This window comes from Psittacula echo (assembly GCF_963264785.1).
Source record: "Psittacula echo genome assembly, chromosome: 4".
Classification (NCBI taxonomy): domain Eukaryota; kingdom Metazoa; phylum Chordata; class Aves; order Psittaciformes; family Psittacidae; genus Psittacula; species Psittacula echo.
In genome coordinates this window covers 13,629,734-13,918,091 of record NC_137738.1, presented here as the reverse complement: position 1 = coordinate 13,918,091, position 288,358 = coordinate 13,629,734, and the positions used below count along the sequence as shown (strand labels likewise).

The 288,358-nt window shown below is 40.9% G+C and overlaps 2 protein-coding genes across 4 annotated transcripts; one reads left to right on the top strand and one right to left on the bottom strand.

Moving 5' to 3' along the window:
- Window positions 1-61,623: 61,623 nt before the first annotated feature.
- On the top strand, window positions 61,624-259,876 carry LOC308219708 (uncharacterized protein; the record flags this gene model as incomplete). The annotated part of the gene is made up of 2 exons (XM_080615013.1): window positions 61,624-62,092; window positions 259,845-259,876. The coding sequence occupies 2 exons, from the start codon at window positions 61,624-61,626 to the stop codon at window positions 259,874-259,876; spliced, it is 501 nt and encodes a 166-aa protein (XP_080471139.1).
- A 3,699-nt stretch (window positions 259,877-263,575) lies between these two features.
- SLC30A10 (solute carrier family 30 member 10) lies at window positions 263,576-280,940 on the bottom strand. Of its 3 annotated transcripts, none has more exons than XM_080616704.1 (6): window positions 280,887-280,940; window positions 280,694-280,742; window positions 273,088-279,502; window positions 272,585-272,668; window positions 268,919-269,155; window positions 263,576-268,187 (listed from the first exon to the last, which is right to left on the bottom strand). In XM_080616704.1, exons 3-6 carry the CDS (start codon window positions 273,770-273,772, stop codon window positions 267,721-267,723), a joined length of 1,473 nt encoding a protein of 490 aa, XP_080472830.1. In that variant the 5' UTR covers window positions 273,773-279,502; window positions 280,694-280,742; window positions 280,887-280,940; the 3' UTR covers window positions 263,576-267,720. The 3 variants fall into 3 exon arrangements, with proteins under 3 accessions (XP_080472830.1, XP_080472831.1, XP_080472829.1); XM_080616705.1 differs by having other exon boundaries at window positions 280,841-280,918; XM_080616703.1 differs by having other exon boundaries at window positions 280,694-280,901.
- Window positions 280,941-288,358: the final 7,418 nt, after the last annotated feature.

The following is a 288,358-nucleotide window of genomic DNA, read 5'->3' as shown; positions in this document are numbered from 1 at the left end:
ATCATCAATAGGGCTTTTTGAAATATGCAGCAATTTAAATCAGGTTTATCAGCAGGTCCCTTTTGATTTAAGCTTTGACTCTGCGCTTTTCAGAGAAATGAATGGGTTTTACAGTGTTTTCACTGAATAGCTCTGGACACCTGCAGCATGTACTAAGGTGATGTGGAGTGCTGTGTGCTAATCTAAAACAATTCCCTCAGTAATGAACTTGATAAAAAATGAAGGAGGGTGCTGCCAGTATTTTCAATAATATGTTGACATAGTTTTTGGAAGCAACGTGGCCCATGCTTCTGTTTGTATTTATAATTTAGCATGACTCATAACCAGAAGTCAGAACTGTCCTGGTGAAAAGAAAAGGATGGATATTAAGATTACAAGTGCCAAGGCAGATTTTGTATATCGAAAGTTGACAAAAAAGACAATTTGCAGAGGTTTCGGTAAGTGCATCATTAAATCATCCTTGGCTCCTGCTCAGTTGTTTTTCTAAAATGATGCTTCTCTAAGCAGAAATATAAACATGTGGACCGCTGAAGGTGACTTTCTTGGAAGAACTGGTTTTTTCCCCACCAAGGAAACATATTTTTTCTGAGATGTCCAATTGATTAGTGCCAGACCAATGGAATTAGTAAGTGAAATCCTCAAGATGTTCTGTTGTTTTTATAGCACAACTCAGTTGCCAGTGTTTTTCTATATGTGAAAATATTTGGCAGCTTTGTTGACCAAATAGGCAATGGTATGTGAATTTCACTTTTTATCTAAAGGCCCTTTGGTTTCATGTCTCAAATGTAGGAGTTTGACGTTCGGCTAAACCAGGGTAACTGATTGCCTTCATAATTTCTGTAGAGTGTCATGAGAAAGGAGAGCCTCGTGTCATGCTCAACTGCAGCAGAACTAGACATACATGTTTGGCTTTCCTGAAGGCATTTTCACACACAGCAGGCTGTCAAGCCTGGAATTACCTGTGTAGTCCTGCTGGCCTCAGCAGCTCTCCGCATGGCCCACATGGAGACTTAGATGTGCTGTACCAGTGTTATAAGCAAGTTCCATCTTCATAGAGGAGCCCCCCTTTCTATGTTTGGCGTGAGCAGCACCAAGAAACATACATATTGCATAAATTCACTTCTTGAAGCAATACCAGTACTTTGGTTAAGCCACTGTAAAACTACTGGTATGCATTTGTTCATAGTTTGGAAAATACTGTTTTCATTACAGTAAACCAATATAAACATCAGCAATATTGCTATCAAACAAATTAGTCCTCATGTGAAATGTATGGTGAGTAAATTTGTTGTGTAGCTGAATACAGTGTTATTTAATGGAACTTGGTTTGGTGCCAACCAAACATACGGACCTTTAAATGCGTTCCCCTTGTGGCTATGTTGAAATCATCCACCAGTAACATGTGCTGAATTCCCTTCCAGACTTGCAGGCTGGCTGCCCTTATTGTATGGGGTTTTGAAATGCAACAAATAGCATTGGTGTGGGGGGAGGAAAACTGCAACAATTTCTGTTTTGTTAGTTAAGTTTTCAAAAAAATTGGCATGACTAAAACTTTTCTTCTCTCTCCCCCTTCTTTCAGCCTGGAAAAGAGTTATGTTTTATCTTCAGAAGCCATAAAGGTTCTTCGTTCTTTTGAGGATCCATTTCTCTTCTTTCCTTTTTTACCAGGGGAAATTGATAGAAGGGCAAAAGAGGAGATAAATGAGAGACAGGGAAATGCAGGTAAATCTTTTTGTGCTTGACTTTTTGCAATATTAAAATCATTACTAAAGGAATATATATTTCTGAATAAATATGTTTTTCAGAAAACACTGCCTTACTTTTTTTTTTCCCCTTAGTTGTGACTGCTCTGACAGGAAGCAATATTGAGAAAGCTACATCAGCAATCACATTTTTAACCACAGAACGTTAATGGGCTAACACAATAGCTGACATTACATTTGCAGCAGAAGTAATAGCATAAATCCTTATGTAACTAACGCTTCTGTGCATACTTACATTGATTGCTGTGTATAGTAGTAATTCAAATCAGTGTCATTCCCTTTTTGTAGTAAAGCATACACAAGTATCAGTAAGTTTAATAGTGTTCTTACATAGCAGTTAGTGTGTTAAGGTGGGCTTTAAAAATTACTGCACTGTAATTACCTCAAGTCATTTAAATGTAACTCACTGCAATTTCTTTAAAACTTTCCCTTTGTAATTAATCAAATGCTGAAGTGGTGCTAAGCAGGATGGGCCTCATTTTACTTTGTCAAATTCCCTTCACTGCTATAACCACAAGAGAGTGTGCTGTAATAATTTACATGTATAACATCTGCATGCACTAATGTCTCTTGTAGTCAAAATTGTGTTTTGGCTGAGACAATCAAATGGTGAAAATTACGTTCCCAGATTTGTGCTCGGCGTTGTATTCAGGGCTTTGAACATGTTCTGGCTGGTTGGCCAGACCTGGTAAAAGTTACCTGATGGTGGCATGCAAAACTTAAAGGCACTCAAAAAATAGATTAACATCCAGCTCCAGGCACTGGATTGAGACCACCTTAGAGAAATTTGGCTTTAGAGAGCAGCAGGAAAATAAAATGTACTTTCAATAAATAATTAGGATGACCTGTTAATGCTACTGGGACTAGAGTGGAGTTGTCTGTGCCAATTCCTTCTGTAAGCTGGTGTAGCTCCTTTGGGACCAGTTGAACCTTGCCAGTATACATCAGCCAAGGACCTGATACGAGTGGAGTTCGGGTTTGACCCTGTGCCAGCTGAAGAGCTGCTTCTCCTGGATAGTACATCAAGTAGAGGAGAATGTTGAAGGGGCAGTTCAGCAGATGTTGAGGTTTTTTAAGCCTCAGGAAAATGTCAGTGAAATGGTGGCATAATGTTGACAGATGGAGAGGGAGCATTTGTGTTGCAATTAATACAGCAACCAGGGGCAAGCTGAAAGATGTTCTTACTCCCTCAAAAACATTTGGGGGCCAATTATAGATCCACTGATGTAATGGGAACATTCTGACCCACCATTATTGTCATAATCATAGTTGTAAGCCTGGTAAATTAAAAGGTCTGTTTTCCTTGCTTTCTGCGTACAAATTCCATTTCATAATGTTTTGGTCTATTTTGGGGAGGTTTCAGGGCTCTGAAGGTAATTAAACTTACTCAGTCATCAGCAGCTTGGCTTGTAACCCACCCAAGGAGTGCTTATAATAGTATTGCTTCGTTTTGTTATTTGTCTTGAAAGTTGCTTAGCTGAAGGTGAGATGCAGTCCAGGGAACCTCACTAAAAAATTACGAGTTCTGAGCAGCTAATACTGTCTATTTTGTTTAAATCTTGGTAGAAAGGGGGTAATGAAGAGGGGAAGCAGTTTGGAGGACTTGAGTCTTGTGTGTTGTCCTCTTTGAGTATGGAGCAGTGTGTGTATGGTAGTGGTGTGCGTTGTGAGGCACCATCCGGAGCAGGACCAAGAACAGGGGCATCTGTAGTTCTGTGTAAATCCAACTCAGTCATCACATGTTTGCTGACACACAGACTTTGGGTACTTTTTGTTTTTTACCAGGTGAGTCGACCAAGTCTGTCTGCAGTCTTAGGCTTGTGTTTCTGCAAGAAGAATGTGGCTCATGTCTCAGGCTGTCTCTAGTGGCAATTGATTCCTGAACTGTTTCAAGGCAAAATCAAACTTTCAATATAGTCTGTACTGTCACAGATGACTTAAGCTGATTTGGTCAACTTTGCTGTGAAACAGTTTTGAGGTGCTCAGCCTTTGTTCTGTTTGAACTTATCTGGGAAGAGAAAACTAGCCTCTTGCATAGGTGTTTCCAGATTGGAGCACATGTCCACTTTGTGTGGGTGATGGTTTGGACTCCAGAGTAGAACTGTAGAAGAAGGGGGAACAAAATGCTCAAGAAGTTTCTTCTGCCTGCGGGGTCATGTTTGGCATACAGAAGACAAGGTCCAGTCAGCATCACAGTAATGAAGGCCTGGGAATGAGCTATTAGGTTGTTTAGCTGTGAGTAGGTTATGTCTTGCCCGTTCATTCAGCAGTAAGCTTGGTTTTACTTGCACAAGCCAGATTCAGAGACAAAACACGTAGGTCTTGAGTTTGTTTGGATCTGGTGTTGCAACCTGCTTTACACTGAGTGAGGTGGTATGATAGCAGTATGCATGGGTGAGAAACACAGTCTGGGAGGATCTGATGAGGAAGAAAAATTATGTGCATCACTCTTTTCTTGTGGGGTCTGGGATGGGGTTGTTGTGGGGTTCCTTTAAAGGATCGAAAGTGATGTGTAATATGTTGAGCCAAGATAGAGTTTGAAGCTGACAGTACTTAGAAAGCAGATATCTGAGGTACAAGCGTGATGCAATCCAATGAGACATGGTTGGAGAGGGTGAGGAAGGACAGCAGAGATGGTGAATAACCTTCAGAGGAGAGACCCTGGGGGCCATAACCTCAGTTCAGAGAAGAGGTAATACTTAACAGGGGCCAAAGGGGGAGTAGAAAATATCAGAAGCTTTTGAGAGGGGCAGAAGGTTATGATCTGTTCCCCAGCCACCACTTGGAGATAAGCTTCTCTTTAGGAAAGAATCAGCAATCTTTAAAATTTATGTGATGTGCATAAAATGAAATGCTTTCTCAGCTGATCCCTTAGCCAAATGTAAAACAGTCTGAAGCTTTTCAAAGCTTCATAATCTTTAAAATTATAAATCAGTATTTTTATACTGTATTGCAATTGCCACGAACTCCCAACCTTTGTGATAAGCTACCACAAAAAGGACTAGAATCCAGCAAATATTTCTTGTTAATAATCTCAGAAGAAACTCCTTTTTTTTTTTTTTTTTTTTCCCCCCAAAGACTGAAAAAATTGATTCCCAAATTCTGCTCAAACTGTTGATAACTCTTGTGCTTTGATTAAATAGGGAATAACTCTTTAGGTTAAGGTTAGAAGAGTGCTGGTTAAAGACACTTGAAATTATGTTAGTTGAGAAAAGTGAAACAAAACTTACACTGTAAAAAAGAAAAACTGCTCACTGTAGTTTCTTGGTCACAAGTAAAATGTGGAAAGTAAACTGGGTAATGGAATAAATGCAGAGCTAAAAACTCTTGTCATTTTGTGATATATTTCATAAAGCTGTAGCTCATATAGAGTCATAGTTATGTGAAAATTTTTGCTTATGAGTGTATCAGCTTTCTAGTCTGAATTGCAGGGAAACTAAAAATATGCTCTAAGAACTCTAGAAATATAAAGCAAAGGGAAAAAACCCTTCCAAGTGATACTTAGTAAAAAAGATAATGTGGGGGTATTTTAAGCTTATCATACAACTTCAGAGTGCTGTGTTCGAGTAAACTGTATTTGAGTGCTGTGTTTCACCGCCAACTTCAAAATGATGGTCCAGCCTCAAGAGAAATATTTGCTAAGTAATATGACCAGGTCAAAATGAGGGTGATTCCACTGCATGATTTCACTGCCATGTGAATTTACAGGCATGTAACTTAAAACCCCATTCTTGCAGATAAACTCAATTTTTTCTTGCTCTTTGTGAAGTGAACCTGGAAAGCATCTGATCACCATCCTCATTGCGTTTTTGTTTCTTCATATTGGGAAACTCTTGCCACTTATTGCTTGATATTCTCTTCCGAGATGAAATCTAAGTTCTTCAGTCTTTATGTCATGTTTTGTAGGTCTGTATAATTTTTATTGTTCTTCTGGGGTTTATTCCTTTTTAACACATGAGGCTCAAATTGGGTAGAGTATTCTGGGTGAGACCTTGCCATTGCAAAGCTGCACAGAATAGCTACTGCCTGTCTCTTAGGAATGGTGGTGACATTTCTAATACCAAAAAGACCTTTGCCTTCTTTCATGGTATTAACATATATTTGGTTTGTCATCTGCTATAACCCCAGATCCTTCGAAGTTAATCTGTATTTTGTAATAGTACGAAAAGTGACAAAAAATACCTTTCTGGAGCTGAGCTGGCTTAAAAATAAGCAAGTTCAATTTAACTCTGTCCTTCAAAAATAAAGTGGGGGTGGGTTAGAATTAGGTTTTGGGTGGAGAGCTTTTATTTCTAGTTTCATCCCAAAGCAAATTTCTATGGCTGAGTTATAAACCCCTGAAAATTGCAGTTCATAATGGAAACATTGGCAGACCTTGAACGACGCTGCTGTAAAGTAGTATGAAGCTTTAAGTTTTTCCACTTTTAGACCTGGAATATAACTAAATTACAACACTTTCCATACAGACATCTGATTTCGCCCCCAGTAATTTCTGCTTGATCTCTCCAGTGATTCCTGACTTCCTGTGTTGCCATTGGACTTTTTCCTATTGACTCGGCAGTTTGTTTCATTCAGTTGGTAGATTTACCAATGGAGATACTCAAAGTGTTGTTTACTGGGGCAGAGGGTGCTAGGAAATCCAGTGCTGGCTTGAGGAAAGTTACAGTGCGGATTTATGGAAGAAATTTACGGCAAATGGGGCTGGAATGAGTATTATGGGATTCACAAAATACGTGAAAAGATAAGGGTCCCTGCAGAATAGAAATGTTCTTCCAGACTCCATCCAAGCCCACTGACAGAGTGGATGCAAAAGCACTCTTAAGAAGGGAATATCAAGATTGTTTTCCTTTCCCAAAGCAGCAGAAATAGAGCAGCAATGTGATTTCTCATAGCATTGCAGTACACTAGGGTATTCCAACAGGAGCAATTTTATCTGAAAGTGGATGTGAGAGCAACAGGCAGAATGGAAGTCAGCAAGTGGACAGGGCTTTTTTCTGGAATTATTCCTGGACTCATTTCTCATACTGGTGCAGGCTGCAGGAAGTCAGACATCAACGTGTGGGTTATTTATAGCCATTTTCTAACTGACTTCAGTGCAAATGATCTGTTTAGCTACTTCAGTTCTTAGGGCAGGAGTTACAATGCCACTCATTTGGCCCTCATGGCATTCCTCTTACAAATTATGGAATCAGGGCATAAATAAGTAACATACCCTCACTTTTCTGGTTAGTCCCTCCATGAAGATGAATTTTTTTTGTTTATTATTGTTGCTGTTACTGCATCCTGATGGGTCTGTGATGATTTCTGACACATCCCCTGGGTGACTGAGAATCATTTCTAAATAGTGAATTACCTTGGGTTGGATTAGTATTCCCACTGAGAGCTTTATCTGTGTCCATGCTGTTTCTGCATTTGCCTTTTCCTGACTGTAGGAGTAAAACCTGCAGTCCATTTTAGTGGAAAAAACACAATTGCTCTTTCCCAGTCAATTGGAAAACTTTGTGCCTTTGTGGGAGGATTATAGTAATGACATTGAGCAACTAAGAAACTGAGCAACTCTGCTTTTCCTTATTTTTCCTCTTTTCTCTACTGCAAAGTAAGTTGATTTCAGCACAAAGCATCTCCAAAACACAGACCCTTCTGAAAGGATTTTAGATCCAGACAGGAGATAATCACTGCCATTCAGATGTGGCTGTGTTTTCTAGATGGAAGCATATGTAAGCCTCAATCTGCTGAAGGAAAAGTTAGTTCTTTGCTTTCACTGGGGAACTGAGCTATTCCAATTGACTTTGAAGATGAATTCCAATGTCTGTATCTGAAAAATCTCTGTGTAGTGTTAAGTCCCCAGTGAAGATAGTGACAAACTGGTGCAAATCCAGAGGAGAAAATGGTTAGGAAGCCAGAACATGAGAGATGCTAGAAGTTGCTGAGGGAATGGGGTTTGCTTAGTCTGTAGGAGGTGATGAGGGGATCCAGTTCCTGTCTTGTACTATCCAAAGGGAGTTTTTGGAGGAGGTGGGATCAGGTTCTCTGAAGGACAACACGACAAAGGTGTAAGAGATGATGATCACAATTTGCCATGAGGGAAATTGTGTTTGGATGTGAGGATTGTATTTCTTCATCAGGAGGCAAGGAAAGTCCCCCCTTGGAGGTTTTCAAACTGCAGCTGGACCTGATCTCACTTTGAACAGCTTGAAGCTGGCACTGCTCTAAGGAGCTTGAAGCAAGTGACCTCCTGAAGTCTCTTCCAACTTTATTTTTTACTTTGTAAATCTGAATTCCTTTTTACCAGAAGTAGCATCAGCATGAGAGGGGGAAAAAAAAAAAGTACCAAAATTGAGGATTTGAGAAACAGGTATATATCCACATGACCAACTGAGAGAAATAGATTTCCAGCTATTTACTTTTGGTGGTTTAATTTTCCTTTGGAAAATAAAATCAGGAAGAGCATAGGGTCTGGAAGTGAGAAGTCTGGTTACAATCAGAAGAGCTTAATATTTTTAGCTCCTGTTTTTCAAAGTAAAACATCATTAAAAAATAGTATATTTCCATTGCAAAGAAGAGAATGACTGTCATGTTTCTTAATATGCACTAGAAAGAATGAAAGTCACATGCTTCAAGGATGTTTATGTGTGTATGTATATTAAATATGCCTAAACTTTGTTTTATACATTTTCAGTCACTTAAAGTACATAATTTTACATTTTAAAGATCATGAGCATGCAGTTGTCATATGGGATGTTTTGGAAAATAGCACGCTCAAGAAAATATCTAGTGTTATGAAAAACTAAGGTTGTTTATACTTATTATTGACTTACATTTTTTTCCCTTCAGCTGAAGCACAGTTGTGGAAGGTAAGAAAGGTAAAGAACTGGCCTTTTGCTAATATGTCACCTGTATAGTAATCAAAGTCTTGTCACTTTGCATCAACTTTACTTATAGCTTACCATAAAGATCTCCTGCTCTGTGAAACAGTCTGTTCACTATTTATTCACCAGATGAATTAACAAACAAAGACACAGTAACTGGTGCTTCACAGAGCTGGTTGTGGGGCCTCTTTTGTGAAGGAAGCAAGGAGGCAAATTTGGGATTAGAAAACAGGTCTTCAGTACTTGAGGGCTCACTTTTCTCTGTCCTGCACAGTGCATTTGTTGTTCATGCAAGAACCAAAATCAACCAAAAAGCAGATAACCTTTTGTTATAGAATCCTGATTGGTTTTAAACACTGATAAGGGCACTTTGTAAGATCATCTTTTGATTTGTAGCTGTTTACATTTTGAAGAGACTGAGAGATGCTAATGTCCCTTCTGGCATTTGTAGCTATTTTGCTTTCTGAAGATTTGTGGGTTTTACATGGCATAAGATCAAGCAATAACAAAGCTATGACAGATAGAATTGAGGTACAGAATTACTCTTTTGGCTCCAGACACATTGCTTACTTTGCAAGTCAGTGTCTGCTCACTCCAGTGACTCCTTTTGCATAAGGGTCATCACTTCAGATGTATGTAAGATTCTGAAAAACACACACAGTTGGGTTACATCTGCAAGTGGATGAAAGAAGGCTCTGAGCTGGGATTTCTTTTCGGCTCAGGTAGGCTTTTTCCTGCTCCATAGATGTCCTCACAAGACAAGCAAACATAGTCTCTGTTATTAAGCCAAAAGGAGCAGATAAATCTGACAAATTTTGCTTTTCTGCTGTTTTTCTCTTCTTGGTTTATAAAAAGTCACAGTGTGAACCACTTCAATGCCTTCCACTGTTTTCTTTTACATTTTATAGTGCTTGCATGATCTCAGTGAGGGAGCGTATTTATTGTGCATGCCATTCAGTTTAGATTCAACTGCAGCACATGATTACAGCAACTTAGAGGGGAAAAAACTGGAAAATAAGTCCCTGATGTAAAACGGGTAACTGAGCCAAAACAGTAGTGCCAGTTATTTCAGTGCCTCACATAGTGATTTACGAATTCACTGCAAACACATTTAGCAATTTATTGGGACAACTGTGCATAATAACCAGCTCTCTTGAAACCTTGGATGCAAACTGCTTTTGATGGTAATTTTTCCTTTTAATATTTTACAGGGAGGCATTAGAAGGTGACAGTAGGGAAAGCTTGTGTTTGCGTCATACTTCTCAGTGCCACCCGTAAGTTTATCCTTTCAGTATCCACTGTATTATTTAGTTTGGGAAAATACACGCAGTGTCTCATGGAAGAATGAATACCTACAGGACTGATCTGAATCCTATAGACATTTGGTAAGATGACACATTTTCCACATGTGTATGGCACGTGCATGTGCCATTTAGGGCTCTTTTAGGCTCATGAAGAGCAAGAGAAGCAACTTCTAGGTGGTATCAAGATTGTCTTCCAGCATCTGCCTGCTCTTTCCTAATTTGCACAGATTAAACCTGCAGGATTTACAAGGAAGGACACAGCTGGATGGAGGATGGCAAGTAAGGACAAAATAATCTTTAGGAAATGTCTGCCAACTTCCTGATCTTATACCAGCTCGCACACAGATAAGTTCGTTTTATTTTAGGCAGGCATTTATTTAGCTTTATGATAGTTTCTATCACACACCTCTTGTCCAAGAAAAATATTTCCAAATTGTTTGTGTTGATGGTAAATGCAGAAGCTCTGTCAAACCTTTCAAACTATATATGAGACACCAGAATGCCTTTTTAAGCACCAGGTTATTTCTTTTAGGTTCTCAGAGGCTGAGAGATGCAGTAGCTCAGATTTTTTTGACCCAGTAAGATCCTATCTCATGACCTTATCTATATGATAAGGTAGCACAGAATGAAGTGCCAGCACAAAGTAGATGGTAAGAGCTAAGGATCATAGGAGGAGGTTGGAAGTGAAGACTTGTTTCTCATGCTGTGTGAGAACTTGTTACTTGTCATCCCATCTGGCTGGTTACCTGCAAATAAGGTAGATACCATTATAAACACTTCAGAAGATAAGTTTGTAAATGTTCAGTGAGCTTGGGTGGTAACAACAGTAGAAAAGATTCCTTTGCTCTCACTGCATATATACCACATATGTCGAGGGCTCAAGTATCTCAATCCTGTCACATATCTATTTTTAAAAGCTGTATTTTTTTTTTATAGCTTACATACAGAGTCTCCAGTGCACATTTACATGCTACAATGAGGTCATTTTTCTGGATAATTGGGAAAGTTAAGTAATTGCTTGAAAAAGTAAACATTTCTTTTAACATGCATGAAGCAAGTCTTAGAGCTGTTTGATACCTATACTTCTAAAATTAAACAGTGATTTACATCAACATGAAATCCATCTTGAGCTATCCTATGATGTCATGTGGCATTGCCAGGGCACGTGCAGGCTCTTTCAATACCCTTCATTCATGATGGGGAGCCTCATTGTGATTTCACTTTTCCCTTAGACAGCAAAAGGCAATATGTAAAATGTGGAATCAATATGATTTCTGTGTATTTGTAGAGTACATGTTGACAGCTTAAGAGACAAGTGGGACTGACTGGCAGAGGTTTTCTCTATCATTTATTGCTTTTATGCTTTCTAAAGCATGACCTTGTGCCTTTGAAGTAATTTACCTGTTGGCATACTCATGTGGCAGCAAGACACTTTGAAACAACCCCCTTTTTTTGTGATTGTTGTATTTATCCAGGACCAAACAGAACAATCTTGGTCTGTGTCCAGGCTTCCTTATTTTGTGTGGTTTAGTCATAATGCCCCATTTCAGCCCTGGTGGTGACTGCAGCTTCTCTGCTGATAGGCCCAGCTTTTCTGAGCCACTTCTATAGCTTCTTCAGCAGAATTTCCCATAAAGGTTTCCTAATTCATCAGTCTCTGGATAAGATTTAACTATAAGATCAAGATTTGTCTTTGCATGTCAGAAATGTTGTTTCTGGAATTACTGCTTCTAATGTAGGATCACAATCTAATAATTTCTAGGCTTCCACCTACTCTGTAATTTTTAACTACCTTATGTCATTTGCCAAACTCTTAGACTTAAGCTCCATCAGACAAGATGCATCTTTTTCTCATCTCACTTTGATGACCCAGGCTTTGACAGGATGTCAGTTAACTGTGGTTATTTGCAGTAAACAGTAGTATTCAACTGACTGAGACAGGAATGATTTTGGGTAGCAAAAAGCCAAATGCGAATTTAATAAGGAAACAGCAAAGTTTATGATCTAAAGATGAAAAGAACTTATTGTAAATTCTGTTGCAATAACAATGGGTGCACTGCATAGGAAAAAGGAAAATAATCTGGTTTCAGAGGCTGTTTCTGCGTAATAGAGTAGACATTGGAGCCCTCAGTTACAGTATGGAAAAAGAAGAAATCCAGGGTGACAAAGGCTAGTGAAGTGGAACCATGGCAGCTGAGCCCGAGTAGTCATTCTTGACAATAGGGAACAAAAAGTAAGAGAAGAAACAGAAAAGAAATGTCAGAAATGATCCTCAGCAGAAGTCACTGATAAACTCAGGCTTCTAATGGGTAGTTGGATATCCTGTAATACTTCAGAGGATGCTGGCATGTTCATCAGCTCCTTAGTTTTTGATTAATTCTGAATATTTATTAGATTAATATTTGGAAAGCTTTTACTTAATTGGAATTCTTCTTGATATGCCTGGGTGTAATAAACAGTTGATTTGTGTGCTTGATGCAGCTTTAATTACATTCTGCAAGGGAATCAAAATCTCTCAATTTCGACAGGTCTGGGTGGATCTCTGCTGGTAATAGATATTGGTCACCTTCATTCAGAAATATCTGCTATAGACTAAATATGCTTGTGTTGCCCTTTGAACTAGCTGATTGCATGCATCACTTTCTAACCCCTGCACAGGTTTCTCTTTCAAACCTATACATTCCCTTAAAAGCATTAGTTAGATTTGCCATGGTACCTTACCATACTTCTGTGACTATTTGGTATGATAGAGGGGAAAAAAAAGGAGTTTCTAGTTCATTGTTTCAGGAAGTGAGTACGTAATGAGCTATTAAACTATGGCTGGCTTCTTCTGACACTTAGTGGCATTGTCAGCATTATTGTGAATTGAAATGGGGCAGTACAGGAAATAAATGTAATTGCAACAGATTTATACATAAAGAATGCACATTACCAACTAGTGTCTTAAGGATAAGTTAACCAAAAAATATTTTTAATAAGAAAAGTAGAAAACCACCATAGACACATTACAAATTTTTGGATAGCACAGATAAGCAGAAAGTATAAATGCCTCAATCTGAGTCTTTGAGAACTCTGGTGTGAGTCAGCAAATAACAATTAAGATTGGTTCTGTCTTCAGTTAGAGGTTGAGCTGTGCAACATCTATGAATACTGCACCCTTCCACTTCACTGCTAGATTTTGCAGGAGTGAATCAAAAAACAACTATCATATATTTAGCGACCTATTGTCAGATAAAGATTGAAGCTTCCAAAGTGCTGCCAGCCTCTGAATGCTAGCTATTTAGCCCAGTTGTGTTAAAGTGCTGTCTTTGGTGCATATCAGTAAATGTGGCAATAAGGTAGTACATAGTAATGGACTTATTAGCTTGTCAATGTGTTTATTCAGCCACCAGTCAAACCTTACTTATATATAGCTGAGCAGTTTTCATAAAATATGTGATCATGAGCACCCAAGAACCAATTAGAAAACTTGTGTGTTTTTAATGGGTTAGGTTTTATTATCCTACAGCTATTATAAGCGTATGAACAAAGCAGTTACTACAGCACTTGAGGGTATATATTTAACTTAGAGATATGGGTTTTTTAAGATATGACAGAATAAATCATCTTCCAGATGGTGTTCTAGATAATGTCTGAATCAGAGCCCTTCAAATATTTTTATAATTAATTTAAAGACCCAGAATTAACCAAATCTTAAGAGAAACAATGCTAGCTCTCAGCACAGAATAGAGTTAGCTTATTAACAATTAGTATTCGAAGAACAGCCATGTCCTGACTCATATCAGCCAGTTCACTGATCAAAATAGGCATGTTTCTCTCATGTTCTGTGGTAACCCCCCAGGCAGTACAGGCTGCCTGCAGAAGAAGATGCCCCAGGCGGTTTGTAACCACATTTGCAAGCATCTCCAACTGCAGAGATCTTGGTACAGGAGGGAAGAAAGAGCCTAAAGTGAAGTGCAGACTCCCATTACCTTGAAATTTGGTTGCTTTGCCCTCCTCTCATTACAGGTGAGCAAGTGGATTTAATTATTTGTTTTTCACACATGTTTTTCATCCCAAAGAGGGCAGGAATGATTTAGAAAACATCCAAGTAGTTCACTATGAAAAGTTTTAAATGCAGGATTTCCTTTCAAAAATGCCTTTGGTTTTTTGTCACTTTTGGAAGTGCAGATGATTTTTATAGTCCATTCTAAGTCGTTAGCCACTTTTCATGACTAACCCATAATCAAGATTCAGTTAAGAATTTACATCAGCTCTTAGAAGAAATTAATGTCATAAAAACTTAGCCAAAGAATGAAGCAACACACTTTGCTTTTTGTGTGAACAAAGTGTTCTTGGTTAAACTTGAATTATTTTTATGAATCTGAAATAAATGAAACTGAAAATAAGTATTAAATTGTTTAGGATGGAAGTAGGTAATCAGTTAAATACAGGTCTGATTAGGACCATGCCTGTGTCATCCTATGCCATGATAAGTATACAGTTACATATATTTCTCAGTAAAGTAGGTATTCACATTTCTAAGATTCCCTAGAATGTAAGGAACTGGTCGATATCCTTGTTGATAAACTTTTTTGGTAAGCCTTCAACCTTCCTTGCTTCACTAGATTTCAGTAAGAGAAGGACCACCACCAATGTAAAAGGTGCTAGTGAGATAGCATCAGAACTGCAGTACACAGCTCTGGTCATCTGTGCTCTGGAAAGATTAACTAAATTAAAGCATGTGAAGGGAGGAGAAACCTTTGCTTGTCCAGCACAGGAAAATGAAACAGATGACTGATCTGTGTGGGCCAGTCATGGGGATTAAGGAGAAAGGAAAGAATTACTTAAAGGATACTCTTGGCCCATGAACAAATAAGCTTGAACAATTATGACTAAATGAAGCTTTCAGAACAAGCTTAAGTACAGGGTTTGGAACAGTCTTGTAGTCAGAAGTGGGTGAAACACTGACCCACTTTAAGTTGGAACATAGTTAGCTATGAAAGGAGCTTGTATAATGCAGCTATTGAGTGGCCCAATGAGCCCATGAGGTTCCTGTATTGCAGGGAGCACAGGAACAATAGCAGCATCCTAACAGGGCTATCAACAACTATAGTTTTTCTTTATGTTCTCCTTGCTTTTCATGTGTATCTTTGTTGTTGTTTGATTAAGCAAAGGTTAACAAAATCCCTGCACTTCAAGACTGTAAAATATTTGAATAAGGGAGCAAGAAACAGAACTGTTTGTTGAAAGAAAAAACCCGAAGTAGAGCTGTCTCTTCACCTCTTGAGATTTTTGTTCCTTGTGCATATTTGTTATCTTGCCAAGAGCATGTGTTGTTGGGCAAGTGTCCTTAGCTTTTAGTACAGTGAAATAAAGAATAAGGAGTTAAAGATATTTGCTTGATCTTTCTTAGAGATTCTAATTTTTTGAGAATATGAAATTAAAACTTTCTACTCTGATTAAGTTTGCAATGTGGGTGACAGTCACTTCCATCTAGTATTGCAGGTGCATTTTGTCTAATGAACCCAATCCACTTTCTCATTAGGATCACAAATTCAGCTACTGCAACATGCTAATTAAACACCCATCAAAGCAATTTTAGCTGAAGCCAAGTGTTATTTGGGCACAGGCAAGGATTAATAGGCAGAACTTTTTGTCTATAGCAATTAGATCATTCAGGGGAGATCAGAAATACAGTAGATTAGCGTCTCCATTATATGCCTGCCTCCTTTCTGAAGCAACTCTTCAGTCAAGGCAATAAATCAGGCTTCAGTCCCCATTGCTGTTCAGCTGAAGGCCATGTCAGGGCACATATATCAGCTTTCCAAAGCAGTAACCACACATTAGCTTGTTAGTAGCTTCATATAAAACAGATCTGGAGTCTCTCAGTGAATAGTATAGAGCTGCCTTTGTGTAGCGGGGATTTTGACAAAGCACTACAAAGAGTTTCTTAAGCTGGAAGGAGGAATGAGACAATGACAAGAGACAATAAAATGTGATATATCCAGTTAGGTTATTGCCATAAACCTTCTTCCCTGACTGAATCTCTAAAAATGCCATAATGTCTTAAGACAGGCACTTTTATGTTTAATTCAATGATTTGAAGTAAAAAGAAAGTAAAAGCACCACACCTCACTTTCCTAATTTTTGTAGGCTCTGGGGGATGAAATCACATTAGATTTCTGTGAGACTGATGTTTCTAAGTGTTACTGTCTTTTTTAATGGCATTTTAACATAGTCTATTTAAAATAAATTAAGGTGAAAATAGTTTTCAGTTCTGAATTTCTCCCTGCTGTCCATAGAAGGTAGGAAATTTTGGTTGAAGCAGAGACAGAGGGAATTTTGCTTATTACACAGTGTTTTGTGATTTGGAAAAGCCAGTTGATCCAGATTTCATGGATTAAATTTTATGTTTAATCATCAACAGAGACAAAAGTCATCCGATCCTACTGAAGCTTTCTTTCAGATATAGTTCATCTATGGCTAGGCACTTTTGAAAAAACAACTCAGACTTGCCTGCATCTTTAGAAAAACATCTAACCCCCTTTGAAAATTAACTATAACAGATGCAAACTCTGGTTCCCATCAGGCACTATATATTTCCATGAAAATTCGGCATTAATTTTCTGTATGACTAGGCAGACTTGCCACCTTCCTCAGAACAATTACCTCCCTTTGGCACAAAACATATTTGCTACAAGCATGTATTTAATGTTGTAAACAAATGTTGTAGCTGTTGCAAAATCTGATTAAAAAAAAAAAAAAAGCAACCCACTTTCATGCAAATCTGACAGCCTTGGCAGAGCAGTCATTCCAAAATGCTGCTGGTAAAGAGAAAGCCATTTAAGTGATACATGCTGTCAAACATCCACTTCTGAGTACTCTCAAAACATGACGGCTAAAACTGAGCAGGGTAATATAACATTATAAATTCTCTTATATGAAGAAACAGTTTAAAATGTAGTGTTCATTTGCTTTGATTTGCCCTGTCTTCTTCAGCTCAGAATAGTGACTAAAAGGAATTGGTTTATTATGGACAGGTACAATGTTGACAAAGGATGGATTAATGAAAAACAACAAAAAAATGCCTTCTTTCTACAGAAACTGGAATGTCATGTTCTTTCTGAAGACGTTAACAGAAACACAGGGTGACATTTGAAGATACTCAGCCCCCCAACTATGTGAATGAATTCCCACCATCTTGGGGCTGGATTAAGGGTTGGAATTTATTCTAAAGGCTCTGAATCTAGATTTTTGTCTCTGTTGTACTCCTAAATTTTGTATCCCTGCCCATGCCGGGGGTTGGAACTGGATGATCATAAGGTCCTTTCCAACCCAAACCATTCTGTGACTCTGTGATTTTTATTTAGTTATTGTTTGCCATAGGGCAGTGTGAAAGCAAGCGGTGAGTGCAATGGGAAACAACTTGAAGCAACCACATCCAGTCATCCAAAACCCAGCAGGTTTGCCCACTTAGTTCTCTCCCTGTTGCCAGTTTCTGTGAGCATGAACATCAGCCTTTAGTAATTTCCTGAGCATTTGGCTAGTCTGCAAGGCAAGCTGTGTGTCTCAGTTTAGTTATTCATTGTGAACTTTCCCATTTGGTCAAAGAGGATACCTAATACGTATTGAATAAGACACTACCAGTTTGAATTCTTCACAGAGTCCTCAGTTTTGAGAGGGGACTATACATATAGCTAATACTGATCATAAAGTAGTAATGACAAAAAATTACTAACACCTTTCACCTCATAGGTGCTAGCTTTTATCTGACCTTTGCTCAAAATTGTTTTGCTCATTTTTAATGTCATCATTAATCTGCTGAGTTTCACAAGATTTGCTGGAAGTAGATGGCATTATCAATAATTTGCAGGCAAGGAAAATAAGATAGAGATGCTGCATCCCCTCTTGGGAAATACCAGTAACTTAGCTAGAGTGCTGGGAATCATCAAGGGAATTCTTACAACATTTCCCCAGAGAATAAAAACACTAAGCAACTTGTCCATGAGTCACTGGAAGCTCCATGTAGTAACCTTAGGCAGTGTGTATCACCATACTTATTTGATAAATTGCTCAAATCAAATTATTCTTCTCCAAAATAAGTATCATATGGCTTAAGTGCTGTAGCAATCTTTTTACTTCTTCCTACATAGAAATTTTAAAAAAGGATGCTATTCGATCTTATCTGAAACTAAATTTCATTCAAGAACTCATGTTTATTATCCATTTTATTACTTTTTTTTTTTAAAGGAACTCCAGATTGACCCCCCTGTGGCACAATAGTGAAGCTGAAGCTATGAAATACAGATTGTTATAGTAAATTGGGAAATAGCAAGCTCTTGGGTTCTGCTGTTTCGTTTGTGGGGTTTTTGTCTGGTTTTAATACAACATTACTAATAGTGTTTTGGAATAAAATGAATTTTAAATATATTTTCACATTTATATAGAAAATATTAATCCATAAAGATGTTTTAGATCTCAGTGATGAGTAACGCTCAGGATTTTTTTTTCTAGGTAAATATGCAAGATTTTTAATTTAGTTTAATTTTTTAAATGTTCTCAGTTTTAATCTCTGACCTTAATGTGAAGTGTCCATCGCATAAGCCATCCAGTCATTATTTCTGTCATCCTTTTAAAACTCATTTTATGTCAGGTCTTCCAGAAATGCCTTTACTGGAAAGAGTCTCTGAGAACTGAATAACATGTATAATCCGCTGAACCTATATGTATAATTGAACTAGAAAGAGTATACCAAAGTTTTGTTAGCTTTATTTGCCTAAAATACCTTGAAATTAATTTTTAAATGCTGTGATTGAATTTTTGGTCCTGAGCCATCCTTTGCAGGAAGAGAGGATGGTCTCAGCACATCCCCTGTAATACCGTCTGAGGTTATGACTGTATCCGAGCTCTAAAATGAGTTGGAAAGGTGGGTACCTTCTGCTCAAACAAGTTTTGTTCCCAGCAGCTTTAACTTACCTATGAAGTATAATGGCTGTGGATCATTAGGGTTTACTTCTTCCCCATAGCTGTATTATTTTGTTAAGTCTTCATCATTACGATTATTCTTATCAAGAGAATAAGAGAGGATTGTTGCAAAGGTCTAGGTACTAATCGTAGATATAGTTAGAGAGCTGGGAATGAAGAAATTGCTGTGTGAGGAAGTAGTCTTTTTTAAGATAGTTATGGGTTATTTGATTTGATTAGTAGGAGTTAAATAATCTGTTTATTTGACAGTGTATTTTAAAAGACCTTTGAGAGCAAATCACTGAAGGAGTTGGATGGAGGCCACCACTTGTCTCTAAGACAAGTTTCCTGTGCCTTCATTTGGGAGAGAGGAAGGAGGCCCCCAGTGGATGCAGCTTTCAACCCCATAAGCGTACTTCTGCCAAAGCAGGACAAATCTCAGTGTGAGTCAGAGGGGTAACATGAGATTAAGGTCTCTGAAACAAATGTATGAATAACTTGGCTTATTCATTGGTCTTTTCTTTTTCCATTGTTTCAAATTCACTTTTTTTCTTTCATTTTTTAAGAAAGTAGGTGATATTTTAAATGAAAATGAACTTTGCTTATCAAATACATTTTCATTCAAAAAAAAAAAAAGGCAGAAAAAAATATATCTATTTGAAGGGGAAAAAAATCAGGAAGACCAATTTCATAAAGCCATGACAAATTAGTGGAACACTGTCATATTGCACCTCTGCTTTTTCCTGAATATAGCTCTCCCAAAACTTGGCATCCAACTCTAAAGAAAAATTGAAGACTGCCTATTTCCCAGAGCTCCCATTATCAAGAATATGTTTGGCTGGTCATTGCAGATAAGTCCATCTATTTTCTGCATTGGAGTTCTCCACTGGGAATATCTGACCTCATCCAACCATTTTTTTCTGCTTCTCCATAAACCAAGTATCTCACAGTGTGACAAAGGAGTTTCTCCTGTGATTTCCAGTCATCAGTATCTGCCATCAGAGACAATCCACATCTTACCAGTCACTGACCTGGATTTTCAGAAGGCAGATATCCCTTCAAATGAAAGTCAGGTCACTGACAGGCTGGGTTTTTATGTCTGGGATTTCCTCTGCTGTAGAAATCCCTCAATCTGATAAGGAGTCCTACTGGGAAGTCCTCACCTGGTACTACACAACATGGTACTCCTCACATGTGTGACCCTCACAAGGAAGTACCTTCTTTTGTTCTTTAAGAGTGACCAGTTTGGAGTTTCAATTAGTCACTTCTATGCAGCTTACCTGAAGCTGCATTTTATTTGCTGAATTGGAGAGGATTCCGGGAGTCTACAGATGCAAATCTGCAGTTATCTGCTAGCCAAGAGTTGCTGCAAAACTGTAGGTTAGGAAGTGTTAAACTGCCTGGCATTTACTCAAGCTTGTGCTCACGAAGTGAAGGACTTTATTTGCATTGTTTATAACTGGTTTTGTGTCCACCCTCTGCAACTTCAGCTGAGAGCCTGGTTACGTATTGCTTTTAAATCTTCCTCTTTGGAATGTATCACAGTCAGTACATTGTCACAGTGTGCTTTGGAAGCGCACACTAATGACCTGGGAAACTGAAATAACCCTCAGAACAGTTAAGGGGAATTTGCAGGAATTCCTTCATGCAAAGCTGGGCACCCTAAAAGAAAAGTGCTTTCGAGTTCAAACTGTTGTTTATTTTGGAGTGTGTTTCTCTTTCTGCTTTCAGTGGTGACCTAGGAATGAGCTCACCATTGGAAGCAAATCTGTCTTCTGTTACCACTCCTAAAGGATTACCTACTCTCTGAAGCACATGGGGTTATTGATGGCCTTACACCAAAATTATTATTTGGAATTCTGTGAAAAAAATACACACATATATGTATGTGTGACACTGACAGATTTAAGTTAAAAATCTTGTTGAAACATTACAATAAGAGATTGAATTTGTAATAAATAGAAGGCTTCCTATATTTGCAAATGTTCTGCTTTGTGCTTAAACAAGAAAATACCTCATCTAGCATGACTATGCAGGAGAACAGCAAAAACATATTGTTTTGTGATGTGCTTATAGGCTGTGTAGCATTTGGCAGCATCTCAGACTGAGATCCAGCTAACAAATAGCCTCTCTCTGCCTTTGTGTGGGGTTGTTTTACATGGCTTCCTACAAGCAGATCATGCGAACCAGTGCTGCTGGCAGTGACATGCTTCAGTGACAAGACTGATGACAACGCCAGTGTCGGCTGCTCTGACCATCGATCTGTGCTGCCCTGCAGAAGACAATTGACATCAAATACCAGATCTCACTAATACCACTTCTGACAGACTTTAATCCATGAGATTTAAGGCAAGCAGTGTCTGCCAGCAGGACCAGCACATGAAAAGGCACATTGAAGGTACCTGACATCCACCTAAGGTGTTGTTGCCAAAGATGCCCTCATCTTGATCTCATACCACCTCCTGCTCTCCTGACCTTGCATGTACACACTCCTTTGAATCCCTTGCTCATATGGGGACAGATGGGTCCAGGATCCACTCTGTAAATGCATTAGGAGTTTTGCTATTTCAGCCTCTGCACGGTGATGCGGGAGGAATTTGGGAACCAGTGAGGGACAACTGGCCCACCAGCATGCAGAGATGGAAACTTTTTGAGTTAGATAGATGGCTTTATTTTTCCTCTTGCAGCAGTTAAACTGACTATTGACAGAAAGCCAGATACAGTAGTGACTGACAAGGTATAACACCATGAGCAGAACAAAAAGAACAGTCTTTAGCATCTCTATTTGGTGAGATCCTGCTTTGAAGTTACTTATTCTGAAATTCCTGAGACATTACCTGGCAGCTGATTTCTGAAGTTTGCTTTGGTGTCTCCTCATGCATACCTCTCCTTCTCCCTTTGCTGCCCTTTTGCCTCTGTCCTTCACGCATTTCAGAAGGAAGGATTATAAAAAAACCCACCATGGAACCCAAATCTACAGATGTAGGAGAGACATCTCTTAAGTCATTCCTTTTCTTTTTTCACTGATGTATTCTCTCAAGAGTGATAATCATCTTTTTTGAAATGCAGGTCTAAGATGGAAGGAATTTTTATCTGGAAGAGTAATATAAATTAGCTTTGACTGCCAGTTTCCACTGATTATTACTTTCCAGGCGGAATTCCTACAAATTCTTGAGGCATGACCTCTGATGAAAAAATAAACCCCTTTAAAACTTGTTTGAGAAATTCCAGATAACTTTCACAAGAGATTTAATTTTAGAGCATTAACACAATCTTGGTTGGAAAGATAAAACTACAATGCAGCTATTTGGTAGGAGTCATTACTGAACAGTGAAGTCATTTGAGCTTATTTTACTGTGCTTATCTCTTCACTCTCTCCCCCCCCCCCCCCAACTAATTTTATTATGCATTAGTCAGTGCACTCTGGATTCACCCTCATAAAAGGATAAAGTATCTCAGCAGATATCCAGGCTTAAGCAGTTACTTTGAGAGTATACTCAAAAGCCTTAGCTATCTGCACTGAACAGCCGGTGCACAGGGTATCACCTACATATTGTCAGTTAGAGTTCATTAGCTTGTAAATCTTGGGTTTGTGAGGCTTAAGCAAAGGTAAAAGCTGCCACAGATAGAAGCATTTTAAATACCGGTGCCAAGCACTTACTAATGGCAGATGCATTTTTGAATCAGATTTCACCTCTCCTAAGCAAATAAATTAAAGATTGCACCAGCAAATCAAGAAAGCCACTCTCCCACGCCTCTGTTTGATCTGCAGATGCATGAAAAAGTGAAAAGCACATGTGGGAAGATATTAGCTTACATTGCAATCATTTTCGTACTACTTTTTAAGTATTTAGGGGCAGAGCCCTTGGTTCTTTACTTGCAAAGCATTCACACACTGTGCTGAGGTGCCCTGGCTCTGAAGACGCACAAGCTGAAGGATCTGTGCCAGCATGAGTGCTGTCCACTGACACCCAGGTGTTTGAGCAGATCCATATGGAGTAAGTGTCCATCTTTGACTTGAAGTGTACTACAACATTGCCCAACAAAGCATTCACCATTTTAGCTGCTGCCAGGTCAGCACAATTGCCTCAGGGCTAAGGGGCAAGACCTGCAGCACTGCAAAGGCAACAAGATCCAAATATGAGGGGAGCTTTGTGGGAAATTATTTCTGTGTTCTTACATGTGACTTCCACTCTGTCAACTGCATTATATCTGGCGGAGGCTTTCCAAAGCAGAACAGAAGCAGCAGACACTGGTTTCCACTTACTGAGCAGGAATCAGGGTGGCCCTAGCCCTATGGAGAAGTCCAGATGTGCTCTCACCTGTGCCTGAGGCACCTTCTGTCTCCTAAAGTGCTTCTCTTCCCACACAAGCATCACTAGCTAGTACTCCCCAAGGTCTGCTGAGATGCCGCTAGCTGCCTGCACATCTGCATACTGATACTGCCCAGTATCAGTATACTGGTCTGTCTTATGTCTCTGTGGGAGTAGGCACTAGCTGAGGATAGGAAGCCACACAGGTCATTAGGAGTTTCTGTTATGTGTAAGGACCAGCTTAAAATAAAGCCTAGCCTTTCCTTCCCAACAGCTGCTTACAACAGTCTTCTTCAGAAATTCACTGCCCTGCATGGAAGGAGCATGATCACTTTTTGGCTAGAAAAATAACCTTTTGGGGATTGTGTTTATTTGGAAAAAAAATCCCTATTTTCTTGCAGAGCAACAAATGTAGTCCTCCCTCATCCCATTTGTTTTGTTATTTTCTAATATCTTCTTTTCCATTAGCCCACACTGCTCATCTCATTGACAAAATGGAAGAGCAGAACAGGAAAGGAAGGAGGAAGGCAACCCAGAATTTTATAACCCCCAAAGAATCCTCTCTATTCTTCTGTTTATAGTCATCAGTCTTTCAGCTATGCTTCTCTGCTTCTGGCTATGCCAGGTCACAAGCATGTTACACCTTGATTTCTTCCTCATGTCAGTGCTTCCCTGTCAGCAGTCTGGACTATAACCTTCCAAAACACCACCCATACAAAGCTCCTTTCTCATTTTTAGCTCATCCCCAGCAGAAGCATTTCAGCAGGCTGTACTGGTAGCAATGTAATTCTGTCTGAACAAGAAAAGAAAACTAAATTTAAGCTCAGTGGTTACATGGAGCAAGATCTGCATTCAGGAGTATCTTGACATACACATAGATGTGTGCTGAGTGTTGATAATATCCACTTTTTTCCCCTCTTCAAGGATTGCCCCGCCACCTTAGCCAAATTAGGTGGTTTCTCCACTTTGCTTTATGGAACAGCTTATTTACAATATGTGGAGTACAAGTGCATGATTGATAGTTCAACTAAGCAGAGCTCATTCATTTACCTGAAATAAATGCACCTAAAGAGCATAAATGGGAAGAGGTATTTAAAAGCCAAAACTTTCTCAGTTGTTTTATGAGTATCTCTGTATACTACCCACTGGAACAGATCCATTCCTTGCTTGACCAAACTCATTAACCCAAGCTGGAATAGAGCTCAACCCCTCTGAGAAATGCAGGCTTTTGTTTTTAATAAAACATGTGGGCCAAATTAGTATGTAAATAAATGAATGACTTTCAAGAATCCCAGATAACACTTGCTGAGCAATGGGTCAGGCCAGATTTAATCTAAAAATCTTTCTGCTGCGTGTAAATGATTATGTCATAGCATTTGTCTTTAATTACTAAACTGTTTCCAAAGGCTTGACTCATGGCATGTTTCTCAGTTAACCACAAAAACTTGTACTACAAGATCTGCCATATAGATTCTTTTTTTTCCTTACAGTATTGTTAAGCCCTGGCTCCTGAAAAAGGAATGTTAACGATCTCCCAGAGATAGGCACTTGATCTTTACAGTAGTAAGAGGGGGGGGGTTAAATGAAGTTTCCATTTAAAGGAAAAAAGGCACTTTTGACTCATAAATAATACTGCAACATCCTTAATACTGACAACAAACCACAGAAGTTAAAGCTTTTCAAATGCATATATTTAAATATCTCTGTAGAAATCCAAACATGAACACTGCTATAATCTATGTAAGAAAGATCTCTGTAACAAGCCGGACCTTTTTCAGTATGCCATGATGACCAGCCCTTGCCAATGGCAGATATCAAGAATGGCTCATTTTCTCCATGTTCCTAGCTGTACAGTATCTCTTGGTATCCATGAACCCTTTCCTAAGTATGATATGATCATGAAGTGAGGAGAATAAAGTGTTCCAGCTACTCTGTGAATTAGCAGACCAGTCTGGGGACCTAAAAAAAGATTTGGTGAAGAAGGAAAGAAAAAAAAAGCAGGACTTTTCTGTTGTCATAAAGAAAACATTGACCTGAGCATCTAGCTCTAAGAAGAACACCAAGATTGAGCTGGGGGCTTTGTAGATCACAGTGAAAGTTAGATGAGAAAGATGCAGGAAGCAGAACCAGTTTGTGTGGGTAAATTAGAATTTTAAAGTATCTTTTACCTGCATCTTTGTAACTGCACCTTCTCTGCTTGCCTTACCCTCCCCAGGCCCAGGGCAGGAGTGCCCACAGAGCCAGCATAGCCCATCACGACAGGCTGTCTTGCCAGAACACACAAGCAGTGAACGGTCACCAAAACGGGTAATGACTGAGAAGAAGAAGCCACTTACCTATTGATATGCCAATAGCACAGTAAAAGCTGCCTGCACTCTGTGCAACACTCACCACAACTAACATGTTAAGTCAGAGGACTTAGTAAGAAAGGATGGTGTGGGGAGCCATCTGACCTTTGTAGGAAGCAGTGATTGCACTGATAAGGATAACCTTGTTCAGCTGCTGGCAATACAAGGAAGCATGTGCTGGTCTTTTCAGGTTGTACAAGGGTAGACAAGGTTCTGAGAAAGCTCTTTTGTTCTAGGCTTAATATAGCTGGAAGGAGTAGGGTTTTTTAGAAGGTCAAAAGGACCAAAAATTTCTGTCTGTGATAATAAGCTAGTTCTGAAAGCTGACTGGAGCAGCTTGTTTCTAAACCTGTATCTGAGAGAGGGAAAGGCCAGCTTATGCACTCTGGACTAGCATGTGTTGCTGAAGTAAATAAGAATGTTCTCTACAAGAAGCAAACAAAACTTGGATAGAAGCAGAGACATCAAAGTCAGGTTAAGTGACAATACAGATCTAGGTATCTGCTGTCAGAATAGCCCTGAAGGGTCTAGCAGTCATGGTACTTCTGTTCCCTTCTTAATTTTCCTGTTTCCAGGGTAGCTTGGGCTTCTTTTTTTTTTTTTAACCCTCACCTTAGGGAGCAATTTCCTATCTACTAGATCTTTCTCTAAATTGCTTGTCCCACTTTCTTTGCTACCAGTTATCTTTCTCTGTAGCTATCTTCCTCACTGCATCAGGCTTCTGCTTGCAGACTTTTGGTGTTTCCCTAATGTGAGTCTCTATATCTCTTACCAAAGTTCTGTGTTTTGAGATGTTGCTGATTTTCTTTTGTGTCCTTGAGATGAGTGTCGAATGTGGATTGTAAGGTTCTGGGGCCAGACTTTAAATTGTTGTCAATTGTCAGTAAATCATTCTAGGGCTAACAAACAAGGCCTACAACAGTAGAGAACTGACATTAATAATTTCCTGACTCCGCACCTGCCTTCCCACCCTGCACACACTGGCAAGGAAAGTGCTGTCCTGATTTGAAAGTATGTATTTTCAGTTGAATTCTTATAGCTGCAGGAAGCTTACTACTGTGAGCATGTCTTAGACTGTGATATGTTTTTACCTTCCTAGAAGATCAGAAGGGCTGACACTCTCCAGCTAGAAAAAACAGTGAATTCCCTCCTGTAGGTTAAAGTTTTCCCTGAAAGCATTCTCTGACTTCAACTGCAGTATCTGCTTTATGACTGTGTTTTAATCCTCTCTTTAAAATGATCCATGTAACAGAGCAAAGCAGACTAATAGCTTTTATGGGTGGGGAGACTAACAGATTTACTTGTTTAAAGTGTTACAGAGGGTGTATATAATCCTTCCCTATCTTGAACAGACTAAAGGGAAGTCCTGTGAGGAGAGTTTGAAGATTTCACCCTTTTCCATAATCTCTAAACTTTTTCTATTACAACTGTTTTAGTGAAACCATTAAGCACACAGTAAATTTCATGTTTCTATGATGCTTTCTGGAGTCCTCCACCAATGTACTCTACAGACCAAGGATGACACTTCATAAACAAAATGTATTAATTACAGTAAAGAAGTTTCTACCTCTGGGCAGGGATACAACTAAGATAATCATGTAGTATTAGGGAAGAGCCACTCTGAACTGGAGATGTCTCCCTGGGAAAGGAGGGTGCCTTGGGCTGCCCTTCTCTAGCAGCAGAATATTGCTGTAGCTCAGAATTTGAGGAGCTGGTTACGAGAGAGGTTTGGCTGATATCAAATGTTGCCTTAATTGAATGTTTTAACTAAGATGTGCTTAGTTAGCATCCATTCACCATCAGGTGATTGCACTATAGAAGGGAAGTATCCTGGCCTTAATCTGAGTTATAAATTAAATACCTTTAAGTTACTGAGCATCTACTCTAACTTATGGACTGCATTTTCTCATTCATTGTATATTCTAGCTGAACAAACCTGGCTTGGACTCAAGTGAAATTTGGCATGGGGCAGTGGCCTACTGGCCTCTAGGACTTTCACAAGAATTTGATTCCACATTTTATGTGGCTATGTACTGGTGAATGGAATGTTTAAATAAATAGCAAATTGAGTCACTTAGCCCTGAATCAACAAATACAGTGTCCCAAAAGGGATTCCCCACAATTTATAGCCATATCTTGCTGAAGATTCATATTCAACTGATTTTTTAAGAGGCTCACGAGTTGGAAGATGGCAAGCAAACTCCTCTCCTAGCACATTCACAAAGCAGAGCATATTGCTCCTAGCCCTACCTGAACAGAGTATTTTTTATATATATATATATGTGTGTGTGTGTATTCTTGTAACGAGAGCCTCTATTCCCATCTGCAGTGTTCAGAAATTCTCTTGCCCATCTCCCTCTTCTACTTCTCTCCAGCAAGAGAATGCATTTTTAATAAGCAAAAGCAATCTATCCTCTGTGCAGCAGGTTAGTTTGTTCCTAATGGCTTAGTCACAGGTTGAAATAAGGTTGTATTAAAGCATTTGGCTTATTAAAAATAAAAAAGGGAGGGGTGGCAGAAAGCAAGTTTAGGGAAGACCCTGTATCACAATATCACAATAAATTCCTGCTGAAATATAGCAATTTAAGATACTGTTCAGTCTTTTTTCTTCATATCATAGCAGATCAGTCTGTACATGGTGGACAAGGTCTCTTACCAGTGTTTCCAGCTGTCTGCCTGTTTCTGAAACAAAAGGACAAGCTCTTCCTGACTGAGGAATATGAGCTCCATCCCACTGGAATTTTTGCAAAGGTCATCTCATCTGCTTTTCTTCAAGGCTTAAAAAAAAGATGGTTCTAAAAGGTACTTTGCTTTCTGTGACTTAAGTTCATGGCCATTTATCATCATGCCAAGTCAGTTTGTCTTTTAAAAGAAGTTTTCTGGGCAAAAAGAGGATGACTTATGAATTAGGACACGAAGAACTTTTCCTGCTGCCAAATTAGCCACAAGGCAGTTCAAATGCCATCTCCTCCATGGTGTGTGTCTGCCCAGCTGTTGCCTGGTACACAGATATAACCAGAACCCATTAGGAAAATACAGTTTCTTGAAAAATTGCGACTTTTCATGGGAATGAACAAATTCGAATATTTAAATTTGGTGGACAGGAGCTGAAACACTTCATTTTCTATCACTAGCTTGAGCCTCAGCCCTCATGAAATCCTGCTTCTCACTGCTGGTGGGAAAAAAAGATGGGAGCAGGGTGTTGGGTACTGAGCCTTGTAATGAAAATTGAGACTTTATATTGCAGAGTAAGTATTTCTATTGACTTGAAACAAAAGTTGGTTAAATGTTCATTAGGTAGTAACTAGCTGGATCTTGTAAGGTGGTGGTAGCTGCTTCATGGCTGGAAGAGGAATTAAAAGGTTTTGGCCTATAGTGTTGTAACCCAAAGCTGCAATTAGAGGGGAACACCTGATTAAGCATCTAAAGCAAATCTCTTACATTGCAATTCAGGCAGAAAAGAGAATATATACACGAGTACAATCCACATTTTGGTCACTTTTGTGCTCCTGGGTATTTCAAACCTTCCACAGCTTCCCAGGAAAATGCATGTTTATTCTATCTGCACTATTCCATCTGCATGTTTAAGAAACACCTATTGCATGGCTGTTACCTTTTCACAAGGTACCTTACCCTATCACTGTCACTGCTCTTTACCTTTCTCTGTTGAAAACCTCTTATTTTTGTTTGCTGTGCTCTCATATAGCCTTCTCTCTTGCCCTTCAATCTTTCTTAACCTTGTGAAACAATTCCCTACAGTTTAAACTGAACTTGTTGCCTCTTTCTGGTTGAAAGGATTTATTAAGAATTAACCTAGATTATGTCAACCAATTGTAACAAAAATGGCTTTTGATTTCATATCAGTTCAGATGCTGACTGGTGCTTGTGAGATCTTCCCCTTTATTCTATTTGACATAAATATCCATACTGTGTCACTTGCCAGCATTTGTTTTCCCCTTTGCACTAAATGAAGAACACAGTCATTTTGCCAGTGGATTTTGTGATCAGCAAAATATTTGCACAGCCTAGTTTATTTTCCTAAACAAAAGAGGTGGGGCTTGAATGACTCAGGGAACCCAATTAGACTCCCCTAGCTCTCCTGCAGTCTCTAATGCAGTCAGCTAAATGACTTGGTCCTACCTGGAGGGCCCATCACTGAGATAGACATGTTGCTTAGGTATGTAGAGCGTGCTTTTCCTTGAATATTTATTTCATGCAGGACTCAGGGCTCAATAATAAAATCACCAGACCTGAGAGTTCCCTCCTAGTATAGTCATAAAATATGTCCTTTGGCAGAGAAAACACTTTCTTTTCTCACAGAAAAGGGGTTAACCAGCTTTTTATTGCACTGCTGGGGCACACGCCACTCTCTAGGGAAGGGATTTGGAGCAAGGGGGGTGTGACGCAATGTTAATAAATGACCACCAAGTTAATAAATGACAATCAGTGAATGCTGCAATGGGGTGAAATACCGCAATCAGGCCAGAGTGCAAGTGAAGGGTCATGATGTGCCTCCAGGCCCCACTGGGGCTGAGGTAAGCAGTGTGAACTTTGCATCTCTAATGCAAGCCCAAGAGTCAGGAGGCTGTTAGTGACAGCACAATCCCTGGTGCTTGCTATGCCTCCTTTAAAGACCCATCTGGGTCTACATCCATTGGTGGTAGGTGTGAAAAGCCCCTATAGACCACCTTCTCCTCTATGGATGGCGAGAGCTCACCCAGTATTAAATCTCCAGTTAGTGTCCCCAGGACCAAAGGCAGCAGTGGAGGGAAAGGAAACCGAACCTGTATGTCTTTTATCTCTCCAGAAAAATACTAATCCTTACAGGAAAGCCGGATCATCCTCCTTGCTATTTATTTGTGCTGCGTTTAGCTTTAAGGGCATCTGCAGTGTAGCCAAAAGGGGAGAAAGTCCTCCAGTAAGGGAAGGCAAAGGCTTCTGGTTCGCCTCCCAAAACATCATGCCCTTTTTCCAGGACATGTGGCAAAACCACAGTCTTGGCTTTGCAGGTCTTACCTAGAGGTGAGTCCAAAGGCAGCCTTTTATTTTGAGGACACTTGTTCATGCTTTTGCAAGGGAATGTTTTGCAGGCAAGTGCACTGAGAAGGTGGAGATCTGTCTTGCAGAACAGATTCCGTGCAGTTATCACCATCATCATCATCTAATTGATAAATAGCTGCAGCTTCTAAAATAGTGGCATTTTGCAGCTGGAAGAAAATGTGTATTCTTAATAGTTGCAGTAACCTACTACAGTACTTGCCAGACTCCTGGATTTGGCGTTAGAAAGATTTTCTGTCCCAGCCTTTGAACATGAGGTTGTATTACATGGTAACCCAGAAAGAGCTAAAGTGACTCTTCACCAGACTGTTGAACCTGAAAAGGACCCTTTCCTACTCGCCTATAAGAGGTTGAATTTATCTAAACTGAATTGCAAACTTTCTCATTTATAGAAAGCAAAAACCATAAATGAATCTTGGGGTTTGTTGTTGTTTTTTTTTGGGGGGGGGGCAGGAGGATGACTTTTTTTTTTAAGGGATAAACTCTGAAACAAAGATAACCATGTTCCTGTCTTGCTGGTCTCTGTAGTACTTAGCATCATGATTCCCCAACTCTAGCACAATACAGTTAATGATCTGACATGAAGAACTATTTTACTGATATATACTCAACAGAAAATGCAAAGAAAATAAACTCTGACTTTTCTGAACTTTAACCTCTGAAGTCTAGGGGGAAATGCTCTTTACAGATGATCTTAAGGTGCTACTTTTTCAGCCTGTGTAAAAAGTGCAATATAGTCTTAATCGTATTTAAAAGACTTCTGTTATACCATCTCAAGCCTTTTTCTTGGACTGGATTATTCCTGCAGACCAAGTCTCTGGACTCTTTAGCCTGGGTATTGGGAACAATTTCTTCCCCAAGAGGGTGTTCAGGCACTGGAACAGGCTGCCCGGGGCACTGGGGGAATCAGCGTTCCTGGAAGTGTTCACATACCATGTAGGTGAGGCCCTGAGTGACATGGGTTAGTGGTGGCCTTGGCAGTGCTGGGGTAACAGTTGGACCTAATGACTTTAAAGGTCTTTTCCAATTGAGCTGATTCTATGATTCTATCTTCTACATCTTACTTCTTTGGAAAACCAGCCCCTTTTGCAGCTAACACAACTAGCCATCTGCCCTGGTCAACCAGAGTTCTTGCAGGGACCTAGTGCCACTTCCCTGGCTTAAGAAAAGTCACTGCAACCCTTTTTGTGTTTGACAACTTCATCTGTCACCTTGCAAACTGAGGCTGTAGTCGGACATGGGGTGATGTATAAGTTTGGTAGGCCATTGCCAGCTGCTGGGCAGCAGCGCATGGGAAGTAACCAGTTACACGTGTTTCCCTTCTGGCTTTCCCAGCAAATTTCAAACAGAGGCACTTGAAAGTATATGCAGTTGGATGAGCCAACGGATGTCTGTGAGCAGCGCCAGCAGCAGGATGGGACCAGGCGCTGCCTGCGGGCAGGAGTGTGTCAGACAGGGGTTATTCCTGAGCACAACAGTCACAAGCTGAGAATCTTATTTATAAAGTGAATTCCACAGGTACAAGTCATCGGGAGGAGAAAAAAGCCCCATGGACAGTGTTATATAATCCAGATAAATTTACTAATAGGGGATTTTCCAGTGGAAGAAACCTTACATCATGCTTAAGCAAGTAAAAATAAACCTGGCACTTGCATTTTGTTCTAAACACAAGAAGAGCCTTGATGAACTACTAGCTATGTGTTTTTGGCTAATTATTAGTCATGCTGAGCATTGTGATGTTGGTTGCAAATTTATTCCATAACTGCATCCTAACCTCAATATTAAAGTAGCACAGGCTTTAAAAATCAGTTTCTGTGCAAGGCTCACTGTTTCCAGAGAACAATGAGCTTTCCTTTCCTAATTATTGCTGATGTTTTAGCCATTATTGAACCTCATATGACCTTCCAGAGAAGAAAATAGCACTGGGATTTGAAAACAAAAGTGACTTGTCAAGTGAAATGAATCAAAAAGCAAGGTTTGCATAGCAAACCCCATATGCCAGATACATTTAAAAAGCTTTTTTATAGTTGGAGAAACAATTACTCTCACTGTATTTTGCATCTGAAGATCACTAGTGAAAGATGATGTGGTTTGGTCTATTAAAATGGTCTGCTCTATTTTAATAGTGCAGAAAAGTGAAAATCATGCACTGTGTTTGAGAGAGAAAAGAAAAAGATGCAGATGTGGAAAAGGGTCCAAAGTGTGGCTGAAAAGGCATACCACAGCCTTAAGAACAAAGCAAACATAAGATGCAAAAGCAGGTCTGTTGTCTGGAAAAAAAAACAACCTGTATTTTTTGAGAAATAAAAAAGGATCTGTATTGTAAGTTTGTTCCATTTGATAAAAATGGAATATTCAAGCAGACCAGGTGATCCACAGCATGCCACTGTTTATCCATGACATGCATGATGAGGTGTTCATGACTTTCCATTGCTGAACAGTAGGATTATCCAGAGAAGAAAGTGTGTTTGGGTTTGGCAAAGCCTCACTGGCTACTTTTTTACAAAGCCTTATAGTTAGATTCATCTGAGCAAACCCAAGTTAAAGTGGACAGATGTTATTTGGATGAAAATGGAAGTCTTTTGAATGTCTGCTCCACAGAGAGCCAAACCCAAGGTGGGTTCACGTGGGTGCCAGTTACAGCTTGTATGTACTGATCTTACACCCAAGATGAATTACAATAGCTTTAGACCAAGTAGCTATGAGTCCCAAAAGGTGAGATAAGAATGAGGGAAGCACAGATGTTCCTTCTCCTTAGCACATTTGCTGGGGGTGGACAGTGGATTGTATAGGAATTGGCCAGTACCCATTGCAGCTGTCCAAGGTTGGCCATTCCCTTTCCCTCCACTCCCACCTCCTCCTCCTTCCAAGTAGCAAATGGAGCATCTTGGGGAAACAGCTGACCTGCAAAGTCCGTATCAGGTACAGGGGTTTCCGATTGGGGCTGGTCATGCCTTTACCTCCTTCACCTTTGCCAAAGGCATTTGCCAAAGGAAATAATTCCTGTCACATGTGAATTCCTCTTCCTACGCTGAGACTTGGCATCGCTAGACTCTTAACCACTTCTTTCAGCTGTGAGAGAATCAGCCCAGCTTCTGTAATTCTCAGGCTTGCTCCAAGCTTCTTGAAAAAGCAGGCTGCTGTTGGAACTGCTGTTTCCAAGCAAATAGAGGCAGCAAAGCCTATCCTCAGAGTTCACCCTTACTAGACTGGCTTAGAAATGGAAATAGCAAGTTTGGTCACGTCAGGTCCCAGCTGGCAGCAAAAGGTCTGAACTGGGCTGTAGGGCTCTTCACTAACAACCAACACAGCACCCCAAAGCAGAAACCCAGAGAAGCCACATCATCTGGGAGACTTCCTCAGAGGAAGACACCTTCCACACACTGAGAATGAGCCAACTAAACAGCTGTAAGTAAATAAGTCTTCTCTGAAAGGAGCTAAATGTAGATGCAACTGCCAGGGAGTCACCAGTGCCCCTCTGAAGTTTCCTAGGGTGTGTGGATTAGTGTTGATGCTCTTTTCTTAGCTACCCTTTGCTAACAGGCTGTGCTTCCAGGTTAACTAGTCCACTCTAAGTAAAAAAGCTGGAGGTCTCTATGCAATGTACCTAGTTTAGGCTGCTGGTGTGAGAGTCTTCTCAATGTAAATTTTGAGCATGTTTTTTCTCTTCTGTCAGAGGTGGTTACATATATCTCTGTGGGAGGCAGTGTGGGTACAGTGATGTAAGGAGTGAACAGTGTGGTCTGTATCCTCTGCTGGTCAATGTTAGGCATAAGAAGACAAGCTTCCAATTCTTTAAACCTAGCCTGTGTTCATTGAGCTACCCTTTAGAAAAAACACATTAACATGTAAGCTCCTCAAATACCAAATGGAAACACTGACACGATAAACACTGTGACACTCACTGCAGTGTTTTTTCCAGAGCAGAGCTGGCCCTTAATATCACCTTGCTTTGACAGATACTCAAAGCAAGCAGAAGAGAGCACTAAGGGCCTCCACTGAGACTCCTCTGACACTGAGTTGTGGACAGGCCTGTTCCAAGCTGAAGGACATCCCACCATGGGTCACAATGCAAGAGTCAAATTAGAAAAACAGCCACTTTAAAGTAAGTGGCTCAATGGGGACTTGTGGTTTTGGAACCATGAACTGCATGGTTTAAAAAATAACCTCGCACTTATGCAGCCTAGCACTGACAACCCGTGTATAATATCCCACCAGCAGAATATGAAAGGGAAAATTCTGTTTTGGATGGAATGTGTGGGAAGTTTATGCCTCTGAGTTTGCTTCTGAATCTTGAATATTCATTCCCCCTGACCTTTCTACATCGTGCATGTTCCAGAACCTGGAATCTGATTCCACATCAGTCTAACTTTGGATTAAAATAAAAGTTTTGGTAGTTTCGTAAAGTGGGAATATTAACTTGCAGTTTGGATTTTCTTCGTAACAGTATTCACACATTCTTTTTTTCATGCTAACCTTTGGCTCTGGGCAATGATGCCAATAACCTTTCTGCCAACATATTGGTGTGAAAGGGGAAAATGGAGCGGGGTGAAGGAGTGTAATACTACTGTCCTAGCAATTGGATCCAGCTGGCCTCCTCAAATACATTCAGCCACAGAGAAAGGGGATAAAAAAGACAAAAATCAACTTAAGCATAAAAGACATGATTTCCAAAGGTTTTGTGCCCCAACAGCTTTTATGCATTTGAACTAAGGGTTCTGCATGTTTGGAAATCAGTCCCAGGAGTGGAATTATTCTGTGCCAATAATATTACAGGGCAGCTATTCCTGATTCCCTGGTTCATCCCCTACATTTTTCATGTTATGTTAAAGCTCTTTTAGGTTGAAATACAACAGTACCTTTCTTTCGCAAGCCTTGATTCCCCATTAGCCCCCTTCTCTCCTCCCTTCTAGTTCTCCCCTATGTGTGTTTCAGCTATTGCTCTGATACTTGTGGCAATGCTAAAATCCTGAAGTCATTGGATTTCACAATACATAAATGAAATGACTGTATGGCTTTGTCTCATTATGTTTTGATACCCGGTGTTGATGGTTCTTGTGGCATTGTATTACCTTGTATTAGCCAAGTTGAGAGCACCAAGCTCACTTCATATGCCTTACCAGAAATAATTGAGGAGATAATAATGGGAAATAATTAAGAGGCTCTCTTTTGTTGAGCTGGTCATCTCTCTGAAGTGTCCAGCAGCATCATTTCTGTCTTGGCATCAGGTGGCAGGCACTGTCTGAAGAGTTTAATCTGAGCACAGGAAAGATGAAGCATGTTTCTGCTGACTCATAATAGCAGCAGGCAGCCCGGGAGTTTCTAGCGCTGCTGCATGCCCTACAGTTCAGTTAGAGATGGGCTTGCTTGTCAGAAGGAGCTAGGAACATTCCCGAAGTTGGATGCTGTCAGAGGGACTGGGTTTGCAGAGGGGAGAAGCACACTCAAATACGTCTCTCATAGTAGAGCTGCAAGACTGCCACCCCAAGGCCAGAGGGATGCAACAGAGCATCAGTTTCCTTCCTACAGTGATGGGGGTGAAGGTAACAGTGGCTTTCAGAGAAGATCCAAGGGGTGCAGAAGGAGGATGCTCTCCACCTGGGCTCTGAGTCGTAAGACCAAAACTCAGGTTCAGCAATATTGACAACCCCAAGCTTTAAAAAGTAGCTAGGTAAATTGCAAAGGCAATGAGATTGAATTGAAGTCATCAAAGGGAAAGATAGTAAATGTTAGGGTTTGGGAGGTTTTTTCCCCCTGGTTTATTTGCTTTCTGAGTTGTGTCAAACACAGCTCATTTCGCAGGCTTTACCTTTACAGCTGTGTTTTCTCATCAGTTTTTTAGGACCTTTGAGGAAAAGAAAAAGCATAAAAACATTGAGCCATAGAGAAAATCCCAAGTCACAGCCTCAAAGGGCATGAGTCATGTTGACCCTGATGACTAAAAAAGACAAAAGCCAGACCGCTCAGCTCTTCCCTATTCCTCATGCTCAGGTCTTGGCTCAAAACAAAGGATTTGCTATAAGAACTGCCGCGATGCCACTGAGGCATGTGGGTGAGGAGTAACTTCTGAGCCTTGTGCTCAGCTCATCACATCCATTGTTCTTTGCCTCAGTGCAGCTGAGGGATGGATGCAGTGCCTGGTGGGGCATGCAGCTTGGGCAAGGCAGGGACCTACCACTCTGGAAAGAGATGCAACCAAGCCAGCCCTGGTAGATGTCAAGAAGCATGGACATGTCATTTCTTACTTAGAGCTGGCTGAACGTAGAGTGTGTGTGGTTGGATTGCTGGGGATGCTTTTTGTCAGATTCCCGTTGAAGGAGGAAACTGCTTCACAAACTCTGATTTTTAGGTTTCATTTGACAGAACTGAAGACAAAGGATATTCTCCCAGAGGCTTTAACCCTAAGCTTTATTTGCTTCATAGCATGCTATCCACACTTTTACTGGTTTGTTCCAAGTAGACATGAAGGGGCCATGTTTGCCAGCCCCCATCTTGGTCCTTTCTGTACATGCCATTTTGTTCTGCACAGGTTTCACTGATATCTGAATTTAGTATTGCATAAAGCTTTTCTTAACTGAAATTGCTGTTTAGGGCCCTGTTCCTAAAATGGTCCAGAAAGACTGAAGATAAAACTGTTTCAATGAGATGAGAGAAGGAATCTTCTCTTTGAAGTTTGGTTTCCTGGTGCTCTGTACAAGTGTACTCTCACATGTCAAAGTTTTATTTAGCGTACACTATTTTTGCTGTGGGGGTCTCGTCAAACCATTATTTTAGGTGACTGAAATCTTTATTTTACTTCTCACACCAGAAAGATAATTTTCTGTCTCATCTTGCTTTCTCTTATGTCAGTGCTTTAACCAAAATGCTGAGCAGTTGGAATCTAACTACAATTTAACTTAACACTTATCTGTGCTGCTGTTCGCACTGTACGAGGTAATTCTGAAAGGTCAGAGCAGCTGGATTCCATTACAGAAATGCAGGGAACTCAAAATAGACTTTGTGAATATATTTTTTGAGGAATTCAGGCAGCTGCTTTCGACACCCTTGGGCCTTGTTGTTTCAGAGAGCTTTAGTATCAGCTGAGGTCAGAAATCAATAAATTGCTCCCCCTCATCCCCCAGAAAAGAAACTTCCTTTGGATGAACATTAAGAAATAGTCAAAAGCAGATATATTTCTGCCTTTGCATTCTCCATAATAAGTTTTATTGCAATAAGTACTAAATCAAGAAAACTCTCTTCCATATGTGCTCAAGACCTATTTCCGCTCTTCTTTTTCCCTACACATGACATTTGTTTTACAATGCTGCAGTTTACAAATCAAATAGTTTCTCACAGAGATAGTATGTTTTTATTCCATTTGTCCTTTTTCAGATAGTCCAAACATCTGTGGTTTCGTCATTAAAAGTCCAATTGGCAGATATATACGGAAACTTTATGTTTTCCAGCTGGGCAACTACCAGTTGCACATACTCATTATTATTCATATTATCATTATAGTAACTGTGGAGGATAATTTCACGTGGCTTATACAGTCAATATTCAGTGATCTACAGCAGATAGTATCCTGAAATCCTTGGAACTGAACTCTCCATAAGCTCTGAGGACATTTAGATATAGATACGAGCCTTCTGGCTTGACCTTTCCTTTTTGATAAAACTAATGACACCCTGATTTCTGGAAGTTGCTAGTGGGTTTAGACTCTTCCCTCCAGGAGGAATATCCTCAGGTTGGAATATCTTCTTGTTGAGAAGGAATGGCTGGGGTTTGTTCCTCTCATAATAGTTTTACCTACCTGTAATCTCAGTGACTGCATTGAAATTATTCTTGACCTATCCTATTGGCAGAGCAAGGGTAGGATCTCAACCTTAGTGTCTGTTTTAAATCATGGTGTTATGCGAGTGGGGTTTTCAGTTGCTAAATCCCCAAAGCTTTCTTTCCCTCTTACTGGAGTTATAAGTGGCCACACAGAAAGTATTCACTCCTGGATGGAAATTTCGTATGCCATACTATAAATCCCTGAATGTACGAGCATGTCAGAGAAGATGAGCAGACTCTAAACTGTAACCATCCTAGTGGGTGGTACCATTACACTAGGCTAATTTACTGTAATGCTTCCGCTGACATGAGCATATTTCTCTTGTCTGACATAGAGTAGATTATGAAGGATGCCAGCATTCTGCCATTAAGTCACTTCCCGTGGTAGTCATATCATGATGCTATGCTATATGAAAAATATGATTGTGCAATTTGTGAAGCATGAAACACTTAGACTCCTAGGTTTGTAGCTATTTTTTAACCTTTTTTTATTTATTATTGTAGAAAAAAAGGTGGTTGATGAATGGACACTTTTTTTTTATTATTGGGATAGTAAAAGCAACACAAAGTGCCATGAGACAACATGAAGCAAGCTCTTCCCTCTTTTGTGTATACAGGCCCTATTTCCATAGGCTTTTGTGGAGTTAAGTGCTTGGCTGGAATGGGATCCTCTGCAGGAGCAAATTGGGTGGATGCAGATGGATTTTTCCCTTGATTTGCAATCAGGGAGTCAAGCAGATATATCCAGCTGTTCTCATTTCCCCCAGGAAATATGGTCATCCAAGCTGAGAATATTGCCTTTCTAGAGACCTCAGGGCAAAAATAAACCCTGCAGAAACAGTGAGGAGCAGATGGAGCCCATCCTCCGTCAGCTGTCATTGCCAGCAGGAGTGGTTCAAGGACCTGTGGTCACATTTGCATCCTGTCTGCAGCACACCTATGCTTTAAAAGACAACATTTTGAAGAATTCATGGGGTTAACAGTGAGGCTTGCATCACTATAAAGATTCTGCTTCCAGTTCAATGTGTTACCCTCCTTTAGGTCAATCTACTGTGGATGGTGTTCTCAACTACGAAAAATGTAAAAGGCACGTTTTTGATGGAGTTCTTGGCAAATTGTTTGATTACATTCCCTGATGCTCAACAGATGTCTGCAACCCACATAGCAAACATCCACGGGGGCAGTAGCTCACTGCAGCACTTGATATGAAGAATTGATATATAACATTTAATAGAAATAATCTGTTATGTATGCATCACTCCTGCTTTTCCAGGTTAGCCAATGACTGGCCAACTTAATTTACATTTTATTTAAAACCTTATCTAAAAGCTTGAAACTTCAATATAGGGGCCTTTTGGATTTTTTTATTCAAGAAATGAACAAGACATCACTTCTGTTTAAAGACAAACTTGAAAATTAAACCATTGTTCATTGCAGATGTACATTCCAGGCCATGGATGTAACTTGGGAAGTAGAAAGGAAAAATAATCAGAAGCATTTAAGCATTTTATGAAATTTGAAGTTGAAACTGCATTTGCAAGCATTTTTGGTTTTTTAATGAGCATTCCCTTAAGTTAAATTTCTGTATGGTACCCATGAAAAATTGCAGCTGTGAACATGATTATCAAGAGCTCCTCTGGACGTGTGTTCTAGTTGCTGTTGTACCTCACAGAAGATAGCTGGATACTGGCAACTGCTGGTTTTCTTATTGGTGTCACATTAAAGTTCAAACCATAAATCTGTGACGCAGCTGAGTACTAGAATTCTGCTCACTCTCCTGATGGAAAGCAATATATTCAGCTCTTATGCGAGGTGCATTTACTAAGATAGGATTAACAAAAATACCTTTTTAACCTAATTTTTACAGTCTTTATCAACATATATGTACACATAAGTTTCTCTTGTCATCTGATACTGAATGACAGCCTCAGGTATAATGTTTTCAGCATCTGTTATCAAAAATAAACTTTAGTGTTATACATTAAAGGCTCTAATCCTCTACACTAATGATATAGAGGATTAAAGGGTCATTATGCATCATATCTTCTGCAACCAATGAGCAAAGTTGTGGTAAAAGAAACACGGGAATATGTAATCTTGCTGTTTACTCAGTTTTTACTCTGTTCTGTTAAAGAAGATCAAGGATGATAACTGAGCTAGTATTTATGAATGAATATTCGAACATTTTTTTTTGTCTCCTTCTAAGGATGTAAAATACAGTGTGCCTAGGTAGAAAGGCACTCTTAGGACAGAGGCAGAGTCAGCCTGCATGAGTATGAATTAGGATATGAATTATGTGGGATCTTTAAGGGCTCTTGCAACCCAAAACATTCTATGATTCTATGATAATTCTTTCTTCAACATTTTACCTATACAGTATCATGCACTTTATTTCTATTCTCATTACTACTATTATTCAGCAGATATAATAAGATTTTCCTCTCTGTGTTAGAGTGGATACCCTTAGCTTTCCAGTGTCTCTTGAATATTCATTAGTGTTCACAGAAGGACTGCCCAAACATTGTGGAAAGAGTTCAAAAGTATTCTATTGACTTCAGATAATATCCAAACTTGGGGTAAATTTTTCATGTCATAAATATAGAGGCAGAATGTAAACTGTCTGAGCATACCTGTTTGTTTATCCCAGTTGAAATGCATTTATGCAAAAGAACCAGTATATTTACATTCAGAACATCTAGACATTTCATGTCCATATATTATCAGAAGTCCCTGGTAAATTGGTTAATTGCACAAAGTAAAACTTGTAGGTACTGGGCGTATTATTTAGAAGTTTAACTGAGGGGAAGTTAAACTTCTCTAGTCACATTATGGTGATTATAGTTACACATGTAGAACTGAGCATCAGTAATAGAAAAATAACTGTGCCCTCTCAGATCTTAGAATCTTAGAATAGTCTCTGTTGGAAGGGACCCCCAAGGGTCATCTAGCCCCTGCAATGAGCAGGGACATCCTCAACTAGATCAGGATGGTTTTGTTTATTTTTTTACTTCCAGAAAACCAATTGTAGCAAGAATTTTCAGGGAAAAAACATTAGGTCCAGTCCATCATGAATATAAGAAACCTGTTCAACATTGTCCAGATTTTGAAAAGGAAACAAAATGCTTTTAATGTATAATACAAAACCTGAATAAAGTACAAGTAATTAAGAAAAAGGAGTTTGAGTTCATCAAGCAAAGACCTGGAGGAGTTTGAATTTACTTAACGACTGCCTTTAAGATTCTTAATTAATTTTAATTATCAATTTTTCAAATGGAAGCTTTGCATCCAGTATCCAATCACTATTTTCAGATTTGGATCCATGCCAATTTGTTACTCTCAGAGGTGATGTTGAATAATGAAAGGATTTACAAATTCTTCAAATGAAGCATGTTGCAAAGATATTTTTATCTAGGGGTCATCTTTCTATTTTGTGTCATGCTTTCTTTCCTCCATTCTTTCCAGTAATAAGTGAATAGAGGGGGAAAAAGCTCTGTGCGATGGTTGCCAGCCATTAATACATGCTCCCCTAGACTCAAAGTGGTAGACACAATTGGCATTGGAATTATTTTGAATTATCAGGGTCAGCAAAAATAGTTCTAAAAAGGTTTTGTTTGATTATCCCTGAATTTTTGTGAGGCAGTAAGATGGGTATTATCAGCCCTTCAGTAAAGAAGTAGTTATATTGTTTTAGTAAATTAGTGGGGTGGGGTAAGGTTAGGATGGTAGATGAACTGAAATGATACTTTTATCATGAGAGGCAGAATATAGTCAGAGGATGAATAACATCCACTTTATCCCTGGAGGATTAGCCTGAAAACAGTGCTTTATATAATTTTACTTACAAGCTACAACACTAAGAAAAGGATAGTGTTGATAAAACGCATCAGTGGCATTATGCATATGAGATGAACAGATTTTCATAGGAGAAGCAATGGGTAACCTGAAAGTAAAACAGCTGGAGTAGAATTCAGTTATAGAGAAGTAAGGCAGCATACCAGGTAAATAAAATGTCTGATACTACTTAAGGTCTCATCAGGTAGCGGAAAAGCTACATGGTACGTTTCAATGTATAGATAACATTGAGCTGCCAGTATAATGTGGTGAAAAAGATTAAAAGAAATTTGGGGTGTACTGGTGAAAGTATGTGAAACAAGTTTTAATAGTATTGCAAAAATTACTGATAAGACTTTGTCTTAGGCTCTGATCAGTTCTAGTATAGAAAGGTGAATTGAAAATAAAATGGGCATGGGGTGTGAATACCAAAATAATCAAAACAAATTAGAAGGTGCTATGAAAGTGGTAACTGGAAGAATCTTATTTATTTATCCTGGCAAAATAAAGGTTGATGGAACAAGGGGAGAAAGATTATTGTCCATAAAGATGACATAGTAGGTATACACTGTAAAGTTAACTATTTCCGTTTCAGATTAGTGATTGTGATAAAGCAAATGAGTATGCAGTGCCCATGAATAAGTTTAGCAAATGTACAAAGCTCTTAACCCTAAGAACTGTGATTCCTTGGAATCGCTGTCTTTACACATTACTCCAAGAGGAAAATTCTATGATATACTTTCTAAGATGAAATATAATAAATACTAATGTAATTCATATCCTGCAAAATATACAACAGCACGGAAACCGATTAATGAACAGAAAAACCTGTCCTAAGGAATGCAATTAGAAATGATTGCCAGTGAGATTTCCAATCAAGTCCAATTTTTTGTCGTTCATTATACTTGACAATTTCATTTCCAGCTCAGCTTTGAAATTCTAAATGCTGTAATTGTGTATCTGGAGGAGACTTAAAATTTACAGTTCACAGCATATCTCCCTAGTTGCAAGTGAATATACGTATGTGTAGAATCATAAAATGGGCTGGGCTACAAGAGACATCAAAGACTACCTAATTTCAAGCCCATGCCAGGGGCAGGCACTCCTCCCACTAGAGCAGCTTGCTCCAAGCCCCGTCCAACCTGGCCATGAGCACAGGCAGGGATGGGGCAGCCACAACATCTCTGGGCAACCTGTGCCAGCGCCTCGCCACCCTCCCAGGGAAGAACTTCTGCCTAATGTCTAATCTAAATCTCCCCAGAGGCAGGCCCCAGAGGAGAAAAAGAGGTGTGTGGCATCATGGAAGTCTTCCGTGCTCTTCCAGTTGAGCAGGGTTCCCACATCTCTAGCACTAGCCAGGCTGGAAGCCTCAGTCTGAAGCAGGACATGCTCCTCAAGCAAATGGTTACAAATCTTTTGGAGGCGAGCAACAGCTGTTCAGTTCCCCATGGATTTGCTTTTACTGCCTTGTCCTTGTTATAGGAGTGTGGAAATTTCTGAAACCGTTCTATCGGTGATTATATTTGAAAAGTTTGCAGTTTGCAAAGGAAGCCTTTGTACATATGTTAAAATTTTGTAACTTTGCTGTTCTGTATTTTATACGCTATTCCAGTAGGCGATTGTGTTTAGAAATCATAAATCAATAGAGAAGCTTCATACACTGAATACTGCAATTGTGCTGGTTTGTATCCTAGCTACTTTATAACTAAACGCTACAATGGTGACTTTAGGAATAGAAACAAATATAACCTTGTAAAGTAAATGGAATGTAGAAAAGAATATGATGTGAAACTCCAACTTAGCAGAACCAAAGATTAAGTAAGCCTGAACCACATACCAAGGGAAGATAAAAGAATGCTGTATCCACATAATGGTTGGGATTTGTCCAAAGAACAGAAAGGTAAAAAGAGGACAGAGTGAGGAAGACTCCTTACTTCATCAGGACGACCACCAGATGAATACCAGAGGGGGCCGCTCAAGCGCAGGGGAGGCTGATGTCGTAAAGGACTGATGAAGTAATCCCTGATACCTATTGGAAAACTTCTAACGTATAAATTGCGAACGCGATGTGAGGGGGTTAGAACCAGATTTGGGCGCGTACCCCTGGTTCTCGGCGCCTTAATAAAGCACCTCATATAACCATTCCGATGGTTATGTGTTTGTCCTGATGCTAGCATCCTCATTTTGAGAAATGCCGCAGTTGTTTCCCTTGGGCAAACGCACTGAGACACAAGAGCCGAAGAAGAACAGGGGTGCCTCAGGGAGAAAGTCCAGATGCCCAATACTTGGTCTCCAAAGAGGCCAACCATCAACGTCTAAAGGAGAGCCTATGAGCAGAGCAGGGCTACTTCTGCCAAGGTCCTGGGGGTACTCAAAGGCCTCAGGAGCTGGGGCCCATCTCTGCTGGGACCCTCAGGCCACTGCCTCCTGCCAGGGGCCCAGGGGCCGTGTCTCAGCCCAGCCTGGGGCCTTCAGTCCCTGCCTGAGCTGTGTTGTAGCTCAGCCTGTCCCTGGATCCTGGATGGCTCTGGGACCTGCACTGCAGCGGGTGCAGTGCAACTGCTGCTCTCCTGCCTGGGCCCCTTAGACCTAGGGCACCACTTGTCACGCACGCTTGTGGGCATCACACAGCATAACCCATGCCATTCCAAGCCCAGTCTAGCGCAGTGCCTTCCATTCCGTTCCATCCTATGGCAATCCATTCCCTCCCATCCCATTCCATTCCCTACACCCACCCCGAGCTGAATAACGATGGCACTGCTATTCCCCTGCAATGCCAGGGCTTTTCAGCTCCAAAACCACTTTCAAGGACACGCAACACAAAGCTTACAAGTGGGAAAAGGATTTTATTTTAGGATTGCATTTGAGTTTAGTTTGGTTTCTTATCTTTTACTTGCCGTTCTCTTCTTTTGACCGGATTTTCCATGATGTCACGGGGTTTTGTTTTGGGTTGGTTTCAGAGCCGCTGCTCACAAGCATCAAGGCCTTCCAAGCAGAGGCTGCTGTGCACAAGGCAGAAGGCCCGGGTATATCTATGGAGCCAAGGGCAAAGCAGAAGTGGCTCCCTCTGTGAGCTGGCAGTGGAGCCGGAGAGGGCCAGGGCAGGAGTGGTGCCCTGCAGGTGTGAGAGCAGCGGGCAAGAAGCGAGCCCAAAGGGGAGCCCTGCCAAGGGGCCGTGCTCAATGCTACAGAGGACAAGCAGCAAGCTCCAGGGGCTACCCTGGGAGTGGTGAAAGCTTCCTCCCCCCGCACGGGGGCATGAGGGGCCACCTGCGTGGAGCAGGAGCAGCAGCCTTTGGGCCACAAGAGCCCAAAGGAGCCTTGTCAAGGGGCTGGCTCAGCGCTGCAGAGGAAGGCAAAAAACCCATGGGGACACTGGCAGGCCCTCCATGGGGGAAAAAAAGCCTTCCCCCCCCAGCTGCAGGACACGAGGGGCCACCCTCATGGTGCATGAGCAGCAGGCAGTAGCGCAGCCAGAATGGAGCAGAGGAGCCCTGACAAGTGGTCCTGCTGCGTGCCCAGAGGAAGGCAAAAAACCCCCGGGACCAGTGCCAATGCGGCCCGGGGGAAAATTCCTTCCTGACCCCAGCACTGGCGATCGGCTATCCCTGAGCATGGCAGCAGGACCTGCTCCTGCTCCACAGGCTGGTCACGCCTCCCCGCAGATGCCCAAGGCCTATTCTCCCTCAATCTGGAGCCACCTCAGGGGCTGCTGAGAGTGGCCAAAGGCCCCTGGCCTCAGCCAGCCTGGGGGCCAGAATCCTTCCTACACGTGGCAGGGCATCAGTGGCTGCTCCAAAGCGCTGGCATCTCTGGAAGCCTCTCTGCATCCTGTTGCTTATGGCTGCTGCCCCTGGCTCCTTGGGGGGTGAGAATGGGGAGCTCTGCGGTGCTCCTCCAAAAGGCATTCCTAGAATCTAGCCCTGCCTATCCAGCTGGAAAGGATTGCTATCCCTGCCATGAGCTAAGAAGCTGGTCCTGCCAGGACCTGGCCTTGCAGCGGAGAACCCGGAATCTCTCCTCTGCCCGGCCTGTAGCTCTGCCTGCATTTGAGGGCTGTCTGGCTGCGATATCTGGCACCCTGCTGATGGCTGGGGTTGATTCAGCTGATCTGGCGGGCTACGCACGTGTCCCCTTCCTCCCTTGCCGCTCCATGTGCCTCCCTCCCCAGACCGCACGCTCGGCAAGAGGACAACCTTCCCCGACACAGGCGCTCCCCTTCCTCAGTCACGGGTATACAGTAGCTGCGCTGCCCTGCTAGAACCTCCAAAGAAGGAACTGCAGCAGCAGCTCCTCAAGGGCTTCCTCTAGGAAGTCTTGGGCTTCCCTGGCTCAGTAGGGCACAGGAGGCCAGAGGACGCAGGAGACTGCTCCCTTTTATCCTGTCCCGGGCCACTGTGACTGCTGCGGGCCATTGTGACTGCTGCGTTGCCAGGTGATGGCGTGGAATGGAATGGAGTGGAGCGGAATGGAGTGGAGCGAAACATGTCTGAGTATGGGTTAAAAAAGCTGGGGGAGCTCATCACAGGATTCCAGTCCTTAAAGGGGTGCTACAAGAAAGGCAGGCGCTCTCTCTTCAGCTGGTTCCAGTCCCCCTGCCAGGGACAGGCACTCCTCCCACTAGAGCAGCTTGCTCCAAGCCCCGTCCAACCTGGCCATGAGCACAGGCAGGGATGGGGCAGCCACAACATCTCTGGGCAACCTGTGCCAGCGCCTCGCCACCCTCCCAGGGAAGAACTTCTGCCTAATGTCTAATCTAAATCTCCCCAGAGGCAGGCCCCAGAGGAGAAAAAGAGGTGTGTGGCATCATGGAAGTCTTCCGTGCTCATCCAGTTGAGCAGGGTTCCCACATCTCTAGCACTAGCCAGGCTGGAAGCCTCAGTCTCAAGCAGGACATGCTCCTCAAGCAAATGGTTGCCAATCTTTTGGAGGCGAGCAATAGCTGTTCAGTTCCACAGTATCACAGTATCACAGTATGTTAGAGATTGGAAGGGACCTCAAAAGATCATCTAGTCCAATCCCCCTCCCAGAGCAGGAACACCTAGATAAGGTTACATAGGAATGTGTCCAGACGGGTTTTGAATGTCTCCAGAGAAGGAGACTCCACAACCTCCCTGGGCAGCCTGTTCCAGTGTTCTGTCACCCTCACTGAGAAGAAGTTTCTTCTCAAGTTTAAGTGGAACCTCTTGTGTTCCAGTTTGTACCCATTACCCCTTGTCCTATCATTGTTTGCCATTGAGAAGAGCCTGACTCCATCCTCATGACACTCCCCCTTTATATATTTATATACACTAATAAGGTCCCCCCGCAGTCTCCTCTTCTCCAAACTATAGAGACCCAGCTTCCCCATGGATTTGCTTTAATTGCCTTGTCCTCATTCTGAGAAATGCCGCGGTTGTTTCCCTTGGGCAAACGCACTGAGACACAAGAGCCGAAGAAGAACAGGGGTGCCTCAGGGAGAAAGTCCAGATGCCCAGTACTCGGTCTCCAAAGAGGCCAACTGTCAACGTCTAAAGGAGAGCCTATGAGCAGAGCAGGGCTACTTCTGCCAAGGTCCTGGGGGTACTCAAAGGCCTCAGGAGCTGGGGCCCATCTCTGCTGGGACCCTCAGGCCACTGCCTCCTGCCAGGGGCCCAGGGGCCGTGTCTCAGCCCAGCCTGGGGCCTTCAGTCCCTGCCTGAGCTGTGTTGTAGCTCAGCCTGTCCCTGGATCCTGGATGGCTCTGGGACCTGCACTGCAGAGGGTGTGGTGCAACTGCTGCTCTCCTGCCTGGGCCCCTTAGACCTAGGGCACCACTTGTCACGCACGCTTGTAGGCATCACACAGCATAACCCATGCCATTCCAAGCCCAGTCTAGCGCAGTGCCTTCCATTCCATTCCGTTCCGTTCCATTCTATGGCAATCCATTCCCTCCCATCCCATTCCATTCCCTACACCCACCCCGAGCTGAATAACGATGGCCCAGCTATTCCCCTGCAATGCCAGGGCTTTTCAGCCCCAAAACCACTTTCAAGGACACGCAACACAAAGCTTACAAGTGGGAAAAGGATTTTATTTTAGGATTGCATTTGAGTTTAGTTTGGTTTCTTACCTTTTACTTGACGTTCTCTTCTTTTGACCGGATTTTCCATGATGTCATGGGGTTTTGTTTTGGGTTGGTTTCAGAGCCGCTGCTCACAAGCATCAAGGCCTTCCAAGCAGAGGCTGCTGTGCACAAGGCAGAAGGCCCAGGTGTCACGGAATGGACTCAGTCGGAGATCAATGTGATCAGACAAAGCCATTTATTCTAGAAAACTAACTCTTTATATACTATTTCTTAAAGTTGTTTGACTAACTTGGCACATTGTGATTGGATACATATCTGTGAGGCCCTGAACAACTAACATGTAATTGGTTAAGCACAGGTGTGAGAACCTGGCCTTCAAGGTTTTCCAACAGTCCTCAATTTATCAACTCAGTAAATTCCAGCTCCTTCTTATCTTGCTGGGATTCTTACTCCCAGTGCCTCGCTCCCGTCCTCATTCACCTTTAGTTGTCCCTCGGTTCATGTCGGACTCCACGTAGGCACTTGCTGATCTGGGTATGTGGCCATTCTTTGCCAGAAAATCATCCGCATCTCCCCCTTTTCCTTTTATACAAGCCAAACACGCTTTGTAGCACTCATAATCATTCGTTGGATACATGAAAAATACACAGCAACAATATCAAAATCGTTAGAATGACAATAAACACCATTACTCCACCTTTTACTAAAGCAACCAGCCAACCTGTCAGTCCCCATTCACCTAATAAATTGTCCAGCCAAAAGCCTTGCCCATCCTCATACACCATGTGTAAGATCTTAGCATGTTTCCATATTTCTTCAACAGAGGCCAATCCCAGGCTGCTGGGTCTGCCCTTTTTCTCCTGGATGTCTCTCTGATAACAGGGGAGGCCATCCCCTCACATCAAGGTCTGGCATGGCATGTGTCCCCACCGCTCCACGCCTGCTGGGTTGCAGCCAACAGCGGAGCTAAAGGTTCTTCTTGGTGGCAAACACAGAGGCCAACCCAGTCTTGCCCTTGACTGTGGCAGCAGGCATTGGGTCAACCTCAGGTCTTGTACCTCGTTGTCAGTGCAGAGTTTCACCTGCTTCATCCAGTAACAAGTTGCTACTGTGGCAAAGCACACACAGGTTTACATTACCAGAGTAACTATTACAGGTTACAGCAGCACGTTGAAGATGCTGATGGCAGCGAGAAACCAGCCAAAGAATTTTCTTACCAGTGGAGTTCTCCCACCCTCTTAATTTGTTCCATTACCTGCTTTATAACACTACCATCGTATTAGAATCTTTCTAGCTTTTGCCTTAGCTTTTTCTAGCAGCTGCTGCAAATTTGCATGCTCTAACATCTCTTTTACAAGTAACAAATCCACACAATACAAGGTATAGTTTCTCATTAGCAACTGGCTAGTAGATACAGGTGGTTTTATACACAAAATCACAGCCTCTAATAATAGCTACGTTACAAGCACACATATTCAAGTTGTTACTTTTCAGTTGCCCCCAAGTGATGTCCTGCAATCATTCATTTTTCTCTTCCTCTATCTCATTCTGCTCGGGGTATTCACTGTCAGCTCCTGTAGCTGAGGCATCGGGTTCCTCCGCTGGTCTGTCCAGCTCATGGCAAGGCTTTGCAAACTTTGCGGGCAGCTGCCATGGACCTGTAGGTAGGAGGACACAAACATACCCCCTCTCCCAGGCTATCAGCTCTTGAGAAGGAGTTGGGTTAAAGTGATTCAAAGGCATTCTGATGGAAAAGGAATGTGAAGCTACAGCTGCTGCCTGCTTAGCAGCAGTCATAAATACCTGCCGGCAACAGCACTTTTGCATTAATCCTTTCTTGCCCAAAATGTTAACCTGCTACCCATTAAAACTTTTACACGAACCCAACAAGAAGAAATACACAGAACACTGTCTGCCCTCAACACACACACACACACACGCATGGGATCCCACAAGCAAACTCCATACAATTACAATAGTTGAAACACAAAACCCAGACAATCATGACTCCCACTATACGGCCCCTCATACGGAGCGTGGCGTAAGGACCCCGTGAAGACAATCAAGAAACCAGCTCCAAGCAGCATCATCGCAGTGCCAGGTGGCAGGCTCAACTTCAGCGGGCGTCCCCACAGAGGCTCTGCCTCCCCCACATCGCATGAGCCTTGGGCTTTTACACTGACCGAAATGCACACTCGTTCTGATGCAGGTGGCCAGCATACATGGGAAGAAGTGGTCAGCAATATCCATAAAAAGCCTCCAAGGGTTGACAGAAACAGGGATATACTGATATTTGCTATCTTCTAGTACATGTGGATCACAGAGAGACTATCACATGAGTTGTATATGGGGTCCCAAGTCCACAGTCCGCCACGGTACTCATATAACGTCTTCAAAAGGCTATAAGGGTTAAGACTTGTCCAATTACTTAAAGGGATTCCTAATAATGGTACATTAAATTGCTCTACATTTTCACACACCCAACAGTTTTTCACTTGCGTATAATTAACTACCTTTTCTAACAGATCTACATAAGCAGTAGCCTTAAAAGCAGTATTAGCTATCTGAAACATAAGCATGAATACTGAAAGAAAGAATAGTCTTTTTACACTCATGACTATGTCTATCTTCATGCTTCTAAGCAGATCGCTTAGCACACCTTCGCTTAGTGCCCTCCCAATGCTCAGGAGGAATCTGCCATTTGTATGGCACCAGTAAGGGCCTTGAACATTCAAATTGAATAACGCGTATCTGCTTCTTCTGCTTCAATACCCGTCTCTGCAGCTCCAACTGTCCTTCAAAAATTCTAGGCGTGAAACCTGGCTCGTGCCTCGTCATCCAGGCGATTCATTCGCCGGCAATGAGGGTGTTCCGGTTTCTTTTGGCAACGCTGGCTCCTGCCAAGGTTTCACCCATCGAGCCGGTACCCAACGCGGACCAGAGTCTGTGATTACACACATATATCCTCTACCAGTTAGTTTTACTTCCACAGGACCCTTCCAGGTACCAGTTTCCAGATCCTTATACTGGACCAGTACACCCTGAGTCTTATTCACATAACCTGACTCTAACGCTTGACCATCTATTACAGCAGGAGGGTCACTAGAGTCTCCTACCAATCGCAAAAAGTTCATCACATACACAGCTGTCTGTATTCTTGCTGCCGGGGTAAGCCCTTCTTCCCCCGTTTTTTGTTTTTCTAACAATTGTTTCAAGGTCTGGTGCGTACGGTCAATAATAGCCTGACCTGTAGGAGAATGAGGAATGCTAGTGATATGAGCAATGCCCCAGTTATTTAGACACCATTGAAGAAGTGTAGCTAGGTGCATTATCCGGTTTAGAGCTGTAAAGGTACTCCCGTAACTGCGAAACAGCCACGCAAATGCGTGATTACGTGGCGAGCGGTTTCGCCAGCCAGAGGGGTAGCCCAAACAAAGTGAGAAAAAATGTCGATAGTAACATGGACATACTTCAGTTTTCCAAAAGATGATACATGGGTTACATCCATCTGCCAAAGTTGGAGAGGCTGGAGACCTCGAGGATTGACTCCAAGGCCTATGCCTATTGTCTGGCCCTGACAATCAGGACAAGGCTGTACAACGCCTGTCAGGGACAAGCCAGACTGGCGAACTAACATTTTTGCTGATTGGTGAAAGAAGGCATGAAATGGTTGGGCTTGTTGAAAAATATCTACCGGTGGTCCTGCCCAAGCTGGAGCAACTAATTTATCTGCTTTGTCATTACCATCACTAAGGCTCCCGGGGAGGCCCGAATGACTGCGAATATGCATCATGAAATATTTACAGTTATGATTATTTACAAGATGTAACAGAGTTGTCAACAAAGTCCATAACCTGCAATTAATAACCTCCTGTAAAATTGCCCTCTCTAGACATTGAACAATTCCTATGACATACAAAGAATCACAATGTTAAGCGGAGTACCAGGCCATCGCTGAAAAACTGCAACAACAGCACTTAGTTCTAACGTTTGTAAGGAATCTGTAGAGGGACCAGGCATTTTCTGTTTCTTCCAATCATCTTCTGTTTCCCAAACGCATCCGGCTATGTGATTATTTCTGCTAGCATCTGTAAAAACAGTTGTACCTGAAACAGGTCTGTCGGAGTAAAAGGTAACATCTTCATATTGATTGTTTTTTAGCACAGTAAACAAGTTACGTGGCGGGAAATGTATGCTAACTTGGCCAACAAAATCTACTGAGGCAGTTTGAAAAACAGTGCTAGACTGCTGCACACACTCCAACCATATTTTGGTGAGGGGTAAACAAACTTGTGATGGATCATTACCTCGAATTTCTTGACAACGTTCACGACCTCGCTTAATTAAAAGGGCAAAGACTTCCAGTCGTGTAGTAACGGTTTTGCGCAACCGATAAGGTAAGAAGATCCATTCCAATATACACAAGGGATCCTTTTTCTGCGGATTCCATTGTGCCAGCAGACTAAATGGATGATACTCGTCGTTTACAACAAGCAAAGTTAGAGATAAATCTGGGTTCCATTGGGAAGCATAAGAAATAGATATTTTAGCCATAATAGGGGCTAGGGCCTCATGCTGGTTTTTTGACAGAGTTCTCAGTCTTTTCCTCTGCCTGCAGTTTGCTCTTCAAAAGAGGCATTACTTCTGCCAAATCGTCATTAGCAATTCCACATAAGGAACAGATCCACTGAATGTCACCTACCAATTTCTGCATGTCTGACAAGGTTCTTATCTCCGTAGTAATCTTCATCTTCTGGGGCCTAACTTCGGTTCTGGAAATAATCCACCCCAGGTATCTCCGTGGGCCATTACGCTGTACCTTCTCAGGTGCAATTACTAAACCTACTTTTGCCAGTTAGGAGAGGTATCAGTTATGGTAAAATCCGTTGCTGTTGCCACGTCCACTCCGGCACTCCCTGCTGTAGCAGAGGGGACGCAGTCCAAACACCCTGATTTTGTGTCATCGTGCGGGGCGGCATCGCACTCACATTCAAGTTTCCCAATGGAGTTCCATCTTTCTTATACTTCGAGTGACATTCAGTTGCCCTATGGCCATGTTTGTCGCATCTAGTACAATCACCTGTAAAACCTGAAGCGCTACCTGCTGAGTTAGTTTTCTTTACTCTACATTGTTTTCTATGATTTCCCATTCGCCCACAATTAAAACATCTCACACCCTTCATACCCCCTCGATCACCTCGACCTTGCTGTAACAGAGGCTTGACAGCCGCGGCAAAGGCAGTGGCCGTGTCTTCTGCCTTTTCCTCGGCCGTGCCCACCTTAGAACAAGCGTCCATCATTTCCTGCAAGCCAGCAGATTTCGGTGAAACCTGTAAAATACGCTTACAAGCTGGGTTAGCATTTCCCATGGCCAAGGACATAAGCACAGATTCTTTAGCATTAGGTGCCAAATCAATATTCTTTTCAATAGCTGCTGTCAATCTATCAATAAATTGCATATATGGCTCAGTAATTCCCTGGTTTATCGACGTATAGGAGGGATTAGGTTTTCCTGCTTCTGGCACAGCTTTTAAAGCAGCTAAGGCCAATTGCTGCGCTTGCTCTAACACCTCGGTTCTCATACGAGCCTGCACTGCATCAGGGTGAAACTGTCCCTTCCCTATTAACATTTCATATGTAACGCCATGTAAGGGATCATTAGGGTTGCGACCCAAATTATCATCAGCCGCTCTTTCAGCAAGCTCCTCAAACCCACTTTTAAAATGTAATAGCTGCGAAGGAGTTAACAGGACTGAAGCTACCTGAAGACAATCATTGGGAGTTAAGACCATACTAGAAAACAAGGCAGTTAACATTTGTTGTGTATACGGAGAAGACAACCCATCTTGAGAAATTGCTCCCTTGAGTTCCTTTATGATTTTCCACTCCATAGGAGTCCATTGGGTTTGTCCCTGATCATTCGTAATGACGGGAAATGCAGCAGGAATGTCAATTGGTACAACAGTGCCGTCTATGATTGCGTCTTGAATAAGACCTCGCCATCTCAAGGCACGAGGGCTAGCTTGCAGAGGGGGCTTCGAGGGTGGTGGCAAGGGCGTAGCAAAAGGATTAACCTTGTTTAACTTTTCTGATTCGTGCCCCTCTCTCTTTGCTTCAATTCGCTCCAATCGTTCTCGTAGCTCCTGTAATTTTTTATCTAAAAGCTTAGTCCACTGCCCCCAATCCTGGTCAGGTTTTGGCCCCGGTTGGGCAGCGCTAACGATGGTGTACATGGCACGGGTGGGCATAAATTCGGAGTCTCAGTGTCCTCCTCTGGAGGTTCCCATTCTTCTGCATCAGGCGGTGGGGGGGTGGCGCCATCGTAAAAGCGGCCGTAAGGCGCGGGGGGGAACGTGATGGCGACGTGAGGGGCGGGCAGGGGAATTTGGGGGCTGGGCTCAGGGGCGGTAGCGGCACAAAAAGGATTCGAGTTAAGGCGTTCTGGCGGTACATCATCCCTTTCAAAATCCCAATCACTAGTTACTGCTGCCGCCGGTGAAGGCGTTGTCGGCACAGGATAGGGAGGATGCGCTGGCTCCCCAAACATTCGCACTCTCGGGCGCACAAGCTTTCAAACCAGATGTTTTGCGCTGGAAGCGGCAGGCAGTTCCCCCTTAACTACGGTGTCAGGTGTCGGACTCACAGCAGCCGGTCCCCCATGGTTTTGTGGCGGCGAGTCAGAAAAAGCCGCAAAAGCTGACTTTACTACTTGTTGCTCAACCTTCGTCGTGGATATAGTTTCTTTTAGTAAGCGCCACAGGGTAGCTAGAGATTTTGCTTCATTAGGCCCAAGGGTAATTTCGTCCCACAAGTGTGCCCCGATCCATTCCGTTCCGTTCCATCCTATGGCAATCCATTCCCTCCCATCCCATTCCATTCCCTACACCTACCCCAAGCTGAATAACGATGGCCCGGATATTCCCCTGCAATGCCAGGGCTTTTCAGCTCCAAAACCACTTTCAAGGACACGCAACACAAAGCTTACAAGTGGGAAAAGGATTTTATTTTAGGATTGCATTTGAGTTTAGTTTGGTTTCTTATCTTTTACTTGCCGTTCTCTTCTTTTGACCGGATTTTCCATGATGTCACGGGGTTTTGTTTTGGGTTGGTTTCAGAGCCGCTGCTCACAAGCATCAAGGCCTTCCAAGCAGAGGCTGCTGTGCACAAGGCAGAAGGCCCGGGTATATCTATGGAGCCAAGGGCAAAGCAGAAGTGGCTCCCTCTGTGAGCTGGCAGTGGAGCCGGAGAGGGCCAGGGCAGGAGTGGTGCCCTGCAGGTGTGAGAGCAGCGGGCAAGAAGCGAGCCCAAAGGGGAGCCCTGCCAAGGGGCCGTGCTCAATGCTACAGAGGACAAGCAGCAAGCTCCAGGGGCTACCCTGGGAGTGGTGAAAGCTTCCTCCCCCCGCACGGGGGCATGAGGGGCCACCTGCGTGGAGCAGGAGCAGCAGCCTTTGGGCCACAAGAGCCCAAAGGAGCCCTGTCAAGGGGCTGGCTCAGCGCTGCAGAGGAAGGCAAAAAACCCATGGGGACACTGGCAGGCCCTCCATGGGGGAAAAAAAGCCTTCCCCCCCCAGCTGCAGGACACGAGGGGCCACCCTCATGGTGCATGAGCAGCAGGCAGTAGCGCAGCCAGAATGGAGCAGAGGAGCCCTGACAAGTGGTCCTGCTGCGTGCCCAGAGGAAGGCAAAAAACCCCCGGGACCAGTGCCAATGCGGCCCGGGGGAAAATTCCTTCCTGACCCCAGCACTGGCGATCGGCTATCCCTGAGCATGGCAGCAGGACCTGCTCCTGCTCCACAGGCTGGTCACGCCTCCCCGCAGATGCCCAAGGCCTATTCTCCCTCAATCTGGAGCCACCTCAGGGGCTGCTGAGAGTGGCCAAAGGCCCCTGGCCTCAGCCAGCCTGGGGGCCAGAATCCTTCCTACACGTGGCAGGGCATCAGTGGCTGCTCCAAAGCGCTGGCATCTCTGGAAGCCTCTCTGCATCCTGTTGCTTATGGCTGCTGCCCCTGGCTCCTTGGGGGGTGAGAATGGGGAGCTCTGCGGTGCTCCTCCAAAAGGCATTCCTAGAATCTAGCCCTGCCTATCCAGCTGGAAAGGATTGCTATCCCTGCCATGAGCTAAGAAGCTGGTCCTGCCAGGACCTGGCCTTGCAGCGGAGAACCCGGAATCTCTCCTCTGCCCGGCCTGTAGCTCTGCCTGCATTTGAGGGCTGTCTGGCTGCGATATCTGGCACCCTGCTGATGGCTGGGGTTGATTCAGCTGATCTGGCGGGCTACGCACATGTCCCCTTCCTCCCTTGCCGCTCCATGTGCCTCCCTCCCCAGACCGCACGCTCGGCAAGAGGACAACCTTCCCCGACACAGGCGCTCCCCTTCCTCAGTCACGGGTATACAGTAGCTGCGCTGCCCTGCTAGAACCTCCAAAGAAGGAACTGCAGCAGCAGCTCCTCAAGGGCTTCCTCTAGGAAGTCTTGGGCTTCCCTGGCTCAGTAGGGCACAGGAGGCCAGAGGACGCAGGAGACTGCTCCCTTTTATCCCGTCCCGGGCCACTGTGACTGCTGCGGGCCATTGTGACTGCTGCGTTGCCAGGTGATGGCGTGGAATGGAATGGAGTGGAGCGAAACATGTCTGAGTATGGGTTAAAAAAGCTGGGGGAGCTCATCACAGGATTCCAGTCCTTAAAGGGGAGCTACAAGAAAGGCAGGCGCTCTCTCTTCAGCTGGTTCCAGTCCCCCTGCTAGGGACAGGCACTCCTCCCACTAGAGCAGCTTGCTCCAAGCCCCGTCCAACCTGGCCATGAGCACAGGCAGGGATGGGGCAGCCACAACATCTCTGGGCAACCTGTGCCAGCGCCTCGCCACCCTGACAGGGCAGAATTTTTCCCATGTTTCCATCTTACTCTCCTGTCTTTGAATTTAAAATCATTCTCCTTTTTCCTGTTATGTGCCCTTTTCCAAATCACTTCTCCTGATTTCTTGGAGGCTCCCTTAAGATATTATTTTTCATGTGTTTATATCATGTGTTCATATATTTATCTAGACCTATCTCATTGAAATAAGGATTTGTGTGTTGGAAGTGTTGAAAATACTAAGTCCTCAAAGTTTTTAAGAGAATAATTTTATTTTTAGCAAATTCAAGGCAATCTGACAATGAGTATTTTCTTATTTGTGTAGTTGCAGTTTCTGTTTTTCTCAGTCTTCTACTTTGTCTTCATCACTGCCATAACAGTTTCCTTTTGCGCTGGAGCTCAGTGATGTCTTCAGAAATCATCCAGACTGCCTCTTATTGCACTTGCACATTTTCTTGTACAGACTTCCTCTGTATTATACAAGTTTGATTTTGAAAATCATTCTATCTTTTGCTCTTCGAAGTAGCCTCCCACAGATCCTTACCACTGCTTTCCTGAAGTCTCTTACTCTGTTAATCTCTTTCCTCACTTTCCTTAGCTTCACCTGGAAAGAGAAGCTGCATGGCGATCTCAGAGCAGCTTCCAGTATCTGAAGGGGTACAATCATGCTAGAGAGGGACTCTTCATCAGGGACTGAAGCGATAGGACAAGGGGTGATGGGTTCAAACTGAAACAGGGGAAGTTCAGGTTGGATATAAGGAAGAAGTTCTTCCCTGTGAGAGTGATGGAGCACTGACACAGACTGCTCAAAGTAGTGATTGCTTCATCCCTGGCAGTGTTTAAAGCCAGGTTGGACAGAGCTTTGGGGGACATGGTTTAGTGTGAGACGTCCCTGCCCATGGCAGGGGGTTGGAATTGGATGATCTTAAGGTCCTTTCCAACCTAAAGTATTCTGTAATTCTATGATTCTATAAATTCTGCCACCTCACTGTCTCTATGGCCATTGTGCCAACTGACTATAACAAACCCTTAGCAGTCTTTTCCTAATTTATGAGACCTGGCCAGAGATCTCGTAGATATTATTACTAGTGCATTTGTATGCACTACATGCAGTAACATCCCTTCTTGATGTGCTGAGGACAGTCAACTTCTCACAAGTTGCTTTTTTTATGAGTAACACGTTGCTGCTGCTGAAATTATTAAAAACAAGTACTTTGTGAAATAAATTCATCACTCTGTCACAGCCTCAAAAATCTCTGCTTCACACACATCTTGCTTTTTTTCTTTCTTGGGTCTTCGGAATATTGTGAAAGGACAAGACCAGATGTTTGAGGAGTTCGGTCACTACTAGCTGTTGTTCTTGAAGGGAATTTGAAAAGCACATAGGCATCCTAATCAAATGTCTTCACTAGAAGTCCACAAGGAATTCTTTGTTAGTAACACTGTTTTCCTCAAAATATAACAGTCCCTCATGGAGTAATATTTAGGCTTTTTGTTGTGTAATGTTGTAGTGTTTGTTTTCATTCCCAGTCTTAGAAAAACTCCAGCTTGACCTTGTATTGTACACTTACCCATTATACAGTATGCTGCATCAGTTCAAAACACAGTGGTATAAATTAGGTTCAAGAGGGCAAATAGTTTGTATGTGTTATTTGGATATGTAGCATGTGTTTACACCCTACTCATTATTAACAGAGGACTGTAATTAGGTGCTTGACAGCACTGGCAAAGCTTCATGTAAACATGTAAGTTGTATGTGAGAGACCACCACGTTCTTTCCATGTTCTGCTTTAAACAGTGATAATGAAAACTTTCCTGAAGGTATTGCTCCTTATCCTCTCAGCAGAGCCCAGTGCTGGTCGTATGGGAGTAGATACCTGTCCTGATCCCGCAATGCTGAAGTCAATAGCCAGGTTGATTACAGAGGAGGCAGCAATAGATCCCATGGTTTCCTATGTTACTTTGTTTTTTATTTGGACCAGATGAGATGAAGCCCTAGGAACAAATCCACAAATCCTTGTAAAGGATTCATCCCTGGCTGAATTTTCAAAGACAAGCCTGCTCCAGGGCTAGAGCACAAGTCTGAGGTGGTTGCTGTTACTCTACATAACAAAATGCAGCGGAAACGGCAAATAGGGAAGCAGTCAGGCTCGCTGAGCTCTTTTGCAGGTGAATACCTTTAAGTGTAGAACATACAACAAGCCAGTCAGCTTGCTGTACACAAGCAAATGCTTCCTTTTCTAACTGCACTGTACTTTTTGCACCAAATGCTGTGTTTCTGGTTGTACTAATTGTTTTAATGGCTGCCACTTTTTGTGGGCTGTAGGTGATAAGAATCCTGGTGCAGCTGATTGACAAAGCTGATAAAGAGCATTGGGACTGCACAAGACAGACCTGTTAGATCTGTGATGCTGCTAACACCATTTTGGTTTTACTTTTTACTGACCCCTCTTTGTATCTTCCTTTACCTTTTCGTCTGGAACAAACAAGTAGATTCATGCTTTCTGAATGTGAAAAGCTCCAGCTTTTTTCCTGGAATCTGCTAGCACCTAATACTGTATTTAGTACATGCCTCAGACTTCTCACTCTCTTCTATCATCTGTAAGTTTTTCTAAGGCTTTCTGGAAGCATATGACACTGTGAGAGTTTACAGTCAAGTCATTTCCATATTTTGGACAGCTATTCAATTACTCCATCTTCTTTCAGAGCAATGGAAGTTTATCATTCTGATAGAGAGAAACGAGGCAGATTCAAGCCTGTGTGACATTGCTGTCCTTCCACACTATCCCTGCTGGTTATATTGCATTTTCCAGTGGGATCAGAATAGGTGTGAAAACACCTGCAGGTGTCTTTCTGGCCAATTAAATTCAGAATCCAATTCAAAGGTCCTGGCAATGACCCAACACCCTCAGCAACTGCCTCTTTGCTCAGGTCCTGTGTAACAGCTGTGGTCTCCAGGGCTGTACTAAGAAGGGATCCTGGGGATCTCTGACAATGGAATTTATATGTGCTGGGAGTGGAGCTAACATTTCCCTAGGTTCCAGTATAAGAAACAGTGCTGTGGGACTTCCTTCTGGAGATGAGCCCTCCAGGCAATTTTCTCCCTGAGGCAGCCCAGATGGGTCACTATCTGTTACCCCTCTCCTTGCTATGATCCTCTCTTGGGGGAGAAAGGTGAAGCCTGGTGATGAATGAGATGGATTGGGGATCGGGTCTCCTGAGGACTCTTCCGACAGCAGGATGCACATGGTGCGTAAGCTGTTAACAGGTGTTCTCTGAACTGGAGATGCAGATGGCTCCATCTGCGTTTAAGAGATCTCTCAGCCCTGCTTGTCCCTGTCACATGTATTTAATTTCCTGTACAGCACTCACTTTAAGCCATAAAGGTTGTATCTGCATTGTTTGTGAAGAACATGCTTGACAGCAGCTGGCAGATCACATTCCCTTGCTTTTGTCATGGGAGCTCCCCACTCAGATTTGCTGTTTCAAAATGCTAGGGAGAAACCCCTTCTTTAGCCTCCCCGTGTGCTAGGCTGTCTCTCTGGCATGAGAATGTCAAGGAAAAAGGCTCCCATGCACTTCTAAGCACACAAGCTTGTTCCCATGAGCCGTTGCTTCTCCAAAAGAGCAGCTTAGTTATAGAAGTTAAGGCAGACCAAGAGCAGAAATTTGTCTAATCAGTTATGTGTGAATCTGTCCTGGTTTAGCAGTAGCAGTCATTTTTTCTACTGGTGCAGTGCTGTGTTTTGACTTTCGGCCTGGGAATAATACTGATAAAGCTGATGTTTTCAGTTGTGGGTCAGAATGTTTACCCTGACCAAGGACTTTGTGAGTCTCATGCTCTGCCAGGGAGGAGGAGAAGCTGGGAGGAAGCAGGGACAGGACACCTGACCCAAACTAGCCAAAGAGGTATTCCATACCATAGCACGTCATGCCCAGGAGGTAGAATGGAGAGTTCCCGGAAGGGCTGGATCAAGGCAGGGTGGGGGTGAGGTACCGGTTGGTGAGCGGTTGTATTCTCTTCCTTGTTATTTCCTTTATCATTATTACTATTAGTGGCAGCAGTAGTGATTTGTGTTATACCTTAGTTATTAAACTGTTCTTATCTCAACCCATGGGAGTTGCATTCTTTTGATTCTCCTCCCCGTCCCTCCAGGAGCGGAGGGAAGAAAGGTGGGGGGGGAAGTGGACTTCGTGGTTCTGATTTACGGCCTGGGCTTAAACCACGACAGTTCTTTTTGGCGCCCAACGTGGGGCAGGAAGGGTTGAGATAACAACAGGTCTGACTGAGGCACAATGCTGATTTATGGGCTCTCAAAGTTGTTCTTTTTGATACCACAGTTTCTGTATGTCGTAGCTTGCTTGGAGCCGGTATTTGCTGTGTTAGTGTTTATCAAGTGTGGGCCTTGGGCTAAGGTTCTTGTTTCATTGTACTTTATGGTAATGGCTTGCAATACGGGGGGCTCCGGCAGCAGGGCGGGATGGACGTGGCCGTGGACTTGTACCTGGCCGTCCCGCTGCTCTTCACCGTCCTGGCCCTCGTCCTCGCGTCCGTCTTTGTGAGGCTGCGGGGAGCTGAGGGGGAGCGGCCCCGGGAGCCGGCGGCGGCCGAAGCGGCCCGGGAGAGGGGCCCCGGGGACCAAGCGGCGGCGGGAGCGGGGCCGGAGGCTGGGAAGGAGGCGGCTGCCGAGGAAGGGAAGGAGGCAGCTGCCGAGCAGCGGGAGGAGGCGGCGGAGGAGCCGAGCCCCACAGCCGAGCCCAGCCCCGCAGCGGCCGAGAGCATCCCCCAGCAGCCGTCTGCCGAGCCCCGTGAGCCTGAGCCGCAGGAGGATGCAGGAGACCCCGCAGCACTTTCCAGCAAGGCAGAGGAGGAAGATCTGGACTCAGAAAAAGAGAAGCTGGTGGTGAGAGAGCCTTCAAGCACAACAGCTACACCAGCCCCAGTGACAAGTACAGCAGCATCATTTGAGAGTTCTGAAGGTTTTGAATGGCCTTTGGGTACCCTTGGAACCTGCCTGCTGATTGTGATGGGGATCACCATGTTGGCACACACACAAAGTGTGTTCTACCCACGACCATTTTGTCTGATCCCGAGAGTTAAGCAGAGTCAGGTTTGGGTCTTGTCTGGGTTTAGACAATACAGGGGGACCGAGAGGTTTTCCCCAAGGCTGGACAGCCATGAGTGTCATGGTGTGTGGGACAGTATGGGCGAGTATCTAATCCACTGGGCCCCTCCAGTGCTTTGGAAGCGTCGGAGATGGAAGGCAGCTGTATGGAGTCCCCGACGACAAGTTGCAGAGACTGCTGCAGGGGAGGGTGAATTATTTTGAGCCTGATGGGCCCATGACACTTCAGGCCATCAGGGCAGAGAAGCAACATAGAGATGGACTCATGATCGAGGGGTGGACTTTGCAATGGGCCTCTCCTGCTCTGAAAGACTGTTACAAGTGATGGTATATTGAAAATGTGGGATCTGAGCATGACGTGAATGGTATGGAATAAGGGGTGGATACTGTCCTGGTTTAGCAGTAGCAGTCATTTTTTCTACTGGTGCAGTGCTGTGTTTTGACTTTCGGCCTGGGAATAATACTGATAAAGCTGATGTTTTCAGTTGTGGGTCAGAATGTTTACCCTGACCAAGGACTTTGTGAGTCTCATGCTCTGCCAGGGAGGAGGAGAAGCTGGGAGGAAGCAGGGACAGGACACCTGACCCAAACTAGCCAAAGAGGTATTCCATACCATAGCACGTCATGCCCAGGAGGTAGAATGGAGAGTTCCCGGAAGGGCTGGATCAAGGCAGGGTGGGAGTGAGGTACCGGTTGGTGAGCGGTTGTATTCTCTTCCTTGTTATTTCCTTTATCATTATTACTATTAGTGGTAGCAGTAGTGATTTGTGTTATACCTTAGTTATTAAACTGTTCTTATCTCAACCCATGGGAGTTGCATTCTTTTGATTCTCCTCCCCGTCCCTCCAGGAGCGGAGGGAAGAAAGGTGGGGGGGGAAGTGGACTGCGTGGTTCTGATTTACGGCCTGGGCTTAAACCACGACAGAATCTTGGATCATGCTGGCCAATCTCAGTGTATTTTCCCACACTGAGTTCTTGACTGTCACTGTTTATTTGGATATGACACACACACTTTCAGCTCTGGCTCAAGAAGATGAGCGAGGATAGGGATACTATACAAGAGCTGTCCCTTTTGAATATGTCTTCCTGTTCCCACTCTGCTTTCCTGTGTCTTTCTGTTTCTCACCCAAAACAAAGTGAGATGAAGGCAACTCCACAGGAGAAAAACTCTGTTCTGGACCACTCAAGGGCTACCATGTTTCAGAAACACATTTTAAAACCAGCTTTATGGGTTAACGTGGCTGCTCTTCAGACCTGAATTCATGCTGGCCACTCTGCTACAGTGACTGCTATCAGCACACAGAGACAAATGTGCAGACACTGCCATTCCCATCACTGCTCAGTCTCTGGACGCCACTTCTGACTGACCCTGAATCTCAATCTAACACCAGCTTTTCCCAGGACAGGACATGTTCACCTTTGCCCTGCACAGTTCAACCCGGCAGAGGCTTTGCCCCGTAGTTTCTTTCACAGCTATAAGCCAAATAGAGGCTATACCTTTGTTCTCCAGGGGCTAAAAGGGACACTGTGGTTTCTAGCCTGAGTAATGGGCCACCAACATGATCTGAAGAGTTTAGGTAACTTCAGCAGCCAACAGACATCCTGCTCCTCAGTATCTATGATTTTATCAAGCACTTTTCCAGTCTCCCTTACATCAGCCTTGTGGGCACTGGAACTAGAAATGGTAATGAAGAGGTTTCTATAACTCAGTGATAGACTAAAATAGCCTTGTGAAATAAGTGGGAACCAAGATTGTTCCCTCCAGCAACGAATGAAAGCTCCACTCAGAAACCAAGCTGTCTACTGGCCTTGCAGCTGTTATTGCAGGGTTATTCCAGAGGCAGAGTGACTACATCCCTAAATGAAGGAAGTATGCCTCTACCAGTGCCTGGGTAACTCTGATAGATACAACGGTTAAGACTTGGTAGTTTCCCACTCTAAAAAAAAGGCACATTTTTACTCTGAGCACAGTGAAGATATGAAAAAGTACTTATCTATTATTCTCAGCTTCATCATTCAGAATAGGCAAGTTGATCAAATAAACTGAGTTCAGGGATGGAAAAGGAAACCATAGCTTTGCACATTGTTCAACATTTCACTGGGAGCTCCTTTTTTTTGCCTCTAACTAGTATGTTTGGTGACCCCAGAGGTGGTAATGTGGCAAAAAGGAGAACTCTTACAAAAAATACCTGGTCTATGCCAGTTAGGAAGCTAGCCCCTCTTTAGCTGAATGAATGCTACTACAACAACAAACCAACTCATAAAAATACATTTTTCATTGTAGAATTTCAAAGAAACAAGTATACAGTGTCAGATGTATTCATAGATGTTAAGAGCAGATGTAGAGATTAGGCCATCCAGTCTGGGTTGTATATCAGACATCGTGTAATTGTACTGAGATTTGTCTTTCACTGAGCCTAGGAGTTTGCATCCATCTGCAGCATACCTTTCAGAGAGCATTCAGTGTTAGTATGGAGACATCAAAAGAGGTAGAAAGCAGCCTGCTCCTTCTGTTTTTTTCTATTGCTTAATCAGCTTTGCTATTAAAAAAGTGTATATCTAATTTCTGATTTGAGTTTATCTAGCTTTAAGCAAAGGTTCTTCTTAAACCTTCCTCTACTAGAATAACTGCTCTTTTAATGCTTTCTTCCCCCTCTCCTCTCCTCTCTGAGAGTACTTACATGCTGTAATCAAATAATTTCTCACCAGTAGGCAAAAAGCATATTTATTTTTTAAGCAAAAGCATATTTCTGGAGCTTTTTTTGCCACCAAATTTGATCCTGTTGCATGTAAAAGGATTTTAATATTCTTTCCACTGAAACATCCAGTTGCTAAAATATGCTCAGCTACAGGCCATCTAAGAACTGTCTAATTAAAGAATATGAATTACATACCAGTTACTATATGCTCAGAATAAATCTTCAGGGGGATCTAAAACTCCATCTTTGGGTTTTTGAAGGCAATTGCTCTGCTATTTGAGCTAATGGAATATTTTGCTGGGTCAGCCCAGAAAAGGGGCTTTATATCTTTACTTCCATCTCCTTAAACAGTGTTGACTTTCACTCCAGTAAAAAAGGAATTCTCAGTGGGACCTTCCTGAAACACTAACGTTCTCAAAGACCTTCTTGGCAACATGATATGACCATAACTTGACACCAAGCTAGAAGTGGCCAATAAATGCTTGCAAGTCTGCAATTAACTCTGTTTCTAATAGTGTGCTTCACGCTGTGCTAGCAGAGTGCAGAGGAAATGGCGTAGGAGAAAGGTGTATGAAGGACCCTAGCTGCACCTCATGTATCTGCAGCACCTTTGCCCAGATGCAGGAAGCCCTCATCTGGCTTTGCTCTGCTTGCCCAGCATTGAAGTCCTTGCAGAGTTGAAAGGAATGCCAAAACATTCTTCACGTGAACTGGGGAGGTGCTGTGGTTTTTTATCTCCTTATCCATGATGAACTTTAAGAGAATAGAACTTGTTTCAAAGGTAAGAGTAAGTGTTAAGGATCCTAAGAGCTATGGGAATAGCCTATGGGAATAACCTATGGGAATCCTTCCAGGTTGCTTCCAGGGGCTCTTTGGGGAATACAGTATGCCTGTAATGAAATCACCCTAAACACTACTGGGCTGTGTAGTTTCCCCTTCTACCTGTGTGCTGCTGCTGTCCAAACTCAGCTGATGTCAGCAGCTCAGTATAGGGGGCTGTTCTCCGAACAAGACTCTTTGACCCTGTTAGGTTTCTTCATGGGCTTTAGGATTTAGCTACATATTTGTCTATGCAGAATCAGCCTTTCTGTGATAACTAAGGCTCTTGTAACCATGAGTCAAGATTTATTATTTACCTATTGGTGATATACTGGTTCCAGGGAAAAAGAAAAATGAAACCACAAAAAAACCCCGAACCTAAAACCGGTATTAAAGTTGAAGCCCAGATTCCTCTCATCCCTTGCTTTCTTACTAGACCTTTGTGGCCACCACAGCTTAAATTTCTTTCCATACAAAAATCCCATCCTCAGCTGACTTGGCTGAACTCTGGCTTCTTCTCATACAGTGATATATAAAGTAGCTTTATGGCACAGCTATAAATAAGGCTGATTCATTTACAGTACTTAAAATTTGAGCATTTCAAAGAAGAAGCCATTAGAGAACCCTCTTGGGGTCCATTAAAGTATGGAAATATTATGTCTATTTGGTAAGTGGGGAACTGAAGAACTATGAGGTTAAATGATGACACGAGATGTTCATAGAGAAGTGAATAATTTAGTGTAGATTTCTTTAATCATAGTCTAGCACCTTAAGCAAGAGAGCATCATTCTTGCCTTGCTGCCTGGTGCTGGAGTCCAAGTTATTCTATTTCATAAACATGTCTACATCCTTAAAAAGAGGTAGCAATGAAAAGTAGTTGCACAATATGTGTTCCTTATGGTGAGACCAGTACATTTCAACTGACTTTAATTTGTAAAAAAAAAATAAAACTACAGTCTACCTCCTATTCAGTAAAATGAAGCTTTGAAACTGAGACAGAAATTTGATCTTTTGAGCAAGGCTATGATGCTTAGAAAAACATACCATACATGACTCAGTACAGTTTATCTCTGTATTCAAAGGTATGCACCAGTCAAAGTCAAATTATTCTGCTTCACATTCATACCTGATAAGTTTCTGCTTCAGTAACTATGTTAAATAAATTTAAGAAATAAGACTGCTGAGCCTATTTTCTAGTTTGCAAAAATACCTCAGAAGTCACTGAGTGTGCTTTTAAAAGAATTCTGAACTGCTTCACCCAGAAATGCCAGTAACATTGGTCACATAGACTTGCTAGAAAAGAGTTTCTGTTAAAATCTTGTTATCTTACTTTAGACAGTTAAGTTCAATCATTATTAAAATGATTGCAACTGTTCATCTAAGTAGAATTATGTCTATTCTTAACTGTAATTAAAAGGAACAAAAAACAACGACTGTTATTTATAAAAGTTCCCCTAGGCACCTAGTGAGACCTTTAGGTACCTGCACCTCACTATTTATAAGTGGAAAGATTTCCAGAATTCTGAAGGCCAAAGATCAATATGTATTCTCCTTAGAACTCCTAAAATTCATGGAAAAGTGTTTTCCAAGCACATGTATTTTCTTCTGAGTCTTTGGCAAATTCCCCTTTCCAACCATGATCATGCATACTAATGGCTGTAATCCATGGCTTTTACATGTATCCTGAGAAGTAAACTCACAAAGTGGATTTAGGCATTTAAAGTTCTGGCACATCATCCAAAACTTAGACTGCCAATTTCAGTGGAGGTATTTTTCTCAGTAAATCTCCCAAATGTCTCATATGCTCCAAGTACATGTAGTTTCATGTAAACCACCAACAGAAGGAGAAGGAAGCAGCCACACTGGTTTTCTGCCTTTTTCTAGTGGCTTGCTCCTTTTGTCTAGTCTCATCTCTGGATTAGGCAAAGGATGAATCTGATCACCAATCCCAGATAGGAACATAGTACATTGGGCCATTTGGGAAGCTGAAGACAATCACAACCAGTCACCTTCCCTTGTCAAGTAGCCATGTACAGTGATAGTCTGATACACCCAGCCCTCGAGCTTTAGCCTTACTGGTTTTAAATCCTAAGGGAAGAGAGACAGCAAAATACCCTTGAGAAACAGAGTTTCCTGCTATAATCTTGTGAATATTTATACACTGCTAAAAAGCAAGATTGTCTATTCCACCCTCCTTGTTGACTTTCAGATGCTCTTTCTACCATGCAACTTTTTCCATCATGCCAGTGCAAGAACTGGCATTACTGCACTAGCTAACCAAGCTGCCTTCTTGGGAAAATGATCTGTATTAATATTAACCCAGCAAGAACAGGTAAATTTTCAGCTGGAAAAAGTCTTTAAAGCTGTTCATTAAGGAGTATCTCAATTGTTTTGTCAAAAAAGGGAAGGTGGTGAGGGAGAGGAGGTAAGTGGTGTATGGGGACTTCAGGGGTCTGACTGTGTAATTAGCAGTAAAATTAACTTCAGGTGCTCTGAGGAAAGGTGGCCTCAGTGACACTTCATAGTATTTGCCATTAGATCATGCAGAGGTTTCCTGGCTTTGTACATTGGCTTTTGCAGGGTTTGCGCTTAGCTATCTTAAGGTATATCTGCATAAGTGATTATAGACCATATGTTCCCCCTGCCTAAACTCCACACAAACTAGTGACTGACTTTGCATCTCAAAAGTCTGGTTTTCATGGGCGACAGCGTCTGTTTTCATTTCACAGTAAGGGATGAGGTGCTGGGAGAATGCAGTAGGTGGTTTAAAATATACTGGTGTCACAAAAACTTTCTTGCACTTAGAGAAAATCTACCTCTCATTTATCATGACTGCATAGCTAACACACAGAGGGCTTGCACTCTCATTTACCTTCTTGTAGGTTTAATGTGCATTCATATCCTGAGCCTTAGGGATGGAAAAGTATCTAGAATGCTTGTAATCCCTTCCCATCTTCCTCGTAATGTCTTTGGTTGAAAGTCTTCTGTGCAGGAAGCCAGCACAGGTCTACACACAACTTAAATCCCACTTAAATTGCTATGGCTCAAAGTCTGACTAAAATAGCTCCTGGGCCTCCCCACTCTATATGGGGATGAATTCCATGCTTATGGAATTCCTCAGCATTTCCTCCTTTTAATACTCTTCTTGTTGGCAGGGTAAATTAGCTTCTTCTGAGCACAGTACAACAATATTTAGCCAATGCTTGTACCCAAGCTTGTTTCATACTTTATCACTAAGCCTAATTGTTATTAAAAATTTATAAGATTAAACGCAAAAAAACCCTGCCATGCTTTAGGGAGGATCGATCCAAATGTCACTATCAGCACTGTGATTTACTTCCCTTACTGTAAGATGAATCACACATGACCATGATTATGGGAGAAGAACTTACTAGAAATTAGAGTACTATCTATCACACTTCAGGAATAATTATTGCCAGAGATGACTTGAGCTTCGCTGGACTCATTGGAGAGGCTAACGCATGTTATTGTCAGAGTTCACAGTCTCAGTCTTGGCCCGTTGCTACCCTTACACTGCATCATGTAACAGGAAAAATGTATAACAAAAGCTTGAACACACATGAATATTAGTGTGAATGAGGCAACTGAATGTCAATCACTTACTCATTATTTCTATGATATCCAGATGGTGAACGGTCATCCTCTGTAGTGCTTTCCTTGTGAGATGATCTCTGCATTCAGTAGGCACATCAAACTAAAAAACAGTGATTCATGTTTTCACGGCTAAACAATCCAGTGCTACATTAGTTTACTTTTAAGATTTTTGATTTCTTTAATATACCTATTTTTTTTCCATTTGAATGGTAATTCATGAAGGTAGTTGGGTTTTCTCGTGCAGAGACACTCTTCTTGGGTGACATGGTCTAGATTGAGGCATCCCTGCCCATGGCAGCTGGGTTGGAACTAGATGATCTTAAGATCCTTTCCAGCCCTAACTATTCTATGATTCTAATGGTATTTTTATATACAATAGAACATTTGCATTAGAACCATCTTTAGAGAATCCTCTTATTTATAAAAGTAGCAGCAGCTCAGTCATATACTGGTGCTATGTGATTCAGCTGCCCAGTCTCAAACTACAGTTAATAAAAGCAAAACTGCTGGACAGAGTCACATAAACAGGCTTGAAAGTGTCAGACAAAACTGTGGAGATGGTGCCTGAGGCTTTACGTGACGCAGGAAACAAGGGAAGGAAAAGAAACTTTGTCATGGAGAAGAATGCATGAAACCCATTCAGCTTTGCTATCTTGCAATGTACTCCATCACAGTTCCACAGAAGCAGCTGCAGTTCCCAAACACTGGTGAGCACAGCACAAATGGGATAAAACAGGAACCCCAGTCCTAACCATGAAGCGATCACAGCACACTAGGCCTTTGACTCATTTGACCTTCCCCCGTGTTATTTTTAAGGTCTTTTTTATATTTTTGGCCATTGAATATGTATTAACTGTTACACAATGCTTACCAAGTTTGTTATGTAAAATTCTAGAGATAAAACCTCAATCCAGGGCCCCCCCCTAAAGATTTTTGAACTTCCTGAGGGCTCTGGGAACACATCCAAAGATTTTTATTGTTCCCAGAAGATGCATGGAGATTATTTGTCATTTGGAGAATGTGTGTGAGTGTACTGGGGGGCTCTGTGAGCACACCATTGTATTACTTTCCTGGGGAGAAGGTAGGATTCAAGGGTGACCTAAAACAGATGTCGAAAAATGAGGCAAAGTATAAAAAAAGAAAGAAAGGGAGAAAACCCCTGAGATCTGCTCAGGTTTACTGACTGCATTATGCATTTTATGATGGTGCCTTCAATATTACTCATCCACAATAACCTCCAATAGACATTATAGGATTTCTTTTATTTTCATGTATTAACAATACAGCAGTGAGGAGCTGACACTTGTTTTCCACATCAAGCAAAGTTGAATAAGTCATTTTTTTCTGGCTATCACCTCAGCTTACATTTTACACTGAACAGTAATTCCATTTTTATGGACACTGTCAGGTACTTTATTTTTATAAAGTTCCTCTTTTTTAAAAGAAAAGAAGAAAAAGTAATTTTTAAGGGTCTCATTTTGGATATTGAACCTATAGAGTCAGAGGTGGAGATAACTGCTGGAGCAATAAATAGCCCTCAAGAGTGAAATCCTGGCCACACTGATATCACTGGAAGCTTTGTTAGTGTGATCAGCATTTCACCCTGTGCATTTAAGATTTACCTAATCCTCAGGTGGACCCACAGGTAGTCTGTGTTGACCCAAAAAAGTCCATTGGCTTTCATAATCCCCACAGTTTGGCATGTCCAAAAGAGCTGGTAACTGAATAATGTTTTCCTTTATGGTGATTCTGCCTTTTTTCACCTGGCAAACACTGATCTTTATCTCATTGGTTGGCCTGGATTATGAGCAACTGATCTGGATTCAAGGGGTATAATTCTGAAATATCAGTATATTATCACAGCATCCCAGAGAAGTCAGGCTTGATAATTACCTCTTAGGGTAACAGAATGACTATTCTGGGGACAGCAGGCTGGAGTCAGGATAATAAAAGATATTCCAAGGCTTTAATAGCCACATTGGTGTCACAGTGGTAATGTGTGCTTGCTGTGTTTAGAATCTATGTTTAGAATCTGGAAAAGTATTACGAAAAATAATCCCATTTCAAGATTTTTGGACAGAGCGGCCTGTTAACATCCCTTTAAATCTTAAGTGTACAGTGCCACTGTTTCTTGAACATACTATAATTTGTTGCTGTATTTTTAAACAAAAGGCATTCATTTGTACTGAAAATGGGATCAGATCCTGGATGCTGGACTGAAATCAGCTGTCCCAGGGTGACTTTTGAGATTTTAGATAAGCAGCTCTTCAGAAGGCAAGAGGAAAAAAAGAGAAAATACCTGTGGTCAGAAAGCTATCAATGCTAATATGAGAATATTTACATTAGCAATGTTCCCTTTGTGTATCTGCAGGAGGGCCACTGTGTCACATCAGGATAAACATGACAAGCTATCTATCATTTTAGGTCATAGCAGCATTTTGGGAGTTTGAAGAGATCTGTTTGAACTGAGAAATTGTCTGAACTCATGACAATGGAGCATGTATGCAGTGATGTGGTGCTCAAGGCTGGATTGGACTGAGTCTTGGGCAACGTGGTTTAGTGTGAGGTGTCCTTGCCCATGGCAGGGGGGTTGGAACTTGATGGTCTTAAGGTCCTTTCCAAACCTAGCTATTCTATAATTCTATGGTTCTATGATACCACTGTGTCCTGGGTTCAGGAGTAGCAATAATTTTTCTCCTTCTTAGTAGCCGGTGCAGTGCTGTGTTTTCAACTTTCAGCCTGGGAACAGCGCTGATAACACCGATGTTTTTAGTTGTTGTTCAGTAATGTTTACTCTGACCAAGGACTTTGTGAGTCTCATGCTCTGCCAGGGAGGAGGGGAAGCTGGGAGGAAGCAGAGACAGGACAGAAGAGAAGGCTGCGTGGAGACCTCATAGCAGTCTTCCAGTATCTGAAGGGGGCCTACAAGGATGCTGGGGATGGGCTCTTCATCAGGGACTGTAGTGACAGGACAAGGGGTAACGGGTTCAAACTTCAACAGGGGAAGTTTAGATTGGATATAAGGAAGAAATTCTTTACTGTTAGGGTGGTGAGGCACTGGAATGGGTTGCCCAGGGAGGCTGTGAATGCTCCATCCTTGGCGGTGCTCAAGGCCAGGTTGGACGAGGCCTTGGGTGTGATGGTTTAGTGTGGGGTGTCCCTGCCCATGGCAGGGGCGTTGGAACTAGATGATCTTAAGGTCCTTTCCAACCCTAACTATTCTATGATTCTATGATTCTATGACACATGACCCAAACTAACCAAAGGGCTATTCCACACCACAGCACGTCATGCCCAGTATATAAACTGGGGGCAGTTACCCGGAAGGGCTAGATCACTGCTCGGGTCGGGTTGGGTATAGGTTGGCGGGTGGCGAGTGGTTGTATTCTCTTCCCTTGTTATTTCCCCTTGTCATTATTATTATTGGTGGTAGCAGCAGTGGTTTGTGTTATACCTTAGTTACTGGACTGTTCTTATCTCAACCCGTGGGAGTTATATTCTTTCGATTCTCCTCCTCAGCCCTTCAGGAGCAGGGGGAGGAAGGGAGGGGAGTGAGCGAGCAGCTGCATGGTTCTGGGTTACCGTTTGGGCTTACACCACAACACACTCTTAGGACATGAACACATCTGCAATTTCTGGTTCAGATTGCCTGTGGCCCTATTATCAAGTGTAATGTAGGAATGCAGTGAGGCTAACTGCAGCAGCTTTCCTTTAAAATGCTAAGTAAAGGAGATGGTCTATATTAAATTTATCAGGGGAAATTCTTGTTCCAGAGACAGCACTTGAAGTTTCACTTTGCATTCTGAAAGGAGTAACACTAACTTCACTTTTAAAACAGCAAAGGCAATCATAGCAATTTTGGAAATCATCTAAAGTTCCATCTCCTACCAATTTCTGATACAGAAAACAACAATTTTTTGCTTTTACCTGAAAGCTTCTGGTTTAGTTTGCTGGCACACAGTAATGTGTCTTGGATGTTGTATTGGAGGAACATTTCTCCAGTAGGAACCAGGAACTCCTGTTGTAGATGCTATCAAATCAAAATGATGTCTCCTGCTATGAAGATCCTACAGTATATATACCAGACAAGACAGTCAATAAGGAGTGAAAGGAAACAAGGCAATAGTAGCTGTTGAAGTATAACATCATTAGAGCAACACAGAGTTTTGAAGGAGGAATATGAAGAGGTTTGGAGAGCTTTCTTTAAAAAATAACTTTCATATTTGGAAAAATTGAGAAAAAGATGAAAATGCTTGTGTTGAATTATCAGCAATTATATAATAGTAGCACAGTGGCATGTCACAAGCAGCATATAATGTCTTTGGGACTATTCTTTCTATAGCTCTCTATAGCTTTTCTATATTTCCAAAGAAAAAACATTGGGAAGAAAATCTGAAATCTGAATTTTATGTCCTGTCCAAGAAATTCAGCAAGACAATCCACAAAAGTCATGAACACAATTTCTAATGATACCTTGAAATAGTCAGAAGTATTATATCTAGTCTGATTTCCTGATATTGCATTGTAGACAAATACCCCTGCACTGGATCCGCTGTCCCTCATAGTAGGTGAGAAATGAAATTAAACCAGAACATGTTAGAGAGAGAGAACAGGAGATATCAGAATTCCACTCATGCCCGGGATTGGTATAGCTGTAGATGATCTGTCAGTGACCACTGCACAAAAAACAATCTGTGATCCATGCAACAGTGGAAGGCAAATACCACCAAAGTCCTAGCTAACCTGAAGAAAAACGTCCAAATCTGGAAGTTAAACCAATTTACCTGTTCCAGCACTAACCCTTCCTTTTGTATTTCAAATATTTCCCATGTGACATTGTACGCAATATTTCAGAGACTCCAACTAGAATATTCACTTTTCCTTTATTTAACAGCACTTTCTCATCAGAGAACTGTATTTTCATTTTTTTCACCTGTTTTTAATCCATTACCCACTCAAGCTTTTTCAGTTGTTTTCCCTCTTCCTCAGCATGATTCTTTTCTATCCACTTGTCTTCGTTAGCCATCTGGCAGTGCTCTGCCCCCACCTCCAAACCTCTTCTCTGCAAGTTTCCATTTCCTGAGGCTTCAAGCTCCAAAAAGTTTTGAGTTCCAGTGTGCTGAGCCTCTGTGCTGATATTTGGGAAATCCGAAGTCCAGTTGACTTTATGCTCTAGGTATATTGCGGCCCTGAAGTTTCTTTCTGAAATAAATATATCTTGGTTATGAGTTGGTATGTTTCACTTTCTGTGTAATTTAAACTGACTCAACTTGTGATCAGTTTGATCCAGGGTTATTTTCTATGACCAGTACTTTCATAATGTCATAACTGCTTACGAAAGAAAAGTGGCTTTTGTGACTCTTATCTTTTGACTTATATTTCCATTAATGCCCTCTGATCAAGCATTAGGGATGAAATCCATGAGTCTATCCTTTGCTGTGGTCCTTTGTAATCTATAGCTCGGTTTCATGCAAGGCATGCTGTCTCTAGAACACAGGAGGCTTAGCTAGCACAGCGGGCATCTGTCTGCTGCTTGGCAGGCACTGCTATAGGAAGAATACTACTTCAGTTCTTTTCTGAAAGAGATAGCTTTTAAGTGGTAGCTAGATGCTTGTCTTGGCTACCTGATATCTAGGCTTTTACCCAACGGCTGACATCAGCTAGAGCATGGAAACTGTAGATTCAAATATCAATGTGTTCTTTCAAAAAGCTTCTTATATCTGTCACTCACTTTTTCTCACTGGCTTGGTACAGCCCTTTGGTTGGCTTTGCAACTTACAAAGAAAGGCCCACTTATTTTCTCAAGCCATTATACACTCAATGTTTAATTCTGTTCAGTCATATTCGTGGAATTACAAAAAAATCACATTGGAGTGATTCATGCCCAGCAGAGCACCTTATCACAGCAGGAGTCACCAACTGGAACATAAAGAACATAAATGTCTTGCAAGATATTTTTTACTAAGCAAGATAGGTTTCCAGTTTTGAAGAAAAACTTCACGTGATCTTGCTGTCCTCTGAACAAATCATCTGATGCAAAATTCATGTTTTGCTATCATTTGGCAAATAATAAGTTCATATCTCTGATTTAACCTTTGTAATTACATTTATTGCTAGCAATTCAAGCAACTTGGGGAAAGGTTTCTGGATGCTCGATTTAGTTAGATGAGTTTACAGTACTGCTGAGTTCTTAGGCTATTCTATAGCACAGTAGAGTCGTCCCTGATATGCTTTTGGCCAAAGTCAATGAGCCGTCTCTCCAACCAAGAATACTAGAGGGAGAATTTCCTCACTTCTATTTGTCCATCTGCACTAAAATATATTTTGGAATTTGGAATACTATGGCTTTGTCCAATTTTAGTGGCCAGTATTTCTTTCAGCAACCAATTGACAAGGATATACAGTTAGGATGCTGGGAGCAGTGCTAATACAGAAGAAGGAGTGTGATCCTAAAGCACAAGACATAGGTGTTCATTAAATCCTGCAAATATTATTGAAAATGTGTAGTTTTTAATAATTAATGTGCTTAATATTATGCAGATGAGTAATTCCAGAATCATTCATATTGTGAATTTAAGGATGGGCATGAAGAAAGGGTTGACTTAGATATGTTTTGTATATAAATATATATGGGAGTTTACTTTGTTTAATGAGTTTTCAATATATAAGTGACGTTTTTGATTTTCAGAGCATCATAAACTGATTTATAATTTTTTGCTCTTATAAAATTATTTGTGACCACTGGGTAACAATGGGGATTTCTGATTGGCTGTCAGTGATGTCATACATGTGTCAATATTTCTCATTAAAAGCCCAGGTATGACCTTTTTACCTTGGAGTTTCCATGCCATAATAGCTCTAAGGCACTCATGGTTAATAGATTTCTGAGGGATTATTCCACTCTTTGAGTAGCTGAAGTCACCTGGCTTTTGGCTGGTGCCTCATACTGCACCTGAGGTGTGTGATAATCCCTCAGAAATGCACTGCTTGTTGAATCTCGTGGCTTAATTATAAACATTAACTGAAGTCAGCTACACATTAACTAGCTTGCCCAGATGTTTCTGTACCTGATGGATGGATGTGATGACTGATGAAAAGAAATCATGCAAGGTCCTCTTCTGGTGAATTCGTTTGCCGTGGAAAAAGAGGAGAGCAAAGCAGTTGCACTGTCCACTAACAAGAGAATGGAGACCTCTTGACTGCATGAGGATGCACAACAAATTGAATTCTAATTGCTCCATCTGGGGGAGGATGCTCAGTTTAAAACCCTGAGGGTCACCACCACTCTCATCTTTAATCAACCATAGCCATGTAGCTCCCTTCTGTGCAGTCTTAGACTTACGATGCTTTGGGGGCAACTCCATTTTCCGTGAATTTCTGTGATCAAGAAGACAGTTTTGCCCCCCATCAAGGAAAACACACCTTTTCTTTACAGAACTTAAAGCTGTCTTTTATGGCTTTTTTCTTCCCTTAATGTTGTCTTTTACTAACACTTGACCGTTTTAAGGTCTGTGATATATTTTTGATATGTTGGCATTTGCTGGCTCACATTTTCTTCATTGGTTTCTTTAATGCACACAGGAATGAGAAACAATCTGAAGAACCCTCCTTTTAGGTGCTTTTACAATATTTTCCTTTACAATATTTACCTAGAATATAACATTCTGGCTAATTTTAATTTCTGTAAAAGACTGAACTCGTAGAAAAGCTACTTACAAGTGGGAATGTCTTGGACAGGAAAAATGTTTATAGCAGCCTTTCAGATCCAGGACAAACACTCAGCTGAAATTGTTTGCAAGCCCACTCTAAACCCCACACAAACTAATTGATAGCTGTCCTAATGTAATTATATCCACAGCAGTGTGATAAGATTCATGCCCACAAAGCACATGCAAGCATTAACCTAACATCTGCGTCTCTCACTAATAACTTGCAGAAATTAGGACTAAATGTTGTGTGGATTGCCAGGGATCCCTTGACATTAAGGAAAGCCTCAATGGCCCTGCTAGGGCAGTTTTCCAGATGTTTTGCCTGGGAAGAACAACATAACTGTAAGAGGAACTGAAGTGTAGTAATTTGGTTTCAATCAGTATTTGTTTTCATGCCTAATTGAACATTGATTAGAAGAGTTGCTATCAGTACTTCCATAATATTAAGAAAGTCATGGTCAAATGGGTTGCATTTAAACATTTGTAAAGAGTAAGTCTTTGTGCTTCCAAGTATGTCAGGGTTTTTTTCTGAAGTTGAAAGCAGATGTTCCCCTGTAAGCATTTCAGTGTATAATTGCCCACAGGAGTTTCACAAGCCTTCATAAAAGTTTTGGAAGAAGATTTTGAATTCAATGACCCATTAGTTCAATTTTCTTAGATTTTATTTCTGTGGGTAAGCCTTAAAGGTGACCGATAAGTGACTGTATCGATGTAACTTGCAGTGTGTTCTGTCATTCCAGCAAAAGCAGCATGCAAGGACAATACAAAGCTGTATGCTTTAGTGGAGGTGTCCTGCTGATACACTATGCTATGTGAAAGAAGTACTGTGGGGTATTAAGAGATACTGTGTGATATTGAGATACCACAGCGTGTATGGAAGAAGCTGCAGAGCTAGTTTCATTTCACACATGGAGAAAGGACTGCATATAAAGATAGCAGTGCTATTTTCCTTCATCTTTGGCATTAGCTGCAGTGGAAGGAATCAATGAACAATAATATTAAGAAACTGAAGAACAGGAATCCTCATGTTTCTAGCTCATTCTGCAAGCAAACATTGGATTTCTAATATCAGCAAACAGAGAGACATTATCTGAACTATGTCATTACCATAACCACAAGACAGCACTCTTTTATTGCACATTCTTAGGTCCTTTTAGACTATATGTGGGTATTGACACCATGCGAATGCAAATGAGTCTACTGTTCTTGGTGTTTGTCTTTGAACTTGAGCAATGACACATGCTTGGAGAAATTGTTGTCAGCAATTTGAGCTCCCTGAGGCTGTTCATCCCCCATCAAAGCGTATTCAGTGGGATGACCACAATTCCTTTTCTTCTAGACTTATAGTTTGGGGTTGTTTTCTGTGGTCTTCCACATTTAATGAAAGATGAACAATTAAAGGAAGAATCAGATCTGTGACTCAGAATGTCATTCTGATTACAACCTGTACAGTTCCCAGGTAGGGGAAGAGATTGGGTTCGTTCCCAAGCATGAGCTGGGTCTCTGCTATTTTACTGATGCCCTGGTTTTCCTTGATTTCAGCAGCACTGCCCAATGTAGATTGCATTAGCAAGCATCCTACAACGTATCCTTTGAGCAGGAAATCCCACAGAACTACTCAAGTCCTTTCTAATTCTCATCGAGCATATTAATTGTAACTCTAAAGCAAAAGTTGCCCCTTGTTTTGTTGTCCACTCTGTCTCCTCTTTCCTCCTGCTCATGGAATACACTGCCAACATTCTGTGCAGTCAGCAGAATAAGAGATGCTTTAGTTATCTCAGGGTCTGGATGAAGAGCACTTAACTGTAGCTGAATCTTCACAGGGCTTAACTGCTGCTGATGACAAAAAAGATTCACTTTAAGATGTTTCCTAAGTACCAGCTTAATCTTCCCTAGGAGCACTCAGCCTTCTCCAGGTTCTTCTAAACCTATTGGTCTTCTGGTAAACCAAGATACCAACAGCAGTGAAAATACCTTCTCTCTTGTATGCAGTAAAACACCACCTCCTTTTTCACTCCTAGACAAGCACACTCTCACTTCGTTTTTGTTTTAAATCTGTCAAGAACATAAGCAGCGATGTGCCAGGCCAGCCCACAGGTCCAGCCAGCTCACTGTGCTGTCTCCAAGACTGATGGATAATGGGATGTATGAGAAAAAGTCAGAGAATGGGCAAGCATACCATCATTCATAGTGCTCAGGATACTCTCTCAGAAATTTGTGGCTCAGGGACTTCCTGAGCCTTTTCCAACTTTACTGCATCTTTTTCATGATGAGGAGACAAGAACCACACATAGTATTTACAAGGCAAATGAAGCACAGATTTATACAGTGGCATAATGGTGACTAATGTTTTCTATTATTTTCTTTTCTTCATTATTTTTGTCCTTCTATTTGATTTTCATTCTGTTCTGTTTTCTTTTTAACAACATATGTTGAGGTGGAGTTTTGTAGAATTGTTTTATGGAATTATTTGTTCCAAGGATTACTTTTTCTATGTGCACTGCTTTATATATCTCCAACCTGAATTTCATCTGACACTTTATCTGCTGGTCCTTTTTAATCAAGCATTTTTGAAAGTGTATCTTCCATGCAATTTATAAACACTATTGACTTCATCCTTGTAATGCTTATGTGAATTGAATATATAACAATAAATATAGAACTAGACTCTGGCTTACCAAAATTCTCCTTAAAGCCATGTTTTACAAGGACAAGATTGCAGAAAGACTTTCTTGCAGACATCTTTTTGAGCAAGCTGGAAGATTTCTAGGATTTGGTTATCTTACATTTATAATTGGGAATCAGAGACAGAGCACTAGGCAGAATTTAGGCAATTGAATATTATCCTGGGAATTCATTCCATTACTTTGATGTTTGGAAAAGCTCTTTTATGAGCCCATTAGCAAAGTGTGATATTCTTACAAGAAAGGTGTAGAAGAAATTACTATAAGGTTTTTCAACATTAGCAAACCCTTCAGCACACAGCCTCTTTATAGTCCTCAGCACCTGCTCATTGTTTTGAAAGAACAAATAAATAAATGAGCAAACAAATAAACTGACCAACACATCCACACAATCCTAGCAATAGGATTTATTTGGATTAAGTCCCCCATTTTATGGCTCAGGTTTTGGCCTTCATTCATTTCCCAACCAGCTGCAGCATTTCATCTTCTGAAGAGCAGCACTGACATCTGAGAGCTGAGTGCCATTGTGCTAATGACTCCATAAACAACCTCACCAAATCCTGCATGATAAATTTTCTCCTGATTAGTTAAACAGATATTGTATCATGCCAGCGGAAGGAATTTTTGTTGACACAGCATCTCTGGAGACAGTGGTATGTTTTCTTTTAGGATTTGAATGCTCAGCAACTGGAGTAGTGAGAATGACAGAAAATCAGTCAATATTACCCAGTCTTGATGATCTTACTTCATTTTTTAATTTCTCTCTTTCTTCATCATTTTTTATCTTTAAAAAGACCTTTCATCACACTGCCAAATTCTTGCAAAAATGAAATTGAGCCTTTGAAGGGCAGAATGTGAAAATATTGTTAATTTCAACCACAAAATGCTCTTTTTAAGTTAAGATCCACTAAAGCTACTTCTGTGTTTCAAAAAGTAAAGGGGGGAAAAAATGTACTCATTTTATGTTTTGAGGTTATTTTATTTTTAGTCCTTGGGTTTTACAGTAAATGCATCAGTGGGTCACTTTTGTGTATTATTTTTATATCTTTGTAGTACTATTTCCATGAGCATGTTGGTTTTATAGTGGAGTTTCCACTTAAGGCTGTTAGTAAATCTTTCCACAGAAGCCAGGCCTTCATAAATGACTATTGTTAAAGAAATGTTACTGGCTACGATGGGTGTGACAATAAATGTAGGAAAGACCTGGCTTTTGGTTATTACTCTTATATCAGCTTTCCCGGCCTGACTGTAAGGAAGGAGTAATTGCGTCCTCTACGCTTTCATTTGAGCAGTGGTTACACGCACAGTTTTCAGAGGAGAAACAAATGACACACGGAGGAGTGTAATCACCATGGCCTGCTCAGACATAAAATATGGACCCTGGGATAGGCTTCCAAAATAATATGGTGTGTTCCACATAAACAGCAATTTACTGTAGAGGGAATGCGAATTCAGTATGCGACGTATTGGGTTCCTAAATAGTAATGCTTTTTCCATGACATGTAAGGAACATTTCTGGTATTAGCTAACCGCTGTAAGGAAAGCCCATGTACGTGAGCATTTGATTGACTGGATTTTACAGTTCTGTGTCATATACAGCTCTAATTGCCGTGCTTTGAATATTAGAGAACTCAACACGCTTTTAATCAATCCCAGGGGCTCTGCTATTTCCATTACTTAGTCTCAATTCCTCTTTAAAAAGTGGTACTGAGAATTTGTTTCACATACTTAGTGAATCCCTAAGTGCACTGCTCCTGAAAGCAGACACTCACACTAAATCTGGATAGTTTATATTCATTCTAAATGAAAACAGCAGAACAGTGGGATGACTGAGAAATTATGACATAAAGCTGATTCAAGGCCTACTCAGACTCTTTGACTTCAACTGGGTGCTTTTATCTATGTGCGTTATTTATGAAAGAGTAGACAGAGCCCATACATAACCCTCAACACAGGGGAGTCAAGGCTTTTTGAACACCTTCCAGTCCAGCTCCCTTTCTGATCAATGACCCTCTATTATCATATTGAGCTATTCTGTTCAAAACCATGTGTGCAGATCCTAAATAATAGTAAGCATTGTACACTATGGAAAGAAAAGCTTTGATAACTGACACTTAATGAAGTCATTAGAGATTAAAACCTAGGTAGAAGCAGAACTGGCAGCACAGTGGCCATGACTTGAGAGGGGGAAAGGGATGGATTCAAGTAGATGTAGTATCAGTGTGAAAATCCTGGCTTTTTCTGAGCTGTATGCAGTGAAATATGGTGATTTTTCTGTTCCCCTGGATGATGATCCCCAGTTGTACCCAGGGATTTAGCCCCTCTGCAAAACTGCAATATGATGACAACAAGGGTTAGTAGGTTAGGGGTGGATCCAGCAAGGGTCAGCTGAAACAACTAACTTTGTGAAATGGTATTCCTTAATATGAAACATGATTGGAATCTTAGAATAATCAACTTTTGTGGGTGTTCTGGTTATGCAACATTTTGATGTGGCTTTTTCCTTACTCCTGCAGAAACAGGAAAATTTGATTTAATATTTTCATTTTGCGCCAAGTCTTGGAATAGTTATCCCTTAGAAACTGGGAGCAGTTCATTCATTTTTGACTGGGTACTAACACACGTTAAAAGTTCTAAGAACATCAGCTAGTAATCAGAACCACTTCCAAAATTCAAGATATATTAGGAGAAGAAAATGTACAGGCACGTTTACTGCTTACATACATGACAAGAGGTTATAAGGAATCATCACTAAACGAGAAAAGAAAGGGACGTTGCATTCAAGTCCACTGCCTCTCTGGAAAAGACAGCAGTTTTTATTATTAGTTTTATGTACATAGAAACCTATCCATCAGTACCCAGGCAACGGTCACCAAACCTGTTCAAAGTGATCGTTAAAAAGCAATCAGATAACATCAGTTCAATTTTAGATTTGACCCAAGGCAACTGAAAAAGGCACAAAGATGAGTGTATGGGAAGATTTTGGCAGGATACAAGCAGCTGCCTTCCAAGTCCGTGAATTTCAGTGGGAGATGAGTTGATTTCTAGCATGTCAGATTTGGTGTTCTCTGTTTCAGAGGACCAGATTCAAGAAAAGAAGGGCAGAAAGATTGCTTTGAGTGATATTGGTTGGTGTTTGTTTCCCAGAAATGATTTATGCCCATTTGCAGATTGAGGCTGCAGTGAACAAAGGATGAGGCGGCAATGATTTGCAGATTGAGGCTACAGTGAACAATGCATTGATCAGTCCAAAGTAGTGGCTTAAAATTGCTGCACTGAATTTAATGTTAAATCTTCATTTTAATTCTGTGAAGTCTGAAACTCAGAATGAAGTGTGGATGTCTAATCTGGTGAAACCCTTCTCATTAAAACCTTCTTTGTTCATCTCTGTATTAGATTTAAGGCCTAATCCATAGCTTGTTCAAAGCTTCAGAAAGGATTTTACCAAGTTTTGTGCTTGGTATTTATTGACCTTTAAGTGAGAAACAGAGATAATCAGGAAGCAAGCAGTGACTTCAAAGAGAATATCTCTGTTTATTTATATTCATCAGCTTATCATTTCCACTTTTGCATTGCAATGCAGCTGATGTTCTTCCTGCAAGTATCAAAAAGTTTGCTTTTGAAAAAGCAAATGTTGGAATGTATTCTATAAATATTGTGTCAGTTCTCATATAAAGTTACATTTTATGGTAAATTTTACTGCTCATATCCATTAGCGAAAAATTCCAGGTGCTTAAGTGTGTGGAAAACCAAACTACTGTCTGTTGAAGTCTCAATGAAACAGTCAAAAAATTGATGTTAAAGAAAAACTGACATGCAAAAATTATATTGTCTTAAAGACTCAAATTTTTTATATCTATATATATTATATGTATAAGGCACATGAGAATTCTTCAAGAGTTTATTTCAAAGGTCTTAGATATTTTGAATATTAATTCTCACTTTGATGTTGAAATGGAAAAACAACTTGGGTTCAGAAATTTATTCTTTTCATATTTGTTTTCAAAATAGGATTTTTTCTTTTGTTCTTTTTTTTTTCTAATATCTTCTCTGTAAATGTTTTTGATGTAGAGAGTGGCACACACAAAAAATCCTTTGAGATAATAATAGTGGCAAAACAGATTTAAAGATATGACAAGTAACATGAATATAACTCACCCCCTAATATGACATAGATAAGACCAAGATAAAAACGTACTTTCAGGGACTAAGTAGGGAATATAGTGCAAATCACTGCTTTGGTGTTTCTAGAGTAGATAACCGCTGAATGCTGACATCAGATCATGAGAACACCTAAAGCATCTTTCAATCTGATTGGTTATTCCAATTACAGTTCAAATCAGTTAAACCTAGTTTATCTAAGAATAGTTTTCACATAGATCACATAGGCATTTTCACCGTGAACAAACAAATAAGCACTATATTCTCACTCCTTCTTCTCTGTTATATTAATGGAAAGACTGTGGATCACTGTGGTCCAAAGGAACATACTCATTTGGAGAATAAAGGCCAACAATTTTAAATTAATCAGAATTAAAGTTCCCTGTAAATATCGCTTTGCTAATTACAAAGGCTGAATGAAATGATGAATTTAAAACTGTTCCCCAAAGATTCATAGAATCATAGAATCACAGAAACGTTTTGGTTGGAAGGGACCTTAAAGCTTATCCAGTTCCAACCCCCTGCCATGGTCTTGAACACTGCCAGGAAGGGGGCAGCCAGAGCTTCTCTGGGCAACCTGTGCCAGCACCTCAGCACTCTCACAGGGAAGAACTTCTTTCTTATATCTAAGCTAAATCTCTCCTCTGTCAATTCAAAGCCATTCCCCCTTGGCCTATGGCTACTTGTCCTTGTAAAAAGTCCCTCTCCAGATTGGATGTCTGTCCCTACAGGCACCGGAAGCTGCTCTAAGATCTCTCCGGAGCCTTTTCTTTTAAAGGCAGTTGTATTGTGCATCACTGCTGTTTACTGTTTTGGTTTTTTTTTTTTTCCTTTTCCCCTTTGGTTTTATGTTCTCTCTCCTTATTATTCCCATTATTATTATTATTATTATATTATATTGTACTTTAGTTATTAAACTGTTCTGATCTCAGCCCATGGGGGCTGTAGTCTGTCAATTCATATTTCAATTTCTAATGATACCAGCAATTTCAGTATCATTCATGTGCTGTGGAGTAGGGTTTTAGGACATTATAAATAACATTATCTGTAAAAGGCAGTCCATCAAAACAACTGTAAAATGGCAGGCTCTAAGCATTCTGTGCTATCATTCAGCTCTCTTATACTAAAATTAGCAGAAAAAAAAAAAGATGATTGGCAGAATCCTCTCTCCTGTAGCAGGAAAGCCTTGGTTTCTGCCAGTGTTCTTGGCAGTAAACAGAAATCAAATAATAATACAAGGTTCTCCTCCTAAGAAGAACATTCCTGCCATGGAAGTTCTGAGGGAGGGATAAAACACCATAATAATCCATGTTTATACTATTCCCTTTCCATGAGTTCACATCAGGTTTTCGGCTCTCAGAGTGTGATATCCCCTGTTGCCATTTTAAAGTCAAGATCTCCACCCTTGCGATGTATGAAGGCGACATATTGGCCTTTACATATTGTAATACTAATTGTCTTGAGCTGTTAGACTGTGGCAGAAAACCCCTTTTTCTCTGTTCCGCAAAAATATTACTCATGAGGCTGAGCATCTTTCCTGTTACATGATGTCACAGATGTTTTGCACAATGGTTTTGGACATATTTATCGATGCCATGAGCTAAGGGATGTCGGGGTTTTTTGGTTTATTCAGGTGAAAACGTTGCAGATATCTTTAACCTAACTTCCCCTGTAGATCTTGCTGAAATGCTTTTTTGCTAAAGTGTATATATAACATGGACCTAAAAGGTGATGATCACATTTGTGCTGTTGAAAACAGTGTAAGAGCTAACATGCTCTTCTATCTTTTGTTACTGCAAATAATGCAGGTTTTTAAAAAATTAATGGAACAATATTTATTTGTACCAGCAAATGTTTTTCTCCTGGTTCCTGTATCACTAGAACTTCCCTATCTTTACGTAACTTATAATAAAGTACTTTCATAGGGAATTATAAAATATAAAATCATTTAATTTACACATGTAAAATAAAGGAAATGTATTTTAATGGGTTCCATCTCTGGGACTCATAAATGTGTTTCTTCATGTAAGGCCTGATCAAAAGACCATTCAAATTAATAGCAAGGGTCCCAGAGATTCCTGTAGGTTTCAGATTGGTCCCTTGTTAAGACTTAATTCCACACAGTTTAACTCAAATAAGTCACATGTGGAACTGGTTGAGAAAAGATTTGATTTCATGTGAAAGTTTTCAAGGAAAAATAATACATTAAAGAAATATTTTTCCATTTGCAGTGAAAGCACCTACTAACCCCAAACTTAATGTTTTGGCTGTGTCTTTGGCAACAAGATAAATAGTTCCGGCATTTCTGGATATTCTATCTAGCATATAAGGTTAGATAATAAAACCATTTTAGAAATTCTTAAATTGTGCATGATAAACTTGTTAGCACACCTAGATGAAAACAGTCAAATATATCATTTGGTCTTAACATTATGATCTCAATTTGAGTGGTCCTAGATATGTACTTAAATTCTGAATAGGGTTTTTCACACTTTTCCTTCTTGCTTCCATGATTTCCATACTGACTAATTCTGTCTTAATTCCCTCAGCTTTGCAGTTCAGTATGCATGGTCACTTATGCCCTTCATGTTGCCCACAGTGATGAGAATTACTTTAAAATCTCACTTGTGTACCTCATGTTCTGTTACAAAGTCAGAATAAATACTTGAATCGCTACCTTCAGAACTTGTTGACTGTCTTCAGAAGTCAAAGATTTATGACTTTGTTCACAAGTCAAAACACCATGCCTACCTACAACAGTAAATAGTTGTAGGTAGGCAATGTAGACAAGCTAGGAGATTTTAGAACTGAATAGTGAAAAATCCTGTCAGTGATAGGACAGAGTTCAAGATAATTTAACTTTTCTAAATTAAATTTATAAATTAAATTTATAAATTCAATTAAATTTATAAGTTTAAGGCCAGGTTGGACGGGGTTTGGAGCAACCTAGTCTAGTGGAAGGCGTCTCTGCCTATGGCAGGGAATTGGAACTAGATGAGCTTTAAGGTCCTTTCTAAACCAAACCATTCTGTGATTCAATGATAAAGTATTTATGTAAAATGCATTGTTAGGTTACTTCTCTACACAGTATGCCTCATGTACAAACATGTAGGTGTTTCTTGTCATTGCCAATAGTTTCAACTAAGTGGATATTAAGCTGGATTTTTATCTTGTTATCTTTCAAAACATGGAAATCCTGTGGAGAAGAGTTCTTCAGCTATGTCTGCACCTAACTTATCTATGGTTCTATGATTCTATATGGTCAAGTGATGCTATTAGTTACCAGCTGGGTTTAAACCATTTAAACCATGGGAACAATTTTTTGGTAATTAATGGTAAAGTGCTGAGAACCATTAACCAAGGAGAAATATCTGAGGTCCTGGTCATTTATTGGTATAAAAGATATAAAACTAAATCCTGACTTTTAATGTAGTGCTTACTAGTGTTTGCTTAGAGGAAATGCCTGTGAAGTAACAGTGTGATGCTTAGCATTTCGGTACTTTCTAACTTGCTTACATGCCTGCTATTGCACTCAAATAAACAAGGCCTCTGGTGGCTGCAGGAATGGACTCCATAATCATAATGACAACATTTCAAACTCTCAGAGACATTTATGACTAAGTGTATGTCTAGCTGTAGCCACAAAACTGGATGCCCTGAGGTCACTGGGGAGGGAAGTCTCAGAGAGCACACTGCGTGTCTGAGCAGCCTGGAGGGTTGAGTGGTTTGTCCAGTCAGCTGAGCCATTTGAAGACTGACCAATTTGTACCAAAACTAGGCTGTTCAAGTTTTTTGCTTGCATTTGCAAAGGGATGTGTATGTTTCCACTGACTCATGAAGAAGACTGACTTTGGAAAGCTATTTTAAATTAAGACGCACTCTAAACTACCAAGGATATTGAAAATCAGTCTCAACTACCTTCTGCAATAGCCATATTTTCCACCTCTAGAGAAGACTTGCTTTGGCTTCAGAGAAAGAGAAATAATGACGTCCAGTGGCCTCTTGAATCCTTAAATAGTGTCCATATTTGTTGTGTTCTTCAGCTTACCTGCCCAGCCACCGAAGAGAATAGATCACACACCAACACTCAGCGTGGTCCAAACTGCAGATGTGGTCCAATTAGAAATGGTAAAATCTGTATGTAAACTAGCCCACTTGTATACTCTGCTCACTAGACTTGCTAATAGAAGAACAGAGGTTTCAATTTTCTATTGAGAAACTCAGAGTAATTATTTGGGAATTTGGTCAAAATATTAGTTCAAACATGTAGTCAGGTTATCAATAAGAAACTGCCCTTATGCAGCATATTTGTTGTTGGTTTTGGTTTTAAATGGGGTTAGCAATCCTTCAAGTCCTGTACATTTGTCGTAAGTCTATAAATGCACAGCTGTATGGTGTAAATAGATATGTATACCTATATCATGACTTACTAGTCAAATCCTCACATTTGTCTTACTCATCTTATTTAGAAATACTTCTTGTTTTTCACAGAATAGACTTATTCACAAATAGGCTCTGACGCTCATGTTAGTGGGATGTGTCTTTTAGATCAGACCTCAGAATTTACAATGATTCCTTAGCTTGGATTTTGGTTACTTTCTGTAACTCCTTATTTAAAAATGTAAGTTTGTCTCATTCATTCTTTGTCTAATATTTTCTGATCCAGAAATGTCAGTATTTCCATTCTACTGTTCATATTATTAGTGGTTCATATTATTCCTACAATTATTGCTATTACAGGAACATATGGGAACCTGACTCGAACTGACTCCCGTTGTGCCAGGTGCTGTCCACGCACGGAACAAAAGCTAGTTCACACTTCAGGTCTTTAAGCTTGTTAAGTTCTTTGGGCTGAAAAGCTTCAAGTGGATATAAAATATTAAAGCTCGTTTACAGAATCTGTTTAAAAAGATAATCAGGTTCTAAGGGGAACTAATTCAACAAGTGTGTGTAGTAAGATATCAGATTTCGCTGTGGTCCCCTGTGATTTCATAGAGATATGTGCCACACTTAATTCTCACTTATACCAAAACCAGTTTGCATTGCTTTTACAATGAAAAGCTTACAGTAAATGCAAAAATGGGCCTAGGGGATGCATTCTTTTCCTGCTGCTATGGTCAGTGACAGGGTTGAAAAGGGATGAGTACTTGGAGCAATTTATTCTCCTTGGCCATGGGAAAAAACCCAAAGAAACCAAAGAATCCATCTCTGCTGATGATCTATGCAAGTAATTCTACTCTCTCTCCTCTCGTCACAATCTTTTCCTGTCTTCTGTGGTGTGCTCTAGCTGTTCTGCTATGCCTATTTTAGAGCTTGCATGCAGAAATCAGACATATCATCTGTCTGAAGAGAACTACACAGAATTATCCAATTTTAAGAACATCTGGAGACTCCAGAAGATTTTCTGAAATTCTCTAACAGTACTTTAATAGTTCCACATAAAGTCATAGCCATCTGAGAACTTTCAGATTGGGTTGTGCTCAGCTCAGTTGTTAATACCTAGAAGACAGTGACATAATAATGGATCAGCACAGCTGTCCATCTACTCTGCTCTCCTGTTTCCTGTTTCTTTTCTGCATGCAGAAGTTTGTGGTTATATGAGGATACTATGGGGCTTCTGCAGTATATTCTGCTAGCTTCCATCAGCCTGGGGTTTATGAATTTTTAAGCCAGAGGACATATGCTGGTGTTTTTCATTGCCTTCAATGACCTTTTCTCTCAAGAATTTTCTAATGATTTTTGATTTTATGCAAAACTTTAGTAGCTACAGCATTCTATTACAAAGTGTTATGCTCTTTAATAGAACCACATGCAGAATGAAAAAAATAACTGTAGTATGCTGCTTATTTTACAACCTGCCATCTTACAATCTGAGCTTTTTGGGTTCCTTTAGTTCCTATATTAAGAGAGGCTTGCCCTTTCTCACTGTCTCATGACCATGTTTGTGATCTCCCACATTCACTCGTTCCCCTTAAACACCCACTGTTGCAGCTTAGCTCTCTGGTTGACAGTGAAGTCACTCATAGAGACACATCAACTCATGTTAGGGCTGCTTCACTTAGGCAGAAACATGACACATGAATGAAACAACTTTTAATAATGAAGTTATAACTTTTCATGTGTATTAGATTAAAAGAAAACTTTGTGTACCAAAGATGTCAATTACATTAACTTAAATAGGTAAGTGGCATTAAAAAAAATAGCCAAAACCCAATCAAACAATCTAACCATTTCTCCTTAGGTTAAACCTCTGTTGCTGTTCCAAAGCAGTGAAGCAGCCATGGCTCTCAAAAGAAGGATCACAAGGCACAAGAGGAACCTGGCTGCATAACCACCCAAAATACTATCTGTTTGGGACTCCCCACTCCACCCCTAAGTGCAGAATAGCTTGAGCATTAGGTATTTTTAACTCGTTATAACTTGTGAGCAACTGGCTGCACTGGAAAATGCAAAGAGGTTGGGACTGTATCACAGTCTAATAAAAACCCCAATGAAAGTTTTAAGCTAGTTCACACATCTGCGGTCTGATAGGGGGCATTAGCTAATATGTGCCGTTTCTGCCATGTGCCCCACTATTCCCTCAGTTGTCACAGACGCAAAAGTGTTACTATGATGTCCCCCAGGCATCTTTATGGCCTTCTCTGAACTACCACCATCTTCAGACAAACCTCATGAGAATTTATTAGGGGGATATAAGTAATTCTCTGAAGTGCTTATAATTCTCACTTCTGAGGACTCTTTGAAAGGATTGTAACCTACCTCTGGTCCACAGATTCCGTTAAAGGGAGATAAAAATACATGTCTGGTATTTTTATACCTTGGATAAAAATAATCAAGCTGTTCCTTTGGGTCCAACCAGTGTTTTAAAATGTTTTTTCCTCCACTTGCTGTGATTTCAGCACAGAGGCCACAAAAATAAAGTCCATAATTAATTTCCAAGATTTAAAAATGGAGACATTTAAACCTGTTCACATTCAGGAGTGGGGGGAGTTCTTAGTAGCTCTGAATATCATTAGAAGATGAAGTAGATTCAGCTAACAGTGTTGTCTATCCTTGCTTCTTGTACCTATAGGTGTGCTATGTCCAGTGGAATTTACAGCATTTTATTAGGTGATAAGGTGGGTCTTCAGTCTTTGTGCAACTGAGGCAGATTTCCAGCTATCAAAAGCTATAATAGACAATACAGAGGTACACTCATTGCTTTAAACATGGAGTTATAGCTCCTTTATGCAGCCCTCAGGCTCACACCTCACCATGTTGCATGTGCTTCCCAGGCACCCTGCTTCTAGCATGGCAAAAAAGCCTGAAAAGCTGCACTATAAAACCATCCAAATGCCCTTCATTTACAGAGCTTGTCATATTTCAAGACACATTTTAAAGATGTGCAAGGTGCCTTCCTTTCTCTATTCTTTCCACTCAAAGGAAGTCATTACAGTAAAACGTAATGGAAGCAATGTCTGGTAGGGGCTGGTCAAAATTTACTTTGAACTCTTATGAAGAACGTTTCAACTCTGTTTATTACTAAATCCATTGGCCATAGATGATCCAAGGCTCATAACATCAGGTATGATGGAACTCCCTAAGGAACTATCAGAGAGAGAAAGACTCTGCATGTGTGTGCACATGTGAGTGTGTGTATGCGTTATTTCTCTCTCATTCTGGCTGTGAGAAAAGTAGTGATTGAATGACAAAAAATGTTCTGTGCTCTCAGGAAAGTAATGGCACATGGCAGCTATTCTCAGAATGAAGAGAAAATGCTCATTAAAATATCAACGTCACCTTTTCTCCACCCCCAGGTATTCTGGAAGTACCTCCTTTAAACTTTAGAACTGTTTTGCAGATTATGACAGACTTTTCAGCAAATTTATTTCAGAAAGAAAAAAAATCTGTCTTACATCACCAAGTAAGCCCAACCTACCAAAATCAGGATGCAGGAGAAGAATTGATGCTTTCTTTTTTCTTCCCCCCCCCCTTCACTACTTTAATCCACTACCTTACATTACAGTCATTTGCTATCTTCTTGTGACGTACCTGAGCCTTATAAGTTTCAATCCTATATGAGATTGCTTATCTTCAGTTCATCATTACTTTAATGGGAGCTGAAAGATCCAATTGAGCAGGACTGAAAGAGAAGTGGCTAAAGCTGCTTTTAGATGGTAATCCAAAACTCTGATCCTGAAAACCCCTGCTCGGTTGCCACTTCTCTGTAGAGGTACTTAAGCTTCATTAGCACATTATTTTTGTGACATTCTTCAGACATCGGTCTGAAGTTACAGGCATTAAGCTACTAGTAATGCCACTCCCTGGGGTAGGAGAGAAACCACAGCTCCCAAAAGGGTTTTGGGGATGTTTTATCCACTGGCTGCTAGATACAGATCAAGCTATGAGGCAGGAATCTGCACCACTGAGTACCCTATCAAGGTGGCTACAGAAGTGGCTCCTCTCAGCTCTAGCAGGAGGAGAAGCACAGTAGCCCCAAGGCAATGATAGATGCCAACTGCAGCAACTTCAGACAAAACTGGGAACTGAGCCCAGGTCTCCGGCATTCTCCAGAATACTGTAGCCCCTGGCTGCTATTTTAACAGCCAAACATGACAGTGTTTTGGCTTTGAAAGGACAGGCACTGCTCCTTTCAGGCAATGACAAAGTGAAGTCCCATTTGGCACCGAATCTTCAAAGAAAAGCCGACTTAAGACAAAGTTCTGTCCTTAGAGTTTCTTATTCGGACAAACAGGCTAGGAAATCCTCTGGTCAACAAGCAGGTTATTTTGGAGTGCTGCTCCAGAGCACCATGGAACAGTCACTGAAAAGCAAGGCTCAAGCATAGCCTAGAAGCTACTTGCTGATGTGGATTTAGAGCTGATATCTCCAGGAAAGATTAGTTAGATCTGCTTTGTAAATACACTTAAGAAAATATGTTCGTTTTAAAGGGACTTAAATATATGCCTTTGCTTAAAATCCAGCAAAGGACTGCTCAATAAGGCCTAAACTTTCTTGTCATCTGAAGTTCATACCTCATGTGACTGAAAAATAAAAGCATCTGTCAAATTGCTTCCTTTGTAAGTCTCAACCATGGCACAGGGGAAGGAGCAGCAAGCATTAACAAAAGTTTTATAAGCATTTTTGTGAGCTTTGATTTAGTTTTATAAAAGCAGGGCTAAACCCTGGAAAATAAAAGATGAACTTTTATCTTTCCTTGTCAAATTTTTACTACTCCCTGTTTGTGCTTCCATGGTCTCATGAATACAGAAGCAACATTCAGAAAAGTGGTTTACTCAAACAGCTCTTTCCAGCAGTAAAGAAATAATGAATTAACACAAAACAAATAACTTTAGCACTTGCAGTTGCGCTCAAGAGCAAAACAGGTTACAATAAAATAGGCAGAGTATGCTCACAACCAGGACTTGCTTAGATATATGTTTCCCTACCATGAATATGTTAGATCCCTTGTTGATTGTGGAATACAAGAGTGTCTAACATGGCTGAACACAGTATTTTGTTATTACTGTAATTATGTCATCTATTACCATCATCTTAGCATTCAGATAGGATCGGGACGTGCTTGGCATGGTTCAAACACAAACTAATGAACAAGTCTCCCATTTAAACAACATATGCTGTCCACATAGTGGCAAGATACAGGAGACGGGGCTGGAACTCAGCAGAGATGACAGAGAGGGAAAGAGTGACGGCTAAAGGAATAGCCAAATATAATAAATACCTATTAAATCAATAACAGCTTTTCCATCGGCTTAAGTAACTTTTGGATCAAATCCTAAATGTACTATTTGGAGGATTTATAGGTTTCTTTTAATAGACACGAACAAAAGTCTTTTTTATTAAATTATGCATTTGCTGCTGTGGCTTATGGAAACGGCATGCGTATCTACTACTAGTGTGACGGACCTCAGCTCTAACAACACTTGTGCATTTGTTCAGCTTTACACGGTGAATAGGCTTAGTGTATAAAATTAAGCATGTGTACAGGGCTGAGGCTTTTCTTAGTTGTATAATAATTTTATCTGGAGATGTACCAAGTCCAGAACCTACTTTTCTGTGACGTTTTTGTTTGTTTGTTTTTAATCTTGACTCTTTCTGGTTCCTTGAACCAGCATTTCAGTGCAGAGAGCAACACAGGGAGCTGTGCCTGTGCAGAGCAGTCTGATGGACTCATAGAGAGGCAGCACAGAGCGTGCGCCTCTTGCTCCCAGGCAAGATGATGTGGTACCCCCAGGAAAAGAAAGCTGTGCCTGCTGAGGGCTTTGAAAGAATGGCTATACTCAGCCTTGAATCTCAAGTAAACAAAGCAGCATCTCTTGAGAGGCTTAAACTTGAGAGAAAGATCATATTTAAAACCCAATATGCTTAGGTTATCCTCTTGGAAAGGTTTAGGTCAGTGTACACTCCATGAAAGTTTTCTAACTTTCCTTTTTGGGTGTTAAATATATGCAATGGACTGAAGAGACAGACTCTTCATGTGCAGGGTAAAATGTAGGCGCTAAAGCACCTCAAAGTACAGGGTAATGATAGATAGATGAACCTGTAGATAGATGAACCTGAGTTCATCTGTGCCTGCTGCCTCAAAGAGGTGGTAGTTCTGGTAGAGGTGGTGGTGGTCCCCAGCACTATTTCAGCTGCAGACAATAGACTCCTGCTGTCTCTGGGCATCCCAGAGTGTTATCTCAACCTATAGCTGGAGAAATAACAGCATTGAGGGCTCAGGTCCTGGGAAAGAGAAGAAAAACAGTTCCTTCCAAAACAAGCTTCCAGCAATGGTGGTTTCACCCATGAAGATGATTGTGAAATTATGTGGTCATGAGCCCCTATAGCTGTGTGTAAACTCACTGATAGCAATACAATAAAATGTTTTCTAAGGTGAAAAGGAGGTAGAAATCTGACTTAACTATAACAAAATGTATCACAAGGCCTCATTTAGGCAGCTCTGCAAAGAACCTAGGCTCATAATTAATCACATGCTTATACCGTTAGTAATGTTAAGAAGGTGCTTATGCTGCTGGCATTCTTAAGATGAATAGATGTGCACTCAAAAATTAATAGATGCAACTGCTTTTGAATTCTAACCTTATAAAGGTGCTCATGATACTTTGAAAAATATTAGTTGCAGAAAGCTACAATTCTACAGGCAAAAATATTGCTTAGTTTGACTGTTTTGCCTTTCATGTTCCTTTCTTAAAAGAATTTGCTTTAAAAGGAAACCTATTCTATTCTATAGAAATAGTTGTAGAAAAATAGTGCTTTTATATTTTAATGTTTGTTCCTCAAACTCTGAGCACTTTGCTTTTAAGAACTGAAAACAGTGATTGAGCTTAAAAGGTTCCTGAAACTGCTGAAGGAAAGATCCAGTTCTACCTTTGCTACAATATTTAGATCAACAGATCCCGCTGCTGCTTTATTTCAATTTGTTGCTTTAGTGCCAGGAGTATCTGCAAGCTTGATGAAGTAATGGTTCTTCCACATTAAGCTACAGATATACCCAGCAGATATTTCAGACTCACTCAGAATCAGAGTATTCAGAGATTTTAATTCACCTATGATAAGCTGTTCTTTGCTTTCATGTCTTCTTCATTTAAATTATTCACATCTTTAAATGTAAGGGCTGCTTGTGAAAAGAAGAGATTGTTCCAGATGATTTAAAATTATATAAATTTATAGAAGGAAGTAAGAAAACGAAATACAATGTGCTTTTGGGAGAGGGGAAGAAAAAAAAAAAAAACTTAGAAAAAAGAAAAACAAGGGAACCAGCATGGAGTGTCCTTGTTAGCCTCTTCCAGAAAACTGAAGACACTACCATTTAGAAGAAGACTAGAAAAGAAATCACCAGTGAAAAGTCTCTCAAGGGTCAGGAGCATGCGGTTATGTCCTTATTCTTTCGAATTCTGGTATTGCACATTGCTAAATCCCTTCGGGGTAAAAGTAGATGTGCCAAAATATGTGAGAAAGATTCATTTCAAATGTTGCTGGACAGAAGCTGGACATGGAACAAAAATCATAAGAAATCCATATTGCTTGAGATTTATTGACAATTTTGTAGATTACAGATGTTTTAATATAAGCTGAAAACATTTGAGGGTTTGTACAGAATCAGTTCTACGATTTTCAAAAGTTTCAATCACTTGATTTAGTGGCCAGCGGAACCTGAAATGATGAAATCTGTTTTCTCTTAAAATGTAGAACATCTCATGAGGCCAATGGGAGAGCAAGGTGGGGATGCTTGGATCTGCTCTTCAACCAGAGACGCAGGCAAACCATTGCTTGCCTACAGGGACATCCATGCTCAACAGAAATACAAATCTGGCATAAGTGGAATACCTATATCCCCAGCTTTTATTGATTTTGTTCTTAAGATGGGAACCTGCTGTGACTTTTAGATCCGAAGTTGCAGTTGGATCTGTAACCTGAAACTCTTATAAGATTTTCTTATAACTCTTATTCTTCACATATAATCAACAGTCATGGCATTGATTCTGCAAATACAGTAGCTGTTCACTGGTTGATTTTCTCAGAGTGGTAGCACAACAGGGTAAAAAATCAAATATGCTATAAAAGTTATTATCAAAGTTACTTTACCTCTTTAAAATGTGAAAAACCTTATTCTTCTGGCATTATTATGCAACAATTTAAACAACAAAGTGTATTTAATATTTTGCATGGAGTGACTTCTATCAGACTTTGAGGGAAGTTAATAAATCAGCGGAAACTACTTAACTGCAGCATTTTCATGGGTCCACTGGAATTCTAGGCAAATAACAGGTTTGTAAGAATGAAAAGTTGCTTATATTATACACACAATCTAACGTTCAAAAGAGTGTAAAAGATGCTTAAGTGTTAATATTTTATGTAGCCTTTGCTAAGTAGTAGTTGCAAGCCATTAAAAAGAATGTTAAACCATAGCTGTTAGCACTGGCACAGCCCCAAGTAAACACTGAACCCACACGGAAGGGGGTTAATTGATACAAGAAGAGGTAATTTATTAAGGAACACTGAAACCCTCTATACACCCAAAGATCAGACTGAACTGCAAAACTCTTGTGTGAATATTACATCTGATAATCAGATTTTTTTCCTACACTGCACTTTAGAGGTTCAGCCTATTCAGAAAACTGAAAAAACAACAAAGTTTTCCTACATGGCTCCAATAAACCTTTATCTGGTGCCCTTCAGTCTGCAGCTTCCCCCCTCTGCCCTCCCTGGGAAGTCTGTTGCTCACTAAAACACAAGCTTATTGGGAAGAGAAGCCAACACAACGAGACCAAGTGTGTGGGAGCCCCGTTGCTTTCTCTTGCTAAGTTGGGCACACTGTACTAGAGCCTTACTAGTGTTGCATAGGTCCAATTACCTTTTTCTGGATTGATAAACTTCTATTTTGTGTGAATCTTCTTAAAAAGCAATCTTCTACAAAGCTTCTGATCCACTAAGGGGTGGTAAGGCTAATGGAAGTGGGTAGCAGTCAGGTCTTCTCACCCCACTGTCTTGGGAACAATTGGGTTTTTTAATGACTACTCAGAAAAACACAGTTTAGCTGTTTAGGCATCAAGAGTGGAGTTCTGTCGTCAGATCTCTATGCTCCACCTCCTTCTAACAAGCCTTAGAAGCATTATGAATGTTAGCATCACTCTGGTAAGGAAAGCTACCTGGAAAAGCTGCTAACCAAAAAGCCAGCTCCAGTCTCCAAGCTGGAAGAAAGTGTATCAGCTATTTATGCTTCTCTTTCCCTGGCATAGTCTTTCTCTTGGTCTGCCATGCAGATGTATGCTGCATATCTGGTGTTTTATGTGAAAGGTGCACAGAGCACATGGCAGACGTGCGGTTCGGAAAGGCCAAACTTTACGATTTGGTTTTCAGAAATTTTGTACATAGAGTCAAATTCAAAGCCCACTGAGGTCACTGGGAATTCTCCCACTGTGCTCAGCAGGCTTTGGATCAGGACCATGAACCAGAATATCTTTAAATCACTGTTTAAAAGCCTAGACAAACTAAAAACAGACTTGTGAAACCCTCACACCCCCTCTTCTGTTTTGCCTCCCATGGAAAGGTAGCACAAAAGCAGGAAATGAGGAATCTGACAGCTGTAAGGGTTTTCAGCTGTGGCTCCCAAATTTTCTTCTTGATCTCTAGAGGAAACAGAAAGTGTTACATCTGTTTAAATTATTAATCTAAGTGATAAAGGGAAGCCTAATAAAATAAAGTGATTTGTAATTTTATCTGGTTTGACCTAATTCATTTTGCAAGACTAAGTGCCATTATTCTGGGAGGAGAATTCACATACAGAAAATTATTTACCTCTAAAATTAAGTGCACTGATACCCATACTTTGCGCTTTCATAGGCCTGATTTAAAGAAGCCTTTAATTTCTCTCAATGTAGATCCCACTCTTGTAGCTTGTTTTAATCTAATGTACTTTCAATAATAAATGACACTACTATAGGATTAGTGTCAATGAAAGAAAAAAAATATATACTTTAGTCATTATATGGACTTCACATCTCTCGATTTGGGATTCTCATATATAAGCTCAATCCAAGCCTTGATCTTAAGAAAATGGACCAGAAAAAAACTTTGTGGATTTATGCACAGTGCTTTTTTCACTTGTAATTTCACACTCGTAGGACTTCACAAGGATCCTTCAGTTCTTTTTCTATGCTTTTTCATTTACTAATAATTTTTATTGTTCAGCATAGGCCCTTGAGGCTTTCAAAGCAATGTTCCAGTGTTCAAGTGTTGGTGACCCAACTGCATTAAAAATATTATTCTAATTCTTTGTTTTCCATTAAAATGGCATCTGAGAATATATTACATAATTCCAGGCTTTATTTTTGCACAGAAGCACTGTGTTGCGTGACACACACCCCACAAAAAAACCCCAACACCAAAAAGCCCCGTATGAGCAGAGGTGCTTAATTCTCAATGAATAGGAGGTAAAACCAAGCAGTTTACTTTAAACAGCTATCAGCCTGCAGGGCAATATCTGGAGTATCCAGATATTGGCAATATCTATACACACTGACTCAGGAAGTCAGAGAAGTGCTAAGAATAGTTATAATAACATCACATTATATTAAAAATTTAGTTCTTCGAAAGAAAAATGTATTCTACATGAATTCAAGAGCATTAATAGAAATTGTAGAATTTTCAAAGTTTCTAAAAGTCTTGAGTTCAGTGGCTTGTTTTGTTTCTTTGTTTGCTTGTTTGTGATTTTTTGGGGATATGTGGGTTTTCTTGGTGTTTTTTTTTTGACGGGGCAGGGGGGCATGCAACATAGTGCTTCTGTAGTACAAGGCAGCGCTAACAAGGATTACTCTGTCTGGTTATTAGAAGGAGCAGTATATTGTACTTTATTCATTGGACTGTTCTTATCTCAACCCATGTGGTTTACATTCTTTCAGTTCTCCTCTCCATCCCACCCAGAGAGGAGGGGAAAAGAGGGATGAGTGCCTGCATGGTGCTGAGTTACTGGACAGGTTTAAACCACGACACACAGAATGTTTCAGTTCAGCACAACATATCTTAACGTTCCCACTAAGTGTGAGCCAGTCTGAAACGAATCCTTCACTAAATATTATGACATTTCTGCAAAATCATGTGCTTCACCACCTCCATAGTAAATTTCTTCCTTATAGCTAAATCTACCCTTTTTCAGTTTAAAGCCATTCCCCCTTGTCCTATCACTACATGCCCTTTTAAAAAGTCCCTCTCCAGATTTCTTGTAAGGCCCTGTTGGGTATTGGAAGACTGTTATAAGATCTCCTTTGAGCCTTCTCCAGGCTGAACAAGCCTGGAGAACAAACTGAATGCTCAATGTTCTCAGCTTCTCTTCATAGGAGAGGTGCCCCAGCCCTCTGATCATTTTCATGGCCCTCCTCTGGACTTATTGCAGAAGTGTCAGTACCTGAGCTTCCTATGTTGAAGCCCAAGATCTGGATGCAGAAAGCAGAGTAAAGGGGGAGAATCATCTCCCTTGACCTGCTGATCATGCTCCTTTTGAGGCAGCCCAGCACATAGTTTCTGAGCTGCAACCACACACTGCCAGGTCGTGGTGAGCTTCTTGTTAATCAACAGCTCAAGTCCTTCCCCTCAGGGCTCCTCTCAACCCACTTTCCACCCAGCCTGTATTTGTGCTTGGGATTGCTCTGACTCATGTGCAGGACCTTGTACTTAGCTTTGTTGAACTTCATGAGGTTTGCACCTCTCAAGCCTGTCCAGGTGCCACTGGCAAACTTGCTGAGGGCACACTCAATCCCAATGTCCATGTCACTGACAAAGATATTAAACAGCACTCATCCCAATATCAACCCCTGAGGAATGCCACTTTTCACTGGTCTCCACTTGGACATCAAGCCATTGACCACAACTCTTTGATTGTGACCATCCATCAAATCCATGTTTCTCCAGTTAAGAGGTGAGGATGCTGTGTGGGGCAGTGTCAAATGCTTTGCATAGGTCCAGGTAGATGATGTCAGTCACTCTTTCCTTATTCACCAAAGCTGCAAACCCACCAAATTTTTCAGGCACAATTTGTCCTTAGTGAAGCCAGGTTGGCTGTCACCAAGCACCCCCTTACTTTTCATGTGCCCTAGCACAGTTTCCAGGAGGATCTGCTCTCATGGAGCTGGTCATATATGTCTATTAGTGTGATAGTACCATCCTTAGGCTCATGAAACTGAACCTTTCATGAACTATCAGCATACAATAAGATACTTTTTATTAAGACAAATATTTTGAGGATAAAAAGTATTCAGTACTCTACTGCAGAAAAAATCCCACTGATATTTAGAGTTATTGCTTTAACAGCCCACAAAAATGTTTTCATCAGAACTATTCTTCACTACATTCTTTAGTTTTGTTTATATTTCAGTTCTTTTGTAGACTGAAGTGAAGCAATACTTTAGCTAAGAACATTATATCATGGTACACAATGTTATCAAGAGCAGTATATGCTTTTCAATGCAGATATAATGCTCCATTTACATTCACCATATGAGTTCACTTTTGAAAATAAATCTTCAGATAACCCACAAAACAGGGAGGCAAAACCAGGGAGAAACCAGAGGCAGTGGAGTCAGTGGATAAAAAGGGCTCTCTGGGGAAAGTACTTCTAATGTTACTTACACACGCATATATCATGCACTTCTGCTGAAACAGAAGGATTTATCATTTTTATATGCACATATGCCATAAACCATATGAGTGAAAGTATAGTATTATTTTATATAGCAGAAAGAAAGAAAACTCTTAAATTTCAAAATCAGATGTTCAAAAGGTAAGAGATGCCCTTAACAATCCAGCTTTTTCTGCTTCGTCTTTCTTCTCCTCTCGGTCCTGGAACTCCCTATATACATCTGGCTCATTAAATACACAATCATATGATATCCTACACAGGATCTTTGTTTCAGTACACGTACATTCAAGTCAGTAATGATGGCAAAACTCTAGTGAAGAATCCTTTGAGTCATCTATTTTAGATGAATTTGGAATTTTAAAAAAAAATTAATCAAAATCAAATTCTGTTCAAAACTGATCCAAACAAAAGGATCTGCATTAACTTAAAAAATTTACTTCAATATGTTCAGCCAGCTATGTGACATGAATGCATGATGAGAGACAGAGAATCCAGAAGAGATTTATTGGCTCTGATTTGGGATGATGTATGTAATTCTCTCATGTCTTCACCACTTGTAATACAATCATCCCCAAATGATGCCACTGAAACCTGCATTTTAGATTATACTGTCATGTGCTTAGACTGTGTATAATAGTAATTTAAAAAAAATACAACTTCAATACTCCATCATACAAAATTTGGTCGGATTTTACAAATTTCAGACCTTTTTCAAATATATGCTCTATGCTTAAAAGACCAGGTGATTTAGCTTTGGGACTCAACAAAAACCATTAATACTTCAAACGGTGATCTCAAATCACTTTCCTATGCGTAAAAATGCCATGATTTTAAGGCTTTCTCTTCCCTGACTCTTCTGAACTAGGAGAAAGTCTGGTGGGAAACCTGGGAAAGATGGTTTTCCAAAACCTCCATTTTTATTCTGACAAGCAGTAAGATAAGTATCTGAAACACATCATTTATTTAAAATGAAATATTGTCCATTTTGGCTATGATACTGTGATGAGAAATTCCAGATTCAAAAAAGATAGGAAGCAGTGATTTATGGGATGCTTCAGATCCCTTAGTGACTTCTGTTAAATAAAAGGGTAATAGTGCAGGGTATTATTTAGCATTTCAGTAAATAGGAATTACATTTAGTAAGCATCTTTTAATGGAGAAAAGTGAATGTTTATCCCATAACTAATTCTTGTAGGTGAAGTTGGAGACTTTCACCGTTATATTAATTCAAGATCTCAAGTTTTGCCCTCATCACCATTTCAGAATTTTTCTTGTTATCTTCCTGGGGGAAGTGTCTTAGCAGTAAATTTTGTTCCTGTTTGGGACAAGAAGTGAGATCCAAGAGAATTCTTCAGATGGGACAGAATTTCCCCTTTAACTATTTTATGCCATCTCCAAAATGAGCATTTGAGGAAAATACATTCAAGGCACTTGTGATGTCTTTTCTTTAAGTAACAATGGTTCTGCTAGGATCATACTTGCAGGTGTGACTTTTTTAGCCACTAAGAGAATATGGTTGCCCCACTTCCTTATGATCCCACTTGTTTAGCCAGATTGGATGGCCAGAATACCTCGCAATATACCTCTTGCATGACATAATTTTAACGCAGTAAAAAATCTGAATGGCATTTTCAGATTAGAAGAAATGTATTTTGCTTCTATTATTTGTCTGTATCTACTTAAATGTTAGATATACATCTCTACCTCCTGATCTCTATATCCTTTATACTCCTTGATAGTCATAGCAAGAATAGGGACACATACTCTAATAGAAAGACAACACTGCTTTCTAAAGTGCTTTAATATGGCTGATGCTGTAAGGAGTGAAGAGGATTAGAATATAGCTGATGGTCTAAGAAAAAAATAAATGCACCAGGTTTGCATAAAACCACTTTTTCTATAACACGTTAAAATGTAACCTTCTTGTTTGGACAGTCTTTGATACCTATCATAAATTCTGGTAAGAACTCAAGTCTATTTGGTTTTAAATAGCAGTTAAATTACAGAGTCTGCACTAGACAGTAAAACCTATTTGCTTGAGTATCTTTAGGGTGTCTTTCAGCCCAGTGGCAAGACTAGTCTGGAAAGATTTTGCAAGAACAGAGATCTTGAAGGTACAGTATTACCTTTTCAGACCTAATCCAGCCCATTAGCTGAAAATGTATGAATGCTACTGGGTTCATATAAATCTAGTGAGATGACATATGTCTATCCCTCTTCTGTTAGATGGGAAACACACTGCTCATTGTAGAAACATTTTCTTATGGTTATTTTTTCCAGCTTCTATGAGAAATTATTGGACAATCAGGATCAGGATGGGATTGATACCATGGAAAATTTCATGTTTCAAGAACTGAGGTGCTGTGCTCTTTATTTTTGATGACATTTTCTCAACTGAACCGGGAAGAATAAAATATTTGATTCTTCCTTCTTCACCAGATGTGCGAGAAAAGACCCAGAATTTCTGGATATAAAGGTATCATATGAACTCCAGATCAGTGAAGCATGCCTGTGTATGAACTCAAAACTCCCAGCAGGCTTCAGGAAGAGTTATTTTTCTTTCAGAGATACCATTTGTTTTCCATTATAGCCACCTTCTGTTAACATTTTTCTGAGATGAGACCTTGTATCTAATTGTATTCATCCACAGTTCAGCCTGTGACTGACTTTCCTGGCACCACGTCTGTGTTTGCCCTAAATCCAAGATACTCCACAAACTCCATGACTATCTATGATCATTTCTTCCTACCCCATACAGAAATTACCTGTCTGGGAAGACATAATTGAATTCCCTCCTACCTGAAACCAGTATTAATGTTATCATGATGCCACAAAAAGATCATGGGAGACTGTAGAGTGAAACATTTTCAAAATTAAGTGGGACATCTCTCAGTTGACTGTGCAACCCTTCTTCTTAAAATGAATTGTTTCATGTGCCTAAATTTACTCTTTCTGAGGGAAGACTGCAGACAGGAATGGATGGCCTAGCTTAGTCTTGTCAGCTTTATTTATTGCTGGCTCTCTTTCCCCATTTTGTAATGGGACTGCATTTCTGTCTTTTGACTTCTTGCGTATTTTCTGTTGACTTTTCAATTTCTTTCTGAAAACCCTTTTTTCTATCTCACTTTTTGTGTTTCATTTCTAGTAGACAATCCTTTAATCTGGGCATAAATTGCGTACCAGATTTCTGCTTTTGAGACTTTCAGATCATCAAAAAGTTTTCCCTAATAGTTTCTGACTAAACTTCCCTCTTTTCCTTTGCATCAGTATACTCTGAAGTATCTTTTATGAACAACCACTTGAAGTAATGCCATCTCTCCTGCACCTTCTGTATCCTTTTGTTTGTTGTTCTTTTCCTGCTCACCCACCATTCTTAGAATATGAAACTCAAACATTTAATAATCACAATGATTCAAATAAAATTTCTCTTCTAAGCACTCAATTTATTCTTCCCTACAGGTCAGTATTTTACATAAAACAGCTACTGCTATAGTAGCTCCCTTCTGCATTTGAGACAAAATACCTACAGGACATCTATCCAAAAGGTTTCAGCAACCACTTCACCTAGTAGCTTTCAGTAGAGTTATAATATTTCTCTTGTTCTTCTTAAATCTGTTTACACTTACAAGTGTACAGAAAATTAATTTCTTATGTTTTCCAAAAAACACAGCTTGGTTTGTCCAATCCAGTCCTCTCAGTTAAAGGCAAATACACAAAAGATGTCCACAAAACAAACTGCATGAATCACAGTAATGTGTGCATATATATATGCACATTTAAAAAAATACCTCTTATAAAAACCAGAACGGCTCAAATGTGTTTTGTAGAAAGGGAGTGAGAGAGTTAAAAGTTATCATGAGTTACCTCTGCAATAGCAGCTCCTCGATAATCATGGCAAATATACATATGCTTGAACTGAAACACAAAAAACAATCTTTTTCTGATAGCAGTCTTCCAGTATCTGAAGGGGGCCTACAGGGGTGCTGGGGATGGACTATTCATCAGGGACTGTAGTGATAGGACAAGGAGTAACGGGTTCAAACTTAAACAGGGGAAGTTTAGACTGGATATAAGGAAGAAATTCTTTACTGAGAGGGTGGTGAGGCACTGGAATGGATTGCCCAGGGAGGCTGTGAGTGCTCCATCCTAGGCGGTGTTCAAGGCCAGGTTGGATGAGGCCTTGGGTGGCATGGTTTAGTGTGGGGTGTCCCTGCCCATGGCAGGGGGGTTGGAACTGGATGATCTTAAGGTCCTTTCCAACCCTAACTATTCTATGATTCTATGATCATTTCAAAACAAGCTAATCCCTTGTTGTTGTAGATATTGTTTCCTGTGATTTGTCTCTAAGCATTGGTTGTGTGATAAAACTCTTTCTGCTTTTTGTTTCCCTGTGCTTCTAAGCCCAGATATGTTTTTTCCCTTGTAAGATCACACCACAGTTATCTAACCGTTCCAAAATATTAAAAAGGGAATGATTCGACAATAAGTTTTCACTGGGAAGTTACAGAGAGAATTCAAGCAGGAGCAACACTGGTTCCTGACAAGCTCTAGAAATAGGATGAGCACTTAAAATGAATGGGTTTCTTTCCTCTGTATCTTTGCAAGTGGAGGTTGAATTAAGAATTTCATACTTGAAAGCTTGAAAGTTTCCACTCCGAAAGAGATGCTAAAACTTTATCTGATCAAAGCAGTATGTAGGCCATTTTCCTGGGAACACAAATTGGAGGCCCAGCTCCAGATAGCTCCATCTGCAAGACCGGCACATAGTTCTGAAGAGATAAAGCCAAGACTGATACAGGCCATGTTCATTTTGAAAGGGACACGTTTTTCTCCTTGTGGACTTAAAAAATTGCTCCAATTTACCCTGTGATGTATATACCTTTTTTGACACTTGCTAAAAGCTAGAAGATATTATCATCTCTTTTAGATGACTGTATATCTTCAGCCTTCCATAAAGTTCTCCGTTGTATGAGTAAGACAGCAGGGAAATGACTTGCAAGAGAGGCAAATCTGAAGGCTCAGAGACCACCCAGCTGTCTGAAAAAATCATCCCCATTTTCCTTCTCATGGGACAGGGATCTCAAACCCTGCAGTGTTTGGTTTGGGCAGAACCACACCTGAGATACCAACCTTCAATGTCTGTATATGTGTCAGATGACGACTCGATGTGTTTGCACTGAAAAGCACTTCCAGAAGTTTGGAGTTCCCCTCCTATCTAAGACCAAAGGATCCTATCTTCATAAATTGCAAATAGCCTGACATTCATTTTAAATCATCTGTGCACCTTAATAGCTTATAAAAGAAATATTTTTCTTCCCAAAGAGTTTCCAGGTAATTCATCAGAGTTTGCTTGGTGTTCGGATTTTGCAGTAATATGCACTACATAAATATGTAGACAGCTTAGTTTCATTACACAGATATCACTACTCATGTGTTATTTAAAAACAGATTGAAGAAGAGGCTATATTCTTTGAAATGCCCTGCAGTTTCATCTGTCAGTTCCTGAAGAAAGGTAAATTTACCTTCTATTGATCATTTCCTACTGACTCAGCAAAAATACTGAAAAAAGGGTTGAGGCACATTAGAAGCATTTACCAAATTTGACCCTGGTTTGCAAAATCAATGGAAACTTGCCATGCTTTAGAAGGTAAGCAAAAAAAAAAAAAAAAGAAAAAAAAAAGAAAAAAAATAAAGATGCTAAAAATAAATTAGTAAAAGAGAAAAGTTCCTGTAATTTTAGGTTGAAAATATGAGTCTGAGTAATCAAAGAAAGTATTTTTACTGCCCTGTCAATATTTTTCCTGGAAGCTCTGGTAAATAGACTTTCTTTAGATCTGTAGTGTGCGTGCCTAATGGTCTTAGGTGTCTCTTACCGCAGAAAACTTTATCCTTAAGAAATACAGTAAACAGGAACTCTGTGGTTACGTAGTTCCTGAAAGAAGAAAAAAAGAGAAGGAAACATGTTCCCTGCCATGACACATGGACAATTTATATTGATTTAAGAAGAAGCTGTTCCTTTCTATTTTGAATCTTTCATGTCAGCCTTTGCTTCCATTGCATTTAAAAAATCTGTTTTTAAAACCTGTCAGTGAACTGGATCATGTTTTCTCAGCCATTTGAATTAACATCCCCATAACCCCAGGAGCACTGCAGAAGTGCTGGAAAGCAGAAGGGAGCTTTTTTTGTCTTTCTAAACTTTTATTTATTTACTTTGCTGGAGAAAAAGATGAGCCATCTTCTTTTCTGAATCAGCAGCTTGTAGAGGCTGTGATCCATCCAAGACTAAACTACTATAGAAAAATTACCATGAGATCACTTAGACACATAATTCTGCCAGGTTCTGTGTCACCTCAGTTACTTCTTTTTTACCACACTCTTAGCTTCAAGAGCTGCCACTAGCAAATGAAATAACTCAATGTCTTGTTGGCTCTGACCATCTCTCCGTCAGCCGCAGATGGAGAAAGGCACCAGACCCTGGTTCCTTGAGTAACACTGATCTTATACTCACAGTGAAATCCATCTTTCCAATCTCCCATATGGATGCATAGTTCAATTGTCTAACATAGGGGAAGGCTGGCACTGCAAAGAGTATGTTCACAGAGGAATAAACCTCAGTACTCAGTGTCAACTGTGTTGCCATGCAAACAAGGTGCTCTGTCACCACGTTTCATCAATGCAAGCTTGGTTCATTCTTGACCACAGCACTGATCAGAATTAATAGTTAGGAAGCATATCTTCTTCTCTTCACTTCTGTTGAAAGCAGGTAGAACTGTGAAAGGTGTGACATATAACATTGCACAAAGATGCAGATACATTATGGTAATATTATCTGAAAACCAAACAAGACCAAGACAATCATCAAAACAGCAGCATTACGTTTAGATTATAAATAGTTTATTTCCTTTGGTGATAAATTCCTCTCACGTTAAACTCACTAGTTAAAAAAAAAAAAAAAACAAAAAACAACAATTATTTGACTGCAGTCCTGTGCCATCAGTACTACTGGCAACGCAAAGCAAGAAATGGTTGAGAAGACCTAGCTAAATCAAACCAACTCTTCATCATCACAATGAAAGTAGGGATGGAGTTTGCAGGTGTCATGTGTTTTGGTCTGTTCTTTTATTCCAGTGATCTTTGTACTCTTATCTTTCCTGAGATCCCTCCAGTTTTTTAGTTAATTTTCCTCTTTGTCTCAAGTACTCAACTTTTTGTCACTGTAATTTCTCTCTGTACCTCTTGTTCAGGTCCCTTACCTGTTGTGCACAGCAGCAGCTGAAGATATTGAAGGATGTCTGTTGTTCTGTTGCACTGATGTCTAGTGGTCTGTAGCCTCTTCTCAGCTGACTTCATTTTTCCCAAGGAACACAGCTTTATCTATTTCCTTGGGCACAAAACAATTTTTCCAGCCTGTGTTGTCAGCAATACTGTCTCTGAAAGAAAATACTACTTTTATTTAACCAGATATAATGTTAACGGATTTTTCTCACTAAAAATTTTTACGTTACCAAAACTGGGCTCAAAACAAGGAGAAGTTTCAGGTTTGATGAATTTCCTGAATGAAAAAGTCAAGGTGAAAAAACTTCACAAAAACTTTTCAAAAAGTCGTATCACTGTCAAATAAAAATTTTATTGTACTTTGAAACAATCAAACTCAAACACCAAGACCAATCACTGGGAAAATGGGGAGGAAAAATAAAATGGAAAAGGAAAGGTAAGCCACAATAGTTCACAAACATCAGAAGAATTTTCAAAATTTGAAATATTTAGTCCAAGTTTTTAAGTGGCAGATACACAAAAAGTTTTCTGAAACTAAACCAAAAGCTCCTTCTACCACTTCTAATCCAGTGTGATAGTTAGATTACTGAAGTAAACCCTATGATTCCTTTCAGTGACCTAATGTTGTGGTTTAAGCCCAGACGGTAACTCAGAACCATGCAGCTGCTCTCTCAGTCCCCCCTCCCCACTTCCTCCCCCATGCTCCTGGAGGGATGGGGAGGAGAATATAAAGAATGTAACTCCCACAGGTTGAGATAAGAACAGTCCAGTATCTAAGGTATAACACAAATCACTACTGCTACCACAATAATAACAATGATAAGAGGAAATAACAAGGGAAGAGAATACAACTGCTCGCCACCCGCCGACATATACCCATCCTGACCCGAGCAGTGATCTAGCCCTTCCAGGTAACTGCCCCCAGTTTATATACTGGGCATGATGTGCTGTGTTATGGAATACCTCTTTTGTTAGTTTGGGTCAGGTGTTCTGTCTCTGCTTCCTCCCAGCTTCCCCTCCTCCCTGGCAGAGCAGGAGACTCACAAAGTCCTTGGTCAGAGTAAACATTACTGAACAACAACTAAAACCATCGGTGTTATCAGCGCTGTTCCCAGGCTGAAAGTCAAAAACACAGCACTGCACCGGCTACTAAGAAGGAGAAAAATTATTGCTACTGCTGAACCCAGGACACCTAAGATAAATGATACTTTAATAAAGTCTTCTCTAGAAAAATATCTTGACTCATTTGTTAACATGTCCAATGAAACAAAGGCAGAATTTCTGTGGACTTTGTTCCTCAGAGAGTGTCTTACAATGTGCATTGTTTTTTCTGAATTTTCTAGGGTTCCTGTAGACAATGAGTTCAGATCCCTTCAGAGAGAAGAAAAAATGAACCCACAACTCCAGCATCTTCAAGGGATAGTGTACCAGTAATTACTGGGCCTCTTATTTTCAGTTTCATTCTCTCTAAATAATTAAGATGTCTCTTTCAGTTCAAATATAATTTATTCTCATCCTGGACTGACAAGAACCCCCGATCAGTGAATGCAGTCAGTTTTATTATAAACAAATAAGTTTTAGCACAATTAAGTTGATTTCCCATGAAGTATTTCTGGCACAGATAACATTATCTGTTACATCACCATAGTACCCTTGAGGTGAATGATTGATACATGTTGAATTTCACAGAGAACTGAAACACAAGGCTTGAGGTCTAGAATAACACCTTTAAGGTTATTGTTATTTGTTTAGTTGGAGTTAGAATCAATGGCAAGACCAGCATCAGCCCCTAAAGAGCACAGTTCAGGGGACACCTGTTTGGATCTCTCCAGAAACTGCACCTTGTCCTGGAATCCTAAAAACCCCAATTAAGATATCAGGAGCAATATCAAAACAGCTCTTTCCACCTTTCCTTTAAAAGCTTTACAGGTGATGAAGAGAGGAGCCTATGAAAGAGCAGCTGAGAAGAAGGGATAAGCAGATGGAAATATTCCTCTAAAGATCAAAATACAATGTGAATGCCCACATACTGGAGCTGTTTGGGTCTTCATCTTTCCTCATAACAGATAGGAGCCCTCGTTTGTCTGCCTTTCCTAGGGCTTTTGTGTTCAGCAAGGTTCCCCCAGGTACAGTGAATCACACAAAGCAATCACACCAGTGCTGAAGTGCTCACTAATGCAGTGCCTCCACAGATCGTCCTCCTATCTCTTCCTGAAACCAGCCCTGAGAACTGGCAGGACTCCCTGAGAGATAGCCTATTTACACCACATAGCAGCAACACTCTGATCCACCCACCAGCACGAGATCAGTGTGTATGAACAAGGTTGTGCAATAAACAAAACGTTAACTGTATCGAAAAGCTTTTCTCTGCTCAGCTTTCAGCTTTGTACTGTTTATTTTTGTTCAACAACAAAAACAGATGTTTTCTGGTGTTTTCTTTTTTTTCTTCTGCTTCTCCAGATGTACCATTTAAAATGTTGTCAGCTGTTCAAAGGCACTGCTGATTTTTGGAGAGCAGAAAGAGCTGTGGGAAGTTAGCTATCTGGCACTGGGAAACTGGATTTTCTAGGTGCACAGTCCATTTTTTCTTGTTCCAGTGGACACACCATGATTAAGGATTCACTTAGGAGTTCTTAGAAGGGTCCCAATGCGGCTTAGGCCTGCAGTGCAAACTAAACACATCTCAGCAAATTGGACCTTGGCGTGAGCAGAACACATATTAACGTACAAATCACAGCTGCCAAGACACACAAATTCTCTGTGTGATTGCTTGGATTTCTGGCCTCTCTCTTTTTGGGGAGGAAATGTCATGATCACATGGAGACTCTAGCATGAGAGGCCACTGTAAAAAACAAATAAAACAGAACCATATTTTCTGACTGGAAACAGAAACAGGGTTTACCATCAGATTTTTACTACAAAAATGTTACTGCAAAGTATAAGTAATGATACATTTTTTTCATACAAAGAAGTAAATGAAGTTTCTTTTTCTGGTTTGTTTTTGTTCAATAAAAGCAAAGGCCAAAAGGGTCTGACTGAATTCTGCATTTAGATTTGAAGAGTAGTTCCCTCCAGCATGCATATTTGGTTATGATTCCGTATTTAGCTCAAATCCCGCTCATGTGTTTGATTGTATACGTGAAGCAAGGTGAAGGATATTCATCATAATTTGTAGCTGGTGTGAATCATCACGTCTCAAAATTATATATTTAGCTTCTAGACTTGCAACATGGGAGAGAGTTTTATGAGCCAGAAGATGATAATCCCGACAACTTCAAAAAACAAAGACTGAAGTTACTTTTATATTCTTGCCTGGGGAGCTGAAATCAATAGTGTTTTTTTAAAATTCAATTTATTTTTATGTGTATTTAGACTCTTCCTCTGAAAATTACCAGTTTCATATGTCTTGTAAGGCACTGCTCTAGAGTGGAACCTGAGGAAGGTTTAATCCTGAAATTCAGATCAATTATTTAATTCATAGCTACATTAAACTGTAAATTGAAAACTTTTCTAATACTAAAGAAAATAAGATCATGTCTATTTTGCAGAGTGGATTTCTATTACCTTTTCTGTATCATCACGCTCTGTAAACCCCATGTAAATCAATATAACTTCATAGTTTCAGATGAATGTTTTTTGGCTTCTATTTAACTGTATTAATCACATCAGTAATTTTATTACTTAAACTAGTTCATTACTTTTGGCTGTTTGACTTTGAGGGAAGACAGCTACAACTTGCAGACTCAGTCCCCTGATAGACACCCAACCAGGCTTCATAGTTCAGGAATTAGGAATAGACAGCAGCTGTAGCCCAAAAATATTGCAAAATTACCTGACTTCAAAGCAGTTCACTGGGTAGATTGACCTAAACCTGGACCTCCATTCATTTTACAAAAATGTGGAAATGTTTGGGTCTTGTTCTGAACAGGAACTGAATAATCCAGCTGAAATGTCAAAGAAATATGAAGTGGAAAATTCAGAATAATGAATTTAGAGACTGACCTAGGACTAATTTTTAACTCTTTCTCTCCTTACTGTAAAAGGGAGCCATTTATAACTTGATCCATTTATGAACTCAGTTGAAAAGGAGCAAATGTAAAACTAAAGATGGAAATATTTCCTTTATATTGTGTTTCCTCCTAAAAAACTCAACACCACAAATCATCATGGAGGACAGAAGTTCCTAGAATTATGAAATAGTGTTAGTTTGGGTTATACAATCACTCAGAGTTACAAGCAGAGGTTAAGATGGAAGAGAAACTTTCTTCCAGTTTCAGAGTGATGGAAGAGACATTCCTTGTGAGTAGATCAACCTGGATCTGCCTTGCCTGCTGAACTACATACTCTTGTTTATTCTGTAGCATTGGCCACTGTCAAACAGTCTTATCAAACTGTAAACTGATGATTTGTTTCAAGTTTTATAACTGCATTCTGAGAATTGATTGTTTATAAAGAAAAAGTCACACTGTTCTCGATCTATATCTCATTACAGTAAACAAAAAGCATCCCTGTAGAATGGGTGTGCCAACAGAAATTACAGTCAGCTATGCTCATCACTCCTGAGACACCTTTGTCTAGCCTACTTTCAAAACAACTAACACCAGAGGCAAGGTTGGCCCACTGGTGAATGGGATGGGTGCCCTGGTGACAGAAGATACTGAGATGGCAGAGTTATTGAATGCCTTCTTTGTCTCAGTCTACTCTGCCGGAGGCAGTCCTGAAGAGCCCTGTACTCCTGAGACCTCAGATGAAGTCAGGTCACTGGAGCAGTTTGCCTTAGTCCATGAGGAATGGGTTAGGGACCAGTTGAGCAATCTGGACATCCATAAATCCATGGGTCCAGATGGGATGCACCTGCGGGTGCTGAGGGAACTGGCAGAAGTCATTGCTAGACCACTCTCCATCATCTTTACCAAGTCTTGGGAAACGGGAGAGGTGCCTGAGGACTGGAGGAAAGCAAATGTCACTCCAGTCTTCAAAAAGGGCAAGAAGGAGGACCCGGGTAACTATAGACCGGTCAGCCTCACCTCCATCCCTGGGAAAGTGATGGAACACCTTATCCTTGATGCCATCTTAAGGCATGTCAAGGATAAGAGGGTTATGAGGGGCAGTCAACATGGCTTTACCAAGGGGAAGTCATGCTTGACCAACCTCATTGCCTTTTATGAGGAAATAACATTGTGGATGGATGATGGCAGAGTTGTGGACGTGGTCTACCTTGACTTCAGCAAAGCATTTGACACAGTCTCCCACAGCATCCTCATAGCTAAATTGAGGAAGTGTGGCCTGGATGATCAGGTAGTGAGGTGGACTGCAAACTGGCTGAAGGAGAGAAGCCAGAGAGTTGTAGTTTATGGGGCGGAGTCCAGTTGGAGGCCTGTATCTAGTGGAGTGCCTCAAGGGTCAGTACTGGGACCAGTATTATTTAATATATTCATCAATGATTTAGATGAGGGAATTGAGTGTACTGTCAGCAAGTTTGCTGATGACACTAAGCTGGGAGGAGTGGCTGACACGCCAGAAGGCTGTGCTGCCATCCAGCGGGACCTGGACAGGCTGGAGAGTTGGGCAGGGAGAAACTTGATGAAATATAACAAGGGAAAGTGTAGAGTCCTACATCTGGGCAGGAATAACCCCAGGTTCCAGTATAGGTTGGGGAACGACCTGTTAGAGAGTAGTGCAGGGGAGAGGGACCTGGGGGTCCTAGTGGATGGCAGGATGACCATGAGCCAACACTGTGCCCTTGTGGCCAAGAAGGCCAATGGCATCCTGGGGTGTATTAGAAGGGGGGTGGTCAGTAGGTCGAGAGAGGTCCTCCTTCCCCTCTACTCTGCCCTGGTGAGACCGCATCTGGAATATTGTGTCCAGTTCTGGGCCCCTCAGTTCAAGAAGGACAGGGACCTGCTGGAGAGAGTCCAGCGCAGGGCAACTAAGATGATTAAGGGAGTGGAGCATCTCCCTTATGAGGAAAGGCTGAGGGAGCTGGGTCTCTATAGTTTGGAGAAGAGGAGACTGCGGGGGGACCTTATTAGTGTATATAAATATATAAAGGGGGAGTGTCATGAGGATGGAGCCAGGCTGTTCTCAATGGTAAACAATGATAGGACAAGGGGTAATGGGTATAAACTGGAACACAAGAGGTTCCACTTAAACTTGAGAAGAAACTTCTTCTCAGTGAGGGTGACAGAACACTGGAACAGGCTGCCCAGGGAGGCTGTGGAGTCTCCTTCTCTGGAGACATTCAAAACCTGCCTGGACACATTCCTGTGTAACCTTATCTAGGTGTTCCTGCTCTGGCAGGGGGATTGGACTAGATGATCTTTTGAGGTCCCTTCCAATCTCTAACATACTGTGATACTGTGAAAACCCTTCAGTAACCACCAGTGTTGATTAGCAGTCTATTGCATATCTGCTTTGTCCTCACACCAAAAAGCTGTTTTATAACATTTATGCATGCGTCACTTGTGCCACACTTATAGTACATTACTGTATTGTATTAATTATTGTGTATACTTAAAGTACACTCTCAGTATGGAAAAGTTTCAGTTCTCATCCTCTTTATGGAAAGCTGTTCTGTATTTGAATACTGTTATTGTGCTGTTGCTGCTTTCAACCTTCCTTGTTCAATCTCCCAGGCCATGCAAGGCAGACTGCTTCTACTGGTGCTTCTCAGTAGCCAGTTTGTCTGGCTTATTTGTACAGTAGTTGTCCCTTTTTGAAGCTTTTGCAAGGATTAGTTTGATATTTTTCATGTTTGAAACCACAACATGCTCATTTCATCTCATAAATCTTTAGCATGATAACTATCCTGTAAAGAAGGCTACATCCAAACCTGACCAAAATCTAAGCAGTCCTTTACCATCTATGGCTTGTGGACTGGGGACACACCAAAGAAACGCCTTAATTTTCTAGTAGAAAAAACATTAATGTTTTTAGGGAAAACCACTCCACCAGCTGTTTCCTTTGCCTTCTTACCCCCATTTCAGTTCCATATCTGTTCTCAAGTTGATCATGCTGTTACTACAGAGACTGTGACATGTTTATTTTTGTCTTTTAAGTGGTATGTTATCTAAAGATTTTAATTTAGTGGAGAAACTGAGTTCCTTTAAAACCCTTTTTCAGTAAATGGTCATCTTATCAACGTTGGCCCATTATAATGACATTTACTACATTTCATTACAATAAAACTTTCAAAGTGTGGAAAAGAAAGGGTTGATGAATGTTAAGCTAAGTAAAGGTTATAACATTCCTGTATTTTATCAGAATACAGCAAACATGAAGCGGTAGTTTCTGTTGTCCCTTTCCTGGTGAAAGAGCTATTGGAAAAGCAAATTTCAAAATGTGATTCTCTCTGTATGCACTGAAAATGTTTCAATCACCAGCAACTCAGCATAATGAAAACTTAGTTTTGCCAGTGTTATTTCTCCTCTTAAGATACTTAGCAGTAGTAGTGTTTACATCATACCCATTTAATACCTAGGGAGAGGTACCATCTGGATCACAGGAATGGAGCAAGGATTCTCTTTACAAGACAGGTATTGGCAAATATAATAGTAGTAGTAGTAATAATAACAATAAAAAACACCCAAATAGTTAGATATCAAACAGGGATCCAAGCTGTTGATTCTAAACAATACTGCTTTCTGTTCAGGCAGCAAATAAAGAACATTAAGTGAGCATGTGCTGTACCATGCTGACATATCCTCTGGTCAGATATATGGAGGTGACAGAGAGAGCAGAAGGAAGTCCATCAACACTTCGGCCATTCTTGTCTGGTGAACTGATTGTCTTTATCCTCTTGTTGCTTCTGCTTCTTGCTTTAAAGTGAGCTCTAAATTAAGGAAAAACAAAACCCCCAAAATATCTGAACAATGAATGTTCAACAAACTACAATGATAAATGAATTCATTGCTATTTGGACAAATCAGTTTCCCTTTCTTCCCATAAAAAGAAGATAGGGAGCATCTATTTTTAAGCCATTCTTTGATATTTTTGCTGATTTTTTTCCCAATTCAAATTTGCCTTAATATGTGAGAAATGGCCATTTACTCAAAAGACAAGCAAATTGTGAGAGACTCAGACTTTAAGTTTGCTTTGACTAAATACCTAAAGATTTAGATAATTATGCAAAGCTTATCCAAACAATTTTAACCTCTTCAGTCATCACCCCTGGCTGGAGACCTCACAGACTATGGAGGCTGTCTTGTGAGATGTCCAGTACTTCCCATTTTGGTTCATATTTTGGAATTTCTCTGTTCCTGTCTCGGTATTTTGGCTTTTATCTGTTCCTGTCTAGGTATTTTGGCTTCCCTTGGTTTCTGTCCTAGCTGGAAACCAGAAGTGCAGATGCATGTGAAAATGAGGAATAGTGAATAATATTGCTAAACTGAATATTTCATATTCTAAACTTTTGATTCATGTTCAGATTTAAAAATTAGGTATTATTTGGTTACCCCTTGTTTTTTGCAAATCTCAAGTGCTTCTCCATACCATAAAGGCTCCCAGAAGAGTGTTTTCTTGTTAATTTGTGACAGCTATGCTACATGACTTAGCACTGTACTTCTTGTGATGCTTAAACCTCCAAAAAGATGACACTGAAATCGCTAGATTTTTCTAAGAAAGTAATTGATCCATGTATTCAAGGGGGAAAAAATGAACAGGGAGAAGGAATGGGTCAAGAAAGTTCCTACATGAATTTTTTAGGATAATTAGGGGGTTAGAGTTTCCTTGCAACAAGTGGGTATTTTCCAGCTGGCCAAGGGCAGCAGTGATTTCAGATCCAGCATGTCTGATGAGTTTCTAATGAAATCCAAAGAATGTCTGCCCTGGCTCTTTAGAAATAGAGGAGTCTGTGCTTAAACCCTGGAAGGCTGTCAGGCATGAACTGTTCTGTGTCAGCCTGTGGAGATCTGCAAAGATTTGTAAGAAAAGAACTCAATGAGTCCAATGTAATGGCTATCAGAACTGTTTGTCCTTCTCACCACACTAGGACACGCATTCTCCAAAAAAACCCAGTCCAGCTTAAAAAGAAGCTGGGCTCATAGGCTCTGACATCAAGGATCCAAGAGAAGCTGCAGCTGGTGAAGCTCAATGATTCTGGAAGGGTCCTTCAGAGCATCAAAGCATAGGTTATCTCAGATCCTGGGAGCTCCCTTCATGAGGGATGGTCACATAAATAAGCAAGGAGACGGGGAATTTAAAAAGAAATCAGATTACAGTGAAAATGCTGCAAAAGCCTCTGGACTCAGTTATTTCTGATATTTATAATACCATTTCCAAAACTTTAAAGACCAGCTGCAAAGCTTTAGGAATGGACAGGTAAACCAATAAAATGAGCCTAAGTACAAATGTGAGGCCACCCAGGTTCATTCCTTCAGCAGCTACCAAAGAAAATATGGGATGCAGAAGTAGGTGTGTCTCTCAGAATTATATCCCTTCTCAAACAGGGATTTCAGGCACCCTTCAGTGCTACCTGCTGCTGTCCAAGCTGCATAACTTAGAAGCTCTGGGCAGAACATGAAGTGAGAGGGAAGGAGCAGCTGTGCTTCTGAAGTTATCACAGAATCACGGAATCATGAAATGGTTTGTGTTGGAAAGGACCTTAAAGTTCACCCAGTTCCAACCCCCTGCCATGGGCAGGGACACCTTCCATTAGACCAGGTTGTTCAGAGCCCCATCCAGCCTGGTCTTGAACACTGTCAGGGATGGGACATTTACCACTTCTCTGGGCAGCCTATTCCAGTGCCTCACCAACCTCATAGTGAAGAACTTCTTCCTTATTGGCAGAAGTTGCTGCCTTGCAGGAACAGGAGAGCTCCCCCACTGCATCCTGCACACTGTTGTGTGTGAATAAGCTGGGCCTTTGCTCTGAGTCAATCTTCAAGGGCCAATAACTTCAGATCCTCTGGAAACTTGGTGAAGTCTGGAAGTAACAGTGCCTCAGCCCAAAGGATGGTTGTGTTCCTAGAGAAAAATAGCCAGAAATTGAAAAATCTGAGTTTTCCTGATTTTTGATTAATACAATATTTTACATTGTATTTCAGGGTTAAAAGGATGCAAACAGGACTGAAAATCTAAAATATCTCAGCTTTTCATTTTTTCAGATCCATAATGTTCCTAGGTTTTTTAGCAAGGAATAAAAACCAGACAAAATGCAAGAGCTTTGCTCTGGCTATACAGCAAGTAGCTACTTACCTGTGAGTTATTTTAATAATTAAAAAAATAATATTAATATAATACACTGAAAGGTAATAAAACACTACAAAATGAGAATGTGGCCTCCAGTGAGTAGCTCTGTCCTGGCAAGCAGGTCAGGACACCATTGCAGGGCTTAGTGGTGTAAAACAGTGCAGAGGGAATGCACAATGATATTTAGTTATTATGATCCCATTATTGGAAGACCGAGGTGTTGGCGTTGGGGAACAATTTTCTGTGAGGAATGAAATCTGCCTTGGGAATTAGTCTGAACTGTGTAATTGTGTGTTCATTCACACACTACCGGTGTCAGTGAAGAAGAGGAATGAACTGTTCAGTGAGACTCGTCTGGATTCTTTGTTGTTATGCTGCTTCATCTCCTAAGCTGACAGGTATTTGATGCCATTTCCCATCCCTCTCCTTTTAAAGTTTTTATGCATATGGAAAACAAAAGGGGGGGGGGGGGGGGAATTATCATTCAAGTGAAAATCTGAGTAAGCAAATGCATTTGGCTCTAGCATACATGGAAAGTTTATTCTGGAGCCAGAAGTGGTTACTCAGACCATAATTTTACACAGACAGTTACAAGCAGTTATCTTGGTTGGTTCATACCATTTTTATGTGAAGTGCTTTACTGTTTTACTTTTTAGTATTTTTCAATAAATAAACCAGAATGACCTCCAATGGTACACGCTGCCAACTACTTTCCCAACCACTGCTCTTTACAGAGGATAAATTATAATGATCAAAGATAAACTAAAGTATTAGGCTTGAAGAAATATGACTTCAGGTTTAAAAGTTCATTTTATGAGGTAGATAATCTTTAGTATTTTTTCAGGCCTCGTAAATCTGATCGCTTTTTCCTTAGTTCTTTAATTGTTAGAAAGACAGAAAGTTGAGAAATACAGTTTCTTTTGTATTCCCAGAAGTTTCCAATCATTGCAGAGCACAGGCCAACCTCCATAGACGGTGAACATGTATTACTGACCATTGCATTTGTATTGGGAAGAATCTATTTAACACTTCTCTGCCAAGAGATAATCCGAACACAGCATAATGATAAATATTCCTCCCACCCTGTGAAGAGGATCATAGCATCTATGATCTAACAGAGGATCTGCTCTGTTTGAAGCTTGTTGCTAAATACTAGCACAATGAGAATGATAAAATCAATTATTGCTTTTTTCAAAGACAAGACATATATTCAACTTGTGCCAGACACAAAACAGAGAACTCTCAAGTGACAGCAGGCAGGCAAAGGGCAAAAGCCAGCGCTCATGTTCCTACATGCAACTCCCCACAACAGGTATTTTGGGGTGAGGTGTGCCTATGCACACACGCTTGTGTTTGGTCTCAGTTCACTGCTCCAGAGTTATTCTGGCAGTATATGGAAAGGCAAAATATACCTCTCTGCATGTAACTGGTGGAGATTTCACCTGATGCTGTGATGAATCACTTAAACACATTCTTATGTGTGACATAGAATCATAGAATCATAGAATAGTTAGGGTTGGAAAGGACCTTAAGATCATCTAGTTCCAACCCCCCTGCCATGGGCAGGGACACCCCACACTAAACCATGCCACCCAAGGCCTCATCCAACCTGGCCTTGAACACCGCCAAGGATGGAGCATTCACAACCTCCCTGGGCAACGTGTTCCAGTGCCTCACCACCCTCACAGTAAAGAATTTCTTCCTTATATCCAATCTAAACTTCCCCTGTTGAAGTTTGAACCCGTTACCCCTTGTCCTGTCACTATAGTCCCTGATGAATAGTCCCTCCCCAGCATCCCTGTAGGCCCCCTTCAGATATCGAACATCTTTCTTTAAAACATATAGATTCAAAATGCAAAACTTCGAACTGCTCCATCCTTATGTATTTCAATTAATTATTCATAAATTTTACTTGTATTAAAAGACATCTTCCTAACCTCCTCTAGAGCATCCTCATGTGTTTTTAATGTCCTCTTAAATGATGCATTAGTACAAAGAGAGCACGAAGAGTTCAGCATTATTTTTCTGGTTAAGTAAAAGATGCAAAAAAAAATGAAAAGCTCAGATATTTCAGGTTTTCAGCCCTGGTTTTATTATATTAACCCTGAAATGCAAGGTAAAACATTTAAGATTCAGCAGGACAATGGATGCTAAGGAACCTGCATGCCTTCTAGGCACTCCAAAATAAAAACTACAAATATAAAATACGCTTTTTTTCACCAGTAGAACCTAAACCATGCTACACAGGAAAAATACTCCAGCAATTCTGTGCATATCATGATCATTTTGTGATGATATAAGAAGTTACCTCATTGTTAGGAACTGAAAACTGAGACGGAACAAATAAAAATGACAAAAACAAACCACGATTTCACTCTTTGCACATTAGAAATAAAACTGAAATCTTAAAAAAATATCACTGGAAGGTGAATGCAGCCTCACTGCAATCTCTTCCGACTGTGAGTTGAAAGGATGGGCTCACAGGAGATGTATTACCCATCATTTTTAGCAGACCAGATTTGCTGATTTTTGTACAACCATCTGATGCGCATGAGATGACAGAATGAGTCTATCACCCAGATCTGCGTGTCTGCAAGTGCAGGGAGAGGCATGATGGTGGGATTACTTCTGGGGAAGAGCTTGGCTTCTGTACACAGGGCATAAACTTCTGAACGCTCCAGTATGATGCATATTTTCTGCTGCCACTGCAACACAAGACTTCTAATCACTCACTTGTTTTGTGCAGCCAGTGTCTTTGAAATCTGTCAGTCAAGTGGCAGCTCCAGTTTCATTATTATTCAGCTCATTAGTGACCAAGTAGCTGTGAAGCAGTGGCTACACCCTGCAAAGGTAGAAAACATCACAGTGTCCCCTGAGGCTGTCTGCTTTTAATGTTTTTACCTGAAACTGAAGCCAAGACTCACCCCTATGGGACATCAGGTGTCTGTTATTGTACTACAAGATGTGACCCAGCAGATTACTTTCTTTCTCCACACACTGGGAGGGCAATAACTTAAAATTTCTCGTATTTATAACTGGCTACAAAAAGTAAAGAAAAATGGACATTTCTTGATTTCCACAATGTAGTTCTAGAGGAACCCAACATGATGCCATTTAATGTTCACAACTTTATATTCAGGACTGCACTATGTCAGTGGAGCTTCCCACTGTCATTATTCCCACCTTCATTTTAGGCAGCTGTGGGGAATGTTGAGTTGTTCAAATAGCATGCAAAGTAGTATCTTCACTTCCCTGAGGGAGGGATATGCACATGTGTTCCTGTGCACATGAGAGCAAGGGAGGACAGGAGGGTGGAGGTGAAAGAAAGGGAATGAAGTTATGAGGTTAGTTAGATCAACAATTAGTGACAAGCCGTCTTGTGGTACCTGTGACAACCAAGATGGATCAGATATTTCAGAGCTCAGAAATGCAAGGCATTTGGCAACCTCTGATCTCTTAATTCAATTGATTTTTTTCCAAGAGTTTTTCATACTGATGACTTTTTCTGAACCTAATTAGATGGTAGGAATCCGAAAGAGGACACTGGAGAATTTTAATAAAAGGAATTGAATTGTTTCTTCATCTTCACAACCTGCGATTTATGAGGGAATTGCACTGGCTTTGTAGCAATGTAAAATAAATAGACATTAGATGATGACAGGGAAAAGAGAATTGCTGCCAAAGCTAAAAAGAGCTTGGCAAAAGAAGAAAGAACTACTACATAGTCAGTCATTCTTTACTGTACAAACCTTTTCATAAGGCGCAGGAAAGAGATATACAGAAATACTGGACCCTTGCTAAAAGATGAAATGGATTTTCTGTAGCTTTCATTTTTCACCAGCAAGGGCTAAGATGCTTCTCAGTTGCTACAGAATCTTATTGCTCTCTTTTAGCATTCAGAAAACCAATTTCAGTTAGCAAGGAGCATCTGCAGCCTGAACTTCTAACATCAGAAATAAATAACTGCAACAAGAGGTCAGGAAGAGAACAAAGTTGTTACCGGCATAAATGCATATCTGTCAAACTCCATTCTCATGTATTTCCTTTTTAGCTGTGTCTTTATGAACTAGGCAGAGTGATTTTTCATACAGTGAACTTCTAGTAAAATTGTGTTTCCATAGTGCTTGACAACACTAAAATATATTCACATGCACGCAAAGTTTCAATATTTGAACACGCAGAAACTGCAGATGGAAGAAGCTCCCTTCCTCATGAGCTAAGATATTACCAAATATCTTTTTTCTTTTCATCATCCAGATATAATCTAGGAACTACCCTATATACTTATTAGCTAAATCACTGAATCACTAGAAACACCTTCATTCAGCCTTATACTTACTTCTCCTGGCTTAAATCATAAATCCAATGGCACAAAGTGTCACAAGAAAGACAGCTGAAATGTAGCTTGTCCTTCTTGCTTTTACAGGGGCTGAGTCTTATGTTAGAAAGCAGGTGTTGAAATGGATCACAGCAAGCCATCTGGTCATCCGTGCTCCACACTTTCACCATGACTCCTTCAAATGCTGCCCAGTGTGTTGAGTAAGGTGAAAAATTTCTTTGCATTACACCAGAATGACTTTAATTTGGTGGATTTATCACTTTGAATCTGTCCCCCACACCAGTCAATTTCAACCAAAATTTTCAAAGCAATAGAAGACAACTGAATGCCCAGAGTTTCCGTGAAAACTGAGGTTTAGTAGAGAAGGGACCTAGTTTGTATACTCTTGGAGAGATGATCATGCCAAATTCAGGTGTTGGATTTTCTGCCCAGGCAAAGCCAGGCGGGTAGTCACTGCATATATATTTCAGGACTAACTAGAGTGTAGTTGTTTTGTGGTTGCAGAGGTATCAAGGGCATTCAGAACAGGGCTTGGGTTATTGGAAAGGGAGACTAAAGAAAAAATACTGCACAAAGTTTTCCATTCTCTTTGTCTTTTCTCGTTATCACTTGGGGAATTAATTTGAGGAAGTAATATTTCATTCATTGCCAACGCGATTGTTGCATTTTAACATCGTACCTCAGAGACATGAAGGAAGGTTTAAAACAGAGAAAAGTTGCCTTTTATGAGGAGGCAAATTGCAAGTACGACAAAAGAATGTGGCACTACAGAGTGTGGGAACACAAATCATTATATAAACTATGTTGCTAAAATCTAGGTCTACTGAAGTCAAATAGATTTTGCCATGAACTACAGTGGATTCAGGATTTTGTCTGATGTAAAGCTGGCAAAGCTGAAAAAAAATCTCGGTGAATGAAAAGTGCATATTTTTGTATATTAACCAAATTCTTTTAAATTCTTGGAAACAACCCATGTAACCATTTTAGGATTCCTACTGATTGTCTTTTCTTAAGAGCTATCTGCTTCACTGCATTGTTCATGTTTAAAAAGGAAAAAAATCCTCCTGAAAATAATAAAAGCTTTTCTCACATAAAAGCAGGGTATTATATATGGCATGGGTTTGGAAACAAGGACAAATGCCTGGAGTAGAGTCCAACAGCTATTAATGCAGAGGGGCTATTAAAGAGTTTCTCCTGGTATTACATTGCAAGCTGTCATTTTCAGTAGTACTGAAGGTATCTATTGATGTAATGGTCTCAGGAGACAGGAGGACTTACAGAGTTTTTTGAGACATGAGAGTATTGCCCTGACCTAGTCACAGCAGTTGAATTGTTGGGAATGTTGATTCATGATTTTACAAAGACCTTACTATTCTTATTCTCCAGAGTGATTATACACCTGACAAATGGTAAAAGCAACATTACTGGACCTCAGAGGGTTATTTTACTTTTAATGCATGCCATTATTAAGCCTGATAGCCTCTCTTATTGCTGTTTTGATAGCTGCCTGCTGTTTAAATGAAAGCACCATGTTTCCTGACAGCTCATGCACAGGTGGCCCCAGTCTCATTCTAAACAAGTTGAGGAGAAATCAATCTTGGTGAGGAGGAGGTAGGAGAGAGGTGTCAGTGCATGTCATCCCAACTTTGAACAGAGAATTTCACCTTGTCACAGAGAGAATGAGGAAAAGGGGCCCAGGGAGAGGATGTTAACAGGCACCCCCCACCTCCACCACACTGGCTTATTTGGTCTGGGACCATCTCTTTTGAGCCTTATAGTGGCAAGACAATGTCTTGTAGCCCTTCTGTGTAAAGGCTGTGGTATCTTTTAACTGCAGGGATTTCAGGTGAAAAGCACTGACATCATTATTCATGCTGTTCTTATGCAGCCACAGCCATAAAAAATGGATACAACTATTGTCACAGCTGAGTTATTCTTCCCAGCTGTCAGGAAAGCCCATTTTATGTGTCTATGTCAGTGTAAAAATAATATTAATGCTGACCAGAAGTGACCAATACTAGAGGACAGGCTCTGTTCACATGTTTGTTTCATTACAATCTTAATGAAGGTTTGACAATGAAACAGAAGAATTGTCCCTTGATTTGTAAATATGTACATACAGGGGTTTAAATATTTGGTTTGAATTTCCAAGTCTCTTTGGGTTCCACTAAAGAACCACAAAGCAAACTTTGACCTCCCAAGGACTCCTGTGGGTTGGGTAGTCTTTTCTATGAGAGTTATGAGACTTTGGCTGGGAGACTTAACAGGAACCACTTCCTGCTAAAGATGCTCTGCCACTCAGAAGTGCCATCACCACCACTGTGCCCTTCAGCAGCTGTGCTTCTGAAGTATGAGCTCTCTACTGACAGGTATTTAGCCCCAGCCAAATACTCAACAGTTGGAGAAGAGGAGCCCACAGACTGCAATCTGAGCTCCAGAGAGGAAAGACACCATTCTGTTGCAGTCTTCTCTTCTGGGAAACATTTACCATTTCTAGTTTTAGAAATTGTCCTTTCCATATGCAGAGTATCTGAATCACACTTCAGTGGTACCAAGGACTCTCTACTGACTCTTCAGGAAGCTTGGACACCCATCTCTTTGAAATGCTATGCTGCTGCGCTGATTGTTTTTAGTGTTCTGGCATTTAAACTAAGAGCATCCCAGCGGGCAGATTGATTCAGATGACCCTAAGCCAAATATTGTGTATGGATTAGTGAGCACCGAAGTCCTCTCTTGACACTTGTGGACTTATAGCCCCGCAAACTTGACTCTAAGCTATTGGTCCCATGAGGAGAGCTGTGGTGTCATCCCCCATAAATGCAGCTACTCTCTAGTGTTTCTTGCCTCGTTAATCCCTGTTTCCTCAAAACTGTGGGAAGCAACTGAGCAGTACAGATCCACTGGGAACAAAGTAAATTTCTTCTCCAGGCATTTATTCAGCATCTCCTTAGCACTGTCCCACAACAAACACAGCTCTGACCTTTCCTTACCAATATTGCTTTTGCAAAACAGAATCTTACCAAGCCTCTTACAGCAGCCTCTACACACCAGTGAAGTTCAACTCTAATTATGGCTGGGGATTATATTCGTTAATTAGCTGCTGCAGCTTTCTGCATTTCTGGCTTCACTGAGAGCAAAAGTTGCAAAAGCCACAGGAAAGACAGTTGGTCCTCAGAGAGTTTTTAGCCCAGGGAGAAAGAGTATGTACTAGAAAGCTTGTGAGTAAACCTGGAATGAAGTTTGCTATTGACCTTTTGTAACAAGTCTGTCTATGAATTTTAACCTTATTTACAATGGTTACAAATCTTGAGAGACTTCCTTGAATTCACACACTGGAATTCAATTAAAAGTTTTGTAAAAAGGAGAAATGTTTTGCCTGCAGTATTTGGTAGGTGTCAGGACTATGATGCTATGTAACCTCCTTGGCCATTCCAGACTCCACGCATAAGAAGGTGGCAATATACTGACGGGTTACCTAAAACCTTGTTAGCAAAAAGTGTGAGTTCACTCTTAAAAAGGAGAAGTATCATTTATAAAAAGCATTTTTGCAATGCTGTAATTCTGCTCCCAGTGAAGCTGGAGATAAAATTGTCAGTGATTTCAAAGTGTGCGAAATGGGAGTGTCACTTAACACCTTTGACACTCCTACCCCAAGCATACTCCTCCTGGGTAACAGTCTTACTGTCATGAGCTTCCCTTTAAAAACATCAGCAGAAATAGAGATGAAACAGGCTTTTTACTGTTTCCTTTCCAAGAAGTCATATGTTCTCCTCACTGTGGTAGCTCAGTTCTCTCTTTTAGAGACGAAGATCAGAGACAAAAGGAGGTTAAGGATCTGATTTTTCAGAAGTGTTGTACACATGAAAGCACCTCTGATTTCAGAAGAATGTCTTTCAGTGTATTTTTCAGGCTTTAAATTATTACAGAAGGTCATGCAGAGCAAAAAGAACTCAGGCAGTGTCTCCTCAGCCTCAGCCCTAAGCTCATGGTCCCAGTGGATCTTGCCTGATGTACTGGAGAAGGTTTGGGATTGCTGACAAGGCTTCAATGACTCCCAGTGCAGTGGTCTGCATTACCTTAACACTTGCACCCCTCTGCTGAAGTCAGGACCCACCACAACAGACATAAGGAAAAATGACAGTTCCTGCTCCAAGAGCTTGCATTTTTACCAGCCAAGACCAACAAGTAGAAAGAAGGTACCTTGTTCTCTTGTAAGACACACAAGCACTTCAACGACTCCCTGTAACTCTTCTCCAAAGTGCTTATGTTTCCTCCACAGAGATGAGAGGGCTTTCAGGCTGCAGGAGGATCTCTTCTTGTAAGTTTCCCTTTCAGTATTTGGCCTTCTGCAGGAGCCTTACTGTCTTTTGTTGTTTTTGAAATCAGGCTAGGGACTAATTCTGATCTATTTGACAGTGAAGTAAATCAGGAGAGCCACAAGGAAGAGAGGAAGTGCTTTAATGAAGAAGCAAAAGAAATGTGCTCAGAATTTGATTCACACTAGCCATGGAGAAGTCATGGATCTTTCTGTGAGGTCCAAAGAAAATTCTGAGTGGAAATGGGTTTTTTCAATGCCTTCATCCTTCCAGAGGAAGTTTAATGAAGGATATACAGAACCAGCTACCTGAGAGCGTATGTTGCGATAGGCTAGCCTGGAACAACAACTTTGCCGGACACAAAGGGACTCCTATGCTGGTGTTGTCTGGTTAGTGGGTAGGGAATTATATCTCATGTATTGCCTCTTTAGCTACGCTCATTCTAGAAAGCAAACAGGGCCGATACATAAACATGAGTACTGTTGCACAGTCATTCCTGCAGATTCATTGCTAGCATGCTGCACCACACAGGAAACCATATAGTAAACACACTTCCTTCTATATCTGTATTGTTAGGCTGTCATGTAACAGCTAGCATTCCTGGGCACTGTTCAAGGGAGAGCACAAGGCAGGGACTGTTCCCAAAAGTCAGGATAGATGAGCCCATTATGCTGAGGAGAGGTAAAGAGAGTTTAGCCATATGGATGCAAGCCAGCCCCTTTGCTCTTATTCACCCTGCATTGCGCTATGTGGTAGGTGTTTCTAACACCCATAAGAAAATTTCACAGGTGTAACAGCCTGGATGGTGTGAGGTAGTGATCCATACCAACTTTGTCATTAGGTCATTACATTTATGCTTAATAAACACTGCCTTTTTATATTTTAAATAGGGTCACTTTTGTTTTACAGAAAATACTCTCCTTGGCTGCATGTAAACCTCATTTGTAAGAGCTAAGTTTCCTTTTGTTTTCAAGTATGCAGCTGTTTTGATTGTTGTTAGGCCTGCATTTGGGGATTATCACTTTTATTTCTGATTAAAATATCTACATGATAATGTAATTGAAACAATTGTTCCAAAGTAAATGCATTGGTTGTGGTTTTCATTATCAGGATAATCTTCCTCTCTCCCTCACACCCAAAGCAGTGAAATCCTTCCCTCTCCAGCAATATAAAACCGCATCAATGTGCGCAGCAGATTTTAAACAGTTTACTGCTCACTACCCATTAAACTATTTTACAAACAACAATGAAACAGGAAATAACAAAACATGCTCTTTGAATTAATACTTGGGCTAAAATACTCCCCGTTTCTCTGCAGTTCATAAACCGCTCCAGCTGTGTGTTCACAGTTTATGACATTTCAAGAACCATGCTCCTCAGCAAAATTAAAACCTTCGCCACAGTTGGGGACTTGCTGCAACCCCACGGGTTCCACTGTGCAGTGGAGGAGGCAGAGGTGCACCGCGTTGCTGAAGGATGCTATAAATTTCTATATTGTTATATATAGGTAGCTCCCAGGCTGCTGAAGTGAAGTCCTCCCAGCACAGGAGACATTTGGAACATGCATTTTCTCTCTGCTGTAAGTATAAATAAAGGAGGAGCTGATGATAGTGATGCTATGAAGATGAACCTCGCGGTGTCCTGAGGCACCTCTTAGTCCCGGAACAGTGGAGGAGTACTGCCACCTCTTGGCTAGATGCTAAAGTGATGGTGTCAATGTCATCCAGGGCACAAACGTCTCCGACTGTTGTCTCCCGACGGCTGTCAGTAGACTAGTGGGGTGAAAAAATGTCTGGTTTGTTCCATATTTACACTGGTAAATACTACTTGCACATGTGAGCATTTATTAGCGCTTACCGGTTTGGTTTCCCATCTACTATGTCTGAGGCACTATCCTAACAAGGGTGCCAGAAAAATGCTTTAAGAGTCATTATCTCACATCAAGACCAAGCAGCAGAGTTGATGTAAAGCAATCCCTCCAGCCTTTCAGTGCTGGGCTTCTCCCAAGGCAATGACATTTGTGTGAAGATTTATGTTATGTTGTTATATGGTGATGGAGTCCTTCCAAAGGAATAAATTACGTATCAGTGCTGCACTGACGCTAGGCAGGTAATGATAGTCTCAGAAGGGACTCAACAACATCTTGCAAACATCTGTAGTCATTTGTCTGAGTGCCAATTAATCTGTGGTGGTCTGGTAGATGAGGAGGACTGTATCTTAGGTTCTGGAATTTAAGAAACTTTTAAGAAAAGAAGGGATGGTTACAGACACTGGCTGAAGAGCTCTTCAGGTTCTTCATGGAAAACAAAAAACTGTTTCATGCTTCATGTGCTTCATGCTGCTCTGCAAGCCAGCAGCTATCCAGCTGTGGATATCCAGCTATCAGCTTCCAGTGAGTACATAGAAGATGGTAGGGCAAGAGATTAGTGATACAGGCTCATTCTTTTCTGCCATGGATGCAGAGGACATCTTCGAGTCTTGTTTTGTCTATGTGCTTCATCTACCCTTGGTAACCAAAATCTGATTACCTCCTTGAGAATTCTGGAGAAGAACAGCCAAAAGAGTTGTAGCTACTGCCAAGTTACAATCAGCCTCCAAGCCCAGACAGATCCATACCTGGAGTCCCTAACATACACAGGTCCTGCTTAAAATCTGGTTGGTTTGCACCCAGAAGGAGAACGCCATCATTGCTTACTTAATCTGGAGGGCAAGAATGGACTGAATGTGGTCTAAACTACATACCCAGAGCCACTTAGGGCTATACACAGCAGGGAATGTATATGTGAATTTGCAGTGTGTGTAAGCATGCACCTGCACAGATAAACATGCTGAAGAACACGCTTTGCACTGACACCTGGAGTGGTTCAGCAGATCTCATAGCCATGCCATGGGATCCTTAAACCATGCTTTACAATACAAATTGTTGTTTATTATCTGTACTCTTCAACAACTACTTTAGAATTATTTCTAGAGTTATTGAGAGATTCCAGTTGAATTCAGGATCTAGGGCAATCACTGTGATCTTTCTCTCATATTTCTACATAAAACCTGCTCAACTTACGAGTCTACCACAAGGAGACAAAAGCTTTTAGTCTGTGTGTTGGCCTATGTTTATCAACAACTCAAAACACCTTCCTGAAGTAAGCTGGCGAATGGAATTAGAGTTGTTTGGGCTTTTTTTTAAATCAGAGAACTAATATTGCTGTTTAGATACAAGCTATAGAGCAAAGGTTTAAGCAATTCCTTACTATCATTTTGGTTTTAGTTTTCCTGAAAATTGGCAAAACCTTCATGATTTTAGTTTTGCAGGAGGACTCCACGAGTTGCTTGGCTCTTTCCCTTCTTATGAGTTACAGTCTTATAAAAAGCTGATCCCTGTGACTGTAAACAGGGAAAAGAAAAAAGAGTATGTTGGGAAATGCAATAATAGTTTGTCAGAAAAAGCAAGCAAACTGTATCTGGAAAGCCCACATGTATCCGCCTTACGAAACTGCCTTGGAAATTTAACTTTTCAAGATGAGAAGTACCTACCAGAGTGGAAATTAAAATTAAAGTGCTGAATGTCCACAGCTTTACACTCCACAATGAAGTAGGAAAGTCTTTGCAATACCTTGTTTCTCAGAAATCATCCTCTTTATTTCAGTAAATGGTTTATGGTAGCAAAACTTAACAGTAGATTTCCCGTTTTGTTTTATATGTTTGTATAAATAAAATTCGACTTTATAAAACATTTCTATATTCCAGGCCAACTTACAGAATAATTATAGCATTAAAACCTAAACTTTTTTGCAAGAACAACTCTGGTACATTGTAGAATTGCTTGGCTTTGTGTGTGTTGCTGTGTAACATCCTCAGCCTGCATAGATGCAGAACATGTTTAACCAATTTCTACAATATAAATACTTTGCAATAAAGAACAAGGCTGTGCTTTCATGTTTATGTGTCAGACATAGACCCACGCTGTATCCTGCCAAGCTTTTGTAACATTTAAATATATGTACATCTATATGTTTCAATAGTACTAATTGCCTGATGAAACATTCTTCCACTTCCTTATTCTCTCCCCTCAGGAGGCAGCTGTTTATAGCATGTACCACGGTGAGGGAAAGCACATGGTTCAGACTTAGGAACGGGGTGTAATCAAGGCAGCTATAAAGATAACTTCACTTTGTAAAGGCTTCTCAGATTTAATTGAGCTCTTAATAGGCACAGTAAAGTGCAATGCTGATGAGATTGACAAAATTTGACTGCATCTTTCTATATGAAATCCTGAACAAAGGTGTATTTTTTGTTCCAGGGCAGATTAATTTTGACTCCTGTTTCACTCCATCTTTGAAATTATCAAGAGAACTGGAAAAAGAGTTCTTAAAAACTGCAATGCTCAGACTTTATCTTCCAGTTCTCCAAACAAAGGTTTGATCTTCTTGTCTGCTCAAATATGTGCTTTCTCTTCCTGTTTTAATAATAGAGGCTTCATCAGTACTCTGGGTGATGAAAGTAACAGAAGTGATGGCCTCACTAAGAAACATCAGAAGGATTCTGTCATAATTTCATTTCTATGGCATACTGCCTTAGTTTAAACAAAACTTGATTATCTTACATGTAACATTCTGAAAGCTTTTAACTGCCTGATCAAGCGATCACACCTCTAAAGCAGATACTCTCTCACAGCTACCAGTATATATTGTCACTCCTGTAGCTGAACCACCTGGGTAACTACTGCTTCTTCCACTATGCAAAGGGAGTTCCTCTGTACAAGTACACATACACACACACCCCCCTATCTGTCTGACTCTGGTTAAAAAAAGCAGATTAATTTTAATTTATAGACCTGATTTTCTACCATCTGGGGCTTTTGCATCCTACTGAGGCTGAGCAGGAAACCCACAGGCAAGAGGCTCTATCGCCAGTGGCTCCTCCTGGCCCTGGTGCACTGCCGGGGGGGAAACCTGGGTGCAGCAGGGCATGCAGCAGCATTTTCCCCACTCAGTGAACCCCACCCCTCCACCCCCCTTCCCCAGTCACATCCCCCCTCCCCCAGTCAAATATCTGCAGCCTGTGCATGAAGGAGGAGAAAAATACACTGAAAAGATAATTGCATTATTCTTTGCAGAGTTACAGGCTGCGCTGTTAATGTTCAGACATCACTTGCTGTGGGCCTCCTTAAGCTTTTTTTCATATTAGTAGCACCGTAGAAGGCAGTGGTGTAGAAAAACATTTGCAGGAATTGGTAAAAGCCCTGTGAGATCAGTATTCTTATTGTTGCATCTGAGTTAGAGGTGAGGGAATTAGCACAGCAGGGCTAAGAGGGGAAGACTTGCCATTCAGAGCCAAGTCATCTGTTGTTTTAATCCACTTCTAACTCTCCATTGTCTAGTAACATTAGGTAATCGCCTTTCTAGACTCCCTGGTGAAATAACATTAATTGTCCGACCCGCCATCAGTATGTGCTGGTCCTTCCCTGGCAGAGCAGGTTGGCCACTTTCTGCTTCCTCCACAAACAGAAGAAAATCTGATTGTCCCCTCCCTCTGTGCTGATTTAGTCTCTTCCTCTGCCTTCATCCCTGAAATACCTGAGGTAGAAGGCTTGTTCTACAGAGTGCTAAAAATGTATGTCATGTCCTAAGTTATTCTGGACAAGCTTAGATCAACATCCAAGCTAGAAATTATAAAAGCAAAAGAAATGTTACAGGAAATATTGTTTTGCAAAAAATATTGGGGGGGGGGGGAGGAGGGGTGGTGTTTGCATAGAGAAGCACCGCTGTTTTGGCTGTAACTAGTAATCTAACTATGGGGAGAAGAATGTTCCTGCTGGTTTTGATACTACCATTTCCTTAATTCTTGCCAGGATACCTGAAACTGCGATAAGTACCACTTCTTGGTGCTGTAAATCTGTGAAACACAAGACACAGTACTGGACCTCCTGAATTGTCAACTCCAGCATCTTGCTGACACAGACAACTGCACCGTACATTAATCTATACATAAATATACTGGAAGGATGTTGTTCAGCAAAACTCCTTTAAAAAGCATACATACAGCAAAAGAGAAATAAGGCAGCTGGTGAAAACAGCTCCCAGAAGGAGCTCCTGGTTCTTCTCAGGCATTCTGTGGGCTGTAGGCATCAAAATAAGACTATTTCATTTCGATTAATAAGTATAAAAGGTGGACTATTTTCACCATTGCTGGTTCTTTGATATCTTTCTATTTCAGTAAGAAAGTTTTTAGTCTTCTGAAATTCTGGGGGAAAGAAATAATAACCAAGAGGATGAAGTTATGCATAATGGAAGAATGAAAAAATTCCCTTAACATCTCACAAAATTTCTTCACTGATAAAATCCTACTTATTCTCCTTTTAAAATAATCATATAAGAGGAAAAACTCATTACAAAAAGCTGTCCCACAGCTGTAAGTATCAGACTGGCACAGCTTTACAGGACAGTGTAGCATTTTTATTGTGTTTATTTATTTTACTGATAATAAAGACAGAGTTTTATATGACACATTTTGGATCATTGTAATATACAGTAGTAAACAGTTGATGCTGTTAAAAACAGCGTTTCCATCACCTGCAAAAGTCAATTACATTTCTGAAACTATAAGTTGAGTCCATCAGTGACATATTTTCTGCAGTCTTTGTGTTATTTATGCCTCATCTTCTGTCTTCAGCTTCTAAATTAAAGTGGAATTGAATGCACTTGTTTTAAAAGGCAACATAGTGGACATGATTGATGAAGAGTAGCTGCAAGAATCGGCACTCTCTGAAACCACTTGATTTGGCTGTCAAAGAGGACTTTCCAAAGGCTAAATTAGAAGGGCAAAACAAAGAAGCATTTTATGTTGAGACTGCAGATGGTAGTCTGAACCCTGGGGTCTAGGCAGATTAATTTCGGTATGAATTTATAATGTTTTAAGGATATACTGTTGCTGCATTGATAACAGTGTAATTAAAGAATCACTGTAGATTGATTTAAAGATGTAGTAATAATGAAACCTTGTAGGAGAAGCTGAAACTTCCAAGAAAAAGTCTTTCTTTCAAGGGACAGTTCCTGGGCCCTTTTCCCTTTCTTGAATATCCCAGTTGTCTTGCTGCTTTCAGGACCTTTGATACTTGGCCAATACTTGAGCAGAGAGTAATGAAAACAAGAACTCTAAAATCCTGAGTCGCATTTTTTCAACAATGCCTTTGAAATGTCTGAGGGCAGAATTTCTTCTTTGAGGTTCATCTATTTGAAATGTTTGTGTTTAGCTGAGTATAATTTGACTGAGTAATATTATCTGATGCACTCTAAGGTTTAAAGTTAGGGTGATATATCAGTGTGCATTGCATAACGTTCCTCTCACTGTATCCCATCTAAGTGTTAGTGAAGCATAGATGGAGTGATCAGAAAATACCATGCTAGATGTTATCTTTCTCTGTTAAGACTGATGCAGCAGAGGGCAAATGGGGTTTTGTGCTTATATATATTTACATACTTCTAAACAACTGGAAGCTGACAAGTATACCTAAGGTACTAATGTTTTGAGATGAAAGAGCAATCAATATTTAGTCTGTCTCAACAACAGATTTAAAGAGAGATAAGATTCAGGAGAACTAGATATATGTAAGGTCCTTTCCAATTCTATTTTATGATTCTTTGTTGGACTATTATTATCTTTTTATATAGTATTAGAACTGGAGCCTGGGCCCATGATGCTGCGCCCTGAACACAAGGACCATCTTTGCTCTTAGTCAGCCTCATGTCTCATTAGAGTGAGAGTAGTATGAGATATAGGTGCATATTGTAGTAAAAGTAATCTTATCTAGTAGGAAGAATGTACAAAGACGACTCGAACTCTCCCTGTTTCCCCAGGGTGCAATGGCAGGAAATTTGCAGGAGGCTGCTATGGTTTAGATTTGACCGTAAAGGACACAGGAAATATTTATTTAGAATTAGAATTGGCACCTGCTCCTTCGGTGGTGTGGTAAGAACTACTGAAAGGTGCCATTAAGGAAATGAGTAGGTGGAGGCCTGGGAGGTGACTGGAAGGTCTGACAGCCGGTAAGAAGGTTTTTTGCTAAGGGCCTGCTTGTATCTGTGGGGGCACAAACAAGGAAAAGTGACCATGCATATTGTGCTTATGTAGGCCTTCAATGGATTCCAGCAAAATATTAACCTGAAGGGCAAGTTTACAGCCCTCATGGAGATGTCCTAGCACAACCATATTCAGTTCCTCTGCTTTCTCACTCAGAGAAGTGGCTGTGAAGGTAATTTATGACTCCCCTAGATCTAGGACTTATGATGCAATGATTCTGTCCTGGTGATGAAGGCATGATAGACTGTTCCATCAGCTTATACCTGTCAGCTATTACAGTAGTGTCTCTGCCTCTCCAGCAGGAGCTTTTGTTACACTGACAAGGGAGCTGCTGCTGAGAAGTCCTACACCAGAGAAATCCTTATTTAGGGTAAGGTTCCTTTGCAATAGTCCACTAAAGAGAGGGAAAATTTAGACATCTGGTGCTCAGTATCTGATGGCACAAGTGCTGTCTTTCAAGATCTGCTCATACTCTATTCCTTCAGTAGGATTCATCTTTTCTAATTTTAGTAGGCTACAGAGTAGGTGTCTACACCTGGGCTGGGCAGGTAATCCCTTTTAGAGTCATTTGAGACCCAGTTAGTTTATCAGTGGCAGTCTGGGGCATGTTTCGTCTGATTTCAGACTCTACTGACTGCTGAAGAGATCTCTATCGACTGTGACAGGACTTTCAGTGACAAGCTGTGATACAAACACTTACTTTGTAGATCCCTAAAATTAGAGCAGATGAATCCAAATCTCTGATCACACATTCAAATTTTGAAAATGGATAGTCCCAGAGGACATACCAGACCATTATAAGACAATAGCAAGGAATCAGGACCTGCATTCAGGGATGGATTTACAAATGTTAGCTTCTCCAGCTTACTTAGCTGTTTTACTAGCATGTTTGGCTTAGATTTGTAGATGTAACTTCCTTGGACCCATATTTCCTTTCTATACTGACAACTGTGCATGGACAAGGCATGGTCAGTACTTTGGGCTTTGCAGGATTACATTTTTTCATTAATCTCTTCAAAGCATCTGAAAGGGAGTGATCCAGTCTAGGAAAAAGGGTCATACAATTTATTATTTCCATAATCAAGTGAGAGACTAAATTACATCTCTTAAAAGCAGCGTTCAGCCTGTGCCCCAAGGTAGAACATCTAAGTACTGGCCCTCCTTTCAAGAAGGACATGAGGTACTCACTTTAACCATTATGGGTTTGTTTTAAGGGAGCTTGGGTTCTATAAACAAGACACAGCAATGTTTTCTTCTGGCAATCCACACATTTCGCAATAGCTTTTAGAGGCTGTAATAGGAGACAAACAAGTAGCCAAGTAGCCAGGAGAGAAAGCAAGCCCTCTCTCCAAATGGAGGGAGCTCTTTCCTAACCACAAGCAGTGGTGTGTACTGCTTTCCCCCACGTGGCAGTGACATGCTGGAGGGTGAGATAGGCTCACTGAGGGAGAAATTCAAGTGGAACTTGTTACAAAGCAGCTCTGCTGGACAGCTCTACAACAAAGCATTTGTTCTGAGGCTATTCACTATCTCACTGTTCTTGTGAGCTGTTATTCCAAGAGCATAACCACAAACCATGCTTTATGGAATTAGTCCTGATATGGCCTAGTAAGCTGCACTTGTAATGCCTCTTCATAAGGCATGTCTTATCCCATGTATTGCTTCCACTGCCTTTGCCTCAACTCTGTGTCCATCTGGAAATGCTGAGACCGGAACTGTGCCCTCCACTGTAGATGCCAGTGGACAAAGCTGCCAGAATATGCTAGAAAGTACTGCTGAAAGAATGACCAGAGAAGAGAGATGTGTTGCAAGCAGCCAGGGGTGACAACTCTAATTCGAACATTTTTGTGTGGTTTTGTTGCAGACTTCTCTTTAAGCAGCAAGTGAGCTACTTGTGCAACCAGAACCTTGTGGTTAAGGCTATGGACTTCTAGCTCTGGCCATACCAGTGGAAGAGGTTATTGCTTCTGCCTGCTGGAGTGTTCCCTCAGCTCACAGCTGAATTGCTCATGTGAGTACACCCTACCCTGGTAAATTCACAATGTGCTGGATGGGCAAAGTCTGATTATTTAAATATGGTTTTGAGCTCCTGTCCTGTCACAACAGTACCCAAGCTAAAGGTTGTTGCACCTTCAGTTGTGCTGTCACAGTATGACCACATTTGCACTATAGGATTAGCTTAAAAATGGCTTGCTGGATGGCAGGAAAACAACAGTATAGGCAAAGAGCAAGAGATATGGAATTTATCTGTTACAGTAGTTAACTTTTGCCAACAGAAATAAGACCGAGACTACGAAATCTAATTCTGTTGTATAGAATTAGCTGCCATGAAGAAGACAAGAAAAGCCTATGCATCCACTGAGTCCTAAAACATGCGACTCAACTTAGACCTGAGATCTGCAAATTCAGGACTTAAGAGTTGGATGTATGCTTCTTACAATGAAAGAAATTAATGGCGTAGGGGGCACTTTTTCTTAGCACTGATTTTCTGTTGTTATACCGCACAGAACCTGGCTCTAAACACGGACACCAGTTAGGTCTTGGTGGATGATATTCTCTCTGCTACTTGCAACAGGTTCCCACAAACAGTAGTGCACCTCAGCTTTGACAGAGCGTTTCATCAGACAGTGATCAGTGTTCTCAGTCAAAAAAGCATTTCCTTATACAACTATGTATATCAGGACCATCTGGAGACCCCCACCATAACAGTGCAATAAAATATACTTTATATTGTGACATTGTGCTTATTATAAGTTCAGTTCTTTCAACAGATGTATAAACCAATAACTTTCCTTGTGTTAAATATTCCTCAAAGAAAAGTAAATTGACCTCTTCAGGGATTTTCTGAGGATCAGAAAAATGTCCTTTCAGTATCTGTTTTCCATTATTGTCATTACAGAGGGTGATGATAATCCTTTCAGCATTATTGTTTCGACATGTGCATGATTTATAGTCGGACATCTAAGTTCATTTGATGCCGCTGTTGAGAGCAGCGCATTGTATCAGAGATAAAAGGAATGAAACAGACATGTAATCTGATAACTAACTTGTGAGTGCAATAGAAATGTGGTCTTATTTAACATAATTATAAATGACTGCTTGAATTTCAAATCATCAGCGGAGTGTAAATGCTCCGAGATGAATATTATAAATAAACAATTTCACAAGAAGGTATTCAGATCAGCTGATAATATCCCAGTGAAAGGACAAAGAATTTCTGCTGTCCACCCTGGCATTGGGTCCTCCTGGAACTCCTTAGACAGACAAAATCCTCAAAGAGGTCAACAGGAAGCTCACATAAACAACAGCAGTAAAGAGTCTATTAAAAGCATCTCTACTGAATTAGAAGCCCATTTGTTGTTTGCGGGTTTTAATAAAAGTAGCTCTAATAAATTGTGCCTACACAGGTGCTTGTACATGGCAGCAGAATAAGTGAGGGAACAGCTTGTGCACAGCAGATATTTGCTGTTCCCAGACAAGGGAAGGGTTACGCACAGCAAACTCTCCTCAAAAATGTTTCAAGCTAGCACATAGGGGGATTTTCTTGATAAGATGGCAATGAATTCCTAACAACAGCTTGCCTGAAGCACCCTGGAAAAGCAGAAAAACAGCAGTCCATTTTCATATCAAGCATTTTGTCTTCAGAAAGAAGCATAGGCAAGTTTGTGGGCAGGATGTTAGGGTATTCCTATGAAGAAGCAGATTAAAATGTTCATGTCTCAGCTACTGAGCACCAGCTCTCACCACACTGGGTAACACCTCAAACTGTAAGCGCAGTCAGTGGAACAAAAGCACATTTTTACTCCTGCTGCTCCTTCTCAGTGTAACAAACCTCAGCTATGGGCTGGGTCAGTCTCAGGACTCTCAAGTCAGATATCCCAGTTCTTTAGGGAGATGTAACTCTGTGCAGGAGGCTTGTGTGGCCACATGCGCATGTCTACAACTAATCTGGTGACCCTCAGCTCCTCTTGTTGACTGTGGTGAGACGTAGGCACTTTCAGGGTCTCATACTTCTGGATGAGATTAACTGTGTCCTAGAAGACACTACTTATCTCCAGTGACTATGACAGTTGTATAAAGCAACTGTATGTGGGTGTCTGTGCTGGAGATGTCAAATGGTAACTGAGATCAGACCCAGTGCTTGGCAAAAATCGGCCTTTATTTTATAATGTTGGAGATGCTGTTTGTTTTCTACTTGTGTGTTGTATTAAGTAATGGAGTCAGTGGCATGGAGATCTTTTTCTGTCTTTTAAGTGAAATACTGGGACACAAAAACAACCAAGAACATCAGTCTATTTATAAATGTTTCATTAATATGTGCTAAATTCTGGTACAGATACCCTTGCTTAGTAAAAGTACCTTTTCTTAGTTAAGAAATCCAGTTTCATTCAATAGAAATTAAATTTTTAAATTGAAAGCTGCGCAGATTCTACCCAATAGTAAAAATATGTGGCCTGAATATAGCTTACTAGAATGACAAAGTTGATGATAGAAACCCAAAGACCTGCATCTCAGTGTTATGCTGTATTAGCTAATTGTTTTCTCTGACATTAAATTTATTTTCATTTCTGGGTGCAACTGGACCATATCCCTCTCAGACAGCCGTCATTATTGCTCCAAGGGCTGATCTGAGCCTTTGTGATAAATCTATTCAAGTCACTCATTGGTGCTAGGCTGGCTTAGCGCAGCTGGAAGGTAAAGGCTATTATCTACTGTTATCCAGGATTTGAGTGAAAAATTACTGATGGAATTATTTCTATTACAAATTCTGATTTATTCAAAACAGAATTTTTAGAGATGGTTTTAACTGGATTATGAATAAAAATGGAAAACTTCTCCCTGGAGGAAAATCATTTAAAAAGAAATCTTATCCAAAACATTTAATTTATGGTAAAACCATAATAACTTACTTCACTTACACAAAAGAGGTATGTGACATGAGATGTCTCCATATTTTCAAACATCTGATTTAAAAATTGTTTCAAAGCAAAAATAAAAATATTTTATTCTGAAAACATTATCATAGAATCATAGAATCATAGAATCATAGAATCACAGAATCATAGAATGGTTTGGGTTGGAAAGGACCTTCAGATCATCCAGCTCCAACCCCCTGCCATGGGCAGGGACACCCCACGCTAAACCATGTCACCCAAGGCCTCATCCAACCTGGCCTTGAACACCGCCAAGGATGGAGCATTCACAACCTCCCTGGGCAACGTGTTCCAGTGTCTCACCACCTTAACAGTAAAGAATTTCTTCCTTATATCCAGTCTAAACTTCCCCTGTTTAAGGTGTAATGAACAGAACCTTTTTTTCTCTTTTCAGTGTTTTGGAATTAAACATATTTCAGCAAAACAAACCCAGTTTGTCGAAGTAGTGCCAATGGACAGTCTCACAGTCTGACAGCAGCTCTTTGTCCAGGTCCCATTACAAACTTCTCTCCCGTATTTCAATTTCCATGGGAAAAACCTTTGAAAATAGGAACGAGGGAGAAATATAGTTGAACCTGTATTATTCCATCCTCTTTACCTCCCTGATGCATCACTGATACATTCTATTAAAAAATGTACTTATCTGTATGTCATGAGATGAAAGGATATTTAAATCATCAGCTGTGATGTTTGTTTAATTTAACTAAGAGAGTGATTTAACCATTATGACTGATCTTTATATACACATCTCTCTTTTTTTAGACTGTTAACTGTGTTTTTGAAATTACCCTGAAAGTAGCTGCATATTTGACCCTCAGCAGCAACAACAAATGGTACACAGCAGCTCTGACTTGCTATCAGAGTAATGGATCATTTTAAAGAGCCTGGAAATGATTAAACACGGGTGCTGCTGCATGCAGTCTTTAATTGATTGATTTGAGTTTGCGGTCAGAAAATTACTGTCAGCTACAGCTTATCTATAATTATCAGTAATCAAAACCAGACTTTTCCCTCTTCCTAATACTGTAATGCTCTTTCAGTGCTCTTGACATATGTGTGACTCAGGCATGCATCTGCAGTTGCCTGATAGTGTTAGCCTGAATAGCATTATGCTCCAGTATACACTCAACAGAATAAAGAAATACCTTTGTACCTCTGAAATAGTCACTGTGAGTAAAGAACAGAGAATTTGGCAGGGAAAGGTCTGAGGTTTAGAATATTCTTTTCATGTTGTGCCAATGACAAGGGAACAGCAGAGAAAAATCACATTCTTTCTTTCTCCCGCCCTTGTTTGTGTACTGGGTGAAGAGCTACCAGAGTGCTCGTGGAGCAGGAGTAAACTTTATTCCATATCAGTTAATGGAAACACAAAAAATCATCCGATTCTCTTGGGCATCCCTCCTGGAGTGATTAGAAAGACATATTCTTTGGAGAGAAGACTACTACCACTTACTAACAAAAAAAAGCAAATTCTATTTGTTAAGGAAGAGCTGAATAGTATTTTATTTTATTGTGCATAAAGACTTCCATCATCAGTCACTTTGGAATCTGCTATCTTTGTCCCTAGGTCTCAATTTCTGCAGTCTTTTGAACAAGCATCCCGTGGACATGTTTTATAAACAGGTAACATCTTCTCCTATTAGCTAATGCTGGCAGAGCAATGTATGCCTGCCTGCTGCTACACTCCAAAACACATAAATTATGGCTGGACTTTCTATCTTTCTATTTATATGTTAAAACTGCAGAGACTTGCACATGGGTCCCTACCCATGGCAGGGGTATTGGAACTAGATGATCTTAAGGTCCTTTCCAACATAAAACAGCCTATGATTCTATGATGCTTGTCTGACAGCAGGCAAGCCGTTTCAGAGAAACCTACCAAAGCATTTGTGGTGAAAGAGAATACGCAGTATGCTGGACAAGGGCCTGAGCAACCAGAGCAGAAACCCTGGGGCCAAACAGCTCTCACCGTACAGAGAGATTCACAACCCAGAGCATTCTGCTGTAGCTCTGGGATTTCTACCAGCTCTCCTGCTCCTACACTAAATCAAAATCCAACAGTGGCAGCTCAGCATGCTTCCTTTCTTCTCAGAGTGGGCAAGATTAATAGATAAAGCTTAAAGCAGTAAATGTGTGGCTGCCTCCTTTTGTCTTCCTGTAAAACGGATTGTTAATATCACTCTGATACCATGGCTTTTGGGGTTTTTTTTCCTTAGAAAATCCTTACAGCAGAAAATACTATGAAAAAAGGAGGAAAAGACGTATTTGTGCTTTGATACCTTGCAAAGGGGAGATCCCTGCTGTTCCATCACTTCCCTCCTTTATCAGGGAGGTGTTGCACTGCGCTGGATAGAAATGCTACCCCAGAAAATGGTAAAATGTTGCAAGGGAAGTTGCCAATGTCAAAAATATTTTGGCCCCCATTGAATTTCTCTCTGACAAGAAGTTAAAGGAACCAGAGTTGACAGGATGATTAATTTCTACTACAGCTTTGAGACTGGAAGCGCAAGTTGGCGCACAGCAATCACACTTCTTAATCAGTTCAAGATGGACTTGGAAGGGGCACCCTGTCTTGGTCTTCCATGTCTTGAGCAGAAAGAATGTTTAACATCAAGTATAAATTTCACCTCTGAATACCCAGTAGCAAAACTGGAAGGAAAGGAAATCCTGGAGTGGCAGAGGAGTAGAATTAGTGGCAACCCTGGTGGAACCGACACAGCTTTTCAGGGCACAGCGCCTTTATGCCATTGGGTGTTAGTGAGCTGAAGTCAGGATAGGTTAGCTTTTGCTACACCAGACCCAACTGGCCCACACATTATGTCCCTAGAAGCAATATTCTATGTGGAAGCTGCATGTGCACACGCTGTTGGATTTTGCTGCTAGCCACCACCTGAACTAATGTGCACCAAAAGCAATAGAACTTCTCCTGTTGACTCCAACACTGTTGGAGCAGCTCTTAGGAGTTTACAGAGGATAAGTGGCTATGCAGCTCCTCTGATTGCTGAAGAGACACCAGCAAAGAAATGAAGGTTAATGGCTTTATAATTCACAACCAAAAAGTGATAACTGTGCTCATTTAATCTGCCACCCTGTACGACATAAACCACGGGATTTCTTTAACATTTTTGGTCTTGGAATCTCACCCCTCAATGAGCTGTTCGTTTTAACTAAGCTTACTGTCTATTTAAAGTCCCATTTCTAGTCTGAGTCTGTCATGCCTCATCCTCAAATTGATTGCTTCTCTGGAGCCTACAATCTCCTCAGAAACACTTTATAGCTTCCTTTTCCATAGTGCTATTGACTAACTTTTGCCCAGAATTCCCAAGACCTCAGAAGACTGTAGTATAGATTACATTTTATTTTTGTGCTTTATTGCAGGCTGTTTTCTTGTACTTCTGTGTATGAAGATGCAAGCTCCCACACAAAGAAACCCACAGACCACAGTAACCTCTTGGATGGGGGAAAAAAGTCTCCTGTTGTTATGTCCATTTTTGGGAAGCGCATATGAATTACTCGTAATCTGAGTTCATCCAGAACTATTTTTGAAGTCTCACTGTCAGCATTTTTGTCTCAGCAATATTTCTGCTCTGCACTGAAAGTCACTAAACTGGAACATTAAGCTTTCAAAAAGAGGAATTAGAAATGTTTGTGTTGAGCTCAATGTACTTTTCAAACAGGAATGAAGCTACTAGAGAGATCTTATCTCCCATCCCAAAAAAAGAAGCCACACATGCGTTATATCCTTAATTTTCTTGTCTGTCATTGTAAAATGTATTAAATGACAGGTTTGGGGTTTAAACTGTCTACATATCAGTCTGCACATTTAATTCTTCTTTTAGTCGTATGTCCATAAAGTGCAGCATGACAGCACGTTAGCTATTGAAGGCTAATAGCTGCTATTTTTACCTCTGAACAGTGTTGAGCCAACTTAGCCAAGACAACCAGAAGACAAAAGCATATGCTTGCCACCAACATTACACCTCTAAGAAAACGTCTTGTCTTCAAGTTTTCTGCCATTTTCTAACTCTCTCCAATTCTGGATCTTGCCAGGCTTCCTGGTGAATTTCTTTTATTCTCTGTGGGTGCCATGGACCCAGGAATCCTGTTACTGATATGAGAAGGTCAGTTCACTTCAGTGATCAGAATGGTGATTGTCCAGCAATGTTTGTCATAACTTGTGTTTTCAAATCTCCTTTCTTCCTGAAAGAGAGGCCTACACATTTTTAAGTAAGCTGTTCACACCAGTTGGTTTACTATTCTCTTTTAATAAGTCAGAGGTTTATAGGTGAAGAACTCTCTCTTCCTAAATTTAAACTTTGCAATCAAATGTATAGGAAAATACAATGTGTTTTAAGAGTTATTGAAAATTCTTACTAATAAAACAAATCTTTCATAGGTACTCCTCTTCAATCCTCTGCATATTTTAGACAGTCAATGCTGTTAACAATCATTAGCAAGCTGTTACAATCGTTTTTCATATAAGCCTGTGTTACTTACATATGCAATTCTTGTAATTGTCTCCCTAAAACGCTAAACAGTGATGGTCATATTCTTCAGCAGAAAGTTCCTAAATGTCAATTTGCAGATCTACTGCAGTTACAAAGAGAAATTCATAGATATTGTAGACAAATCAGTTTTCTTAAATAATAGTATTTGCTCATGTTATTTCAGCTTACTATTCTCACTTGATGATAATGTGGGTATATAAATTGCAATGACTAGTAACATCTCAAAAAAATTCAGAGGTTTCTAAAAGAGGTCTCTTCATCCCAATTGCACATGCTTTTACATTATTTTCCTGCTATGTTCTGATCTGGCACAGGCAGGACAAAAAAGATCTAAGAATTAATATCTCATCTTAAAATAAATCTTTGCTTCTAAATATCAAAGATTATTTTACCATGAAATGAGATTCATGAGCTGCAAACATTGTTTCACAATGACCCTGGAAAAGGTAGAAGTAAAAGACACATGTACATTCCTGTACATATCCTATAACCACATCAGTCCTTTGATAAAGAATGATCCCTAGGACAAAAAAATACGATATTACTTCTGTATAGGGGCAACATCAGAGGGAAACAATAAGAAGGACAAAAAAATCTAAGCTTATAGGCAACACTTTACTGCTCATAACATATAACATGCAATTCTAATAAAATCTAAGAAACTATTCTGGTAACAATTCAAATAAAAACTAGGAAACATTATATTCTACCAGAATTCTGGTGTTATAAGATTTGTCTAGCTAGAAAAAGAAGCTATCAAAGATCATTTGCAACAGATTCAGCTAATTATACAAAATATCATTCTGCTACTGTGATGGTTTTAATCCACTCTAGGAAAGGTGAATCTGCACAGAAAATGCACCAATCCTGACAAAAAATTTGATAAACCTACAACATACAGGAGGCTACTTCCTACCTTCTAAAAACCTTTTATTTAAAGTGCCATAAGATAGAGTCCAGAAATGAAAACAGAACATCAAGTGGAATATAAGAGTGGTATCTGGGACAATGGTCTCAGTACCTTAGTATATGTGCAATATGCACAGGACTACATTAAAATCCTCTACTCATCTTACCTTCTCCTATTTAAGTTAACTTAAGCTACAAAGAATGATCTATTTGTGAGCAGCAGGAAAGAGCATAGCCCATGCTCTGGCATGAAAGGTAGTGCACTGACTTGTTCAAAAATGAATGGGAATTGCTTTCAGAAAGCTTTTCCATTAAATATATGTTATTCCTTCTGCAGGGACCTAATTTAATTTATTATCTTCCAACGCAATAAGGCTTTTTTTTTTTCACAAATGAGGATGAGACAAACTGGTTAACTGCTTACTTATTCTAGCTGGACCTTTCAAGGATATTTTATTGGAAAAAAGAACTTCCAAAGAAAGGTGAAAGAACTTGCTTACATTTTTCAACCATTTAATCTTCTAGTTCTATTATTCTTTATATATTTATATTCAGTAGTCACCAAAATAGACTTGTCTGCTGTATTTGAACAGTCTCATTCCTCTGAACTGCAGAGGTAATTAAAAGAAAGAAAGGAGATGGAGAGTTTTCTAAGATATATTTTTGTTGGCAGTTTGGATTTAAGCCCATGAAATTAGGACAAGTTCTTAATGCATTTGGCACCTCCTCTTTTCTAATGTTTGTATACATATTTTAACTCTTTTTTTCAGGGATTTTATTCCCAACAGATGACATTTCACAGCCTAGTACAGTTGTCATTAAATAATGTTTTATTTCCCCTACAATACAAATGGTAAGATCTGTGGAACACAATCCAGCCTAAAACAGCAACATAAAACGCCTATATTATCACAAAATGGGCTTTTATTTAACTTCTACGAAAAGTTAAATCCAGCAAGATACTTACCAAAGGAAGTCCAATTCAATTGCTTACAGAAGACACTCAGATCTCTAATGACCAGCATCTGATTCCTTTTATAACTATCAAAATGCACTTAAAACATTAAAACAGACATTTCATTTTACCTAGAATTGGAGGTAAGATGGATACAGAAGTTCTGCAAGGCTAGATATATAAACTGGGGAAATAAAAAGCAGCCACTAAATGTTCTGATCTTTTGCTTAAGACAGGGGTAAAAATGTAGCAACCACGTTTCTTTCAAACCCATCTCTTTGTAAGCTGCTGGCGAACTACAGCTCACTTCATTTAAAGACCTGTTCTTGGTTCTAATTAAGGAGGAATGTTCTGTGTTCTACTGCTGAAGTATTTTTTTTGCTATTTTAAACAAATAATAAAGCATTAAACAATTGTGAGCCATCTCAGCTCTTGAAAGTGAGTAATACACAGCTCTTACTTTACCAGTGATTGCTGCTCAGTGTAACTGCAAGTGTAACAGAGTTAAATGACTTCTGTATATCTGTATAATACCACTAGCTGGTTCTTTTTCTTTTTAACAGATCCTGAAGGGCAACCCCTCTACATAAATATGTTTCCTGTACTTGGAGTAATGGAACCCAGGACAGGGTGAGCCCAGTACTACCCAGCACTTGATTTTCTGGGCTACTTATAGGCATGATCTTTAAAGCAGCATTAATATGACCCATTTTAGAGTGACTGAGAATTTGGCCCAATACCCTTGCCCCTCCCAGGGCTATAGCTGTCAAGGTTTTGAGTAATGGAATCCAGTAGCATGAAAGAGTAAATTTATTTTGCTTAGATGCACTCTCACACACACACGGGATCATCATAATTTCCTATGACATTTAAGAGAAGAAAAACTCTCATACATAATATTCTAAAGGTTGAATATTTGGCTACCAATTTTTCCAAAATAACTATTAAAGTTGTAATCGAAAGTGTTCCAGGCCACAGGGTTGGGTGGTTAAATTACACACTGAGGGGGAGATGGGGGGAGATGGGCTGTGAACACTCAATGTGAGCTTTATTCTCTCCAAAAATTCTTTCATTAAGGAAAACCTAAGACAGGCAACTCAATTTTATAATAAGAAAGTGCTTTTCTTTTTTTTTCTATTGAACTGACCATTTTGGAAACTCAAAGGATTCCAAGTGTACTATTAATTTTTTACAATGTCAGCATGCTTTTTATAAACTGTTTGGAGGGGTTTTTTTTTCTGAATTTTAACAGACGTCCGTTTTGGAAATATTTTACACTCCAGAGGAAAGATTTTGCTTTCCCTGAAGTGGGGAACAGTATCATATTTAAGCCATATGATCTATTTTTAAAAACGCCATAAATATAGAACAAGCCCTTTCCAAATTGTTCACATTATAAACAGTGCCTAGCAAAAGCTGCAGCAAGGGGTTTGTTTGCTTTTGCTCTTAAATGAGATTTCTTGCATGGATTTTCTCTGCAAGTATCAGGGTGAAGACATAGCACTGCTTCAGCTTCGTTGGGGCTGGGCATATCTCTGTTGTCCTTGCAGCTACCTCCTATCTAAGTGATCCAAAGGCCACTGAAGCCAGTAGGAACCCCTCCAGTAAGGATAATAAGCTTTCCTTAAACCATCTAAATAGATGTACAATGAGGGTGGATGCTCCAGCATGCAGTAATATAGGAGGAATTGAGTCCCACTAGGACTGATTGTGTTCATTTGGTCCCATTTCTGTAGTACCACTGTTGCCTCCAGTGGTGCATCACCAGTATGGTCAAAACATGGTTTTGAATTGCTTCCTTCCTGTCTTACCTGAAGACAAGTAACTGTTAAGCATACTTACTTACTTAACTTACAGTTAAGTTTGAAACTGTTAAGTTTGAAAGGTCGTGGTTTTAAAACCGACTCCATTATAACTGAAATTGAAACATGAGAACTGTCGTGCCCTTCAAAAATCACTGACTTTCAAGAAGAGTTTTTCCCATCTCATCCATAAAATATTCTATACTTTCAACCTTGACTGTTTCAAAGACAATGTTTTAATGCTGTTTTACAAATAAGCTACAGCTATTTCCTTTTTTCCAGGCTTTCTTTGTTGCCTTTTTAATTGGGCTGGTGGTAACCAAAGGTCTTAGAGGCAGATAACACCCATCCTTTCCTTACTGCTCCCACCACCTCAAAAACAGATTAAAACGTATTCTCAGCATATTTGCAGCACAGAGAGCATGAGCTGCAAGGAGTGCGTCCAGCGGGAAGGACCTGCTCAGTCACTGTGTGGGTGAGTTGTGCAGCTCTGCCAGGCTGCCTCCAAGAGCTGCCAGGTTTTAGACCACCCGCTCGCATGTTCCTTCCTCCCTTGCCCTGGTTTAACAAGGAGGCGAGGCCTTGCCTTTGAAACAGAACTTCTTTCCAGGATTTTTTGTTTTCCTTTTAATTTATTTATTTTATTTAGAGGTGGCATATAAAAGGCACAACCTGGCAAAGGATAGAACTGAAGAATTCAGTAGCTCTCCAGAGAAATCAGTTACAGCCCTGGGATTTTTCTCTAGGAACCCAAAGGAATTAATCTCCTCCTTTCACATAAACAAGCCTTATGCACAGCCTAGGTAATAACATAATTACAACCACACTTCACATACATATTACCATCTGCCCTTCTGTGTTCTGACAGCAGGCTTACGTGAAAAGAAAAAAATGATTAGCAGAGAACAAAAACATATCAGTAAAGAATAATGTGTGTTTCCTTATTAGAGAGCTTAGGTCCTGTCCTACCTCCTTATTCCAGTACATACAGAACTATAAAACACAGATATGTTCACAGGATATTAAGTATTAAAGTGCTGATGTCAGCAAGCCAACAAAAATGCAAAGGACAACATACAGAAGTGTTACTGGAGTTACTCACTGTTAAGTATTCATTTTATGGTGAATTTTAAAGTTAACCCAAAAAGCTTGTTGATAGGGTAAACACATAAATTGCTAGATTAAGCAATTCATATAAATCCCATACATTCTGTTCCCATAAGAAACAATTTCTTAGCACCATCAGCTGGAAATACAGCTGAGTCTTGACATATTTACAATAAGCACCAACACCCTTCATTCTTCTTCATCACTTTGCTAAAAACTTATGTATTTCCTAATGTTCACCAGGCCCAGTTAGGCATGAAGACAAGAAACCAGTTATATACACACACACAGAGACATACATATATATATAAAGTATGTAAACAGTTATTTAATGAGTAACCTTCGGACTCTGAAATTTCTTTTAGGTGAATTTACCAGCTACACTTTTCCCTTGTTCCTAGGGAAACAGCAAAATCTCTGTTTGTCTCTGACATTAACAACTTGTTTACTATTAATCTAAACTTTGCAAGATCTCATTAATACCGCACTGACATCGACAGGCATGTCACCAGTAATTGTCACCAAAGATTTTGTGAATGTGTGTGTATGAATATGTATGAGACAGAGATAGACAATGTTCATGCAACCTTTTCAGAACAAACAAACTGGGAATCCTGGCATTTTTAATCCCTGAAGTCTGTGCAGTGCACAAGGAGTGACCTGTGGGCAAATTGATGTAGAAACATCACATTCCTCACTCTTTCCTACAAAAATCCTGCCAAAAACCTTAGTAAATTGTGCAGAACAGTTTTTTTTACAATTAGGCCCCAGAGAGTCACAACTACGAAACAGAGAGACAAAAGAAAGCAGAAAGCATCCATACACTGCATGTTCAAAAGTGCATTTATAAATAATGAGAAAGAAAAGAGGGTGTGGGGAGAGAGGGTTACAGTTTGGTCATTTTATCCCTTGAGTGCCGTTAAATGTTCTAGGCTGCATGTATCTGGGACCATGCCAAGTGTTTCATGTCCTTTCCACAACATTGCTGAACATTCTTGCCAGATCCTCCCAAACCTAAGCCTGCTGACTCTTCCAGGTAAGAAATAACATTCAAGAAGGTGTTAGTGATGTGGGCTGAGCGCTGCAACACAAGATCTGTACAGAAAGGGCTTCCCTTCTCTGCTCAGTGCTGAAGCAGTCAAAGCATTTGGTCCCTATGGAAGCTGAGTGGCCTGTTCCTCAAATTTGATGGTCTGGTTTTAAAACTTGCCAGGAGCTCAGGGCTCCTGCACCCAAAGGAAGACCATCTGGAGAACAAATGGGATCAGTCTGGATGTGGAAGATTGCAAGGTCAAGTCCTGCTACACAACACACACATACTTAGCATCCTTTTTCTTTCTTACATAGGGTCGTGGGGACAGTGAGAAACACTGCCAGGGTTTGTATGGAGTGCTTTACATCTTACCACAGTGTTTATGAAGTCTTCCTCTTGTCCTGGGTTCAGCAGTAGCAATAATTTTTCTCCTTCTTAGTAGCCGGTGCAGTGCTGTGTTTTCGACTTTCAGCCTGGGAACAGCGCTGATAACACCGATGTTTTTAGTTGTTGTTCAGTAATGTTTACTCTGACCAAGGACTTTCTGAGTCTCATGCTCTGCCAGGGAGGAGGGAAAGCTGGGAGGAAGCAGAGACAGGACACCTGACCCAAATTGACCAAAGAGGTATTCCATACCACAGCACGTCATGCCCACTATATAAACTAGGGGCAGTTTCCCGGAAGGGCTAGATCATTGCCCAGGTCAGGCTGGGTATCGGTCAGTGAGTAGTGAGAGATTGCGTTTTCTTCCCTTGTTATTTCTTTTATCAGTATTATTGTTGGTGAATGACCAAGCATCCTTTTTTCCAACCAGATTTGCCTATCCCACATTGCCCTTAGTCATCGTGCTTGTAGTAAGCATGGGTAAAGCTCTTCCCAAATCTTCGTTCGCCAAGCCAAGCCGTCATTATTATTGGTGGTAGCAGTAGTGTTTATGTTATACCTTAGTTACTGGACTGTTCTTATCTCAATCTGTGGGAGTCACATTCTTTTGATTCTCCTCTCCATCCCTCTAGGAGCGGGGGGGGAGGAAGGGGAGGAGTAGGAGAGTGGCTGACTGGCTGACTGGGCTTAAACTATGACACCTCTCTTTGAGGGTCTATTGAAAAAACACTCTACAAAGCTACAAATCTTGGCATTGACCTGGAGCTGGAGTACCTCTTTGATATCATTTTGTCTTTGAATGTCTTGGGTTTCTCTTCACTTAGCATAATCCCTCCTGATTTCTGTTTAACATGGGGAAAGCATATCACAGTCACTCCGCAGGTAAATGCAGTAAATGCAGTTCTCTCATAACCAGTAAATGAAGTTCTCTCATAAGCAAGAGTTAAACAGGATAATTCCAAAAGCAGTTCCAGAGCCACTCCTGCTATATACATTTCAAAACATATTGTGTTGGTCTTGTTACTACCTTTAAACAGCTGGACGTCATTACTAAATGACCTCTCTCTATACAAACTTCTTAATGTTTCCTGATGAGCCATCTTTTCTTTGTTGATTTAACTTTCTTCCACATCTTGATCTCTTACGTGTACCTCCTTTGATTATAGCAGCTTAAGTTTTAAATTTACCTTTAGTGATACCACTGTAACAAATGGCACATGAGACTGACATCTTCTTGATATCAAGACATGTAAACCCCACTTTTCACTGTCATTATGTTGGGCATGTTTGCCTAAGAAATAAGGAAAGTGCTTGCTCTAAATTCCTGTCTCTCACCAAGGTTTGTCCACAGAGGGAAAGAATTGAAGTCTTTTTCTTTTTAATTGCAAATACATACTGTGCTTTCAAATTGGTTTCCTTATTTAGCAACAGGTTTCACTGTTTAAGTGGTTTCCTTGCTTCCGCATTCCTCTTAGCCCCTAAGAAACTGAAGATCTTTTGTGTTTCTGTATTTATCTTGAATAGCTAGGGCTTTGTAGCAGTTGCTTTTTTCCCATATGAGAAGTCTGTATTTCAAGGGTAATATCTTGGAAAAGACATGGTGTCAACGACGAACAAACACCTAAGAGAGAAGAAAAGACCATGATGCATATGCTTCCCAAACTTTCCCTCGCCTTCTCCAGCATCCTCCAAATCAAACCCTCCACTAAAACTCAAAGCTCTACATGAAGCATATGTGAAAGCAATAACTTGTCTGAAGAATCAATGTCTTTATGCTACGCTTTCAAATAGTTCAGATAAATCAGTCAAACAAATAATGAAAATCTAAATTAAACCAGTTGGACAGAGCCTAGAAAAGCCCAGTGTTCCTGGAAGTGTTGAAATAACTTTTCCCTATCAGCCAGCAAAATATATATTAACAAAGAAAAACCCTAAGCCAAATCTAATTGAGGCAGCAGGGCAACCTTATTTACAGAACATAGATGGTTTTCAAATACTCTCTAAATTGATTTTTCTTTTTAAAGCACTGCTGCTGTTTCAATTAGGCGAATATTTAGCTGAAGGCATTGCCATACCAACATTCGGAAGCCAAAAAGAGAAGCCACTTTCTGTTAATGTATAAAGTAAGAAATGCAAACAAATAAAAAACCAAACACAAACCAATCAACCGACAACAACAACAAAAAGAAGAATCCTGAGTACCATGTTGTCCTGGGTTCAGCAGTAACAATCATTTTTTATCCTTCTTAGTACCTGGGGCAGTGCTGTGTTTTTGACTTTCGGCCTGGGAACTGCGCTGATAACACCGATGATTTTAGTTACTGCTCAAATGTTCAGTCTGACCAAGGACTTTCTGAACCTCATACTCTGCCAGGGAGGAGGGGAAGCCAGGAGGAAGCAGAGACAGGGCACCTGACTCAAACTGACCAAAGAGGTATTCCATACCACAGCATGTCATGCCCAGGATGTAACTGAGAGTTAGCCGGAAGGGCTAGTTCACTGCTCGGTCAGGCTGGGTATTATCAGTCAGCGGATGGTGAGGTGTTGTATTCTCTTCCCTTGTTATTTCCTTTATCATCATTATTATTATTGGTGGTAGCAGTAGTGATTTGTGTTATACCTTAGTTACTGGGCTGTTCTTATCTCAACCTGTGGGAGTTACATTCTTTCAATTCTTCTTCCCATCCCTCTGGGAGCGGGGGGAAGAAGGGGGGGAGAGCAGACTGCGTGGTTCTGATTTATGGCCTAGGCTTAAACCACGACACGTGTACCTAGAACCATGTGTGTGGGGACCCTGCACACATGCCAGCAAGTGCAAGCAAACTAAATGCGCTCATTAAGACACAATAACACTCCATGATGCTATGTGGAGGTTGTATGGCAACCATGCAGTCTCCAGCAGCAAAGTCTGAACTTGGAGGAAGACTAAAAGGATATTAAAAGATAAGAAAAAAGTAGTTGTAGTTATATTCAGGTTGCAGTAATATTTGAAAATACAGACTTTAATAATACAGCTTACAGTTAATCTGTTGGCACAACTGTTGCCATCATTCTCTAAGAAATTTGGAAAGCTGAGGGTGGTCTTGTTGCTATATCGCAGGACTGGGAAACAAGTTCTTCTTTCCAGAAAATGACAAAGCTTCCCTCTGATCCTCAGCAAGTACTTTAACCTTTCAGCTCCCTTAACCTTCCAGTTTTCTCACAGATAAAATATCTAACCTATTTTAACCCAGGCTATCCTTACTCTTTTCCAAGAGGGGTTTCTGGTAGTGTTCTTCAAGGGCTAGCACTGAAACATTACAGTGAGAAGAGCAAATAATTAGTGATACTGGAGGGGTTCTGTCAGCTGAACATTGTCCCTTTATGATGCCTGATGGTCCCAGTGTGCAACACTTCAGTGAGAATTTCACCTACATTAAAACCCCATGATCAGATCAAATGCAGCTCTCATTTCTTAAATGCTGAGCACCACTGATGTAAAACTATACAGAAGACAATAAGGTCAATACACTGAAGCTCAAGAAATATATCAGAAGAAAAGGTTTCTTGTATTAGAAAGTGTGTATTAGCTAAACTTTACATTTGGAATGCTGGTCTCCTGTGAACCCAGAAAATATTTTCCGTATGTCCATGTGTTGGAAGTTTCATAAAATGCTGAGCACGTATATTTAAAATAACTCTGACAATGTATTAAAAAGCTCTAAAATATTATGACATGGCCAATTTCCATGCTTTTTAAAATCCATGACATGACACAATATATTTTATGTGTGGAAATATACATCATAAATATTGGCCAATGTCATAATATTTTTAATGTTTTATATGTTGTCAAATCTGCTTTAAACACAGTATGTGTGCTATACATTTACTGAAATATAACTCAGAGAGATGCAGGAAATCAACTATATTCTTTTTCCATGTGGGTTTATTATACATTTTATGGTTTTGCTGCTCCTTACAGTGCAAGGTCTTTTTTATCTTTTTAGTTTCTTTCTCTTTCCTTCTTTCTTGCTTGCTTCTTTGCTTACTTTCTTTTTCTCACTTCCTTCTTTTGCTCACTTTCTGTCGTTTTCACACTTTCTTCCTTGCTTTTTCCTCTAGGTCTCTTGAACAAGGTAAATATTGTTTGAAAAACAAGACCAGACTTCGTAGTTTTCTATTGCTAACTTTTCTCATGTCTATATGTCTGACCCAAGTTGGTCTAACCACTTTAAACCCAAGGAAATAGCTGCCTTTCCTAATTCTCCTGCAGCTCGGACCTTCTTAACCTAGCCAGAGGGCCACAGCTCTGCCACAGCACATTCAACCAAGCCCTGAGATATCACAAGTACAAACAGAGCAGCTGAAATCATGCAAGACCAGAAAGTCGCTTTCTTTGTGAGTCAATATTATTGCAAGGCAACGAAACCTTTCAAGGCAGAGCACCTCAAAGGTGTCATGCCTCTAAGCTGATGGTTGTCGCCTTCCTGGCTTCCAAGAGGCCAGTTTCGGTGTCAACTGGCACAACCACTTTCAGATGACTACCCCTGCAGTCCTACAAAGTGCCTGTATTCCCATGGGGACCCGACCCACCGTCCATTTCAGTGACCAGACATGACTGAACTTTTGTCTCAGTAGCACAATCTTCCACATCCAAAGACAAAATAATAATGCAGAGTGAAAGAGTTTCATCATGATGTAATGCTATAAGATAAAATTTATAAGAAAGATACAACAAAAGACCCATTTTCTTACATAGACTGAAATCTTGATCATGCTGAGATGGATAGGAAAATCCTATCTATCAAAATGTAAAAGGCTTTACCTCTAGCCTTCTTGTTTATCAGAGGTGACCATGAGTTTCTTCTACAGACACCTTTATAAAAACTGCTTAGCTAAGACAAGAGGGAGCAACAAGTAGGTCACACAGATGACTGTTTCAAAATGTTTTAATAGAAAAAGAGTATTTATTTAATTAATGATGTTCCTAAGGTGAAAGGGAGTGGTACAGTAGATGACCAAAATAAAACCCCAAAACCCAACCAAAAAAGAATAAAAAAATAACTCAAGATATTTGAAAATATTGTTTCATGGGTTTTATTTTATTTTTACAGGTTTTTCCCTTTCCTTTTTTTATTCTTCCTCCATTTTCCCTTTAGAAATGGAAGGGAAGCTTAACTAAAACAAGTTGTTCTGCAAGTAGTAGAGCTAGTGAAACCTTGCTTCCTGTGGGTTTTTGTCCCATATTCCCTGCTGTGATAACCTTAGCTCCCATTCTCATATCCTCTATGGCTGCCCTTGCAGCTCCCCAGAACAACTACTCAAATTCCCACACTCCCAACAGTCCCCACCATGTTCTTAAAATTCACTCTACACATGTACTACTGTGTACCCAGTTCCTTCATAAACCACTTTCTTCGTCAGAGGTTGTAGCAACTTCATTATCTCTGTGACTGGCAACAAGCCACATTGCTTTAGAACTGGTGTTTAATCCTCACTCCAGTACCCTTGCATTAACCTTAGTGTAGGATTGTACTGCAATGATCCTGGAGTTCAGGGAATAAATACAACTACATTTAACAGTATTCTGCAATGTTAGACATGCAAAAGAAACATGAGAAACTACTAATGTGAATGAAAATACAGCAAACACATTCCAGAATAACACTCCATAAGGGTTCACATCTATTACTTGCACCCATTAAATATTTTACTGTGAAAAAACGTTGCAACTGCATTGGCACAGGCAGCCCAGCTTATGATCGAGGCCTTGGGCCTGCTGTATAAACTACCACTGGATTCCCTGACAGGATGAGGAAACCTGGAAAGTAAACCCTGGGAATTCAGTAGGTGGGCAAGGGGCACTAAATCAACAAAAAGAGAAGTGTTTGTGCCTGCAGAAGCAATAATCCAGAGCTGAAGAGCCCCTGTGCTCTGTGTCTGAAGGTATTTTGTACAGTGATACTCGTGGGAGCACCAAGACATGGACCAGCTTATGCTCTTATGTGTCCTAGCGCTAATAGACCTGGTCCATGTTCATTTAAGAGATGCTGCTAGGATGCCTGGCTCTAACCCGATACACTGCCTCTTCCCTCTTTTTTGTTTCTGAAGCACATGCAGCATTGAAGCAACCCCATTAGGATGGCTTTTCCTCAGAAATGACAGGTGAATTCATGTGTTCCAGCTTCAAACAGTCAGGATAGAGTGTAAGCCTGAGTGCAAATGATCATCCCTTTCTGAAACCCAGCCCTCTTCAAGTGCTTCTGCTAGGTCATCCAAAAAGAAAATACACTGGCAGACATTAGTCACTTGCGGAATGCTCTGGATGCAAAGGAGGGTGCCTGAGAAGTATCAGCATTTGAAGTGTGACCACCCAGCGTTTTGCAAGTCACTGCAGGCAGGCTTTGCAAATGCTCTGAGCAGATGTCAGCTCTTCCTCTCTGCCTGCATTTGAAGGCAGCCCAGAGACTATGAATCCCATTGGTATGGAGCCTGCAGGCCCTGCAGACACACAGAGAACATGGAAGTAAACTGAGATTGCACTGATGAGCTTCTCCAGTGCTCAGAAGCATAGCCAGGACAAGTTCAACGTCTTTCTGTGAAAGCCCTCATAGCCATCCCATGTGAAATAACCTTCTCCAAGTATAACTGAGCTCCTTCCACCACTAAACAGCTGTCCAATGCAGGGACCCTGAGGAGAGCTGTTGCCAAAACGAATCTACAGAGTATTCCCAGCCTTAACTGACCTTATACAAGTATATAAGCCAGTAGGTCATTCAGCAGATGCCTGCTCAGAGTAAAGCTCAGTTCCATCTCCACAGCTGTGAAGAGTGTTAGAAGCGCAGTCTCAGTGTGATGCACTCTGTTTCCAGTATTTCTGCTCTACTAGTGAACCCCAGCACTTGCAGCACTTCATGGCTAACCCGGATAGACAGCTAACAGCTACTCCCCTTCTAGGACAGGTGAGACATACCTATTCCAAAGATCACAAATCAATAGAAAAAGATAATCTGATTTTGACTAATGCACCGATAGCCATCAAATTAGAATACAAGTCCTCACTGCTCACCTTCTTTCCATTAATCTACTTCACTTTATGATTTTAAGCTACGTTTTCCTGATCCAAAAGTTACTGCAGTCAAGCTATAAAAACAAAGCATGCACAGTAAATGTGTGAAAGAGCGTGTTTGTTAATGCATTTCTCCTCTTATTTCAGAAACACACTCTTATAATGTATGCCCATGGCAGGGGGGTTGGAACTTCATGATCTTAAGGTCCTTTCCAACCTTAACTATTCTATGATTCTACGAATGTGGGCCAGTAATTCCAAAACTGGATGGAGAAAGAAAAAGATGGGGAACAGTTTTATTCTGTGACATGGTCATGGAAAAAGGGAAGAGGAACGGAAATAAAAGAATCTACAGATCTAAGAAATAGCAAATGTAATCACTCGAGATGTCCAGAATAGCAGAGAAGAGAGGTGTGCTGAAAACAGTAAGCTGAAACAGAACATGAAGCAAAACTACTGCCATCAACCAACAGCATTAATAAATTTTGGGAATAGCTGTGGAATCTCCTACAATGCTTATCACTCAACATTAAGCCATCCAAAGCAAACGTACAGAAATGCGGGGGGGGGGGGGGGGGGGGGGACAGGAAAATGCTGTTTGAATTTCTTTTCAGGAGGAACTTTGCCATAAGCCTTGCTAGGAAGTGATTTCTTCTTCTTTTTCTTCAGGGAAAGACAAGATTTTGATGATGTTTATAAGAGATGATCTTTGTCTCAGACATTTTGTATCACATAGGTTAACTGAAGACACTTGGATCTGAAACATAATTAGTTGTTCCAGAAGTAGCACTCTAGCTAAAAATGGTCCCTTTACACCCATGGAGAATGTTTCATTGTTCTCTAATAATAAAATCCATGGACAGATAACTGTGAACAATGTGTAGTACAATAGGTTCTTTAAAAGAATATGTCTCCCAGTATAGCAGCTTGCTATACGATAGAGAGAGACAACATGAAAACAGCCAACATCAACTTATGCCGCTAGGAGTGGAAGGAGGGAAACAGTCTACCATTATGTCAGCCATTTCAGCTTGGCTGGGATCAGAGCCTCAGAGGGGTGCCTTGCTCTGCACAGGATAAATACACCACTCCTGACAGCACAGAGAGCAAAACAGAGGAAAACCACAGAACTTGCGTAATTGCACTTGAAAAGAGAGGGATTGCAAGCAACCTGGGTGTACAGTTCGGGGGTCTGATTCCTCCACGCTCTCCCCAGGTAGTTTGAGAGAGCAGGAACAATTACAGCTGCAGTGAGAGAGAGAGTGCAGGCAAAGGGGCAAGAGAGGGACTGCCAAAAATAACCCTCCGTAAGCTGCAGAAGCAGTGATTGAGAAAACAGAGTCAGGGCTCTACACATACTGCCACATGTATGAATCCCAGAGCAGTGAGTGTTGACTTCAAACTGCAGAGCTTTTTCTGTGCAGGGGGAGAAACCCCACTACCTCTTAGTTCTGGTATAACTATACTTCCACTTGCCACATCTTATATCCTGCTGTAATTGCGTCCCAGTGAGCCATGCCCGTCCTGCATATGCACTTCCCAGCCTGCCCATATGCTTCTTAAGTGGTGAGCTCATCTAAATCAGCCCTCTCATTTCCCTCCTACAGAAACTATTCATGGCCATTCTATTTCTATTCTGACCAGATCACTGATGCTCCACAGGACTTTGTGGAGCCAATCCTACCGAGATAATTGTCAGATTTAAAACTGGGTAAGAAAAGCTTTTCCCAAAAATATTTATTTGGTTGAAAGAATCCAAGATATTCTCAGATTCTTGAGAACAGCAGGTGTTTGTTTTTGCCAACATGTACCCTCAGTTCTTATGGCATCTTTTTATATAGCTGTAGGCACCAAGCACATTAACCTCTCTGGGGCCATGCTAGGTTTGGGCCATATCAGGCTGACAAAAGGTGACATGCAGACATGAAGGTGAACTCAAGCTGTCTTAAAAGTCATGTACAAGTTCATTCATGTCCAGAAGTACTCGGCACACACGGTGGGGGAACAAAATGTCAAAGTCTCTCACGGCCAAATTTCCAAGAGCTCTGTTTCCACTGCAGAAGCCAGATTCTTGAAACATTTTCTAGGTCTTTAAATAATGGGCTTCTGAAATAAATCTATTATTTTAAAATAATACTTCTATACAACTCAACCCAAGCAGCTGAGCTCACTTGACAGCATGGCCGCATGCTTAAAAATCCAGAGAGGTGCAAGGACCTTCTGAGAAGTCACAGATAAAATGTGCTGGTTCAGAACCCTTGAGAATTGGGTCTGAAAAGGTGAAAGAAGCTCAGGTCTTTCAAATACAAGGTGTTTCAGAGTTAATCACCAAAATAATTCTGAGTCCCTCTGATTCAAAGCAGTATGTAAGTCAGTATTCAGGATTTTCCCAAAAGTTCATTTTTGGTGGAGGTCAGCAGCATTTCATCTGGATGTGTGAAAGGTGTTAAGTAGAATTGATTTATATTGTCAAAATGTTGATGGCAGCATGAAGTTTAATGAAGGAGGCTTAGAATAGAAAGTCTTTATCCCACTCCAACTACAACAGCTACAGGGGCCTGTGCTGTATGCGAGTTTGAGCTGCACAGATAAATGTACCTACCAAAAGCAGGACTAGATTCAGCAAAAGGCTTACCTGCTGCAAAACCTTCATGACAGACACATAAGAGGTAGCATGCTTGTGTCCAGAGTATGGAAGAGAGTGTGACAGCGACCAGTCACAAGAGAGAAGACACCTGACTGAGCTGGTGTCCTCAGATGGCACCTATCATTATATGAGCTGGAACAGAGGGGGACCATCCCCTTCTTTGCAGAGTAAAAGGAAAAAGATAATCAGATATCTCACCATACAGTGTTGTGTGTGGGGAAGATAACTGATAGTATCTAATTAAAACCTTTTAAAATGCAGTGATAGGTGGGTTTTGAAGGATGTCTGTTCTAAAAGACTGAAACATATTGTTTGGGGTGGCCCAGTGGGACATAGCTATGGACTATGGAACAAAAGGACAGGAAGGAAAATTCAAGATAACTGTCAGGAAAAACTTCCTAATGGCGTGATATGCAGCCTAATAATGTGGAATAATCTTCTAAGAGAAGAGGTGGAAGCCCAGATGAATGAGTAATTTTAAATTAGACTGTAGGAAACAATTCAGTGTTGGCAAGGGGTATGGACAAGATGACCTCATCAGCCTTTTCCATCTCAGATTTCTACGGTTCTGAGGACAGAGAACAATAAAAAGCCACTGCACAGAATCAGTCCCAGAGAGAGTTGCAATGAGATAAATGGGATTGGCTGTTGGAAGGTATATATTGCAAAAGAGACTGTGAATGAGGAAAAGTAGATGTGAGGACAGATGAAGTCATCAATGTGCTTAGAATGCAGACTTGGAGGCAATGGTAGTCAAAGTCCTGGGCAAGGCATATAAAGTCAGAACAGACCAGCTTCAAAAAGGTAAAAGAGAGTAGAGCCTGAGGTAGGGAGGGTAAGTGGAATGCATTTTCACCTAGCAGGTTGCAGGTGGCTCACACTCATTGAGAGCCATCAAGACAGGGCAAAGCCATTTTTGATACTAAAAGATTATGTGAGAATTCAAGGAGGATGCCCAGATTTTCAGAAAGATAGCAATACAGGTATTGCTATTCTCCTTCACACCCACACACATCTGCTTGGCTCACCAGCAATTGCAACAACAAAAGAAGTCTCCACTCATTTGGCTGGAGTGCTCAGAGTCCATGGATTTGTTTTCTGAGCCAATGTCTTCTTTGACTGCTTCCTCAGTCAATAATGAGCAGTTAACATACGGGTTTCCTTTTGCTCATACCACACATAAACCCAGATCTTTAATGTTTATTGGAGAATAAAGCAGTGCAAGAAAGACTAAAATCCAGAATTCTGTTTGATCCTGCACAGGTAACAAACTAACTATACCATTACTTTCTATTTGGAAGCTGGAAATAAACAGCAGCTTCATAAATAGTAAGACTCTTCAAATTGTGATTGTGGAACTCAAAATATAATGCATTTCAGCCATTTGGCTCAGGGTTGGGAGTGATCTGTCTGTCATTTTTGCAAGGTGATTTATGGTTTTTGATTGCTTGACCTCATTTTAAGGCAGTTTCCAACCTGTATTTGTGATTTGTGCTGTGTGACAGGTCCTTAGGTTCTGCTTGTTGACTGGGATCCTGGAACTTTCTGAGCAATGGCATTTCAAACAGCATGTCACAGACTCCACTGTGCAAAGTTCATGAAAATTCCAAATTGCATAGGAGTTTTTACAAATGCATAGTGAATTTTGAAGTATTTGCAGAAAACAAATATTGTGGGCCTCCCCATTACACAAACAGCAGTTGATCAAAAGTAAATTATTTCTACATCAATTAATTTCTTCAACCAGTTTCAAGACATAAGAAACACATGTGTGACTATCCAGCCAATTCCTCATCCACCGAGTGGTACATCCATCATATCCATGACTCTCCAATTTAGAGACAAGGATGCTGTGTGAGACAGTGTCAAATGCCTTATACAAGTCCAGGTAGATGGTGTCAATTGCTCTTTCCTTATCCACCAGTACCATGGCCTCATCATAGAAGGCCACCAAATTGGTCAGCCATAATTTGTCCTTAGAGAAGCCGTGTTGGCTGTCATCAAACACCCCCTTATTGTCCATGTGTCTTACCATAGTTTCCAGAAGCATCTGCTCCATGATCTTGCTGGGCACCGAGGCGAGACTGACTAGCCTGTAATTCCCCAGATCTTCCTTGTTTCCCTATTTAAAAATGGGGGTTATATTTCCACTTTTTTAAAATAGGGGTTGTATTTTCCCTTTTCCAATCATCAGGAACTTCAGACAGCCATTGCTTCTTACATGTGATAGATAATGGCTTGGCAGTTATGGGAAAGTTTTCTAACATAGGAAAGTTTTTCCTTTAACTTACATCATCCAAGATAAGAGATAGGAAGACAGTTCACAGAAAAAGCATGGGAAGGAAACTTAATTCAAGGAGAGTACCTTTACTGTATTTATTTTGTGTTTCTCATCCTTATAAGTACCATGATAATTACAAGTTTTATCAGCTTAAGCACAATAAAAAGCATGAGATTCAAAACGTAAGGTATATGGCAATGGACCTATTCTCTATGGAGAATAACCACCAACAGTTACAGTTCTGTATCACCAGTAAGACTTCATAAACAAGTTATTACAGAGAAATTTAACATAAAAGAGCAAATCTGTCTCTGCAATCCCTTGATCAAAACTGAACAGTTGTTGAAATTTAGAGCCAAGTCCCAATTAGTAGCAATTGCAGCTATTCATTTCCAGAGGAAAACCGGGAAGAACACCTTTCACGCATAAATTACAAAATACTGTCGTATGTATAAAAATGCTATCATTTCTGTGCTATAATATAAAACAGAATATATAATTCCTGTAATATAGTTTTTCTCTTAGGCTTCAGCATAATATCTTAGACAGAAGCTAGCAAATCCACTTGTTATTAAATAACTTTTAAGATGTTATATACTCATTCCTAAGCTGTTGCATCTCACATATTATCACATTGCTATTTACTATTGTTGGTTTTGTTGATTGTCACTATGAATGACCTTTATTTGGTACCATAAATGGGGATAAAAGCTGTACAGCCTATTCTAATAAAGTCAGATGAAATCTCTTCAGGCACTTTCCAACATAACCACCGAAATATTATTTTATAAACTTTTCCTTAAATAAGTAACGTAATTTTGAGGGCACTTACATGAGGGAAAGTTGCTGCCATCAGCAGGGTTTGGAATACCTGTTCTTTAAAATGCATTCTAAAAGGATATGTAATAAAGCAGGGCTTCAGCAGGCAAAACTTTGAAAAGGGGAGTTAAAAGAGGAACCAAAAAGTGGATGTTATTCTAGAATATGGAATGACTGAGGAAAAAATAAAAAGGCATAATATGGAAAAGCAAAACAAAAATTATCGTGTGCAAGAAATGAACATATGTTAAACAGTGACTGAAGTTCAAAGAATTTTTGCTGGGTTTTATATATCATTTCATAAAAATACGTATGTTTGTCTTCTATGGTATTACTTGAAAAAAAAAAGATCAATATCATAATGAGCAATCTTGAAATACTTCCCAGCTGAGCATGGGAATGAATTAATTTCACTGTTAGACAACACTAGCAAAAATGTACTTAAATCTTTCCCAGAATTTCCTTGAGCTCTGATTTTCTACAATGTTTTCTCTGTTTTACACCAATTGGCTGTAGTATGATGAGCCTGCAAAATAAAAATGCTTGCTTTTTCTTGAACTGGGATTTTTCTATCATGAAACAAGGTAAGGTTGCAATGCCACTGTTTAATTATTCAGCCTTTAAGCTGCCTGTTACAGTTCAGCTTAGTTACTGCCAGAGGGGATAACTTTAGTGTTCTAAACCTGACGTTTGAACAGACATCCTGGAACCATAAGGTTTTCATATTGGCAGAGCAGAGCAAGTTCTTCGTCCTTCTGTGGTAGCTGTGTTTTACTACTAGGCAGTTTATTGAACAGGGGTCTTTAAGCTGTGCCCTTAAAAACCCAGGGCTCATGTGAAAATTAAAACTCCCATGCTGCTTTCCATGAGCCCATGAGCCTGTCCCAGTATCATGGGCCAAAGTTTCCATTCATCCATTGCTGGGCTTTATGCTGTTCACTATCTGTCATCTACTGCAGGGATGGCTGTGTGTCAGCAATGCATACTGTGAAACATAAAGTGCTGTGGGAGCCTTTGTGATGAAAACTGCTACCCTGAAGTAAATCGTAATTATCATTAACACATACGTGAGCCATTTTGAATGTGTTCTGTCCGGACCACAGCTAGATCTCCTAAAGACTAATCAATTGACTTACAGTTTATAATCCTGTTCTCAGCCTACTCAGCAGCGCTTGGGGATTGTTTAGTACCTCATGCATTTAATGCTCAAGCCCTGTGGTGATATTGCCTATTATCATGATTTAACACTGATTAATACCCTTCTATTCCTGGCAATACCAGCTATTAGTTGAAAGAGAAAAGATTAAAAATGTAGTTGGGGCTTTCCCTGCTAATTTTCCTGTTATTATGTAATAAACTATGTTGGTAAAACTGTCTGGCTGAAAGTATATTTTGGCCCCATGAGGATATCTTCCATGCAGTCATACATGAACAATCCATATAGATGAGCCTGCAGAAAAATACATAGAAGAATATGTCTGTGCATAAATTTGAGTGTGTGTATGCATACACAATGCCCATAATACATTTCAATCATATGTAATCATGAATACACTGCAAGTACTTCACAAACTGTATGTTCATGGGTCAGTACAAGCAGTGCTGAAATACTCTCCCGGATGGAAAGCAGCAGACATTCTGCACCAGCAGCGTTACACAGCTGTGTTTGCGGAAGGGGAAGTGAAGTCTTCCAAATTAAACTGTTGTAAAATTTAGATGGGCAAAATTCAACTGCCAGAGTTGGACTTGGCAGGCATTCTGAGACCTTAATCTTGCAAAAGGTCCCGTGTGACCTCTGCATCCATAAATGGTTTGTATCTGGTTTTACATCTCATTCAGGAGATAGTAACATCTGCATCCCAGCAGGGGCGTTCACCTTGCGCAGCACTGCTCTGCCACAAGAACTTTCGTTAGACACTTCCCTATTCTGACTGTTTCTTCTAACTGCAAGGCTGTGGTTTTGGCTTGCACACCTCCAATCTATCTACCAGCCTCCTCAACTGTCATCCCTGAAGGCTTCAGAAATTCCAAACAGGCATAAGGTTATCAGTGGGCTACTACAGGAGCTTGTTATAGGGAATGGGGCAGAAGATCTGACATCAGCTTTTATGCAATGCAGTTCTCATCACATGGGGCTGACTCAGAAGAATACAAGCATTGATTGAGCCTGTCCTATCCAAAGAAGAAGATTATGAACAATACATGATCCCAAAGGGGGAAAAACATGAAAAAACGGAAAAAAAAGCCCCCCACAGTTTACAAAATACCCTGAGTGGAAGACTGAAATAATGAAAATCTCTGCCAGAACTACAGCTTTGCAGAACTTTGGAGTAAAAATGAAGGCGAATTAGTCAGTACTCTGCTCTGCACCTGGAAGCAATGAACATCCATGAAAGGAAGACAAAGAATATTATTATTTTCTCACAACAGCAGTTTCTGGAACACTTCCAAACTAGCTTAGCTCTAAGGACGTATACCTGAAACTGCAGTGTAGCAATTACCAAGGAAGCTACTCTTTCTGAATGATACACGCAAGCTCCACGGAGTTTCAAAGAAAAAGGGGACAGCTGGACAGAGCTGAGAAAAGTCAGCTGGAAGTCAGGTGATACAGATTGACACTTGTATTGACTCTAAAATATAGACAGAAACTTGAGTTCTAATCACTCCAGATAAAAAGACCAGAGTCACAATTGCACATGCCCAGAGTAAAGCCATTGTGTTTCAACAGTTCCCCAAACATTCCGAGCCCTGATACTGCTGAGTGTTCCACACTCGCCTATTCACCAGCACAAGGAGATTCTCTGTTTCCTAATAAGAAATAAAATAAAATGCAGTACTTGAGTTTAGTCTGCCCTACTATATTCACGGAAAGCTGTTGGCCAACAGCAGTTTCTAGTACCTAAGAACAACCCAACAAGTATGAAACTTTTTGATTAATAGAGTCTGTCTGGGTGCTGGTATTGGAGATCTGCATTCATAGAATCATAGAACAGTTAGGGTTTGAAAGGACCTTAAGATCACCTAGTTCCAACTATGCCACTAATATTCAGCATGTTTGGGAAACCCAGTACTACATTCATTCTGAATCTGAGAAACAAAATTTCTTTCTACTCCATAGTACTTTCTCTGCTTTTTACACCAGGGACAGAAAGAGCATTTTCTTTTGTGCTTGTACAGTGCAGGGCACAACAGATCCTCTTCCTCACCACTGGAACGGAACAAAATAGCATAACTGAAATGACTAAGATGATGCATTTGCAACTTAAACCAATGTCTTCACTAGCAATGTCTCCAGGAACATTTATCCACTGCCAGTAGTTCCTCTTACCTGCCAAAATCTGTTCCACTGAATTTGGAAAGATTTTCTCTAGAACTGGATTGACTGTGGAAATGCCTTTTTATTATTCACCTACTTGCTACAACATCAAAACTCTTGCTATTTTGAACTAGATGTATGAGAGCAAAGAAAAAGAGCGAACAAACGAAATTCTGAATGTCACAGATGAACTAAAATGCTTTCCTTGCTTTTTTTGCCATCATACAACCAAAAAGACTAAGGGGACGCATTCCTCACTGTACGATTACAAGGCATGACATTTCAATTGACTTTGCTCAGGAAGATTGTCCTAGGTACATAAAGTGACATTCAAGAACAGGATGTAGAACACCTCCACAAGCCAAGACAATCACAACATTCAATCACAAATATTTGCAAGTGCCTCTTCCTTAAAAAGAGAAAAATATTATATACTGAATGGCAAAAATCCCTTAATTTTTTAGAAGCATCTTAATTCTTGGTTTATTGCATTAGCTTTTTGCCTAAATTCACTCATTGATCTGGCCATTGTATCAGCTTCTTAGTCTTGTGCAAAGCTGAGCTGAAGATAGTTTTTGAAGCTGCCATTCTCTACAATGGCTAGGAGGAGGGAGGAAGAAAGGATGGGGAGCCAAGGGCTGAGGAGAAGGATGTAGTGGAATGAAAGATGATCAGGGAAGGGAAAGGGAGAGTCTGTTTTGTTAATGCTGTTCTGGCCACCTCTCATGTCTTCCTCTTGAATTTTTTAAGTTCTTCAGCTGCATGTATTTAGCTTTCTGGCTGCTTTCAGTTTTTGGCTACCCATCCTCTCTCTTTGCATCTACTCACTTTTTTTTTTTCTTTTTTTTTTTGCTTTAAGAAACTTGCTTAAGCTTTTCCGGCCACGTCTCTCTCACATTGTGTGGCTGCTTCTTTTAGCTTCCTTGCCAAGCTCTCAACCAGAGCTGCTTGGCTTAGACCTCCCCCTACTGCTAAATGCTATTATGAAGCTTCAGAAACCTGCAGCATGATATGGGCATAGAGCGTTGAACACATTTATACAGGCAATGGGGTGTTTCACCTCTCCTAACAAGACAGGGTGATGAAGACTAACCTGCCTGGCCCCCTTCTCACCCTGCAGATCACACAGCAAAAATCTGCCTGGAGTAATCTGTTCCCTCCCAGATTTACCTCTCCTGAGGTATTAATATGCAATAATGGGTAAAGCAGCCAAGGGCAGGTAACACAGCTCCTAAAACACATTCAGTGCCAGCATAGAGCTCTTCAACAGGCAACATATAGTTTAAGGTAGCAATCTCCAGATGCTTTGCTATTGAATTCTTGGGATCCATATTCAAGGCAAGGAGTACAATTTAAGACATGTACACACATACTCATTTTTCTGTCTGCTACCCAGAAGATAGATACTTCTATCTATAAATGCTTTGATGCAAATAAAGTATGTTCCTGTGATCCTAAACATCCATATGAAGGCTCTGTGGACACTTTGTACACTCATCTGTATATACAGTTCAAAATAGGAGATGATGGCAATCAGAAAATCAAGTTTATGAAATTGCTTCCTGTAGCACTGCCTTATAACTCAAAAGGAATGCAATTAACCAATGTAATTAAATAGAAGCTTAATCTTAAACACGCACTTTGGCATGAGAATGGCACTGTTTATATCACTTGTAACATTTGTTCTGAAGTGCAAACTCTGTTCCCACTCTAACGAGAGCAGCACAAAATCCCTTTACCTATTCTTGAAGAAGAACAGGAGAACAGAGATGTCAATGCCATGAAGTTACATGTATGCATTCAAGCACATAATGGAAAATCCATCCCAGAAGGCAAGAGAGAAACTTGTCAGTCCAGTATGTAAAAAGAAGATGACAAATAGATCAGCTGTATGCATTATTCATTCATCAGTATATATTCACAGAAACATTAGGTGCAGATACTGCTTATGAAGTATACTGAGGAACTGGAGCATCAAGGGATTGGATTGTCCTTTTTTCTCACACTTTGTTCTCCAGTTCATTTAGACAGAGGTGCTCACAGACCCTCAGGGACTCTGCAGCAGAGTGTGGTCTTCTGCACTCATTGATGAAAAGTCCTGGTGACCAGGGAAAAGAGGGACCTATTAAGAACCTCCAAATCCTCTATAAATTGCTTTTTTTTTCTAGCAAATTATGAATGAAAATGCAGAAGTAAACCCAAACCTCTTCTCTACTCTGACAAGCTTTCCACTTCTGTTTTGCTGTCGTGTGTCTGCTGCTTTTGTAAATAGTCTCAAGTGTTTTCTGGCTTTTGATCTTTGTGTTTATGCTGAAGATGTTACACTGTACCTAAAACGCACTGGAAATATAAGAAAAACTGATGTCTTGTTGTCAGGTTCTTAATTTAGCATTTCAGAAAAGTGTGATCTGGGACTTCACTGCAATGTTTCTACTGGAGTATGGTTAAAACCCAGTTATGCTCTCATCAAAGTTAGAGGTCAGTTAATGTTTGCACCCATGACCAAAGCTGTAATTAAAATTATCAGTATGTTTTTTAGAGGCCTACTCTTCTCATAGGCTCTGAAAGAATTAGCTAGCTTTATGTTAGAACCAAAGGAATCCTTCTATATACCACTGAAGGTCTGCTACTTTTTGGATGGTCCTTGAAAGAGGCTTAACAGATATTGAAAAAGGAAGTAAAAATGAGTATGTCAGCTGAAATCAGAAAACTGGAGAGTACCAGTACAATACAATTATTTAACCTGGAATTCCTCCAGAACACTGGGATGATTATAAATCTGGATATTCTTGTAAGTCTTGTAAACAACTGAAACTCAGATGTGATAAATTATTCAACCATACAGTGGGATCATTCTTGAATGCTGCAGTATGAATTAGAGTGCTTACATATTGGAAAGATTTGCACGTATCACTTTCTTCTCCTGTATTTCTTTCAGCACTGCAGGTGTGCTCCATGTTTTGCAGGCAAAAATCAAGCCATCACTTCCCCAAGGTCTTGCAACCTCATCAGACAAGATAGGAAATGAAGGCACCAAGGAAAATCTGAATGCACAGGGAAGTTTATTGGTTCTGTTGCCTATTATTTGGTTTAGCTATCTTTTGACACGAACAAAGTGCAATAATACTCAACTGTAGCTCCTGATCCCTTTCAGAAATCAGCCTTTCCAAATGATCTAACATACTCGTGTGCTGTTTTAAATCTAATTTGTACGAACTGAAAGTAAATGTGGGAAAAAATAGCCAACAAAAAAATTCCAAACGAACAACCATGTTTTACATGAATAAGTAAAATTTACTTTTTTATTTAATTTCTGTGGGTGTTCCTTAGGTTTTTTTAAAGTCTGAGCAAATTAGATTAACAAAACATTATCAAGGAGATATTTTAGCTCTTTCAAGTCACTTCAGCTGTCACTGCTTAGAGACTGTCCTGTCACCTTGGTATGTGGAGCGCTTCTATGGCAATGAGTGAGTTTTAGTGATACAAAGAACTGAACTAGGTAGAAGAGAGGATGCTGGTCTTGCACAATGCCTCTTGTGTTTAAGGTAGTGAAACATTTGGAAATGTTGAAAAATGTGGGTTTCGTGAACCCAAAAGAATTCAGGAAATAAAAAAATCAGAATGAAAGTTGCTAAGTCTGACAGTAGCCCAAAATAACAAGTTTTGAGATTCAGATTTCTGGGACAAAAAAAAACCAGAAGGAAATCCCAGTCTTCTCCTGCAGTTTACTGGTATAAACATGAACTATGTACATGTGTAGTATGAAGAGACACTGCTACTGAGTTTAATTCCACTAGATGTTTTTAAACTACATTAAGGACAAAAACTTTCCAATGCACATGTGGACCAAATCAAACAAGCTCACTGGATTCTTAGTAAAATATATGGACTTCAGCATTGTCTACCTCTGTTGGGTTTAAAGAGACTTCTGAGTCGCTTTGCACAATGAAAACCAATAAATACTATTCAAGTTTCTACCCTTTCTTCATTAAAGATGTCCCACTGAATACCTGCCTTTCATGCAGCTGATACAACAGTGTTCTGCCTCCAAAGTGTCATTACAGGATTTTTTTAAACACACTGAAATGCATCTATCCCCATGTCGTTTCTAGACCAGTCCAGTTTCCATTGAGGCTGATGAGAAGATTCTCTTTGACTTCCATGGAAATTGGCTAGTTTCATGCTATATTGTGTGACAAAGTTATTTTACTTTCCGTTGAAGGCAGACTGTAGACCCAGTGCTGCTCAACCTAACATAAGGAAACCATCCTTCATGGCATGGTAAGTTTTACATTTCTCTGACAGGGACACAAATCACCAAGTAAACCTACTTACAAATAAGAGAAGAAGGTCTGTAAATCTTAATATCCACTGAAAAATCTACATCATAAGGCCATACTTATAGAATCATAGAATATTTAGAGTTGGAAAGGACCTTAAGATCTGCCAGTTCCAACCCCCCTGCCATGGGCAGGGACACCTTACACTAAACCATCACACCCAAGGCCTCATCCAACCTGGCCTTTAACACCACCAGGGATGGAGCATTCACAACCTCCCTGGGCAACCCATTCCAGTGCCTCACCACCACAACAGTAAAGAATTTCTTCCTTAGATCCAATCTAAACTTCCCCTGTTGAAGTTTTAACCCGTTACCCCTTGTCCTGTCACTACAGTCCCTGAGTATGTATACTTACTGGTCAAACATTAAGTAAATATTAATTTGTATTTCAAATCCTTTTTATTGAACTCTATTCAGTTAAACATGTAATATATTTTATGCCATAATGGTTTCACAGAAGGCGTTCCAGGGGCAGAAAAGCTTTTTACCTCTCAGTTTTGAAGCTGAGAGTCTTAACAATGGAATTTTATATGAAACAAACTTTGCCAAGTGAACGCTAAATTCCCCTAATTTTTCAGATGTTCCTCACTTCTATTCTTCAGGCTTTTCTAATTATCCTATTAACATGAATGACTTATTTTTTTTGTTCTTTGCAGCTTATATTTCCTTAGAAATTAAGACAGCATGTAGGATTTAAGCCATTCTTTTTACTTTCCACATCAATGAATTGCTATCCTTATAAGAAAGATTGTGATTCACAGTTATGAGAAAATATAAGATGCTGAACAGAATAGGAAGGACAGTATTGTTCTGCAGCTGTACACTATCTTTCCTTCAGCAGAAGCAGTCCATTTTCACTGCAATTTAGTATAGATACAGATACAGAGCATCAAAAGGTCAGCAGATAAAGGTGAGGGTGATTTTGTGACTCATTTTCACAGTGCAAAGATTAAAAACAGACCCATGTGTCCTTGATCACTTCCTCTAAATAATGCCTTAAAAATCGAAACCATTTAAGTTTATATCCTCTACCAGTTTGAAGGTTGGAGACCCTTAGGAAACACCCTGTTTAAGCAGCAGCCACATGAACAGATTGCTTTTGCATGGAACCAGTCAGTGCTTCCCTCCATAACTGTTTCTTGTCGTATTGCAAGATTAGCTTTGAAAGATGTTGAAATGGGCCTGATAATGGTTATCACTGAATGCTCTTTAATGACTTAAGTATAGGTTTAGTGGTCTTGTTTCCTGTGCAGTGAATAACTACATAAATGAAATAAGCAAGATACCAAGAGTGATATTAATGTGCTGCTTTGCTAGCAGTCTCATGAGGGATGTAAATGATGGTTAAACAGACATGCACACTGCACCGTTCAACTCCTCCACTGTTTTTCCTATTGGGTATGGATTATTGCACCTCTATAGGGCAGAACGAGAGAACTGGAGCAGCTCTGTGGAAAGGCAGAGGGGGTTTTAGTCTCCAGGACTGTGATTCAGACACGTTTTACAGCGAGTGAATTCAACATACACCTTTAATTTAAAGTAAAACTAAATAAATAAATAAATAAATAAATAATCCTGAATAGACCCATTCTAGAACAGCCCTGGTCAGAAAGAGGCAAAACTGCAGAGGCTGTGCAGCTGACATGGATAAGGATCCCGGCACACATCAAATTGCAACTGAAAGAGGCATTAAGAGAGGGACTTCCAACATGTCTGAGCTTAGGCCACTTGACTGTACAATTGCACTTGTAGCTGAACCCCTTTCACAGCCTCTTTACTGCCTGCAGGATCATTTGTCTGAGGAAGCCTACATCACAGTAGCTTTTTCTGCAGGAGGATCTATGTCTCTTTAGAGGTTTATATCTGTGAATATGGACCTAAATTCCAACAGATTACACTTTAACAAAAACTTCTAGTCATTCAGGTACAAAACCTTTCAGTTTTTAGACCTGCAAATATTAGCATATTTATATTCTTTCCAAAGGAGAACAATTTCAGGAATAAGGGGAAGGAAAGGTTTGCTTTTAGCATCAAGAAACTGAAGTCTGTCAGGAGCCTGACTCTGTTTGTGTGTGACATTGTGGAACATGCTGACAATTATAATTGATAGAACAGACTGTAGAATTATGGCCCCTTTCTAACTGCTGGTCTCTGTACTTGAGCCATGAGGTATCATTTCTCCGGAAAATGCGTTTCTCATCCTTTAATCTGGAACCACTTTCATGTCCTACACAGGCTCCATTACATGCCAGTGAAGCCTACCTCTTCCATGAAGATGCTGCCCAGATGTCTGCGACCGTCTGGGGTTCTCCTGGGGCAGAAGACACTCAACATTTGATCCCTGAAATTTATTGTCAATACAGAAATATGCACCAATAAATCTTCAAATTACTCAGGTATTTCTCAGTGCTCCAATAATGAGATGTGCTGATAACCAATTTCATAATCCACTTGCATAACTACATGTTACTAACCAACCACAAAACAAAGTTTTTTGCACTGTAGTATTGTGGATACTTCATGCCCTGCAGGCAAATAGCTTTGGTTAAGGGAAACTTCTTGAGAAGTTTCATGGGTCTGTGACAAGAACAGCTTGTCTGAGTCTAATTTTACCCAATAGTTGCATAAATGAATTTTTAAAACATGATCCATATTCTTAATGTCAAATCCAGCACTGTGCGGTTTCACGCAGCGCTAATCCCATGGAGTAATATATGACTTAAAGCTTTGGATCAGAAAACTCCTGGATATCAGTTATACTAAAATTATGGTGCCTAAGGGCAGCTAAAATAAATAGAAGAGAATGGCACAGAAGTGAATGAATAGAAAAGACAGACAAACAGTACGAGAAAGAACTTTTGCAAAACACTGAAACTCCCTAAGATAGCATTTAAAGACTTGGAACAAGGACTATGTTAGTCAGAGAGGCAGGTGTTAATTAAAAATTCCATGGTGGGCAAGCCCAAGAGAAAAAGAAGTTACACTTGTACATTTAAATCAGAATGTTTAAAGAGAATCATGGAAGAGACAAAAATCCTTGGGGACACACAAAAAAGTGCTTCAGCTGCCTCTTAGAAACCTAGCCCTGCAATTCATAATGTAGGTGAGAATTTCAACAGAAAGAGAGTGCCAGGGCAGGAGGTTCTCTACCCACACATCTCCACAAGGCACAAGGCTCTGCCTCTTTGGATTCTCCCATCCCTTTATGCTTTGCCTGACACAAGAGGTTGCCAACCCATAGACTCAGCTGAGTGTATGAAGATTTTATTGGTCACACCTGTAGTGGACAAAGAGATGAGCTTCTTACACAACTCCAACCTGCTTGCATGACTTTCTTTGTATCATAAGGTATTGAATAGACCCTAAATACCTTCATCGACATTGCACATGCACTCACTTCAAAAAGTGCCTCCTGAGTCCACTCCACAGAACCTATGGGCTCACTCTTATGCTGTTTTTTGATGGCAAAGGTGAGGCACTGGCTGTAGCATCTTGGAGGATATACCTCTGAGCCAGCACTGACCTGGGCACTGCCAGCCCTTGCATGGTCACTGCCCCAGGGCTCACAAGCTCACAGGATTTGTGTCAGCAGACTCTTTCTCTCCACCCCATCCCTCCTGTGCTGGGCTTGAGGCAGCAGGCAGAAAGCTGGTGGGATACAGCAAGGGCTTGTCTCTTCTTGTGTATCTTCTTGTTCTTCTCACAACAAGAAGAGCTCACAGCTCCCACTGTGAGCACCTGCTGTGCCAAGGAGCTGAGGAAATGCTGATACAGCGGAGGAGAGCCAGCAACCACCAGATGTGAGGAACAATCTCCAGATGTTGGGGGAACGTTAGCCTCCCATAACTGGGAAAGGTGCTTACCACCATAATGGCAGGGTCACCATGTAATCTGTTCTTTTCTCTCTTATTGACTCCTGCCAAAGCAATCAGCAAGTTCAAAGCTGTCACTGAACTCAGACGAGGAGGGGATGATTACAGAGTGCAGCAATATTCTGCATGTAAACCAAAGCACTTCCCATTACGTAATGTGATGGCACATACGTTACAAGCTTTCACAGTGCGAGGGTGCCTTGGCTCTTCATCACATGCTAACCTCATATTTTGCCTCTGGAAATCTTTAGTTGTTTCCCTGAGCATCAGTGCCAGCTAAGAAGGCAGTCATTAAACTCACTTGGGTTTCTGCTATATTGAGGGTCCAAGTCTCCTGAATGATACTTGTGAGACAGCGAATGAGCCTGTGCTTAGTTTTAGCTGATGAATTCGACAGCCAAATCTATCACTGCTTTTCCCTTGAATCTTGTGAAATATTATCCAAAGAGATAATCCACTGTGATAAATAAATGAGCTTCTCAGCAGATGGTTTCTCTATTAAAGTCTGAAATCAGAGATGAGAAAAACTTTATCTGCTATGACACATCTCATCAAACCCTGACAGATTTTTTGCTGTTGTTCATATTTATATGATGAAAACAGTCAACATGATATTTTTTTTTAAGAGACAACCAAGAATCTCAGCCCAGCCTCAGACAAAGCTTTTATTTCCAGATGTTCTTCTCTTCATAACATGAAACATAAGAACTCTTGTAACAGTGTCAAGCTAAAGATGCCTCTAGCCTAGTGCCCTGACTTTGAAAGCAAAGGATAGATGGTCTTTCAGAAAACATATAGAGAACATAGCAAGTACAACATGGTACTTTGCCCAGCCTAGCTTCCTAGTTTCTGGTACATTTCCTACTCATAATTATTGTCCTTTTTGTATAGCATTAGCTTTGCCGTCTAGCTAAGATTCAGAATAATTCTAAGATTAGGCAACCTCGATGGGTGGATTAAGTGAAAATTATTTTCCATGAATAACTAAAGCACAGGCAAATCTGAAGTCCATGTATATGAACATCTTCCCCAAAAAAATGGTAGTTTTTTATTATTAAAACTCAGGCAGGTAAACAAGATCATTGTCCAACCACAAACAGATGACTTGAAATGTTAAGAGCTTTCATATCACTACAAATAGTACTCTCCACTAGAAATGTTGTGCACATCCCTACAGAATTATTTACCCTTTGTCTTTTCAATTCATTGTCTGTTTTTCTATTTAATTTACCTTAAAAAAAGCCATCTTCTTGCCTCTTCTCTAAAAACAAAAGGCAAAATCCACATTAAACTCAAAGGGAAAAAAACCCACACTAAAACCATGCATGCTCAGGGTAAACACATGTATTGTGCTATACTTGATCTATATCTGTATAGAAGTAGCTGTAAAATTGAAAAAAATCGAATCATGGCAGTCAGGTGAAGTTCCCGATGATTGGAAAAAGGGAAATATAACCCTCATTTTCAAGAAGGAGAAAATGGATGACCCAGGAAACTACAGACCAGTCAGTCTCACCTCCGTGCCTGGCAAAACCTTGGAGCAGATTCTCCTGGAAGGCATGCTAAGGCACATGAAAAACAACAAGGTGGTTGGTGACAGCCAGCATGGCTTCACTAAGGGGAAATCCTGCCTAACCAATTTGGTGGCCTTCTATGATGGGGCTACGGAACTGATGGACAAGTGCAGAGCAGTTGACGTCATCTACCTGGACTTCTGCAAAGCATTCAACACTGTCCCACACGACATCCTTGTCTCTAAATTGAAGAGACATCAATTTGATGGGTGGACCACTCGGTGGATAAAGAACTGGCTGGATGGCTGCGCGCAAAGAGTTGTGGTCAATGGCTCAATGTCCAGCTGGAGACAAGTAACGAGTGGTGTCCCTCAGGGATTGGTGTTGGGACCGGTCTTGTTCAACATCTTTGTCGGTGACATGGACAGTGGGATTGAGTATGCGCCCAGCAAGTTTGCCGATGACACCAAGCTGTGTGGTTCGGTTGATACACTGGAGGGAAGGGATGCCATCCAGAGGGACCTTGACACACTTGTGAGGTGGGCTGATGCCAACCTGATGAAGTTTAACCATGCCAAGTGCAAGGTCCTACACCTGGGTCGGAGCAATCCCAGGCACAGCTACAGGTTGGGCAGAGAAGAGATTCAGAGCAGCCCTGTGGAGAAAGACTTGGGGGTGTTGGTCGATGAGAAAATGAACATGAGCTGGCTTCAATGTGCGCTCGCAGCCCAGAAAGCCAACCATATCCTGGGCTGCAAAAAAAGAAGCATGACCAGCAGGTCAAAGGAGGTGATCCTGCCCCTCTACTCTGCTCTCGTGAGACCTCACTTGGAGTATTGTGTGCAGTTCTGGTGTCCTCAACATAAAAAGGACATGGAACTGTTGGAACAAGTCCAGAGGAGGGCCACGAGGATGATCAGGGGAGTGGGGCACCTCCCGTATGAAGACAGGCTGAGAAAGTTGGGGCTGTTCAGCCTGGAGAAGAGAAGGCTGCGTGGAGACCTCATAGCAGCCTTCCAGTATCTGAAGGGGGCCTACAAGGATGCTGGGGATGGACTCTTCATCAGGGACTGTAGTGACAGGACAAGGGGTAACGGGTTCAAACTTCAACAGGGGAAGTTTAGATTGGATATAAGGAAGCAATTCTTTACTGAGAGGGCGGTGAGGCACTGGAATGCGTTGCCCAAGGAAGTTGTGAATGCTCCATCCCTGGTGGTGTTCAAGGCCAGGTTGGACGAAGTCTTTGGTGGCATGGTTTAGTGTAAGGTGTCCGTGCCCATGGCAGGGCGGTTGGAACTGGCAGATATTAAGGTCCTTTCCAACCCTAACTATTCTATGATTCTAAGAACTTCAGATTCATGGTAGAATAATCAGGACCAGGCAGCTTTGTCCAGCTGACTCTAACACAGATACACACAGAGAAGAGGTCCTCTGCCTTTATCCAAAGGGGTCTCTATTTCCAGTATGAGATCCCACACAGTAGCATGCATGTACAAGAGAGCACAGAAAGGCTGTGAAAAAAAAGCCAGCTAAGTCTCTTAAAAACACATTGTGAAGCTGGACATTTTAGGTTAAAAATACAAAATACCTTTTTTAATGATAAATTGGTCTCTGCTGATGAATTTTATCCTGCTGAAAACAAAAGAAACCACTATGTGCACCTTATGGTAAGGTTTAAATAAATATTAGTTAAAAAAGCAAAAGTGCGGTCTCTTTTATTGCCAATTACAGGTTTACAAAGTTAAACAGGGAAAAGTAACACTATAGCCAAAACAGACTTCCAGAGTGCCCTCCAGAGTCTTACTTGCTGTTCACTGGACTAACACAAGTTATAGTTTTATACCACAAGAATGGGCAGGGAGTATTATTAGGGGGTTGGTAGCTTTATGATCAGCTTCATATTCAAGATGTTTTATTCCAGAAATCTCCAAGTTTATGTGGTATCCTTCAGGAATATAGCAATGAGTTGGAAGAAGCAGTAGTAGTATTTGTGAGTAAAAGAAAAAAGGCAGGCTTGGGGTCAGTCTAGAAGTCACATATAGCTGTAAAATTTGGTTCAACACATTCAAAGCAAGTTGCTGGCTTTCTGCTCCCTGTGTTCCAGGAAGAGAGCATTCTTTGGCAGGCACTTCATTCAGAGATTTCGATTTATGGGAAAGAGGCTTGCCTCAAAGAGGTTATTTTTCTTATTTGACCAAGGTTTGGTGTTTTCCATCATTAGAACTTTTTGCCTCAAAAAAAAGGTTAATTTTCAAGACATTTTTTTCCATCCAGTAACTGGGAGTTCCTAGGCTTTTGTACTAAGGCACTCTTAGATGAAAGTGAAATCTACCAAGCAAAGCTCCTAAAAATGTCAGGAAATAAAAATACTGATCCTTAACCAGATGTGTGTGATCTTTCTGGACACCCATGTTGATCCTATGCTGCAAGAGCACAGCCAGGGCTGCCCAGATAAGCCAGACAAGTACACTGGCTACAGTTTGCACATGGAAGCAAAAGCAACTTTGAATTGCCTCCTTCTGCATGATGCTTGCTGCAGAATTCACAGCTGAACCCACATTTCCTGAGCAGCAATCCAGTATTGTTAACTACAAAAGAAAATAGAATATAAGTGGCCAGATCTTCTGATTGAGGAAGCATATCTCAGTTTTGCCACTCACATCGTCTAAGATCTGGCCTGATACACACTCACTGTGGTATTTCCATAAAATATTGGGGTTCTTGGCCTATATTTTTTCTTATCTTAGACCTCAGACTTTTTTCAAGATGAGGGATTTCCACTTGAAGAGATATTGTGCATTTTCCAGAGTTGGCATGCAATAATGCCATGGTTTTGGTAATGGAACAGAATTTGCCATCAGGATTTACATGAGGTAATGCCATCTGCATCACAGCTCTTTTGCTATGGAGAAAACACTAAAAAGTAATTTGAGGTCAAGATTGTAAGGATTAAGATTACTGCTCGTTTTAAAGTACACTATAAAGACAGAAACTTTAAGTGGGCTTGTAAAATGGAAGGATCCTTATGTTAGGCCATATTTTCAGCACATTGCCTATTACCGCCTAGAAGAGTACTTAAAACTGCAGTAAATGCCCACCGTATTGTACCTTGATGCATGCACCACATGGTCTTTTTCTATTTGTTTGTGTTGGTTTAAGAATCGCTATGCCTGATCCTTTCAAAAACATTTTAGAAAGCAACATCATACCTTGATTTCCAAGGCAGGATGAATCTCCCTTAACTTTAGGTGTCTACATTGTGCATATATTAGTTTGGTTAGGTGGCACTCTAAATTATGCAGTCATTTCATCTCACCCTTTGAAACAAATTTGATAGAGCATGTAGAAGACCTCTAGGCTATATTTCTTTGTCTCATAAAGGAGAGAGGACAAGCCCCTAACAATTCAGCTGGAGATCTGGCAGCAAAAAGGGTTAAGTAATATCAATCACAGAAAGTGGTTACCAGCACCTAAATCCAGACCTCCTCTCTGTGCCCAATCTCTGTATTTGTAGCAGTAACCACCACTTTCCTGCAGCTTCATTTGCCTCTGGGCAATAATAGCATCTCTCTTATTTCTGCATGTTCTGGCTTTGACCTGCTGACATTAGAGCTATTTGATTGCATAAAGTTATCATTTGTTATGGATTTGATATGTTTATTTTTGTTTATTTCCATCAAAGTTTGTGCTTAAATCCAATCCCTCTCTGAACAAGAGTGAGCAAAGACTTCTAGAGGAAACTGCAAATTAAAATGGAGGGTTGGAGAGGAACAGCATGGCTTTTCTGCCTCTCTGGGCTGTATTTTCCCAGAGAGTCTTCTCTTGGGAACCTCCCTCATACCACATTATCTGAGGATACCTTTAACGGGTCTCTACATCGAGTTCCTCTGTTATGTGCCGTGATCCTCATTTTTTCAGCAGTGAGAACTGAAAGACTGAAATTCAATTCATTCAAGCCAGGTTACAGATAAGTCTGTTTCAAGGGTGAGAAACTGAACTGAGGTCCCCAGGGAAAGCAAAAAGCTCCATTGGGTTCTCTTATCTAGACCACTCAGGATTGGGAGGCTGGACTGAAGAGGGTTGAGTACATCATCCAGACACTATGATAGTAGGGATGCATATGAACATAGCTAAGAAAACAATCATAGTGCCTGTATTTGTATGGTTATCCTTTTTTCTTTTTTTTAACGGATTTTAAAAACACTTCTCTGACTGATAGGACAGAAAAAAAGAGAACATTGAAAATAGCATATCATAAAACTGCACTCTGATGAACTGCTTTTACACAAAGAGAAGCTCCCCAGGTGCTGGACTAAGTGGCAAGTTTCTAGACTTTCTCATCACTAGTCCAAAACCTCCCCATTTGGCAAAGGAGCAGAGACATCTGCTGAAATTGAGAAATTCTTATTAGCTGAGTTCAGGATAGAGAAGCCTGCAGCTAATCAATGACACCACTGCCACCATCATCACCCAGAGTTGCCAGTGCAGCCCAGATGAATTCAGAGTCAGCGTTTCAAGGACCTCGTGACAACAGAGGTATCTGACAACAAAAAAAAAGATTAGAGATTCTAGGAATTGTGGGTCAAAGATTAAGTAGAGGTCAATCTAGTCATAAATAAATGGATAAATTCTCCCTGATGTGAGGCTGAGTAATGAGAAACAGAACAACTTTGGTTTACCCAAATTAAAAGTACATGAAGCTCATTACCGCATTTTACCCTCAACTATGCCAGTGAACTGGACCAGATCAAATTTCCTGCTACTGAGGAGGCTGGACCTCATAGTCACACCCTGTGAAGGTGACAGCAATGCAGAGCGGTATGAAAAATTTCCAGCAACTCAAACAGGTGGAAACTTTGAGCACATTTAATCATTTGTGCTCCAGCTTAAACGATTATTCAAGGTGTAACACAATAGGAAAGCTGTTCTAACATGCTCACACACATACGAACAAGAAGCAGGCGAGACTCACCGGAGAGATCTCAAATCTGTTGTCATTATTATCTTTGCCAGAAGTTGCACACAAAGAGATGTTTTAAATAGCTGAGATAGAATCAAGGACAGAATAGTGCAGAGCATGTTTTTCATTTGTATTTAAGAATCTATTTATTTAAATTTTATCTGACTCTGCAGAAAGCTCTTTCCATGAAGCTGCATCATTCTTTTGTGTACTGGAAAACAAGACAACACAGAACTCTACTAAGAGTGCCTGAGAGTTCAAAGATGGAAACTAATTCGGAGAAAACTCAGCAGTGAATCTGTAAAAGAACAAAAGTGGTATTTAAACTGCCTTGCACTTCCCCAACCCACTGTGTGCGTAACAAGGGCAAGGGCACCCTGCAGCACTATTAAAACATTGGGGTTTTTACTTCAGGCTGTCATGACGTGCTAGAGCAAACTGAGAGTGAGGACAGAATCAGGCCCAAAAGTTTTATACAATCTCTGAATTGATGTGTCTGTGTTTCAGTCATTACTTACTTGATTTGCCTTGTAAAATTCATCACTGCCACTAAGTATGACTTACAACTTCAGTCCCAACATATTGCATATATTCCCCTTGGACTGCTCTTGCAAGGAGAAGTGCTTTTTTTGCACCCTTTGAATGAGATTGAAAATAGCCTTTTAAATACATTTTTTTCAGGGCAGGGAGAAGCAAGACAGCAAACCCATAGGATCCATTCAATAGGCAGAGCCCATGGCCAAAGCACTACACCTTCCTTCCCTGTTACACTAGAATTCCCACGGGACAGTCAGTAATTCCCTGTTTGGTGCTGAGTATCCCAAAATCCTAGAAACTCCTTGAGGGTCAACAATAGTTGCTGGAAACTCAGACTTCTCCAGACATAGTTTTGCTGCAGAGCAGATGTAGCGCTGAGAAGCTCAACCCAAGTTTGGCTGGGTTTAGTCTTTCACTAGGACTAACCAGCATGAGTGCTGCAGTATGGCTATCTGCCTCCCAGATCCTCATATACTTCTGACCAGGGCTGGCCCACGCCAGGGGGACTTGTGACAAGCTCCACAGATTGTTCACATGGCCACATTGCTCTTTGCCCCTTGTCCAGGCCCTGCCTCACATTTTAGGCACATTTGACAATAAATAAAGACTGGTTAAATCAGTTTTACTCTCTTGTAATGACATATGCATGATTACGTGCCTGGCAAACTTTCAGTGGATACACATGGAGGGAGTGAAATGTGTAAGTGCTTTTTCCTACTGTGCATATGATGAGGTATTACAGCACTAGGATGCTCAGTTGAAAGCAAGGCTCCAGTTCAAAGCAAATGCAGGTGGTTTCGATTGATTCTATAGACCAGAATGCTTGCTTAATAAGAACAAGCCAGTACATGCAGAATTCAGAGGATCAACAAACTGTTCTCATTAAAGGCTTTCTACCATAATGTGCCTACAGACACATGCACACAAAATGAAATAAATGTCACAACATAAAGATGTGGGCTATCAGCTATTGTATTTCAGCTCACTTGGGGATAATTGATCAAGCAGTGCATTCTTTAGTGATGTAATATAAGAAAACTACCTCTTAACTTGCAATAGTAAGTAATATGAAAAGAAGGAATAATGCACAGCTTATATACAATTTCAACTGTATGTGTTCTGCTTACCAGGCCACCACCGAGGTTGATTACTTTGGTCAGCCATTTTTCCATAGTTTTAATATAGCTGGTTAAGTAGTAAAAGATTCTTATTTTTCCACAGCTGCCACCTGCCTGGAATTCAATAGACGGTTCTTAACTGGCACCTATTCTTAGTGGAAATAAGCCTACTAACTGCAAGGTGGTCCTGATTATAGCAGACTAGAAGGGATATATTGTTTGAAAGTTTTATTCTGTTCAATATCATTGCCAATGACCTGGAAAGGGTGATGGAGTGCACTCTCATCAAGCAAAGTGGGGAAACAGTTGATAGGCTTGAGGACAGGGCTGCCATTTAGAAGGACAGAAATGGGCTGGAGGAACCAGCCAACAGGACCTTTATGAAATACCGGGAGATCACATGCAGAGTCCCACACCACAGAAGGAGGAGCCCCTCGCAACAGCATAGGCTGGGGACAGGCTGGAAAGCAGCAGTGATGAAAGGAGGCTGGGGATCTTGACTGAGCAGAATAGTAGTGCCCTGGCAGAAGACACAGCCAACAGCATCCTGGGCTTTATCAGCAGGATCATATCTAATTACTGAAAGAACAGTTTATTTCCCACTACTCAGTCCTTCTTGGACACCCTATAGAACAGCACGTCCAGAAGAAAGACTTCAATGAACTGTCCATGAGGATATTCAAGATGCAGAACAGGTCTTTCTCAAGGAAATTAAGCAAGGCAGGAGGAAAGCTAGAATTAGGACTTAGCTCAATGCCTCCTGCTCAAGCTACAAGACCGCATTGCCAGTTTACAACAGCTGAGGCTTTGAATGTTTAAAATATCACTACTACAAATAACGTCACTACATTGCAGCATGCAGAAGGGATGAAGGGGTATATCTAATAAGAAGTAAGTATTTAAAACCTAAGAGATGTGCTGCCTTTTAGGTTTATGGCCTCCATAACAGAATTCCCAAGTGATGGGCAATACATAGCAGCTTTCAACACAGAGCAAGCTAAACAATATGGGATCAGAAAATGAAGTACTTCAGGTAGTGATCTGTTCAATGTCAATACACTGAGTTAACAGCTGCCTAAAACTAGTCATCTTTTTCCCCTGGATGATTTCTGCCTTTTATCTAATATTTGTTTGACATAAAATACACTGAAAGCCTCTGGAACCCAGACAAAAATCCATGGCTCCACCCTCCTTTTTGATCACCTCAAGTAACATAATCATGCTATCATACATGCTGCTCTAGTGAAATCTTGTCATACTAACATATATCTTCAGGATGACATGAAGATACTGTGTCCAGCTTGGTTTGGTCAGTAAGATACCCTCATAAGCAATGTAATGGTGTGAGACTGAAAGAATTAAAACTGAACTTCTTCATGCTATCCCTATTACATTATCAAAAATGAAAAAAGAAAACAAATCTGAAAGTAATGGATGGCAGTTTTCCCGTTGCTGCATTAAAAGTAATAGGCCTTTTGTGAGCAGCACCATCTTCCCACAGAGCTTAGCTGAAGTGTCTGTTTGAGGATGCTGTTCAGGTACAGACATAAGCATAGTGCAAAGCTGCACTATCCTCTTGAGACTGGGAAGTTGTGAACACAAGCAGAAGAGCACCTCAAGCTGCCAGGGAAAATGAAAAGCCAGAAAGTGAGACAGAGCCAGATCCATGAGTCAGGGCACCCAGATGCTGTCAAGTCTCACATTTCAAATCTTATTACTAGATTGAACAGGGCCTGCACTTTGTACGTCCCTTTCTGTATGCTTTTCCCCCAAAGAACAAACACATGTAGCCTCGGTCCCAAACTGTCCAGCCTGGGTCTCTAACCATAGCTGAGCCTGACTCCTTCACAGCCCACAGAGCCAGGATTTGCTTCTTGGCAAGCACACCACAAGAGGAGAGCTGGTGTGCAGCACTGTCCCAGTGCAATAAAGTCAGGATGGTACATGGGAAAGTACCCAGCCTTGAGGCTCAGAAGCCATCTGAACTCTATCAGTTCTTCAAATACAGCCTTAGTCTTAATTTGACTACCCTTTTCTCCTTTGTGCTTTCATTTTCTGAGTGAAACCTTCACCTTCTTGAAGCTGATCATTATTCTAATATCAGGAATACATGCACTTCAGCAATATTTATTCTTGATAAAAAGGACATGAGGAAGTTTGCAAATACATTTACTGTATAGTAAATTGTATGTGCAAAGCTGGGTATTCAGCTAAAGCCTGATCTTGCAAGAACTCCACATATGAAAATCACTTTTAATTCAGGCTGTGTTTTGCAGGTTGATGGTGAAAGCACCCAGAGCTCCCTCTTTGCAAGGCAGAAGTATTTTTAATTGTCATGGTTGGTGATCTTAACACATATAAAAGTCAGTAATGCAAAACCACATGTAGCCGTGCAGATACAGTACCACTCAATAGTCCAAATGTACAGCAATTACAGGGGCTTGTAAGAAACATCAGCAAAATACACCTGGTTTTGTACAAAGGATAAATTTTGGCAAAACAACAAAGGGGCAGCAAAGGTTTGAGTGCACATATACTTACAGACGCTGTTAAGATGGAATTTTGGGGGACCTGATCCTATGAAGCAGATTTCAAGCCCTGCTAGCATTAGTAAGCAGCACGGGTTGTCAGCAACACATTAGACATCGTGCCTGGTATTTGCAAAGTCTTCTTGGAGGCCTGCATTGATTTTAAATCCTGTTTCAAATCTTGGTCTGAAGCCACTTGTCTCTATAAACAATTTGCCCATGCCCAAATAAAATGATGCAAAAGGTTCAAGGAAAGGTTTCGGGGGCTTCTCCCAGCTATGTCACATTTTGGTCAAGCATCATTCCTACTCCAGGGATGCTGAGGAGAGGCATTCGATGCTGAACTGCTACCACCGTGTATGGGAACACCCCCTTCCCAGAGCAAGACCCATCAGCTGTAGCCAAGGTTCAGCTGCCAGAGCTTAGGTTTGGCCTAAGCCCCTAAGCTGCAACATCAAACCCATAGCTGCTGAGGCAACAATATCCAAATATATAAGAAGTAAATTGATGCTTTAAATATAAAAGAAAAAAAGAAAAAGAAAGAAAAAATCCACTCTGAAATTTCTGTTTTGAGTAACCAAGCTCAATATGACATAAATATCTTGGACAAATGTGTGGCTCTGGAAACACTGAAATCCTGGCCCCATGAAATGGCTGCTGGGATTCCTGCCATTTGCTAAAAGGTTAAGCTGGGAAACGCTTTGTCCAATTACTAAAAAACAATGAAGATATAAAGGAATTATAACCTAAAACCAGAGGTGTTGAAAGAGGAGAAACAGACACACATAATAAACAGCACTGATTTAATTAAGGCAGCAGAGTAAAACATTCACAAGCTTGGATGCCCCTGGTGCATGTGTGTGCATGGTGAGGGCACGTGGGGGTGTGTGTAATCACAAGTGCTCCTTTTGGGACTGGTTTCTGCCCAAGTCCAACTAGAGGTGTCAGAGACACAAGGGACACAAACCTCAGCTCCCCTGCTCTATAGACACTGCAGAAAGCAGAACTGACATGGACCCTGTCAAGCATGCATGGCCTAGACCCCATCATGGAAACCACTGCTGGTTGTGTATGGGAAGATGGACACTGAGATGGACTTTTGTGCTCTGAACTTCTGAACCCTGCAGGAGATCCGAACCGCCGAACCACACTTTGGTTGTTTGTGAAGAGAGTAATTTATTGAGCCCTGTCCTGGAAGAAACCACAAGACGTTCTGAAGGGCTAAATTCAACAGCTAAAAATACTCCTCCAGAGTTGGATACAATGAGAAAGGCTTCAAGATTTAGACAGATGTGTGTTTCCAAGGGCAGTATTTTATTCTTCAGCTCTCAGAAAGTAGTATTTTAGTACTTTCGGTAATTGGAACAAAGACGCATTCAGCCCTCATTGCATAACATCCAAATGACCACAGAACAATTTCTGGTTGCCGTTTTCAGGTGATAAGCAACAGCAATAACATGTTTGGTAATTCTCATTTCTCTAACAGGAACCTCCAGCACACTTGAGATGGATGCTGGAAAGGTGAATAAACAAACAGACCCATCAGCTGAACATGAAGTGATCTGGAGACAGTAAGCAAGAAAAAGAGGGAAAAAAGCAGGGGAGCTTTCCATGCGTTTCACTTAGAAATTGTGTGACCACATACAAAGGCACGTGATTCTTTTCCTTTGCACATTGGTTTCTGAGCCTCTCTGGAATACCTGCACCACAATTTGAAGCTTTTCTTTCACACATGTGGAATCTAGAAACTTACTTTAAAATAAGATGCACAAATTCTAAGGATCTCATACACTTTAATATTGCAATAGGGTATCTAAACAAATCACTAAATATTTTGGGATTCAATGTGAAGCGAGTTGGTACAGTCCATGTGAAAAAGCGCCACCTAATATCAGAGTAGAAGGAGATTATAATGAGAACCATCTTATTTAAGTGATGCCAGAAAAACCAAGCAGCTACTCTCAACACCAGATATTTTAGGGACCTTTTCACCATGCTCTAGATTTTTTGGCTGGTTACTTTCAAGATGATTCAATTCCTGTTACTTTGGAAGAATGCTGAAAACCACAGAAATAGCCATTAATCTTTGGGAATGCTGAAGTCTTAAGTATCTCAAAGCTCCCAAACGTATTTCAAGAAGCCTAAGCCTTTTCCCATAGGAGTTCAGGGATTTTTGTTTCTAGGAAAGAACAGTTATAGACACGACTCAGACTAGAAAAGCAGACATAAAATTACAACTCAGTTCAAATGTGAATTGAAGAACTTCTGTCACTCCTGAATCTGCAAAAACACTGCTAATAATTAGCTATAAGAGCAAGCTTCGTGCATAAAAAGTTAGGAGCAGATCCACAGCTACAAGGTGAAATCTATAGTTAGTGCCCTGAGCAGAGCTGTGACTGCTTACACCGGTTCAGTAGCCACCCCACTACAACTTAGGAAAACTGTAGAAAGGAGACTGAACAGGAGGATCGGGAGCCTGGGCTTCCACAGGCAAAGAGCCCATGTACCACATTTGCCCATGCCAGAACAGCATGTGCAAGTGAGACGTTACGAAAGTCAATGCCAGTCGCTTTGTGCTTTCCAACAGAAGTACTCTTTCAATACGATTGAGGGAATGAGAACTTTACTGTACTTTTTTCTGCTTCAGAAAAAAGAGAATCCCGACAAGGTTGGTTTGTTGGGGGCTGTGTGGGGTTTTTTGTACTATCCAGATCTGGTCACAGGTTAGTTATTTTTTTCAAGAGGCTTTTTTTTTCAGATAAGGCAATCAATGCTCAGGAACCACAAGGGGACAGGCTTTTGAAACAGCCTTGCTTGTTTAAACAGCTAAATGAAATTACCAGATAGATGCACACTTAAACATCTGGATACTCTATTTTAGTGACACTTTACTGAACTTTGATTTTTTTTTTCCTGACAGGGACAATTTTGTCCTGTCACTTTGGAAAACTATTCACTGACTTTCTTGCTGAAGAGAAGGTTGGTTACTTTGCTTACTGGTTTTAGGAACAGCCTTTCCACTATTTGTCATTCTCTGTTTACTTTACTACAGTGTCACAATTATATTGATGACCTTCAAAATTATTGTGACAAAGTAAAAGTATAAAACATGAGGTAAGAAGTATTACAAAGGTGTACGTTGTGCATAGGGCATAAGCCTATCTGCATATGTTACACCCTGCAACAGTGGTGTTCAATGCCATGAAGCTTCCAAGTGTTACCAAAACACAAATACAATTCTCTAATGTATTAATTACTTTTAGGCTTGCTTGTTTCCACAAAACCATTCAAGCTGGAAGGGAACACAGAAGGTTGTTTAGTTCAACCATTTCCTCAGAGCATCCTTTTCATGCATGTCACCATAGCTGTTATTTTACACACCTACATGTCCTACTATTCTTTCTCATTTTGTTACTGTCATTTTCTTTCCTTCAGAAGACCCGCAATATGGTCTGTCATTTTCCATCTATATCTTTACTGCACTAGTAGTCACATCCCATTTCACTGATTTTTCTCTCTTTTCCCATGCCCAGCTACTTTTTCATCTACATTCTCACCTCCCAGGACCTGTTTCCTTTGCACACTTTCACCCTCAGATGTCACCTTGTATGACTTGTTTATCTGTGCAGGAATATATTCCTGGTTCTCTTTATCCTGCTTCACTTCCAAAGACTCTTCTTTATCTAGAAGAGATTGTACTATGCACCTGATTTTATGCTGGCAGAGAAAAGTCTGGCTGGCAGACACACATGCCTCATTCTAACAAAACAAACTCCTCAGGTTCAATATGAGCACATGTCCAAAGCAAGCGCTCTTAAAGAGTAAGGAGAACTTTAAAGAGAGGAGGAAAATGAAGGCATCCAGGGAAAACACAGCTTCTCTAATTTTGCTGTAGATTGTTCACCAATGCTCCCTTCTCCCAAACCACCTTGATCAAACAATCCATACACAGCTTGCACTGCTCTGGGTCAATAGCAGCAAACATCCAGCTGTGCCTGGCATGCAGATGTTTGGGTTATGTGTTGCCAGGTGGACTGATTGATTCTGTGGTGGTTTTTTTTGGGAAGGGGGCCATGCAGGAAGGAAGGTGAGGGAACAGGGCTGGGCTGGGCATGTTCTGCACTGCAAAGCTCACGGTCCGCTGGCATCACAAACTTCCCTAACAGACCCAGTGCTGTATTAGGAGCCCCTTTCACACTACCATGTGTGACCATGAGGGCTGAACCTCAATCTTGCCCTTTTCCACCGCTTGGTTGTTTCCTCTGAAGCGCAGTTCACTTTGGGTAGGATTAGGTAGGCACATGAACTTGTGCTTGCTACCACAAATCCTTTTGAAATGCAGCCGTTCTTAGGCACTCAGCAGTTAAGGAAGAGCAGGTCAGGTCACCCTGGGCAGGGGCTCCACACAGCACACAGCTCAGGAAGTGGCTATTGTCCCAAATTACATTCTGCTGCTTGGATTTTTCCTGTGTTTTTAGTTTAACTAACAGCAGATCACTCCTGAGCCCCCTCTTACCTTACCCTATCTCACCAATGCATTAGAAACTGACAGTGTATCTGAACAGTTTCAGCTGTTAGCTTTGGTGATAGGCCTAAATCTCTTCACTGACTTCAGCAGTCTCAACCTGAAATGTTTGTGTGGTTGAAGAAAGTTAATGAAACCTTCCTGGTGCAGCTGTTATTCTGAGTTAATAAAACATCTCTGCACCTCTCCATTAAAGTCTTCTCTGAACACTGTTGCAATGAGAAGCTCATACTCCAAGGATTCCCATTCTGCTTCTTCAGAAATGAAGGTGTTACAGCTGATGAATTAGCAACAACGAATTAGCCAAAGGGCTTAATTCAGACTTCTATGAGGTGTGATCTATACATTTGTGTGAAGAGAGGCAGTGTATCTTTGACATTTGGCACAGTAAATATGTGAATGTCTCTCCAAGGGTGCTTGAAAAACAAACTGTGACAACTTTCAGCAGTTAGTCTTAGGATGATAGAATAAGGTAATAAAATTATACACATAATTGTGCCTGAGTCAATATGTTTGTATTTCTTGGAATACAGAACATATCTTGAAGAAGCTTCCTTTTCTTAGCACATGTGGAGTGGCATTCTCCAAATGAATGCCATTATCTTCCACTTTGCACTGGGGCAACTTCCACACATCATCTCTTTTCCCCTTCCACCTCATTCCATTATCATTTGCTGCTCCTTCTCCTTTATTCCCACAGAGGAAGGGAAGATAATGGCAGCCCCCTTCACACCCTGTCTCCTTTCAGCTCTCCAGCAAAAGAGCTATTTCATGTAGCCAACAGTGTTCAGCTATTTAGTGTACAAAAGCCAAAGTAGCAAAGCCGTGGCATGGGCACAGCTCTCAAGATCAAATCTGCTCTTTGCATGCTGCATTGCCAGCACTTTTATGCCAGTGAATGCTTTTCTGCAGTCAAGTGTTTTTCATTAGCAGGAAAAAAGAGATTCCAGGTGAAGATTTTATAAATGTGTTGACAAATGCCAACATTTTTTATTCAAGTTATGATTGAAATGATTGTAACCTCCTAAGGAAAATGCTAGGAATGCTTTTGATGTGGTTAAGAGTAGGGGGAAACAGCTGAGAGTGCCAGAATGAACTCTTTGATTCTGCAGAAAAACTGGACAACAAGCCAGAAGGTAGTTTGTTCATACACACGTTGTGGATATGCGGCTTAGCAGAGTGTACTGTATACACTGGTTTGTAACTGAACCACAGAGGAGCCATTCTGATCCATGTTACATTTTAAAATAAATGCTTAAATTCAACCACTTTGCACAGCCTGAAGCCCAAAGCCTACCCTTCTGATCCTATCTGGCTCCTATCTCCAGGTTCTTGTCATCTTTAACAGTGTACAAAGCAACACAACTGACAGTAGTTGTATGCTTCTTTTATCACCTTCTCCTTAGGATACCTGCATACTTAGGTATCTGTCTATATGGTTGCATTACATAAGGAGAAAAAGTAAGAGTGCCTTTCATTTAGTCATATGGTTTCTGACCAGCTTGAAGTCTTGTTTGTACTTTCAGGTCGATCCAAGATCCATGTCTTGTGTTATACTATCTGCAACCCCTGCAAGCACTACTGAGAGTGGTTGTGTAGCTTGGCTCAGCTAATAACCAATGCTGTTCCCTGAGCTGGCTCACAAGAGAAGCTCTAACTTTGTGAAGTTATTTTCTGCCCCAGCGCAGAGTAATGGTAACATGAATCCCAACCTCTTTCACATAGTGAAGAAGTGCCACTGATGTCTCAGAAAGTTTAATACTTCATCTGGCATGATGTTTGAAAACTCCAGTAAGCTAAAGAAACAGCAGACTAAGAATGTATATGCAGGTTGCCACCAAAGCAGAGAAGGATTGCTTCCCTAATCCCAACAAACTCCCTCATTTTTTATTTTACATTGATTTCTATGCTTTTATAGAGTTTTTTTAGTGCGACCCCTAGAGTTCAGAGAGTCACCATTTGGCTGATTAACCCTTCTTTACACTGTGATTGTGTCATCAGTAATGCTTATGTTTGAACAGTAGAAGATTTTTAGGCCAAAAAAAAAGCAAGTTTCACAAAGAGCCAGAGCTACTGTTGAGAATCCTGTGTGCACCAGGACATGCACCATGAGAATCAAGCAGCAAGCAGCAGAGTTCTGCATTGAGCCCCCACATCTGCCATGCTGTTAGACAGTGCTGGCATCTCTCATACTACATGTATTTAGAAACCCTGGTGTGAGATTCCAGTGCTGTGGTAGACATAATCTATTTTTCAAGTATTACAGCCCAGCAATCCTATCAGCCCAGTAACCTGCTTATGTGCACTTCCCAATCTTTCTATTAATAAACTAAGCTCTGAAGCATCAGATTATTTTCCGTAGGTGAACACTTAAACATGATAAGAAGAAAATGAATATGCTGTAAAAATAGAAGAAATATGATGTTTGCCAGTGCAAGGCCATTGAAGTGGCCCATGGAGCCTGTTGGTGGCTCATTTTCCTTTGGACATGAAGCTTTTGTCTTCAGCATGCACAGAACACCCAAAAATTAGGTCTGTTACTGCCAGAGCTCAACTGAAGTCAGTGTGGATGCTGTACATGAAAAAAATTAGTGCTTTAAAAGAACATCAAATTCATTAATTGCAAGCTGTTTTGAAACAACAGAGAAATTAGTAAATTCTTTGTCAGTAGAAGTGAGAAAGAATAAAATTACATGGAAAGAATTTTTATATCCAAAAGCACACAGATTCTCTGTTGTGGTTTTAAAGAAGGAAGGAAATGTTGGTTTGGCTCATTTTGATCTCTAAAGGCTTGTAAATCAGTGATAATAAGCTTTCCTAGTCTAGCCTGGGAGAGGCTGTCCTGGAGTGATTCACTTTTCAAAGAGCTCAGGATAAACAGTTCATGGCTCCCCAGTTTATTCCTGTGGAGTAAGCAGAAGAGTTGAAACTGGGGAAGACTGCTATTCAGGGTGGACCAAATCTTCTTAACCTCAAAGCCAGCACAAATACAAATACAATTACAAATACAACAGAGCTCAGTTGCTTTCATATTCCAGCCAAAATCTCTCCCTTGTTAAACTCTAGTAACTAAATAAAGGATAAATAAACTAAAGAAAGGTTAAGGATGACTGTTCCCCTGATTTTGTTATGCGGTTGTGTCACAGGATCCATTTCCTCCTGCTTTGTCTTTTAGACAAAGTCTATTTATTTGGTTGGACTCTGCAGAAGGACATTGGTCCTGAGAAACAGAAGAGGTTTATGGTAAATAGAATTCATCTACAAAATATAAACACACTGAACTCTTTGTGTCAGGTGAAAGGCCATGAACAAGGTTGTCTCGAAGTCAGTCCCACAGTACAAGAAAGAGAGAAGGCAGCAGAGCTCTGGGACTCACAATGATGGCTGTGGAGAAGGAATCATACAGCAACAGTGTCAACTGCTGTGGCAACTCCAAGCAACACTGCACCTCATAGAGTAGACCAGAAAGACTGAAGTCCTATGTATGGAAGACAGTTTTCCATTATAACATAATAACTGCATCTATACCAGTAAATAAGTGTATAATATGTGTTCTTTTCTCACAAAATCTCATTTCTAGCACAGCACGAGGCTCAAGTAGGTCTCCAGTTGAAAGAAAGAAATCATGTGCATTGGTGCAACAGATAATTAACAATAAACCAGAGATTTTCTATTGTATTAGCTGAGAACGGAGAACAATACCTCAAAGAGTTTTGCAAACTAGACAGATGCAGCAGAATTTGAAAGACAGCCACAATAAACTGCTACAGAGTAACAGGTCTGGATAAAACAAAATAAATGGTACAAACTCTCCATCACAAAAGTCCAGGGATTTTAGCATCCCTGGAGTAGTCATATTATTCCAGGGACAGTAAAGATGCATGTATACCACAGCCTACAAAGACTGAAGAGCTAGTGCTGACTTACAGACTGTAGATGTTATTCCTTCATCATCCGCATATGGCTATAAACTTTGCTGTATAGATCTTAACACCATACTGCATAGGGCTTGACATGCCCTATACTGTACATCTACTGATACCATATCTTTGCCTTAAATACCTTACCAGCTTACTCAGATCTTTTCAGTAGGATCTGGAAAATCAACATCAATTCACAGAAAAAAAGATGTCATGGTAGCAACTGGGTGAACACAGAAAGGAAGAGGTGGGTCATTAGCAACCAAAAACTGATTTTGCATTGTGTATTTGGGCTGCAGACAGCAAAAACAGAGGACCTTGGAAAGAATGAAACTCTCTCCCTCCCTCTTATTTATGTTGAAGTGTGCCTAGAGACTGCAGTCAGCATTGAAGCTCTGCTGTGCTAGACATTCCACAGAGAGAGATAATCCCCCATCTGAAAATAATTTGAAATCTAACCTAAAAATACAGAACAGAGAAGAAACAAAGACACAGAGATGGAAGGATTTGGCAGCAGTTAGACAAGAAGTCAGTGGAAGAACTGGAGACAAAGCCATGCCTCCTGCCCTTCAAGGGAGCACCCTCACTGCTAACTCATGCTCTAGCTCGAAGCCAGGCAGTTTATACGCTCCATTGCTTCTAACATTGTATGTATTGCTGCTCCCTGAAAGGCTTTGGAAATATCACACTTCTTCCATGAAAGTATAAAAGAAAGATCAAAAGACAAAAATAGATTGTATGGAAGGATGTTGATTCGCATTTTGGAACAAAGTTCATATTCAAAAGCTTTAAGGTAGCAAACCAAGCAGAATTATAACCATTTTCTTGTCCATGAGATTAGAGCTACATAAAAAAAGACCTGGCCCTTAGGCTTTAAATAATATCTATGCAATAAAAGAATGCAAAAACCGATCCATCTTCTTCATCTTTATTTTTTGCTCACTAGAAGAACAAGGAGATTATTGCTGAATTACAAGGCAATAAATTCTGATAAACTACTTTATGGACATATGCTCGAATCATCTTGTGGAATTTGTTTGTAAGGGAGGTCATGAAGTCAAAGAAAATTTGGTCTTTTATGAACAGCTGAATAACTTCATGAGTCATTACCACTAAGTGGCTGTTACGCAAGGAAAGGTATAAAGATCTTATGTTCTAGAGCACAAGATGATTCTTTACATATCTCATTTTTAACAGAATGAAATATTGCAAGGGATTAGAAAGAAAAGTTGCACCCTGATATTTATGCGTTTTTCCTAGTTTCATTTGCTAATGCACGTTCACACTGTCCTTGTTTTCCACAGATTTGCCCTTTTGGAGAGAGGTTTACACTAATGTTGACATCTCAGCAGAGACTGTATCTAGATACTGTATCAGATCACATTTCATTATTGCATTAAAAAATAAAGAAATCAAGATTTGTGCTCTACACTTGGCTCAAATGTGTAATTTCATGGGACACAAACACTTAATATTTTGTAACTCCCAAGCCTTGACAGTATTACATTTTACACTATATTATTGCTGACCACAACAGCACCCCACCTCTTAAAATCATGTCAAAATTAAACGTCAGGTGTGAGGTTTGCCATTCTTACAATATTCACTCAAAACTTTGAGAAAATCAAAACAGAGGTTCCCATCATTTATTACACAATCAATGAGATAGTTGCATAGCACTGCCAAAACCACTATAAACATTAAAATAGTATTATGTTGGTAGTTTAAAATATAATATGCTGTATAAGGATATTCTTTGGCTTCAAGTAACCTCTGGAGATGATGAATACTGTATTTCTAGCCAGCACACCTATGTACTTTGCAGTGTTTCTGGAGGCATGTGCTTCTTGCCACTGACAACTCAAGGAAAATTATGCCCTTAAACTTAAACCCTCCTGAATCTCATTCTTTGGCTGTTTTAAGTGATTTAAAATAAATTAGACTGATACCCACAGGTGTGTCTGCTGCTGCTTATTTCAGTCACACAAGCAATATGACTAATTCTATTTTAGGGCGAATCAGTCCCTTTAGGTCATTCAGTCTGCATCCTGTGTAAAACAAGGCAGGGAATTTTGTTCAGTCCTGTAGTGAGTTCAATGAATGCCACTTGAAAAAAACCTTTAAGCATTTAAGCTTCTCAGACTGACTGCACCAGGAACAGTCACTTCAACAACCTTTGTGGAAACACAGATTTTTATCTGAATATTGGCATTTCTTCCTAAATCATTAATAAAACTTTGAAGGTGACAGGGCTCCTGCAGTCTCTGTGGAACTGTAGCAGAAACAGACCTATTCAGATATGATGCTCCAGGCAGTATAAATATATGGAAAAGTTATGTCTCCATTTAACACTGAACACCAAAGATTAATCACCACCATCAATTTAAAAGATTAAACTTTATTTCTCAAAGGTGCTTTTTTCTCGAGTGTTTAACATCATGTGATTGGTTTCTGTAAAGCTTTTGTTTTCTTGGTTAAAGAAAGCTTACTATTTCCTCCTGATGGAGGCAGTTATTACCCTTAACTCAATTACAACAAGAGGGTCTTGTTATTACACCAGACAAATCAAGTATTTTTAATCTCCCACTTTAAAGCACTTTTGCCAGGCCTCAACATAAAGTTTGTGTCCTTTCTTCCCAATTCTCCTATCCTTTATGAAACTGAATGTGAAGCTGCCTAGCACTGGCCCAGCAAATATCTGGAGAGAGACATCATCACCCCTATATCCCTAATTCCAATCCTGTCAGCCACAAAATGCTCAGGTTGAGGTGCTTCATGCTATTGTGATTCCACACATTTTTCTGAGCCCATATGAGAGGTAGTTTCCCCTCCTGCAGTAATATCCAGCAATCCCAAATGCACCCAGCTCTGCTTAGGAGGAATTTTCTTCAAACAGTAGCAGCCCAGATGAATCAGGTTGCCTGCTCTGCCTGCCCACCTTTTACTACCCCACTGAGCCATTCCATGCAACACCCACAACATTAGCAAATTCATTTTGATTTTAAATAGTGCGCAGTTTAAGAAGCTTAACCTGCCTTGCAGAACTCCACCAGGAAGTCTATAACATGGTTTTGGTATTAGCACACTACCACCAATGCCCTCCTGGCATCCAAAAGGCAGATTCCTAAAGCTCCCACCACATGCTGTAACAAAGCTGTGTTATGAGTTCAACATTGTGCAAGATGAGAACTGCTCACATTTCATCAAGTCATTACCCCACTATCAAGGATCTCAGGGGAGAAGTAGACTTTAATAATTTGAGGTGCCTGTCTTGGAGTCTAGGTCATGATAGGCACAATCAAGATTATGGCGTCTTTCTTATCACAACCTCTTTCCCTCAGGAAGCCTCAAGTTTTTGGAAACTACACCAGAGTGAACTCCAGCTGGGGATGTGTTGTAGCACTGATACCACGCCACAGAGCCTACTCGAGTTTCAGGGACCTAATGAGTAATTTCAGACAAATTACAGCAGCCTAAACAAGAATAAAGGGCTGCTGTATATAAATAAAAACTACATCCTCTCAGACTGAAGACACTAAGAGACGTTAAAGAAAACATACACTTTCTGAGACTTTTCACCTTAAATAGAAAGACTGAAACATCACAGGCTGGAAAGAGAGAGTCATCCTACCACAGGTCAGAAGCAAAATAGTCATTCAGCAGACCAACACACACAGATCTCTCCTCTCCTTGCAGCAATTTGGACCTGAAGCCACAGCCAAGCCCTTGCTCATGGTTAGCATTTGGGTTAACCATTGCAGATGATACTGAGCTCTGACTACTAATCTTTGTTTCACCCAGCCTTAAGTCTGCTGACCCCATTGGTATTCTGCACAGTTTCAGCTCTCCCTCCCTGAAGCTAGGCAGACACTATTATTGTTGTTGTTACCTGGAAGAGTATATAAAAGTATGGGAAAAAGCAGAAATCACACCACCTGAGCATTTCCATTTCCACTCAATTTTTTGGGTGTTTTTTTCCAGTTACTCCACCTGGCTTTTCCTTAAGGCAGCGGTTTATGTTATGTATGACCACAAACAGTTAAGCCATTTCTGAGAACATTGACAGAAAAGCGTGAGTACACATTTGGGGGTTTTATATTGGCAGCCTTTTTTAGTTTTTTAGTTTTGAAGAGCTCAGCATCTCAGCAGGAAGTGGAAGAGAGTTAAAGTTTGACCCTAGGTCAGAAAAGTTTTGTGATGATTCAGTGAAAATCTGCTTTTCTATCACCAAGTCTGCAAGAGATAGAGCTTGAGTATCACATAGTCAGGCAACAAGACAATGGGTCATTCTGGATTTCACTGTTAGTAAGACCTAGAGCCATGCAATTGTTCTTACCTAGCTCTGCTCTGAATTTGCACATGGCAAAATTTAGTTATTTAGGAACTACCAACTATCAGACTGTGGATTTTTATCGCTGGCTAGGTAGGACCACTCAGGTGAATAAGAACTTGCAGACTGTGTGAATTTTAAGTTTGTTAGAGTCTTGGGTGGATTATTTCATTTAGGGTTGAAGCTGCTTTAGGCCAAGATTTAATCAACTTATAGCAAACTGTGATTACTTCTTAAAAGAAGGTAACTATATCAATTTTTCCAACACATTTTCCTCCAGCTTTTTCATCTAACTTTATCTGATCATCTTAGCTCACTTCCTTTGGTTGTTATACAGGAAGCCAGACCTATACATTCGGGCAACTCTACATCAAATGGGAAGTGGTTTTGCATGCAGTCTTGTTTTGTGAGAAGCACATATTATGTCATATGCTTTATTGATCACCAGTGCTCACAGAGGTGAAGTGGGACACTCAGACCTAGAACCTTGCCTCCTAAATATCTGCTGGCAGAATGGAGATATAAGTTGTAGCTTGCACCCAGCAGGAAGCAACTTATAAATGCAAGATAAGGCAGTGCATAGAAAAGAACTGGCAGGAGTGTGGATGTTGAGAAAGCTAGTAGTTTTCCTGTCTGAAGGAGCCAGGCCAGCAGATAATTCTTTGGAGTGATTTCTTCCTCTTAGAAAGTACTTAAGTGACCTTAAGCTGCTGAGCTGGCAGCAAATACAGCTTGAGTTCAGCGGATGCACATGTCTGCACTGCGTGATTCCACCACAGGGACAAAAAACCTTGGGAAGCAGCTTTAATTGAATAAAGCCATCCAGGGCATGGACAGCGCTTGCATTGAGTTATTGGAATAGAATGAATTGAAAGAAGCGCTATGGCCTAAAAGCCATAAAACTGTTCTGACCACATCTTCCAATCATTTTTTGGCGCTGAATTACACGAAGTTGTCTCTTCTTGTTTTGTTGCACAGATATATGACACATTATTCATTCACTTTTCAAAAGATCATGCATAAAAATTATCTTCAGAGTGTCCCTAGATGTACTGCTGAAAACAGCAGCACAAAACGTCTTTTACAGAGAGTTCTGCTTTTTTTCCCCCCTTTGCAAAAGAAATGTCTATCTATCTCCTCAATTTGAAAAGGGATATTTATTAAGTGTAGACATACATACCTGCATATAACATATTTATATGTATTTACATTAAGCCTATTTTTTAAGAGTTCATGAAAATGTGAGAAAAAACTACTACAAGGAAGTCTTACAGTTCTGTATTGAGTCTCACTATCATCAGTGTAGCAGCCTCAGGTTCCTATAGTATTTAGATAGAGTACCTGATGCATTTGAGATATCATTGATAACAGCTCGCATTGACTGTACTGACTGCAGAATAGTCAGTAGAAATAATTGCCCACCTTTGCCCAAATGTTATTAGTCTCCTTTTTATTTTAGATTGTCTCATAACTGTAGTTTTCATTAAACATTTTTCATACTACACAAGAGCTAGGAGCAAGAATGTTCAAGCCCAACTTAATTCTACATCAATAGTAAAAAAAATAGAAGATATTAAAATTTGCATCTTCTAATGTCTACACCAACACTATGTGAAAGGATTGAAAGAAACTTGCCCATAGATCTTTCAGGACAGAGATTCTTGTGCCTTCTTCTGACTGCTCAGAGTGCTATTTCATGGAGGAAATGGCAATAACATATTATGAAATTCAAATCAGCAGGTAATGTACAAATAGTGTGAAAGGTTTTTATCAGACCACCAGTATTAAAAAAATATTATAAACCCTAATTTTTTCACTATAATTTTGCTTCATGTTACCTCACAAGTTCTTCCCTCAGTGAAATGAGGGCAAAGAAAAGGAAACAGGACAACCTAGACCTGTAGTGTAAACCAGCTTATAGTTCCCCTATCGCTCAATAAAATCATGTAAGAAAAATGAAAATGTTACCTAAGCTTATTCAACAGCACTGTGGGCCATACATTATTCATGTTTAGCTTCAGTGTGAAAATACGTGCTGAAAATTTTGCCTCTGCACTAATCCTTTTGGCTCAAAATAGGCTCTGTGATGCAATTCCAGCAACATGCAGGCAAAAATTCCTGTACTGTTTAGATGAGTAACAGCAACAGATGGAGCTATCTAGTGTGAGGTTCTTGCAGGGCTTGAACGTCTTGAAACACAAAACAGCTTGATGAAACGTGTTGCATTATAAAGAGCAAGTACAAACTCATAACAAAAGGCCAAACACTGACAAGTTCTGAATGTGTTACAAGCCTTGTGCAGCAAGATACAAGAGGCATTAGTATCACGAACTTCAGATACAGTAATAGATTCAGTTCAGAGACAAATAGAGGTTGTTCCTGTGGACATGTCATGTTTTACATGCTTTTGTAGAACATGACAGGATTTTAATTTCACTTAATTTAATTGTATTCTAGCAATTCCAGCATGGATAATACAAAAATTTTATTTTTTATGGAGTTTTGGGCTAGAAATATTCTTTTTCTGCACAAGTTGCCTTTCTCTGTGAAACTGCTCTTAGTCTTTATTCCAAGTGCCTTCAACTGATGAGTTAAGGAAGCTGCCATTGCACAATTTTTTACTTTATCATAATGTTTGAAAGCTTAATTTATATTTATTACTATAGTGTATATAGAAAATCATGATCATGAAAGTTACCCTGTAATATTTCAGCAAAGTCAGCAAATATTTTTGCATGAACCTTAAGCACTTTATAAAAACACTTCCATAAGTAAAAAATTACCCATACTTGAAATGCTGTTCAGTCAGGCTTTTATACCAAGATTGTCACTGGGATGCCTTAGAAACTGTGGGTTTTAGAAGTATATTTTCATTTCTTTGTCATATTTTTCTTTCCTTTCCTCTAAAAAGCTTTTTCTGCTCAATGAAACATAAATAGTTGATCTTTATCAGAAAGAGACAGAAATATTCTGTATAGTACCTAATGCACTTCCAAACCACAATTACTTTAATGAAATTTTTAGGCTTAACTATTTCTTCCTTTGCTCTGGTATTCCATCTCTTTTATCACAGAAACTTAACAAGCAAAAAAAGATGCAAAGGCATAAAAGTACTTTTATGCTTTCTTATTGTATATGCTGTACCAGCTATTTGACCTAAGAGCAACTAACTATAAGTGACATTGAGTGAAACACAAAACATTGATCCTCATTATGAGGCTAAAACTAGCTGTTGTTTTTAAGTGTGAAAGTTCTACAGTCTCATTCATCTATATTTCATTCTATTTCACTGCTTCTTTCACACACAGTTCATGCTGTCAAATACTTCCAGAAGTTTTACCGTACAACTACAACAGTTTTGAAAGCAAAAATAGTAGGTACATTCTTGTTATTTATACTATTGTATAAATACGCAAATGTATAAGAATTGTCTGAATTCTTCTTTCCAACGAATCATGTAGATCAGCTGATCATTAGCATCATTAGAAAACACCTTACAGCAATTTGTTGTTTAAATGTCAGTTGAAATAGGAAATTCTAAGGGAACAGGTACATTTAGTTTGCAATTCCAAATAGAAAAAACATTAAGAAACAAACCCAAGACTAGATCTTTTCAGTACAACTCTTTCTCTATGAAAGCATCAATTCAGTTTTATCTGGTTCAGCTTAATCCTGAAGTAATGCGAGTTACCTATACCATCTCTTCATATGTTGGCATTTTAAACAGATCATATAAGATTTCAGAAAATCATACTCAACCCCAGTGCTGACTCCTACAGAAAACAGCTACACGTAGTGGTGGTTTTGGGGGAGCGCTTTTATACTCTCTTCCTCAGGAAAACACAAGCTATTCTCAAACACATTAATTTGACTGATTGACACTCGAGGGAAAGCTGTGTTTAAATGGAAACTACAACTGTTTGTTACCTGGCCTTGTCAGAAAACATTACCCATCTCCTTTTCACTTACTGAGTTACATTGGCTACTTCAGCTTAATATCTGGAACTTTCACAGTGACATGTAGCATAGAGAGAATGTTATCAGCCTCTTGCCCTCCGAGAAATCTTGTTTTCATGAAGTTTAATATGAAACACCTATCAACTTCAATAAGACATTTGAGGATCTTCTCTTGTGTCTATTACCATGACATATGAGCATCTTTACAAGTCACAGCTGATTATTAAGGTTTCCATAAATTGGCATTAACGTCACTCATTTTTGCAGAGATTGAAATTGAGATGTAGCAAGGCTACATCTTCAATTTTAAATACTAAAGAATTAAAAACCACTCGAAACGTATGTTAAGCATTGTTTCCTTTTTGGTTTCAGTAAATTCATGTTCCACATCTTTCAGATAGAGAAATCCCTCTTCTGTCAATAATCTGCCTATATTTGTTGGGTGGCAAAAGAGATTTCCAAGAATGCCACTGCTAGATATCTTTATGAACTTATATTTGACTTCTATTTAAAGATTTTTCTTAAAGCTGGAGACCTAGTCAATGGAAAGTTGGGAGTTCCAGACTGAGATTTCATATTAATTTCAATGGACAATCACTCCTTTCTATGTTACAATACAATCTGTTTGTCCTTTTCTATTACTTATAGTCTCTCATATACTATAATTACATAAATAGAATTAAAAACCACTTCTGAGTCTGGTGGCCGTTAAGACAGTGCAGGGTGTGGACAGCATGAACTTCAGACTAGAGTGCAAAGGAAATTACACAAGGGAGAAATCAATGTAATTAGAATGGACTCACTCAGCTCCTTCCAAATGCACTGATGATAGTGTTCTGTTTTTATTCAAGTACACAGTGATTTCAGCTTTATTCAGCCCTGCCTTTTGGGTGCCAGTATTTTATCTGAATAGGCTTTAAATAACCAAGTGGAGTAGGGAGCTTACTAGTCTGATAAATGTTGTAGCTTTTGACAAACATCTTCCCAGATCCGTCTTTGAAAGGGATTCAAACCACTATAAGGGCTAGAGAGAGGGTCAGGAGAATTAGTGACATATTCTACCACTTCTGTATGCTTCAAGACTTGAGCTTTTTTTCAGGTGCATCTGGCATGAGTCTCATTTGCAACCTTTGCCTGCTGGTGAGTTCTAAAGATCTCTAGAAAGGAAGTTGTACTCACTACAAAGACCTGTGTGTATAACAAATGCCACTGCTGTTGCTTGTTGGCCCTTGCTCCTACTCCCAGGGACTTAACAACCAGGGTGCACTGTGGATGACTTTCTATAAGAGACATCTGTAGTAAGCATGCACAAAGGAATTGTTTGACACTAGCAATAGGTATGTTTACCAGATCATGATGCATTCATGCCATGTTTGCAGATGTTCTACAGCCTGAATTATTGATGAATGTCTTAACTTAAGCTGCATCTGTTGCAGACAGAACAGGGCCCCCTTGAGATAGCTGCTGCTACATCAGTTCATGAAACCTAAGCTGTGCCTGCAGGATTCTCACCAGTCACTTCTCTTGGTGTATGTTTCTACTTTCTAATTTTAACCTTGAAGCTGTCTGCTGAAGAATGACTCAGAGAAAGAATGGGTGACTTCGTATGGAGGAAATTACAAGTCCAGTCATAGTCAACCCAGACTTCTGACCCTGAGCCTGAGTCACATTAATTGTATGAACTGTAACCCCCGCACAAAAATATACACAGAATCAAACAATTACTTCTTAAAAAGTGTCTGGACTTTCATGAAGGTCTGACTCTGTCTTGGTCTGGAACTGAAAAAGGAGACAAAAGAAAAGGCACTTTTTCCAGTCCTATTTAAAGAAAAAAGTGTGGACAAAAAAAATCTTGGCCTTACTGTAACAGCAACATTGTGCTTGGCTTCACTGGGCTACTAAGGAGTTCAAAGCATATTAAGTGTGTTTGGGATTTTCAGCTGAATACAACAGGCAAAAGCCTTCTCACTTCAAACAGCATTGTCACAGTTGGTCTAAGTTGTTGGTAAGCCCAGAAAAGAAGGTAAAAACTACAAGGGTTTGAGGGACAAAGTGGCTTTCTGCCTTGTGGATTTTTCCAAATCAAAGCAGCCTATGAGCAAAACCCTTACCTCCATATTAGGTTTCAAAGCACTTTTAAAATGAGATAAAAAGCTATTATCCCCAATTTTAGAACTGAAGGAACCCACAGAATGGAGCTGCTTGCAAAATGTCACAAACAGAGCAAGGATAGAAGTAAGAGATTCAATCTCTCACAAACTACCCAGCCATGCTCTATCCACTATGAAACACTGGCCTCCCATCATGCAGGGTATATCCAAAGCAAATTATACCTTTAAGATTGATCTTGCTTATTTAGTAATAAAAGGAGCCACCAGAATTCCTCGTGTTATTGTTCCCTTACTTAAAAGTACATATTTTCTGCTAATATGGCCCCACCTGCTGTCTCTGACAGAGAGAACCTCTGATCATCTTAAGGATAAAACTGGGATGATGTATTTCTTTAATTTACTTCTTTCTGCTTAAATCTGAACATAAAGATAATTTTCTGATGCAAACCACGAAATATGTAGGAGATCAAAGACTGCACTGTTCTAGTTGCTGGAATAACTCCAGTATTCGGAATTTCCTTGATTTTAACCCCTATTTACACAACTTTAATTTTGCATCATGTGGGTCAAACTGGCTTTGTGGAATTTCCCCTAAATATCAAGACAATGAGAAAGAGAAAGAAAGTTGTCTGCAAAGTCCCGGAGAGGTGGTGCGAATTAGATCAGAAATTGCATCTTTCGGGGTTTGCAGGTTTCCCAGCTAACTAGTCAGCTAGTGGAAGGATGCACCAGGCTAACAGAGAATTGCTTAACTCTTCTTGGAAGTTCCTCCTATCCCCATTGAATACACACACATATTCACCATCTCCTTTTTGTATAAACTTTTGTGAAAGATTAGAAAGGAAGTCGGGGTTCCTTCAGAGGCTCTCCGGATCCATCCTCGATGAAAAGCAGGCTTCACTATGCAGACCTTCTTTTCAGCAGCGCTGCACTGTGTAATTCTCCGTAAGTGACATTAAAGACAGGTCTGAGGAAGCAAGGTCAGACCCCAGGATGGGAGAGGCAAGGGGAGATGCCCCTACTTCTTGAGGAGATAACATATCTATTTCTTCTCAGACTTCATGATAACTGCCTGCAGCAGTACAATTGTACCCAGGGCCTTTTTTGCAGTAACAAGGAGGAAAGATGTGCTATTACTGTCAAGAACTAAACGGTGAGCATCAGAGTCATTAAGCAAACACTATACAGCTGGTCCTGCTGGAATCAGTAAGTGCTTTAAGCCCATGTCCAACAGTTCCTGGGTCAGCCTAAGGCAGTATTCCTGCTGCATGCTCCCAGAATAATGACTTTCGTCTTTAATTCAGTTGCAGAGAGTACTTCACAGGTTGGATATAGCAGCACTAACCTCAATCCTCCTCCCTAGCAAGGAATATGGCAAGTCTCTTAACATTGCAATAGGCATTTTTAGAAAGAAAAGTGAGCCTTTGAAACTCAAAGTGGGGTCAAATAGGTTGACTTTTAGGAAGGTGTGAAGTCCTAAGACAAGACATGTCTCTGCCACTCCCAAAATCTGAGTTCTTCCAGAATCAAAAAGTAATTTTCTATTTCCATATCAAACTTAGAAAAATCTTAAGACTATTGTTTGTTACACTTTCATTGGGGTTAAGTGGAAAAGGACCAGAAGGACATAAAAATCATGAAGCTTCTTTCTCCATATACTTTTAATCTAATAACTAGTCTGCCTTCACTCATTGTGACAATTGTTTCCAACAGTGGAGCCCTAAATTTTCTGCTGCTGCAACTCAGAAGAGAACTGTTATGACAAAACTAAAACCTAGCCTAAGATGAATCTGTTCCACAGACAGTCATTTATTCAATTACACAAGCTCTGCTTCTTTGGATGACTTTCTGGGCATAGAGGACCATGGATTTGGAGGAAGTTTTATTTTTAAGAAGCCAAAATCCCTAGGGATTAGATATTCATGAGGCTGCAACCGCTATACATTAAATAAAAGGAACATCTTCTGCCCCCAGTGAAATGTGATGATGGCTCACTCTCACCAGATGAGCTATTTGAACACTGGTTCAAAGTGAACCACTTCTACAGCACTCAGAAACCATTTTAGTAATTTTCTATGTCTGTAAATAAGGTGACTTGTAGCGCATTAGACTATTTTCTGAAAGTGAAATATTTCTGTGGCTGCTTGCTCAGAAAAGGTTTCCGCATGTGAGAGTTAAAGCAGTCATCCCAAAAATGCTGAATTCTTTCCTTCCGTTTATTAGCATTCCAGTCAGCAACACTGCAGACTAGTGTTACCCCACTAGTCAGACTACCTGAACACAAAGCAAATAGTTCATGACAAGCTTCCAAATCTGAAATGAAGTGACTAACAATAACTAAACAAACTGAATAGCTGGCTATTCATAAATTACTTACAAAGAGAACAAAGGTTAACGTTTGGAAAGCCATTTAGTACTCATAGTTGGCCCATGATCTCTTTTTTTGTCCTTTAAAATAACAAGAGTGATCAAAAAAGCAAAACAAGCCTTGAAAGACAAGAAACCTAATCTCAGAGAGATGAATCTTTAGATCACGCATGAAACACCATCGCTGGCTCAGCACAGCAATTACTTTGTGCTGTTCTACGAGAGTTGGGAGCCTTGAGCCAAAGAAACAAGGCCAGAATCAGCACCAACTTGCCACTAGCAGTAAAAAGTATAAAGAGGCTGCTTTAACTAGGCATTTCCAAATCCACAGGGGCCTCTGTTTGCCAATTACTTCAACTTTCTTACTCTTACTCTACCTGGCTCCATATAGGTCTTTCTGGTATATTCAGCTGAGCATTTGAGCACTTTTTATTAGCAGTAAACAAAGTGTCTAAAATGTCTTACTTGTGATATTTTATTTCATCTTTCCTTTCTCCCAGAAAACCAGCATGTGTGATCTGAGTATTTCAGATGCTCTTGCACATGATTCATGGTTCCAGCTAAGTAACTGTCTTTCTCCTCATCTCTTGTAAGCCTTTTGTTTTGCTACCCGTGTGGCCTTTCATTTTTGTCTGAGCCTATCTTGTGATTCTGAAGAATCATTGGCGAATAATAGTTTTACAATTTTCATCTTTTTATAGGGAGCAATTTTTCAGATTAGAACTATATAATGAAGATAAAACATTTGTGATACATACAATACTGTACTTAAACTGCAAGTGTGCATACATCCCCGCCAAAGGATGGCTTGTACTCAACTGGTGGTGTGGAGGAAGACACCATTAAAGGTCTAGATTGCTGTAGGGATAGGATTTCACTGAGGGTTTTGTAAGGGTCACCTGTATTATGACTACAGCTACATCCGTAATCAGTGAAGCGGATGATTTTGTCTGTCAGTTATTAGTACTCCCAGAGCTAGCAAAAATAAACACATCCAAAACACTGTCATCTTCTGATTTCTTTTCATCACACGTCTTTGGAATTGGTTTTAGCCCAACATATTGAACAGATTTTAATTATGTATTTCCTTCTGCTTCTGGCACAGGATATAGCATTAAAAAACTTAATGCGCATGGTACACTGATTTTCAGCAAGGCTTAGCTTTGCTATTCTCTGCCTTCATACATGGAATCCTAGAACTGCACCTCCAAGCCTATTCAGTTTGATTCAGCTCTGGGGGTTGGCATTGCGTTTACTATCTGACACTGCAAAGTTTCAGTGTAGAGAAGAGGGAAAGTATCCATAGATTCATTTGGCCAAGACGAGACTGCACTCTGCAGTGAAGACCAAGGGTTCCTCATTTAGCTGGCTAGCAATAGCTACACAGACACCTCCATGGATCTTTATGTGGTACACTGAGTTGTGCCATGTCAGTGACAGATTCAGCATGCTCCTGGCCTGGGTTGAGGGTATGAGGGTGATCAGTAAATCTAAACTCTTACAGTATAAACCATTTTCACTATGCACATCATCTCAAACTCCATTGAAATTCAACCACCAAACTAAAGTGGTTCAGTTTAATGATTCGAGACAGTTTGTTGAGTGGAGTCCTCTAGAAGACCTGTAAAAGAGTTTGGGTTTTTTTTGTTGTATCACAGTATCACACAGTATCACAGTATGTTAGAGATTGGAAGGGACCTCAAAAGATCATCTAGTCCAATCCCCCTGCCAGAGCAGGAACACCTAGATAAGATTACACAGGAATGTGTCCAGGCGGGTTTTGAATGTCTCCAGAGAAGGAGACTCCACAACCTCCCTGGGCAGCCTGTTCCAGTGTTCTGTCACCCTCACTGAGAAGAAGTTTCTTCTCAAGTTTAAGTGGAACCTCTTGTGTTCCAGTTTATACCCATTACCCCTTGTCTTATCATAGTTTGCCATTGAGAAGAGCCTGGCTCCATCCTCATGACACTCCCCCTTTATATATTTATATACACTAATAAGGTCCCCCCGCAGTCTCCTCTTCTCCAAACTATAGAGACCCAGCTCCCTCAGCCTTTCCTCATAAGGGAGATGCTCCACTCCCTTAATCATCTTAGTCGCCCTGCGCTGGACTCTCTCCAGCAGGTCCCTGTCCTTCTTGAACTGAGGGGCCCAGAACTGGACACAATATTCCAGATGCGGTCTCACCAGGGCAGAGTAGAGGGGAAGGAGGACCTCTCTCGACCTACTGACCACCCCCCTTCTAATACACCCCAGGATGCCATTGGCCTTCTTGGCCACAAGGGCACAGTGTTGGCTCATGGTCATCCTGCTGTCCACTAGGACCCCCAGGTCCCTCTCCCCTACACTACTCTCTAACAGGTCGTTCCCCAACCTATACTGGAACCTGGGGTTGTTCCTGCCCAGATGCAGGACTCTACACTTTCCCTTGTTATATTTCATCAAGTTACTCCCTGCCCAACTCTCCAGCCTGTCCAGGTCCCGCTGGATGGCAGCACAGCCTTCTGACGTGTCAGCCACTCCTCCCAGCTTAGTGTCATCAGCAAACTTGCTGACAGTACACTCAATTCCCTCATCTAAATCGTTGATGAATATATTAAATAATACTGGTCCCAGTACTGACCCTTGAGGCACTCCACTAGATACAGGCCTCCAACTGGACTCCGCCCCATAGACTACAACTCTCTGGCTTCTCTCCTTCAGCCAGTTTGCAGTCCATCTCACTACCTGATCATCCAGGCCACACTTCCTCAATTTAGCTATGAGGATGCTGTGGGAGACTGTGTCAAATGCTTTGCTGAAGTCAAGGTAGACCACATCCACCGCTCTGCCATCATCCATCCACAATGTTATTTCCTCATAAAAGGCTAGGAGGTTGGTCAAGCATGACTTCCCCTTGGTAAAGCCATGTTGACTGCCCCTCATAACCCTCTTATCCTTGACATGCCTTAAGATGGCATCAAGGATAAGGTGTTCCATCACTTTCCCAGGGATGGAGGTGAGGCTGACCGGTCTATAGTTACCCGGGTCCTCCTTCTTGCCTTTTTTGAAGACTGGAGTGACATTTGCTTTCCTCCAGTCCTCAGGCACCTCTCCCATTTCCCAAGACTTGGTAAAGATGATGGAGAGTGGTCTAGCAATGACTTCCGCCAGTTCCCTCAGCACCCGCGGGTGCATCCCATCTGGACCCATGGATTTATGGATGTCCAGATTGCTCAACTGGTCCCTAACCCATTCCTCATGGACTAAGGCAAACCGCTCCAGTGACCTGACTTCATCTGAGGTCTCAGGAGTACAGGGTTCTTCAGGACTGCCTCTGGCAGAGTAGACTGAGACAAAGAAGGCATTCAATAACTCTGCCATCTCAGTATCTTCTGTCACCAGGGCACCCATCCCATTCACCAGTGGGCCAACCTTGCCTCTGGTGTTAGTTTTATCAGCTATGTATTTGAAAAAGCTCTTTCTGTTGTCCTTGACCCCTCTGGCCAGATTTAATTCTAAGGAGGCCTTAGCCATCCTAGCTGCCTTCCTACATCCTCTAGCAGCAGCCTTATATTCCTCCCGAGTGGCCAGCTCCTCCTTCCATGACCTATAAACTCTGCTCTTCCACTTGAGCATACCCAGCAGTTCCTTATTCAGGCACGCAGGTCTCCTGGCCCTCTTCCTTGACTTCCTACGTGTCGGGATGCTCAGCTCTTGAGCTTGGAATAAGCAATTCTTGAATGCCAACCAACTATCTTGGGCCCCTTTACCTTCAAGCAGCCTTGCCCATGGGACTTCCCCTAGCAATTGCTTGAAAAGGCCAAAGTTTGCCCTGCTGAAGTCCAGGGTTGCAATTCTACTTGCTATTGTACTGGTCCTACCACACAAGATCCTGAATTCCACCATCTCGTGGTCGCTGCAACCAAGGCAGCCCTCAACCCTTACTGCTTCGACCAGACCCTCCTTGTTAGTGAGGATGAGATCCAGCAGCGCTCCTCTCCTGGTTGGCTGATCCACCATTTGCATGAGGAAGTTATCATCCATACACTGGAGGAACCTCCTGGACTGTGGCTGGGTTGCTGAGTATCCTTCCAGCAAACATCAGGGAAATTAAAATCCCCCACGACGACCACGTCCTGTGACTGTGAGGCCGCTCTCAGCTGCTTGTAGAAGGCCTCATCAACTTCCTCACCCTGATCTGGTGGCCTGTAACAGACACCCACAACAGTATCGCCCCTGCCAGCCTGCCCCTTAATTCTCACCCACAGACTCTCAACTCGCTCGTCCCCTGTTCCTGGACAGAACTCAGTACATTGCAGCTGCTCTCGCACATAAAGAGCAACCCCACCACCCCGCCTGGCTGGCCTGTCTTTCCTGAAAAGGACATAGCCCTCCATGAGTATATTCCAGTCATGCGAGCTGTCCCATGTAGGGGTTTTATTGTTGGGGTTTTTTAACACAACCTGCTAGCAAAGCCATTTCTGAAGTAACCAGGTTTAATCCTGGCAGACCAAACAATCTCAGTATTCTAAAGTGAGCAACACCTGGATTTGCAAAACAGACACATTACATAAAACAATAAATCTTTTCTGACTCTGCCCTCCAGACCACTGAGAACCAAGCAGTGAAGAGCAGTATGGATACTGTTTAGATAAAAGAGGAAATGTCTATGTTGGTGCCTATAGAAAACACAACAGAAGATTTCCATCCACCCCAATTACCTGATCAAACCTTGTACTAATTAGCACATGGATAACAAGGAACAGGGTTACCCAATGCTCTAAGAGATCCCAGCGGGTGGGAATGATCCTAAAGTGGAGGAGGGGGAATTAGAAACTTCCCTTAATTGTTCTGCATGTCTCTAATGAATGTTACAGCCTAGCAGATTTTTGGCAACACATTTTGCTGGGGTATTATTTTAAACTTAGCTTCCTAAATCAAATAGCCTACTGTTTCAAAGCAATTTTGTTCCCTATCCTAACGCTTAGCTCAAGTATTAACAAAGTGGGCCACGGAGGGCTGTGACATAGACGGCGTGTGGGCAGTGCTTTTGCTAATTTGACCTCTTTTCACAGAAATGAGAGGAAACTGTGATTTGAAGCTGACATTTCCTTAGAACATCGCCCAGCTTTCCTAACACTGGGGCCACAATTCACTGATAACAGAGCTTTGAAGTAGCTGGAGCAGAGCCAGGAAACATTGGAAGTACTCTTCAGAGAATATCTGTTTCAGATTACCCCAATTTATAGTAAGCCACACATGCTAACTTTAGCATTTCTCTGCCTTTAAAGCTTTTTGTCTTCTGGCTGATTGATCTTGAGCCTTTTCCTTTGGCTCAGTGCAGTACCATTTCTTGTCCAAACACTGCATTCCTACTTTGCATCCAATTTCTTCTCCACCATGTGTCACTAGGTTCACTTGTCTTTCTCATCCTCCAACCCACATTAACTTTTGCAAATGCACAATTTTGCTGGAGTTGGAGCAGAACTTGTGACAAACACTGCACTGAATGAGGATAAGCAAGCACATGTTGTGGTTTCTTTATGTCGTTCCTTCACACCTGCAGTACTGAGTCTTCCAGTTTTACTCTTCTCCTTCTCACCATTACAGGCTATGTAAGGGTGACTCACAGACAGGTTTTCTAGTCCTGTTTGAATTCAACTGGGGTCGTACACACAGCTTTCCTAGCAGGTAGTACAAATAGACTGGAGCAGCTCTGTAGGGCAAACCACTTGTTGTCAGGGATCTGACATCCACAATTTCCTCATGTTAAGTCTAGTCTGATGCCTGGTACTGAGTGTTCATTCGCAGCTGCAGGTTTTTATGTGCACATCTTCCAGTTTGGCTTCATACAAAAGGAATCCAGCTCAAGAGCATCACAACCTTGGGCTGCTGCAAATCAAAGCTCAGAAAGTGATGGCTGATAACACTCTCCTGATCCAGACCATAACACCAGTACAGAAGCACCATTTGACCCTTCAGAATTCTTGGTTGGTGCCAGAACAATCATCCCACACAGTGAAATACAGAGCAGTTACAGGAAGCTGTGCCTCTGCAAGCATCCCTCTACCGCCTAGCCAACATTGCATGTCCATGGCTCTAAGCACCTGCAAAGCAGAGCATGAGGCATTGTCTGCTCTTTGGTTACACCAGAGGACCACTAGCAAGAATTACTCTCACTGCCCAGCCTAGCCATGATTTCTAGGATATGAATGTTGATAGCTAAACAGAGCCCTTTAAATCCATTCAACAGATCTATGGAGCAATCAATGTCAGCATGGCTTAGCTTCTAACCACCTATGATGCAAAGGAGTTTAGAACCCACTATGAAGCTCTAGGTCACCCTTTCATCTGTTCCTCAGCTGGACTTAACATAGAATCAGCTTGGATTGGAAGGGACCTCAGAGACAATCCAGTTCCAACCCCTTGCCATGGGCAGGGACACCTTCCACTAGACCAGGTTGCTCCAAGCCCCCTCTACCATCAAGCACTTGTCTTGGAAAGTCACTCGACATCTCTACAAAAACTTAGTTTCACCTTATCATATCAAAACAATGACAAGTAATCCATATAAAAAGCTCCCTTCTTTGTCAAATACAACAAAACCACATCTGTCTTCTAATAGGAAGACAGTATTTCCTTTTATTGCTATTGAAAATAACTCAGGGTACTCTGAAATCTAAAAGCAGAAATAATGAGTTGGGCTCCCAAACTTTTACATTTTAGGTTGCTATTTTTGGACCTGTCATCTACTGACTTGGATAATTCCCTCCATTGGGACTATTAAAAGGTTATCTGAAATAGTGGGAAGACCAGCTCAGTGGCTGAGAAGGAATTGTATACATGGCAGGTGATTGCTTGATGCTTCTCCTCGCAAACAGTGAAGTGAACAGAGGCAATAAAGTACTCACCTATTTGAGCATCCCATTAACATCAAGGCTTGTGCATAAGCCACTACAGTGGCCACCGCTAGCAGCAGCCTGGAAACACAAAAGCTTTTCAAAAGGGCAAAAATCCATGTAACAGTTTGGAGGAAAAATAAAATGAAAAATCAGAGAGTTCAAACTAAATCTGAGCTCTGCTCTTCATCAAAAGGCAGCCTCACATTTCCCAGGAACTAGGACTAACTCCCCATATTTTCTACTCTTCAGCAGTTCTCATTCTCATATAAAATACTGTTCCCACTGGTTTTGATGGGACTTCCTGTGTAAAAGTGTATGATGCCAGTAAACTTTCGGACAGCGCAACTTCCCTGCTGTTATCATGTGTTTCCGCTCTTTCTCTCCTTGGGAAATTATCATATGATTTCACAAGAGGCTGTGTCCTGAAAATTGAGGTTTTTTCTTACCATCACAAGAGCAGCCAAAAAGGGAATAATTTTGAAAGAGACAAAAGTGGAATGAATCCTTTTTCCATACTGAAGCAACATTTTGAGATCAAGCTTACCTACATTTAAACAATATACCTACACTGAAACAATATTGTCTTGATGCCTTTTATTTTGAATGAAAAAACAATTACAAAAATGTGATGGATGAGAAGTGATCTATGAAGAAAATTGTAAGTCCTTCATTTCAGGGTGACCTGACAATGTTTTTTCCTCCCATTTTGCAGTTCAAATGTAATTGTTCAGACAGCCATTTGACAAAAGGCTTTACCATTCTTATGGAAAACATTTACTTGGTTATCAGAAGCAGTTGTTAAAGCTAGCATTCCTGTGGGGATAGACACCCGATGAGATAACAGGTCCTTAAAGTAATGAAGTTTGGTAGGAACTGCACTCTCTAAGAACTTTAGAAAAAGGTACAGAATGTTCTTCCTGATTTTGGTTGCCAACAACTTCATTTTCCCAGTTTTATCATTTGCAGAACCTGAAAAGCTGTAAGTAATGACTGGGCAGCTATTAGATGACAGTCAAAATGACTATTTGGCAAGAAGACTGATTTTTGATACTTCCTGTTCAAATTGTGTAGATGAAGGCAAGTTAATGCCAGAGAATAAATGGAAGGCTACAGGAAGGAGGCACGTGTCCACTTGGTCCTCATGGTCTTGCACATTTACTGTGCTGTGTGGAATTTAATATATAGCAGTACATCAAAATGCTACTCAAACATATAACCCAGCATTAAACTACCTTCTAAATTGCAAAGGCACATTACTAACCAAATAATGTTACCACTGACAAGCTTTCCCTGCAGCATTTAAACCACTCTTTTTGGAGGATATCATCTAGCGTAAGTATATCATAAACTTCCCAAGTACCGTGATGTCAAGTCACAGAGAAGGCTTTTTTCATCAAGGTCACACAAATGTTGCATTGGGAAGGTGAAAACAGAGTTTGGTTCTCCCATGCCCCAGTAAAGAGCTTTGACAGCAGACCATCGTCTCTCACTGATGTCAGCCTCTGTAATAAATGTCTTCTCTTTGGTGGGGAACTGCCCAACTTGACATCATTAGCAGATCTGGAATTGCTAAAAGGTTTAGGGCTTCAGCATGTTTTGTTTCTAATTGAGCATGAAGCTGTCTTGGCAATAATACCCCAAAATGGCCTTACACTCAAAATCTGTTTGGATTGGCTGGTCTTAGTGAAGTGATTCAGAACAACAAAGCTGCACCTTCCTTCGTGTCGGCACAGTTGTCAGGACTAAATATTGTGGGCTGCACATCTTTGAATGAGATTGATTGCACAATGTTTGCAAAAGTGCAAAACATGTGAAATACATCTTGTGTGGGAAGAAAACAAATGGATCAGCCTTTCTCCCCTTTGAATCTATTTGGATCCTAGTAAAAACAGATAAACCCCTGAGTAGGAGACAAATAAGTAGGGTCATTCTTACAGGGAAGCATGCTTGTGTCATGTCCACCCTGGGTAAAACGAATATATCTTCATATGGCTTTGGAAAGATTTCTTCTTGGTTCCCAAAATTAACACTTGACTGTCCACAAAAGCACTCTTTAAAAATAAATGCAGATTTTTAACTTTAGGAAAATAACACTAAAACCTGAACTTAAAATCACCTTTAATAGTATCATTTTTCCAGTGATCTTCAGTTTTCCTAGAGCACGCTACTCACAGCTTTTGAAGGTCGGAATTCAACAAATACTGAAAGACATCTCCCGCATTCCCATCCAACTGCTGGTTCCCCCACTCATGAAGACATTCCACATGGTCCAATTTCCAGAATGTATATTATTGATTTAATGCCTCGGCATTGGGAACCATAACTGTATCATAAAATAAATGGATTGTCTGTTTCTTGTTCTCCTCACCCCCATGATACATGCATTTTACAAATATGACAAAGACCTCTCATCTATAGCCTCCTCAGATTTATTCAGTAAGAGCCCAGTCCTACCACATGGGAGTTTTACTGCTCATTTCAGCAAGAACAGCCAGCAACTGTAGCTCTAATGAAATATTTTCACAGGTATCTTAACACCAGTCTGTGAAGTGACTTTGAAAGGGGGTGCCTTGCCCTTACCCTATGCACATTATTGTTGCCTTCATTGTACAGATTTCAGCAACAGTGTGGCCCTGCAAATGGCCAGATCAATCAGCTGAGGTGGCAGAATGTGAACTCTGCAAAAAAAGGAAAAGTAAACTTCTTTAGCCAAATCAGCTTGCTGAATGATTGCTATTCCCAAAGCAGCAGATGTGTGTGAACACTGAGTTACATGCAGTGAAAGAGTGGAACAGTCACTTCTCTTACAGCTTAAAGTCAGTTTAGCCTTGAAGGATCATCAACAAGAAGCAAGTGTACTGGGCCACATGCTTTTGCTGATAAGCCAAAGTTAGATCAGCACTACAGAGGTCTGTACTTAAACCAGCTAATGATTTATCCTATTATAGCCAGTCTCCCCCAAAGCTGAAAATATTAAGTAGTTCTCCAATTAAAATGAAATACATCCTCACCACCAGTCACTCCTGTTTTCATAAATGGCAAAGCAAGATGATGTATTCTTAGTCATACACCGGATTCTGCAAAAGTCACATTGTGCTTATCTATTCTTCAGCCCACAGCTGTGATTCAACTGTAGTTATGACTCTTCCCCTGAAATAGCAATTGAATCTGTCATTATTATTACTTCATTGGGTTTTGCTGGGGTTTTTTGTTTATTTTTTAATGGCAAATAGCATCTACCTATGTGGAATGTAGGACTGTTTTCTTTTTGATATTGAAAAGCTCTCTCACAAAGTAAACATTGTCTGAACCTCAGAGTTGGTATACTGTTTAGGAATGCAGCCTTCCACAAAGCCAGAGGCTTCTCACAGTGTTAAAAGAAACCTTAGGCATTGGAGTCATCCCCAGGAAGCAGATGAAAATGACGTGTACATGTGTCAAAATGCCTACTTCAGCTATGTGAATATATCAAGATAATCTGCACTGGTAGGAAGGCAGGAGCCTTATGGAACAATATGAAACACTTCTTCAAAGGCAGTTTTCTAAGATGGTTTAATTGCATTTAAAAAGTAACTTTAAAAGATAACACAAGAAAGAAAGGAAAGCTCAAGTAGAAACTGAGAATGAGTCCTTGCTGCTGCTCTTTGAAACAAGGTTAGTAATTACAAGCACACAAAGAGTCTGGAATATCACACACCTGTTCATTTGTAATTAAGACTTCTATGTTTTCTTAATTTTCTCTCCATTCCACATCATTTGTTTACAAGTTGGAAAGCCTCTCTAGCTGTCCCAAGCTGGTCTTAGAGACTAGCGCTTAGAGGCTGGTGCTCCAGAGACTTTGTGGAGAAGTGAGCATTGCTTATAAGGATGCAATCTCTACATTATAAAATTTCCGTATCTAGTCAAAGTTTTCCTTTCCACAAAATAGATACTCTCTCCAGCATTATGGGACACTATTTCCCTTACTTTTACCATACTGTGGAGTATTGGTGAAACCTGCATCTGTTCTTAGCAGGTCCCTGCACTGTCATATTCTTCTGGTGCTCCAGAAACCCTGCATGCTTTTGCAGTATTGGACTTGGTCCTGCAATTCAGAGGAGTGGGAGCAGAGAAGCTGGAGAGCAACAGGAGCTAGCAGCAGTGCCAAGTTATGTGTTGAGACCTGTGACCATGGCGACTCACCTAGAACACCCAGAAGACACGATATGAGTCCGTTTTTCTGTCAGGGCAGCCTGCTGAGTCTCCAAAGTGAAAAAATCACAAGTAGAGCCAGACAGGAAACAGAAAAGAAAACCATAGAAGACAACTTTGCAATAAAAGAATTGGGAACAAAAAATATCCTGACTCTGAGTTACTGTCCCTGTTCCTTAAGGGCCATGTAGTCGTAGCTGTTCATCCTTCTCCAGAACAGAGTTTAAGCAAGACATAAATGTATGATGCACCTTTGCATCCCCCTTTCAGAAGCAAGGTGGACAGTCCTAGGTGCTCTCACCAGCAATTGTCTTGACGAGATACCCCAGGTCAGAGGAGTCTGATTCTGATTTGGGTTATCAGAGATAACCCAACCACTGCAGCTGACGCAAGGCTTTGAGAATCCGCAGGGCAGCATGTTCTCTGTCTTGATTTCTGTTTTCCCTTTACAGCCAAAACGCCAGCATTTTTTTGCGCATACAAAAGAATGCATTTCTCCCCCATATTTCTAACAAGCCTGAGTAATAGTGATAATTCAAAGCTGAAATTCATGATCTAGCTAGAGACTGAGCTCTCCAACTGACAACAGTAACACGAACAAGATACATTTGATGAGACTTTCTGGCTGGTAAGGGAAGAACAGACAGAGTTTGAGACTCTCTTTTGCACAGTGTTATAATGTAACGATGGAAGGTTAAGTTCTCTCTGTGTAAGCGAAAGTTAAGATACAAGTTGCCCAACCTCTCACGAAAAGAAGGAAGTCTATGTGCCTGCACAGATGCAGTAATGAAATGGCACAAAAGCCAAAATAAAATAGCAGACATTTGTGGTTAGGAAATCAGGTATGAATAATCCTATCTCAAGTAATGAGCTGGCATAAGAGGTAAAATTAGTTAAGTAAGACTCTTAACACAAAGAAATGAGAAAAAATAGATTAAACAACCAAGAGCTTGAAACTCTGCATGGTTGCAGTAGTGACATTCAGACTCATTTTCTTTAAATGAAAAGAGGACCTTATTAGCATGATAGAAAAATTAATTAATTTCTGCTCCATTTCATCAAGTTCACAAGAAACTGTTTGGAATGGGGTGGAATAGAGACCTCCACCACCACATCTCCTCAAGTGATGAGGCTAATTCCCCTGATTCTTCCATTTGGGGTTGCCCACTCTAGACTTATCTTCACAGACTCCTTGAAATATGAAACACTGTTCCAAACATATGTTATGGAGGTATCAAACTGAGACTGCTGCCTAGAAAACTGTAAGTCAAGTCACATGAATTTCACCAGCATAACATGCAACCATCATTTCACATTTCTCACTGAAACTAGGCAACAGTGAAAGAAAAGTAGCAATGCCAGGAAAGCAAAGGCATCTAATGTCCATTATGACAAGAGCCGGACAGAGCTTTTTGTCCAATCCAGTCCACCAGAGTATATTTAGAGCAGAATTGTCTGCACTGGACACCAGTGAAGTGTTTGATTCTCCACAGGAAAACATGCTGGAAGTCCCCAGAGGCACCCAGACACCATCCCTAGAACAGGGCCTGACTATGGGATGGGCTGGAATCACACAAAGTTGAGGTAAGTACTTTCTGTGACAGCTTTTCTGCTAACTCTTCCATCTTTGTATCTCTGATCTAATAGTATCTAAAGTGTTAAAGGCAGTAAATTAAACGTTGGACTTTTATCTCCTCTATAAAAAGTCATGAACATTCACACTCAGTGTAAAAGCTTCCTGGTAATATAGGTAAGAGGAATTTGAAATACCTTATGTGTAAGTAACACATATGGCACAGGCACAATTACTATCACAAAACTAGCTGAATTCTAGAGAGTTTCAGTTCAGTAGGGTAGAGGGAATTGTATCAAGATAAAACCCAGTGTTCCTGTGAAGCAAAACTTCCAACAGAAAAAAGTAATAAAGTCAGGCCCATTACATATTCTGCTTTGAAAGACAAAACATTTCATTTTATTTTGCTTTTGTAATATTTTAATTTCCATATATATACTTCATTTCAGAAAGAAAGATTTATTATTTGAATTGTAGAAAGTCCAATACATGAGTAAAGTTTGCCTCCAAAAAAGCCTAAATGCAAATGTGTGTCCCGATAAGGAAATGCTATCTTTTAACCTTAAAGTGCATTATTATCATGATATTATTATATTATTATTTTAAATAAAACTTTGCTGAAATAGACTTTAAAAGTCTATTGGAAATTGCTCAGTACCCTTTGGTAGTCAGATATCCACAATCCCATCTCATAAAAAGCAACCCTAACTTTACTTCAGAGCATTTTTAGACATCAAGTGAGCAGGTAATAGCTCTAAAAGCAGCCTCCTGTCTGTCAGAGCATCTTTAGCACTGGTTGGCATGGAAGCAGATTGCGGCTCTTTTTCATCTAGCAGTTATCCGATACAGCACATTTGTTATTCTTTGCTGCCAAGGAGACAATCTGGTTCTCATTTCCTCGGAAAAAGAGCATAATAGTATGAGTAAAACATCAGATATAATTAGTCAAAATGGTTGAGTGCCTGATTGAACAGAGAAATGGGACTGTCACAGATATGATGAATAGCCATACACCTGAGAAAGGAGAGAGGAAGGAGAAAAGCACTCCCTCCTAACTGGAGCATGCAGACGCTATCACATCGTTTCCTCATGCAAGTAGGTATGTCTTAGGAATTGTAGAAACTAATTAAGTGTCCTCTCATAGCATCTGAAGGAAAACCACTACCATGCAGATCCTGCTGGTTTCCTACATAAGGAAGTAAAATGTACCTTAAGATGGAAAACCCGATTCATAGAATCATAAAATCATAGAATAGTTAGGGTTGGAAACGACCTTAAGATCATCTAGTTCCAACCCCCCTGCCATGGGCAGGGATACCCCACACTAAACCATGTCACCTAAGGCCTCATCCAACCTGGCCTTGAACACTGCCAAGGATGGAGCATTCATAACCTCCCTGGGCAACCCATTCCAGTGTCTCACCACCCTCACAGTAAAGAATTTCTTCCTTATATCCAATCTAAACTTCCCCTGTTGAAGTTTGAAGCCGTTACCCCTTGTCCTATCACTACATTTCCTAATGAAGAGTCCATCCCCAGCATCCTTGTAGGCCCCCTTCAGATACTGGAAGGCTGCTATGAGGTCTCCACGCAGCCTTCTCCTCTCCAGGCTGAACAGCCCCAACTTTCTCAGCCTGTCTCCATACGGGAGGCGCTCCAGTCCCCTGATCATCCTCGTGGTCCTCCTCTGGACTTGTTCCGACAGTTTCATGTCCTTTTTATATTGAGAACACCAGAACTGCACACAATACTCCAAGTGAGGTCTCATGAGAGCAGAGTAGAGGGGCAAGATCACCTCCTTCAACCTGCTGGTCATGCTCCTTTTTTTGCAGCCCAGGACACAGTTGGCTTTCTGGGCTGCGAGCGCACACTGAAGCTGGCTCATGTTCATTTTCTCATTGACCAACACCCCCAAGTCCTTCTCTGCAGGGCTGCTCTGAATCTCTTCTCTGCCCAACCTGTAGCTGTGCCTGGGATTGCTCTGACCCAGGTGTAGGACCTTGCACTTGGCATGGTTAAACTTCATCAGGTTGGCATCAGCCCATCTCACAAGCGTGTCAAGGTCCCTCTGGATGGCATCCCTTCCCTCCAGCGTTATCAACCGAACCACACAGCTTGGTGTCATCGGCAAACTTGCTGAGGGCGCACTCAATCCCACTGTCCATGTCACCAACAAAGACATTGAACAAGACCGGTCCCAACACCAATCCCTGCGGGACACCACTCGTTACCGGTCTCCAGCCGGACATCGAGCCATTGACCACAACTCTTTGCGTGCGGCCATCCAGCCAGTTCTTTATCCACCGAGTGGTCCACCCATCAAATTGATGTCTCTCCAATTTAGAGACAAGGATGTCATGTGGGACAGTGTCAAACGCTTTGCAGAAATCCAGGTAGATGACGTCAACTGCTCTGCCCCTGCACATTAATAAATCTGTACATCGTGGATGCAATTCTCTGGCGCTATATGCTAATTAAATTGTGCCAGTGTATGAAAAATGTCCCTTAACTTATATAATGATGAGTTTGTTAATAGTTTTTTGTTGCTAAAAGCAAATACCATTTGATTCATTATTATTCACAAGTGAATATTTTGGAGCAAGAAAACCTGAATTCTCATATTCCTGTGAGCCACGCCAGTGAGAAGCACCATTCAATGCCTCAACATGAGGTTACGGAGGGCAAAAAGACTCTCTTGGAAACACAGAGATCCTTCAGAAGAAAACAGAAGCATCAAATATCAGCTAACTGAAGCTCCTGCTCCAAAGATGGGCAAGGTGCAGTTAACAATACCACCAGTCACTTCATACTCCTTTCCATCACAACACTGAAAATACAGTATTCCTATGGCTCATAACAGATCACAGGCTCTATACTAAGTCTGCAAGCCTTCTCTGGGTTTGCCTCAGCCTGCTTGGAGCTTTCTTTTCACTTTATTCCCTTATAAGTAATATTTTTTAATGACCAGGTGGCAATTGCTTTATCTGTTTTATTTTACTTTAATTACGTTGTACAAACATCTTTTACAGAGGCAGTGGCAACAAGTAGCACTTCTGTACTAATGAAGTAGAATAAAATTTTGTCAAGAATAGTTTTGAGGTGTAAAGGCAAGGCATGGCAGCAGAAGGCTTAAAAGTGAGCACACAGGTCAGTGTAGAGGAGTACAGAGGTGATCAGAGAGGGGGCACAAGACAACACTGAAGGCCCTGGCGTTGTGAAAATATCTAAGAACTGCAGACTCAAGAAACCTGTAAAACTGGTATTAGGGGGAATAAAGTGAACAAAACACAAGTATCTGATAGATGTAAGACACTCCAAATAGCAAATCTGGGTGTAATGTGGAGGTGCAGGCTAATGAAAAGCAGGAGAGGGATTGGAGGGGATGTACACTGAGGAGGAAAAAGCCTTCAACACCACCATTATATCACTCCACATTCAGGACTTAGGACAATGATGACACACTAACTTCTTTTCCAGGCTGAAGCCAGAGACTTCAGGACCCAAACAGGAGTGGAAGGGTGTGTGTATCAGCAGAGAAAAGGGAGATAGAAGGGATTGTGCATACAGGAATTTCAAATGAATAAATACTGAGATATTCTTCTAGATTCATGCTCTTTTCCTTTTCTCTAATATTTAGATTTGGACTAATAATTATTCATTAATTGTACTGACAGCAATTCAATTACAGTAATAATATTTGACATTATATACAAGGTATGCTTTCTTTCTGCAGAACAAAATTTTCAGTGTAACTCTACCTTTCACTCTTGGGTGTTCTTCACAAATGACCTGGACCCCCAGGAATGTAAGAGAGTGCAACATGTCCATCTGGATTAATGGATGACTCCAGGCAGTAAATTCAGCCCTGCTGGGGGAGAAAGATGGCCACCATTTCTTACCAGCAAAAGGGCATATCTGCATCGTGTTTTGTGGGCTGAAGTATGGTGACTGCTTATGCTCCAAAAATGTGCAAAAAAAGTGTGCCAGCTCCAAAAGTGAAGTTATACCATTGTGGTTAGTCCAGCAGTGAACACAAGCCCTTCTGATACCCCCGCTTCAACACTGTCCTAGAAGTTACAGCACCTAGCTGGTTCACATCTGGCAGCTTCAGAGCACAGGCTTCTCTCTGCCTGCAAATCAACTCAGAAACATGCTTGAAGATATAACCCAGAAACCCAAAACACTCATTAAAAATTATCGTATTCCTTGCTCCTTCCTTTCTATTTTTTCTGTTTTGTCCCCTCTTTTTTCCTTTTTTCATCAACTTTTTTGGTGTGGCTTCTCTTCAGGAAGGCACCTGAGGGGTTTATAGGCAAGAAACACTGCCTACAAATTCACTAGTGGCTAAGGAAGCAACAACACTATAAAGAAACATTATGCAGGGTCTTCTGTGAAAAGATAGCCATGGTTGGTTATCCCAAAGAAGCACTGGAGATGACCAAGAAGCATACCTCAGTACAATCTGGTCTTCAGGTGGACTTCCTTCTCCATCACCAATGTTCCCACGCAGGACAGTGACCATCAGCTACAAGAGGCAATCAGATCTGTTATTCACTTCAAGAGTACATTGAAGATGTTACCTGGATGAGCAGTGATTTATGAACACTTTCAGCTGTAGCCAAAGAGGGAGATGTTGCTCAGCAATGCAAACTGATTCAGTCTAATAACTGTCATAGCCAAGAGTGTCAGAAGGAGCTTTACAACAGTTCTGCAGTTTAGCTTTAGCCTTCAGAGTGAGGGTGGGGATGGTAAAGAATTGGCAGCTGATAACAGAAGTGGAATGAAATCAAAATATCTATCCTTGAAATATTTATAGTGGTCCAAGCAGCCCTCCACCCACCCCACACTGGAGCTTTTAAATGTGTGTCCAGATTCAAGACTGGCAGCATCTTGAGTCCATCTCTGGATTAACCTAAACCGTTCTCTTTAGGCCATTAACAGATACTTTAACAAAATGAGACCAGAATCTAAACTAGCATCAGCTTTGTATTTGCTGTCTAAACCCAAATTAATATTAGGTGTTACAAGACTAAAATGATCCCTAATCAACCCAGGAAACAGCATCCCCTATGAAGTCATGCAAAGCCAGTCTCCAGCCAACAAGCCTCTGCTCTAAATATATACATATAAATGTATATAAATAACTTTAGGGCCAACTGCACTTAATAGGGCAATCCATATTACAGTACCTACCTAAACAGACTTCAAGTTTGCCTCTGACTCAAATTTAACGTTTCTCTTCACTCTCTGATTATTGTCTTTATAAAGAACTGTACACGTAGTATCCATATTAACTTCACAAGTGTCCATAATGCTCCTAGAGTTCACATCTGCAGTTTCCTTTGTTCTCTTTATGGAGATGGCTGCCAGTAAGGAAGATAACATGTTGCCTTGAATTTTCCCCAGATTATGTCTGCTTAGATCCAGCATTATGGTTCAGACTTTTGTACACATGGAGAGGGCAGCTGGAATATTTCAGATGCAGATGTGAACCTGTAACGGTTTAACCCCAACTGGCAATGAAGTACCACACAGCCACTCCCTCACTCCCCACCACAAACTGCCAGATGGGGAGGAGAATGGGAAGAAGGTAAACCCCAAACAAGTTGAGATAAGAACAGCTTAATAATTGAGATCTAGATATAGTAACAGTAGAAAAGAAAATTCAGGACACTTGAGAAAAGGTTGTGTTTTTTTCTTGCTAGCTGGTGGAAATTGCTGTTTTGTTGATCACTTCCTTTGGGACGTGACAATGTCCATCTTGCCATTTTTTCCCCAAAACCTGGATTTCCTGTGCAGGTCCCTTGACCTTATCTTGTTTTATGGTAAAAAAAGCCTTCAGAAGGATTTGGACTATATTTTTCCCCTTTCTCTAACACTAGTTCTGCTCTACTGCCCCACAAAATAATATCCTCAAAGATACAACAGTGCCTGTCACTGGAGTTTGAGTCCTTATCTTCCTCCTTTGAGCCACAGTGCTTTTCATGGTGGTTGGAGTAGCCACAAGTGGATGTTTAACCCTAACCAAGATCTGAACCATATCCAACAACATGCTGGTCCCTCACAAAAGAACCAGGCTGGTTTCAGGGGTATTCAAAGGATGTTCAGAATCTTTACAAATCTGTAATTATCCTGGAGGAGGAGGATACTGGGAGGAAGGTGGAAATGAAGACAGGAACAAACACAGAAAGGAAGGACAGAAGCTGTAGGAAGATGCTTCTGTTACAGGTTGGCTCTCCAAGTAGAAGAGGACAAAGGTGTAATGGGTAATAATTCCGAGATGTTTCCCAAGGGACAAAGGTAACGACAGCAGTGAGAGCACATACCAGGTTATCACCAGCCATTTTATCATATCATAATCCAACACTACAAAGTACAAGTCCCACAGATAAACATTACTAATGAGTGTACGTATGGTAAGAACATGGGTGGTCTGATTTAGTGTGTGATGTCCCTGCCCAAGGCAGGTGGGGTGGGACTAGATAATCTTAAGGTCTTTTCCAACACTAACTATTCTACAATTCTATGATTCTAAGAAGAGCATTACAAAGTGTACCAGTGAGCACATGGACTCTGAACAAGGCAACATCGTGATCGACAACTATTACAAGACAAAGAATGCTTACAACAAATTTGTTTAACACATTCTGGTCACATTTATCATTATCTCAACCTTTTGCACCAGAAGGGCTGTCATGTTGTAAGCCCAAATAGCAATTAAATACCACACAACCATTCACTGACTCCACACACACAAATACATAGTGGGAAGGGGTAGAGAATTGGGAAAAGAAATAAACACATGTGGGTTATGATTAGAAAAATTGAATAGTTGAATAGTTGAATAATTGAAATTAAGTAAAATAATAGAAGTAATAGCAACAATATTGATAAAAATAGTGAACCACAGAAAAGTATAAATGAAAATGCAGAAAACACAAGTGATGCAAAATATGTTGGTCCCCACCTGCTGACCCAAGTAGTGATTGCTCCCTTTCAGGTAACTTCCTCAGTTTATGTTTAACATAAACTCAGTTTATGTGTGTTTAACACACATGATGTGCTGTGGTATGGAATACCCTTTTAGCTAGTTTTGGTCAGGTCTCCTTTCTCTGCTTCCTCCTGGCTTCTTGTGCCTCTCCTCACTGACAGAGCATGAGAGACTGAAAAGTGAACAGGGTAAAGTGCTACTTAGCAACAACTAAACCATCAATGTGTTACCAGCATTGTTCCCAAACTAAGGCCAAAATACAGCACTGCACCACCTACTAGGAAGAAAATTAACTCTGTCACAGTTGAAATCACAACAGAACCTCCCAAGTTATTCACATTGTTTGTATCTTTGATTTGTGTCACCCAGCTTGTATTAAAGTCCTACATACTACACACTAGCTTTGGTGCACCAATACCCTTCAAGAATTGCTGGCTCCAACTACTGCTTCATATAGATATTCCTAAACACTTCTTGGTTTGTGTGATTTGCGGTGATATTATAAAGATATACATGGAAAAAGTCTACTAGAAAAGCAGTTATTTAAATAATTAGCAGCATGGAGGAGACTAGGAATAGCTCTTCTAAAACTCTTCAGCTGTATTCCTTACTCCCCCATCCCCATGCATCCCATCCTCTAGTTGATCCAGAAGTCCTAACCCTGCAGACAGTTGTCTTTGTGTACTATTTTTGCTGGAACTGCAACACAGTTTATCAAAAGAGTTTTGAATGATGACACTTCCTCCCAGGCCTGAAGGAACAGCTAACTTAGTTTCCTTCCACATCCTCCACATACTTGCTAAGGGAAGAGCTGAAATAGATCATCATAAACACATTACAAACTTATTTAACATGGGACCCTCCGACCTCATGATCTGACAACTGAATGGTAAGTCCTCTTTTGTGGGCTAAGAATGAGTGACCTTTTCCTCTTGGATTCCAACTACATGGTAGCCCTGTGTCCTCTTTCTTGGCTAAGTGCCATGGGAAAGACAGCTTATGAAGACAGCTCAAAGAATGATGTATGAATTAAAAGAACCAAAAAAGGCAGGACGAAGGCAGCTTTGAAAAATCATTCAGCATAACTGTGCACATACTAAATATACATAAGGGTTTTCATCATGTAAGGGTTCCTTCTTGCATCTCTGCTGGCCCTGTATGTTGAGATGAGCCTTGCTTTAAATAGATTTCCCTGGACATGTCTGATGTCTATGAACTCTTTTAAATGAATTATCCACTGAGATCAATTTCCAAAAAAATCCCTCACACTCAGGTATGGGTTTCGAACTTCACAAGCTATTAGTTAAGCTGGAAGAACAAACTGCAATAACTAGTGTGGGTTTCCCTAAGCTCTTAAGTTATATGACCTTATCACAGTATCACAGTATGTTAGAGATTGGAAGGGACCTCAAAAGATCATCTAGTCCAATCCCCCTGCCAGAGCAGGAACACCTAGATAAGGTTACACAGGAATGTGTCCAGGCGGGTTTTGAATGTCTCCAGAGAAGGAGACTCCACAACCTCCCTGGGCAGCCTGTTCCAGTGTTCTGTCACCCTCACTGAGAAGAAGTTTCTTCTCAAGTTTAAGTGGAACCTCTTGTGTTCCAGTTTATACCCATTACCCCTTGTCTTATCATTGTTAGCCATGGCTAACCTTATCAATGCCAGTGAGACCGTTACTATTGGAATGGCTAATGGGAGGCTGATAGTAAGGAAGATCCAGCTGCTTAAGATGTGGGAAAGTCACTCACTCCCCCAGCAAAACTTCTAAGATTCCCTCTGATTTGATGAGGCTTTTCATCCACCACTTACTGCAAGGGCACAGTTCTCAGTAAAATGCCATAGAACACTTGGTAGCTTATAAAGCTGCATTACCCCATTCATATGCATATCACACTTCACCCATAACTGCGCATAAATCAAACTGAGCTTCCAGAATGGTTTTGGTTGGGGTTTTTTTCGACTAATCTAAAAGGTACAAGTGTCTGAAATATCCTGATTAAAGGGGGAGAATAATAGAAACAACATGGCAAAACCTGATCATGCAAAATATTTTGTCCAACTTCTGTATTAAAGAGATGACTAAAGTTACCAACACTTTTGAGGCTGGACAAGTTCTTCCAATGCACTTTGTTTATGCCTGGTCATTAAACACTTGCTATGAAAAGTAATTTATCAGAATCCCTCTATGTTGAGAGCCTCCAAAACACTGTACACATGGTATAATATTAAGAATTTAAACAAGCAGACACTTTGTGAACCCATGATTGCATGTTTGTCACTGACGCTGAGGTGAGAAGTGCTGAGGTGAGTAGCTCAAGAGAGGACGCCTTCAATACCGGAGCGGAGGGAAGGCCAGCGCCTAGGAGCCTGAACTCAGAGCGGCAACAGCCACCGGGGGACCCTCAGGTCCTCGACAGGACTTGCCCAGGAGCCGGCAGCTCAGCTGACGCGAGCAGGGACTCACAGGGGGCGGAGCCAGGAGGGACGGCACCAGCCCTGACTGGTTTGCGCGGGCAGGCGAACGGAACGGTGAGCACTCGCCTCAGGGACAGGGCCCGCCCTGGGAGCTCTGCTCTGACTGCCCCGGCGGTGGCCAGGGGAGGCTGCAGTGCAGAGCTCGGAGCGTAGAGAGTGCCTGCACTGGTCTTGTGAGGGGGGGGTGCCCAATGGGCAGGGCTGCGCTCGGTGCTCCCTGGTGCAGGTCCTGCAGCAGGAGGCTGAGCTGCGGGATGCTGTCAATAGACTGCAAGATGTCAGGGAAGCTGAGAGGAAGCAGGAATGATTGCTCCAGGCCCAAACTGTGCAGGGTCCTCAAGCATCCACTGTAGCTCATGGAGGAGAGGAGGAGGCTGTTAACCCAGGAAGCTGGGAAACAGTAACAAAAAAAAAAAAAAAAAAAAAAAACCAACAAAAGAAAGGAGGAAGAGGACAATTAAAAGCAAGGGGCTTCCTCCTAAAGATGTTGTCCCCACCCAGAACTGCTTTGCAGTTTGCAGTTTGCAGATTGCTTTGCAGTTCTGCAGGAGGCTAATGAGGGAACACACTCACACCAGAAACAACCAACTGATGCACTGCTAAAGAAGATCACTACTGGTGCTGCCAGGAAAAAGAGGTGGGTCATAGTGGTAGGGGACTGTACTTTGAAAGGGACAGAAGCACTCATCTGTCGGCCTGACCCAGTCTCAAGGGATGTGCGTTGCCTTCCAGGGGCACGTATCAGGGATGTTGCAGAGAGGCTGCCTGCTCTAGTAAGGCCCACAGATTATTACCCACTTCTAGTGATCCATGTGGGTGCTAGTGATGTTGATAGCAGTAGCCCGGAGAACATAAAGAAGGACTACAGATCCCTGGGAGAGGTGGTTAGGGGCTCTGAAGCTCAGATAGTCTTTTTGTCAATACTCCAGGATACAGGGGAGGACCTTAAGAAGACTAGGCGGATTGGCTAGGTTAATAAATGGTTAGAACAGTGGTGCCATAGGGGTTTGGGTATTTGGAACATGGGACTCAATTTGGAAGGCCTGGTCTACTGGAGGCTAGTGGAGCTGGTCTGATCATGAAGGGGAAGAGCCTTTTTGGTAGGAGGCTTACCAGGATGTTCAGGAAAGCTTTAAACTAGATGTGGGCAGATGTCAACCTTATGAAGTTTAACCAAGACAAGTGCAAGGTCCTACACCTGGCTTAGAGCAATCCCAGGCACAGCTACAAGCTGGGCAGAGAAGAGATTCAGAGTAGCCCTGCAGAGAAGGACTTGGGGGTGTTGGTCAATGAGAAAATGAACATGAGCCAGCTTCAGTGTGCTCTCGCAGCCCAGAAAGCCAACCGTATCCTGGGCTGCGTCAAGAGGAGCGTGACCAGCAGGTCGAAGGAGGTGATATTGCCCCTCTGCTCTGCTCTCGTGAGATCTCACTTGGAGTATTGTGTGCAGTTCTGGTGTCCTCAACATAAAAAGGACTTGGAACTGTTGGAACAAGTCCAGAGGAGGACCACGAGGATGATCAGGGGACTGGAGCACCTCCCGTATGAAGACAGGCTGAGAAAGTTGGGGCTGTTCAGCCTGGAGAAGAGAAGGCTGCGTGGAGACCTCATAGCAGCCTTCCAGTATCTGAAGGGGGCCTATAGGGATGCTGGGGATGGACTCTTCATTAGGAAATGTAGTGATAGGACAAGGGGTAACGGGTTCAAGCTTCAACAGGAGAAGTTTAGATTGGATATAAGGAAGTTCTTTACTGTGAGGGTGGTGAGGCACTGGAATGGGTTGCCCAAGGAAGTTGTGAATGTTCCATCCCTGGCAGTGTTCAAGGCCAGGTTGGACAAAGCCTTGAGTGACATGGTTTAGTGTGAGGTATCCCTGCCCATGGCAGGGGGGTTGGAACTAGATGATCTTCAAGTCCTTTCCAACCCTAACTATTCTATGATTCTATGACGGGTTGGGGTTTTTTTGCACGTAGTTCCACTGGGATTATCCTGTATTTGCATTAGGTGTAAGTAGTTCATTAGTCCTATAATTTAGGAGCAGTCACAACAAGGGAGAACAGAGAAAGGTCTGGGAAAACACTGGGATACCCACTGCCTTGGAGCATTGCTCAGGAGTCTGTCAGTGTACATTGTCAAATGTTCAAAGCAGATGGGCAGAGATGGAAGATCTTTGCTCTTACACATGAACAAAATGTGTCCCATATCCAGCAAGACTCTCACTATGCTATTCCTAATGAAACATAGATTGAGATAGAACAGGCCCAGGGCAGTGGTGGAATCACCATCCCTGGAAGGGTTCACAAACCATGTAGATGAGGCCCTCAGTAACATGGGTTAGTGGTGGCCTTGGCAGTGCTGGGTAATGGTTGGACTTGATGATCTTAAAGGTCTTTTCCAACCTGGTTGATTCTATGATTCTATGTGAGACTGAAAACAAAGAAAAATTCAGCAGTATCAAATTACCTGAAGTTTATACTTAGGTGGATCATCTGATGCTGAACATGATCACCTATAGACACACTTAGTTCTTTTACATTATATGATTTGAAGTAGAAATTAGTCTAATTAAATTCAGATTTAAGTTTTTAACAATTTCAAGGGTTAGAGGTGTTTGCTAGAAAGGTCATGGCACAGCACAGATCTGACCTACCTGGAAGACTTTAGATTTAAAAAAATAAAAATAGGAAGTCCATCTATTTCAGTTGTCAGAGCACCAAACTTTCACAGGCATTTATCTGAACTGTATTGGCTACCAAAGTGAGTGGCAGAGATACAATCCAACACAATTCCTTTCTTCCATAAATCTTTTTGAAATTAGAGGTGAATATGCCTATACAAGCCTGGGATTTCCAGAAAAAGAAAGTAACTAATTTCACAGAACAAACAATGACTACTGTAACAAAAGCAAAATGCCAGCATTGGAGGGGAAACAATGGAGAAAGGGATGCTTTAAGTTCTGAATGATTTTATTTTATTTTTATGTTGGCTTGGCTGCTTCCATGCAGGGACAGACATCTCATATTTGCTATAGCATTTGGCAACAGCATTTTGAACCAAGACACTGCCTGGAGACCTCTTCCAGTATCTGAAGAGGGCCTAAGAGGATGACAGAGAGGGGCTCTTCATCAGGGACTGTAGAGATAGGACAAGGGGTGATGGGTTCAAACTTAAACAGGGGAGATTTAGGATAGATATATGGAAGAAGCTCTTCCCTGTGGGGGTGATGAGGCCCAGTGACACTGTGGCTGTGCCATTCCTGGCAGTGTTCAAGGCCAGGTTGGATGAGGCCTGAAGCAACCTGGTCTAGTGGGAGGTGTCCCTGCCCCTGGCAGGTGGTTGGAAGTGAATGAGCTTTAAGGTCCCTTCCAACCCAAACCATTCTATGTTCTATGATTCATCTGACTGGTCTAGGAAACAAGCTAATGCTGTTTGCAGCAGGATTGAAACTGTATCAGAGCCTCAAGAAGGCCAGCAGACAACCTCAAGACCTTGGTCAACTGATCAAACTGGTCAAAAGGTGTTGTCCACAGAGGAAGAGAAAATAAACCAAACAAACCCACTACCACCACCAAAAAACAGTACTCATTGGTAAAGGACCCAAGTACACCTGATGAGCAGGGGCACCTTCCTTCAAAGGCATTGGTGCAGCGTCTAATTCAGATGGCTGAAAAGTTTAATGGCTGAAATTAAAATAAGCTGTCAGTTTGCTAAAAAAGGGGTTTTAATTTAAAATAAATCAGGCTAACAATTTACAGATGTTTGGAAAGAAAATGTTTGAGTTACTCTCTTTTAAAGCATAAGCCCTCCTTACCTTTGGTATTCCAGTTGAATTTTAATGGTTGTGGTGGCTTTCTGCCACTGCCTGCTCTCTCCCTATTCACAGCACAAACCTCATGAGTCAGCAGGTCTTGCACTCACCCCTGACTTTGAAATCACATCACTTCTATTATCCTCAGAGTTGAGCAGTGGAGATAGGGAGAGAAACCCAAAAGCTCATTATCCTTGACAGAATTGATCAAGCCAGAAAATAAAATATATATCTGTATGTAAATGTATGTCAAAAAGTCCTATTTGGAAAATACCAATTTGGTGAAACTGTGGAAATTGAGAAGTAAATTAAATCCTTACAGAAAGGAGTAGAGGACACATCTTTGGGGATTTATGATAGCACTTTCTAAAGTACATGTACAATGCCAATCTGTATTGGCAAACCAGAAAAGGAACCTCAAACAATGAGTTAGGCCTTTAAAGTTCCCATTCCCAGCTCAGTCCTTCCAGCTCTGAGAGAAGTGGCATGGCTGGGTGGAAGGCAGGTCAGCCCAGATCATTGTACCACTGGCTTTTCCTCTGCTCCTTCCCTCCAGCCACATATGACGAATAACATAGCTTCCATCTGTCGTGTCTACTGTATTTCTTTTATGCTGTCCAGTTTACCCTGTTCCTGCTACCCAGTTAGGGACTTTCTTCACTTTTTTCCTCCATGGCTGGAATTGATGCGATTTTTTCCCCAGTATTGAACTTTTAAAAAATAAAGTTCCACAAACATAGTTGGCTCCCTGATGCATCCAGCTCCCTCGCTAAAACTGGAAAATTCAATTTCTCTCTTCTTAGCCGATTTTCTATTTTGAAGTTTTCTCTTAGCAAAAGTACACAAGCAGACGGTCAAGAAATGAATCTTGCAGGTAAAACTTTGCTTTTGTTGCCAATTGATTCTACTTCTGAATGTAGCAGGTGTGGAAGAGTCCCTATAACTTATTACCTTCATGTAATAACTAATTATCTACATTTTTTAACAGTGGATGAGAACATAAAAGCTGAGAAAATTTCAGTTTCCCCCCAAGCATTTTGCCTCTTCACTTAAGAATAATGTGCTTTGCCATCTTTATGCTAGTGTTGTTCCAGGAAGAATTTGTCTTCCACTCGTTCTATGACATCGGAGAAGACCAAGAAGGGAAGAAGGGTAGTGATGAACACAAGATATGAATGCAACTGCTTGCATCAAAGCATTGGAAGAAGTATTGCTCAGATATAAAGCTCAGTGTACTGGCTTGTCCCCAGTGAGCATATCAGTATGGATCTGTCTTCAAAAATTAACTTTGTACTCCAAATCATTCTCAAAATACATTCAAAATTACCCTGGACACGTTTACATCAACTGTAAAACTGCACAGAAAACTTCTGTGAAAATTCTTCAATCTCTTACACATTTGTGCCACCTAGCGAACAAAACCAAGTTGAAATGTCTTTGTGAGAGGCAAGACAGATACCGGCCACTTCAAATGTTTGCAAACTGGCTATCCAGAGTGACTTAGTGGCTCACTAGGTTACTGTTTTGCTCTTTGAAACAGATGGATTGTCAGTTTCAAACCCTAAGGACTGCAAACAAATGCGACCTGGTAATCCAGAGCCACCGAAAGCTCTTCTGTGTCACAGGAAAACAAGCAAGTAGCTGAGTCTCACAGTCATCCTAAGGGGCATTAGCAGTAAGCGCATGCAACAGAGCAGTGAGCAAATCAAAGTCATTGTGTGCTCAAGTATATAGGGTATAACACCTAAACTTAGACAACTAACATCTGCTATTCTGCAAGGGGAAACTCAAAGGAGTACCAACTTGGACAGTAAACACTGGTATTATCATGGGACACAATTTCCTATGTAGATCATTGCTATTTTGGGACAGTAATAAATTATGAAGACATAGCATTATTCATACTACTAGCAGTCATGAGGCCCCATCAAAAAAAAAAAAAAAGGAAACTTGAACATAGCTGATTTACAGCTTAATCCAATAAGAGGAAAAGTTAAGAGAAATCATCATTTACAGATGAGAGCAGTGAAGCTACAAAGTCAGTCAGGTTATGTTTATGTTGCATGTTTTAGGCCAAATCCAGAGCCCAATGATGACAGCAGTATGCATACACATCTGTAGGGTTACCTGGTCTCTTGTGTCATGCTCATACACAGCTTCCAGGACTGCTCAGACCAGGACCTAACAAGGGTTGTGAGTGTTCAAAGGCAGTATAAACCTTCCAGAAACATTAGCTGATTTTGGTTTAAAGCTTCAGTTGTGGACTTTGTTTCCAGATTCCAAGCCAAAATCTATGACCAAGTGTTGTGTCAGTATTTTGCTTTGAGCCAGTTTGTATATTCGATGGCAATAAACAGATCCTGTGAAAGAAGTTGTTTTTGTTTACCAGTATTTAAAACTTAACAGCTATCTGAGCAGTAACTTTCCCCACAAAGTAATAAACTCAGCTGCAAAACAAGCGGCAGGTACACACGCTATAAGATAGTGCCATCCAGTGCATACTGGTTGTTAGATTAAACAACACTTTTCCCCACAAGAGAAAACATCCTGAAGGTAACTGCTGGTCAATCTTTATCACAAAATCTCAGATTTCAATTGTTTGTAAAATTTAGGTCTGGATTAATGCAAATTAATTGTATCTGTTAACATTCTAGTTCTTCCATTACATGTTTGTGTAGAGAAAACATTTTCCTTACAACAAACAACAAATTCCTATCCACCCCCAAAATTAGGCACATAGCTACCACAACAGTATGTTTCCCATCCTGTGCACTGGAGTCTCCCCTAAGGAAGAGACAAGCAATCAAAGAAGAATCACTGGAGAGTTTCACTGAAGACTAATGAGACTGGATATGATTGTTCATTAAAACCTTCTGTTAAGGCATTTAAGAGCTAAACATCTAACTTTACAAATGCTTTTGCTATTGACAACAACATTTACAGAATAAATACAGAAATTAATACAGAAAACCTAAAGATGTTTGTTATAGCACAGAAGACTAAAAATAAAGACTGCCAGAGCAGCACAAGATAATCCTCGGCAAGCGAGCTCATACCAGAGAAGCATTTGCCTAAATTCTCCATGTCTCTGCTGTGATAGGTCACACTTAGTACTATGCAAAGTAAAGGAGATGGTCTACTCCAAGAGCTTACCCTACACGAGTGTGCTCCGTTGTAAAATTAGACCATTCTTTAGGTTGGATAATAGCAAAGTTCCTGCTCATAGTATGATAGATCAGTGTGTGCCAGTCTCTGAAAAGGGAGATCCATCTCCCTATAACCCCATCACAGATTAGTCATTCTTCACCAGTGCCCATAGAAAGCTTTCTTCATCCCCCTGCCCCTGGGTGCTCCACCAAACCCTTTAGTACTTTGGTTGCCAGTGCAATTTCAAAGGTGCTGGATGCTCCATAAGGAAGTACCTGTCCAAAGTTTGTCCTTGCAACTCAGATAAAAGCTGTATTATTTTGGTCCCAAATATGCATCAGTATCTGCAGCCACACTTGTCTAAGCTGTGATTTCAGCGATTCTGACATGGTGCATCATTCTTGTTAGAGGCATTACTGTGCTAGAGATATACTGACTGTAACACTGATAATTCCACAAGCAGATGTCTTCCTCTGAACATGCAGTGATTCATCTCATCCATGTCAACAGGAAGGACCCTGGTACTACTGGAGATCTCTGCCACTGCAGGTCTTGACAGTTGTGCCCTGATTTAAGGATTCTAGAGGTATTTCAGCTAGAGGAGAAATGTCAGCTCAGGTGTCTTGGATTAAAACCAGGTACACAATTGCATTCTTCCTGTCCTCATTTCCCTTTTGCCTTCAGCTGGATAAACTATTCCTCATGCTGCAGCCTAGATAGTGCTTTGCTGCTCTGCATGCTAGAAAGCTGCCATATTCCACCCCTAAACTTGGCTGTATTTAAGGGATGGATTAACTGTTCTTTACGTTTGCAGTTTGGAACTGGAGTGTGTGGTCCATTGTGTGTTTTAAGATTGTTGTTATTTAAAATAGCAGTTTGCTACTGGTATCTCAGTCGTATACTCCAGTATTTCAAGAAGCACACAATAAGAAATAGACCACTGTGGTGAGTGGGTTAATATCCACAATGAGCCAGAAATCAGCATTTGATTAGAGGGCGATTGCTGGAATGCTTTTCTGTAGGGGGCTGGGAGGGAAATGGCCTCTTCAGAATTAAGGAAAAAATAATCCACTTACATCATAGAAAGCTGGAATCACATCAAAGGCTGTGAAAGCTCAGAAATTGGCAGCCTGAAATCCACTGAGAATTGAAATTAATTTATACCTTTTTAATAGAACTGGAACAATGATTCAAACAACTTAATCCCTTCACAATTTCACAACCTTTTGTTACTTTTCAGAAGCCCCTCTCTTATCCTCGTGTCTCAAACCACCCATTTAAAGCTTTTGCATGTTTCGGACCCAATTCTGCTCTCCTAAGTGTTTGATCTAGTTGAGTTCAACAAAGCTGCAGATGTGCTTGGGAGAGCTGCTGAGCTTGACCTCTGGGCTTGACACAGAGGGGATGCAAAAACAGGGCAGCACAGCCCAAGGACAGCACACAGTTCTGTTCTCAGTGTAGCTGTGATCTGCTGTAGCCCTTAGGAGAAAGTCAATTAACTCATTTTTAAAGAGGAAGTGACACCAGCCTGATTCCCAAGATCACCAAAATGCTAAAGCATGTCCCTAGGACAAAGCCTGTTCAGTATAAATTTGTACCAACATGCTTATTGGCCTTTTTTAATCAAGTACCTTTATACATACACATAATCTCTCCAGCCCAAAACTGTCAGTACAGCATCATGTAGCTGAAGGAGGACTGATGAGATGTAGCATAAGTCCCTATCTGAAATGCTGAAGTATAGTACACTGTCTCCTTTGTCCCAGATAGACCCCTCTGCCTGGACCTGTAGTAAAGAAAACCTATTCCAAGCCCTAGGTGGTGAAAGGGCACTAACACATACACCTAAGGCCTCTTCAGCCCAAGGAGGGTGTGAATCCATGGCATTCCCCCTCCCAAGCAGGGAATAAACCAGGAGAGATCCTAGTCTATTTTCCCTTCTTGAAGGTACTTCACTGGATAGCCAAGAAGGTAAAACTCATGAGGGAAAGAAGTGAAAGGAGCCCAATCCTGTAGTTGAATAGGTGCTCAGCTGAGAAGAGGAGACCTGAGCTGTTCCTTCCTTGTAAGGGGCTTTTGATATGTTGAGATAAAGAAGGGAACAACCCAGGCAGCAGTGACCAGCCCCAAATTACCCCTTCCAGCTGAGTAGCTTAATCACTGCTCTAGGTATTGGTTTTAAGCTTTTAACTCTGCCTGCAGTTAAGACACAGCGAACCCACCTCCTGCTGGCACCAGTGTGCTTTCTGCAGCAAACACCACCATTTTTCTTCAATCATGGGATGAAACTTCACACACACACACACACAAGTACACACATGCCTGCATTGGTTTTCTACAACATTAATCCTGTTTGATCTCTGCAAATTCCAGGTGTAAAGTTACTTTTGGATATCTCAACAGTCACCTTCACCAACCAGCAGTCCCCCATTATCCCTCTGCAAGAGCTCAGGGGTCCTGTTCTCCAGCACAAGAGCTGGCTTCTCTGCAGAGCTGCTAGGAGTACCAGGAAGGAAACATATTGAGGAAGCTCCCAAGTGCACCCCAAAAGCTCAGGTAGTAGGAGCAGAGCATTAGCAGTGCTTTTCAACTGCTCTATCCTCCTTCCTTAAGGCTTCATGATCTGTTACCTGCTCTTGTCTGTGAACAAAAAGCATTTGTTCCTCATGTGTTAACTGTCTGGCAGCAAACATATAGCTCTAGTAAGGACAGTGTCTACTCAAGGGACTCCATCTGGGGAGCCCAGAAAAGGGATGGAGCTCTTCTAGAGCCAGGTGAGGCAGGGATTGACCACAGCTTCTGCTTTGAGCTATTCCCAGTGCAACACATTGAGCATTATGACAGTACATTGAGAAGGTCAGCATCTGCGAGACACCATGACCCCCACAAACCTCATCTGCCACTGATGAGCACCTTGGAAGATGGCAAAACAGATTAAAAGCTTGCCAAAGTCTCACAGCCACACAGTTAATACATTCCATTCTATCTCAAATAGAAATGCTAATATTTAGTGAAGCATGGGCTAGAAACCTGATTCTTACAGATGTTCACCATTGGGAAATGTCAGTCCCAGCCTGTTTGATCATTCTCACCAAGTAAAGATTTAAGGAAAGTTTCTTTCTAAAATTCTTAAAAGGAATAGAATGTTAGTGAATGAGGGTTTTGCCTCTTCCAGTGTTAGAATCAAGGTCTTAGTCTGGTTGACACAGTCACATTCAGATGATAGTAACTGCCTAGTGGCAATGTCAAGTGAGGATGCTTTACAGGCATGATAATTACAGCAGTTAATTATTTTCACAGTGTCATAGGTGTGCATAGCAATACATCGTTCAGACAAGTTCCTACCCAATGGCCTTACAGTCTAATCTGGATGGACACAGTGTAGATAATTACTGACCCATAAGTAAGTAAGAGCAGAAGTGATTCAAATTTGAGTGTCTATTATTATGACTGTGGGACACGTTTACCCCTCTGACCACCTAATGTTATTGCCCGATTTGCTGTCCAAATGTGCGCCGTGCACTGCCGCTTTTGCAGCTTGTGAGGACACAGCTATCTCCATTCCTGAGGTTCTGGTGCCCTCCTGCGGCCTTGACAAATGCCTTCTGTTTATTAATGGTACTTGATATTTACGTTTGCGTGGCATCCTGCAATCCCCATTATCACTCCTCTGCCAGCTGAGGTAGCCCTTAACTTTTGCATGTCCCAGATACTGAAGTATTCCCCCTCCAGAAAGTATATTTGCTGGTGTTTTCTTCAGACCATAAAGTGATCTGAATAAAAGGAGTAGAGAAGTTCAGGCAGTATTCCCCCTCCAGAAAGTATATTTGCTGGTGTTTTCTTCAGACCATAAAGTGATCTGAATAAAAGGAGTAGAGAAGTTCAGGCTTTGTTGATAGTCTGTGGTCAAGAACACATATTGACACAGGAACAAATCAACACCCACAGCCGAACCATGAACCTCAGGAGCTGTTAGCTACATTACAATGCAGGCTTACATTAAACCATTTAAAATAAACAGCATTCCCAGGCCAGAGGAGGAGGGTTACCCCTTAGGAAACTCACAAGTAAATTCTCCAGTGATTAGCAAGTTTCCAATTTCTAAACCAATCTATTTCTGTAAGAATAATATTCCCTCTTTAAAATCATTATTTGCTTACATTTCCAAGCCTGCCTAATGTCCCTAGTTGCCACTGGGTACTACAAATAGAAGTCCCGTCCTGCAGAGAAGAAAGATGACTCCTGCTGGTTCTCCAGCCTGGATCCCAAGTAAGATCAGAGAGAAACCTTTGCAGCAACCTTGGTGCACCTGCTCCCAAAAAGCTCTTCTGAATCTATACATCTGCTTGTGCAAGGTGAACAAGAATGCCCTCCTCCATCTATTTGAATGTACACTTTGATTATGTACATAGGTACAAATGCCAACATCATCTGGATTTTAAAGTGTTCACTCTGAAAAGCAGAAAAGCTGCATGAATGAACTGAAGCAGCCCTCAGCAAGTGAGGAAAAATACTTTGAAAGACTTACAACTCCTTGTAGGAAATACGAAAAGTGGCAAGAAAAGCCACAGAATTAGTATTTTGCCAGGGAAATATTCCTGTTTCCTGTAAGGACCCCTAACTTTTTATGCGTCCACAAAGAATTTTTGCTTGCATTTCCAGGAAACAGCAACACCAAGACAATGAAGAGACCAAACATGTCCTTTGTCCATGCATATGCCAAGGAAATGACAATTCAAAAGTGTTATCTGGGATAACCCAGCCACACAGCTCAAAGGAAGAGCAGGGATGCCCTGGACAGATGAACAGAAAGTATTTATTGCATAAGAAAGTTGTGGTGGTGTAAATATTGTTGGGTTGCCAAGGAAACTGTAGAAAACTTCACACCCTCCATAACTGTATACACATCCTTGGACAAAGATGTCTCTATGGCTTTGGGACAGAATGCGGGAGACGTGCTGAGCCTTGAAATATGCTTGCAAGTGTATAGTGTGATATTGGAAAATCCAAACTATCCATTAACCTTTTACATACAAGTACACGTATTCATACACGGAGAAAAACAACAACCTGTACGAAATATTCAGCACCTACATGTTACATGGAATTTCTATATATACCTATGCTTTAAGGAATTTTCCATTTTTACTGATGTAATGTTAAAGTTAACAGCAAAATCATGTCATAAATATCAGGTACTTCAAAATGAAAGCTTAAGGAAGATGCAAATTATTCCAAACTCAACACAAGAACATGAAAATATATTTCATTTGCTCAGAACAAACCAGCATATGAAATCTCATGTAATAACTCTATCCATCTCTGATTTTCTTCTACTTCCTCCCCTCAAGACTGTGAAGAAATATTTATATATATTAACATACACTATACCAAATTTCTCCAAACCTCAACAGAAGGATCTCCTACAAGCAATTTTTCCAGTTCCCAGAGAAGTTTTCCATAGTTGCACACTCCCATTAACAATTATTTTTACACCTTTCTTCTTTGTGCCATAGAATGCCATGCTTAATATTCAAGTTTATTTCTTACTGCTGAAGTCAAAACCATATGTTCCTTTACCCATAACATGGACAAGAATTGTGACAGTTGTTCTTCAATATAATAGCAGACTAGTTTATATACTTAATCTCTCCATTTACACTGGCATGATATAAGTAAAGATGCTATACATCGCCCGACTAAAGCACACCCAAAGCCTGGTTCTACTAAGACTACATTTCAGTTTCTTTCTGTGTCATATAGGTAATATTAAACAGCACAGGTTAACATTGCTCAGCCACAATGTGGAACAAGATACAGAGCTGAAGTGGTAGAAGATGGAGTCACATACATCCTCCCATGCAAATGCAAAGAAAGCTGAACCTAATGTGGTGCTAGTCACAACTGCACCCAATTGTCCTATAAAAACATACAAAACATCCCATTTTCCTGAACTGTGCTCCATCCAGTAATATTTCTAGGAAAGCTATGTTCACACTTCAATTGGCAATTAAATTTTTCCCCACTAATACAGTATCATGTGTCTCTCAGAATGCACATGCTTCGTGTTGTGCGGTATTCAGGGTAATCTCACACTATGGACTCAAGCTTTAGCTGTGAACTGGACATCTATGTCACTTTGCCACATAAGAGACCAGCGTGATCATACGCATGGCAAATTAGCATGATCATTTGTGTAGCATTCCTTTTCTTCATATATTTTAACATATGAAGGGTGCAGTTTAAAAGAAAACATCAGAAACCGATCTTATGATTATGTAAGACTTGTGACCTAACTTTTCCCAACCCTTACATCCTTACAGCCAGTCAGAACTCATTGGAAAATACTTTATGTTTAAGACAATTCCAATATAGAATGAAAGTTCAACCATTTAGATTATTCTAAAGAATAAAATATATACATACTTGACATTTCTATACAAAATAATTTTGTCTATGAGAACTAAAGCAGTTAGCCTTTTTTCTTCTCCCTCACCCTATTTCCTCAGAGAACTCCAGAGGAGAGCAACCTGGGATTGGTCGTCAAACCTAAAGCACTGCCAGAAGCCACAGTCAGCTCAGTATGGTTTTAGAAGTATGGTTTTATGCTCATTTGGAGGCTGAAACCAGAAATACCAAGTGAGCCTTCCCAGCTAAACTGCTGGAACTCTAGAAGTCCAAATACTGTTCTCAGAGCTTTCTGACAAACCCATGTTGGGGAGCACTGTGATGTACATTAACACCAGTCAAGATTCTGTATTCTGCTCTCCAACATTCTCACCCCAGCTGACATGAAAAGCAGGCACGTAGTTTTACACCAAGATGGTAGAATGGCTGAATGCTTAATGACCCAAGTAGTTAATTCACTTATGATTAAATCCCAGCAAGGTTTCCAAAGTGAATTGCACAGTTTTCCACCACACAAGCTAATTGTGAGACTTTCAGCTTTGGTTTGGAATTAGTGAACAACTCACAAGTGTTTGATTTTCTTCAAGGGAAATAGATGTCTTCAGAATCTAAAAATTTTTCATTAAAACCCTATTAGTCATGCCTTAGCTAAAACCTAGCCCAAGTTGAGTCTGTTCCCTGAAGTTTTCAGATACCTACACAGCTGCTCTTCCAAACTGCCCTGTCTTGAGTCTGCCCTTTTCAAATCTGGTTCTTCCAATACCCCAGTCATTTGAGTGCTGTGAACCCTTCAAAGACCAGATTGTCACCTGTGCTCAGAGATGCACTACAGCTTTTCAGCCTCAGCTTTGCAAAAGAACACTCTTGTTCAATGAGAATATTTGCCAAGACTTCTAAAAGAAAATAATGTAGAACTAACCTGCTTTTTTTACCTAAAGCCAGTGCTTCAAAATTCCCACACCGCTCTAAGACAACCTTGGGAGCAGTTGATGTTTACATTGTTGACGTGAATTTAGAAGGCAGGGCACACAGTTTGTGATTGCCAATGACAAGGTTGCATTGTGCTTCTAGTTCACTGCAAGGGTATAACCTATAATTAAACAACACAGAACAACCCAACAAAAACTCAACAGCAGGGAAACCCTGTGGGTGATGTATTTTGGGGTGGTCTATGGATTATTTGTCTTGCTGGAGTCAACTGCCTGCCTAAAAGTACATTTGAGGCATACAACAGCAATCCCCTGAAACTCATTGCCTGTCAGGTCTGATTGCTTAGACAGATTACATAATTGCATAAATTGCTTTCACCTCCTGTACACTACATACAACTCAAATGTTGAGCCAGCAGAGATTAGACATCATTAGCCCATATACCCTATTCTTTAATGCAAGCATGTCATTACATAATTAACATATTAATGTTGATTACTCAGGGTTACACAGTACAGTAGGGCAAGTAATGCTACTACAGAAGCTTGCAAAGATAGATCATCTAGAAGTCAAATTTTACAACTCTTAAGATAAGCAGTTAATGCCTTGTTAACTTTAATTTCCTTGAACTTGAGTCCCAAATACAGAACTGACTTCTGAGAATGATACTCACTTCTAAGGGAAACGACAGCTACCTGCAGACAGCTTCAACAGATACAGAATTGAACGTAAAAACCTGATCCAGTTCCTTCTAGATGAAAGGTGAAGATGAAAAGGTTGCTGCTAAATTTATGCATTTATTAATAGGACAACCACATACAGCCAAACACAGGCAATAAGGTCTGCACACACAGCAAAGGAGCCTCTACAAAACCAGTAACCTGCTCCATCTGCATGCTATGTTCTACTTGGGCAAGTTATTGCAAGATGCCACTGATCAGAAGGAGAGATGTCAGCTGTGATCGATCCTGCCCAACTCTAAGACTCACTGCTGTGTGAACGAACTCACACTGTTTTGCTCTCCATGACATGGAGCACCCTTTTATAGGATTTCTATGAGCAGCTGAATTCAGCACAATCTCTGGAAAAATAGCTGCCATAAATTACAGTCAGAACAGTCATGACAAACCGTTTGTTTCCATCACACCTTGGGAAAATACATAGACTAGAAGATAAGAAATCCCAACCTATTTTAAAAGTCATCCTCTCTGCAAAGATAAGTGAGTGGGGAAGTCTACTGGCAGCACTCACTGGAACTGCATTTGAGTCTAACCACTATGTTGAAGCCAAAGCTTGATGGAATATTTTAGTCGTTCTTTACAGAAAACAAGGATAATTTTCCACAGACACTTTTATATAATGCAAGCCTGGTGTGAATAAGTGATCCAAACATTTATTCTGTGATGAATACTAGAGCTAATTCCACACATTTCAGTGGTTTCATACTTTTGTCAAGTAAACCATGAACATGACAAACTCCTTTAGTTCACTCATGATTTAAATCCAAACTAAAATGCCACAATATATTAACTTATTATGTGACATCAAGGAAAGTCACAACTGTTGTCAAAGCTTCAAACCTCTCTATTCTGATGCATTTAATATACAATGCCTAACAGTGGAATTCTCCATTCTGACAAGGGTAGAACCAGTTTCACTGTGACAACTTAAAACCCACATTACTCCTGTCCCTCTTTGAAATTGCTTATAATTCCAAGGAACACTTGGCTGTAAACTGTTTGACTTTTATAAAAACTCTTGAAATCTCTCAAGAAAGATTGAAAAATAAAAAAAAAAGTTGTTTTAATAAAATATTTGTATCTTCTCCTTGAGGAAGAGATCACAACAGGTTTCTATTTTTTACTGAACATGCAGAAAGTACTTCAAGAATATTAAAATCTTTTTCTTCTCAATGTGATGACACTTGCGGTAATATGCAAAACAATCTCATTATTTCAGTTTCTAAAATCTAAATGAAAGTGCTTTAAAAAGTTTGCAAAAGTCACTGTATGAGCATTTTAGTGATGTTTATCACTTCTCAAAACAGTCAGAATCTTTTTTCAATGGTAAAGTTTAAGAAAATGTGGCAATATTTTTTTTTCCTTTCTTTCTTTCTTTTCTTTTTCTCTTCTTTCCCCAATCCCAGGTTCCAATATAGGTTGGGGAACGACCTGTTAGAGAGTAGTGTAGGGGAGAGGGACCTGGGGGTCCTAGTGGATGGCAGGATGACCATGAGCCAACACTGTGCCCTTGTGGCCAAGAAGGCCAATGGCATCCTGGGGTGTATTAGAAGGGGGTTGGTCAGTAGGTCGAGAGAGGTCCTCCTTCCCCTCTACTCTGCCCTGGTGAGACCGCATCTGGAATATTGTGTCCAGTTCTGGGCCCCTCAGTTCAAGAAGGACAGGGACCTGCTGGAGAGAGTCCAGCGCAGGGCGACTAAGATGATTAAGGGAGTGGAGCATCTCCCTTATGAGGAAAGGCTGAGGGAGCTGGGTCTCTATAGTTTGGAGAAGAGGAGACTGCGGGGGGACCTTATTAGTGTATATAAATATATAAAGGGGGAGTGTCATGAGGATGGAGCCAGGCTCTTCTCAGTGGCAAACAATGATAGGACAAGGGGTAATGGGTATAAACTGGAACACAAGAGGTTCCACTTAAACTTGAGAAGAAACTTCTTCTCAGTGAGGGTGACAGAACACTGGAACAGGCTGCCCAGGGAGGTTGTGGAGTCTCCTTCTCTGGAGACATTCAAAACCCGCCTGGACACATTCCTGTGTAACCTTATCTAGGTGTTCCTGCTCTGGCAGGGGGATTGGACTAGATGATCTTTTGAGGTCCCTTCCAATCTCTAACATACTGTGATACTGTGATACTGTAATTGGGTTTCCTGCATTTGCCAAGCAGTAAAACCAGTTAATTTTTCAAGTGCCCACTAGAGGGAGCGTTGCCATAGGGCTAAAGGGAGCGTTGCCATAGGGCTAAAGGGAGCGTTGCCATAGGGCTAAAGCAGCCCAGAGGATAAATCTCTTTAGAAACATCCCAATCGCTGTCAGTCAAACCACGCCATTACCCACACCTATTTGCCTTTGTGCTTGTTGCAGACTATTAATGGTTCAGCAACAGCTCGGTTACGCGATGCATATTTATTGCCTGATTTATAAGAATGAATTATTCGACCCTGCAATTAAAACTTACCTAAGAAGAAAAGTCTGATATAACCCAGCACTGAAGCACAGTCAAATGAGAAAATCAAAAGAAGAAGAAAAGGTGGAATACAAATACATATGCCTAAAGGCCATGAAAAAAGGCTTTTCTGACAAAATGGGATTTAGTTAAGATTGAGGGAGAAGCGAAGATTCAGTAGACAGGCAGTAGTCCCTCATTTTGTAAAACTCCCAGTCTCCTTCAAGAAGTGCAAAACACAAAACTTAAGTTTCACTGCCCAAGTATCCATCCCACAAAGGCACAGAGGTTCTGCTTTCCAGAGGTTAAACTGCCCTTGAGGATCTTGTCCACTTCAGTTTGCAATGAATCACACCTGAATCTCACAAGCTCTCAAACTGGATGTTGCTCACACCGAGACACCCGTGAAAGCCCAGAGCAGGACCGGGCACTGGGGCAGGCAGCACTGCACCCATCTCCCATCCGAGCTTTGCTGGCTTGTACAAACCATAGTGCCACCTGCAGGCATAAACTAATGGCAAGTTTCATAGAATTATAGAATCATAGAATAGTTAGGGTTGGAAAGGACTTGAAGATCATCCAGTTCCAACCCCCCTGCCATGGGCAGGGACACCCCACACTTAACCATGTCACCCAAGGCTCTGTCCAACCTGGCCTTGAACATCACCAGAAATGGAACATTCACAGCTTCCTTGGGCAACCCGCTCCAGTGCCTCACCACCCTAACAGTAAAGAACTTCTTCCTTATATCCAATCTAAACTTCCCCTGTTGAAGTTTGAACCCATTACCCCTTGTCCTATCACTACATTTCCTAATGAAGAGTCTCTCCCCAGCATCCCTATAGCCCCCCTTCAGATACTGGAAGGCTGCTATGAGGTCTCCACGCAGCCTTCTCTTCTCCAGGCTGAACAGCCCCAACTTTCTCAGCCTGTCTCCATACGGGAGGTGCTCCAGTCCCCTGATCATCCTCGTGGCCCTCCTCTGCACTTGTTCCAACAGTTCCATGTCCTTTTTATGTTGAGGACACCAGAACTGCACACAATACTGCAAGTGAGCAATACTCACGAGAGCAGAGCAGAGGGGCAAGATCACCTCCTTGGACCTGCTGGTCACACTACTATTGATGCAGCCCAGGATACAGTTGGCTTTCTGGGCTGCGAGCGCACACTGAAGCTGGCTCATGTTCATTTTCTCATCGACCAACACCCCCAAGTCCTTCTCTGCAGGGCTGCTCTGAATCTCTTCTCTGCCCAACCTGTAGCTGTGCCTGGGATTGCTCTAACCCAGGTGTAGGACCTTGCACTTGTCATGGTTAAACTTCCTAAGGTTGGCATCAGCCCATCTCACAAGCGTGTCAAGGTCCCTCGGGATGGCATCCCTTCCCTCCAGCGTATCAACCGAGCCACACAGCTTGGTGTCATCGGCAAACTTGCTGAGGGCTTGCATGGGTTAAACCACCCTCCTGATGAAAGCCTGTGAAATCAGCTTTCTTTTGGGAGAAAGGAGGCTTCTAGTACTCCTGGTGTGGACAAAACAACTGAAAAAGATGAAGCAATCATATCCAGGAGGCAAAGGGATCTTTTCCCCCTTCCCAATGATGATGCACCCTTGCTGGTACCAAGCAGCAATGGTCCTCCCATGCAAGTGTTACACATCCTGTGAACCCCTTCCCACACTCACAGTACAATGCATGCAACACTCCAAACTGCTAGCAAAGCAGCATGAATCACCTCAAAACAAGCAAATACTTTTAAAAAAATATATCAATGAAGAAATTATATCAATGAAGAAGATACAAAAAGTGAAATTAAGGGCAGATAAAAACTCATCCCAAAGGATGGATTTTCTGAGACATGTGGAAGGCCAGACACTCCAAAAAAAACCTGCTAGCAACTTCACTACCGTTACTGATTTTTCAGAAACTGTGCTTTGGTGGAAAGCAGCTGTAAAATTAGGTTACTAGACCAGTTTTGAGGACTGAGACTGATGCTTGAGCAAATGACTTGATGTTTGTCTATGCAGTTAGAGGTTGATCTCATTCAGGGCACTGAGGAGACACAGAGATGTGAGGCAGGGATGGGCTGAGTGGATGCTGCCAGTGCCCCAGAGCTGACCTCTGTCTTCGGGAGATGAAAAGCCTATGGATGCAGATAGATCTGATAGTTCAAGGTGAGCCTGGAATGGGCCTTGTTTGCAAAAGCAACGTGCAACAAGGACATACAAGCATTTATATCATCCAGAGATTAGGAGGGTTCGTGTTATACAATACATCTTTACATACAAAGAGCAAATTCTTAAAGGTTGTTAGCCACCTCACATGTGAACTCAAACCATGAAGTGAACCTGACGGCTGGTAGGTAAGGCTGATAACAGAGAGGCAAACTCATTGTCACAAGAGTGCTTCGATAACTTGCACAAATGGGCTGCAGGATCTGCGTCATCTGGATATGAAAACTGCTGTGCTGGCAGAGGTTTTGTCATGGTGTTTTGCTATTTCTTGATCATTCACCCTCTGTTTTATTGCTGGTTTACAGCTAACAGTAACCTCTTTTTTCTTTTTTTTTTTTAATGACTCTGCAACATTGACTTTACTGCAGATCTCTACACCATATCTCATGGTAAAATAATTCTCCATCCTTTCTCAGCATTTATCTAGTCAAGTAAGGAATGCTTTCTGCAAGGGAAATCACTTTCACTTGAAACTGGCTCTTAGAGTATATTAGGAAAATTTAATGTAGGGAAGCATCCTGCACTGGCAGGAAGGGGAGCTAAATTGTTATCTCTCATTCTTCATGGAAGACTCAGCAGTGTTGGCTTGTCCAGAGATTAGAAGATGCACAAAACTTGTGTCTAGAACATCCCCTATCTTGGAGGGAAAAGAGGCCCTATCTAACATCTGGCCAACAACACTTCAACCATATAAAGAAAAAACAGAGAAGTCCATTGTAGGGGAGAAAGCGCAATAGAAAATTCCTGACTATTATTGTAGTTACAAGAGCTATTGGGTTCAAACTGTGTTCATTACCCTAGGTGATCTCTTTGGTTGCTGTATCTCTCACTTTTATTTAAAATGACTCAAACATCGAAAGTGCTTGTGAATGCCAGCATCACAGGCATTGCCACCTTTGTGCTAACTCTCAGTAGCAATGTGATAACAATTCATCTGCTTCTGTCTGATTTACAGATGGTGCTGTCACGCACATTGCAGAAAAAATGGTTAAAAATTAATTTCAGTAGACTGTAAGAAAATACTTTGTCAAGAACCTTTAGTTGAAGGGACTGGTTTTGGGAGATGGATTGATCTGGTTTGGTTTTGAGTTTATAATGGTGTTGGGTCTTCTATTTGCTCACACCTCAGAGGCAGAGTCCAAAAGAAGATGAATGTTCAAAAAATCTATTTTGAAGAACTTTTTGGAGCTAAGGTTTCAGACTTGTACTTGCTGATGAGTTTCCAAGGGATATTTTGATATTTACTGTAGAGATGCTTCCAGTGAGTTGGAGATGTGACTAAATGTGAAGCTTAGTCCTGTGAATGTACAATCCTGCTTTCTGTGAGTCTGCCTTAAGTTGTATGTTCAGTATCAGTCTGCAATAGTAAATAATTTGTAGGAGTCCACCAGGGCACAAAGTCATGGCATACTCTTTTTCTTCTCTCACTGGATAAAATAGCCTTTAAAAAAATTATTCCAACTTCCAGTCAAAACGTTAAAAGCCAATGAACTGGGTGGACAATTTAAATAGAATCATAGAATAGTTTTGGTTGGAAAGGACCTTAAAGCTCATCCAGTTCCAATTCCCTGCCATGGGAAGGGACACCTTCCAACTAGAACAGGTTGCTCCAAGCCCCATCCAACCTGGTCTTGAACACTGCCAAGGATGGGGCAGCCACAGCTTCTCTGGGTAACCTGTGTCTCACCACCCCCATAGTGAAGAGTTTCTTCTTAATGTCTAATCTAAATATCCCCTCTTTCAGTTTAAAGCCATTCTTCCTTGTCCTGTCACTACATGCCCTTGTACAAAGTCCCTCTCCAGATTTCCTGTAGCTTCCTTTAGGTATTGGTACCCATTTGCTGGGGTATAGCAAAATTGGTCTCTGCTCTGTTCTTTGGTTCTGATGTTTTCCACATTCCCTTGGCTGAGAGCTGGGTCTCAACACAGTGCTATGCTCTTCTGCACCATGAGAGCCGAGTTTCTATGCAGAAGTAAATGTCTTTGATAAACAGCTTGACTTAGCAGCACTGTACGCTTACTATTTATTGGAGTAAGGGATGAGTGAACTATTTAAAACCAGAATTCCCAGGACAGTGTTCTAGTGTCATGTTTGAAAGGCAGTGGAAAACCTGACCTAAAGATATCTTGTGTAAATAGGGGTTTAGGCACAGGGCTTACCTTTACTCTGAATTCTTTCGATTCTTTTATTTTTTTTTTTTGTTTTGGTGGATAGTATGTTCCAAAGAACCTAAGTTCTTCTGTGGGATGAGGACGAGGGCAACCATGACGTGTTACAATCTGGCACCTTTTGTGTTGTGTAAAGGCATCTCTCCTGGTCCCCAGTGGTGCTAACCCATGATGTATAATCATGGAGCCAATGGGGCAGGATGTCTTGTACTCTGCACCAGCTGTGACTGATGTGGAACTCTTGTAACAGTGAGCTTTAATCTGGGTTCCAATTTTAAATCTAACTTTCATATGAACCCTTAGGAAAAAAAAGAAGTTAAATTGTGCTTTAAAAAAGAAAATGAAAGGTGGAATTTAGTGTGAGGGTGGTGAGGCACTGGAATGGGTTGCCCTGGGAAGTTGTGAATGCTCCATCCATGGCAGTGTTCAAGGCCAGGTTGGATGAGGCCTTGGGTGGCATGGTTTAGTGTGATGTGTCCCTGCCCATGGCAGGGGGGTTGGAACTAGATGATCTTAAGGTCCTTTCCAACCCTAACTATTCTATGATTCTATGATTCTTTATACACCTTTCGTTATGTAGTTCCCGAACTTTGGATTTGTTTTTTTTCTACTCTGTCCTGCTTTCTAATAATTACTCCTACACTTGGATTATTTTACCACTTTCACTATGGAAGAGCTCTGACTTCCTCTGGAAGCTCATTCTTAAAATCCAGTCTTCCCTGCACCTCCATCATCACAAACTATGTCTCACCAGACATGCTTAATCCTTTGCTAAACAACTCAGGAAGACTGTTAGCACTCCAAGGCAGAGACTGAATAAAAGCCTCCTGTCTTCTCAGAAATTAGAATAAGGGAAACAGAGACTGTAAAGAAAAAGCCTGCATCCATCAACAGGGATCATTAGTCTGCAGCAATTGAATTTAAAATGCCTTTCCTAGGACTGTTTATGTCTCCCAAACTTCAATGACAAAATGCAGAAATGCATCTTGAAAATGCTTTTAACTCCACAGCTCATCAGAACTCAGTGGTAAATGGGCAGATACGTGAACAAAAAACTGTCTCAGGAAGCAAAGAGAAAACATAATCCCTTGGGCTATCTCTCTTAGACAAAGATCTAATTCAACAAAGATTATTTTGTCTGATCGGTTTCTTTAGATTTTAACACCTGCAATTTGTTGTGTTCATCTGAAATAATTGCAGCATTGCTTTCCTTTCAAATAAGAAATATTGTAGCAACACCTCTTTTCAGTATTGCCCAATAATAATCACAGTGGCTTATTAAATATTTTATTAAGTAATCCTGTATGCTTTTGCCTGCTAGATGAATATGTGGTATTGTTCATAATACTGCAAATAAACACCCCAAAGGATATTCTTTCTGCTGGAGAAATTTCACTAAATAGGTTTTAAAATCTTATTTTGGGGGGATGCAAAGTTAAGATACATGCTGTGCAAAGATCTTCCTTTACATACTTCTTGAAGCTTCGTTATTCACTTGAAGGCTGGGTATAAAGTCACTAATTTATTCATTATGACTTCCTTGTATAGGAAACACTATGAGATAATGTGCCAGTCAGCTTACAGTCACCCAGTATGCCACATCTCCTCCCTTTTGCTGTTTTATCTACTTTAACATCATCTTGAAGTATTTGGATTTGTTACTTTGGTATTGTTTGTACTGAGCACACATAAGGGCTGCTATTCTGAGAGAGGTCTTAGTACACAGTGGACTGCCTGTGCTTTGAAGAAATGTATCTTCTGCCTCAGATAGTAACTTGAACTAAAGGATGAGTGAGGAGTTCAGCAAGAGGTTCTTCCCACATCCAAAACCACATATATCTGGCTCCTGGTCCCTGGTACCGTCACGTATGACTTCCTATAAAGACTTCAGTGAACTTGAATCTTCAACGGACTTTGACTTCAACTAATGTTAGCAAAGACCTGAAGTTGCCTTTGCTGAGAGAGCTTACCTGTAGCTAAAGTGCTGCAGGTGGCAATGTGATGGAGGAGACAATTTGGCCTGTAGCACCTTTAATAAAATGAGAAGGAGGAGTCAACTGTGAGGCATTATAAGTCTCAGTCTGTGTGAGATTAGTATATAAGGATATAGAACCACGAGCATATTTAGGACTGGCAATGAGGAGTTTCAAACAAGAGCAGGATGGTTTTGTTCAAAAAACATTGGTAGTTAGAAAATGTAGACTTCCCTGAAGCCATTCTCACAGCTGCTTTTCAGAGAATCACTGTTTTTTCTGGAAAAGGAAAGCCCCAAGGCTTAGGAAGACATAGATCAGTAGCAAAATGTAGCTTCTCTGGCAGCATGATTCATCTCACCTTTGACCGCTGCTTTCTGTCTTCTATGAATCATTATTAGTAATTATTAGCGACTTAAGAACCAATCCTCTGTTGATACCAAAAGTACACAAGTCAACAGGGACTTTAACTTTGACCATAATGGAGCACCTAATAAACTAACTAGAATTAAACCTGTTGCACTGCAGATTAGACTTCTTCCTGAGACTTCAAGATACCATGACACAGACTCTCCCCTGAATTATTCCAGCATGAACCAGATTTCCATTTGCAATATCAATTTGAAGCTAGTACAAATGAAAGATGTAACTCAATACAATCTTTATCAAGCTTGCATCCCTGGCTTATGTCAAGGCAAAGACAGCAATATCTGGAGCCAGGCTCTTACATCATGGCTCTGGAGATGATGCTGATCTTCTAGTCTAAAGGTGAAGAAGGCTTATTCTTCACTCATTGTTCCTACCATTTAATATGACTTCCCACTTAATTTCTCTATCTTACCTTTCCCTGAGGAATTTTGTATATAGCATGTTTCTTGAGCTTATTTGTAAATCTAAAGACCATGTATATACTGCTCACACTGACCAAGGCTGTAATTGTCAAGGTTATAAACCCAACACTAAGACAGTGAGTAGGTGAACTTAGAAAAGAGAAGGTGAGAGGAGGTAACTGGGAATAGGATGGGGAAACTGCAGAGGGTACAAGAGTTTCTGGTCAAACAAACATAAATAAACCAGAGGAATGAAGACTAACTCCTGATGGTGGATATGTGAAAGAAAAGAAAGAGAAAAACAGAAAGAAACAAGGTTGTTGGCAAGAGTGTATGTCTAACAGACATGTTCATTGCCTGTCAAAGTCAACACCAAAAAAACCTTCATTCTACTGAACTGCTGGCACACATGCAGGGTCTCTGATTGAGCCAGAGGTCTCCTCTCTGCTGTGCTCCTGTATGCGCCTCCAGACCCCTGATGGCACTGTCATTTTGGTTTGCTTCTTTGTAGACAAATACCCTAGGAAATCACATACTAAAGGTAAGTTAAAAAAAGTGTCAGAGAAAGGCAGGCATCCAACAGTCAGAACTTGAAAAGATGAGTAAGAAAGAAAGCTTGAGTACCTGGGTTATGTGGGGGAATCTATTATATCAGCTACAGAAGGACAAATACATCAGATCCTATATGTCGTATCACATTCTGCTTATTTGCATCAAGCCCAAACAGATGCATGTGTAACCAAAGACATTACTGTGATAACAGAGATATCATAACCTCTTCAGACTTTTTCTGCTGAATAAAAACTGAAGTATTGTTCAGTTTACATTGTTAGGTTAGTTCATTCTGAAATGCAAGTATCTGACTGAAACTGTACAGCAAGTGCAAGGCAGCTCCTCAGGGTTGTGCCTTTTAAGTACCATACAAGACTGCCAGGGAATTACCATATAAAGTTTATGTTCCTCTCACTACTAAGCAGCTTCTGACCAGGAAATCACGTCCAACAGGTGCTGTCAAATGCCAGCAGTCTGCTTTTTCCTGCCATTCCCTGAAATTCCTCTTGGTGTGAAGAATTACAGCTTTCCAGAGAATAGTCTGTCCTTGTATTGGTCAAGTTGACCCACACCAGATTAGTCCTGCTGACTCCTTGCCACCACCCCACAGCAGGACCCCTGTATTAGTCCTTCATGTATTGAAAATAGGTGTAGCAAAGGTTTTATTGTTCAGAAACCCTGCAGTCTTCACAAAACAGCCTTCTAGCATAACTCCTACACATAAGTACTGAACTGACACTTGTTTCAATAGGCTCATCTTCAACGAATGACATTAAAGCAGAAAAACTAGTCATCGGAGATTTGCCACAGCTTTGGTATAGTTGTATATCTTGTTCATACTCTTTGCTGTCCTTCTGAAACCCATTATATGACTGGAGAGCTCAAGGCCCATTAGAATCTTCCAGCACTGCAATTCCCGGCCTTGAGTGTGCAATCCAAAACCCAGAGTCAGGCACAGAAGATCCCTGGGCAGTGTAAAAGAAGAGGTGTGTGTTTGCAAAAGGCAGGCTGAGTAGCTCATTACTAGCTCATTAAGAAACCCACATTGTTTAAAATGAATGCTTCAGTTGCTCTGTGTGTAGCATGCAAAGCAGATTTCTGGCTGCGTAGTGTGGTAAATGGATAAGAGAAAAGGGAACTGGTTCTGGCAGATAATAAAATTCCTGATACTACAGAGACAGCTTCAGTTCAGCATGAGTTCTGTAAAAGTAAAGGTTGTTTTCTGTTTTTTTCTGTTTGCCTTTCATATAGAATTTATGAAATATTCATTGAAAGCATTAATTGAGTTATATTGACAACCCAAAATCTACAGAAGGATATCGTTCCTTCACTGCCACAGGCCTGCAACCAAATAACTGCCTTTTTAAATCCACAGGTAAAGCACAAAGCTTGATGTAAGATACCAGGACTGGACTGAGCACGCCTGTCAGAGCTGAAGAATGGACTCATTAACTTCTTAGTCTCTTTTCTAAGCCTATGCCATTTATTGAACAACTGAAATCAGTGAGTTCACTGACTAAATATATCTACATGCATAAATCCTGATATACTAACTTGTAACCAGACTCGATATTGCTGAATCTGAAGTCAAGACAAAACAACCAAGAAGCAAAAGTTACCCATGCTCCTGACACCCCTTTCACCATAGGTAAGCTGGCTACTCACAGCAAACCCCACTAAAAGCAAAACTGACATAAAGAAAAAAATCCCCAAATTCACAGGAAGTTTGAGAACTTGGTTTATGTTTTAAACCCTTCAGGTTCAGATGTGCCACTCCTTTTATGTTTCTAGTGCACCTGGCAAAACAGGGCTCTGACTTTTGCCCATTCTCAGATACTGTACTAATAAAGGAACAATTACTAATATTAAGAGCAATAAACTTTAAGACATTTCTATATAGATTTACATTTTTAAACATTTACTTCCCAGTGTATAGTCAAACAAGACTTCAGAGGGTTTCTTTATAACACTCAACTGGACAGATAAAATTCAGCCTTACAAATATAGTCTTATCATTGAAAGCCCAGAGAGGAGGGGAGATTAAAAACAAAATGATTTGAGAGGACAGAGGTGTGGTTCAGCCAGGCAAAACAAGCAGCAGTGTCACCATGGAGGTTCATGAGGTTCAGTCCCGTAGGTCTTGCAATACCATGGTCTCAGTGAAGGTAGAATCACCAGTCTTTCACATCAGCAGAACCTCATTTTTAATGAATCAGACAAAAAGGTTAAGTGCCCAGAGTCTTTGCTCAGGATCTGATAGACATTTTTCCCTAAAAAGGTGTAACAGGACTCAAATCAGTCGGAATTGTTTAATCATTAATACAAGAAAATTTGTCTGTCTCGAGAGAAGTGCCCTTGTAATCACTTTTGTAAATACAGTTGTATTAATCTAGTATAGGATAACAGGTTCAAAGTTGTAAACCCTGGAAATCTTTTACCATATGAAATGTTATTGTAGGCATTAACTCATAATGTTTGCTTGTTATTGTGACAGCAGCAGCTCCCTAGGGGGTCAGGAGGTTTATGCTAAAGCACTTAGTGCTGAGTAAAGAGCGCATATAATTCTCTATTGTAAGTGAACTCAAAACACCCTCTTTCTTTCCCTGCCCCAAACAATAAGTTGAGAACAAGAGACATATGCAGGCACATCCTTCTTGATTTTGTATTCACCCCAAGCTCTCTACAATGCTTTTGACATCTTCAGAAAAGTTATGCATCGGAAGGGTGCTCTGGATTTAGACAAGTGCTGCTGATGGGAGTCAGCAGACCAAGTGGCGAAGGGAGAACGGAATGGGCTAAGCAGTCGTGACAGCCCCTCTGGTTGCAGTCTAGCCAGCCTGGTCTCAAATAAGACAAAAAGCACGTTTACAAAGTGGTGGTTTGTCAGTGCTGCTGATGGGCACGACCTCAAGAATGGTGTTGGGAATATCTGTGGTCTTTGCCAAAGGGACAGCACTCAGTGGTTGGAGGAAGGCTTGTCTCTGGAGTCACTGTGTGACCCTGAAGAACAATGTAGAACAAGGTCTAGCCAAATACTTCCCTTGCCACTGAATATACGTGATCTCCCACAAAAGCTTTGAGGGTTTGCAAATGTTTTCTTAAATAGCAATATTGCAGGGGATCATTATATAGATCCCCTTCTCTAAATTGTTTGAAACTAGTCACAACACCTTTTTCTCTTCATGTTTCTGTTAGTAGTACTAGTACTAAAAACCACATCTACTTATCCACAGTAACTGGTCTGAGATTCATCTTCAAACTTTCTAACCTCTAACACACCTCTTGATAGTTTTCAGCAAAAAAGACAAAATTGGCCAGCAGTGTATTTCAACCTCCAGGTCTAGACAGAAGACTGAGCAGCAGTTCTGTAAAAAGCAGGTTAGTTTTCAAGCTGTTTGCTCTTTCAAGCCCTAGACCTGGCGCCTCGGAACCCATCTCTTTCAATGTTTTCCAGGACTAAGCTAAGGAGTACTCCAAGCAGAAAGACAGCAAGCACAAGGTGGCCAGAAGCATAATGGCGAGGGAGAGATTTGCAGCCCTGGATGGATGGGCAAGGAAGAAAGATTAGGGAGACACCAGTTGATAAGGAGGAAGCATCCGAGAAGAGTGAGCATAAGGCAAATAGTCAAGGGATCAGTGGAGCCAGAGTTTGGAGCCCTCAGATAGAGTCAGGGTGGAGCAGGACTCGGCATGCTTGAGGAGGGGTGATAACAGCTGGTTGGATTATGGCTGTTATTGCCAGCCAAAAAATGCACTGCAGTACCAGCTACTCACTAAATGAAGCAGCAGGAGGATTTTCCCGAGGGACCGGCTGTGTTTGGCCATCCATTCCCTCTTCTTTTCTCCCTGTGCATGTCTAGCTAACTTTTAAAGATAACTTTTGTGCTCCTCTCTGCCCAGATCAACCACTGCAGGGAAAATCAGTGTGAACCTCACAAGGAAAGTCCTGTTGTAACGTGTCTCCCCTTTACAAAACTTCAGTACCTAGCAGAAAGCTGCCTTATGCAGCTGGGATCCGCATGGCACTGCTCATTCATAGTACAGAAAATACACTAAATTCACACAAAACCCTGCTGCTAGAGTCTGGCAGTTTCTTCCAGGCAGACACACAACTATTTAAGAGGGCAACTGTGCAATCCTGACATGCTGAATTGGTCTAATTTCACAGTGATAAGCAGGAAGGATATACCAGATAGAAGATATTGGGGATACCCAGCAAGCGGTACTTGTATGGCACTGTGACTAAAGCAAACACTCTCACTTGCTGAATGCTGATAAATATGGTTATATATAGTCAGTATCATGTGTGTGTGTGTATACAGGTGTGCATATGCAAAAAAACCCACAAGCATGCATGTTTGTGTTTTAAATATTAGACATTTCTCCATTTCATCAGTCCCACTGCTGTTGGCTCTTGCTGTGGAAACAACCTCCCTCCTATGAGACATGCTCCATCCCTATCTTCCTTACAGCTCCTTGTCTAGAGGCCACATTTGTTCAGACTGTTCTTTGCCTTGTGTGTATGTGTGTCCCATACAAAGAAGGTGACCCTTACCCCTGCAACAGTGGGCACGGATCTGTATGAGAGATGCTGGATTCAAAGGAGGCACAGGCAAGCTGCCGACCTCCTTGGCCAAGTGAAAAGTACTTTGAAAGAGCTCTGTGAGCAAGGCTCCTCTTTGTTCCCCTTGGTCTCCCACTGCTGCTGCCTCACATGATTATTCTTTGGCCAGGACACGGAGTGCTTAAGAGAGACAGTATTTGTCTTCCAGAAGGAAATGTAACATCAGTGTTAGTTGGGGGGTTGCATATAAAGCATAATTGGTGGAAGCTTTTGACTTCTTCCAGAAATAATATATACATATAAATAGATATGTAGACAGATAGACAGATAAAGATCTATATGCCACAGTCAGCAGGAGGGAGTGTCATTGCCTTACTGCTCCACAGTCCTGTGAGATCCCCATTGTAGCCAGAAAAGTACATTTTCACTCCCTTAAAGTGATGACTGAGGCACTGTGTAACCTTCCTTGCTGTACCAGCAGCCCAGTTCCCTGCCACATGGAGAAGAGCAGAACACAGGGCCATATTTTTAGCTGTTGAAAATAGCCAGAGCTTCCTTCTAGCCAACACACTTGTGCTTGCTTGATGTTCCTCCATCAGGAGCCAAATCCCTTCCTTCTTGGGCTAGCAAAGCAGAAAGAACTGCAAAGACAGTGATGCCTTCATGTCAGCCCAAACACTAACCCAAAATGATAGTTTCCTCCTTGGAGGAGCAGTACCCTGCTTTACAACCAGGAGGAAGCATAATCCATTTAATCGTTTATAGAACTTCACAACCCTTAGAACTGTATCTCCACCTTTGCTTTTGATTTTCTTTTCAGTGCAGACATACAACACCAGCATATTAGCATAGAAGAAAAGCCAGTGTTAATTTGAGGGATAGAGGGACTTACTGTGACTGTAAGAACTAATTGGTTAAGGTCAGATTTCCTATTTCTGATACTAAAGCACCAAAGCAAATTAGGGTTAATGCAAACAAGTGAAAAGCTCACATCTGGAGACAACAGGAGTTGAGGCTTTGCCTCAACATGTTTCCAAGTAAGTTCTTTCATGTACCAAAGTATCCAGGAGTAGGAGGCAGAAAGAAGATGTATACACCACTGCACTTCTGGATGGCCTCAAACTGTGCTTGAAAGCACAGCTGGTACTCAGAAAACAGCGTTTCAGGGCCGCCAAGGATACTGAGCGGTTTCCCCGCTCTTCCCTCTCTCAAACCCTTGGCAGATCCTTCCCCAGCAGCAGCTGAAGTTGTTTGTCCCAGGGGATGCACCATGTTCCCTTGCCGCAGCATAGGCATGGGTCCACTCCATGCCCACTCGGGGGGAGAAGCAGGACCCTCTTCCTCCTCCAGCTGCTGGGGAGCAGCTCCTCTTGGCACTGTGCAAAGGCTCACCATTATTTTGGGGACCCTGATTATGCCCCTCTGTCATGACTTATCAAGTTACACCCAGACAATTTGAGGCTGACCCCCAAACACTCTTAGAAATTACACAACAAAGATGTTCACAAGTAGAAAGGTGCTCCCCAGATGGTGCAGACGTTTGAAGCATGCTTCAAACACTTTCTGTGAACAATTTGAGCAAAGGAAGCTGGGCTATGCAGAAAGGCTGCCATCCCTGCTTCATACAGCGATTTCAAAAAGAAATAGCTAATTAAAGCAAGTGCTGCTCTACCAGACATGGCATTCATTGTGCTGAATTTCCATCACCTGTTGTACTTCCTGGTTTAGAGCTTGGGGGATCAGCTTGTAGAATCATAGAATGGTTTAGGTTGGAAAGGACCTTAAGATCATCCAGTTCCAACCGCCTGCCATAGGCAGAGACACCTCACACCAAACCATGTCACCCAAGGTCCACATCAGATGCTTTTTACAAGATCGATTTTTAAGGTACATTGAAAAAAGGGTTGTTTTCTACCTCTTGAACTATGCAATCCTTCACCTACAATGCTTTCTGTACCTTAGGCTGTGGGCCTGCTGTGCCATTTCAATGACTTGTATATTGTCTTCACCCTGAAGCCTCTTGCCATAGTCTTGTTTCGATCTCCTCACCACAAGGTGAGGAGACACCACAGCAATAGGTGGTTAAACAGACAGAGAGCTTTAGTAAACAGAGGCAAATGCTGAAAATAAATAAATAAATAGATGCACTAGGGCTGGAAGGAGGTAAAGCAAAGTGCAGCACCTTATCGTCTGTGCCACTTGCCTTACGCTTTTTGTTTCCTGAGCCATGCAAACAAGCTGTGATGATAGCGTTATCTGCTGACTGCACTGCTGACCCAGGCAGCCTCTCCTCTTTCAGCTTGCCCGGCACAATGATGCAGCATGGCATAGGCAAGGATAAAGCGGAGATCTTTCAACCCCCAATCCTAAGAAACCACCGCCAGCTTCATCTCCTTTTTTATCTGCCCTGCAGAACAGCGCAGAGGCTCAGGGACCAAGGGCCTTATCAATACTTGCAAATTAAACAGCGACTGGGGATGAGCCATGATTACATATTAGCAAGTTGTTCAGGCATTTCGTGGCCTGTGGCAATTACTCCTCTCCCCAGCCATTCCCAGGCACAGTCAAGCATCTAATCTTGGTTGGCCCTCTGCAAGGGGCCACCCTCTTTTGAAGTGGACAGTGTATTACTAGCATAGATGTATAGCATGCAGCACTCTTCTGTGCTGGCTAGTCTCTTGAGCCTGGGAATATTCCCACGTATAATGAATTTACTAATATAGAGGTAGTCAATAATGCTTCACAGTTACTGAACTGCATGATATCTCTATTGAGCAAGTTATGTGCTTCTTTCATCAGTGTCATTTTAGCAAAGACAAGTTTAGCCATCAACCTACAGGGCTGCTCTAAGTGATTTCTCTGGTGAGTTGACAGTAAGCATTACACTTATGCCTCTCTCTCTAGAATTATATGACAAAAATAACTCTCTGCATGTAAAATACAGCTAGGATTCGACAGTAAATTCAACCTTTGCATCAGAGGGCAAAGCTTATGCACCTGAAAAGACAGAGGCTTACTCATCTCTACTGAATTACTCATTAGGTTCTCCTACTCTCAGGTTTACTGAACCTTCACCTTGGCCTAACTGGAAGGTTTGCTAACTTCATCCCAACTATATTCTAAATCTGCCAGGGTGGTTAACTGACCCTTCATCACCCATTGTGAAAATTGTTATTTCCCCACTTCTTACTACAACTTTGATCCGGACAGGACATCCACCAGATCAGAAAGTACTTGCCCTCAGCAGATGGATATTGTGCGTGCGTCTGTGAGGAATCCATCGCAGCCTCCTAAAATACTCTTACAGAAGGGTGTGGGTTGAAAACCACACATTTGAAAGCCCAACAGACTGTAATTGCAAATACTTATTGTAATGTGAATGCATAGAATGCCAGACTGGTTTGGGTTGGAAGGGACCTTAAATATCATCTAGTTCCAACCCCCTGCCACAGGCAGGGACACCTTTCACTAGACCAGGTTGCTCCAATCCCCCTTCAGCTTGGCCTTATGTATTTTGAATACATAAACATTGGACATACAAGAAGCCACATGGATTTTTTTCAGAAGCTGTTTCTAAAAATGCAACCTACTATGTCCAGCCCCAAATCATCTTAGTTCTGTGGCTTGTTGGAGCGTAGGTATTAGAACAGTAGCAGCCTTCTAACATGGAAAGTACCTACTGCTCCAGAAGGACCCACGTACAAAATAAGGGCCTCTGTGTAGAGAAGTCCTTGAATTTCAAATGCCTTGTGCCAGTCTGTGCAGCGAGGAAGCTGTTCATTAAATGTGAGGATTAAAACTGCATGCTCCAAATCTATCAGCCCTTCTTCTTGTCCTAACATGCTGGATTTCAACATTTAACAATCAGAACACTATTTCTCTCTCTGAAAAACAACCTCAGGGTTACTTGGGCAGCATTTCTGCAATCATTTTCATGTACAACCAGTAATAGGTTAAATCCTTAACATTTCTGTTCTTAATTATTTTTTGTTTCTCTTGAGCATATGTATTATTTTATTTGTCAGGAATTGCTTATCGATGTTTCACTTCTGTCTGCCAACCCACCAGCTTCAAGCTGAGCCAAGCACATGACCACAAGCAACATATTGCCTAAAACTGAACTGAATTTCTAACGGAGCATTTACTGGAGCATTTCGTATGGACCATTACTTAGGAAGCCATGGCAGTGTAGTGAAGTTGACTGCTGCTCTAAAACCAGCACCTAAACTTGTAGTGCTAAGCATCATCTCATTTCTAACATGCATGTTCATGTCATGAAACCCAGAAGTGAGAACCACAGAGCTCTCCTATCAGTTGCAGCCAGCATCCTTGCCTGGTATCCTGGAGGTATAGACTCTAAGTTTACTCCCAGGTTAGGGAGCACTAGGCTGCTTGCAGAGGAAGAGCTTTTGTCTGCTCTCTTTTGTTCCAAACACATAACAAAAGTTGCAGCATCAGCAAACCCACAGGTTAAGAACAAACTTTACTCATACAAAGGTCTTCAAATTATCCAAACTGACACAAGCTCCCTATTGCTGACACACATCAAGCTCAGAACAACAGGTTTATTAAAAAATACACTTTATTTACAAGACATTTAAACTTCATTTTGAAAAAAAATATAACTGTACATAAGACCTTAAGTAACCTTTCACTAATAGTTAATAAAACCACAGTGAGATTTAAAATTCAGTGATTCAGCAATCATGGAAGTTAAATTTGGCACATTATTTAAATCACATAATGAACAGAAAAACTGGAGGAAACTTTTAAGCAACACAACTCCATAAATGTAACAATCATACACAGTGACATCCTCATATTAAGGTATCACTATTCAAATAAAGTATTTAACATAGAAAGTGCTTCCACTTAGAGCAGTGTTAAGTGGTAGAACCTGTAGAAATCTTCATAGGTTTTGAATGATCTTTTCAGAAACATCCCTTTTTCCTGATTTCCATTTAGTGACCCACACTTTCCCCTAAGGTGTTAATGAATGACTACCAAACCCTATTGATTTCATTGTACTTTCTCAGGTTTAGAAGCCAACCTTCTTTTAAAAGTTGGTTCATGTGGACTGTTTATAAAGAATGTGTATATATAAATATATGTATTTACATCTCAGGTTAACTACTTAGACAACACTTCTACACAGACCACAGAACATAAAATAGTCCTTGGAGTAGCTCATATCAAGACATCCATAGACTTTGGGTGGTGATCTTCACCTCAGGGAAAACTTGCATGCTGGCATACTCCCTTCGAAGTTCAGAATAAGAGGAAGCATTCAGAACAGTAAGTGTTATAATCAGGTAGGGAAGTGGGAAAGAATAGGAAGAACTAAACAAGGTCAAAAAGTGGTTTGCAATGGTAAAGTGTATCACACAGCAAAACCAGAAAGTGGGTGAATTTGAATAAAATGGAGTGCAAAAATTAAACCAGTGCACAAAAGAGGTATTTCTAAACTGTACGATGGGTACATCACCTTGCTCAGAAGGCCACCAAAACCATCCTGCTTTTCTTGAAGAGACAAAGAATATGAAAAACATTAAAAGGAAAAAGAACCAGCTGTAAAATAACACAAAGGACACAAGTTTTTGACTGAAAACCTGTAAAACAAAGGCAATACTTCTAAAAACTGCTCTTCTATGTAAATAAAAATAACTGATGCTAAGTCAAGGCTTGCATTTAGAGAGTGACAGAAGGAAACATTAACACTCAAATTGGCACATACGGTACATATGAAAAAGTAACAAAAAATTGATTCACTTTATGTAAAGACCTACAATTGATAAGGCCAGTAAAGTGCTTTTGCATTCAATACCACGGTAATTCATTCCAGATTTCACTTCTGCTCCAAAACTACCTGGTAAAGCTAACAAATGTTTCACTGTCATACAAGTAGGTGATGTTTATAACTGCCTATGGATCAGAGGGACACACAAGCTGGATAACCAGTTGAAAGTCACCTGTATTTTAAACAAACAGATTTCTTTTGCTACAGATAGTGACAGGCAACCACTGCCACAGAACCTGAATGCCATAATGATGCAATTCTAAGGGAGTACAAGAAGAGGACAGAGTAGCACAATCACCCTGCAATCATCAGAAATTTTACATTACTGAATTGGGAGGAGAAGAAATTAAGCTAAAGAGGTCAGACAAGAGATTTCATGATAGTGCAGTATGCTACAAAACTGAATCTAGAACAAGACCCACAGATGAAGGCAGATACTTGAAATATATTGTATTTTGAAATGAGGTAAGCCTACTTCAAGCAAATTAGAAGAAATATGCCAACAACTGAAGGGAAATAAGCCAGTACAAAATACACACTGGTTGGAATGAAGTCTTCTACAGATGTAGAGAGGGGCCACTCAGTACAGCCAAGCTATGGCGCACTTTAAACAAAAGAGAAAGATATTTTATTGTGGGACTAAAAGGAAGGATGCCAGGTCAGAAACCTTAGCTGAATACTCTTAAAGTCCCTACACAAAAAAACATGGCTCATCTCGTCAATAACATAGCTCTGTTGGTCTTGCTTGCTTAAGCAATAATGCAAACGGTAAATCTGCTAGTTTTCCAGACTTGAAGATTTCTATAATCCCTGGTATTTTCCTATTTATTCACAGGCAACAATTACAGTACATTCAATCAGACAAGAAAAAATGCCTAAGAATATTACTTCACTGTATTTTTGAGTTACAACACTTTTAAAAGCTTAAAAACAGATAAACATAGTTTTAACAAACACTGGCAGAACAAAGAAAAAGATGGTCCATTTTGTCAAATGCCCCAACATCATATACTTGTTTTCCCTAAACCCAAAATAAACAACACTGCCATTCCATCTTCAACCATTTAATAATATATACATATAAAAATTACCTGATTTAAGACATAAATGCATAATTATGAAAGGGTGCTTCTTTTTAGAGGGTATCTGGGAAGCGAGCTCTCCCCTTGACTTTGTTGGTATTTTGGGAGCCTTTATTCCAGATCTCAAAATAATCCCTGTAAATATATTTGTTTAAATGTCAAGGTTTAGATGTAAATAACATCTTTGTAGATGAAAATATGGACAAAAAGGACAGCACTGTCTTACTTTATGCCACACACTTTTAAAAGACACAGCAATTCTTTAAATGTTTCCTGATTTACATTAATTTGTGCAATAACTACCAAGCAAGATCCTGCTGCTTTCACCTCTGCTGCTAACAGAATCAGACTAGAGGATCAAGATTTTAATTATATTAACACATAATTTAGTTTATATTATAAAAACTTACAATGAAAAGCTATAAAATATATTAATTCGCCCAAGAATCTGTTCAACTACATATCTCAAAATGTGCTATTTAAGACTGGAATCACTGGTTCAGTAAATACCATCTCGCAAGCAGCAAAATATCCTGCTGTGTGTTGTAATAGTCATTGACTTAATGTAATCATCCTTATTAATAAGAAATTGGCTGCTTTCAAGCCAGCCTTACAAGGAGGTCCTGGTGTTTTCCCAGCCCAGGCAGGAAATCAATTTGTCCTTTCTGTTAAGGTGCCACTGAAGTAAAGATGCTTTTAATTTATAAAGGTATTCTCCTGAATAAATGAATAAAATAGGCTGCCCAGGCCACATATACCATTGAAAGGCTGCTTTTGACAGCAACATGTATTTGAAAGCTTCTGGATACAATGTGCATAGTTCCCTCTCATAATACTGCTTATAAAATTTTAAAGGGACTTTCTTAATTAATGCAATATTAAATTATGTCTTACTAGTAAAACTGTAGGATTTTAACTGTTCACAATAAACACATTAGCTTATTTATTCAGCATGAGTAATGACAGACACTCATTGTTAAAGATACTGCAACCATCCTGTGCAACGATGAATTAAGACTGTGGCTATGATACCTTCTGTTGTCAAAAGAAAAAAAGAAACACTGAGTTGCAATCACAGCAGTGAGCAAGATAAAAGTTAATTGGATGACTGCCTGTGTTTCTATTTGCTAGAATTGATACTAAAAGTATTTCTTTGCTTTCATGACAAGAAGTCTACTCTTAAGCACACTTATCTGTGATAAGGCTAGGACTCCAGTAGTAGAGAAGCAAGACCAGCTTCTGCTCTTAAATACATTCCTTAAATACAGGAATCAGTCAAAGAAAATAACACAAGTCAAAATTCCCAAGTATTTCCCATATTCCTTAGACTCTCTTTAATTTCATTCACAAACTCCACTGGCCAGAAGCACAAGCATTATGTTAAACATGAACTGTCTATGCAAAAATGGGGTTTCAGGATCAGTAAAGCATCTCTACTGAAGTCCTTTATAAATATACAGTACTTCAGCCCAGTAGAATCCTTAACTGGCCACAGGGCTTTCAGGAAATGGCTCACTTCAGCAGAAAAGGCCAGATTTTCATTCCCAGTGCCACTGGCCACTAACTGCTAGCATCAGTGCAGACTGCAAAACACCCCATTCAGTCTAACAACAGAGACTCACACATGGTTTGGGAAGGAACTGTGTTAGGCTGCATCAGAACACACTTCATGGAAATCTGAATCCTTATTTAGGTGTATTTTGGTTTACAGCTAAAGCAGAGAAAACTTTTTGCCGCATCAGCTTCAGCTACAACCCCCTTCCCAGCCAGGACACATTTGTTCTGTGAGAACATGGTGCAGAGTAGAGGGGAATTGCCTAAAGCCGTGTACTGCTCAACATGGATTTGCCATCACAATTTTTCACATTTTTAATGCTATCCTCTGCCAGTGGGTTCTCGATAGGGATTTCAACATCGTTTTTCCTGGAACCATTGTCTTTATGCACTGCAGAAAGGCAACTATCACTTTTCTCAGTATAGCCATTAGTTTTAGCCAGATGGGGTTCCCGCTGACTGCAGCACAGCTGAGAGTCACAAGCTTTTGAGATGCAGGGAGAGCTGCACAGTATCTGGGAGTTCTTGTGATCAGTGTACTCGGGCTGGATGGTCACAGAATGGATCCCTGCATCATGGAAAATCTTCCGTATTTTATAAGCAGCATCTTGGTAATCGGTAGGGGTTTGGCACTTGATGTGAAGGGTAGCAATATTCTTCCCACCTGCAAGCTCCCAGACGTGCACCTCATGAAGGCTGCTCACCCCTGGTACACGAGCTAGTTCGTCAGCTGGAAAACATAAGAGAAAGATATGACAGGCTTTGGTGTATGGGGTAATTACTAGATTTCTCATTAAGATCTCTATCTGTAAGCAGACACTCTTATTTTGTGCACTTACACTTATTTTATGCTTAGTAAAATATAGCTACTCCCAGCTGCCTTCAGTTCACCCTCCAGATGGCCGCACAAGCAAGTCACCCTTCCTTTTGGGTTTATCCATCCCTCGGGCTCCTTTATGGCAATTTACACAGAAGCAATGATGGAGCACCACTTCCTTGGCCAAGATCCCACATCTTCTGGTGTCCTTAGCCTTGAGCATGGTGGAATTCCAGCAATAACCAGTGCTACCCCACAATTAACCAGTGTGAAATATGCCAGAGAGCTACAAAATTAACCAGCCTTAATGGAAATTTCTAAGCTGTTTTGGAAGCCTCTTAGAAGAAGGGTTGGGAGATACTGCAATTCAATGTTATTTCTTTCACAAACACCCCGCACAAAGCATTAACAGCTCAAGACCTGGTACTTTTGATGTACTGTTAGAGTACCACATTCTCAAAATGCATGCTTTAACTAATCCAGAGAGATTTGAGTCATGTTGCTAGGACACAGGCATGTGACTATTTCTCACTGTTCTTGAGAATTTAGAGCTGTTATGAGTAAATAATCCAAACATGTCATTCCAGAAATAACCTATGCATTGAAATATATCATTAGAATTAATAGCAACAAATTTGACTTACTCAGTAGTTGCATATTAACACCTTTGGGAACCATTTGCAACAAAATAGTTGAGGTCTCCTTGATAAGTGGGAATGCAGAAGACAAGATGATGAACACCATAATTATTGTGAGGCTTGGATCAATGTAGCACTGCCAGTTACACGGAGCATCCCCCAGAGGAAGTACATGGAAGATTGTAGCAGCAACTACCACAACTACAGATCCAAGTGCATCTCCCATAACATGCAAAAGAACACCTGAAACAGATGGTACAACTTCCATTAGTGGGGGTGAGGGAGGGTTTTTTTTGGGGGGAAGTACAGTAATGCTGCATTTTTCAAGTCTGTTCCACTTGACATGTAAAAAAAGCAATTTCCCAGTCATTAATATCTTAACTGATACTTTCAGTAACAGCTTTCAGGACAAAACAGCAAGGGAAATACTGACTGAACCCCAGCTGCTTAAGTGGGATGCATTATTAAACATGTAGGGTATGCTAGCACTGCAGTCCAACTGCAATGCCATGGCAACGTAGAAAGTGTTGGCTTAAACGCCTGCGGATTATTAAAAGATCCTGGCACATTAAACCTCATTTCTCAATTAAAAATTGATGACTAAATATATCCATTCTACCCTGGAAGCTAAGAGAGACACAGACCACTCCCTGTAATAGTTATTTTCCTTCATCAGCTTCTATGACACTACTGAAACCTGAAAAGTTACCTACGTGAAAACTAAGCTCACTCCCATGGCTTCAAATGTCCTCAAATGCTGATTTTGAGATCAAGCTTGATTACTAGGCATACTAAAGCTTGTCCCACTAACACTAGTAGCCCTCCAATCCCCCCAAAAAATCAGAATCAGGTTTGACAGTCAGTCACATGCACAACATAGTTTAATATGTGCCTGGACTACTCTAAATTGAGAGGAACGCTGGGTACCACTTTTTACATCTATAGATATGTTTTTGCACTGAAGGTAAAGACACAAAACAGGCTCCTGTAATAACACATTTTTAGCTGCCCTTTCAACTACAATGACGGAAGTAATCTTCTTGCTATAAAGTCACAATAACCCAAGAACTTTTTTCTTTTTACTACTTTACATCATTTTCCCTCAAATGCACTCTAGTTTTGTCAGTCTTTACTATTTAGACTCAGGTTCATTCAACCCATGCCTAACTCATAACATTTCTCAGTATATTAAGTTCATTTCTTTGCCAATACTTCTTACTGTAAGCCTGTGAGAGAATGCAATGGACTATCTCCTTTCAACATCCTTATGACAAGCACTTTCAAGAGCTTCAGTCTATTGGCATCACTTCCTCTGGGCTGGAGAATCTGCAAAAGGCTCCCTCCCAAACTCATTAACAACACAGTGAAGAGTTTTGGCTGCTTGGTGATGCTAGTCACTGGATTAAACCTACAGCTTTGCCTGTGCTGTTGTTTCTTGCCAGCTCTGTGCATGAACATTGATCTTCTGCATGATAAATAAAGGCAATAACCCTGGAGTTCCTCTGAATCACTTGGGCCAGATAAGAAAAGTACAAGCTTCCAGTGAGTCCCAGCTCTTTCTGCTGGAATCAGGCATGTTCTGCCCCTTCTGGCAGACTCCCGCAGGGCTTTACTCCTCTTAACAGTGTTGCAGTGTTCCCTTTTTATTTACAAATATTCCTGATTCAGCACAGGCTATCAGCTATTGCACGAACAAAAGGGACAGGCAGGATGCAATTGCCAAGGAAACGAACTGGAGAGCACAGCTTAAAGAGAACAGGAAAACGCTTCAGAAAGTCTTCTTTTGAATGAAGAAGAAAGTAAAATGTGTCAGAATTTTGATAAATTATGAATTGAGAATACAGAATTTGGAGAATTATTATTTTACATTACTCACATCATTAATATGTACATCTTAGTTACACATCACATAACGAGGGCCTAGACAGAAATCATTTCCCTACTGATCCCCTAAAGCTCTGGTTATTGGATAGAACTGAAAATCATGCTTTATTTAATAAAGCCAGTCTGGTAGGTTGATAGTAACGCATAGTTTCCAACAGCTTGTGTTAGAAAGTCTGAACTACTTTGCATATGCTCAGGAAATAAAAGGAATAATTTTATACTACAGTAATTAGTACTGTTGGGCAGAATGTATGGATCCCTGTTCCTACCACTTTTAAAATCCATTTTCTCCAGCAGTGCTTTTCAGGGAGGCTCAGATTCTGTAATACGCAGGAATTTTTCCAAGTGATCATGGCTATGCAACTAATCTTCAAAGGTAAAAAAACCCTAGGTTTTGAATTTCTGTAGCAAGGAATACTTGTAAGGACAATACAAAGACTTTGCAAAGATGACACACTGAAGTAGAGAAAAAAAAATCTCTTTCTAAAAGCCAAAGATGACAGGTATCTTAAAATAACTGACGCAAAACTCTTTATCCTTCAGACGTCTTTCAAAGTTTCCAGCGTCCGTATGCTAAGCACTGTCATTCAGGCAAGTAAGGCCTTCTCTAGAATACACTCACTGGTTTCTTATTCTTTCCTCCTCCATACCTGAAAGTGACAGTTTGCTTTACCTGCTCCAATACCCTTACCACTATAACGCCATAATATCCAGTGACACCGATCTCTAGACATTCAGGAAAGTGCTGTGGCTGTAGCACATGGTTTGATTTCCAAAGGGTCTTCCTTGAAAGAGAGGTGGACAGACACACAGAAAACCCAACCAAACAACAAGTGCCTGACTGCCACATTGACCTCTTAAGCTGAATTCACATGATGCCAACTTACAGGACTTTGAAGGAATATCAGATGCAGCCTGAAACTATCATTCTGCTGAAGGAATATCTGCTGAAGGAATATCAAATGAAACTGACGGAATATCAACCTGAGCAGCCTGAAGCTATCATTCTGCTCCAGCTTTCCAACAGCCCTTTCCTTGGAGACAAACTCCATGTGTAATCTAGTCAAAGATATCTGCTTTTGCCTCAGCTTAGAGTAGGTATTTAAATGTGTATACATTATAAACACCTATACAGAGAGGGAGAGGGACACTTGGTTAATTTCTCCCCAGCAGCAGCTATGCCAATTTGCTTCACAGATACCCAGAGACCTGCTGAATTACAACGTAAGAAGGGTTAATCCTACCACAGACTCTCTCAGGGACAAGTTCACAGTTCAAGGACCAGCAAAAATACTGTGCTGGAGTATCACCTCCAGCACCTTTTTCCTCGTGCTGACAACAAAACCTGGGGATTTAAAGAAGTTCCATTGCTTGCCCTAAAGCATTTGAAAGCTGAAAACTGCTCAACTGCTACAGCAGTGACAACCAGCAAAGCACCTCACATCTACCTGGCTCACCTTCCTATAAAGCCACTAGTGACTTGAGCTTAGGGCAATAGGCTTTGTCTCCTTTCCAAGATGTTCAGCTGCACTCTTCTAAATAATGAAAATCAAGACATGAGCACCCTCACAGCCAAATCAGCACCACACTGTTTTGTTATTATCTATGCTATTTCATACAACCAAAACCTTTCTGCTAAAGATAACTGGGTCTATGTACACAGAAGAGCCCTGGGCTTTTTCTCTATTTATTACTGATATTTGGTAAAAGTAAATAGAAACCTGAAATGGAAATCAGAAAGTGTTTTAAAGTTAATGACAATATTAGCAGTATACTCCTGTGCTGTACCTCTGATGTTCAAGGCTTCAGACTTCTTTTCTTTTTTCTTCCCAGACCCCTCCTCAGGGCTTTTTTGGTCATTGGGTGAATCACCTGCATTCAAAGAAGAAACGCTGTGTTGTGTATAAGTTCTACAAACAGAAAAAACATCAACCTTCTCAAAACCAACTTATTTCAAAGATGGCCAGAAGAGAAATAAAAACACAGACAACAAAACAAGCCAAACCATTCTCCACACGGCAATCTGAGCAACACCACCTCCTTCCCCCCAGCAGCTCGGTGTAAAGTACAAGGTGAAAGAGGCAGCAGCTGTGTGAGTGAGTGACAGACACAGCGTCTGAGTGTCTTTGTGACCCTCCCCAGGGCCTATGGGTGGGCTCGGAAGGGTTAGGGATGAATCCAGCAGGTCCCAAGGGAAAACGGGCAAGAGAAAGGGCACAGGAGAGATGTGGAAGGGTGGGAAGCGGGGCACAAGGGGAAGCCTGGACGGCGAGGCTGCAGCCGAAAGGCACCTGCTTCATCGGCCTCCGCGGCTGGGGCACCGCTGGGCACGGCTGGAGCGGGCATCGGGGCTGGCGGGCGGCGGCGGCAGCAGGCGCCCCAGTCCTGGAAGACGAGGAGCCCCACCAGGTTGACGGCGAGGCCGAGGGTGCCGACGATGAGCACCAGCTGCGCGTCATCGATGGGCTCCGGCCGGGCGAGGCGCAGGATGGCCTCGACGAAAATGGTGAAGCAGAGCGCGGTGAGGAACACGGCGTTGCTGAGGGCCCCCACAGCCTCAGCGCGGCTGTAGCCGTAAGTGGCGCGGGGGCCGCGGCGGCTGCGGCGGGCGATGCGCCCCGTGGAGAGACCGACGCAGAGGGAGATGAGGTCCGAGAGCATGTTGAAGGAGTCGGACACCAGCGCGATGGAGTTGCCCAGGTAGCCCGACACCAGCTCGGCCACGAAGAAGCCGGTGGTAATCACCAGCATGAAGATGAGGCGGCACGTCTTCCCCGAGTACCGCCCCATGGCCAGGCCTATAGCCGGCCGCTCCCCCTCCCTCGGCACCCCTCTCCGCGTTAACTCCGAGGCATGCCCCACCGCCAAGCACAACCACCACCACCCTCCCGCAACAAGTGCGGCCGCCCCAGCCCTTAATTCCACCGCCCGCAGAGCTACGCCCCGCCCGCCGCCCAGCCCCGAGGGGACGGACATGGGCGCCCGCCCCGCCCCTCTACAACCGCCGGTACCGAGCGCTGCGCGTTACCTGAGGTCGCGGCGGTACGAAATACAGCAGATCCGAGATAAACCCGCAATAGAACGGCAGCGGGGAGGCACCGGGGGGACGACAGCCCCCTCGGGAAGGGCAAAGACATCCCGATCAAAGGGAAAGGCTACACAAGATGCCGGGTCCCACCGCGCTGTCCAAAGGTAAAGGTTAAGGGTGGCGAGGCGCTGGCACAGGTTGCCCAGAGAAGCTATGGCTGCCTCATCCCTGGCAGTGTTCAAGGCCAGGTTGGACAGGGCTTGGAGCAACCTGGTCTAGTGGAAGGTGTCCCTGCCTGTGGCAGGGGGTTGGAACTGGATGAGCTTTAAGGTCCTTTCCAACCCAAACCAGACTGGGATTCTATGACAGATCAAACAATTAAACTCCTTTAGCACTTTATTGGTTGCTTAAGTGTCAAATCAAAGCACAGAGTGCCATCTACAGAACAAGGTGATTTCCTGCCACTAGCCTTTAAAAAAGTATATAAAATAGTACTTCAGTGGGCATGAGTCTATCCTCATCCTCTGAGAAAAACAATTCCACACTTTATTTAACCTACAGCATAGTTCATAAGAAGCATAACAAGTGAATAAACCTCTGCCTTCTATTTGTAGATTATTAGTTTTGTTATGACAGTTCTCAGGAAAGTGACACCCCTGTAAGTGGAAGGAGGACAGAGCCAACTGCTAATACAGCATTGTGAGATGGCAGGAGCAACTGAATAATCAAAGGAGGTGCTGCAAAGTTAACTCATCCTCAGCTGTGGGTTCTTAATAACAGAACTGAGCCCCAAAATAATAAACTTAAATGAAAGACATGAGACCTAAAGAAAACAATGTCCTTAAAGTCATATCCTGCAAGACGATCCTGGTGTATTTCAGTTATGCAAGGGGCTGGAGCTACTGCTTCAGCAACTACAATCTACACTGAAGTGCCATATCAACCATGCTTAACAAAGCATACATCACTATCAGATAATAAACCAGCACAGCCAGGGAACACTATCACGTTCCTCCCACCAAAGGTGGTGTTCTGTACAACCAGATATTCATTAAAGGCTTTGGGAGTTCCTCCTTCATTCTGCCTCTGAAGCAATTGCATTGTTACTGCTCTTAATGGAGTTTGAGCCCTTGTCTGAATACATCTTTTAAATAAGGCCTCTCAATGCTACCTACATTCTGTGTACGCAACCAGACACAGGATATATCTTAACCTCTGGAGTGGACTTTGGTTGCCACTCTAGGGATAACCTCCTGTGTATCTGCAAGGCTTAACACACACAACAGATACAATTAACTGGAGATTCTTGCACGTCCCTCACACACTCAAGGCCCAGGGAATGGCAGTACCCTGCAATGTTCAACGTAAAAATGCGTAAAAATGAAGGTATTGAAAAGAACTTTACCATAAAGACAAACACAACAGTGGGAGCATGTAGCATAGCTTACATCAACACACATTTCAGCTCTATAATTGCATCTACTGACATGAGAGATTTTAAACAGCGGTGCCAAATAAAAAGCAGTGTGAGATAAGCAGAACAAAAAGAAGAAGATATACATAAGTTATAGGAAGTTAAATAGTCTGTTAGACACAAACTTTAAACCGACAGACTCTATCTGCTTTTCTGTAATTAACGACAGAAAATTCTGCCTCTGGCACTTCACTTGCAATCAAAAATACAAATCCACTGAAGTTCATTGCACCTGCATAGAGCTGAAAAGCATTTCCAGCAATTCTTATTTTAGGAAGATGTATAATGCAGTAGCTGGAACATCATTAATCCTGTTGTGCAAAATATACGTTAAATCTCTTTGAAGAAAACAACCCAACGTCTCATTGTCCTGAATTCACTTCAAAAAACTAAAAATATCACAGTTATTTTGCAGAAATTGTGCTAAAAATACTATTTTCACCAAATAAGGCTGTGACTAAGTCCTCTGACATGGAACACAACCGCAGATGACACTGAAGAAGCCAGAAGCAGCACGTGTTCACCAGAGCCTCAGCTCTGAAGCCTCGTATGCTGATCCACTGATTCTTCCTTCTTCCACCTGTCAAGCTCACGCATCTCAATCTGCTTCTCATGGTAGAGAGTTAGTCTGAAAGCCACACACTGAGATAGGAATAGAGCAATGTCTGTGCTGGATTATACCAGAGTCTATCTCTGAACTGCATCCAGTTCCCATCTACATCTTTTGGAGATGAGGGAATCAAACCTGCAGAGTCTTCAAAACACAGGGCAGCCACAGATTCATACAGAGTCAGAGGTCCCAGCAGCTTCCTTTACTCCTCCCTCAGTACTGCACCACATTTGATTCACTTCTGTCTTCTGAACACTTAGCAAACAACCTTATGGAACTGATAAGTCTCTCCTGCTTTCTGTTTCTCGACTTCTGACCAGCTATTTATCCACAAAAAGCCCTTTCCCTTCATGATGTGGCTGCTTAGAAAGCCTCTTGGAAATCCAAACTTGTGCTTATCACACAATGCATACAAGCCTCTCTGGCCTTCTTCATCCAGGTACCACAATCACTTCAAGACAAACGACTCCTAAAACTATAATCTGAACAAAGCTACATTAACATTCTTAGTGGGGACCTTGTATCTTTCAATGGCAAGAACAATTAGTTTAGCTGAATCCTCAGGATAAAGCATGTGTTAACCCCTGTAGCTCTTTTGAACCTTGATCTTCTTCCACATAGTCCAGAAGAAAGTCTGAATCCTGCATGTAAGCAGCACCAACACCTTTACCATTACTTGCAGCATCAGAACGTTTCATCTCAAATCCTTTTACAAAGGAACTGTGTTTCTGACCATCCTGCAGCATGCATGATCTCCTTATGTGTTTTACACTGTCTGCAGACATTCAGCAATGGTATGTTACAGTTCCACTTGCTCATCCCATACTGAGATTGTCTGAGCAAGCTATGTATCATTAAACCAATCAGTCCAAATATCCCAGTCTCTGCTTCTACCGATGCTGAGTTGAACAAGTCTCTCTCAGGAGGTTCAGAAAAGGTTGTCCAATGCTTCAGTTTTCTGAATCTTTTGCCAACTTTAGTTTCAGCTACAATACTGCTCTAAAAGCTGTTCTTGCAGTTTTCTCATCCTAATCAGGAGCAGGAATTGGTAAAATTCCTATTAACTGGTAAAATTACTACAAACAGGACAGCTTTCCTTCTGAACCCCAAAGGTGCAAAGCACTCCTGTAAGATTCAAGATTTCTGTGTACCAAGTTTTTAAAGTTCTCAGCACACCAATTTTACACACAGCCATTGGCAGTCAGACCTCAATAGGCTATCCCCCCCTGTGGCCATAAAGGGGTGTTTAGGTAACGGTAAGAGCAGAGTAAGTATATATGACACTTTCCCATAATACTCTTCTACCTTTCAAGTATTTCCAGCTCAAGAGAGTTTCTGAGCTATGTATCTGTATTAACCAGCCATCAACGGGTTTCTGGTCCATGCTAGTGCAGCCTCTCACTCACTGATGCAGACTTCAACATTGCTTGGCAACAAGCTCCACACGTCTTCTCATGGTGTGAAGAATCACCTCTCTCATTGCTTTGAACTTGGATCCCACTAGTTTCATTTAATATATCCTGGTTCTTTTATCAGAGGACAGAACCAATAGTTGATGACTACAGACCTTCCCTATGTAGACTTCTGTCACACCCTCCTTAAGCTATCTATTTTCAAGGTGACAGGTTAAAATCCACTTAGTTGTTCCTGGCAGAGGAGCCATTATGAGCCTTTTAAATTAGGGTATCTCTGTATTATTATGAAATATGACAGCACTAACAGCAGTAACAACAGTAATTTTCTTCCATTGCCAAATGAAGAGTGAAAATAAGATCACTGGTGGCCTTGCGGTGCTATAGAATTTAGATACTAAAACAGATCATTAAAATGAAGAACTAATTGTGAACACTGTAATTAAGAGAGATCACTCTTCACCCTGCTTATCAAAGTCCTGGCAGAGATTACTTTTTAACCCATCATAAAAATGATTTACAAATAATATTTCATCAGTTATCTGGAAGAAATTAGAATTAAAGAAACAAACACCCACATGTACATGATAAAGGAGTCATGCCTCTTTAAGACTGTGGGGATAAAAGTACTACATTTGCACTAAAAAGCTGAGGCACATCACATTTAAAGGCAGCATCTCTACCTGTAAGAGCCTGAAATGCAGCGGGTAGGTGAGAGTGGACCTTTAAACAAGATTCCTGAAGGATCTCAACAAGCTTGTGAAGCTTGATGTTTTATATTCGGAATGCTGGGCCAAATTCATAGCAAATCTAAAACTGAAACCTTGTGGTTGGCTTCTGCCACAGATAAGTTTGACCATGAAATAAATCACAAAACTAATACTGATCATCAGACCTTGTTGTGGAAGATGGTTAGCACAAGAGTATTCCCTTTGCAGGTGGTTTGTTCGTCGTTGTTTGATCATTTTACTTGTATCTCACTCTCATTCTGCTCAGAGCCATTTCTGCAAGAGGAGGATGGGGTTTCCTGGCATATGCTGAAGAGCTGGGAAACCAGTTCATGAGGTCTGCTCCAATCTAGGGAGCAGAAGCCTTAGTTTGCCCTCCAGCAAGAGCTCAGCAGTCTGGGCAGGATACAGAGGTGAATGTCCCTGGCTTCTTTAACAGCAGCTGTGACTCTTCATGACAGTCCTGGGAAGAGACCATAGTCTGTCCAGACACAGAGAACAGATTTTTTATTCCCTTCCAAAGAGAGCTTGAACACACTGGTAGGTCAATCTGAAACGATCAGCCTCTGGGATTATTTAATTACTAGCCTGGAATATGTTTTTTTTTGTTAGGTATTTTTTCTATTTTAAGATGCTTGTTCAGTTTGTTAGTTATAAGCCACCATTCCCTGCTCTTAATATCTAGCATAAAGAAACCTTTTACGTACTTTAAGATGGATCCAGCCAGTATCTGCTCTAGCACCTGGATAGTGCTTCCCTGAATATTTCAAATACTTGATAATTCAATTTGAAGAAGTGTAGTTCTGTTAAGTTTCCCATATAAATGTATGTGTGTGTGTATATATTTACAACCCATATAACCTTTTCCTACCAGAAAAAGGACTTGCAAAGAACATGAAGAGGAGGAAGCCACTCACTGGTTTCACCATTGTAATTTACATTGAGTTCTACTGCAAAATCCTTCCTTTTCTGTCCCAGCAGCATTTCTAGACAGAAGCTGATACCAAACCTGCACCTGTAGCAAACTCTCTGCTGAAGAGCCTTCCAAATAAAACAATTGCAGTTAACATAATATAACATGTCAGCCTTTAAAAGCACATTGTATTGAATCTGTCCATGACTTTGAACTCAGTTATCTTACAGTCCTTTTATTTCCTTCCAGCTCACCACAGATACTGTGAGGTAACTCAGGCAGTCCATCCATGCCTTCCCTATGAAAGTGGTTCAAAGTTGAGAGCGAATGCAGTTACCCAAAGTTCACTGGCACTGGTACGGTTGGAATCTAGGTTCAGAAGTTTTAATCTTACCTTTATGCTGTTGCTAAACCATTCAGGGGTGCTTTGCTTGCTTTACTTACAGTTTTCATTCCACACTTTCCATTTTGGACAAACAGTAGCCCCAAAAAAGCTTTCGCTTTTGCTTGTTTTGATGCAAAGCTGTCTCCTTGAAAACAACTGGGGAAAGTAAAATGTATCTCTCTTAGATTATCTTCTGAAGTTCCTTTTAACCATTCAAAACAGACCTGAAGAAAATTCAGTGAAGCTTGTTGCTAAATGAACTTCCACAGTCTCTTCCCATCTGTGTTGTCTTTCTTAAAGACTCTGGACTATAGCTTCAGCTAATGTAAGTTAACACATGCTACCTTTGAGGTAGCTGCTCAGAAAAGCTTTGGAAGTACTCGGTGAGGATTATTTGGCACACTATTAAACTAAAGAAGACCGTCAGAAAATATACATGTTCATTCTTAGGTATCCGATAAACAAAATTAGCTTGAGAGTTTCTCTTGGCTCCTTTTATCCATTTGAGAGGACTCTGTCCAGGAATGCTGCAGAAATCAAAGCCAGAAAATCTAAATATTTAGTTAGAGTAGGCTTTGGTTACCTGCATGCCAACACCTATGGGATTTATGAAAATCTAAGTATGCCCCTTCATTTATGCATACCACATTGGCAAGCATTTATTAGTTGAATACCACACTGCATTACACAGACAGCATAAGTTCATGAGGATGAGGATGTATTGCATGAATGAAGCAGTCGCCTGTTGGTAAACTCCAGCACTGCCGGTTTGGTACTGAATGCCATCATTCATGAAATGACATGGAGTGTTTACTGCAGGGTTGGTGGTTTTGGGGAAAACCAGCATCAATTTGGTGAAGATAAACTCAAAAGAGGCAAAATAGAGGTAGTAATGCTGACCTCCAGTAAAAGCTTTCAGGCTTTTCAGGTGTGAGAAGCCTGGTAAGCCAGAAGTTTGTTGTTACAAGTGTTACACCCAGAGTTCCTTCCGATTCCTTAAAAAGGCCTCCAAGCCAAGACGGGTGCAGTTTGGCACCCTTTAAGCAGTACATTTGATGAGAGAAACCCTTTCAGATCAGGGAACTTACTTTTCCTCTTCTTAAGTGCAGGTGAATTAAGCAAACATGAAATTTTTCACACTGCCAACCTAAGCAACTGAAATCCTCTGCTCCAGATCTCCAATCCCCAGAGAACTTTTCTTTCATGCAGTATAGACTGTTGGGTCTGCTGAATCAGAGAGCACCGCTGCAAATACAATTGCTCCTCACAATACCTGCACATTTCTGTTCATCAGGTCTCCACTAGGAAGTGCAATGGCATTAAGACATAGATCAAGCAGGCACTTACCCATTCATTTTGGCCTATAAATGTTCTCACTTCCCCTGGGATCAGGATGCTTGCAACAAGATGTGACAATTTAGTTCAGAATATTATAGCAACAAATCCTCTCTAAGTCACCCAGCCAGTTAAAGCTGGTGCCCCCTCTTCACTCACCCCCAAATCTCTTCTACTTATAAAAGCCTGGAAGAAAAAGACACACCTCATAGCAAGCCTCAGGCTGAACAAACTCACTCTGCATAAGAGAAAGAAGGTATGTTTTCCATTTTTGTAACTGCTAGCTCACATGCCAGCTCTTATCTGAGAGGCCGGCTCCTGGTGCACACTGAGATAGGAAAATCAAGACCCAACAGAAAAAGCTTACACACATGCCTGCTAAATTGCACCTACCACAACACAAAAGCAAGCCCCTTGGCTGCTAACACAGAACGTGTTTTATATATGAGTTGTGAACTGTGTGAAGACCAGGAGGTATCTCATGAGATTAAAGCTGCTTCCCACAGTCCCAGCCATTTTATGTGGCTCAGTATCAGACTGGTTGGGCTGGGTGACATCTTCTTAACTTCCTGCCTCCCTCCCACCTCCCTGTACAGATCACATGACGACAGCACAAATGTTTTCTCCATGTTAAATCTTTATTCATTTTCCCAAGACAAACAACAGAGAATTGCTGTGATCAGACTAATGCGGTGCTTTCCAAACCGTGGTTCCCTGGCAGTTTAAAACTCTGTATAAATGAGTAGAAGAGACAACTACACAAACAAGAGCAGTATGATCTCTGTGTGCAGTAAAACATGCTTCTGTATTTCTATGACTGACTGTAAAGGGCACCGCCAATATTAAAGTTGTCAGGTATTTATTACAAGAGCCTGATTCATATTTTTTCTTCTCAGCTGATTACTTACCATATTCTTCAATTTTGTGCCAAAACTTTCTGTGTAAGATGCAAGACCTTAAAATTGACAGAAAACTCGGGCTAAAGCTGCTCTGTCATTTCCAACAGCAACAGCAGGAAAGGCGTTTCATAAATGTTAACTTCTAGCAAAAAATTTCTTAGGAAAGCTTTAATATTTCTATGTTTTAACAAGTACTTCCTGGATTTTAAGTCAAAGTAATAACTAGTGTGTGCTGCCCTCCATGGTGCTATGGATGGCCCAGCTGGCCCAAGAACCTCTATACAGCAGCTCCTTGAGAGTGTAGGCATTTGCTTTATACCTGTAATAGCTGCTCTTGGCCAGCATCAAAAGAAGGAACAAGGGAAAGTCCTCCCCATACTTTTACCAACCTCTCCTCTTAATCCTAACGTAGTGTGGGGAACTGCACTGTGTGAATCAAGAGCAAAAGGGCAGCAAGAACCAGAAAAAAGAGAAGGGCAAGGGACAGAAGAGTAAGGAGTAAGAGGCAAGACAAACCCAGCCAATGGGTGGAGAAGGAAACCTGGGTTTTCCAGGGATGGCAACTTGGAAAAACACGTATCTGCTCATCAAGAATATTTGTACTAAGGTAAGAACCTGAAGCATGAATGTTGCAATGAGCTAAAGGAGGAATACAGAAGCAGAACAAGGGAAAAGGATATTGAGCTGGGTTGGAACCTGTAAACACCGCCCTCTGTGTTCACTGGATCTCAGATCTGGCCACGAATGTTCACTGTAGGCATGGCTTGCTCTGCCCCTGCTGTCAGCAGCATCCAGGAAACACATCAGCTAACTTTTCCATCCCTGACAGGAGACCATGTCCCGGAGGAATGAGATCAACTGTTGGCTGTTGTGATTAATCATGGCACTAATACATGGAGGAATCTGCTTCAGTGGATTTAGATGTTCCCACTGCCCTGAGCACCCACAACACAGCACTTGACGACCGAACCGCTGTCTTCAGTTTTTGCTTTGTATTTTGCAAAGTGATGCAGTCACATACAAGAGAGCAGAGGGCTGTATAAATCCACTCTCTGCTTAGGGAACAGAGATTTAAAGGCAGCTTTCCCCCTTCCTGGAAAGCATAAGAGGTGGAGGACTAGCTTACAAACCTTTACCCTCCAGCTAATCATCACTGATGTCAGGAGATTGCTCAAGCATTGCCTGTGAACAGCGGGATTGCACCAGCAGAACTCAAGAGACCATGTTCATTCACCTGAATTTCTGCTAGTGGCAATGATGTGCTAGAAAACTTGCCTTGACTTCCATCTCCAGGAAGGAGTATCTTTTCCTTGTACACAGGATGACAAGAGAGAGAGATAGAATCCCCTCTTCTTTTCATGTCTTTTAATATGCACATGAACTATATATAAAGTATCAAGTATAGCTTTCAGAGCACAGCTTTTTGGGGAATAAGATTTCTTTTACAAGAAATGCAACAGAAGTCCCACTAAGGTTGAATATACAGATAATTAGAAGAAATAAATATGAAATTATGAAATTTTACCTAAGTGGAGATTATAAAAATCAAGTCCATGAGAAAGAAGTATTCCTCTTATAGAGGAATATAAATAAAATGGAACTGTCTTGCCTGCAGGCATTACCACTAGCAGAGAAGATTCACGGTACCAGAAGGAGAGGCAAAATCACCACCAAATCTACACACTGTGTCTATGGGATGGTACAAACCTAACCCTTGGTTTATGCAACTGAAATTCAGTTGAAAGCAGAGTTGCCCAGTATTTGGACATGAGTCTATCAGAGGGAGAGGGGTGGCTGTGCTGTCCCAGAGAGTTGTTAGAAGCAGGAATCTGGAAATTCAGTGAGAATGGTGTTTACCTACACAGTTACCATTAATTTCAGTTAATTCTCTAATTGCCTCCACATTTGGTTGTAAGTGCTGATGTGTTCTTCCTCCCTGACTTCACTCAGAGGCACAATTGGAAGCTGTCTTCCACGAAGACATCATAAACAGAAACCTAAACCTCTGCGCACTCAACAGCACCTCCTGCAAAAGATTTACGTAGCAGAGTATCCCTGTGTCCCCTGCAATCTCCCGAGCACAGCTTAACAAATATCACCAAAGAATACTCCAGCTCTGTATTCACAGGTTTCTCAGACAGCATCAAAAGTCTCAAAATAGTTTTTACTCCCAAATCAAGGAAGGCTGAGACTCCCCTTTTGCCCTTTCCTATTTTTTTGTCTCATGCAAACTGTGAACACTTCTTAGAAGATAACCATGCCCTAGACAAAAATTACAGCAGAACTACCCAAACATTGAGCATGAAGATTGTGGACGATTAGTATTTCAGGATAAGGTATTTCCTAATAAGTATCTCCTTGGGTGGTAGGACACTTTGCCCCCATTTGGCCAGTCAGCAGATGAGGGACAAAATCTCTCTTGCTGATCACTTTACACTTTAGGAAGTCAATGCATACACTACTTATACACTACTTACTCAAACACATGTGGTGATAGCTGGAAACACACATGGGTTCAGGCATTAAATCCATTACCCTTGCTAACAAAGGAATGAAGAAAACTACAACATTTTACTCGCCCTTCTCAGAGAAGCCGTAAAGAGTCTCTATTAAGTCATTAAGCACAAGCATAGAGGGCTGGGAACGCTGAGCAACCGCACTAGGTTATTTACCTGCTTCGGTGTCTCCTTGGGGTGAACGACAATAACAGCAGTCCATGAAGACAACATAGTTGATCACATTGCAGAACAGCCCTACAATCCCAACAAGGAGGACGAACAGTGCTTTCTCAGTCTTCTGAGGACTGATAAACCTCTTGATTGCCTCAATGAAGATGCTAAACATCAGAGCACTGGCAAAAACTGAGTTGCCAAAAGCTCCCAGCACATCTGCCCGGCTGAAGCCGTAAGTGTTAGCTTTGTGCCATTGGATGCGACTGAACCTAACACCGAACAAACCGATGATCATGGAGATCAAGTGAGAGAGAACAGCAAAGGCATCTGAAGCTAAGGAAAGAGAGTTGCCAGCGTAGGCTACTGAGGTCTCAACGATAAAAAGCACAAGGCTCATCACACACATGAGGATGAGCCTGCTGCTCCTGCCCGAGTAACGGCCCATTTCTGCTGCTCTCTTCCCCTTGGCTCTGAGGTTCTGCACAAGGAGCACCTCACTGCCTGGGTTTCTGCCCTTTTCCTGTCAGTGCTGCTCACATGCAGGAACCACTTTTATAGGAAGCTGTAAAGCAATAAATCAGTTTAAAGGGCAGTTTAGCAAGATCTGTCATGTTAAGGCAGCCTGAACACTTTAGTCCTGTAGGGGTTCCACCCTCAGGCGGCTTTTTGTTTTCCTACCAACCAAAAATAAACCAAAGGAGACTACTAAGAGCACTGGCACTTGCTACTCAATGGCACTGTCCTATAACACTGAGTATGACCTAGACAGGAGAGCATAAGAAGGTGGCTCAGAATTTTAAGCAGATAGAGAAGGCATTTCTTTTGCTAAAACTCTCTTCTGATGCCTGTTTCAACTACTTCTATTGCCTGTAACTTTAGCACTGAGAAAATACTACTACAAGCCTATGGAAGACAATATTTGAAATCCAAGTTGGGTGGACATTACTTTTAAAAACACAGTAAATGTGGACTGTCTGTGAAGGTTGTGGAACACGTTGTCCATACAGCAAGTTTCAAAGCCAACTGTATCGATCTTCCATTTTGGCAGCCTAGAGTTCTCACCTGCTTGTACTTTTGGCATATTTCCCATGGAAATGGATCAAAGTTGGAGGCCATTTTCTAGATACACAGTCAGCAGACACAGAGCTGAGCCTCAACAATAAACCCAAAGCACACTGTTTATTCCCTATTTAGAAAACCCTGCTTATCTGAAAATCCCAAAGTAATCCTCGTAGGCTTGCAAGAAAGTCAGATTTGGAGAAAGCACAACCAGAAGGGGGAAATAAGAGATGCAGAAGTCCTAGCTTGGACTCAGTGCCTTTTCTGGAACAGTAAGAATATGAAGCTGTAAACTGGTTTTTGTCACTCACTGTAGTACCTGTTGAACTCCTAAGCGTACACATAGTTTTATGCACACTCAGAAACCGTGGTGAAGGAAATCTAGCTGCTAATAGCACACCAGACTATGTGAATGATGACAAGGTTAGCTTCCTTGAAACGTTTATGATCCAGCAGTCTGTTTGAAATCCCCATCCATGTACGTATATATACACAGTTACTTACAAGATAAAACGGAAGGAAATTACATGCAGTCCAGCCTGAGAGAGATAATGTGATACACTGATAACCTGAGCTGACCAACTGTCCCTGTTGGCCTCAGCCTTCCCAAGGTGAATTAACTTCGGGTTAAAAGCTCAAACACCCACCCCCAGTTTTCATCTAGTTTTTTGCTCACAGGGTTTCAACAGCCAAAATATTTACGTTTAAAGTCCAGTTTGCTAGAAGCCTTGTCTGCCAATACATGTAATCTTTAACATTTGGTCATTTGTCTACCTACACATTGCACTCTTGAGAATGCCATCCCTCCCCCCAGTTTAAGAACACCACTAGCCCTGGGACAGTGAATTAGTAGAATTGCCACACTGAAACCGGTACTTGCTCTTCTTTGTCTTCATATCGCACCTGCGTCACTACTTCTGGTCCACCTATTTCTATGGTGTTTTCCTCCTTATATTAATGTTCAGCTACTTCATTATTTTATTATCTGAACTCCTGAGCGTGAAAAGTAAGAATTTTATTTTCAATGGGAACAGACCTAGGTGAAAATTCAGATCTCTGAGGTCACAAGGTTTCAATTACCAAAACAAGAGCTTGAGCTAAATGAAGCATTCCCTTTGCAGCAGAGCTAAAATGCTCAAATAGGCTCTGTCAATAAAAAACAGCACCACATCAAGGCAGCTTCCCTGCATCTCATCTTACTATGCAATTTAATCCAAATTTATCAGTATATAAGAACTAAGAAACAGTAAGAGATTTGCAGTTCTGTTATAAACACAAAGTAGTATCATTTAACCAAGTGTAGCGTATTATTCAGATTCATATACTTACTTTCTAACAGACACAATCTACTAGGAGTATGAAAGTTTTCACACCAGTAAAATTAAGAGTATGGATGTTTCTATAGTGCTTTACAGGTAGCTCATATTCTGCTTCTGGTGCAGCGATCCTTGACATGGACCTGTCTCTCCCAGGCAGGCACTGGCATCTCTGTGGAAGATGAAGAGGTTTACAGGGGAGTCATCCACATTCCAGACACTTCAATCCCTAATATGATCAGGAGGAAACATGCTGGGCAAAAAGGGAAAAAAAAAAAAAAAGGCAGGTGGTGGTGGAAGGGCTGGCCTTCTGTGAAATCTCTGGCTTCAAACAAACCCATTTGTAGGTGGAAAGCAACGCATTTCTACAAACAATATCACCAACATGTTTACTCATGAATTTGATCCAGTCAACTGGTTGAAGGTTGGCTGTTCAAACTTATAAGGCTGCAACAGTGTTAGACACTGCATTTTGTTTCACCTTTCCTTTCTTCTGAGCTTCCACATCTCATTTGTAAAATACTGGTGTTGGGGAGTGTGTCAGTGCAAGCCTGAAGTGCTCATCTATTCTTAATAATCTGGTTTGTTTTGTTAGAAAAGTCTTAGCACATTTCCGTCTCTAATTCCTGAGGACATTGCCTCTACCTCCTTCAAAGGACAATCCCTCTGAAGACAAGTCTTACCCATCATTTGAGGCTGGGAAAACATCCCTCTGGTATTACTACTTACATTCTTTCTCAAAGTATCACTTCTGTCAGTGTTAGAGACAGCATACTAAAAGGTCTTAAGGTCACTCTTCTCCTATGTCAACTGAAAACAAGACAAATGAATCTACTGACATATCATTCTCCAAATCCTTTGCTCATTGTTACCCATTAAACTCTGTCTATATAGTGAAGAAATATCTAGACAGATGAATGCAAGATAGAGGATTTTAAGATGCAGCTGAAGCAAATCCTTCAGGGCTTACCATCATCCAAGGAATGCTACAGAGAATTTCCAAGTGCTCAAGCACTCTGATAAAAAATGATCTTAATTCTTTCACATTTTTTCTGTATGATCACAAGGTGCATGATCCTAAATTTGAACCAATGGCCTGTCCAGTTTAACATTCAAGGTTTTGATTAAGTGGGCTGACCATAGGAACCTGGGCAAAAGCAAATGTTTTGCATGGCTCTGAAAAGCAGAGAATTGTGAAGATCTGGGAATAGCATTGTATGCTTAAGACATTTAGACTATTGATGCTACATAAAAATAAGGGTTTGGAGACAGACAGCCATGTAGTATTGTTCCAGGAAGAGTCTGGGGAGGATGTTACTGGGCCAGCTTTTTAATTGCCAAGTTTTCACTCAACTCTTTTGAGGGAAAGCGATTTACATAAACAGCCTTCAAACCTAGAGGAGGTAAAAAAAGTAAGAAACTAAGCATATCATCCACAATGTATTTTGTGCCAGGTCTATCTCTTTTTAGTTAAAGTCAATCCTAGACTCAGAGTAAAAGTAATTTTCTCTTAAAAATAGTTTCATAACTGTGCAACCTCTAGCCTCCTCTGCTAAAGCAACACATAGTAAGTACAGGAAAAGCAAAAAGGTTTTATGAAACATGCTCTAAATATAACTACAGCGCCTAAAGTCTTTAGCAATGAAAATACCTCTCTTCAGACTGCCTTTGCATTACTCACTGCAGTATCACTGTGAGACAGCTATAAATGCCAGTTTATAAGATAAGAGA

Bases quoted from the DNA above. Each gene is read 5' to 3' on its own strand.
- SLC30A10 (XM_080616704.1), bottom strand. From the start codon at position 273,772: ATGTCCGTCCCCTCGGGGCTGGGCGGCGGGCGGGGCGTAGCTCTGCGG. The intron at 272,669-273,087 runs GTGCCTTTCGGC...CTTTGAATGCAG, and splicing joins CGCGGAGGCCGATGAAGCAG to GTGATTCACCCAATGACCAA. The intron at 269,156-272,584 runs GTACAGCACAGG...CATCTGTTTCAG, and splicing joins TGAAGCCTTGAACATCAGAG to GTGTTCTTTTGCATGTTATG.